At 48.5% G+C, this 257,189-nt stretch overlaps 11 protein-coding genes across 19 annotated transcripts; 6 read left to right on the forward strand and 5 right to left on the reverse strand.

Moving 5' to 3' along the window:
• Nucleotides 1-628: 628 nt before the first annotated feature.
• On the forward strand, nt 629-2,358 carry ATP5MF (ATP synthase membrane subunit f). The gene is made up of 4 exons (XM_071443892.1): nt 629-743; nt 837-944; nt 1,766-1,882; nt 2,204-2,358. The coding sequence occupies exons 1-4, from the start codon at nt 731-733 to the stop codon at nt 2,230-2,232; spliced, it is 267 nt and encodes an 88-aa protein (XP_071299993.1). The 5' UTR covers nt 629-730; the 3' UTR covers nt 2,233-2,358.
• Nucleotides 2,359-3,273: 915 nt separating this feature from the next.
• Nucleotides 3,274-10,071, reverse strand: CPSF4 (cleavage and polyadenylation specific factor 4). 2 transcript variants are annotated; one of them, XM_071443887.1, is made up of 8 exons: nt 9,736-10,065; nt 8,768-8,818; nt 8,122-8,274; nt 7,293-7,388; nt 7,069-7,162; nt 6,294-6,366; nt 5,649-5,741; nt 4,220-4,482 (listed from the first exon to the last, which is right to left on the reverse strand). In XM_071443887.1, exons 1-8 carry the CDS (start codon nt 9,836-9,838, stop codon nt 4,414-4,416), a joined length of 732 nt encoding a protein of 243 aa, XP_071299988.1. In that variant the 5' UTR covers nt 9,839-10,065; the 3' UTR covers nt 4,220-4,413. The 2 variants fall into 2 exon arrangements, with proteins under 2 accessions (XP_071299987.1, XP_071299988.1); XM_071443886.1 differs by lacking the exon at nt 6,294-6,366 and having other exon boundaries at nt 3,274-4,482; nt 9,736-10,071.
• A 114-nt stretch (nt 10,072-10,185) lies between these two features.
• Nucleotides 10,186-14,761, forward strand: PTCD1 (pentatricopeptide repeat domain 1). The gene is made up of 8 exons (XM_071443885.1): nt 10,186-10,748; nt 11,293-11,433; nt 11,616-11,834; nt 12,182-12,283; nt 12,601-13,353; nt 13,590-13,706; nt 14,033-14,215; nt 14,447-14,761. The coding sequence occupies exons 1-8, from the start codon at nt 10,290-10,292 to the stop codon at nt 14,624-14,626; spliced, it is 2,154 nt and encodes a 717-aa protein (XP_071299986.1). The 5' UTR covers nt 10,186-10,289; the 3' UTR covers nt 14,627-14,761.
• Nucleotides 14,762-15,214: 453 nt separating this feature from the next.
• BUD31 (BUD31 homolog) lies at nt 15,215-17,337 on the reverse strand. Of its 2 annotated transcripts, none has more exons than XM_071443889.1 (5): nt 17,197-17,337; nt 16,651-16,803; nt 16,115-16,237; nt 15,781-15,947; nt 15,215-15,476 (listed from the first exon to the last, which is right to left on the reverse strand). In XM_071443889.1, the coding sequence occupies exons 2-5, from the start codon at nt 16,742-16,744 to the stop codon at nt 15,426-15,428; spliced, it is 435 nt and encodes a 144-aa protein (XP_071299990.1). In that variant the 5' UTR covers nt 16,745-16,803; nt 17,197-17,337; the 3' UTR covers nt 15,215-15,425. The 2 variants fall into 2 exon arrangements, with proteins under 2 accessions (XP_071299990.1, XP_071299991.1); XM_071443890.1 differs by lacking the exon at nt 17,197-17,337 and adding an exon at nt 16,899-17,154.
• A 37-nt stretch (nt 17,338-17,374) lies between these two features.
• Nucleotides 17,375-25,566, forward strand: PDAP1 (PDGFA associated protein 1). Its single transcript, XM_071443888.1, has 6 exons — nt 17,375-17,524; nt 20,482-20,573; nt 22,406-22,513; nt 22,857-22,978; nt 23,985-24,136; nt 24,717-25,566. Exons 1-6 carry the CDS (start codon nt 17,515-17,517, stop codon nt 24,773-24,775), a joined length of 543 nt encoding a protein of 180 aa, XP_071299989.1. The 5' UTR covers nt 17,375-17,514; the 3' UTR covers nt 24,776-25,566.
• A 1,273-nt stretch (nt 25,567-26,839) lies between these two features.
• Nucleotides 26,840-33,977, reverse strand: ARPC1B (actin related protein 2/3 complex subunit 1B). Its single transcript, XM_071443893.1, has 10 exons — nt 33,676-33,977; nt 31,259-31,332; nt 30,540-30,644; nt 29,684-29,906; nt 29,235-29,342; nt 28,741-28,947; nt 28,066-28,141; nt 27,787-27,983; nt 27,274-27,364; nt 26,840-27,125 (listed from the first exon to the last, which is right to left on the reverse strand). Exons 2-10 carry the CDS (start codon nt 31,320-31,322, stop codon nt 27,087-27,089), a joined length of 1,110 nt encoding a protein of 369 aa, XP_071299994.1. The 5' UTR covers nt 31,323-31,332; nt 33,676-33,977; the 3' UTR covers nt 26,840-27,086.
• Nucleotides 33,978-35,704: 1,727 nt separating this feature from the next.
• On the reverse strand, nt 35,705-51,968 carry ARPC1A (actin related protein 2/3 complex subunit 1A). Of its 2 annotated transcripts, none has more exons than XM_071443900.1 (10): nt 51,810-51,968; nt 48,503-48,584; nt 47,662-47,766; nt 44,998-45,220; nt 43,268-43,375; nt 40,213-40,425; nt 38,927-39,002; nt 38,538-38,731; nt 37,199-37,289; nt 35,705-36,094 (listed from the first exon to the last, which is right to left on the reverse strand). In XM_071443900.1, the coding sequence occupies exons 2-10, from the start codon at nt 48,564-48,566 to the stop codon at nt 36,056-36,058; spliced, it is 1,113 nt and encodes a 370-aa protein (XP_071300001.1). In that variant the 5' UTR covers nt 48,567-48,584; nt 51,810-51,968; the 3' UTR covers nt 35,705-36,055. The 2 variants fall into 2 exon arrangements, with proteins under 2 accessions (XP_071300001.1, XP_071300000.1); XM_071443899.1 differs by having other exon boundaries at nt 48,503-48,607; nt 51,810-51,950.
• Nucleotides 51,963-100,730, forward strand: KPNA7 (karyopherin subunit alpha 7). The gene is made up of 14 exons (XM_071443898.1): nt 51,963-52,027; nt 57,228-57,289; nt 66,881-67,055; nt 85,163-85,296; nt 94,388-94,490; nt 95,106-95,246; nt 95,780-95,865; nt 96,287-96,555; nt 97,045-97,127; nt 97,583-97,846; nt 98,193-98,426; nt 98,742-98,924; nt 99,350-99,499; nt 100,521-100,730. The coding sequence occupies exons 5-14, from the start codon at nt 94,428-94,430 to the stop codon at nt 100,599-100,601; spliced, it is 1,554 nt and encodes a 517-aa protein (XP_071299999.1). The 5' UTR covers nt 51,963-52,027; nt 57,228-57,289; nt 66,881-67,055; nt 85,163-85,296; nt 94,388-94,427; the 3' UTR covers nt 100,602-100,730.
• A 2,584-nt stretch (nt 100,731-103,314) lies between these two features.
• On the forward strand, nt 103,315-149,182 carry SMURF1 (SMAD specific E3 ubiquitin protein ligase 1). Of its 4 annotated transcripts, none has more exons than XM_071443894.1 (18): nt 103,315-103,629; nt 129,303-129,341; nt 129,735-129,843; nt 130,673-130,806; nt 130,919-130,984; nt 131,832-131,907; nt 132,214-132,467; nt 133,878-133,962; nt 135,816-135,962; nt 136,997-137,201; nt 137,483-137,586; nt 139,013-139,127; nt 140,076-140,254; nt 141,081-141,218; nt 141,575-141,695; nt 143,145-143,346; nt 144,162-144,246; nt 144,911-149,182. In XM_071443894.1, exons 1-18 carry the CDS (start codon nt 103,575-103,577, stop codon nt 145,008-145,010), a joined length of 2,214 nt encoding a protein of 737 aa, XP_071299995.1. In that variant the 5' UTR covers nt 103,315-103,574; the 3' UTR covers nt 145,011-149,182. The 4 variants fall into 4 exon arrangements, with proteins under 4 accessions (XP_071299995.1, XP_071299996.1, XP_071299997.1 ...); XM_071443895.1 differs by having other exon boundaries at nt 144,171-144,246; XM_071443896.1 differs by having other exon boundaries at nt 132,229-132,467.
• A 1,057-nt stretch (nt 149,183-150,239) lies between these two features.
• RNF216 (ring finger protein 216) lies at nt 150,240-226,776 on the forward strand. Of its 3 annotated transcripts, XM_071443901.1 has the most exons (18): nt 150,240-150,440; nt 151,067-151,178; nt 164,816-164,944; nt 166,068-166,204; nt 167,180-168,049; nt 169,524-169,600; nt 173,113-173,215; nt 174,064-174,228; nt 175,221-175,335; nt 175,615-175,754; nt 176,670-176,720; nt 177,686-177,823; nt 179,014-179,162; nt 179,609-179,687; nt 212,151-212,248; nt 214,562-214,784; nt 222,525-222,594; nt 223,424-226,776. In XM_071443901.1, exons 3-18 carry the CDS (start codon nt 164,878-164,880, stop codon nt 223,741-223,743), a joined length of 2,802 nt encoding a protein of 933 aa, XP_071300002.1. In that variant the 5' UTR covers nt 150,240-150,440; nt 151,067-151,178; nt 164,816-164,877; the 3' UTR covers nt 223,744-226,776. The 3 variants fall into 3 exon arrangements, with proteins under 3 accessions (XP_071300002.1, XP_071300003.1, XP_071300004.1); XM_071443902.1 differs by lacking the exon at nt 151,067-151,178; XM_071443903.1 differs by lacking the exons at nt 150,240-150,440; nt 151,067-151,178 and adding an exon at nt 158,830-158,949.
• Nucleotides 226,777-228,058: 1,282 nt separating this feature from the next.
• On the reverse strand, nt 228,059-239,203 carry FSCN1 (fascin actin-bundling protein 1). The gene is made up of 5 exons (XM_071443905.1): nt 238,290-239,203; nt 231,457-231,613; nt 230,872-230,993; nt 230,448-230,615; nt 228,059-230,357 (listed from the first exon to the last, which is right to left on the reverse strand). Exons 1-5 carry the CDS (start codon nt 239,110-239,112, stop codon nt 230,155-230,157), a joined length of 1,473 nt encoding a protein of 490 aa, XP_071300006.1. The 5' UTR covers nt 239,113-239,203; the 3' UTR covers nt 228,059-230,154.
• Between the last annotated feature and the right edge of the window lie 17,986 nt (nt 239,204-257,189).

The raw sequence follows: 257,189 nt of genomic DNA on the forward strand, positions 1-257,189 counted from the left end.
GAAAATGAAGGGAAAATCCCTCAGGTGCCCCAGCCCTCTGCCAGGCTGGCAGTGCCTGTGGCAGCTGGGGCAGAGTGTGCAGCCCCCACTGGGGAGTTGGCTCCTAGAGAGGAGATCACAGAATCACGGAATGTTAAGGGATTGGGAGGACCTTAAACATCATCCAGTTCCAATGGGCAGGGAAACTTTCCACTAGATCACGTTGCTCCAATCCCCATCCAGCCTGGCATTGGACACTTGCAGGGATGGGACAGCCACAGCTTCTCTGGGCAACCTGTGCCAGGGCTTCACCTCCCTCACAGGGAAGGAATTTTTTCTGTATATCTAATAAAATTTCCCCCACTTCCAATTAGTACCCATTACTCCTTGTCCTGTCCTTAGGACAGGCTGGACGGGCTCAAGGTGGCACCGGGACCGCCATGGTCCCTCATGAGGGGACAGTGGCACACCCAACATGGCGCCGTGACACACCCAACATGGCGCCGTGACACACCCAACATGGCGGCGGCCGCGTCCCGCCCGCCGGCCGCGTTCCCGTCCCTAGGACAGGCTGGACGGGCTCAAGGCGGCACCGGGACCGCCATGGTCCCTCATGAGGGGACAGTGACACACCCAACATGGCGCCGTGACACACCCAACATGGCGGCCGGCCCGTCCCGCCCGCTGGCCGCGTTCCCGCCCTTCCCTCCTCCCATGAGCCCCCGCGCGCGTCCCTTCCGGGCACACCAAGATGGCGAAGCCGGGTGAGTGCGGGGGGATCAAGGTGACCGCGGCGTTCCCCTCCTTCCCTCCCTCAGCCCCGCGCTGACCGGGCTCTCTCCCTCTCCCTGCCGCAGTTCTCCTCAAGGACACGAAGCTGATGGATGTGAAGCTGGGCCAGCTGGGCAGCTGGCTGGCCATGAGGGACTTCACCCCCGGCGGCATCTTGGGGGCCATTCGGAGAGGTGAGGGGGCTGCGGGGGAGGCCCGGAGGGTGCGGGACCCTCATTCCTCCTGACGGAACCAGGGAAAATCGCACACAAGAATCCCTGCCTGCCAGAGAGGATGTTGTTGCCTGAGGGAACGGTGTCTGGCAGCGCAGGGGCTGCTCCGTGGCCAGTTCTGCCTTCCCAGAGCAGCTTCTCCTGTAACATCTCGTTTTTCCCTCTGTAAATTTATTTTTCGTGTGGGTTTTATGCACTGGATGTTTGTTCTCAGTGTTTCTTCTTGTATAAAGGGGAAATGGGATGCCCTTAGTCCTGAACCCGTTGGCTGGAAATTTTAGGGTTTCACAGCATCACAAGTAAACAAAAAAGAATTAAAATGCAGTTGATCCCTAGAGATGGTAAAAGAGGAGACAGAGCCCTTATGGATCACTTGGGCCCAATGTCATTTGCTGTAGATACAAATGTCATTCAGGTAGATTTAAACACAGAATGTCAACTGCAAGTGTCTGCCTTTGATAATACATGTATGCATGTATATAATGTATAGAAGAGTTAGATAATTCCAAAGCAGCCACATTTAGGGAAAAAAAAAATGGAAAATTGGGTTTTTTCCCTTTTGTGGTTGTTTGGCTTTTTTTTTTAAGGCTTAGGTCTATTAACTTGGGATCACCTTGCTCAACCAACACACAGGTTTGCCTCCTCTCAGACTTGCTTCTGAGACCTTCAGATGTTTTATTAGAACCAATTTTCTGAAGTTTTGTGAATCCAGGCTGCTTCTTTCTCTCACAGGGTAACAAACAACTCATCTGGCTGCTCTGAAACATTTTCCTCCTCCACAGGTCATGAGAGATACTACAACAAATACATCAACGTGAGGAAGGGGGGCCTCGGGGGTCTCTCCATGGTGCTGGCTGGGTATATCATCCTCAGCTACATGTGGAGCTACAGTCACATCAGTAAGTAAAAGCCATGGATGAGTGTGTGCAGGGCAGCTTGGAAGGTTGCCTGGGGGATAAAAACAATCACCTGCTGCTGCTTTTAGAAATAAAATGAAAGATTGTTGGCAAACAAACTTCTTTTAGCCGTAGAAAACTTGAATGCTGAGTTTTTTCTTGGCAACGAAGAAAGTTTAGACCTTGGTGCCTGTCTGACCTGGCAGCACCTGGGAAATACATGCTCAGGGGTTTTTCAGAATGCTTTCTTGCCTGGAATTTCAGGTGTGGTGGGGTTTTTTTCTTGAGAGTTCAGCAGAATTAACTTGCTGTGCTTTGCTGCAGAGCACGACCGCAGGAGGAAATACCACTGAAACACCCTCAGAAGGTGAAGGTGCAGCTCCTGGCACAGCCACCCTGACAGAAGACATCAGAACTATGGATATTAAACCTGTACTCTTGTGACCAATAATAAAGTGCATACACTTTACATTTCCTGAGCTGACAGTCTCCTAATTGAGTTGTTAATTGTACTGTGCAAATAAATTTGTATTCTGAGAGTTTCCCCCCTCAGGGTAAGTTCAGAGGGAAAGCAGCTGCTCCTTGGGCTGTATTATGAACTGGGGGAACTGTTGGCAACTGATTCCTGTTTGATAAAAATGATAGCATGGGATTGCTTCTCCCTGGCCCTTAGGGACAGGCTGGACAAGGGGCTGAGAGGATGTGTTTTGATTTGAAAGAGCATCTGAGCTTTGTGTGCCCTGTGGGTGTTTCTGGTTCTCAGTCAGGCTGTCACCAGGGGCTGCAGGTGTTTTGGGCAGTTTTCCATCATTGCAGAGCACTGAGATGAGGCAGGGCTGCAGCTCTCCTCCTATCACTGCCTCAGGTAACCCAAAATTTCCATCAGAACTCCTTTCACTGCCAAAACTGGGAAGTAATTTTGAGTGGGAATAAGCTTCAATCCATCAAAATAAAGAAAAGGAAAACTTTCCTTCTTAAATGCAGCTTAAAGGAGCATCTGAGGGTTGGCCCCAGCTCTGAGCTTCCTCATTCCCCAAAATCACACCAGCACCTGGAGCTGGGCACTGCTGCCCACCTGAACCATCCTTGTCTGAACAGCAGGGAGAGTGAAAACCACTGCTTGAGGGACATGAACAATCTCCCAAGAGCTTCAGTGGTTAGAGGAAGGCTTTCAGTGTTGGAAAACTGGTACTGAAGCCCAAAAGCTCCTGAACTCAGTGGGGAAGGTGATCAGACACTGGAGTGTTTTGGTTTAGCTCCCCTTCCACATGCCCAGTTACAAACAGGTCACAGCTCAGCCTGAGGGGGGCACAGAGTGTTATCAAAGTGTCTGATGGTCTGTGACTCCAGACTTGAAACTTACAGTGAAGTAAGTGCAGTCATTGACACCAACACAGGCTCTGGTCACTTCTCTTAATCCAGCCACATTTACCTTGTTCTTCAAGAAAAATAAATTCACAGCCAGCTTTTGCCATCAGTACATTTCAATAAAAACAAAGTATAAAGGCAGGCAGCAAATGAAGAGATGGGGTAGAATCAATAAGGCTCACATTGTGGGTATTTTTTTCTTTTAATTCACATTTTGTCATTGGCCCTTTTGAAATAGTCATCTCAAAATACATGGGGTTTGCGTTGAAAAAAAATGCTTTCAGAAGGGATCTCTACCAACACTTTAAAAGCAGTGTTCCATAAGAATAAACAGCTCCACTTCTGCTCTCTAGTGTGGGAATACCTGCTCAGTGGGAGCTGTTTGATGGGGGCTGAGACAAGGCTCTTCTATTCCTACTCCAAGCCGTGCTCTTGTCCCTCCTGTCTGCAAGAGGGAACTGAGCACAGCTGCAGCTTTCCTATAATCATTGCTCCTTATTGTCTGGCTAACCAGAGAGATGCCAATTTATTCTCCCCCTGATCAGTTCTCTCCCAGAAGATTGATTTCTAACCTTCAGTACAGCAAGAAGCACAGAAACAAAGTGAGTGGACACAGGTTTTACTGCCTGATGTACGTGAGGGGTTTTGTCAGCCACCAGCACAAGCTCACCAGGCTGACCTGGAAACAGGACTTGGCTTTTGAAGAGCTACAGGACAGCAGAATCCCTGCTTCCTCACTGAGGAGAAGGCATTGCAAGTGTTAAGTTTTCCCAGTCAGTCTTCCTGCTTCCACAGGGAGGGCTGAAATGCTGCAGATTCTCCAAAGAGAAGTGGCAGAAGGAAAATACTTTAAAGAAACACTGGCCTAAGATGTGTTTATGTGGAGTGCTGCACCAGTAAGGGCTTGGTTTATCTACTGGCTTTTACATCTACCTTTCATAAGGGCTCAATGAACACAGGCGGAGGCCAAAATTGATTTTAAAAAGGTTAAAACTTAAAAAAAGTTGGGAACAATTACAAAAATGTTGCTTAGCAGCAGCCAGCCTCTGACCAGTTCTTTCAGTAATGGCATTAAAAAAACAACCTGATTAATAGCTCCAGACATTGTGCTAGGCAGAAACCTTTCCTCAGTGGTAACAGCTCCCTTGCACCTTCCTGCTGCTCCTTCACTGTCCACTGAGAAAGGCCAGGTGTCCTTTGGTGCATCTGTTGGCATAATGACCTTTTTCACCACACTGAAACAGAAAGAGACAGGAATTATTGCAGAGATACAGCTCCTTCCTCCTAGCTGCCTTTTTTAAGGCACCCAGCAAGTGCTCCCATTTGGAAGCTTTTCCACACGTGGCAGATGCAGCATTTAGCAGGTGCAGTGAAACAGGGCGTCAGGAGGGACAGGATTTATGGGCTGCTACCACGCCTTGGAGCAAAATCTGCTTCTATGCTGGGAGTAACCTGATGCCATGTTATTCTAAGGCATTTCCAAGGAGAGAACCCTCAGCACACAAGGAGGAGTTCAGCATTAGAGGCTTCTCAGACTACTCCACGTGATACACACCATATCCATGGGTACTCTCCTGATCTTCATGAATAAACAAAGAAAAGCACCTCTGAACTTGAGAAAGTCACAGATTCGTGACTTTGCATCTTGAAGCTACTCAAACACAGAGAAATGCCAGTATCTGGTGCAACAGCCTTCTCCAGATCTGTAATTTACTTGCAGATTAAAGAGGCAGCTATTAAAGGTTTTCAGTGAAAGGGATTCAGCTATTTAATATCCCTCTCCAATCACAGTGACTTTCACCCAAACAAGCACCTAAGGCTCAGAGTCGACATGTAAAATGTTGTAACTGTCAGGGCTAAAGGGACAGGAAGATTCTTTGTCCTTTCTAGTGACTGTGTCTTTTGTGGAAAAATAAGGAGATAGAAACTTGATTGTGCCCAAATTTTCCTGGTGCTCCTCAATGAGCAACCACGGTGAAAAACTCATTCCTTGCTTTGACACCACAGGGTGCATTTACAGCTCAAACACTGAGCAGGCTTTGCAAGCCTAATTTGTTACTTTCAATGACCCTCTAGGAGAAGAGAATCTACACCCACCAGTGTAAGCAAATCAGCTTATGAGACAGAAAGTTTCTATTAACTCTTATTTTCAAATGTGCAGCTTGGCAGTCTCCTTCCAGTCTGTGGGGCAAGGTTTTTCCTGTTTATTAGCAGACAGCAAAGTCCTACAGAATTTGTCATTGTCACAGCAAGAGGGCGACCTCAGAACTCAAGGCCAATTCCCACAACTGTATCCAGGCACCACACAATGTCTACTGAGCAGAGCTCAGAATTCATGGACCTTTTTACACTGTGAAAAAGCCTTTTTGCCTTCCCTCCTGAGCCCTCCCCTCTGCATTACCTTGTAGCAGGTGACCTGCTCCAACGGCCGGGGTCCTCTGTTCCCACTGTTGTTATTTTGAGATTGCATGACTCCAATGACTTGGGGTGTCCTCTGTTGGGTAGGAGAAGAGTTCTGACTCGTTAAGTGCATCAAGGATAAAGATCTTTGTGGTTTTTGTTTTGTTAAGAAGGGAAAAGAGCACCCCATATGTCAAATGATCAATTTTCCTCCAAATCTGTGTGTGGGTGCTCTGCCAGCTGGAGCACCAGAAAGAAGAAATCAAGCACTGAGCCTTACAAAGCCCAGTGATCCTGTTTTTCTCTGGAAAGCAGATTTGGAGAGTAGGTTTAGGCTGCTAAAATATCATTGCCATCATGGAGGGATGTCACCCTGATTACAAAACCTGGCAGACTGCTGCACACCACATCTGATGTGTTTCTGTGTAGCGTGGGAGTGTTCTGTGACATGATCTCCATGTAAAGTTGGAACAATTGTGGGGTTTCATCACTACAATGGCACTCAGGGTTGCTCACTGTTTAATTCTCCCTTCCAAACCCAAGAGCCTGGGTGCCCAATTTTGACCACTTGACAACCTATTCTATTTTAAAGCACTGTGGGAGAGGTTTGAGGGTGGCTGTGTGGGGAGGCAGGGAATCTGGGTACCTTTTGCTGTGTTTGTGTTGGCTGAGGCAGTGGTGGTTGCTCTGTGGTTCCCATTGGCAGTTCAAACCGAGGGCTGGTTTAGATGGAAACAAGAAAATTGATTCTCAAATCATATGCCAACATTTTATCATCAGCTCAGTCAAGTAGCTCCAAACAACAAAACATTCAGCCAGTTAAATCTGGCTCACAGGAAACAAACCTCCCCCTCCCCACTTCTCTTTACATATGTGTTGCATATCCCTCTGCCTTCTGGAATATAAATCCATGTGATTCCACTGCACTGATGGCACCTAATCACCATGCCAGTCTCACTGGGAACTCCCTGGAGAGGCCCTGCCCCATATCATAGACTGGTTTGGGTTGGAGGGGATTCACAGCTCATACAGTTCCAACCCCCCTACCACAGGCAGGGACACTTTGAACTATCCCAGGTAGCTCCAAGCTCCATCTAACCTGACCTTGGACACTTCCAGGGATGGGGCAGCCACAGCTTCTCTGGGCAACCTGTGCCAGGGCCTCCCCACCCTCACAGGGAAGAATTTTTTTCTAATTCCTAATCTAAACCTACTCACTTTCAGTTTGAGACCATTCCCCCTTGTTCTGTCACTACATGCTTTTGTAAATACTTTTTCAACCCTCAAATCAGTAAAAATTTGGCCCAGCTAAACACTGGCAAATCTCCAAACCATTGGGAAGCACGGGAGCACCTTCATTTGACATGTACCAGCCCACAAGGGAAACACAAGGCTGCAGGGCAGGCCTGGAGCATACTCACTGCATGAATTTACAGGCAGGGCCCTCTGGACAGAATCCTACCAGGTAATTCACACAAATGACTCTCCGAGTGTGCCGATGTCTGCACAGGGGACCTGCAACAGCACAAAGCTCAGCAGTTCACATTCCATACACCCAGATCCCAGCAGAACATGCAAAGATGGAACAGCAACACTCCCCCCTTGATCTGCAGGCACAGGAACAGGAAGTGTGGGAGGCACATACCGTGTTTGCAGAAGCCTCTGTCATACCAGGGACAGTCTTTGATCTTTGACTCCGGGTCAATGTGCAAGAATGGACATTCCTTGTTACTGCATTCCCCTGTACCAAAGGCAAACACACTTCTCAGTCAATTGTGCAGGTCTGAGATCAAAATGACTCTCAAAATGTTACCTGGATCATGCAGCTCCCACAGAGCTGTTACCAACATTTTTAAGTTCAGGCACAACAGTCTCACTGCCTGCCTTAACCTCCATGAAGAGCTCCAAGGACTCACCCCTGGTCAGCCAAGTTCTACCAGACTGGATGTTTTATGTTTTTAAAAACAATGAGGGAACTAAATTTGAAAGAGCAGTCACGGTAACAAAACCCAAACATTTAGTGCACCAGAAGTGTGGAGAAACTACAAATTGCACACTAACCTCAATCCAAGGAAACCTACAAGACTGTAAGTTTCTGGCACCAAGTTGCCTCATTATGTCCAGATCTCCAGAGCTGGAAAGCAAGTGCACAAAAGTTTTGCACACCCATGCCCTCTGCTGCTCATCAGCTCCCCAAAATCAGAGTCATGCAAAGACCAGCTGCTCAGCCTACTCATCTCATACCCAAAAAAAAAGAACTTAAGGCAAAAAAAAGCAGTAAAAACAGCAGCTTCCCCCCTCTTCCTGCAAGGGACAAGCAGTCAAGTGAAGACATCTAGAATACATCACAAATTTATGTGGATAATAAGGTGAAGCAGATCTGGAAAAATGTCAGTCTAACATCAACCACAGAAGAATGTAATGCCATGAGGAGGGACCTTCTTCAGACTCCCACACCTGCAGGAGCTGCTTACCAAATTTGGAGTAGAAATAACACTCAGGCATCTTGGTCATGTCATACTCGTGCAGGAACTCGCACTGGTCTCCCTTTTTGCACAGTCCTCGTAGCCAGTGTTTACAAACAACTGTCTTTTCCCCACTGATGTGTCTGAATGGGCACATGCCTCCTGTGGAAGGGTGGGAGAAGGGAAAAAGGAACAATTAAAGTGTGTCACACAGGGCAACAGCAACCCCTCTGCAAGAGGGGTTTCAGAAAACATCACCTATGATTTTAGCCTTAAGCGATAACAGCAAAACAGGGAGTTCCGAAACAGCCTTGTGATACCCTCTAATGAGCTTCACAACAAAGTCTTCAGCTCTTAATCCTGGAAACTATAAACTACAGAAACTAAGAGGCAGATCCACAGCAAAGACTGCTTATGGTGAGTTCAAACCTTCTTTTAACAGTAGCTCTGTTTATTTACTTCCCGGCTCCCTTAAAAAATACCATTATTTCCCAATTGCTGCAGATATTCCAACATCCTTCAGTTTCCTCCTCTATCTAGGTTATCCCCTCAGCTTTACAAAACAAGAGCACTATAATCACTGCTGGAAAATCTGTTTTCACCCCCCTCAATCCTGTGAGAATAACTGCCTTTTCCAATATTCCACACAACTTGCCTTTTCCACATGCCGCCTTTAAAAAAAACTCACAGACAGCTGCGCCCGATTCTGTGGAGAGAACAAGGAAACATTATTTATTTTATCAAAGCTTCATGGCAACCTTTAAAACATTTCCTGCCCTAGAAAGAAAATCTGATCTCCAACATCAAGAGAAAAGCAACATTTTGGTTTGGGGAATTTACTTTCCTGCGGGAGTTCCTTGTGAACGTCTGCCACTCAAAAATATCTGTTTTCTTCCTGAGGGATAGGAAAGGGAACTCGCAGGGAGATTTGGAGGTGCTTGTTTTGCTTTTAAGTTCTTGACTGGGTTTTCCTCTGCTGTTAAGTCAGTCATATCACAGAATATCCTAAGATGGATGGGACCCACAGGGATCATCAAAGTCCAGCTCCTGAACCTTGTATTTGTAGTTATGGCATTAAAAGTCTTATATTTCTTTACCAGAAGTGCCTGAAACAACCATTAGCATGTTATCCCTTGCAGATCCTGACAAAGAGGAACACTCAAGGGAGTTAAACATAAGTTTAGTAGTCCTGCTAGAAAAATCCATCAAACTGTGAGTCTCCTGAGTCTGTGTCAGACTGAAGGAAAGATTTAAGAGAGTCAGCCATAGATACACCTAAAGCTGATGAATCTTCCCATCAAAATACCTCATCTACCAAAAGGGAATGAAAAAGGAAATATAAAGTACTGCGCAGGAGAGTGATGTTTATTTACGGTAACATCTCAACTTTAATTTTCCAGCCTGGCCGGCAGTAATTACGAATTTCGCTAAGTAGAAAAGACAAACATCTGGGTTGACAGAACTTCACGAGGAAAGCAGAAGCCGGGTGGATCTACGGGTAAGACCTGAGGAAGACGCTCAGATCCCTGCAAACCTCCCAGGCAGCCCAGCCCAGCCCTGCCCACCCTCCTCGGCCCCACGGCCCGGCCCGAGCCCCCCGCGGAGCAGAGAGCCCACACGCACTGTCCATGCCAGGGAAGGGGAGCGGCTGTGCCCCCAGCTGCTGCTCCACGGCCAGCTCCAGGTCGAACGTGATGTGATCCACGCTGGCGATGAGCTCTTGCATGGTGGCAGCTGGGGGCCGCCGGCAACGGGAAGGTAGGGGCGGAATGGTGGCGGTATTGGAGGCGGCGGGCGGGCGGGCCCGGGCGGGCCCAGCCCGGCCCGCTCCACTCCGCGCCGGCAGCGCCTGCACTGAGGGGAGGCGGCGGCGGCAGCCCCGTGGCCGCCCCGCGCCGCCCGCCCGCGGAATGACGGGACCCACGGCGGGCACGGCCGCCCGGCGGGCAGCGCGCGCGCTCCGGCCAATCAGCGCTCGGGACACCCCAGCCCGGCGGGCAGCGCGCGCGCTCCGGCCAATCAGAGACTACCGGGGACACGCCCCTTCCGTGCGCGCAGGCGCCGTGGGTCAGGGGCGGGGTGAGAAGGGACGATGTGAGGGCAGGGGCGGGCCCGGTTTTGATCCCGGTCCCGCTCTCGCTCTGCGGCCGCTCGCTTCCGCGGACAGCGGGCACATCATGGGCTCCCTGCGGCTCCTCGTCCCCCGCTGGTGCCGCTACGCCTCCCCCGCTGTGCTGCGGGCGCGGTGCGCAGCCCCCGGGGTTGGAGCCGGGCAGGCGCCGCTCCTGTCCCGGTCCCCAGGCCAGGGCCCGCTGCCGGGCTGGAGAACTTGCGGCTCCTCCCAGGCCTCCTCCAAACTGCCCGGCAGCGACCCGAGAGAGATCCGTACTGGCAGCTCCGCTGGAGCTATCGAGGAGCAGAAGGATGACGATGATGATGATGAAGGTGTGGAGTTCGGGACGCTGTCTGATAAATTTTCCTCTAGGAAATATTACCACAAAACCACAGCGCGCTTTCGGGATTTAAAGCTTCAAGAAGAAGGAGAAGAAGAACCAGAAAGAAAACCTCGACGTGGTCCTAAGAACACTCCATACTGGTACTTCCTACGGTGCAAGGCTCTCATCAAAGAGGACAAGGTTTGAGCCCAGCTCTTCTCTTGTTTTTAATAGCACTGATGAAAGATGCAGCTCTGACCAGCTCTCTCTCACTTGGTATCTTTTCAGAAAGAATTAAAATAAGGATTTCCTATAGAATCATAATAAAGCAGTTTGCGTTGGAACAGACCTTAGAGCCCATCCAGTTCCACCCCCTGCCCTGGGCAGGGACACCTTCCACTATCCCAGGTGGCTCCAAACCCTGTCCAACTTGGCCTTGGACACTGCCAGGGATCCAGGGGCAGCCACAGCTTCTTTGGGCAACCTATACCAATGCCTCGCTTCCCTCATAATAAAGGATTTCTTCCCAATATCTAACCTAAATCTCTCCTCTGTCAGCTTAAAACCATCCCCCCATCCTGTTACCACATGCCCTGGTCCAAAGACCCTCTCCAGCCTTATTGTGAGTAGCCCCACACTTTGTAGGGCTTGCACTACAATCTGCCCACAGTTCATATATTAATATCCATTGTAGCTGATTCTCTTGCTGCCTCATGATGGATTTTTCTCATCATTCTCATTGTAGCTGGCAGAGGCTCTGGAGCTGTTTGAGGTGCAGATGCTGAAGGAGGAGCGTGTCCAGCCAGAAGAAGGCAATTACACTGTTCTCATTGGTGGCTGTGGCAGGGTTGGCTACGTGAAGAAGGCATTCAGGCTCTACAATGATGTAGGTTTAACTTCTCCCTCAAAATATTTTCTAAGCTAAAAGCATTTCAAGCATTCAGTCATGTTCCTTTGTCTCCAAAAGTGTTGGCACCTTCATAGCCTGAAACTCTTAAAAAAAAGTTAAAAAATTCAAGCTGTCCTTTTGCAAAAGGGCCAGTTCAAATCCTTCTTCTCTTCCTTCAGATGAAAAAACGAGGGTTAATCCCCACAGAGGCCACTTACACAGCCCTGTTCAACGCCTGTGCTGAGTCCCCCTGGAAGGACTCGGGGCTGCAGAGCGCCCTGAAACTGCGGCAGCAGCTGCAGAGCAAAAACCAGGAGCTGAACCTCATCACCTACCATGCCCTGCTGAAGGTCTGTGCCCTCTGCTCAGACCTCAGGATGTGCTTGGATGTACTCAAGGTAAATTGGTTGCTTTTCTCCTGTTAAACCTATTCTGTGCTGTGGTTAAAGCTCCTGGAAGTTGACATGTCGCATCGGGTTTTAATTTCATTTCCAGCAGAGATAATTATAGATCATGTTTCTGTTTAATTGGTCTTTATTGTTATACAGTGAAATTGTATGTACCAAATACAATTGGTATTGGTACCAAAGTCTAAGCTTAATTACCTGAAAGGAGGCAGCTTTGGCTTTAAAACTGGCTGGGTGTGTCCAAAACTTGTTACATCTATCCCCAGAAGATGAAGGCGATATTTGACTTCACCACACAGGGTAACTGGGAAGTTTAATGCTCTCTCTGCTCTTTTCAGGAAATTGTGCAGAAGGGCCATGTCCTCACAGCTGAGACCTTCAGCTTCCTCCTCATGAGCTGCATAAAAGACACCGAAAACGGCTTCCGATTTGCCTTGCAGGTTTGTCCTCCTGTTCTGAGAGAGGGGAACGTGCTGCTGTGTTTAACTCATCACCTGAACACATGGAAATAGCAGTGGGGTGGTGAAATGGGAGGAGTTCAGCTGCTCCTAGCACAAGTTCTGAAAACCAGACTTTGCTCAGGACATCTCATACATTGGTAAATAACCCAGGATCATCTCACAGGGCTCTCCAGCTCAAGGTCACTGTCCTTGTCGTGCTGTACATTCACTCCTTCTCACACAGATCCCATTAACAGATGTACTTACAAGCTGCTAGATATGCTCCTGTTATTTAATATCCATCTTCCCCTCTTCAGGTTTGGCAGCAAATGAATAAGCTGGGAATCAAGGCCGACAGCCACACCTACAACCTGATGCTGCGTGCAGCCAGAGACTGCGGGATCGGCAACCCCGCTGTGGCCTCTAAGCTCCTGCTCAGCCCCCCTGAGAACTCAGCTCAGCTAAAGCTGCCACCTGGCAGGCGGAAGGAAAAGGTGAAAAATCAGAGGAAGAAGGGATCAGAGAGTGCTGCTGTCCAGCTGGATGTGGAAGCTATGGAAAAGCAATTGTTTCAGGAGAGTTCGGTGCAGCCCGAGGAGCGGATCCAGCCACAAAATGAAGATGTGGCTGGGGCTGGAGCAGAACCAGCTGCTCCTGACAGCCCCAGAGTCACTCACAGCAGGGCTGGAGCTTTGATGAGGAGAGCTCAGAGTGAGATGGAACTGGAACAGCCACACCCAAGCCAGAAGCTGCCTTTGTGCAACCTGCCCAACTTGTTGGATTCCAGGGTGGCTGACACAGCCGTGATTGCCCTGGGGACAGTGGCCACACCATCCCACAGACTGGCCCTGATGGGGGATGTGGAGGGATTCTTGAACAAAATGAAAGAGGACAATGCAGAGCCCAACATTAAAACGTTCACATTACTGGCTGAGCTGGTGGAACCCCAAAGCCCCTCAGAATCCTCTCTGCTGGCATTGGTGGATGATCATAAAGTAAAAGTAGATGTGACCTTCTTTAACACTTTAATGAGGAAGAGGAGTAAACTGGGAGACCTGGAGGGAGCAAAGGTGAGAGAAAAACCTTAGAACCAGCCTCATAGCCACCTGATGTCTCAGGCTTCTCTTTTGCTGAGACCCATTTCTCTGTCCACAGTAGAAACTGGGATCTCAAGCCATTTCCCACAAGGTGGTGCTTGGGTTAATTTCTAAATATTTATGGATTCTGTTCTAGCATGTCCAGCTCCCTGTCTGGAAAGCTACAGTAAGAATTTTTGGGAAGTGATGCCAACACTTGTATCTTGCAGAGCATGCTGCCAGCTCTGGTGAAGAGGGGACTGTCACCTAACCTGCAGACATTTTGTACCTTGGCAATTGCCTGCCACAACCAGCAGGATGGACTGCAGCTGCTCTCGGATTTGAAGGTAATCAAAGAAAACTCCTCTGCTCCCTGGGGTCTGAGCTGCAGGAAGAGGCAAAGTGAAATGTTAATGCTTTTAAAACACCTGCTGAGGTTTTTGTGATGAGTGGTTTTGTTCTTTTCCCAAAAGAGCAGCTCCAGAGTAGCTGGAGTTCAGTTGGTCTGTCTTAGCTTGTGCTGGCACTGCACAAGCTGCTTCACAGGTCCTGTGATGAGAACTGTGATAGAGCTGTGCTCATTGTGTCTAAAGTGCCTCTCTGCCTTTTCCCCTGCAAGTCCTGCACTAGTCAGCAGATGAACTTGTTTAACCATAGCATTTGCTCTTTCCAGAGGTCTGGAATAACTCCCAACAAGTACATCTACAGCAGCCTGATTGCTGCAGCTGTGAGGCAGCTGGATTACAGTTACCTCACGGAGATCCTGCGGGACATGAGGAACACACAGGTGCCTCCCAATGAAGTCATCATCCGGCAGCTGGAGTTCGCAGCGCGCTACCCTCCCAAATTTGACAGGGTAAGGAGCCACCACTGGCAGGCTGTGAAGGCTTCAAAAGGACACCAGCAAGGGAGGGGAATCATAAATATGATGATTTAATGTCTGCCTGAGTGTCCTCTGGGTTTGTCTGGTGTGGCTGATGATTACTCGATCGCTGTTTCTTTGGTAGCATCTTGTAGCTCCTGCAGGCTGGTGCTGAAGTGAGCTCTCATCTAACAGAAACTTGTTCTGGTGGCTTTCTCTTTGCAGTATAAGCACAAAAACCCTTACCTGGAGAAGATTGATGGTTTCCGTGGCTACTACTACCGGTGGTTAAAGGTTATGGCTGGAGAGGAGACCCCCCACCCCTGGGCCAAGTACAGGACAGCAAAGCCTGGGGGGCAGGACAGCGAGGCAGAGGCTGTGCAGGAAAAGGGAGCAGGATGCTGAAGTTTCAAGTTCTTCCAGCACAAGGAAGATGCATGACTTGCTTCTTTAAACTGGCTTGTATTAAAGCTGCTTTGTGTATCCCCAACCCCCAGTTCTTGCAATAGTTAAATAATTAAATATTTCCTTTTGTTTTAAGGAGGAGCAAATACATATGCAGTGAATTTCCTTCAACTGCTGAGGATTAGATGGGCTGTAGTTTAGCAAACCCTGTGCAAAACAAGGAAGAAGCAAAATCAGATGTAACAGGGGTTTAGCTCAGTGCTGGTTTTGTCTGTGTCCTGTCACTTCACATGTGACCTCTAAGTCTCTAGACTGCTGACATTCCTGAAGGGATCTGTGCATTAATTGCAGGTTACAGACCTCAGCAGAGAATTCCATTGAAATGCAGCTTCCATCTGCACGTGGTCAGGGAAGAACTCAAGAACGTACATTAGGGAACTATTTCCTTTCCACACAGCCTTTTAAATGGACTTGGTTGAGGAAAAAACACAGAGCAGCTCACTGTGCAGAGCAACCTTCAAGCACCCAGAACACATCCAACAGGAGAAGAGGGGCACAGCAATGTTTCACCAGAAGATCACACCACTCTCTCAGGAAGGCAAGCTTTATTTTAAAATAAATGGCTACACAAAACCCTACTCCAAAGCACCCCCCATTTATGCATGATCCAGGTGATCATGCTGATGCTTTAATTTAATACAGAAATAGCCCATCACAGAAAATGGCTGTAATTGCACTCATAGTCCATTGAGGAGGATGTCCCTCAGAGTTCAAAAAACAAGTTTGATGGCAAAAGGCTTCACCCAGAGCAGCCTCTGCATCCACAGTGAGTGCACTCAATGATTCTGCCCTGAAAAACAAACATGAGGAGGGTGTTACAGCCAAGCCACAGCCAGAGCAGCAGGTTCAGACCTCCAGGCAGGGAATGGTTCTGGGTGGGAAGGGTTTCCACAGTCTGGTGTTATTTCCCATACTTTTAACAACCTTACATGAATGCCAGAGCTGACAGTAACTCCAGCACCAGCTGGACACCAATTCTACCAGCAAAGGCAGAGGCAATGACCAGGAAGAGCAGCGCTACCCCCTCTGCTGTCCCTGAGCTGGGAGAAGTCAGAACAACTCCTGCAGGGCAGAGGAACAAGCTGGAGACTCACCACTTCCAGCTTGCTTTTGGGGACCCTGCAGATGCAGTTGGTGCCAAAGTTGGTGTCCCGAGTCTGGATGCAGCGCAGGCAGCAGAGGTTCTCATAGCCCTGCTTCTTCCACTTGGCAATCAGGTTTTTGTCAGCATAGCCCTCCTTGATGCAGTACTCATAGAGCTCTGAGGAGAAGCAGTCACAAGTTACCAGCTGTAGTAACCAGCAGGTAAAGCTGGGTTGCTGCAAGGCCTTCACTCCACCCTCCTTCCCCAGAAACCTGATCCCACCAGCTCCCAGTTCAGTTCACAGGTGAACACCTCACTCACTCGTTTGGCCCTGCCCTCCTCACCTCTGCTGATTGCTTTCCTCTTGTAGAAGAGATCAAAGATGTAACGTGTTTTCTGGTGGTGGATCCTGAAGATAGGCCAGAGGGACTCCACTTTCCTCTTCCCTTCGTGTGGCTCTGTCTCAGCTGGGAGGGAACACAAACACTGGATGCAGTGAACTGTTCCAAGAACATTCATAACTTTTAATACACGGCAAGGATAAAACTGAGATTAATGGGAGGAGACTCAAATGAGAGAGACTTGACCTGCAACAGCTCCTTTAGGATTCAAAACCAGTGGTAATGGGATGACATGACCCGCACTGGGATCAGGGCTGACTTCATCCCCACAGGAACTACCAAACACCCATAGAGCTTCATCCCTCAACCAGCTGTAACCAAACCTCTGTGCTCCATAACCCCAAAATCAGGGACCAGCATGGCCCAGGATCAACCTGCAGCACCACTGGAGGCACAGACACAAAAAAGGTTCCTCTGTATCCATGAAGCAGCTCTTGTGAGCTTGTTTTGGGGTCCCATCCCTGAGAACACCCACTCACCTTCTCTCATCTTCTGGTCCAGCTCGTCCAGCGTGGGCTCGATCAGCTCCCAGCCATCTGGGGGAGGCTTCCTGCTCCTCTTCACTTTGGGCATTGCCTGGGCAACGAGAGGGCCAAAGGGCAAGGGGAACTGCCAGCACTCCCTCAGAATCACTGGGAAAACGGAAGAAAATCAACTGTCAGACATATTTCTCCTAAGGTTTCTGTGCCCCTTCCCGTTCTCCACTAAGGATAAAAATGAGCTTTACGGAGCTCGTGAAAAGCTCTGTGACTGCCGCACAATAAGTCAGTTTTTCTCCTCAGCAAAGCGCGGCAGCCACTCCTTCTCCGAGCTGACAACTCCGGTCAGATCCCGGTGATGGAGAGGCCGCCGGCCCGGCCCGGCCCGAGCCCGACAGCCCCACAGCGGAACCCGGAGCTGGCGGGCTGAGGGGAGGCCGCAGGTCCGGGTGCCGATTCCTGTGAGGACCCCGGTCCCTGTCTCTGATTCCGGCTCCTGTCCCTGATCCTGATCCTGATCCCGGTCCCCCTCCCGGTCCCGCTCACCGCCGTTCCCGTCGCGCCGCCACCGCCGTCACCCGGGGTCCTCTGCAGCCGCCCCGCCCGTGGCCGCGCCCCTTGGGCTGCCCCACGCGCTGCCTGAGCAAAGCGCCCCCCGCCGCCCGCGCCGCCGCCCCGAGAGAGGCGAGAGCCTTCGGGGGAACCGGCCCCGCTCCGCTGCCCCGGCGGGAGCACCGGCAGGGCGGCGCGGGCAGCGCTGCGGCGGCGCTCGGGCAGCCCAGCGCGGGGGCCTGCGCTGGGGGCGGTTCCGGTTCCGGTTCCGGGCGCCGCTCGGGCCGGGGGGGCCGCGCCGCCATCGCCGCGATGCCGAAAGGTGGTGGGGGCCGGGCCGGGCCGGGCGTGCCCTGCGGGGAGCGGCGGCGGGGGGAACACGGGACACGGGAGAGGAGGGGGCTGGGGGGTGTGTGCGCCGCTCGGCCCCGGTGCGGGCAGGGCTCGTGTTCGCCCCCGGCTGTGGACATGCCGCGGCGGCTCCGTTCTCCCGCTCTCCCGGCCTTGGCGGAGCCTGCGGGGGTCCCTTTCCCAGTCCCCGCGCTGCCCCCGCGGCTGTGTTTGCGCTCTGGGGAGGGGTCTCGGGTTCCCTTTCCCCGTTCTCGGGGGCTCCGGGGCCGCCTCGCCGCGTTCCCCCGCCCCTCACGGCGCCGGGCCCGTTCTGAGCTCCCCGAAGCGCCGCGGCGGCGGCAGCAGCAGCCCCTGGGGGTGCCCGCGGCTCCGGGCTGGGCTCCATGTGCTTGGACGGGAACCGCGGCCGCTCCCCTGGCTCGGGGCTCACGGAGCTCGGGGAGGGGGAGCAGCCCCGCCGGGGGTACCGGGGGCTGGCGGCCATCCCGGGACGGGGTTCGGGGGCTCCAAAGGCGCCTCTTTGATGATGCCGCGGTTTGGCTGCTGCGGAGCGGGCAGGGACTTGCTCCTGGTGTGATTCAGGAGCGGGGATGGGGCACGGCCGGGCTGGATCCACCCAGAACCTTCTCCTCATGCACCATCCGCATAATTGGCTCTCGCAAATCCCGGTCACACACGTTAAAAACCAGCCCGCATCGTTCCTCTTCCTGCAGTTTGCTCTGCTTTGTTTCATCAGCAGTTCCCAGCCTTTAGCACCAAACTGATTCTTGCTTAGGATTTATTGAACCACTCGTTTTGGGTCCATTTGCAGAGTGATGGGAGATGGGGCTGAAGCTTTCACATGGTTTTTGTGAAGGCAAAGAACCACGGCAGGTTATAACCCCATTTCTCTTATTTAAATGCCTGTAACTCAGGATTTCCTGCTCTTTAGTTCATTGTACAGATTTCAATGTTTGATTCAAACCTTTTGCTTTTTGGAAGAAGAGGGGCTTTGGTCATTTTTCCCCAAGTCAGTGGGAGTTGTTGGATTGGTGGCAGAAGAGTGGATTTTGGCACTCACTGTTTAATATAAAAGGGAGAGGTATAAAGAAGCTAATAATAAATTTTTTACAGGATTATTTCAAATTAATTTCCTATTTCCCCCCCCTAATGCTTCGATTTTAAAAAGAAGAGATTCCGTCAGTATCATTCCATTTTCTTCCATCTAATTTTCTTAATTAGTCTGTTTGAAGCTGAAGACAAATGTGTTTGAACGTGGGCCTGCCTGGGCACCACTGGGCTTTGCTGTAGGTGAAATCTGCAGGTGATTCTACTTTAAAAGTGCTTCACAGAGGTGGAAAAGAAGCATTATCCCTGTTTTTGCTCAGTGGTGTAGGACCAACTCCCCGTGTCTGATGTGAGGTTTTGATCTCCCTGTGGGAGCAGAGCCCCATCCCTGCTCTGTGCTGAGCTCTCGTGGGCCTCATTCTTCCATTTGCTTCTTTTTAGGCTTTTAATGTAAAATAATTTCTCTTTAGTTGCTTCTCCCCCCTTATCAGCAGTGTTTATTTGCAGTTATGGCAGTTTGTGTTCCTTGGTCCTGAGCCCAGTGTGGAATTCTGGCACGGCTGGGTGAGGAGCCCTGGCCAGGCTGGGAGCACAGTTTGGGTATTTGGGGTTGGTGTGTCACAGATGTCACTGCTGTTCCCTGGGGGTGATGCCATGAACTCAGGGCAGTGAGGTCCTGTGTCCCCAGGAGCATTCCCATGGCAAATCTCCTTCCAGAGGGTGTCAGTGCTCCCACGAGGGAGGGCTGGGAGCAGACAAACAGAAAACTCCTCTCTGCCTGCACCAAAACTTTGGTTGTGCTCCCCAGCTGAACCCAGGGACAAGAATTTGGTCTCTGCACTTCCCCATCTTTTGGAAAAATATCTCAGGAGTTTCTGTAAAGCTTCACAGTGGGGTTTTGGGGCAGAACTAAGGCATTGTGAGAGTTCATCTGTGCTGAGCCAGGAGAATTGGTCAGGAAATGTTGGATCTCTCAGGCTCCCAGTGCCTCCCAGTCCAACAGAGAGCAGATCTCCCATGGATTCCACACAGTGCCAGGGAGGGAGGGATGGATGATCCCTCACCCCTTCCCATCCCTGTAAGGTTCCCATGTCCTTGGCAGGTGAAATGGGGAGGATGAGGGAGATCCAGAGTTTCCTGCTCCTCCCATGGCACTCCAGGCCTGCTGCAGTGGCAGAGCTGCCCTGCCAGGGTTGTTTGCTTTGTGCCAGACTCCCTCACTCAGGGCTGGGGGTTGGCTCTATCCAAATTGCTTCCCAGTTCTTTGGGTTGGAATAATATAACCAGAGCAGTGGCTTGAGGGGAGCATTAATGGCTTCAGCAGTTCATTAATCAACAGAATTTGGAACTTGGGGCAGTGCCAGCCACACTGACTCCCCTTCTTGGTTCCTAGAGCTTGTTTTTATTTTTCCTAATAAAGCAGTAAAACTGGAGGCTCCTTTTAGGACTTCTTCAGCTCCCATTGTAATTCCCAAAGCCTTTGTCCAATTAGCTTCCTATTTTTTCGTGGCACAGTGGGAGTGGTTAAGGAGCCAAGCTTGTTGGAATGTTGGTTGTAACCACAGGAACACACTGTGATTCCTCCTGTGCAGGAAACTGGGGTCTGCTGTGGGACTGAGCATCCCCTCCTCTCCTGGGAATTGGAGAGGCCATGAGCACAGGCAGGGAAGGGTGATACCAATAATCCCAATTCTCTGTGCATCTCACCTAAAAATCTTGGAGCATTTCACCAAGTTCACTGAGGGGTTTTGTTTAGGGTCTGTCAGAGGAGCTATTTTGGTTTGTCCTGTCCACACCTAAAATCCAGAGAGTGCTGCAGGAGGAGCAGACCTTTCTGGAAGTTACCACTAAACCATTTGTTATTTTTATTGTTTTGTGCAGGTAGAAAAGGAGGCCACAAAGGCCGGGCAAGGCAGTACACGAGTCCTGAGGAGATCGATGCCCAGCTCCAAGCAGAAAAGCAAAAAGCAAGGGTATGTGTTTGCTCCTTTGTGTTCTTTCTATCCTAATTCCTGCCTTATCCAGCCTGGTTTTCACTGCTCAGGAGCAATGGCAGCTTAGCCAAGTGCTGCAGATCATTCCAGCAGCGATCACAGCATGGATCCCAAATGTCTCCAGCTGGGGAGACTCCAGGGGTCGCCCAGTCTGGTTCCTGAGGCCTGGGAGACCACCCAGGGCAGCACTGGAAGGTTGAAGGACAGGGAGCTGATTACACAGCAGCTCTGGAGGTCTTTTCTCTCCATTTTTTATCATTTGAGTCTCCAGTGTCAGCTCATTTTTATCCATGTTCTGCAGCTTGGCTTTGGAGAGCAAGGGCCACATCTTGACATGTTACTGAATATTGAAATGATATTTGCCTCTTTCTATCATAGATCTATGGACCAAACTCCTTTGACTTCTTCCTGGACACAAGATTTTCTTGTTTGCCTCTGCTTTGTAGGAGAGATAAGAGTTTTGTGTGTGGGGCCTCCTTTTGGTGTGTTTCTGTGCCCTGGCATGGGACTGTAACAGCTCCCCCCACTTCCACCATGAGCTGACTGCTGTCATAAAACCCTTGGCTGCTTTTTGGGGCTCTTGCTCTCTTTATTCCCAACTTATCACAGCTCTGGTGACATTCTGATGTTTTCTGTGACTTTCTGGAAGTGCTGCCTCAGCCCAAATACACAATTTCAGCTGAGGCCTCACAGCACTGACCACAGGAGGATAATTACACCCCATGAAGGAAATCCTGGTGAATACCTCTGAGATGACTCTCTCAAGCAGTTCTGAGCCATAGTGTTGAGTCCTTTTTAATGTTTTGCCCAGCTGGAAACTCGAGATGATTGTTTGGTTTGCTGCTTAGCCACATATTCCAGCTTCATGTTGGATTTCTTCTTCCAAACTCTAACTCCTCTGGGTTAGTTTCTGATTCCACCTTCTTGGTTTCATGCCATATTTCCAAATTCTGAAACCACTGATGAGTCTCATCCTGTTTTCCAAGATAATTCCAACTCCTACCAGTGTGATGTCATTCACAAACTGTGTAAGTGTTCTCTGCTTCCATGTTGTTTAATAAAAATGCTGACTGGAAGTGGAACAGAAAAGCAGGACCCACTTGAAATGTGTGTCTTGTTTCACAGCAAACCAGAGAACTGCTCTTTGAGAAGGATTTATTTTTTGTGATAATCCATATCACATAGTGATGGTTACATCTAACACTGATACATTAAGGAAAGCTTTAAAAACCCCCTACAATTAACAAAATTACTCCTCTTACTGTTCCTTGCTCATCCACTTTGCTGGTTGTTTGATGAGAGATGTTGGTAGTGTAAAACAAGCTGTTCACACCCATGCTGGCTCTTCTTATGATTCAGAAATTAATTCCCAGGTTCTGACTGGTGGAAGCTGTGCTGAAAAGGCTGTAATTCATTGGATAATAATGTTCAGGTTGGTGGTTGTCCATTTTCTCCTCTAGGTGTTTTTATTTATCCACACCCAGGATAAGCTCTAAGCTGCATCCATGTAGTTTCCAGTCTCTGAGGTAGTGTGCACTGGAAACCCAGGCCAAAACTCTTCTGGAGAGCTTTGATTTGATGAAAATAAAGTGCCAGTGGTGTCTTTCACAGTAATTTTCCTTTTAGAGGGAGCAGCAGAATTGTTTGGAGGTTGCTGAGGAGGAGCCCTCATTCTGTGACAGCCAGAGCCCCTTGGTGGCACAAGGCCACATCAGGGGCACCAGTGCTCAGAGCTGGCTCATTCCTCCAAAATCTCATTTAAGAGCTGGGTTTGGGGTTTTTAGTGACATTAATTTCCTCTGATTTTGTAGGAAGAGGAGGAGCAAGAAGAAGGAGGAGAAGGAGCAACAGGGGACCCTAAAAAGGAGAAGAAGTCTTTAGATTCAGATGAGAGTGATGAAGATGATGAGGATTATCAGGTACTGCATCTCAGGGCACTTAATGCTTGGGCTGGGGAGGAGATGCACACTGGATTCTGAGCAGAGCTACCTAGAGTGCACTTTTTATAGAACTACTTTTAGAAGCCAAAAAACACTCACTTGACAGCATTTTGCCCTCAGAATGAGAACTTGTGAACATTTACAAATGAAATACAAAGGCAACAAGATATTTAAAAAGGCTGAAGGTGCCTTGATTCATAAATGGTTTTTCTGGCTTGTAGTCAAATCTTGCCTTGTGCTTTTGGGGTGTGTTTGGGGAGCTCTGGTACAACCAGAGCTGCATTGAGAGCTCCTCAAGCTCCCTCTTGTTCTTGACCCGCAGCAAAAGCGCAAAGGAGTGGAGGGGTTGATAGACATAGAGAACCCCAACCGTGTCATTCAGACAACCAAAAAAGTCACTCAGCTGGACCTGGATGGACCCAAGGAGCTCTCACGACGAGAGAGGTGAGTGCTCCCTGCTCACCCTGCAATTTCACCCTGGAATTTGATGCAGGGAGGTGTTTCCCCTGCTCTGTGGCAGTGTTGCAAGGAGGCCCTTAAAAGTGTGTTATTGCCTAAAGCAGGCACTGAGCAGCAGCAGACTGAGCTCACTGTGCTTCAAAATGTGCTTCCTTAGAAGCTTCACAGGAGTTGTTGCTGTGGCTATCCTGGAGCCAGGCAGCCTGCCCTGGAGCTCTGAGAGAAAGGGATTTAGGCCATTCCTTTCCTGCAGTTTTATGCCAAAAATCAGACCTAACTGAAACCCTGAAATCATACTGCTGTGAAAGGGATTTAGGCCATTCCTTTCCTGCAGTTTTATGGCCAAAAATCAGAACAGAAATCTATTAACCAGAGGTCACTTTGGATCCACTCTAATCCTGCTGCAGAAGGTGCTCTAGTGACAAGTAGCATTTTCCCAGATTCCAGGTATTGTGGTGAAATTTTTATCTGGCCAGATTAATTACCTGGCCAGATTAATTAAACCTAAGTTTAATCTTCTAGTTTCATTTAGCAATGGTGAGGTTTGGAAGGGAAGGTTTAATCTTTTTTTATTTGGGATAGATTGCTTCAGCAGAAGGACACGTTTGAGGGTAAGGCAGGGAAAAACATGTCACAGTTCTTGTGATGTGGGGCTAATTCATTTGACCTCCTTGTGTTTTTATAGAACTACTTTTAGAAGCCAAAAAACACTCACTTGACAGCATTTTGCCCTCAGAATGAGAACTTGTGAACATTTACAAATGATTTTTTTCTAAAATGATTATTTCTACCTTCCTTACTTAGCTGAAGGAAGGTAGAAATAATCTCTCACCTCACCCCTGCTCAAACCCTGCAAATAGACAGAACCTGTGCTTGAAAACTGGTAAAGGACCCCCAGTTTTGGGGTTTTTCCTGGTTGGAAAGCCCCACTCTGCCTGTTCCTGTGGGCTTGCCTGGATACTCTGGTGACTGGTGTGTTTCCTTTGGGCAGAGAGGAAATAGAGAAGCAGAAGGCAAAAGAAAGATACATGAAAATGCACCTAGCTGGGAAAACAGAGCAAGCCAAGGCAGACCTTGCCCGATTAGCCATCATTCGGAAGCAAAGGGAAGAAGCTGCCAGAAAGAAAGAAGAAGAAAGAAAAGGTTAGAGAATAATTAATCATTATCTCCTGCCTTTCCAGGAGGCACACATCCCTCCTCTGAGCCTGTGTGGTGTTGCTGAGTGTCATCAACTCCCCTCAGCAAAGCCAGGCTCAGCTGTTGCCCTCTCATAAAGTTCTTGCTTTATGAACAAGAGCTTGGACACTGGAGCAGGGAAAGAGAGAAGGGAATTGCCCTTGATATCCATCTCATCCCCTGCCTCCCAGGCAGTGCTGGCTCCAGTTTGGGGGTTTAGCAGGCTCCTTGTGCTGGGTGATTTATCTGCTTTGCATGTGGGGATCTGAACTGCCCAGGAGTTCCCAGCAGTCTGAACACGGCTCCTTGGTGGCTTCCACAGAGAAATTTGGGCATCAGGGGGATTTGTGAACACCTGGAGAGAGCCCAGGGATAGAAGGGAACATCAAGAGGGCCTGTGCCTCTTACTCTGAGAAATTGTTGGGAAGGGTGGGATTTTTCCATGACCCAGCTGGCAGGATTCAAATCCCTGGGGCTGCCAAAACTCCCCCAGTCCCTGATGTGCACCATGAAATGATGAAACCCTGTTTGTTGTTCTCCTCCCCAGCAAAAGACGAAGCGGCCATGGCAGGTAAAAGACTGCAGTCACTATCCCTTAACAAGTAAGCCCAGGCCATGCAAGAGGAGGAAACACCAGGGAACTGTGCCTGGTCCTGCCAGGAGCTCTGCCTTCCATCGCTGCCACGCAGGGCACCCTGCAGCATTGACCTCACCACCTCCAAGAGACACTGGCGATGTGTTTGTCCTCATCCTGGCACAGATTTCCATTTGGGGTTAGGGGCAGCTGCTCTCTGCAGTGCAGAGCTGTGCTGGACAGCAATTCCCTGTAACAGTTTGGAAACATGAATGTTTTTGCTGTTTTTAGGATCAAGAACTCGTAGACGGTGGGAGGGGGGCAGGGTGGGAGGGAGCTGTGTGGGAGGGGAGGTGCTTCAAGTACTAGATTGCAAGAAAAATAGATTGTGGGGTCGTTTGGGGGTGGGGCATGGGGTGGGGAACTGACTTGGTATGAAATCCCAAAGGATAATGTATCTGAGGAATCCAGTTGGCAAAGAGCCCATCAAATTTTGCTGCAGGGTGTTGCAGTATAAGCTGGGAGCCTGACTTCATGGACATCTGGAGTGCCGTTCCTTCCTGGATTCATCCCTCCTTTCTTGCAGCCAGTCTCCCCTTTTCCCTCCTCTTCATTTTCTTTTTCTCCTTATTAGGGATAGTGCCAGTTTTTAACCACATCATCCTTTGTTTAAAGGAGAAAAAACAAACAACATTTATTGTGTCAGATCCAGATGGAGAAAAAAAAAAACCAAAAAGCAAAAAAAAAAAAAAAAAACTTGATCAAGTTTAAAAACCACCAAGAGAACTTGTATATTTGGCTGATTAAACTGTAAGTTATCAGAGCTGCTGTGGCCTCGTGTGTGTGTGTGTGTGTGTGAAGGGCACAGCTGGGGGGTCCTGGGGGAGGCTCAGCTGCACTTGGGGGCTGCTGGTTGTGATGTGGGGTTTGGCTCTGGGTCAGGAGCTCCCTCAGCTCACACAGCCTGAGGGAAAAAGCTTTTCCTGCTGATTCTGATGGATGTCTTGCACAATCTGTTTACCACGGTGGAGGAAACAATTACCCTCAGGCCGTGTCTGGCCTGCTCCCCTGTCAGCAGGGCGGCCACTGCACTGCCAGCTCCTCTCAGATGTCTCTGGAGGGGGCAGCTCCAGCCTGCTGTGCCCCAGGGGCTTTGGGAGCCCTGCTGCCAGCCTGTTCAGGGACACCAGTGCTTCCCAGACTTCCCAAAGGCTGGACATCCAGCCCCAGGGCTTGGAGCACTGGAAGTCACGGGGAGAGGGGTTGCAGCTGTGGAGATGAAGGGTGACAAACAAAGGATTTGTTCTCGTGCTTGGCTGCAGGGACTTGGGCACAGGGGTGTGACACAGGATGTGCCCCAGGGGCTGTCACCGTGAGCTGCTGGCTCAGAGCTCAGACCAAGCCAAGATTTGGGGTAGGAAATGCTCCCAGGGAGCTGTGGAAAATGAGAAGTGCTGGCAGAGAGGTGCCTGTGCTGTCAGCTCCAGGAGGGAGGAGCTGGTGTGGTGGGGACAGCCCGACATGGGACAGTGGGTGAGCCTTGGAGCACAGGGAGTGGATGGGGCAGGACAGGGGGAGGTTTTGGGCTTGTGCTGGGATGGAGCAGGGCAGGAGCCACAGGGGACAGGGTTGAGGATTCTGAACACATGGAAAGGGGTGGGAAAATCTTCTCCAAGTAACAGCTCCCACTGACTGAGGGCTGGAGCAGAACTCAAATGTCATTGTCCCTCTGGCAGCCAGTGCTCCCTCCCCAGGCCACGGGAAACTGCAGGAGTAGCTGGGCAGCCCAAGGTCTCTGAGCTGGCTCCAGGTTTGGGAATTGCCCACCTGCAGGATTTTACCCAGAGAATGACAAACCTGTGCTCCCTGGCCACTTCCATCCTCTGCCCACCGTTTTTCCTAACACCAATCCTGGTTTGAAATGGTGCTGAAGCAGGGAACAGAAAGGTGACATTCCCCTTCTCCCCACAATCCCAATTCCCCCTCAGCACTGGTGGCAGAAATGATGTGACCACCTGTGGCACAGCACTGTGCTCTGCCCTGATCACACCTGTGTTTGGACTGAACTTGTTCTAAAAAAGTGCAAAAAAACCCCATTTTGATTTATTCAGGAAAATCCTTTATTTGCTATTTCTCCAAGCAATGTATGACCAGCACCGGGAAGGATGGTAACAAAAATAGTAAGAAAAATGGGGTTTTTTGTCTGGAAACAGCCACCAGGGCTGGCTGGCAGCAGGGACAGGCACTGGTGGCGTTGTGGCACAGGGTGGGGTGGCAGAGGGCAGCAGGCAGGGACAGAGCAGGGGCAGCTGGAAGCTGGGATGCCCTTCCCAGGCGGCTCCTTCATTTGATCTTGAGATCCTTCAGCGCTGACTCCAGGCTCTGAAATGAAACAGGAAATGAAACAGGAGGGTTTTCAGCAGTTCATGGCCTCCCAAAGAACCTGGAGATGGCTGGGGAGCTGGAAGGGGGAACTGGGCTGGTTCAGTGCTGGTACTCCCAGCCTGAGGGGTCCATGGGGATTCCTTACCTTGACATCCCAGATGCTCATGCCCCCGTCCATCCCCGTGGTGCAGAACTGGGAGCACTTGTCCTTCCCACCAGTCAGCACTGAGATCTGGCTGTGGGTGCAAAGAGGGAGCAGGAATCAGTGCCAGGGCTGAGCCCTTAGGGGTGGGAATGGGGCTGGACCCCTTCATCTCCCCCACAGTGCAGGAAGGCACTGGGGATGGACAGGGATGCTTGGAGATACCCAGGGATGCTCCAAGGATGCTCCAGGACCGTCCCAGCTTTTGGGACTACACCTCTCTACCTCCCCTTCCCACATTCAAGGATTCTTTGGGGATACCCTGGGAAACTCAGGGACACCCAGGGCTGTCTCAGCTCCTGGTGCTGGAGCCTCAGTCTCTCCCTCCCTCTTGCTGGGATGCCCAGGGACATTCTGGAGATATCCAAGGATGCTCCAGGGCTGGACAGCAGCACACCCAGGGGATGCTCAGGGACCATCAACCCCGAGGTGACCCCGAGCCTGGCCAGCCCCCACCTGATGCTGTTCTTGTGCAGGGTGTCCAGGCTGGCGTTGGCCGTGTCCGAGCTCGCTTTCTTGTCCAGGTTCTGGAAGCGCTCGCGGGCGGTGAGGCCGCGCTGGGAGCTCTGCTTGGGGACATCCAGCTTCCCCCCGAAGGTCAGGGTGCCCTGGCTCTCCTCATAGGTGAACAGCATCGGGCAGCAGTCGTGGCCCTGGGGAACGAACGTGCCCTGCTCAGCCCCCCCCGGCCGGCTCCAGCCGCGGCTCCCAGCCCGTGTCCCTGCCCGCACTCACCGCGGCCACCAGGCTGTGCTCGGTGATGAAGGTGACAGCCAGCAGGGGCAGCGTCTCGGTGCACAGAGAGGCAACGCTGCCAGGGGTGAAACACCAGCTGAGCTTCAGCCTCAGTGCTGAGGCTGGTACAGCTCATCACATGGGTGGAACCCACGAGGGGAGACACCACCTCCTTCACCCCCGGTGATCTGGGGACGTTCCAGGGGTGTCCCAGGTCCTGAGCCCTCTATGTCCTACACCCATGTACAGGGATGCTCAGGGGATACCCAGGCATGGCCAGAGATACTCCAGGGATGCTCAGGGATGGCCATAGATACTCAGAGATACTCCAGGGATGGTCAGGGATGCTCAGGGATGGCCATAGATACTCAGGGATACCCAGGGCTGCTCCAGGGCTATTTCCAACTCCTGAGGCTGAACCCCTCTACCTCCCCCACCCAAGTACAGAGATGCTCAGGGGGTACTCATAGATGCCCAGGGATGTTCTAGGGCTAACCCAGCTCCTGAGGCTGAACCCTTCCATCTCCCCCACCCACATGCAGGAACATTCTGGGATTGCTCTTGGCCCAACCCAACCCAGATACCTCCATGCCCATGTTGGTTGGGGGGTCAAGCCCTGCTGCCCGCCCAGCACAGCCTCCCCCAGTCCCCCCTCCTGTCCCCAGCCCTGCTTACGCCATCTTCTTGCCAGCATCAGCGAGGCACAGGGTGCTGTCGTGGCTGACCCAGGCCACGCGGGAGCCGCTGGCCGAGAAGCTCACGCTGTGCACCCACCCACAGCTGCTGCTCGACTCGAACATCAGCTCCCCAAAGGGCATCTTGGAGCCCCAGGGTGTGGGGCTGGGCCGCTCCTCCACCTCCTTGATGTAGGCTGAGAAGATCCTGGGAAGAGGAGAGCCTTGCATGTGTTCCTGGATGCAGGATTTGTGCCACTCTCATCCCTGCCCCTTGCCTCAATTGTGTGACTCAGTTTCCCTGGCAGAGCCTGGAGGGTGTCCCCCTAGTCCCCATGGGTGCTGTATCGCTGGGATGGTCCCAACACCTCCCTGCATCTCCCTTGTGCTCCATTCCCTGTTCCAAACAGCACCTGGGGTGAAGCCTGCCCCCCAACCCATCCTTGGGGATTCCTCTGCATTGGGCCCCCCCATCCCTCAGCCCCTGCTCCTCACCTGCACTTGAAGTCACAGGAGCCAGCAGCCAGGAGGACATTGTTGGGGTGCCAGTCCAGGCTGAGCACAGTCGAGCGGATGGGCTTCTTGATGTGCTTGCAAACCCACCTGTGTGCAGAGCGGGTGGCAGCAGAGGGGCAGCATCACCATCCCCAGAGCCCCCCTGGGATTCTGGGGAGCTGCCTGGTGTTGGTCAGGGCTCCAAGTGCACCAGTAGCAGCTTGGGCATGGGGAGTCCATCCCTCCATTTCCCCGTCTCTACCTCCAGCTCCTCCAGTCTCTTATTTCCCAATCCATCTCCCATCCCTCCATCCATCCATCCATCCATCCATCCATCCATCCATCCATCCCCCATCCATCCATCCATCCATCCATCCATCCATCCATCCATCCATCCATCTCCCTCCCCTCCATCCATCCACCCTGCTCTTTCCCCCTTAGAGCCTCACCAGTCGTTCTCCTGCTCGAAGTAGCAGATGGAGATGAGGCGGGAGCCGCTGCCCACAGCGAATTTGTTCTCCCTGGGGGACCACTTGACGCAGCGGGCAGCGCGGTTGATCCTGAGGATCACCAGGGTGGGCTTCCAGACGTTGCCCTTGAGGGTCCACACGTAGGCGTTGCGGTCGGTCCCGCATGTCACCAGCCGGTTGCTCTCGGGGGCCCAGTCGATGCCTGGAAGGCAGAGGGGGATGATGGTGGCCCAGGGTGGCCCAGGGAGCCTCAGGAATGGCAGTGGTGGCACTCAGGGCTGGGGGTGTCTGAGGGCGTGGTTGTTCTGCGTGGTTTCTGCTCCACAGCTCCTCTTTGCCCCATACCATCCCTCCCACCTCAAAGCATTCCATGTCAACTCATCCCACCCCATCTCTCTCATCCATCCATCTCATTCCACCCCATCCCTTCCCATGCCTCCCACACCATTCCATTCCATCCCAACCCATCTCTCCTATATATCCATCACCCATCCATCCATCCATCCATCCATCCATCCATCCATCCATCCATCATTCCACCCTATCCCACCCCTTCCTTTCACATTCATCCCACATCACCCCAATCCATCTCACCCCATTTGTCCTATCCATATCCCTTCCCATCCCTCCATCTCTCCCTCCCTCCACCTCATCTCTCTCCATCTCTCCCATCCCATCCATCCCACCCTGGCTGCCTCCAGCTGGGCACAACCTGCTCCATTCTCCTCCACCCCTGCACAAGCCCCATCCACTGGGTGCCAGTGCCACGAGCAGGGCTGGCAGCAGCTCTGGGACACCATCCCTGTCCCTGTCCCCTCTGCCAGCCAGGACTCACCTGTCACCTGCCCATTGTGCTCCTTCAGCTCGTGCACTTTGCTCCACTTGGCCCCATCCTTGCGGTAGATGTGAACCTCGTGGTTGTTGGGGCACAGGGCGATCTCTGGGGGTGACAATGGCCAGGACAAAGCCCTCCCCTGGGTCACAGGCTCTGCAGGACCAACCAGCACCCACCCCCCCCTTCCTGGGCTCCAGGTCCCCACCAAGCCCCCAGCCCTGCCCCTGCACTGCCCTGATGCTGCAAATTGTCCCTACGGGAAGGGAGAACCCCAGACCCCACAGCCAGGGTCACCCCTTCCCTACAGGGGTCCCATGGGGGTGGTGGGCTGAGACAGGACAGGATGGGATGGAACAGGACGGCTGGGGGTGCACAGTTCCCAAATCCAGCCCCATCCATCCCGCCCCGCCTGCCCGGCTCTCGGCCGCAGCACAGAAAGCTCTTTTTGTTCTCCCCCATCCCCCGGGCCGCGCTCGGGAAATGCCATCGCCCGTGAATCACCCGGCTCCGCTCCGCGTCCCTCCCTCCCCGGCCGCTGCCTCGGGGCCGGCCGCTGCTCTGGCACCCCCGTGCCCGGCTCTGTCCCGCACGGGCACCGGGGGACACCGGGAGGGGCTGTCCCAGCCCCCAAAGCCAGCCCTGCCCCGCCCCGGGGATGCGGAGCCAGGACAGTGCCCGGGGATCCCTCGGGAATTTCGGGGAGCCCCAGGCGTACTCACGGGTGCGGTCCTTGTTCCAGGCATGGCAGCTGATGGGCTCCAGCAGGAAGCTGTGGTAGGCCATGGCTCACGGGCTGGGGACAGGGACAGACCCCCAGGCTGTCAGGACAGGCTGCTGCAGCCACAGGGATGAGCCCCCAGCCCCACAGAGGGATCCTTCCCACTGGGATCAGCCCTGTGCTGCAGCCCACCCCGTCTCAGCTGGGGAGAGGGTTTTCCCGAGGGTCTCCGAGCTCAAACTCTCCATTTCCAGGAGCTTCTAAACGCTGCTGCCGTCCTGCTCCAGGTGGCTGGAATGTGCTGGGCAGGAGCTGCCTGGGCACACAGGGACGTGGTGCCAGCAGCCCCATGTGCACCCTGGGGTCCCTCCACGGGCGGGCAGCACCTCCTCTCTCCACCCCAGCAGCGCCAGATCCACTCCCTCCTTCCACACCTCTCATTTGGGAAGAGCCAAAGCTCCACGGAGACAATTCCACCCCATCAGGACTGATCCCTGCTCCTGGCTGAGCTCCCACCATTCCTGCTGCTCCCCAGCTGCCATGGGATGGAGCAGTTTGTCCCAAAGGCTCCTCCAGGTGCCACGGGAGCGGGAAGGGCTCCGGGCAGCATCGCAGCCCCTTGGCCATCCCGCCCAGGGAGAGCAGGGATGGAGGGAAACACCTCGCCAGGGCGTGGCTGACAGCGGGAATTACTCACAGCCTGCTCTCGGCTATTTTGGGAACTCCCCGAACACGTCCCGTTTTCTTTGGCAGCTAAAAACGTTACAGGGGAAGGAAAAAGAGTCCCTCCATCCCTGAGCTGGAGAAAAAGAAAATCTGAGGAGCTCCATGAGATGCCTTCCGCGTGTGGAGAAATTCCAGGGCTGGTGCAGGACAGCCCTGCTGTCACACAGGACAGGGCTGCATCCTCCACATGGATGAGGAGGCAGCTGCCCTATCCAGCCCCACCGATGCCCTGGGATGCAGCACAGGGTGTCCAAGGAGGAAACAAAGCTGCTGCTGCCACCAAGAGCCTCTCCCTCGAGCCCTGAGGATGGAGCAGCACCTCGAGGGACGGCCAAAACCATCAGCAACAGGCACATGGCAAGAGATCAGGAGAGGAAAAATGTGTGAAAAAGGGATTTGGCTGAAATGGGCACCTGGCTCAAAGGGCTCCCTGCAGGAGGGATGGGAGGCAGGACACACTGAGGTGCATTCTGGCTTCGACACTAAGAAAACAGCCATACTTTTACTTTTTCCGGGTGGTTTGGGAGCTCAGAGGCATTAACCCTCCTCGCTGGCGTCCCTGCTGCTCCCTTGCCGAGTGCCAGCCCGAAGGGACGAGCTCAGCCGCCGTGCCAGGGACGGAAACCTTTGCCAGACACGGGAAGGAGCGAGGGCTGCGGGGCCCGGGCCGCTCCCTGTTTTTATTTCCCCTCGGCCCCTTTCGAGCCAGTTCCCCGCTCCTGGTGCCCCGCTCCGCAGTGAGCCCCGGGCTCGGCAGCCCCGTCCCCAGCTGGGAACAGCATCACAGGAGCTGTGCTTACGGCCCCCACCGCACCGCCCCGACCCGGGGGCTCTTCAGGGAGGAAAATGGGAATTTTCCGAAGGCCAGACAGGGCGGGACTGGGAGCTGGAACAGCTCCGTTATCTCCCCGGCCAGTCCAAGCAGTTCGGAAACATCCTCGGAGGAGATAACCAAACCTTGGCAGAGCCCAGGGCCGGGGGCTCCTCCCAGTCCCGGGAGGAAGCCACACTCCAGAGGAGATGGAGTTTGGGTTTTACGAGGCTGGCGGGAGGAGGGTTTGTACCCCATGAGGATCCTGCTGGGAGCTGGGACCCCCTGAAACTCTCCCCGGACACTGCGGTGGGCCCCTGCACCACCAGGACCCCAAGAGCGACCCCCGGAGCCCCTCTGCTCCCTGCGGCAGCCGAAGGTGTCACCCCCTGCTCCTGCCAGCCAGGCTGGGGACACCCAGTACTGCTGGGGTACCCCAGGAGCCAGCCTGGCCCTGAGGGGACACCCCCGTCCCAGGGCAGAGGAAGGCGGCTCTGAGCCTCCTCTTCCTCGCACCGCGCAAAGCGGGAGGCAGCTGATTCCCGAGGAGGGGAGGACAGATTGCGGCAGCTCTGTCTCTGCCGGCACCAAGCCCGAGGGGACCCCCACAGGAGGACTCTTTCCACCCCCCCAGAGCTGTCAGACCGCCGGCAAGAGGAAAAAACCCTCAAACTTGCTGACAAAGCTGGGGAAAACCCCCCAAACCATCCGAAAGGCAGCCACAGCGATGCTCGCAGGGGGCAAGGGGCTGCCTGCACCCCCCTGACCCCAGCCCGGGGGCACCCCCCGAGCCTCGAGCAGGGTGTGGGGGCCAGGAGCGGTGACAGCCGCAGCCCCTGGGGACAGCCCCGGCTCCCGGCAGAGCCCAGAGCCCTCCTTACCTTGGCGGGCAGCGCGGGCTGGGCTCGGGTCCTGCACGGCGGGGCTCGTTCATGGACTCTGGGCAGTCGACACGAACGGAGCCCGGAGCGAGCGGCGGGAGCTGTGCCTGCCCCGCCGAGGCAGCCCGGCCGACTTCCCTTTTCCTCTCCGAGAAATGCAACCACTTCCTTACGTGGGCGTTGGGGGAGCGGAGCGGCTCTGCGGCCGCCCTGCCCCTGTGCCTGCGGCCGGGCCGCTCCGGCACCGCCGCACGTGGAGGGCCCCGGGCCCGGGATGCTCCCGGCCCCCGCCGGACGTGGGCAGCCCGCCCTGGGCGCTCCAGGGCAGGACAGAGCCAGCAGAACAGAAGGGAAGGATCCCCGCCGGCTCCCGCTGGCAGCGGGTGTTGCTCACCCCCGGCCCCTGAGGAGTTTGCAGAGGGATGGGGACTCCCCGATGTCTGTGCTGGTCCCCACCAGGGAACAGCCGTGCCCGGAGCCCACGCGGGGCGAGCCGCCCGTCGGCATCGCCTCCCACGGGCGGGGAGAGCCGCGGGAGCCCGCGGAGCCGGGATCCGGCCGCCCTCGGCAGCAGCTGCTGCTGGTTCCTGCATCCCACAGAGCCCGGCAGGACCCAGTGCCAGGCTGGCTGTGCTCACCACGCCTGTGTCCCCACGCAGCAGACATCCAGACCTCTGCTTTTGTCACCTCCTGCTTCAGAGCAGCTCATTTTTATCCCTTTCCCACCTGGATGCACTCACGCCTTCCCTCCTGGGCATAGGGATGTACTCACTCACCCTTTCCCTCTCTGCTACCCCACAGAGCCCCTGACTGCAAATGCAACACTGATTATTTTATGTTTAGAAGGGAGAGGAAATTGTAAAGCCGAGGCTGACTGCCAGGGGAGAAGGTGGGAGACACAAGGAAACCAGAGAAGGATCCAGCTCTGTGACGGAGAACAGTGGCTGCCACTCAGAGCTGAACTTCCACAGTAGCAGAGCTGAGAAACGAGCAGGGTGTGAAGCAGCTCTGGTTCCAGAGGAAGTGGTAAATTTAGTCATTGTTTTTTTTTAAGACACTTCTGCATTTTCAGCAGAAATGACAATTTTCAGCTTTGTAAAGCAATGCTATGAGGCAGCTAATCCCCTCAGAGCACAGCAAGGCAGCAACACAGGGAGGAGGAATACACCCCGAGAAGAAAGTTGTGTGCAAATGCCTCCATGAGCTCCTGAGGCTCAGAGCTGAACTGAAACAGGTACCTGGGCACAAAGATCAGCACAGAAGCCAGATCACACTGACACCTCTGTTTGCAGCTTCCTTTGCCCACCAGTTGCTATAAACACAGGATTTTACTGGTTGGGAGCTCAGCTCTAACGGGACACAGAATCCCAGAACCCCTGAGGGTGGAAAAAACCTCCAAGTTCATCAGGTCCAACCTGTGACCAATTCCCACCTTGCCAACCAGCTCAGAGCACCGAGTGTCATGTCCAGTTGTTCCTTGAACACCTCCAGGGATGGTGATTCCATGAAGTTCCACAGTCTTACCACAAGATTTGCTTTTCATTTGTCTTCTCCAGATGAAGCTCAGCAGATTTTTGTCTCACTTTCCACACAGAGCTTTCCATCCCGTCCCCCAGGCACTGACCTGGGAGCAGGCTTGGCACCAATCCCAAAGGCAACTACAAATCATTCTGGTCACTCACCTTTGGAAAAATGTCACCCACTGAGCAGACAACAAAAAAAGACATTCGGGTTAATTTGCTGTTGTTACAGATCAAATGCAAGGCAGACAGAATGAAGAGAAGTAGGATAAAATCATTCATCCTCCAAAATTGTCATCTCAAGGGAAGAATTCCTCTGGAAGAAGCTCATCTGAATCTTCATATCCAGATATCAGGACTCCAGGTCTGTCAACTTTAGAACTTTTCAGTTAAGATGAACTTCTCCTGCTTTAAGGCCATAAAATATCAGTGCAGGGTTTTCCCCACTCCATCTCTCTCCCAATTTCCTTAACACCCCTTTTTTAATCAATAAGCATCAAAACAAAGAATCAGTTTTTCTCTTTTTTATTATTATTATTATTATTATTATTTCTAGCAGACAATTTACATAAAATTCCCCTTTTAAGTTAGTGATTCATAACTTCCTGCAATAAACTACCTTAAGGAGCAGCTTTGGTAAAGAATGGAATGAAACAACCAACCAAAAAAAAAATAACAATCACAGCTGATTTTGAAACCAACACAATTCACCAAATTTAGATTCAAAAGAAAATCTGCCAAGCTGTATTTTCTCAGTGTTTCCAAATATTTCACCTTCCTCCTCCCTTTTCAGGTTTGTGCAGATGTGGGAGCTGCATTCTGTCAAGCAGTTTGTCCTGCTAGATCATGGAAATCCATCTTTACATGATTCGTAGCCCTTGGATGGAGGACTCTAAAGTCTTGTAGGAGAGAAAAAAAATCTTAATTACAATCTGCTGCCATAGCTTGAGCTAAATAATTCAGTGTAAATGCTAACAAAACCAAGCAAAGAACATGAATATTTGAAATCAGACTCAGTCACAGAATCCCAGAATGGTTTGGGTTGGAAGGGACCTTAAAGATCATCTCATTCCAGCCCCTGCCACAGGCAGGGACACCTTGCACTGTCCCAGGCTGCTCCAAGCCCCATCCAGCCTGGCCTTGGACACTTCCAGGGATCCAGGGGCAGCCACAGCTTCTCTGGGAATCTGTGACAGGGCCTCCCCACCCTCACAGGGAAGAATTTCTTTTTTAAGTAAAGGATTTCCTTCTAATGCAAGAGCCAGAGACCACAACAGTCATTCCTTTCAAAATCAGCCATTTACAGGCCAATGATACAGACCTAAAACTGCACTAAGCAGCTTAGAGATCACCTCAACTTCATGTTTGACTCCTGTCCCCACCAGAGCACTCTGGCACCACAGAACACAGACAATCTGTTCCTTCCCTATATCAGAGCCCATATCCCAGTTTTGGGAAGCCCAACAGGGACCTCTGTTGGCCAGGCCTGAGCAGAGCAAGCATGGACATTGATACATCCTTTTAGCATTTTCAATATTGTATTTTCCAGCTGTTAGAGACAACTTCTTACTCCTTGGGTAAGTTAATTCTGAGAGGACAGGGCCATGTTGTGCAGCAGGACAATGAGCAGAGCCCCATGGCATGGGAGAAGGAACAGGCAGGGGGTTCTGTTGTACTAATTGTTCCAGCCCAACTGTGGCTGAGGCTGGAGAATGAAAGAATTAAGGGGATTACTACAGGGATATTAAGTAATTCTATGAAAAAATAAGTCTGTATTATCACCATCTGCTTAACAAACTGCATCTGCATTTATGCAGATTCTTGGATCCGTTTTTCTTATGGACTTCACTAATGGTTTTGAATATTCCAGTCTGGATTTCCTGCTGCTACTAAAACCTGGCTTGGGGCTGAGCCCCAGGAGTTGATACTAGAGATTAAAAAAAATAAAAAATCCATCACCCCAGCTAGTTCACATAAACATGGTAGTAAAAGCACATTTTTACCTTAAAATCCCAGATGGTCATTGCTCCATCGATGCCGGTGGTGCAGAATTTCCGACAATCCCGTTTGTCTATCTCATAAATAGACACTTGGCTGCAAACAGAGAGTGAGAGCTCCAACACCCATTCCAGAGAGCCAGAAAACTGGGAAATTTGGGTTGAATTCTACTCCTACTCTTTGGATGGAGACATGACTATACCAGAGCCTACACTAGATTCTTGGTAGAATGCCTCAGAAAAATAAGCCAAGAAAAAGATCTGAAAGCTCTTTAATGGCTTGGGGAGACTAAATGTTTGCCTTGAATAAAGAGAAATTGCTCAACATCCCTGGGGATCACATAATTTTTTTAATGCAAAGATATTTTACCCAATTAACCTGAATCCTTTCAATTAACGGAATTGTGGAATGGTTTGGGGTGGAAGGGACATTAAACTCATCCAGCCCCACTCCCTGCTATAAGCAGGGACACTTTCCACTATCCCAGGTTGCTCCAACCTGGCCTTGAAAACTTCCAGGGATGGGGCAGCCACAGCTTCTCTGGGCAGCCTGTGCCAGGGCCTCCTCACCCTCACAGGGAAGGATTTTACTGAATGTTTACCCTAAATTTTCACTCTTTCAGTTTGAAAACAGTGATACATAATAAATAAATACACACGGCAGTAACATCTGAAGTAGGAAGCTGGGATGTGAATTTCAGGTGGATTTTGCTGGCTGGATTTTGCACAATGCCACCAGCCTCTTGGGAACTACCCACATATTTGATAAGATAAGCTGTGTCCAAGGTACACAACACATTAACCATGAGCAAACAGCTGTAGCCATGTCAATGATTAACCAGCACCCACGTAAATCCCAGAAACAGAGAGCTGCTAGGGAAAGACCACAAGGGATACCTGTAGCCATGATATTTTCTGAAAAATCCCTTTGCTAGGATTTTTCTCCTGAGAAGCAGAGAGAAACAAAATGTAAACAATAATTATCTGCTGCTGTGGAATGCAACACGTGGATCTTTGATTGGTCCATGTTGGTTGTTTCTAATTAATGGCCAATCACGGTCAGCTGGCTTGGACTCACTGAGAGTCAGGAGCTTTTGTTATTCATTCCTTTCTATTCCTTGCTTGCTAGCCTTCTGATGAAATTCTTCCTTCTATTCTTTTAGTATGGTTTTAATATAATATATATCATAAAATAATAAATCTAAAATGGAGTCAGATCCTCATCTCTTCCCTCCTCCTGGGACCCCTGCGAACACCACAGGTACCAGCTCCACCCTCCTGGTACAGCAAAGCCAAGTGCTGGCAGAACAGCCTGCCAGGAGAGCACTGCCAGGAGAGCACTCACGTGATGCTGTTTTGGTGCAGGGTCTCCAGGGTGGTGTTGCGGTCCTCCGTGGTGGCTCTTTTGTCCATGTTGCGGAAGCGCTCCATGGCCGAGATGTTGCGCTGGATGCTCTGTTTGGGAATGTCCAGTTTGGACACGAAGCTCAGCAAGCCACGCTCGTCACAGTTGAAGAGCATCGGGCAGCAGTCGTGGCCCTGCAAGCAAAAACCCGTCAGGAAACAGCACCTCAGCATTCCCAGCCTGCCCTTCCAACAGGTAAATAAACACTGGCACAGGGCACAGCTGGGTTAGTGTTGTTATTATTTTATTATTAACTGTGCAAAATATGGGGTTTTCTCCCCATCCAAAACATGACAAAGCTCTGCAAGGAGGAAATAGCAAACACTTACAGCTGCCACCACGCTGTTCTCCGAGACAAAGGACACGCTCAGGAGTGGGAGGAACTCTGTTTTCAGCTGTGAAACCCTGAGCACAAGGACATTTGTTAGAGGGATTCACTGAAACCTCTCATTTTCGGCTCTAACAAAAAATAGGCACCCTTCCCACGCAAGGATTTTTGGAAAAGTCAAGGTAGCTTGGCTGTCCTGAGGTGACAACAGAAGGTTGTAATTTGCAATAAAAAGTTTCAGCCTAATAAAAGTGTGCTGGAAGATTTATAACAAAGCCAAGTATTCCAGGTGAAAGGCTAACGTTACCAAAATTATGTGTAAACAAGGGCAAGAGTTGAAAAGGAATACCCCCAAAAATATCTGTATTGATGAAGACATTAATTTCATTTGAATATAAAAGACACTTGAAATTTTGATACTTGACATCTTTGCAGAGGCAAAAAGCCTTGATGTTCATTTAAGTCAACCTCTGTGATTTAATGACAAATAAAGATTCTTAAACACTTTATAATGAATTATATAACTAGAAATATAAAAATTCTTAAACACTTTATAATGAATTATATTCCCTGCCAGGTACTTATACAACTGTATTGATCAGAACCACAATTCAAAATTAATCCCAGCAATGCCTGGATGACCCCAGAGACTTCTGTTACCAAAACATATGGAGAATCTCATCCTTCCTGGCTGGAAAGCCAAGGACACTGCAAAGTTATGCAGATCAAGAGGAGCAGCAGAAGGAGCAATTGTTATTAAAGTATTTTGTTGGATTGGAAGGGGTAAGTTGAAACCTTGCATCAGCAGCATCTTAAGGACAGATGTTGAAATTAATATTTCATGAACTTATTTTCCAGATTCTGGTTAGGGATGTGGTCTTAGTGCTGCAGTGAGCATGGATTCTCTTTGAATTGGGAACATTGTCTGGAATATTGCTTGGAATATTTTGTATTGCAAATACTGTTTTGAAAAAGGAAATATTGTTTCCCTGGTTACTTTTTTCCTAAATGCCTCTTTTTTCCCCCAAAATAAATCAGCTATACTCTCACCAAAAGATTCTTACAAAAAATTTAAATTCTATACTCTAAAATTCACAGAAACAAACCTTATTCATGGAGTATTTATATTTACATAAGCCTCAAAGAGACCTGGAGCCTACAGTAAAACAGGCGACAGCGGTGCGAGCTTGTGAGCCCAATATTCCACACCATGGAACCATGGAATCACTAAGGCTGGAAAAGACCTTGAGGATCCTCAGGCTCACAGCACCAGCAAGGGATACTCACATCATGTTTTTGGAGGCATCAGCCACGGACACGGTGCTGTCGTGGCTGACCCAGGCCAGGCGGTTGCCGCTGGCGGAGAAGCTCACGCTGTGCACCCACCCTCCGCTGCCCGCGCCCCCGAATTCCGACATCAGCTGCCCAAAAGGCATCTTGGAGCCCCAGGGTGTGCTGGCTGGCTTTTCATCCACTTCCTTAATGTAAGCAGAGAACACCCTGCAAATAAAAGGAATTTTGTGTGAACAAAGAGAGAACAAAGCTCTTGGGAGTGTGGGGTGCGTTTCATGTTGGAAGGAGAGAGATGGGTCCTGATTTTCTGCAAATAAAATATTTTGGTGTCTTTGAACAAGCCTGGAAGCAGCAGCGTGCAGAGGGAAAGCAGCAGTAAAAAGGGTGTAAAGCACACAGGTTTCTCATGAATGCTGTTCTTGTAGCCCTCTCTCTTCTTTCCAGAAGATGGCACAAAAATACACGTTGTCAGTGCATTTTTCCCTGTGCCAAGATTTCCCTTTCATCCTTTTGCGGTGCTAACAGCTCTCCAGAGTCAAGCCTTCAGTTAGAGAAAACCCAGGAATGGCACTGTATAATTAGAAGCTAATACAAACACCTACAAAATTACCCACTTTTTAAGAACATTCCCATTTTAGCAGGATTTCAAAGAAAGAAATGTGATGTTCTAATGCCAGCAAAGGAGCTCTGAGCCACCTTCTTCCGGCCCATTACTGCAAAAATGCCTTGAAAACCTGAAATACTGCAATGTTTTTACAGATTTTTTTTTCCCAGCACTACAGTTTTTAAGGTATGTTTAAATAGAAAGCCTCCCCCTTTCATCAAATTCCTTCTGCATGATTCAGACATGCCACAATATGGTGTTCTTGACTGTTACCATGGAATTTATTGGGACGTCACAACCATAGGATTTGAGTCCATTGAACAGGAGGAGCAAGGCAGCTACACCATGCTACTACCAGAGGAAAAAAAAATCAGTGCAAATGAGAAACTATAATCAAATATTCATGGTTGCAGTCACACACAAACAGGAATTATTTTATAGTGAGTTTAAGGAAATGTGGCCTCCCCTTCCCTGTTTTTTGTATCCTGTGTGTGAGTGTGGGGTAAGCACTTCCAAAGGTACCTATATTCAGCTTATTTCAATAAAGCTGCTCATATGGAATGAGAAGGGTTTAACTGCAGCTATATTAGGTACAGATTTTCAGGGAATTAAGTATGGATATATATTTGGCTCTATTAGTTTAAATATAATCTAATGATAATCCTTTAAAAATCTGAATTTTATAGAGCTACCTAAAAGGATGGTCTCTTAATGTATGGAAGTAGGACAGGATGTTTAAAGCAACAGCCTTTGACACAAGGCAGGAAAATCATACCTAAGTAGGGAAGACCTTGAATTTAACTGTTAGTTAAAAATATAAGAAGTCTTCCCCCTTATTAAAGTCTCCCTGTCTTTTAAAACCAAAATCACCTCAGCTTGAAGGCCCCAGCCTTCAAAGAATTTTGGGAAATGACTTTCATTCCCTCAGCAAGAACATAAAATCATACTTATGTGGTGCTTGTAGCTATAGATACATATGTATTTCAGATAAATAGAAGGGGACCTCATTTATCTTGGCCAAGCACCAAAAATCTCTGCTGAATACCCAGCAATTTGCAGCCTCCTGCCCTCCATTCCTTTTCCAAAATGTTTCCCATTTAGCTGCTTATTACGTGGCAGTGGCTCTGGCAGATCCATTTCCTAATTTCCATCTGAACAGGTGCACACTTCAGGTATCTTAATTTTTTTTTAATATGGAACTGAAGGAAGAACTGGAATTCTGGAGATCTGTACTCCTCATTTACAAAAGAGAATAGTTTTTCATGGTTTTGGGGAAGAAACATAATCCTAGAATCCCAGAATGGTTTGGGTTGGACACACACACATTTCAGGTCACCTATGTCAAAATCCTGAGGTCCTTTATGAAATCAAACTGAAAAACCTCAAACATGTGAAAAGCAGCTGCTTCTGTTTCACATCACCTATTTTGTGACAGGAAGTGAATACATACAGTTTATCTAATTTAAACTGTAAATAAGGCAGGAAAGAGGAGACAACTCTCCCCTCTCTTTCCCAGCTTCCATTTAACATCTCTCCTTACATGAAAAGGTATCAAAGGACAGGGTTTAGATGTGAGGGTTTCATTCTGAAATAAGGAATGCAACAGTCAGTCCCACCTCCCCCTCCCACTCCTCCTTAGTCATTTTTAGTACACACTTTGAAGCTTAGAAATTGCCCTATTACATAAAGAATTTAAGAAAAGAAGCTTTCATTATCATTGAAGGTACAAGTGATTAAGTCAATGTGGATTCAAGTCAGGCCCTGCAGACTCCCCCCCATGCAGACTTCCCTGCAGTGACCCCAATCACTCAGCACAGAGCAGTTTGCAGGGCCCATCCCTCACACTGTAATTTCACAATCAGTTGCAAAGTCTCCCCCATCCATCTCTCACACCAATCTGCCTTTCTGCCTTTAACAGCCTTTTTTTTTTTTTTTATGGTCTTCAAAAATCTCTTCTATTGTGTTGAGTTGCAGGTGGATCAATTGCTTGACTCTGCTCCCCACAGGCAAAGGGGAGGAAACAAGGAACTCAGAGAAAAAAAAAAAAGGGATAACACCTTTGGAAATGACCAGTTACTCTGAATTTTGGAAAAGTGCACCATTAGGGTATTGCTTTTTACCCTCTAACTAGCAGTGCTGGTGTTCTACAAGATAACACCTCCTAATCCAACTTCAGCCCAATGACCAGCTCTCAGCCTAAATGCTGTGTAATCCCCCAAATTCAGGTGTGTCCCTCAGCAGATCCACACTGGCTGTGCAAAGTCAGGACACAGCAGCACCAAAGCCAAGCTTTCTCAAGCTGGGTATTTTATTTTGGTACCAACAACAGTACGCAATGAGCCACCTTTTATTCTGATAGCAAGTGCAAATACCTGATCAACATGCCCAAGCTACTGATCTGATCAAGTAATCCAAACTGTAGATAAAAGTTTTGGTTTCTCTCACCTGCACTTGAAGTCACAGGATCCTGCAGCCAGCAGGACATTGTTGGGGTGCCAGTCCAGGCTGAGGACAGTGGAACGAATGGGCTTTTTAATGTGTTTGCTCACCCACCTAAAACAAAACCAAATCAAAATGAGACATAAATTTTATATGAACATATTTTACCTGATTCCCACAAATCCATGAAGCACTCCTCAAAAAGATTCCTCCCTGTCAATGACTAAACGCATCAGTTTTGGAAGAAACTTCATGTTCAAATCTTTCACATTCCCTTGTGCAATCTGTGAACTTTATGGTTAGCTTAATTAAACTTTCAAATATTATGAACAAACTCATTAAATATGTATCTCCTCAGTGAAGTCCTATTCCCCTTCAAGGTGATTTTTATGATGCATCAGATGGAACTCCTTGATGTGAATTTTGCCCAGGAATTGCCAGGTCTCTTCCCCCAGGGAACACAAGGTCAGCTGGGACTGTGACACTGAGCTAAGCAGCACTATTTTCATGGATCACCAAGCACAAGTCCTTCTCCAGTCCTTCCAATGAATTTTACAGTCACATCTCTTGCCTATTGACTTTTCTACTGTTTAAAAATACAATAACTATAAAACACATCAAGAAAATGGGGGGACTGCCAACGACCCAACCAGTGCATTCATCTCAATTATCTGCAGTGCAGTGCAAAGTGGTCCTGCTGCTGAACTCATCAATAGTGGCCTAAATATGTCTCAGCAGATTTGGTTTATCTGAACTATTTACAAACCAGTAATGAAATCTATTATTCACTTGATGGCCTTTGAGATGATGGTGCTTTTTCTTTGATTTTACTTCCATCAGGCACCAGTTTTAAGGCTCACAATTTACAAATTATATTTCTTTAGCGTATGGAGTCTTGATTCTTTTGCAGGCAAGTGAGGCAGAGAAAAAATATTGATAAGTGAATATGCTGGAAAGCATAAAAGTCCAAAACAATCTTTAAAATGTATTTTGCAGATGGTGCCACTGTTTTTCATCTCCACATGGCAGACTGCACAGAGGACACCTGTGTTTTTGTGCCTGTTTAAGCAACCCAAAGTAAGAGATACCCCACATGCTGATTTCAGCTACAGATGATACAGCAAATGTAGCTCCAACACAAGAAGACCAGAAGCATTGAGTTTAGATGCTAAAATGAGAAAAATGTTAATGGTGGAAATATCTTTGTGATATTCCTATGTGAAATGTAGAAACTGTGGTAAAAGTACGTGACAAAATGCAGAACAGGTTGATGACAAGCTCAAACATCTTCTAACAGATCACCCTGGAGATGTGACAGAATGACAAGAAATGGCCCAAAATAAAAGATACAGAAGGAAGACTCTAGTGAAGATTTCTTCATTCATTCTGGCACGAAGAGAGGGAAGGAAATATTTATCTTTTTTCAACCATAGAGTTGTAGTAATGAAACCTTTACTCTGCAGAAATTCTTGCACTTTCAGAAAAGCAACATATGTTTATGGCAGTCAGGCAGAACCCATCCACGCCAACTTGTAATGGCTGAAAATAGGCAAAGGCCTTTAGGTGCTACAGCAGAGTGAAGAGACAGAACCTTATTCCCCAAATGTTAAAGTGCACAGAAGAACTGAGGCCATCCCTCTACATTTCCTAAATATTTCAGGTATTAGTGAAATAGTAACAGCATTAAACAACTTCAGCTTTCCCACAGGGACCTTCAAGACACAAAATCAGCTCACCAGTCATTTTCAGACTCAAAGTAGCACACGGATATGAGCCGAGCTCCACTGCCCACAGCAAACTTGTTCTCCAGGGGGGACCACTTGACGAAGGTGGCGGCGCGGTTGATCCTGAGGATGACCAGGGTGGGTTTCCACACGCCGTCCTTCTGGCTCCACACGTAGGCGTTGCGGTCAGCGCCGCACGTCACGATGCGGTCGCTCTTGGGAGCCCAGTCGATTCCTGCCAGGGAAGGGGGCACAGGAATTCATTTTCTCCTTTACATTAAAGCAAAACAGAGATCACCTCACAGCTCTCTGTCACAGAATCCCTGAATGGTTTGTGGTGGAAAGGACCTTAAAGATTGTCCAGTTCCAACGTTGTGCCGATGCCCATTCACTATCCCAGGTTGCTCCAAGCCCCATCCACTTGCACACTTCCTTGGACACTCCCAGGGATTCAGGGGCAGCCTCAGCTTCTCCAGGCAATCTGAGTCAGGGCCTCACCACCCTCACAGGGAAGAATTTTGCCATATCTAACCTAAATCTCCCCTCTTTCAGTCTGAAGCCATTCCTCCTTGCCTTGTCAGTGCAGTTCCTGACAAACTGATCACTGACACAGTTATTATTGTTATGTCATTCCCTTTCATCTCTTATTCTCCAGGAGCTATTTCAAGCTGTTAGGGATACTTGTTTCTCCCTCTAGCTTTCATCAGAACTGCAGATCCCAAATTCCCCAATCCCAAGGATTTGCTGGCTGAGGAAGCTCCGAGGGCTGGCCAATAGGTGGAGCTCTGCAGACCGGCCAAGGCCTGTCCACCAGCACCCTCCAAACCTCTGACTTGTGCAAGATCCCTCTCAACAGCTGAAACTCAGCAATTCTAAAACTGCACAACCTCTAACAACATTTTGTGCTTGCTGCCAGACTGCAGCCAAGATCTAAAGTTTAGATAACAGGGCTTTTTGGTTAGCTGTTATCAATCTTTATGCACTGACACAATGCTTACATTTTTTTTTCTGTGCCTATTTAAGCTGTGCCACAAGAAAGGTTTAACAAGAAAAAAAAAATAACAAATTCAAACAATAAAATAAAACCTTTGATAAAGCTGCCATTGCTTCTTTCCCCTCCTAGGCAATGAAGGATGTTCTCAACTGGAAAGTCTTATGGGAACATTATTTTTTATCTTTTCTCTAGCATCCTTTGGGATGCAGTCCTCAACTCTCCTGCCACAAATTATGTATCAGTGGTTTTCCATTACTACATTCAGTATTAAAAATATCTCTTAAGCTCACAAACTGAAAGTGGGATAAAAGCTGTAGAAAGAATTTGCACTAATGTTATCATCTTATTCATACATTGTTTACTTCAAAATAGATTTATGGTTAAAAAGTGAACAGCTTGGTAGTCTGGAACTGCAGCTACAGGAGTTCTAGCACTGCCTTTGAAAGAGGGACCATCCTGTCTTTCTTTACTTCTCCTGCCCACCACCTCCTCTCACCGGCCCTGGTGCTGCTCTGACTTAGGCCAAGTTCAGATTTTTAGCTGAGCAGGAAACAAGCTCTTCCTGTGAGTGAGCAGAGGCAGCTCAGCACAAACCTGAGCCACACAAGGACCTTGTCCCCTGTGATCAGGAGCTGCAGTGGCAGCAGCTGACTCACTCCTGCCAGGGCTTACAAGCAGTTTGATCAGTGCATCTCCTGTGTGTAACCACAGCTTAACTCCACTCTTTACACCCACCCCAGTGTTTTGTACTCCAAAGGTTCACACTGTGCAGGAGAGCAGGGAGAGCTCTTTTCCCAAGTCATGAATATTTGGTTCTAACACTAACAGGTACAAGCAGAATGTCTTGGGGGGGACACACTTCATTTGTAAATGCAGCCCAAGGGACTCTGCACAAAGAAGCAGGGATAGTTGCATTCTTGGACAGCAACAACTGGAAAAATTGAATAAAGTTCCTGCTGTTGGACTCATACTTCTGCCCATTAGTGAGCTGAAAAGAGCATCTGCTGCTTTGGGCAAGTGCTTGTATTAATTATTTTCATTTCCTTAAGAGAATAAAGCCCTTTTAAAAATATCACCATGGAAAAAAAAACCCAATCCAGTAATATAAAAGACTGCCACAGAATAATCACATTTTTTAAAATAACACCTTGTGACTCATTGTGGTAGCTCTTCCTAATTTTCATTGTGGATCTACAGGGCCTGCAATAAATGTGCTCACTGATGGTGTAAGTCCAGGACTGACCACTTCATATATTTATACAGTCCTTAAAAAAGGGTATTTATTGCTGTTGGAAACCACAAAGCAATTCTACAGTTGTATACTTGATGAAATTTTAGTACTAGCACTTGAAAGGGAACAGCATGCATCACTGTGACACAAGCAGATTACTTCAGCAGACTGAAAATGTGTTCTCATTATGTCATTAGGGATGAAAAATAAGCCATAGATAAGAAAAAATGGCTCAGTAACTCCACTGAAATGTCTGGAAATGAGATAGGCTTTTCTTCCTAACATTCACTGCATGCAGTTCAGAAAACTGCTGCAAGGCTCTGTCTAAGTGGGAATGCCAACCTATAAAAAGATCTATTTACTCAACACTTGCAGATTTTCTGTTCAGAATCTCAACTGGGGAAAACAGGAGGGGTTGGAAAAACTCATGTGTGGCTCAGCACATTCTCACCTGTAATGTGTCCATTGTGTTCCTTCAGCTCGTGAGCCTTCACCCACTGGTTCCCACTCTTCTTGTAGATGTGCACTTCATGGTTATTAGGGCTAATGGCAATCTCTTGAAAGAAGAAATAAAACAATCCAATTGTACAGAAGGCTTTTTAACAGCAAATGCTATATTTGGAAAGATTTTTCCCATCTAAAACCTCTATTTACAAATTTGAGAGCATTACATGGGCTTTGTAAATGAAGGGCCAAAGTCTCTGGAAAATCTCCAATGATTATGGACAAAGAATCATGGAATGGTTTGGGTTGGAAGGCATCTTTAAGATCTTCCAGTTCCAACCCCCTGCCATGGACAGGGACACCTTCCATTGTCCCAAGTTGCTCCAAGCACCATCCAACCTGGCCTTGGGCACTGCCAGGCACAGCTTCCCTGGGAATGTGTGGGAAGAATTTCTTCCCAAAATCCCACCTAACCCTGCCCTCTGGCAGTTTGATATTGCTACACATATCATGGTCATGAGTACTCTGCACAGGAAGACAACACATTTGGAACACAGCAATCCACATTATATAGAAAACTTGGCCAAGAGGCAAAGCTTTGTGGAGCACCAGGAAGACTCAATTACCTCCTATGCCAGAGTTCCAGCAACTGGCTTAGAGAAACTCAGATTTGGAAGAGTTGTGCTTTTTTGGATCAGAGGTAGAACATCTAACACGTAGAGCTATGCATCTGAACACACCTTCCCTAAATGTGACCCAGAACATCACCAGATGAAATACCAACAGCAGAAAGAAAACAGCAATTGGCAAAAAGATCAATTAAAAATGCAAATGAAGTCATGACTTACGAGTACGGTCTCTGTTCCAGGCATGGCAGGTGATTGGCTCCAGCAGGAACTGATGCAGAGACATTCCGAGTTCAAGAGGCTCCTATGTTGTAAAAAGTGAAAAGGCTGAAAGGTGTAAAATTGAAAACAAAACGCTTCAAAATGAGAGAATTAATAAAACAAAGTTAACCTTCAACATTTACCAAGCATCTTTTAGTGCAGTGCTACAATTAATTTACAGATCACAAGTTAATAAATATGATAAGGCTGCTCAAGAGCTGCCTGTGTCACACCCCTGGTATTTTCAGTAGGATGATGGATTTGCATCGTCCTGCTTACATTAGCTAATTGCAATTGCCCTAAAAGCCAGATACACTTGCTTCTTTGTGTATCCTCACAGACAAGAGAGCAGGTCCTCAAGAAATCTAATAAACCTATTAATTTTACTGTGGAAATAGAACAATTAAAAAATAAATATCTAGGACAAAGGTCAGGGTGAACTGATTCTAAAGCCTGACTTGTATCCAGGCTCACAGGCAGCACAACAATAAATTTTTATTTTCAAGAAGTGAAACTGATGTGTAACTGATCTGCTGATATATTATTTGATAAAACAATTTATATGTATCCTAGGGAAAAATTAGTAAGATTAGTAATTAACTAATTAGCAATTTCTTCAAATTAATTATAGCACTGAACTATTTGATAATCAGGCTTCTGCCCCATGAAATTCAAACACTAAAACAAGCTGAATCATTATAGTTTGTATTTTGTTTAAAAAAGGCTAAATAACTACTTTTTTCTTGTGACTGATGGCTGTTACAAGAGACAGTGTTGAAGTTCTGCAATTGGAGACACATCCATCCACAAAGTTAAAATGTTTTTATTATATTATCTTCCATCCATTTATGCTGTCTTTGGTTAATACAGGGCATAGTATAGTATATTTTTGAAATGAAAATATTTTAGACATTAAAGTATTTTAGATACTAAAATATTTTAGGTATTAAAATACAATCTTCTATGTGCTGTATTAACCAGAGCAGCATAAATGGATGGAATATAACACCATAAAAACTCAAGGTCACCTGTAATAATAAAAATGTGCACAGCTCAATACATCCAACTTGGACTTGTCAATTCCTTTGGTATATTCCAGTAATTTTCACACTAATTTATCACTGCCTGATGGATCAAAGCATTTTTACCCCCACGTATCCCTCTTAAAAGAACTATCTCCGTGATGTCATTCCAAGACATCCACACCCATTGCAGCCTGGAATTACAACATACCCAAGTATGGCCATGTTAGCAGAGGGTGGAGACTTCAGGACAAGGTAGGAGTTTGGAAGCAAACAGGAAATGAATGGCAATCCAACAGAAACTTGGGACTGAAAGAAGGATGAGTGTGCTCTTAGGGAGCCTCAGGAGTTACCACCACACCACCAGTTTAACAAATACCTTGAAAGTGCTGGACCTTGGAGCAGAGCTGAGACAGTTTTTCACCAATGCAAGTAACTGGAGGAACTTTTCATTTTATTTAGTTTTTTGTTTAAGGAAATCGAGCACTGTTATTCTAAAAATATGCAAATGATGGGTGCATTTCAAATGTACTTGAAATACAACTTTTAACAATATGAGCTTTTAGTCCAGCTCATAAGTTTAACCAGCATGATTTTCATGGTTCTTATAATAATCACATTCCACCAATCAAATGAGGTATTAAATACACACTGTCCTAGGCAAAATAATTAATTATTTTTTGTTAATGTGAAAATGTTGCTATAATCTGGGTTACCTCTGCCCTTGGGCATCCATCATTTGAGATTCCACGTGTGGAAGCAAAACACAACTGCAAAGTGCTTTTTCCAGGATCTTGCTTTAGCTCCTGCCAACATTCAGTAGCAGCACATTTCCATATAGAGGAAAAGTTCAAGAGCTGTTCCACCAACAAGGAATGCTCACCCTTTGCTACTCTTTCCGAAATAAAATGTAAAAATATCCAGTCTCCTCTCCCCAAGGAATGCAGCTATTTTGAAACACTTTCTAATGTAACTGTAATATTTTATTCACAGATTGGCATTACATATAAAATATGGTCCCACTTTAACTCTTAGTTCAGGTATTTTTACTCAGCTGCTCCCAAAACCTATCCAAAGGTGTATGATCCATTCCTTCCCATTGATTGAATTACTTGAGCTCCACAACTGGCTACAAGAGACTTTTTTCCATTTTGGTTTGGTTACAAACCCATAAAACACAACAGTGATGATAACCTCAAGAAGCAATGCTGTTTCTGTCTCCTGATAGATACACTGCTATGTTCTTTGGGAAGATAAAGCTTAAAGAAGTTTTCCAGTTATATTTATTCTTTACTAATAGACAGGGAAAATTCAGCTCATATTTCTCTTGGGAAAATGCTGCTGGCTTTATAATCCTTAATAAATTAATAACTTCTATGCCTCCCTGTCACCCAAACTGAGAGTCTCACATGGGGAAGATGCTGGTATGACTTTGTTACCAAGTACTTCATGCAGCTCTCCTTGAGTTTTATTTTGAATGGAAAGCAATGGACTTTGAGTTTCAATAAAATATTTTAAAATGGAGGGGAAAAAAGGGAAACCTTGCACCTTTGTAGAGCAGTTCTTTCAGTACAAGGCCTGAAAGGATCGAGGCTGGGATGTACAGCACTCAGCTGCTGTCACCTCTTCTGGGGTGAGAAATATGTGCTGAATGGTACTTGCCCATTCCTGGACAAGCAGCCAGCCAGGGTACGGATTCAGAAGTAGAGATGGAATACGTGTGACAGCGAAAAAGGGATCTTTGAAATCCTTTCCCATCCTCGGAGCACCCACACCACTGGCAAACACTTGGTACCAAGCACCTGCGATGCAGGACAGCCTCCCAGCACTGTCACTGCCTCCCAAGTCACTCAGCACGGATTTCCCAAGGGGGTGGGCGGCTCATCTCGGGCACCTCCTGACACCAGACACCGTTAGCAATCAGGTATCAAGGAAATAAAGCCGCCGGGATGGGCACGGATTGTGAGCTGGGCCCTGCCAGCACCGGGCACGGCGGGGGCCGTGTGGGCACAGCGGGGAATATGGGGGGCACAGCGGGGGAAATGGGGGACACCTCCTCGGCCTCGCCTCTCCCCGGCCCCTCAGGGCGAAGCGGTGAGCGGTGCCCACCGCCCCACTCTCAGCACGGCGTCCGCAGCCCCTCGGGGCAGCGATGCTGCGGTGCCTCCCCCCCGCGCTGCCCTCACGCCGGCGGGCCCGCAGGCTCCCCCCGGCCGGCGCCCATCGCTGCCGCGGCCGGGACTCACCTGAGGCGGCGGGGGCGGAGCGGGACTCGCGGACTCTGGGCAGTCAACGCGACTCCACTCCGGCGGCGGGAGAGGCCGAGCGGGCCCGGCTCTGACACGGGCGGCAGGAAACGCGCGGGGCGCCTGCGCCGCCAGCCCTCCCCACACAAAGGGCGGAGCGGCGCCTGCGCGGCCCCTCAGGGCGGGGCGGCCCCGGCTGGAGCTGAGGAATTGACAAGGTAAGGAGAGAAATTTAACATCGTAAAGCACGGCTGGCAACAATGCACCCCCGCCATTGTGTGTCCTAAACCGCATCAGGCAAGCGTCTCTTCCAGGGGCGGTGAGTCCACCGCTTAGCTGGGGGAGCTGTTCCAATGTCTGACCGCCCGAACAGTGAAAACAATAAATTATAACATCTAACCTGACTCTCCAGGGACTCAAGGCCATTTCCTTCAGTCCTCTCACTGCTGGCACGGTAGAAGAGGCTGGATCCGGCCTCAATACACGCTTCTTTCAGATCTACTGCTGTAGTCAGCCTGGAGCACAAGTAAAGAAAAAAGAGGAAAAAAAGAAGGTATTTCCCCCTGCCCGGTTGTTTCTCCGAGGAGAAAAACACAAAGGTGTGGTTATTAATTGTTCGCAGTAGATGACTCTCAAAATACAGAGGTGCTGGACACATACATGAGATTGGGTCCCAAACAGCAGCACTCATAACCCATCCTACAGGATACATCACGTAGAATCTAATCTGGTGTAATTGCTGGTATAATGGAGACAAAATGCCACAAATATGAGAGCAAATAAATCCACACTGACTCTCTATGGGACTAACCAAACCCATTTCCTCAGCCATGGCTTATAAGGTTTTCTAGACCTTTCATGAACCTTTTGCCCTCATCTGGACACGCTTCAGCACCTCAATGTCCTTTTTGAAATGAGAAACCAAAACTAAACTCAGCACTCAAGGTGTGGTGTCACCAATGCCAAGTACAGGGGGACAATCACTGCTTGGTCCTGCTGGCCACACTGTCCCTGATACAGGGAAAGATGGCACTGCAGGGGACAGGGCTGCTCTGGAGCCAGGCTGGAAGAGCTGGGGATGTTCAGCCTGGAGAAGAGAAGATCCAGGAATCTTCTGTCCTTCCGGGATCTAAAAGAGCTCCAAGAGAGCTGGAGAGGGACTTTGGACAAGGAATGGAGGGACATGACACAGAGAATGGCTTCAAACTGCCAGAGGGCAGGGTTAGATGGGATATTGGGAGAAATTTTTCCCTGTGAGGATGGGGAGCCCTGGCACAGATTCCCAGAGAAGCTGTGGCTGCCCCTGGATCCCTGGAAGTGTCCAAGGCCAGGTTGGACGGGGCTTGGAGCAACCTGGGGCAGTGGAAGGTGTCCCTGTCCATGGCAGAGGGGTGGAACTGGATAATCTTTAAGGTCCCTTCCAACCTAAATCATTCCATGATTGAGGGTTTGAATATCAAAATAAGATCATGAGCAATAATTTGCCCTACTCTTAATCCCCTCGAGGAATTGCCTCCTCTTTGGGGTCTCATAGTTTGTCTCCTTCAAACTTGTGAGATTTTGTGAGCTCAAGTAGAACAACAATGAACAAAAAAGTCTGGGAGAATGGGGAGGCATAAATGAGCCCCAGATATACTGAGGAGCAATAGAGTAGTGAGTTTAATTTCAAGTCTGAGAGAAAATAAACAATTTATAAGCATCTCAAAGGAAAAAAGAAGGTGACTGCTGGCCAGTATGGCTTTGTCAGGAATGAATTGAGCCAATCTAATTTCCTCTTCTGGCAGCATAACAAGGATTGCAGATAAGGACAAAGCAATGTATGTCATATATCTTGATTTTTAAGAGGAGTTTCTGACACTGGCTTGCAGGATATTCTAATAATAAACTGGGAAACCAGTCTAGATGATACTGCTCTAAAGGAGTTGCAAAACTGGTTGAGGGAAGAAGTACTTAATATCAGTGCTTGTACAGGGAATTACCTGTGCATTACTCATCTGTGATGCAATAATACAATTACTGCATCTGAAGCTGAGATCAAGTTCAGAATAAACACAGTGGCAGAACCAGGGTTCAAAATGGGAGCTCTGTGGTAAAAATGGGATGTGGTTGAGCAGCAGGTGCACTGCTCTTCACTCCAACACCATCAGATTTACACCACTGGGAATAGATAGGGCAGCTGTGCTGCAGGGGAGGGTGGAGGGGCTGCTGAGGGTCAAAAGCTGAACAGGAACAAAAAATATGTTTTTGTAGATGAGGTAAACACCACACAACACTAAGAAAATCTGAGTAACACACACAAAGGGATCCTGCTCTGCTGAGCTGCATTAGAAGAGCATTAGAGTCCTGTGCACCAGAGAAATGAGGATGATTTAGGGAAGAAGGTGGCAATAATGATCAGGGCCTTTGAACACGACTTCAGCTGAGCCTGTTGAGAGGACAGAAAACTGAGGGAAGATGTGCACAGTCTTGGAAGAGATGAAAGGCTGCTGCTCTGAGGAAAGGAACAATTTGTTCTCTTATGGCCACAGGGTAGGGCGAGAAGTCATAAACTGAGATAACAACAAGGCAGAGCTGGGTAAAAACTGCCAGCGACTGCTTTGAAGTAGTGAAGCCCTGTGCTAGGAGCTGATCTGACAGGATGGAGGGCTGCTCTGAGAGGTTCTTAAGAATGGATCTGAAATATTTGTCAGGATGTCAAAAGTGCAATACAAGGTCTTGTGTTCAGGAAGGAGGTGAGAGTGGATGGCCTCTGTCAGGGGTCCTGTGGCTCTGTGGCTGCAAGATGTGTGACCAGTGCAGCCCTTACTGGTTTCACAATAAACCTGCCCCAGCTGCAGGGATTAAAGACACACAACTAGGCCGAGCAGAGTTACATAACTGCAACAAAATTACATTTTAAGTACGGGTTTATGTTTACAAAATAACTTTCACCAGATGGAGGGAGAGCATCTAAATGAGGAGCTCTGCCGAGGTTTTAAGCATTAAAAGCTAAGACCCTGTCTCCAATGAAGCTTCCCAAAGAATTTTCCACCACTGCTCCTGCTGTAGTGCTGATACAATTGCTCTATGCTTAATCCAGGAAGGATGCTGATGTTTTTGAGATTACAGCCTCACAAACAAGGCTGAACTGATTTTAGTGAAAGTGGTTTAGATGCAATCTGACCTTAAGGTATATATGAAAAAAAGATTTAACCTGAGACATCCTCATTCAGCTACAGGGTGGCAGCTAGTCAAAAAGAGATCTTCTGGAAGCAGGCTGTTAGATACACAAACAGGTAATGGTGAATGGAAAGTGCATTCTAGGTGTGTACTGCCACAGGAGCTGGTTTTGCCTCTCAGCTTGTTTGGATTTGCTCTTTCTGTGCTCTCTACCCTCCTGTTGTGATGCCTTGCATCTTGACTTTGAGCAGAATATGATGTTCTGCCATCTCACTGTGAAAAATACAAGTTTTCCCCCATACAATAAACCTTAATAAGACTATGAATAAAGGCTATTGATGACAGGAATTATTTGCAAGAGATGACCTGGATCACATCCCCCATCCTTGACTTGAAGAATCTTTAATCTCTGTTAGCACAGATCCGTCACAAAGTGTTGGATGTGTTCCATCATTCCAGATGTACCAGGGATGTATTATTTGCAAAGTTTTGAGTCTGACACAGAGATAATTCTTTTGTCTGCAGATTCTTTCACACTTTTTCTGTCTTCTTTTAAGAAAATATTTAGCCCTTACTGTGCATCCGTTTGGGGAGAAGAAGGATGCTGCTCCTTTTCCCTTTCTGTTTTACCATTAGTGAAAACATCTGTACCATCCATTAGCTGTTCCAGGAGTACCTCTGTGCCTAAAGAGACTTGTGGAATATCTGTGTTCCCTTGCTCAGAACTGCATGAGTCAGCTGGTGTTGAGAACACACCTATGTTTTCCTCATCTCCATCCCACACCCTTTTCTGCTCTAATAAATTCATGGCAGGTGGATTCAGACACGGGAGCTCCAGCTTCCCTGAGCCACTGGCACAGGGCAAAAGGACAGAGGCCTTGGATAACCTCCCCAGGAAGGAAAGCCTGAGACACAGTGCCAGATGTGCAGTTTGTTTAGAGCCAATGGAGCCATCCCATCTCCCTCTCCTCTGCATCTTCCCCTTCCTGTATGGGCTCTCTTCCTATATCAGAAATGGTTTGATTTAGCAAGAGGAATCTTTGCACTGGAAAAATTGACCTGGAACCTGTCTGATATTTGTGCACAGTGACATCAAGGTGAGGAGAATGGGCATGACCCTGAAGAGTGGTAGTTAATAAGTATTTTATCAATTGTGTGTTCATGTCTGTGCACACATCAGAGACTGTGCTTGAGAGCAGGAAGTGGCTGCACAGGAGGCAGAGGAGAACAATCCTTTGTAGAGTGATGCACTCATTCCAGGGACTCTCAGAAGGTGCATCCAAGTCTACAAAGTGCCCATGTGTGGGGATGCTGTCAGTATGAACTGAACACAGCTGGTGTTCTGGAGAGGGGAAATGCCCCTGGTGTGCACCAAGTGCCATTGTGTGATCACAGAACACAGCGAGCTGGAAGGGACCTGTAAGAATCATCCCATCAAACTCCCAAGTGATGGAACAGAGAGCTGGGGCAAGGCAGACCTACAGACTCCTCATTTGCAGTTTATTCTGCATCTGTCCCATCTGGTTGGTTTTACAGACATTTTTTGGAGAAGACCAGCTCCCTCAGAGACCTCTTGTTCTTGTGCAGAATTTTCAGTCTCCACACAGTGTTTCTGTTTGCTGTCTGGCTGTTTCAGTTCCTTCATGTGAAGAGGAGCAGCACAATTGATGTGCCATTTTGAGGGTTAGAAAATGGCCCATTGTTTTGGTATCTACCCCAGGAATTTGAAGTTACTCGTGCCTCTGGAGTTTTGTTGCAGTTGAAAAATAAAAAGTCATGCTGCTGATGACAGCACACCTTCCAAATTCTCCTTTGTGGGTGTAGATCAGCTGCTGAGACCAGTGGCTTGTTCCTGCTGCATCCAGGCACCATAAAGATCCTGATGGATGAGTTCTGCACGGGGTGCAAAGTGCTGAAATTCCCTTGTGCTCCAGTGGGTTCAGAGTTCCCACATGCAGCTTTTCTGCCTAGCCTGGATTTCCTTGAATTAGTGCATTCCCTTTGGGACATATTGGCTGTTAAATGAAAATGTTCCTTTTCAGGTGTTTGTGCTGAATGTGGAAGCTAGGTGCAGGAAAGGGTTTCATAGCTGCTCTGTTGGAATAATTTTTCTAAGATATTTGTACATGTTTTTTTTACCCTGGGGTTTCATAATGGTGTTTTTTTTCCCTCTCCTCTCAGGGCTAACTGTTCTGCCTATTCCATCTTGACTTACAGGTCTTTTATTGCAATTTAATAGTTCTTCTTAATCTTTTCCAGGTGCTCATAATGATCCTGCTCTTGACACAGATCTTTTGCCACACAGGAAGACTGTGAGGAAGGTATGAAACAGATTGAGAGCACAGCTATTTATACAGATCATGGAAAGCTAGGATATGTAGATTTGAAATCTGTGTGTTACCTTCTGAGAAATTTTGCCATATCTTAAATTTTATTGTGTATCACAAGCTGCCTTCTGAAGGCTGGATCCAGAGTTAACTGAATTCATTGGAAGTAATCCCTGACATTTTGGACCACTCTAGATCAGACCATAAACCAGGTGGTGGGGTGCTTGTTTTGAACCACTGGACTAGTCAAAGTTGTCATCCCCACCTGTTATTAAATCAGAAATTTTGATTCTAATGACACTTCAGGCTTCTATTTCCACCCTCCAGTGGAAAGAAGGTGGCTGAGTGTGTGCTGTAGGTGGAGGGTGAAGACATTGTCTGAGCACACAGAAAGCACAAAGGTGGCAGAAGGCTCAGTGTCAGTCTGGGAGGAAATGCTGTGCATTCAATCCCCAGCTAGCTGTGATATTTGGGAAGTGCCAGTTGTCAGCACAGTGCCAAAGGAGCAATCTGCTCAGTGCTGGCAGCTCTGCTCTCCTCTGCCAATTCCAAATGCCACTGACTAGCTGGAGAGGGAACCCAGCCCACTCTTTGTTGGAGGGCTGGTAGGTGTGAGGAGTGGAGTTGTGTAATAAGTGAAAGAAAGGACAAATCAAGAGGAAATGGAGGAATTCCTCAGGGTGCCATCTGTGATGCAGATTACCAGGGAGGCAGAGTGAAAGTGAATTTCTTCTTTTGTGGATTAATTCTGCCAGGCTGCAATCAGTGAGCTAACATGCATCCTGCCTTTCAAGATCATAAAAAGCAGTGCAAGTGCTGACATCTATTATTAACACTGCTTTCAAATCATCACTGGAGAGAAACAATGGAATATATACCTGAAAGTTTCCAGCTACCACCAGAAAGGGCAAAAGGTGGGGAGGTGACTTAGATCAGCCCCAGCTTTCTTTGCTCCCTCATCACCTCCTCAGTGCTCGCTGATGATTTCCTTGTGCTCATTAGTAAAGTGTTGAAGGTCAGGCCCCGGCTTTCATTTAATAGTAAACAAACTGATTTTAGAGGGCAGAAAGAAGTCTTAGAGACTCAAAACATCTCTCCTATCTGCTCCTCTCTTCCATTCAGCTGCCAGAGATGATTTATGAATGACACAATGATACACCTCTGAGGCAGAAACAGACCCTGTTGTTTACCAAGTCCTGAAGTCTGCATCCATTTTTCTGAATTTCTGCTGGATTGGAGTTTATATACCAATATTATTTATTTCAGAGCTCTGCTGCAGTAGCAGCAGCTGGCTTTAGACCTGACTGAAGCTGTATTTGATTGCTTTCTCAACAAACATAGTCTCTGCTCCACAGTTTATGATATGGATGTGTCTTTTTATCTCATGGAAAATATGAGCCCCACAGCTCATTTAGCGCTTACTGTTTACTGATATGAATCATTGGAGGACTGTTATTGTTGCTGCTGTAAAAATAATAATAATAATAATAATAAAAACACACTATGGAAGGAGAGTTCCAAAGGCTTTAATAGAAAAATTGCATTCTGGTAACAAAGGCTGCTCTTCAGCAAAACAACATCATGTAAATGTGCCACAGTGTTCCAGAATGCTGCACAAGTTCAGTGCTATGTGGGTTATATATAACAAATAAGTTTTAAACCCCCAATTTAGTATGGAGATAGCAGCTCACCTGCTTAAAATGCATCCTTTTATTATCAGTCAATTGGAGGGGAATGTATTGCTTGTATTTTTTATCCTATTCAAATAAAAGCCACATTTATGACTCAGTTTTTATAACCAATGCCCCATAATTGCAGCTGAGAAGTGCTTCTTGGATTATCAGTCCTTTCCAGAAGTTACATTCTTCTCCTTGGAAATGTTATCATGGGTGGTCTTGATGGAAAAGCACTGCAGACTCTAATGGGGAATGTTAAAGTGGCTTCATAAATCTGTGCACAAACTGAAGTGGCAGGTATGTTATTTCATTCTGCAGTCTGTAATGCAAGGAGGCTTCAAATTTCACTACAATGGATTTCACTGGGGGCTACAGTCCATGGAAGAAATCTGAGCACCATGGAAACAACTGTAAAACTCTGGTTTCAATGGAGGCAGAATCTTATGCTGTCCCTTTTAGGCTGGTTTTTCCCTCAGCAGTGTCTTAATTATTCCACCAAATTTGTTTAAAGTCTCTTCATAAGCCTTGCTAGGAGTAAAGCTGGTCCAAGATGGTCCTTTTGTGAAAATCTTGCTATGAGTGAAATATTTTTAAAAACTGAGCTCTTCATATTCCATAGAATTATCAGACTTGCCTTATAGACCACTGATATTTATCCATTATTTACCTAATCCTGGATTTCTTACCCAGAGTTAAGATTTAATGTTAAACCACACACACATGAGCTCTCTGAGGTAGCTGTTGCATAAGCAGTTATATTTTCTCTGTGCATGGACACTGAGTTCCTCATGCTTTCTCCATGACCTCTGCCTGCTCCTGGAATTTTTCAGAGTGCTCACTGCCCTGCAGGTCAGCCTGCACTTCTTCCACTTCTCTCTGAGGTGGGCAGAGGCAGCACTTACAGCTCCTCGTGCTGGTGAGCATCCTCATCCCTTTGGATCCAAAGGTCCTGAAAGCAAATGAAAGATTAATGTAAATAATGAAGGGAGAGGATGCTGAAAGTTGTAGGAGGTCTCTCTGCAAAGCTGTTCTTTAAGGTGATGCCAGATTTTTTTTTAAAAAAAACCAAAACTTAAAACCAAACCCCATGAAAACCCCAGCTCTCTCAGTATCCTGTTTTCCTCTCATTGTAGCCACCCTGACTTTAAGAGAATTGTTTCTGATTGAGGCTGATGTAACTGAGCACGAGTGAGGTTTGAGTGTGTGTGTGTGTGTACACATAGCTATGTAAGAGATAGAAAGAATCTTTGTTGTAAGTCTTTATGTTACTAGAACTGGATTTTTGGCAGCAGTTGTATAACTTTATTCCAACAAAGAGACAGCTTTTTACTAATTTGCTTACTTTGTTTTATTTTAGCAATGAAGAGCTGAAGGAAGCTCTCTAGTTTTACATCTCTGTTAGTTTCCAGTCCATTTCTTGGCTATCCTATTCAAACAGCAATCTCAACTTCTCTTAAACACAGAACATTTTTGGTTTAATTACATATAAATAGTTCTTGGGTTTTCAGTTTGACAAAAACTGTTAGTAATGCTTGTCTTGTATAAGATTTGTTGAAACTACTGCAGATTGAAATTGGTGTGAGTGGGAGAACCAGGGATTTTGAATATAAATTCCCAGCGTGTTCAAGATTTCTGTCTAAACAAGAGCTCATAATCTACTGCTTTGTTACTTAAGTATAAAATAGAACTGGAGTTATTTTCCATCCAGTTTACCTGGCCATGCTGTTGCAGTTTGGTCAGGTCTGGACAAGCTCACTGCTGTTCCTGCTGGCACAATCCAGCTGCATTTCCATTCTGGTCAGGTCAGTGGCCATCATCATTTCCAGGCAGAGATCTTCAGCACGCCCCTCCACTTCAGTCTCCAGACTCGCCTGCAGAGACTCAATTGCATGCTGGTGAGTGTTTCTGTGGACTCCAGTGAAGCATATGGTACAGCAGTCTGTTATCTTGAGTCTGATCCAGCCCTTGTATCAAATTATTGCCCACCAAGTAATAAAAATACAGTGACTTTTCAAATCTGTTAAAACTGAGATACCAGGACTTTGTACCAAGCCATTCACAAATACCTCCTTTTAAAACAGGGCTGGAGAGATTTCAAGAGGTCATCCTAAGAATGTACTGCCTAAAATATGGATCAGCTCCTGCCAAACCAGTCCCACTTGATGTGAGACCAGACTGCATTTAACTTCCAATAACAGAGACCATAACCTCCAGACAATCTGGTCTAAGCAGTAATTCCCCTTAATGATTATCAAACTTTCCTAATGTCTAACTTAAAACCTCCATGCTGCAACCTTATTATGTACATAATGTAATTATGGTCTACGTGATTATACATACAAAATCTATCCAGTTATAAATGCAAAATCCATCTGGTGCTGTGTGGGCAGCAGGCTGGCAGGAATCTCTCACATCTGCAGCACTGATACCTCCAAGGAAGTCTCTGCTTCCTCCAGTGCCACCTGCAGTTTGTCCTTCTCAATCTCCAGCCTCACTGTTTGCAGATCCTGAGTGTTCTCCCCTCCCTTCCTCAGCTGATTGATTAGATCCTTAATTTCCTCTAGGGAAGAAAACAGATATTTCATGTGATAGGTTTATTTCAGGACTGTGAACTTTTCTGAGTGCACCAGACAGATCCTTTGACTGGAAATAGCATGAAATGGTTTCAGTCACTTTATGTCAGCTGCCCTTTTTTTTCACTGCTAGACATTATCCTGGATTTCTGAATGAGCCCTGCTAGCTGCATGTGTTCACAGAGGTGGAAGAATGAAGTGCACTAATAAAGAGAATTTTTTTTCCAGTTTTTATCCAGCCTTCTCCTTTCCCCCTTTCAGACTGCTGCTTTCACAAAATGGGAACAGGACACCACATCATCTCCCTGCAGCAGAGAGGGGCTCTCTGCCAGCTGATGGAGGAGAGCCCAGGAAACTCTGGTGTGTGCCAGGGTGTCCATCACTGTTTTCTCTTGGCCACAAGGACAAGAGACTGTAGCATCTCCTAAATGTTTACAGTGTAATCTTCCAGACAGTGATATAGGAGATCAATTTTTGTAATTTACAGAACTGTAAAAAAAACCCGGGGGGAAGGGGGAAGGCATCACTGAACAGCCAGCAGGGAGAAGGGATGCAAAGATGGAGATTGAGAGGAGTCTGACTGCCTTGCTCTGAACTGATTGCTGGAGATGCTGAATCCTCTCCATGGAGGTTAAAGGGAATATCATCTTCCCAAGGTAAAGCTGGCTGTTGCTAGCAGCCCCCCCAGGTGAATTGCTCAGAATTAGAGGATGCTAGTAGCCAGAACTGGCACTGCAGCCTCTCTTTTATGGCACCAAATTAATGTCCTCAGAGAGTGAAAGCACTGCTAGGAATAAGGAAAGTGGAATTAGTGCTAGAAGACACCCCAACAGATCATTCAGTAGAAATCAAGGGGCTTATGATGTGCACAATTTTTGTACATCAAACCAGTACTTAACCTTAAGGGCCTTGTTCTCTTTCTTCATAGATTCCAGGTGCTCCAAGGATTCTTCATAGGCAGCCTAAAGCTCTACATTTTCAGTTGTGTACATTCCTTCTGTGAATTTACTTCAACCTGCAGCTCTTTGCCCTTTTTTTGCCATTCCTTTAGCATCTTACCAAAGGCTCTGTGCCTCTTGTCCAGAGCAGCACAAGCAGCATTGGCCTGGAAAAATAAAGCCAAGCATTCACTGGACACAAGTTCTCTTCACACTTCACTTCTCTGTATGTCCTGCCAGCCAGTCACAGTTAAATTGGCAGCCATTCTAAAGGCTGACAGCATTTCTCTTGGTCACTCTGAATGCATGATTAAAATGTTTATGAGGCTGTCTTTCCTCACCATTAGGAATTTAACAAGATCACCCAGTTCCCATCAGTGTGATAGTCATCCTTGCTCCTGTGGTTATAATGATGCTGCTGTGGAGCAAAATGTTTTCCACTTCAGATGTTCCTTGTGCAGATGTGCTGCTGGTAATTGCCTGGGTTGATCAGTGTGACTTTTTCTATATTAAAGCAGATTCAGTTACAAACAAGATGTTATTCAAGACTATTTTAGACTGTTTAACTGCTTGTCATGAAGGGAAAGAATAAAAGTACATTTTTCTTTCCTAGGAGCTTTTAATCACAAATATTCTACATATCCTTATGATCCACATGGTGTTCAGATACCATGGTGACAAGCACACCACAGGAACCATAGAATAAAGAACTGCTTCATTAAAGAAAGGGATGGGGAAACAGATTTTTTCAGCCCAGTAATGCAATGCTGGGATTTTCGGCTCTTGGGATCTGTTCTAAAGCCAACTGCAGGCATTGGCAAGTACCCAAGGACTTCAGTGGATTTGGAGCAGCCTTTGTGCCTATTTTAAGTAACATTTTTATTCAAATATCCTACAGTTGCACTACTATTCATGCTCTTACACTAACATGAGCAAGAGTAGAAATACTAATTTAATGAAGGAGCTGGTGTTTAAACTGTGTTGTTTAGGTCTGCTTTGAGTTTGGTAGTTAATAACCAGTGGCCAACCCACCAGTACTGCAACACTGAAAAGTTCAAAGCAGGATATCATTATCCTTTAAAGGAAGATGAATACTTTGCCATGCAGTAAAGGAGGGCTTTTGCTTTAGCTGTACTCTTGTTTCTGGAAGTCAGCTAATGAGCTTATGAGAAGCATGCTGTGTGCTCCCAGGAATTAGCTGTGGCTCTCATCTGGGCTTTCTCTTGATGTGAGAAGCCTGAGCCTTGTTTCTCATGGCCATACAGATTGCTTGACATTTAATGGAGAGACCTTAAGAAATAAGGAAGTGGATCAAAGCCCACTTGAGTTAACAGAAAGTGTCCCAGAGCCTCTGGTACCAGGTCTTAGATCTTGGTGGCCAGGCTGAGAACACTCCTGGCTAGCTGGATTCCTGGCCTTCTCAAGTCAACAGCGAGTTCCTCCACTTCATTCTGAAGCCTCTGCTCAGTTTTCTCCATGTTGGCAGCCCAGGCTTGGACTGATCCCACTGTCTCCTCTGCTTTTGGAGCCTCACAGCCAACTTTTTCCTGAAGGAAAGATGGCAGAAATATCCTGGTGAGTAGATCATGGATTTGAAGAATGGTGGAATCAGCAGCCCTCACCTACTGAACACCATCACTGTTTTCACCAGAGAAAAGATGGTAACTTGGCAGCAGTCTCAGAAAACAGATTGTAAAAACTTTGGTGTTTGCTTTATCCTTCGGAAATTACAGTGGCTTTTGTAGGGCTAATGGAAGAGTAAAGTCCTGTTGAAATTAAAAAAGGCTACCCAAATTCAAGCCTTAACCAGAAAGGTTTGTTTACTATTGTCTGTGTACCAATGTTAGGTCTCAGTAGTCTCTGTTATTGCAAGTATTATTTTCCTTCTCTTGGCTGGAGCCCTTTGCTTTCTCTCTCTCGTACCAAATTACATCCCAACAGATCACATCCATGAGCTGTGACTCAGCAGCCAAGCTAAATAATGAGACTGCCCTAAGCCCCAGACTCCCTGAAAGCTGAGTACTCACTTAGTTTCCCCCAGCTTTTGCTTCTATCAATGGCACTCAAGGCAGAACAAATTCCACTTGAACCTCTCAGTCCTGGACCATCTAGAAACATCTCAGCCTTCAAAATATCTTCCTGTTCAGGAGCCAAGGTTTTGAGGTTTTTTTCCTTACCTGTTTTTTTGCTCTATTGGAGTGAATTGAATTGAGCTCATACAACTGAAAACAGAACTTGGCATGTCACCATCACTGTTTGCTTTCAGTGTTTCAAAGAATGATGACAGTAAACCCATTTGGTGATTGTTCTGAGCACAAAATCCTTGCCAGACTGGTGATATACAGGTGCAGCACTAGAATTACTCTTTGGAGATGAGTAGACATTTGCAACACACAGGTGTCAGACAGGGAGATGAAATGTTGATATATTTTGAGCCAGGCTTTTGTGATCTCTGTAAATAAACTGCTGCACAATCCACTGAATGGACAGTGGACTGATAATCAGGAGGCCCTCTGTGTTCTGCTCTGCTGCCAGCTCATGGGAGACTTATTTCCATATCCATACAAGGTTCATGTCCCCCACATCCCCTCCAAGACCAGCTGGTGACAAGCCCAGACATTAACTTGGATGAGAAAAGTTCTCCTTTGTGAGGGCTAACACAACAGATTTGTTACTCTGAGGTGGACAACGTTCAGAGGAGCAGGCAGTGCATGACCCATGATAGCAGCAGCCTCTGCAGGCAGCTGGTGTTCCCCAGCACCTTGGGCTCCTCACCCAGCTGTCTCCTCAAGGCATCTGCATGCAAGGTGAGAGAAAGCTTTATAGACAGTCTGGGTAAGCCTGCTCTGAGCTTCCTGGGGCTCCCAGCTCAGCTGGCTGGTCTTGGATGTGCAACAACTGTATAAAGAAGCAGGAGAGGAACTAATTCAATGTGACTGGAGTGAGAGAGAAGGATTGGCCAGATCTGTGAGAGGAGACAGGGCAGGGCTGCCAGAGCTGGATGGAATACAGGGGAAGAGAAGGATCTGAGGGAGGTAACATTGCACAAAGCTGTCAAGAATTTACCTTGGAGCCTGATGGCTTTATTTTCAGCTTGGCTCTCCCCCACCACAGCCAGCTGGGCATTGGCCTCAGCCAGGTTATCTTCCAGCAAGTGCACATGAGCATGGGAGTTCAGCTGGAAGAGAGAGGTCAGTCATATGATGCTGAGTAAGGCTTCAAGGGCCAAGATATCCTCCCTCCCTGGCAAACTCACTTTATTCCAGTTGGTAACTGCACTGGGATGACTGTAGCAGCCCTGGGGAGTGCAGAGTGCCCTGACCTTTGTGAGGGGGATGCCTGCTCCATCAGCCAGGATGGGCAGTGGTGAGCATCAGCTGCCAACAGCTGCTCCCTGGCAGCAGCAGCTCCCACTGGAAGGCTGGATTCTGCTTTGCACTCATGGCTGCACCTGTGGCTGCATTGGTTTGGTGAGGAATTCCCTGCTGCTCTCTCCCCCTGGATTTCTGCAGAGATTCCATGCTTACACTGAGTTTACCCATTTCTGCCTTCATGAGCTGTTTGTCCATCTCCAGCTTTGCTTTCACTCTGGGGCATCTCCATGAGCTCTGCTATCCCAGCCATGGCAACTGTTCTTCCTGTAGCCCTGCTCTGCTTGAACTTGCTGCTTTCTGTGCCACTGGACAAGCTCCTCTACCTGTTTTCCCTCTTGCAAGGTGTCTGACAACGTGGACCTATCTCCTGATATGGATGAGAATTAATCAGCTCACATTTCTAAAGTGAATTAAAATGGAAATGTTCCTTATTATTGATGTTATCAATTTGTATTAGTCATTAGAAGATGTTCAGAGCATTCTATTCAAATACAGCCTCAGCTTCCAGGTCTTCTTCCAGCTCTTCAGTGTCTGGAGTGACTGGAGTACACACAGGGGCACAGAAGTCTCTGTGAGCAGGAGATGTGAGAGAAATTTGTGGGAATATCAAGAAGAATCTTAATTTCTTCACTTCCTTCTCTTTATGTTTGTCAGCTCAACTGGATTTTATTTCTGGGAGAGATCTATGGCTGAGAATACTGAGCCAAGAAAGCAGGAATGTCTGGCCAGGTGTCTCAGCAGACAGCTGATGTTATCTGCAGCATGGTTGGCTTCCTGTATGATGTTGGAATTTGGCCTTCAGGAATATAATCAAGCTTACTTGAGGGAAATAGAGGCTTGTTCATAGAAATAGCTGCAATCTAGGTCTTTGTGTCATGTTTTTGTTGAAATGCTGAGTGTTTAGTTAAATATTTGAACACTGAAATACTTGGATGAAATAAATATTTGAATTCAGAATGGTAACGCTGCACATCCCGTGAACTGTGGCCTCATTTCTTGTTTGATTTACCACCTTTCCTTCCAGAGTGAGAGGGACAGTGCCTTGGAGGGCAGTAGAGTCCATGGAAAAGTCTACCAGACATCTTGGCTGACTTCCTGAGGAGGATCCTGGAACACATCACCTTTCTCCTGGTCAGAGAAGCATGGCAGGAGATCTGCAGTGAGCACACAGTTCCCCAGACTCCACAGTGGAGTTTCCAGTGAGTGGATAATACACAAGACAAGCTGGATTCAGAGCTGGCTGAACTGTTCAGTCACTGGAAACGAAAAGGCAAATGTTTCCAGGCCCAGGGGTTTCACAAGCTCAAAGAGAACTCAGAATCTGCTGTAGAAAAAAACATCAGCATCTGCCTGGGGAAAAATAAATACTAGATCTCAGCTGGTTCTGTTATTTAAGGGTTTAAAGAGATATGGGATCCAGACTCCATTTTAACAGGGTAGGTTTAAAGGGCTGTATTAATCTTTTATGCCAACTCAGTCTTATCAAAAAGTCAAAGCTGCACAAGCTGCCTATTGTGGGGTGGCAAAGGTAGGACATTGCACCAAATGAATTAAGCCAAATTATATTTTCTGCTTGTAGTGAACAGCTGAGGTTTAGTGTCCTGTCTCCTTGACGGGACTGGCAGGGCACTTAAGTCCCTTTTTCCTTTGTGGAAGCTCCTCTTATGCCATCATTAACAGGTCTGCACAGAAAGGCTCAAGCAGCCTGGGAAGCTGAGCCTGTTTGCAGCTCTGAAGGACTAAAACACTTAATTTTTCTTCTGCCACTTAAATGTCCCAGTGGCCTTGCTCTGAAGCACAAGGATCTTGTATTCCCTGTGGAGAATATGAATTAGCAAAGCTTGCAGTATGTATTAATGATTGTGCACATTGCCTTTGCTACTTAGCTCATTAACTAGGTAAATTAGTGGTTTGGATAATATAGAGTTGGGTATTTGTATTCCAGGAAGTTAATTTCTAAGGGGAGGTTTCTCAGAGCAGTGCTGGCAGACCATTCACTGAAGTAGTCAATAGTGACACAAAAATAAAGTTCTAATTTGTGATAATATTTTGCAATTCTAAAACAGTTTTTGTCTGAGGATCAGAAGGCCTTACATAAACATGAATCATTTAAGCCTCATAACTTCCCGGTGATTATACACACTTTATATGTGGGTGAGTGTGGAAGATGAATTACAAATATCAGACAATGAGTCAGAGAAAGACTTAGGAAACAAAATCTTGCATTTCTGATTCTGCCTGCCTGAATTACTGAAGTGTACTTGTGCTTGTCATGGGGTTAATGCTGATGAGATCTGGATTTTCCCAGTGAATTTATGGTCAAGGGACTTTTCAGCTGTAGCTGATGGTGTCAGAGCTGTGACGTAGCACAACTGCACCCAGTAGGATTTTGTACCCTGAGAAATTCCACTCTAACTGACACAGTAAGCCATGAAAATTCCTTAGAACATCTTTCAAGTTTTGCTCATTTCATCTCCTTGAGGTTAGCAGTTGTCGTTTTGAGGTCACGCTCTGCTTCAGGATGAGCCTTTTTCGTCTTGCCATGGATTTTCTTTTCTTCTTCAGAATTGTCCTCCAGCTAGTCGAAAAAAGCAGAATAAATGTGAAAAAATGCTTTGTAACAAGCATAAAAATCATAGGATCATAGAATGATTGGGTTGGAGGGGACTTAAAGACCATCCCATTCCACCCCCTGCCATGGGCAGGGACATCTTACAATATCCCAGGTTGCTCCAAGCACTGTCCAAGCTGGCCTTGAACATTCCAGGGATGGGGCAGCCACAGCAAACATACAGATGATGTTCATCAAAAGGGCCCAGCATGTTGAAACCAGAGCAAAGAGGGTCATCTAAAATAGAGACCATGGCAACTGCACCTCAGGTATCCAAGTGGCAGGTTGGCTGCTGTTCTTGGGCAGGTGGTTCACCTTGTTCTCCTTGCCTTGTTCTCCTCACCTTGCAGTTTTCCAAGAAGGGAGAAGCCAAAACTAGTGCACAGAACTGAGTGAGAAGCTAAACCGTGCCCTGGCAACAGACTGAAAACCCAAAGAATTCCTCCAAGGTGCTTCTGGAGAGCAGCCTGAGCTCCATGTGTGGTTTTCAATGGGGCCACAGGAGCTCAGTCCAGCAGTGACTCTTCCCAAAGCATCCTGCTCGCCCTCCAAATTCACACAGCTCCTTTGGGCAGTGGCACAAGTTGGCAACACTTCACTGTGCTGCCATGAGTTAATACCTAGAAAAACACAGCCCCTTCCTGTTTGTGCAGCATGCTGGAGTCTCACAGCATTGAACCAAGTAGACAATGGGGATTTTTTTCCTTTCCCCAGACCAGGAGAATGAGAATGGGAGAGAATAAAGAAAACTGAAACAGTTATTTCTGCCTGGTGAACTCCCTGCAAAGCCCTCTTCTCCTTTTGGCGTTTAGTGACTGAGTCATTCCAAGCAGAGAGATCTAAGTTTGAACCCTGTGGTCTAATGCCTGCAGACAGGAAAAGGTTTTTGTGGATCACACAAGCCGTTAGCAGCAGCAGGACAAAATGTCACTGGAAACTTGTGCTTCTTTAGAAGGAATCTGAGATTCAGTTAATAAATTCTGAGGCATATGAGGCATCTGTGAGTTTAACATCCTGTGGAAGTTAACACTGACTTCAGAAGAAGCAGCAGACAGCCACATGGCTGCTCTGGTGCAGATTTAAAACTTCTCCAATTACATTAAATAAAAAACAATTCAGGTGCAGGAGAGGGAGAAGCATTCCCCAAGGCTGGATGGAAAGGAGTTTCATGGCTGCAGAGGGAGATGTGTTATAAGCAGAGGCCTACCAGCATCATTACGTAAAAGTAGGTCTAATTAATGAAGAATGTCAAAGAAATACAATGTCTTTATGTAGAGAGATCCCTAAAAATTCCTGTGGAATGACTATTGCTATCAGGTGGGAGGGTGAAGTGAATAATTAAATCCATCCCAGGTTGTATGAGATGCTAGAAGACAATATAAGAAACCGTGGGGGAGATGAGCTGAGTAAATCTGAGCATCCCAAAAGGTGCTCTGAGTGGAAGAGCTGTAATGGTTGGCTGGGTTCATTTCCCTGAAGAATAAGGCAGAAAAAGCCCCTGGTTATGTGTCATACCCACTTCTCCTTCTGGGTTTTAGCCAGGGTGTTCTCCAGCTCCAGCCCTTCCAAGTGCCATTTCAAATGGCTGAGCTAATCCTCCAGTATCCACTTGCTGGCCCTCCTGTCAGCTCCTTCACATCTAGGAGCTGCCTCAGGAGGCCCACCCTTCATTTTGGACCATCCAACAAGTTCCCTTGTTCCTAATGAAGGGGTGGGAATCCAGTGTTCATCCTGTGAAAGGCTGCTAATAAGATTCTTTTAACATGCCTGTGTTACAGTTGATCTTTGTGTCTCAGGCCACAGCTTCTTTAAGTTAAGCATTAAAACCTCTGTTTGTACACACACAGACTCCTAAAAAAGAGTTTGCACTTCAAAAAGAGGCCACCCCAACTTGCTGTGGCTCATACTGAATATCAGTGGTGGACCAGGGACAGAACTTGTGACAGCAGCTCCTTTGCTTTAACCAGGAGGCTTTTCAGTCTTCATTTGAGTTACAGTCAGGCTGCCTGTGAAGCTCATGCATCATCCCCATGTGCTCTTTATTCATTCCATACTCTGAAAAGGAGCCTCTTATGAGTCACCTGAGGGAGCTGATGCCCTGCCTGGATGAATCCTGAGCCTTTAACCATTCCCTGTGGATAACAGCCTGCAGTTGGGTGGAGAGGTCACCCTTCTCCTGGCTCAGAGTGGCTTATCAGCTCCTCTGCTCTTTCCTGTCTTCTCTGAGCTCCCAAATCTTTGGGAGAAAATCTTTGACATGATTATTGTCACCTCCCATCCCTTCAGTTACATTTCCTCCTCCTGCTGAGCCACATTCAGCAGCAGCTTCACCTGGAATTATGGAGTCCAAGCAATGAGGCTCCCAAAACAAGCAATTTCTATTCTAATGGCTCCTGAAAGCCCTGAGGTGGTCATTTTATTATCAGATCCTAGGGGGTTTTGCATACCAGTGGGAGGCCTGGTGTTTCCTGAAATGCCTGTTTAGTGCAGTTTCATATCTCTGGTGTGAGTAATACAGCTCCTAGAAAAGGTTGTTATGGAGCACAGGAGCAGATCTGTGTGCCAGCACAGAAGTCAGGACTGCATGCCAAATTCTGAACTGATATAAATGCAGAATGATTCTTATCATGATCTAGATTCACACCAGTCCAAATGGGACCAGAACCCTTTGAAAGCTTTTACTTTCTAAGCCTGTAGCTTAGCCTCATTTGGCTCACACTGGAGCTGGAAGGTGTGTACCCAGATAAAAAGGCAGATTTTGATTCAACCATATGTAGAAAATTGGCTTTAATTTTTTTTGTTTGTTTGTTTCACTTAAACTTGTATATCTTGGTCAGCACTTTCTTTCCCCTCTTGCCAGAAACCCAACTGATTTATCCATCCTGGGCCAAAGTGAAGAGACTCTGAGCTGGAACTGCCCCTTTGTGATGGCTGCGGGGTCCTGCTTAAGAGAAGTGAACCAAATATCTTTGTTTCAGCTTTTAAATGTTAATGAATAGTGAAATCTTGTATTCCCATGCTCATTTCCTCACCCTCCTCTGGTTTGTGCTGGTTTGAGAAGTGGGAAATCCAGGCCTTGAATTTTGAAGACGTTCTCTTTCCACTCCCTAGAGGCAGCAGGCATAGACTCAGATTTCAGGATTTTCTCCATTTACTAACTTTTCTGGCATTGATTTGGAAAGAAATTATTTAGGCCCCTTGCCCTATCAATAATTAACAAGAAAGTCACTGACTTTCTCAGTGTCTCTAACTGAACATGGCTGTTATTTTTTTCTCCCAGCCCTTATCTTTCCTGCCCAGACATCCCAAGGTTCTCAGTGCCTGTAATTGCCACTGTTTAATTCTGCAGAACAGGACAACCTCAGTTTATTTTCTTCACCTTAATGTTTAATTTCTCCCAGAAAAGCAGCTGCAGAAACTTGTGGCCATTCCTCTGAATTGCCATCAGGTAAAGCCTGTGGCAAACAGATCGTGTGGGGCTTAGAAAAAACTGAAGGTGGAACTTTTGTCCTTGATAAAACCAAAATACACCTTGTGCCATCCTGTGAGAGGAAATGCACTAAATAGTTTTAGTAGTAATGAAAAATAATAGTAGTAATCTTGGAGCTGTTGGCTTTAAAGTAATATTGAGGCAGTGATCTCCATCCATAAGTTGAAACCTAAAGATAGAGTAGGTTGGATGAAGGATGACTATTGTGTAATTATTATAAAAGTTGGGAAATGCAGATTTTAGGTTCTTGGAAAGAACAGAATGCTCCCTTCTGCGTGGCTGTTACAATAGCTACTTTCATTATGTTATGACAAAAACATATGTGCAAATTTAATGATGCATGCTGCTAATATTAGATGACTACAACAATCTCTCTACATTTTACTTTCCAGTCTTAAATTGGATAAATGATCAGTTAGTAGGATTTTTGCCTGACTAAGGAATAGTAAAAAGCAAGTAAGATTTATCGCATAGCTGAAGGTGCACTTCATTTGCATTTTATTAACTGAACTGTCTGATTAAAAGTCAGTTTCAGGAGCGTGTGTAAGAGAGAATATTATATGCATGAGGAAGTGGGTTGCTGTAGAAACTCAAACTCTGCAGCTTTATCTACACCAAAGGCATCCTGGGTCATAACTGCCATCAGTTTAGTCAGCCCAGTTTGGTTGGAGTAGATGGTACCCTTTTATATCCAACCTGCACTCCTTTTCCCCCAGGTCAGGAGAGCCAAGCAGCAGCTCTGGTGCCTTCTCATTGTCCACAAACACTGCAGAGATCAAGCTGGGATTCAGGTTTTGGTATCTAACATGGAAAGACAGGTTTAATGATAGAACTTAGCAGCAGTGCAGAATCCTCATCACTGCCTAAGATCTTCTCTGATGTCTCTTCCCAGCCCCACAGGCACTGTAATATTGCTGTAAAGAAGCCTGTGGATATTCCTACCTGTGAAAGTTCTTGGAAGAAGCAGAAGCAATGGAAGCAGCCATTTCTAACCACAGCTCTGACATGTGCAAGTGGAAGCTGTGCATTCAGTAATGGTGTTGGAATTCAAACAGCACGAGTAACTGCCTATTCATAGCACATTTGTTTGCTGTTCACTGCTTTCCATCACTTGCTCTTCCACTTTATTATATATGTCATAGGTGAAAACTCATGTTGCTCTTCCCCCTCTGCAACTCCCTGCTTCTGTGGTTATCCTGCAAAAAACAAAGGAAAAAAAAAAAGGTCACAGGAGGCAATACAGGCCAATAAAAATGGTGCCAATTTGTCTAGTTCCTGGTCATGTATTTCCTAATTCTTTGTGCTTCTCTTTGTGCTTCTCTCACAAAATGAGAGGTTTATTAGACATCCTGTCTCTGGCCCTGGTGCTTGGAAGTGTCTCTCAGCCTGACATTCCCCTGGGCACAAGGCAACCTGTGAAGGGGTAACCAAACTCTTTCATTCCTGCATGAGGATCTGCTCAGCCAGCTCCAGCTTGTGTAGGAGGCACTATGAGCTTTGTCTGAGGATTGCTGTACACTGTTGGAATCCATTTGGAGCAATGCAGTGGGTGAAATGCAGGGATGTGCTGTGCAAAGCAACCTTCAGTTAGTCCAGCTGCTCCTGGAATGAGACAAAGAGGAGTGGAGTGAAAGAGCTAACAGGAGTTACCAAGGCTGGAGAGAGAAAACCTTCTGGTTTATAAAGTCATTTGCATTTCCCAGCTGGAATCATAGCCCCATATCAACTGGCTTTAGCTTTGGATACACAGAAAAGTAACACAAAACTTCTTCTGTAATGCATTTCCCATTTTCATTTGTGACTTTCAAGGCAAAATATTGACAGGATTCTCTGGAGCTTTCCTGTCCTGTTTCTAGCACTCCTGAGAGTTACTGGAACTGCTGTGACAGCAGCCTCAGAAAGAAACATCACATCCTCAAGGTGCTGGACTGCATCTCAAGAGTCAGTCCCCCCTTTTATGTTGGTGCTGTTTATCAGTTTAGCAAAGCCCAAGATGGAGTTCCACAAGCAGGGAGTAGAATAAGATGCAACCCTGTCCATTTGATAGCTCAAAATCTGCAAAGCAGTTTCCCCATCTCTCCCATTCACCTCCCAACAGCGGAGTGCTGGGCTGAGCTGATGACAGCCCTGGTAGGCAGCGGGTTTTTCTGGTTGATCACAACCTGACATTTGTCTGGGCAGCAGAAGGCCACTGAGTGCCAGGGGGAGATTTTGTAGCCTGTCATTAATCCAGGGCTGCACTCACGCTTCCATCTGTGCAGGAATGTTTGTGGAGCAGCGCTTGTGGTGCCTTCCCGAGCGCACCAACGCGCACGCACCGTCTGCCTCTCGTGCTGGAGGGGCAGAAATTTCAAGGTCAGAGCAAGATTGTCTTTCAGCAGGGTAGAGAAGGACACAGGAGCAGACAAAGGCTGTTACCTGCATGAAGGGAGTGCTACAGGAACAGGCTTTGTCCTTTCCACAACAGAACGATGGGGAAGCGCTGGGCACCAGAAGCGGGGACATTTATGTACTGATGCATGGAGCTGACAGAATTGATTGTACCCTGATGTTCACTCCACCTGCAGCCTCCTCTGCTTGGAGGAGGATATAGAGCAGGACAGGCTGGATTTCTGAAGCAAATCCACCACTGCTTGGTGGGATCCTTGTTCTTCTGTTACCACCCCCTGATGTTGTGTCACATCTGGAAAGGAGCAGGGGAGGAAAGGCATGACCAGTTCAGATACAGCAAGAGAACAGCCTGGTAGTGCATAAGAAAGCAGATTTATGATTGTTAACTTGTGCAGAGAGAGGCAGAAATCCTCCCTGTGGGTACAGGGAAAGGAAATGAGTTAATGCTGGCATGGGAATAGCATTAAAGCAATCCTTAGAGTCTCAGTCCTCACAGGGGGTCCTTTCCATGGAAAACCCATTTGCCCTGAATGAATGATTCTGCAGCACTGCCAAAGGAAAGCGTGTTATGGAGATATTATATTTTTACCTTTTGGGCTCATACTTTGATACACTGACAGAGAGGACAATGTGGCTTCTAGGCTGCTATAACCAAGCACAATCAGAACATATTTTGGCACAGTCAAATGTCACTTTCAGAAACCTACTTGGTAGCAAAGAAAAGAAATAGTTGCTGAGTGTAAAAAAGATAGACCAAAGGGCCTGTGATTCATGCTCTGATCATGTTCTGTCAGTGTGTCTGTGCAGTGGAGTATATGAATAACTGGTGGAGTTTGATAATATGCTTAAATACTGTTCCTGCTGCTAAGCATTAGCATGGCTGTGTGACAGCACAGCAGAGAGGCGAGGCACAGCCACCAGGAAAGGCAAGACAGGCTGCAGTGAGCTGCAGGGCTCTGGCTCTTCAGTAACATGCAAGCAAGGGAAGCAAACCTTGATTTAATCTTTGGTTGATGTGTCTTTTAGGTAGCTTTCCTATAGCTCTGTGTTACTAGAAACAAGCTGTGATTTTTTGGGAGTTTGTTCCTTTTCAGAATTTCTATAAAGATTATATTTTTAATCAAAGCCAGTGGCAACCTGCTGGGGAGTCGTGGAACAGTCTTGCTGTTCTTTGTGCATTAAAATGCCCAACTGTGGCATCACAGGTCAGACATTTGCATAATCAGTATTTTCAACTAATTGTCACTGGAAAGGATTTCTGAGATGCACATTTCTGTATGGCAGAGCCACCTCTGCCTTTATGGCAACAGGCACACATTAATTTGGTTCTAGCTTGTACTTTTCCCAGTGTTACTGTATGTGAAAAACCCATGGAAGTTTGGGGTGATCTGTTCATGCAGAGGGCTTGGGCTCATCTCTGACTTTGCTAAGAGCAGGTTCCAGCTTACACAGGGTTAGAGAAGGGGCATGGCAGAAAAGAACTGCTCTGCACTGGCTGTGCTGATGTTCCCCTTCTCCTCCCTTGGGCTTGAGGAGGTTGGGTGATTGGCCCAGAGGTGTTACAGTGGCAGCCTTTGATGGCCAAATCCTCCATTCTGGCACTCTGATGCTGAGAGGATGCTCTTCCACTCCAGCTTGTTCCCTGCTTTTCCCCTGGGCCTGGTGGTGACCCCGCTGGAACTCTCCAGAGTGCAGCTGAGTAACTTTGTCAGCCACTGTTGGAGGGAAGGTGAACATGTTAATCTGAGAAACAGGGAGGAAATCCCTCATTGTCCCCATTCCCTTGCTGCATACTCAGCAAAATGGTTGCAGATCAGCCCTGCTGGGAACAAAGTGGGAAGGACAGAAGGGAAGCAGCTCTCAGCTCCATCCCTTCACACACACACACTGTTCAGCAGGGCTGCCTGGCTGGAGCAGAGCAATAATACCTCACAGTGGGTGCTGCTGCCCCTGGGCTCCTGCAGGCTCTGGAGGGTCTGTGCTCCACCATGGCTCCAAACTCACTGGCAAGGCAGGGCTGTTGGACAAAGCAGGATCAAGTCCTTAGCTGACAGCTCAGCCATCTGCTAGGCCTGCTGCCCTGTGGCAGCTGTGGATGCCAGCTCTGACTCTCAACAGCACATCTGTTCATTTAAAAAAAAATCAATGTGTTGTTTAAGGTCATTCTATATTCCCCAGAAACAAGAGTCTGGGTTTAGCAGCTTTTCCAATCTCAGTGAACTGGCTAAGCTCACAGCACACTGGCTTTGCCCTGATTTGTGTCACCAAGTGTGAGATCTCAAGCCAGGTCCATGTTGTCCACCTCTCCCTGCTCCTCCTTGGCTCCTGCTGGAATTTCTCTGTGACATCCTGAGTCAGAAGTCTCTTCTTCTGGACCAGAGCCCAGGACATCAAAGGACAGAAGGGACACAGACCTCCACAAGGGAATTCTTAATCTGTACCATAAGCTGGAAGCCAGGCCATGGTGTCAAATATTTAAAATAATTTTCCATCCCACTGAGATTTGAGCAGCCAGGTCCCTTCAGACCAGCACAGTGCTTTGCTCTCCCACCCTGCCCAGAGCAGGGAGAGTGCACAACTCCAAACACACCAGAGGATCTTGCAGTGTGTTACTTGTGAGCCATGATTTGGAACTGCCTGTCTTTGTGGACTATGAAAATCATATCTGCTTTGTACAAAAGGCTTGTTTGCAATGTATAAATCCTGGGAGCTGTAAAATACCAACAGCTGCTGGAAAGGGCACTGGAAGTTCAGCAGCTGGAGACTGTTTGATCTCGCTGTAGCTCAAGTCTTGCTTATAATAATAGTCTCAGAAGCCAGCAGATATTCCCAATAAGCTCTGCTCAGCAACAGATACTCTTCAAAATGATATTAAAAAGGAAAATATGTGTCAAAACTAGACAAAGGGTCAAGTTTTCTCCTCACAAAAGCTGCTCCTTGAGATTACACATGGATGCGAAATGAGCAGGTTTTAACCTGTGGTCTCTGCCACAGCTTTCAGATCTGTCAGTTTTCAGGCTTCAAACAAACCCTGTTACAGCTCATCTGAAGTCCTGCAAACCCCAGGCCACTGAATGTTAACCAGACACTCCTACATCATGCTCGTTTATTCTGGAGCTGATATTTTATCTTCAGGCTTCAGCTCACAGACAACTGAACAAATCTTCAGGCTGTCCCAGCTGCTCCTCAGTTGCTTATTTATCCTCAGGTTGAAGAAGCTGAATTTTATCCCTACAGGAAGCTCAGGACAGGGGGGGAGCATCCTGTTTGCTGTATTTTCACTTTCACTGATGTTCCTTCAGGCTTCCAGTGAGAAGTGGCTCTTCCCCACCATCTGTGGTTTTTTGCTGTGATCACACCTTGATGCAATGCTAAAAATTAGGATCGAACACAAACAGAAGTTTCTGCAGCAAGAGGCAGACCAAGAGGTAATGACACAATCAGTTCAAACAAGGCATAACAAGCAGGTTTTGGACTGGAGACTGAATGTTCTTCTAGGTTTCAACTCCTGAGCATGTTTTGAGTACTTCACAAAAAAAAAAAAAAAAAAAAAAGGCCTTAGTGAGACAAGTTACTTAGGCTGCCCAGGAGATTTTGACATAGCAGCCACATTGAAGTAAGTGGGATTGAGCACCCAAACCTTTTCAAGAGTATTGAAAAGCTTGTCCTGGCTGTCTTCCCTGTCCTGAGGAGATTCAAGCAATTAGCATGAAGCAGCTCAACACTTCAGTTTGAAAATTATCATTTTTACCTTCATGGCAGCCCTGCCAGATCAAGGGGGACCTCCCCATTCATTGATCAAGATAAGGGAAGACAGCTTTCCTTTCTCACTCTGGCCTGCCTAAGGAAAAGTCACTTGCAATCCTCTTCTTCCAGGATAATTAGTAACAACCCCCCACTGCAGAGAACCTATTTCAATCTCTGACCAAGCACAGTTCTGGGGAATAGGGTTTTTATCCCAGAAACAGAGGATTGAGCAGGGATGTGAGCATTAAAGGCAGTGAATAACACACACAAAGTGCTGTACCAGTAAGTTCAAGGAAGAAATTATAATATCTCTTGGCTCATTCCTGAGAAATGATACATGACTTCTCCAGACATGGAACATAGAGGGGAGCATATATATGTTTGTATCTCAGATGTATCCAGCAGCCAGAGATTGAAAAGTCACAGCCCTCTGGATGTCAGTGACAATTTTGCTTTTGATATCAGTGAAAGCAGTATTTCAAAATATCCTTTGGAAGTCCTGTGAGTGCAGCAAAAACCACAGCATCCTTCAGTGATGCTCTCAGAACATGCCTCTAACCTTCACAATGTTCCCACTGACACAAGTGTTAGTACAGATATTTTAGCAGCAAGTGAAAGAGAGGCAGAAAATGTCAATGCTTGTCCAGCTATGTCATTGCTGGGTTCAGGAGCAGCTGTCCAGAATAACTCATCCTGCTTCTGAGTATCCTCTGAATTGCCAGTGCATGGTTTGTAGGATTGTCCTGTGCATTGTGTCCTTGCACAGCCCTTTGTTTCAGTGAAGAGCTCTGGAAAAGGTGGTTTGTACCCTGAAATCACTCGGTCCATGCCTTCTGCTGGGCTCTAACACAGTTTGGCTTTTGGTCTCTAAACCTCACTGCATCAATTCACTCCAAAATCCCCAAAGGGATATCAAATCACCAGGAGGTCCTGCCTGGGCATTTTCATCCTTCCCTCTCTCCATGTAAGTCTGCTCTGAGCTGCATCATGTGAGTTCTTCAGGCGAGTTTAGGTTAACTCAAATCACCTTTATTGCCAATTTTGTTTAGTCCAAGTAACTCTGGGAGGACTCACAATCCCTTCTGCCCACAGGGCTCCAGCCAAGGTTCAGGAGGTCCTTGGACCTGCCCAGCAAAGGTCTGGCCATGCCAGGCAGGAGGAGGCTGAAAGCTGCCAGGAAACAACCTCAGCTTGCCTTGGCCTTGAACTGTCCACAGAGGCAAATCCAACATATGGTTGCTGGGTGTGATGTAAATCTGGGGTGAGTTGAAAGTCAGAGGGATGCAGACAATCCCACATTAAAGAATGGCTGGTCCATATGTTTCCTCTCTCCTTTTTCTGTGTGTTGAAGGGCTTTAGTCAGGAAATGTGATGGGGTCTTTTCACCTTGAGAGCTGAGATTTGTGGCTCTCAATTTAGTGTTGGATGCACGTGTGCAAGCACAGAACAATGCACCTTCCCTGCAGAGCTATTTTTAGGGTCTTGGTTGCAAGGCAATTACAATGTTGTGCTGATGAGTGTTAGTAATGGTTGCAATATAATCATGGAGTGAAAAATGTACAGCTTTGGGAGAGGCATCGTGTCCTTTTGTGTGCACAGAGTCTCACAGGCAAGTAAAGAAAGAGGAAATAAATTTGTCATCATCTAAAACATGTAACTTCACTGTAGAAGAGACAGAGTTTGGTTTCATTTACAGCAGTGCAGATCCCTCCAGTTCACAGAATTCATTTCAGATTTGCTCGTGTCTGATTTAATCAAAACAGGGTCCATTCAACACAAGAAAAAACCCAAAGCAAAGTTAATATGGAGAATTATCTGCTTACTTACAACTCCCAGTGTTAGCCCCAGCCAGCCTCCCTGTGCCACCACAGTCAATTCAGATAAATTTGCCTTGGATGAGAAAATAAAAGATGAGTCTGTTAATCAAGATTGCAATATCTGTAGGAAAACAGAAAGTAGCTGAGAGGTTCTGAGTGTTCATCAGGGACAGACAATGTTGCCTGTAGGGGCAAATTTGAAAGTCAGTGAGAGGAAATTTAATATTTTCAAAGATCAGATCTATAAAAAACTGTCTTTCTTCTTAGATTCTGTATTAGAGCTTAAAGAAATCCTCCTTTCTCTGCAGCATATGGCAGAAGTATGTAGCACACAGAAACAGGAGTGAGGCTTCAGTTGAAATTCCCAATGTTTTACGTGTTCACTGAGAACTCCAAAATTAAACTGCAGGAAATCTGCAAAATAATCTGAAAAAATCTGTAAAATTAAAAATAATCTGCATTTTGAATCTTTGCAGCAGTGATCAGTTGAAAGGGCATTGATTTGAGGGGTTGTTCAAAGCTATTTTTTAATTTGACATATAATAATTTGACATATAAAAATAGGAAGGCAAAACGAAAGTGACAAACTCAGTTCAAGAAAATAGGAACCAATAATGCTCAGTGGGAAGTGTTAGCAAATATAAATTAATGCTTGAGGAAGCATTTTAAGATAGTTTTGGTTTTATTTTTTTCTGAGGGAAGATCTTTTTATGATCTACAGTGACCTACCAGTGAAAGACTGCTACTGACAAATGGAAGGAATTGTTCTTCCTCCTATTTTTAGCATTATTAAGGGTCTCCAGAAGAGGATTTATCTGGATGATTTGATCTTCCAGGGACTCCTGCAAAAGCCAGCAGGATGCTCAATGCAGAAGCCTTGGGCTTTGAGGACAATGACCCCTCACCATCCAAACCAACCCGAGCAGTAGATTTGCTGTCAGTCACCTCCCACGGAAAGCTGAATTCCCGCTGTGAGCAGGAATTCCATTCAGGCTCAGCCCTGCCAGAGGCTCCCCGCAGGGGTCCAGCCGTGTGGATTCAGGGCACTCTGGCTAATCCCAGCCCCAGGAAGGAGCACCGAAGGCAAAGTGGGCTGTGGGGTTCAGCTCTAGGGAAGAGGGTTCGGTGTATCCCGGGACTGAGACACCCACAGGGGATGGTGGGGCAGCGCTGGGGATCTGCGGGCAGAAAGCTGGGAAAGAGAAACGAGGTTTGTTGCTTGGAGTAGGAGGAAGGTTATTCCAAGGATAGAGGGCAGCATAAGACAGGCTAGGAATGCGTGTGGGATAGGGAGAGCCTGGGGGGAGAAGTTGTGGAGGAGGAAACAGGCGCAGGGACAAGCTGGGACTTGGCAATCCAGAGGTCTGGCGGTGAGGAAGCTGGAAGGAGGAATAGGAAACCACCGAAGGAATCCCACAAGGCTTGAATAACAGGATTTCTGCTGCATGGCCAAATGTCGCTGCTATTCGTGTCTTTAAATTCAGAATTGTTTTACTGACGCCCACAGCAGGGTCTGAGGGGACAGGAAAAAGGAAAAAAAGAACAAAGAGGAAAGAAGGAAAAGGAAGGAGGAGAGGAGAGGAGAGGAGAGGAGAGGAGAGGAGAGGAGAGGAGAGGAGAGGAGAGGAGAGGAGAGGAGAGGAGAGGAGAGGAGAGGAGAGGAGAGGAGAGGAGAGGAGAGGAGAGGAGAGGAGAGGAGAGGAGAGGAGAGGAGCCATCATTATGGTGGAACAATTTCTAGTTGATGCCAAACAACTTTCCTCATTGCTATCATGACAAAAAAGACTGGGTCTTCCTCACTGATTATTGATGCTTATATCTCCTTCCTTATTTGAATAACCTGCTCTTCACAATATTTTACCCAGATAAAACACTTTTTACTATGCTTTGGTTGTGCAGGTGGCAGGAAATAAAGTGCTGGGAAATCCCACCTGGCTGAGGATCCCCGAGGCTGCTCTACAGCACTGTTCTCTCAGGAATCTCCATGCCCTCTGCAAACACTGTGATTATTCCTCCCACTGCTATTTATTCCCATTTCCAGACCACCTGGGAGCCCCCAGAGCTCTGTGTGAGTGTGGATTCATTGCAGCCACAGATCAAGATTCCCCCCTGGGTTATGAATGGGCAAAAAGAAGTGCAGGGAATTAATTTGTAGAGAGGGCAAAGCAACGCAGAGAACTCAAATATTCCGGTGTTTTGCCATTTGCTTTTATCAAGGAAAGCCTTTCTCTTCACCCAGGAGGAAAAATCCATCCCAGGGCTTGTTCATGGCCTCAGGTTTCTCTTTTTTCGGCAGAGTCAGGAGCTGCATGGGGTCAGTGTCATCCACACCCTCTTCCCTATAACTATCAGTCATTTTGGCTTCTATTTTGGGTAGAAGGTAAAACCAGAAGGAAAAGAGAAGAATAGCAGTGTTTCCCACGTTGTTGAGAAGCAGATTGAAGAAACATGGAATTTCCTGTGGTGGTGTCCTCTTCACACCAGTGATACCTTCCAGTTCAGTGGGAATCTGCTGCAGAAGGAAGATCCCAAATATGAGTGGGTAACTCCTAAGAGGGGTCAGAAACAAGAGATTGCCTGGGAAAAAACAGGGAGAATATTCCCACTTTCTCTTGGGTCTTCCCCACCAGGCCCAGGCCACTGGGAACCTGCCTATGGCTGAGAACAGGGGGCTTTTCTCCAATCTTTTTTTTCCCTGAAAACTGTTAGACCAATTCTGGTGAGGGAGGTTTTTGGATGGGGGTTCAGAGGAAACCAAAAGAGAAAAGGGAAGATCTGGTTCATCACCTCCTGCCCTCAGCCACCAAAAACTACCAGGAGAGTCCAGAGCACATCATTTCCCATGGCCCATGGTGGTTTTCACTCTCGTCTCAACCTGAGTTGTGGCAAAGCCATTCCAGAGGAGGGAGCAGGGGAGTTCAAGGGCGTGACTCATGTCCCAAGGCTTTGCATTTTTTGGGACGTGTTCTGTGCTGGGAGCAGACTGTGTCCCACACTCCAGGCAGTTTTCCTTCCCCACCCACACATCTGCAGCAGCCCATGGTGAGCTCTGTGTCCGTGTCCAGCAGCCCAAGATGTGCCCCTGGGGACCAGCCCTACCTGCTCAGCTGCTGCTCCCTGCAGAGGCCAGGCTGATTTCATCATGCCATGATTAAAGGGAGCAGGGGCTGTGCTGTGGCTTTCCTTGGCAGCAGGGACACACTGCCCAGGCCCGGGGCTGCTCCTGTCCCACCTCTGCAGCCCCGAGCAACGCTGGGCGCCAGCCTGGTGACTCAGCCGGCTCAGGAGTCAGCATGGGCACAGTGGGAGAAGCCCCTGGGCTGGGGAGGGCACTTGTGGCCACCAGGGTCTGGTTCAGAGGCCACTGCTCGGGCTGCAGTCAGGACAGCTTGGCACTGGTGGGAGGCAGCAGTGGCCCTGGCTGGCCTGGTGATCTCATTTCCCCACCATCCTCCTGAAAACCTTGATGGGCTAAAAATATACGTGTGCAAGGACTCCAAGGCAGCAGGGCTGTGCCCTTGGAAACCAGTTTCCCAGCTCTGAAAGGTGCTGGTGTGACACCCTCAGCTGCAATCTGCTGCTCTGGGGTGAATTTCACCCGCAAAGCAGGAAGGAGAAATTTCCTCCGTCCATTTCCGCTTTGATCAGGCAGAGATAAGGAATGTAACAGCTCAGCAGTCATTTCCCCTCTCAATCTACACAGCTAAATCTGTAGGCTGGCTGGCTTGAGATGCCTGGATTTGCAATGTATATTTGAGCCCTGGCTCAGGTCTGCCTTTAATCTATCACCTCCCTGAAACACAGGGACTAACAGTGGTCCCTGGAACAGACCAATGAAATGTTAAACCAAATGCCTACAGAAAATAAGTGTATGGCACAAAACAGCTCATACTTGCACCAAACAGTTTCTTGGGTGTAGGGCTCAGACTCTTCTGGAACTTTAAATTCTTTATACTTCATCCTTTCACAGCTGGGGAAACTGAGGCAGGACATTACGACAACTTACACCTTCAGAGTTGTCCACCCAGTGTCAGCCTATTTTTTGGCAGACAACCTACCTACAAAAAGTCTGTTTTGTTTTGATCTTTCAGACTGAAGCCAGAAGGAGTGATCTTTTTAAAAGCTTAGGTGTAAATGTAGACCCAAAAGTCAAGGAAGGCGTAAGGCCATGCCAACAGCTGGGGGTGAGTTAAAACTCTGAGATTTAATTTCCTCAAGATCATGTGGAATTTAACAAACTTATGGTTAAAATACCTGTGAATTCAAGTTCACCTGATATAAAACAGTGAATATAAACCCAGATGGGCTCCACACACACCTGCAGACAGCATCCTTTTTTCTCTCTGCCTCTGCCTCCCATTGCTGCCACATGGCCCTTCCTGTTCTCCTTCTCACACCCCTTCCCAGCCACCACACACAGCAGGTTAAACCCAAGGTGTAAGGTGTGTGTTTGCAAGGGCTGGCCAGGCTCTTTCAGAGCTGTCCAAAGGGACTGATCCAGAAATTACATTTTAAAAGAGACAACACATTCCTTATCTGTAAGTCCAGGGGGGTGGTAATGCTGGGAGTCTGATTGGGAAGCTTTGATCCCTCAGGAGACATCAAATAATGCTTTGTTTTGTGGCAATTTCTTCTTGTCTTGCCTTGTAGGTGTTCTATAAACTCAGCTGCTGGGGGGTAGGGGACAAGAGGCTGAAATAGAAAGATCATCTAAATAAACTTCCATGCAAAGTCACATCCTTGGCTGTATTTTCTTGCCAAGGTGGAAGAGCAGATTTCATCAGACCTGATCTTTGACAGGCAAACCTCAGGCTGAACCCTTGGCAGGAGCAGCCACACTGGTGATGGAACTGAAGTTTCATTTTAAAATCGTTTCTGTGCCCCGTGTTTATGATGAATAAAGCCTGTGTGTTTGCTGCAAGCAGGGAGGATAAAGCTGTTGTTGTGTTAGCATCCTGCATGTTTCAGTCACTCACTGGGTATGAGCTGCCCTGAAAGACATGAAAGACAACAGCTCCTGTATCAGCCCTAAGTATTTCTCTGCTATATTTGCCTCAGCTGGAGCGTTTGGGATGTGGTTACCCTGCCAGGATTGCCATTGTGGGTGTTGTGGGTGAACACGCTTGGGATTGAGTTTCCAAGCAGGAAGATTCAGATAAACAACTGCTTTGAGGTGAAAATTAGAGAGTTCATGTTACACCCACCTCTTGAATTTGTAACTGACTATTCACCCTGAAAATCTGATTCTAGGAACTCAGCATGTCCCGTCAGGAGCAGAGCAATACCACAGAAACCATGGCCAGCCAGAGTCCTGAATGCTGAGAGCTGTGATTAACTCCTCAGGAATCTCTCTGGAGCAAGTCATATTTTCTGGGCTTTTTTAGGTAATTATTTCAAACCTTGAATCTGTGAATGGAGATTGTAAACAGTTCTCAACCCAACACCTTAGAGAAGAATGTGAAATGCATCAAATAAGTAATGGGTTCTGACCTGTTTGCTCATGTGTAACTCGAAAAAATAAATGTTTTAACCACACAGGAGAGCTGCAAAGGCAGCTATTGGATCTCTCCATGCAGTGATCCAAGGCAGAATGGTAAACCTGAAGCAGCTGCTGGCCCACTCAGCTCACAGACACATCAACAAGAACCAGGACTCAGCCAAGCTGCTTTGTGCTCCTCTTGCTGAGTTTAATTATGTGTTGTAGCCATGTCCACAGCCCAGGCCCTGTCCTGTATCTCACGGGCCACGCTCTGCTCCAGCACATCACCACACTCAAAACCTGCTGGGACAGCCTGGGCTGGGCTGCAGCTGCTTCCCCAGCATGTCCCCTTGTGATTGCATTATCTGGGAAGGGGGTTGGAGGTTCCCCCAGAGGACAGAGGAGAGATTGTGGGGTGACGTGTCCCGATAGCAGTGCACAGCAAGCCCTGCAGACCACGGCTTGTGCAGGGAGTTGTCTGCTAAGCAGGATGTTTGCCTTTGGTGTGGGCTCAGTTTCTTGCCCTGACACAGATTCCTTCATCACGTTAAAGTGAGACTGAGAGTCCAGCCCTCTTGCCTGAAGGGATGTGGAGAATAATTCTATTTTCAGGTTGGAAAATGGCCTTCAGATAAAGGCAGGTCAGCCCATGTAGGAGCTTGGAATGGTTTGGGTTGGAAGGACCTTAAAGCTCATCTTGTTCCATCCCCTGCCATGGGCAGGGACACCTTCCACTGTCCCAGGGTGCCCCAAGTCCTGTCTAACCTGGCCTTGGACACTTCCAGGGATGGGGCACCCACAGCTTCTCTGGGCAGCTTGTGCCAGGGCCTCACCACCATCACAGGGAAGAATCTCCTGCATGTACCCTACCTGCATTCCACCTGTCCAATACAGACCACACACAAGAAAGGCTCTTGTCTCTTCCTCCGTGCTGCCAGGGGTCCCAGGCTAAACACAGCAGCCCAGGTGTCCACAGTGACATTCCCAATTAAAAAGAAGGAGAGTGCAACTGGAGAAGGACAAGATGAGGAACAGCAAGTACAAAACCATTTATAACTGCTTGTTATAGAGCCTCAGCCTTTGTGCTGTTGTGATAAGCTTTGGAATAACAAGGAACTCAGCTTGGATGCTGCATTTTGGGGTTGCATTTCAGCAGCAGAAGCAAACTGATCTCTGGTGGTTTGGGGAGGAATGGAATCCGGACCAGAAAACCCTGCTGAAGGATCACAGGGTTATATAAAGATCTCCCTCAGGAGACTGCAAGAAGTTTTTGCATTTATTAGTCATTTAGAAAATAATGAAAGCTGCAACCTCATTCTCAGCTGTTGTCTGTGCTTGCTTGGGGAGGATCAGTGTATTCCTGTGAGGGCTGCAGGGATGTTGTCTCTACAGAGACACAAGCAGGCTCTAAGCAAACAAGGGCAGATCACTGCTCGTGGGGCACAGAGGGTCTGATGGGGACAATGCCAAGGCCTTTCAAATCCCACCAGGTGCTCAGTGAGTCACAGATCCTGCAGGAGACAGTCTGTGCCTTGTGATCAAAAGCTTCAGGGAAGGGTACACACAGGGAAGCAAAGTTCAAGTCTGTCTCTTCCTGGTATCCAACTTTTCAGTGGTACATTTTCAATTGTAGCACTCAACGCAAGGAATTAAAGAATCGGAGAATCATGGAATGGTTTGGTTGGAAGGACACCTAAAGCTCATCTCATTCCAATGCCCTGCCATGGGCAGGGAACACCTTCCACTATCCCAGGTTGCTCCAAGCCCCATCCAGCCTGGCCTTGAACACCTCCAGCTTCCCTGGGTAACCTGTGCCAGGGCCTCACCACCCTCACAGGGAAAAATTCCTTCCCAATATCCCATCCAACCTTGTCCTCTGGCAGTGGGATGCCACTCCCTGTGTCTTGTCCATCCATCCTTTGTCCCAAGTCCCTCTCCAGCTCTCTTGGAGCCCTTTTAGGCACTGGAAGGGGCTCCCAGCTCTCCCTGGAGCCTTCTCCTTTCCAGGTGAACACCCCCAGCTTTCCCAGCCTGGCTCCAGAGCAGCCCTTGGAGCATCTCTGTGGCATCCTTGGGCTCACTCCAGCAGCTCCTCATCCTCGTGATGAGGGACACCCCAGAGCTGGAAGTACTGTCCAAGGGGGGGTCTCAGAAAATGCAGCTGAGGTGCAGAATCCCCCTCTCTGCTGCCCACGCTGGGGGATCAGCCCAGGACACTTGTGGGTCCTGCAGAACTCAGTTTACATTTTTACATACAATTTGTTACACTGACACATTTCCAGGACAGCACTGGAGTGGCAGGAAGGAGATGGCACAAGGAGATGGAATTACCAGGGGTGTTCCCCAAAAGCTCATTCCCAAATCAGTGTGTGTGAGATGTGAAGCAGTTGCAGCAGAGAAGAACATCACCTCTGGGCTTAGCAAAAATTACCTGCAGCTCTTGGATCAGGCGAAATATGCATGTCCAATCCTCTTTTTAGCATTTCCTAAGCATGGCTTTCAAAGGAAAGCCCCTAAATACACATTTTAAACAAAGACACTAATTTCTGTTGAAATGCTGTCCTCAGCTGGGATAATTGGAGGCGCTGGAGCAAGGTGAGCAGTGTCTGGCAGCAGGGAAGCTCATCCCCTTCTCTAATTAAGCTGCACATGGGCTCCCTGACAGCAAAGAGGCATCCAGAGGCTCAAGACCACATGATTTATATGGATTTCCTGGTGTTTTCATGGAGTTTCTTTTTCCTGTATGATTTACAAGGCACTCCACTCCTTTAGAGAGCACCTTTGCCTTTCTCCTGCTTGGTGCTGTGGAGCAAGGCCATGCATGATTTATACAAAATTATGTGGGTTTTTGATTAATCTCAAGGTTACTTCATCACTCCATTGTGCCTCATCCCCAAATGCACTGTAAATTTCTCTGTTTCAGATCCTTGAGTTACAGAGTCAGGGACTAAAGGAATAATTATTGCTGGGCTCTGCTAAGGAAAAAAAAAAGTAATATTTTGGCCATAGGTGATTATAGTTTCTGCAGCTGAATCAGTGTCCCATAACTGACAGAGGATAATGGATTTAATAAATAACTCTGATTAAGTCTGATGTTATTTTTAAATAATTTCAAAAACTGTTACTCTAATCCCTCCGTGGCTGGCAGAAAGGAGGATGCCCAGAAGTTAAAATTAGTTCCTTCACGTTCAGCCTGGTGTGGAGTTACAGGCTCCAGGGCTGTCCTGGTTTTCTGGGGCATCCACTTCCAGTGCAGCCAAATGGACACAAACAGCTGCCTTTGGAAAGTGGGAATGAGCTCCCACAACTCCCTCAGCCCTGCTGCTGTTCTCCTTCCCAATGCTCTGACAGCTCAGCAGGAGCTCCCAGCCCAGCTGATGGGACAATCAGTTGGTGTTATTCACAAGCTGTCTTCCTGCACACAAATCCTCTTTCCCTTGATTCACAGGGAATTCCCAACTCTCCCAGGCCTCTTTATCAACAAATATAGATTTCTTCTGTACAATGTCAATATGATTCATTTCCTTTTTGGGTTTCAGTGCCTACATTTCAGAGTGATCCCATTTCTTGGCTGGGAAGAGGACCTGAAGAACACTTTGCCTTGAACAGCACCACAGAATCAATCCCACAGTCACAGCAGGACCTGTTTCAACTGAAATGGAAAACCATACTTCTTTCCTCCTCCTCTTTTTCCTCCTCCTTGTTTTCTCTCCCATAGAGATGGGCTGACAGAGCTGTTCAGCCTGGAGAAGATAAGACTCCAGAGAAACCTTAGAGACCCTTCCAGGGCCTAAAGGGGCTCCAAGAGAGCTGGAAAGGGACTTGGGACAAGGGATGGATGGACAGGACAAGGGGGAATGGCTTCCACTGCCAGAGGACAAGGTTGGATGGGATATTGGGAAGGAATTTTTCCCTTTGAGGGTGGGGAGGCCCTGGCACAGGTGCCCAGAGAAGCTGTGGCTGCCCCATCCCTGGAAGTGCCCAAGGTCAGGTTGGACAGGGCTTGGAGCAGCCTGGGGTAATGAAAGGTGTCCCTGCCATGGCAGGGGGTAGGAATGAGATGAACTTTAGGGTCCTTTCCAACCCAAACAATTTCATGATTCTCTGAACTGACACATGCCCATGGCTCCCTGGCTGCAGAGGAACAGGGGCAGAAAAGCAGGACCCACGTTTTTGGGGCTGCTCCACTAAATTAAAGGAAACCACAAACTGAACTTTCAGCCTCAGTAAATCCAGCTGCAGTGCTCAGCTTTGCCTGCAGCTCAGCAGCAAGGCAGAGATAACAATAAATCCCTTCTCCCACCTTCTGCATGTCCTGATTAGCCAGACTGGAGCAGATGGGGGCTGTCATTATTCCGTGCCTGTTCCGTGCCTGGCACAAAGCGGCTCCGAGCGCGGCTCTGCCCGAGGGGGCTGCACCAACAATAGCTCTGGCAAGAGCCTGGTGGCTGCTGCTGGGAGGTCACAAACTGCCCAACTCCTGCCACCCCAGGAGGGACCTGTGGAGTCAGCACCTCCTCCCTCACAGATTGTGTGCCAGGGGGATGGATCCCAACTCAACAAGGAGGAATTTCCAGGCTGCATCCCTGCCACACTGAGGAATGCTGCACACCCATGAAGGCATGAAGCTGTGTCAGGGAGATTTAGGCTGGATATCAGTGAAAGGCTCTTCCCCCAGAGGGTGCTGGGCACTGCCCAGGCTCCCCAGGGAATGGTCCCAGCCCCAAGGCTGCCAGAGCTCCAGGAGCATTTGGACACTGTTCTCACACACAGGGAGGGATTGTTTGGGGTGTCCAGGAGTTGGACTCTGATCCTTGTGGGTCCCTTCCAGTTCAGGACACATCATGATTTTATAGACCACCAGCTGTTTCAGGAAACCACATGGATATTTCCATATTAGTGCAACTAATAAGTGAAATTAATTTGTTGATGTTCATTTAATGGAACTGCTCTGTTGCTGACAGAGAGGATGTTGTGTGAGAGCAGCGTTCGGGGGCTGGCAGGGACCCCTCCCTCTGCTCCCCTCCATCCAGCTGAGGCTCTCCTCTCACAGAGGGCTTGCTGTGCCTGTGCAGCACCCCAGGATGGACCCCAGGGTGTTCCTGCCACAGAGATGCTACACACTGACAGCTTCCCTGACCAGTACCTTTCTCCACATGCAGTGAGGGTAAATCCATGCAAGAAACATGAAAAATACAGGAGAGGAAATCAGGGCTTTTCTCTCAGGGCTAAAAATTAATGTTTTCAAATCTACCCCAGTCAGAGCCTCACTGAGGTGCAGTGTGGGGTGAAGGGTGGCAGAGTGGGGGAGAACAGCCTCAAAAAAACCCCTGCACTGGAACCACAGCTTCTCATACCTGTCACAATGTGGATTTTCAGCTTGAGCACACAAGGCTGAGCTCAGGGGACACTGTCATGTAGATTTAGGGTTTTATCTCCTTTCCTCTCCATTAGCTGTGATACTTTCTTATTATGCTGAAACCCAAAACTTTTCTTTCCTCCAGTGGTTGTTCCCTTCCCCATTTGGCAAATATTGATCTCTCTGTGTCCTCAGCACAGGTTCAAATCCACCCCCCTCACCCTCAGCCTGCTCCTGGGGTCAAATGTGTGGCAGTGCCACCTCTCATGACATCAGGGACCAGAGTGGAGGACAAGGAGAGGGATGTTCATCCATTACACGTGTTTTTCTCTCCCCATCCTCTCCCTCTGTGTGCTGGAAGTGACAGGGAGCTGAACAGGATGGGGCTGATTGTGCTTGGCAGCTGGAGAGGGAATGGAAGGAGCAGGGAGAAAAGAGCAGCCTGGGATAACCACGAACTTCTCCCAGCCTTGTTCCACATTCACAACCTGCAGCACCTTGGGTGAGAGCTCTGCAGGCAGGGGACCAAAAGCTGGGGGCTGGCCTGTGCAGGAGGCTGCCCCCACTTACCTTGGGGTGTGATTTTAAGCCAATTTAATTAAATTGCTTGGCAAGGTTGCGAGGACTCATCTATTTCAGCTTGAGCCAGGCCTGTTTTGATTTAGTGTTGGCTGATTAGGAATTAGTGGAAACAAACCGCTCAGAAAACAAAATTAGAGGGTGCACGCTAACTTTTGCACCAGATTAAGTTGAATTAAAAAGCAATTGAAATGTAATTTTCCTGTCTCAAGCAGCCAAGAAACAAGATAATGCAACCAGTGGCACTTGAAGCTTAAAATCACAGCCAGGATTAGCACAACTGGCTTTTTAATGCCTACAAACAACAGATTTATCTGAAGGTCTTTCCTCAAACCTCCCCTATCACCTTCCACATAAGGCTGTGTACAATTCATTTTATTTGCCTTGAAATGCAGAATTGGTGTGACCCCAGGACTTGAATCCAGGACTTGGAGCAGCCAGGGTATTGCACAGTGTGTCTCCATAGGTATTTCCATGCTGGGCAGTACTCGTTGTTCCCTGAATTGCTATGATTTGGATTGGAATGGCTTTGTGTGCACAGCTGGAAAGTGCACACCCCCTCCAGGAGTGTGGAGGGTGCAGTTCCCATCTGCATCACAGCATCACCTTCCTGCAGCTCTGAGTGTCTTTGTTCCCCATCTCCCTTGTACAAAAAGATGTCGAGTAATTTAAATTGAGGTTTTAATTAAATATTTTAATTGCTGTTTTCTCCAGCCATTTGGGAAACACTGCTCCTCCCTTCCCCATCAGCAGGGGCTGGCACCCCTGCCCACACCGAGAGGGTTTTATGAGGCTTTGCTAAAAAGGGTGATGGTGTGGAGGGGGTGCCAAGCCACGATGTCTTCAGCACCTCAGAGTCCCCAGAAGTGCCCACAGTGCTGCAGCCAAGCCCTGCTGCAGTGGTTACCTGGGGGTCAGGGAGCTGCTGTCCCTGTTGGCCAGGGCAGGACTGAGGCAAGGGCTCCATAAATGAAAATATCTCCTCACTGATGGAGACTGTCATGGGCACAGAACACAGCACTTTGTGAGCTGCCCAGCAGCTCCTGGCCAAAACCTAAAGGACTCATGGAGATAATGGGCTCCTGCTGGGTTTCTCTCCTTGCCACCTCCCTGCTGTGCCAGCCAGCAGCTCAGTGCCTGATGATGCTCCAAGCTGCTTAATCCTGTCTTGGCTCACTTGCAACCTCTGTGCAGCTGATTCTGCCTGGCTCCCTGGTCCTGGGCCCCTCTGACTGGAGGAGGTGCTCTCCTGGCCTGCAGCACCACCCCCAAGCTACCCAGACAAAATAGTGTCACTCCAGACTGCCTGTGCCCTGACAGTGATGGGGTGGCAGAGCCCACACTGTCCCCACAGCCCAGGACACTGTCAGGCACAGGCTGGCAGCACCACAAAGGGTCTTGGCCAAAAACAAGGCCAAAGCTGGCAAAGCATAAATGTAGAGAGGAGATCTGGGGGTTGAGTGGTGGCCCAGACAGAAAGACAGCTCCATCCATCCATCCATCCATCCATCCATCCATCCATCCATCCATCCATCCATCCATCCATCCATCCATCCATCCATCCATCCATCCATCCATCCATCCATCCATCCACCCTCCAGGTGCACCCAGGTGAGGGAGCAGGTGCAGATAACGGGGGGCTGTCCTGGGCCAGTCGTGGGGTGGGGGGTGTAGCCCCATGGGGGAATAAAAGAGGCAGCTGAGGGCAGTAGGGTATGAGGCACACCTAGAGTAAGTGGGATGTTTTTCCCCCTTTCCTTCCCCCCTTGGGTACTGGGTTGTTGTTCAGTCTCTTCTACCCCACTATGGGTTCCTGGCTGTTTGGGGCTTGGCTGGGATCACTGGGTGGGCTGTGGTGCCCTTCTGCTGGGGTGGGGAGGAGAAAGCTCCCCCAAAAGAAGAGGCTTTCTGGGGTGTTTGGCTCTGCTGGGGAAACAGGAGGGGAGGCTGGAGCAGACCTTGATGTTTGGGTGTTGGGATTAAGGCTGTGGGGAATGGTGGATTGAGCCAAAGGGTGGCTCAGCCTGGCCCTTCTGGAAGCTGGAGGAGCTCTGCTGGATGCATGAGAAAGGGGCTGATGCTGCTGGTGCCTGGCCTTGGTTACTGGGACAGAAAACAGGGAGACAGAATGAGAAAAACACCAAAACCTTGAACTTAAAAGGGTGGTGTGAGGGAGTCCTTGGAAACTGCTCTGAGCTGCAGGTGTTGGCTGTAAGCCTGGAGGGGAGGAGAGCAGGCACCATCTGTGTGGGATCAGCCCCTGAGCATGTTGATGCACAACCTGGGTTTAGGGGTCCCATGATGGTGTCTGCTCTGAAAACATCTCCCTTATTGCTGGCTGGAAGCCTTGTTTTTCTGACAAAAGCTGTCTGAAGGCCAGGTCTTGGTTTATTTGTGTGTAAATCTCTGGTTTTTTGCTAGGAGGTGCTTAGAAATTATTTTGACCTGTCCTTATTTCATGATGTTCCCCTGGCAGCCTGTAACAGTTGCTGGGTTTCCAGAACGTTTTTTTTTTATCAGCTGAACTTGGTCACTTTGTGTCCCTGTGTGTGACTGTGGGCCTTTCCTAGTTGGGATGCAGGTGGAGGAAGCCAGGCTGGGCTCTGTGGTGGAGTGAAAGAGGCTTAGATGTGGCTGTGTGTCCTTAAATCAGACCTTGAGCTGCTCCTTTTGGAGGCAAGAGGCTTTGCCAGGCTTGTGTGTCACAGTAAATGTGAAAGCCCCAGGATGAGGGCTGGAGGAAGGGGGTGTTCCTGTCACCGTGGGGTGTCTGTGTCTGGCTTCCTCCTGGGATTGCAGCAGCTGTAATTTTTGTAGCCTGATATTAAGTGGTAGTTTGTGCTTCTATTTAGTTCAGTGGCTCAGCTGCAGTGTGTGAGGATCCTACCAAGCCCTGCTTGGGCCAGGGCATCTCCAGTGTCTCCCTTGCTGGAAGTGTGGGGTGGAAATGTGTGGCCCAGGCTGGTGGTGGGAGTGGAGGGTCCCAGCCCCCTCAGTGGCTGGCAGGGGATGGCTCTGGGCAGCTGTGACCTGACTCTGCTCTGTGCTGACCCCCAAGAGCACGTGAGGGTTCCAGCACCTCTCTCAACTCTGCCAAGATGCCAGTCAGGAAGCACAGCCAGCACATGAAGTTGTTCAAGAACAAGGGCAAGGATGAAACTGTGAGTACCCCCCTGCCTGTGCCAGCGTTTTGGACCCCACTGTTGGCAGGACCTGATGGAGGAGCTTCTCAAGGTCCATGGCCCCCAATCTACCTGTGTGAGGGAATGGGGAATGGCTCTGCATACCTCCAGCTGGGGTGTTTGGGTGGTTTTGGGGATGTGGTGTGGGGCTGGCTGGGCTGCAAGGAGTGTGGTGGTACAGGCAAGGGGGATGTGAGTTTTGGGTGTGTGTGGCTGGGGAAGGGAGATGGCTCAGCCCCAGGCAGCTGAGCTCTCCACAGCCGTTATCCCTGTGGAGTTGGGGCTGGTATGGGATGTCAGATGTAGGATCTGTCAGCTTGATTTAAGCCAGTAGAGGAGATGAGGATTTGCCTTTCAGGTTCAGAAAATCTACTTTTAAAAATACCCACTGGTTGCTGGTTCATCCAGCAGCCCATGTCCTTGGGAGGCACCGAGGGAGAGCCTTCCTCTGTCCCAACTCCTTCATCACCCTCCAGACCACAGGGAGGAGATGCTGGCTCCCCACTCCTCCTGTGGGAAATGTGGGGCAGAGGGATGAACTCCCTGGGGAATGGGGCAATGCAGATATAAGTGGGATGCTGCTCTTCCCCCCAGAGCCTGCGGAGGCAGAGGGTGGAGGTGAGCGTTGAGCTGAGGAAGGCCAAGAAGGATGAGCAGCTCCTGAAGCGCAGAAACATTTCCTTTCATGTGAAGGAGGAGAATCCCTCTCTGGGACAAGACAGAGCAGCTGAGGTGGTGAGTGTTGGTGCTCTGCACCTGGGTGGGATCAGTGCAGCAGGAATCATCCCCTACTTGGGCCACTATCAATTCCAGCTGGGGTGACTTGATTTAAGTAGCTGGTGCCATTCTGATTCCCCATGCCCAGTGCTGGGAGTGTTTCAGACTGCCTGGCCTTTGTCTGTGCGATTTTTCATGGTGATGATGTCCTGCTGGCCTCCCTTGATGGCAGGTAGAACAGGCTGGTGCTCTGGCTCGCTGGGAGCTGCTCCTGTCTGGCTCCCTGCACAGCCAGGGGTAATTACTGAGCTCACAGCCCATTATGGTGTCAGTGACTCTTTCACTGCTTGATTACAAGCATTAGCTGCCTTGAAGGCTTTTGTGGATTGTCTTCCCCTGCCTCATCTTGAAACCGTGTTGCATAAAGAATAGACACTGCTTAGATATGAAATGGTGACTGAGCTGGGTCTAGACAGCTGATTGACTGCTGAGATTAAACCAGAGGGAGTCCCAGCTCCCCGGCTGACTCTGAATCATTCCCTGTGACACAGATTATTCAGCCCTCCTTGGAGGAGATCCTGGAAGCCGTGAATGGGGAAGACACCCAGCTGCAGCTGCTCGCCACCCAGGCCACCAGGTATGTGCCCAGCTGCTGGAGCTGTGCTGGGGCCTGGGGGCTGCAAGTTCCTGTTTGAGGAGCTCTCTAGAGAGGTGGCAAAGGGAGATGGGGCCTGGTAACCCAAACTGCCCAAGGGAATCTCAGCTGGTGCCTGTTCTGTGGCTTCTGTGCTGTGCTTGGCTCACAGTCCTGCATGGACCCAACCAAGGGTTTGGCTGTGCTGCCCCTTCCTGGGCCTGAAATTATCTTGGATCCCACAAGAAATTGAGTGTCAGATGCTTGGGCAGGACAAGGACTGGAGAGCCTGGCTCTGTAAAGGGTCAGTGCTGAGCAGGGCTGTCCCCACAAGGGTGGGGGCACAAAGGACCACAGGGCTATGGGTTGTGGTGGCACCACACAGGGTTCCTCATGGCTGGCTGTGCTGTGTCCTCTCTCACAGGAGACTTCTGTCCAAGCACAAGGACCCCCCCATCAATCAGATCATCAAGCTGGGGATCATCCCCAGGCTGGTGGAATTCCTGGGTCGTGCTGACAATGCTGCCCTGCAGTTTGAGGCAGCCTGGGCACTGACCAACATTGCCTCTGGCACCTCGGAGCACACCAGGGCCGTGGTGGAGGGAGGAGCCATCCCAGCCTTCATCTCTCTGCTGTCCTCCCCACACATGCACATCAGTGAGCAGTCAGTGTGGGCCCTGGGCAACATTGCAGGTGAGGAGACCTGGAGGGGCATTTGGAGGTCCCTGACTGAGCCAGGGACTTGATGATCCTTGTGGGCTCCTTCCAACGTGGAATATTCTGATTCTGCTGGGGAGATGAAGCACTGGAGCTCCTCTCCATGCAGCTGGGTCTCTGAGCTGCTGCCCTGATTGAACCCCATAACCCTTCATCCCCTTAGTGTTGCCTGGCAGCCTTTGAGATCCTGTGTTGGCTCTGCAAGAGGATTTTGGCCAAAGCCAAGGGCAAGACTCTGTCCTGCTGGGGTGGTTTAACCCTCTAATGTCACCGTAGGGAGAACAGAATGGGTCATGCCTGGCTGGCCTGCTGGCACTCCAGTCTGCCCAGTAAATCCTTCCCACCTGGAAATGCCTATTGGTGTGTGGCTGGTGGGTCACCCAGCCCTGGCCCTGCAGGTCTGATTGCTGTTGACTGTCTTGTGACTTGGGCAGGTGCAGTGACCAACCCTTTTTATCTGTCCAGGTGATGGCCCTATCTACAGGGATGCTCTTATTGCTCGTGATGTGATTCCTCCCTTGCTGGCTCTGGTGTCACCTGCAACTCCAGTAAATAACCTTCCATTTCCTTGATTTAACAGATCTTAATCCCTTGGGTGATGGGTGAGTCCACTGTCTGCTTTGTACACAGCAAACTGTTTGTGTCATTGAATGAGACCCTGCTCTAAACTGCTTTTATGGCCCTGCCTATGCACAAAGCTGGGGGTGCCAAGCAGATGCTCCAAGTCAATGTGATCTCTTCCATCCTGGCCTTTCTTATCCAGCTCTGACTATCTCAGGCTAGGAATAAAATGAAACTGGTGTGAGGCAGGCTTGCATATGCATGTGGAAGGGCTGAACTTGCCCTTCAGGCTTCTTGCTGCTGCTCTGTGATTTGTCTCTGCCCTTCTGCAATGGTTCCTGCCCCACTGTTCTGTCTCTGGTGTGTGAGAACCTTCACAGGCTAACACAGCCTGAGAGGCTTTTGGGGGCAGTGAGGCTCTTACACCTGCCTTGTGTTTCAGGTTGGGTTCCTGAGGAACATCACCTGGACACTGTCAAACCTGTGCAGGAACAAGAACCCCTGCCCTCCCTTGGATGCTGTGCAGAAGATTCTGCCAGTCCTTGTCATCCTCCTGCAGCATGAGGACAAGGATGTCATCTCTGACTCCTGCTGGGCTGTTTCCTACCTGACTGATGGCTGCAATGATCGCATCCAAGTCGTGGTGGAGACAGGGATCCTCCCAAGGCTTGTGGAACTCATGGACAGCCCAGATTTGATTATTATGGTAGGGAACAATCAAATCTCCACCCTGTGGTCCTTTAATGTAGAGAGGTCTGAGGAGAGGGAAGGCAGGTGCCCTTGTTCTGTGTGGCAGCTGTGGTGTGCTGTCCCCTCAGCCCATGGAACTGCCTGCTTGTCAAGGCCCTGCTTGTTCTGCTGGCTGGGGCTGGATAGAGGCTCTAAAGCTGCTTAGAGCAAACAAGGGACGACAGGGCTGTAAATAAACAGCCATCACCCACAATGCTCTCCTTGTGTGAAGGATCAAGCACTTAGGGAGGGATCTTGCTGGGCTTTCTGACATGTATCCCTCGAGGTAAGGACTCTCCTCATCTCCTCTAATCTCTGTCTAGACTCCAGCTCTCCGTGCCATCGGGAATGTGGTCACAGGCACGGACCAGCAGACCCAGGAAGCCATCAATGCTGGTGCCCTGACTGTCCTGCCCCGGCTGCTGAGGCACAGCAAGTCAGTGATCCAGAAGGAAGCAGCATGGACCCTCAGCAACATTGCAGCAGGGCCTTCCCACCAGATCCAGCAGATCATCACCTGTGGGTTATTGCCACCTTTGGTGGAGCTGCTTGACAAGGTAAGGGATGGGCACAGGGCTGCTGAGGGAGGGATGTGGGGTTCAGGAGGTCTAGCATGGCTCCTTTGTGAAGCACTTGGCCCCAGAGCCACCTAGCAGGCTGTTTCAGAGCTGTTGAGATCCTTGGACAGCCTGAGCATCCCAATTTGTCATGGAAACACATCCTGGAGCTGCCCTTGGCACCTCTGCCAGGTGTCCATGCACCACCCAAAGGGGCTGGGAAAGCTGCAGACAAGGGAAATGGTTATCCTGGCCTCACACTCATCCTAGAGGATACCATAGCTTGGGAATGCCTTTGCTGTGCTGCTTTCCCAGGGTGATTTCAAGGCTCAGAAGGAGGCTGTGTGGGTGGTGGCCAACTTCACAACTGGAGCAACAGTGGATCAGGTGGTGGAGCTCGTCCGTTCCGGGGTCCTCAAACCTCTGCTCAACCTGCTTTTGGTCAAAGACAGCAAAACCATCCTGATCATCCTGGACACCATTTCAAATCTCTTCCTGGTGAGATCTGCTTATTCTGGATGACATTTTTTAATCTCTTCCTGATAAGGTCTCATCTTTTGACTTCCTTCTTCCAAAGAGCAGCAAGTGCTCATATTGTGTGGTTAGAACAATGACTCTTGATATTTGGAGTAAAGAGAGACTTCATGCTGTCTAAATTTGCCTTGGATACCCTTGGGTTGTGTAAAGGGCTTGGCAAGATTGAGTTCCCAAAGTGCTGCTCTTTATCCCCTGCTCCCTGGTTTGGCTGGGAGCCCCCAGCAGAGACTGGTGCACCACAGGCACACCCCTGGCATCAGGAAGGGACCATAAATTCAGGGACTGTGAGCCTTTGACTTGTAGATCAGGGTTGTAATTACAGAAAAAAACCATCTCAGACCTGTTACTGATGTTCTGTTTTCCTGCCTGGCTTTCCAATGCTACAGGCAGCTGAGAAGCTGGGAAAGACAGAGAAGTTGTGTCTGCTGGTGGAAGAACTCGATGGTCTGGAGAAAATTGAGGATTTGCAGAACCATGAGAATGACATGGTCTACAGAGCTGCCCTGGACCTCATAGAGAAATACTTTTCTGGTGAGGTATGTGAGCCCTTGCTGTTTCTCAGCTGAAAATGTGAAGTTATTACACACTGGAATGAAGCACAGAGTTTAAGGATATGGGAAAAGGTTTTTGGAGGAGACTTCCACATGACCAAAGTAGTCCTTGCAGCTTCTTCCAGCTGCTGTTAAAGGTCTGTGAAAGCTCTCAGTTGTCAGCCAATGAGTTGGACAACAGACATGGATGCCTTGATAGCATCTTGCTGCTGGAATTTAAACTGGCATCAGCTGGAGTTACTGCAGTTACTGATATGAATACCAAATGTGGAGAAGTTTCCTCCTTCAGAGCTGAGCTGGCTTGTCACTATGAATGGCAGCCTCCTACTCAGCTGATAACAGTGCTCAGGTTGCATTTGGATTACTTGACCCTTCTCATGGTAAGGAATCCATGGAAAAAGAGGATAGGACACCAGCTAGGAGCTGCAAGGGTCCAATGACTGTCACAGATGCCATGTTTGGTCCTAGCCTTAGACTTGCAGATGGGAAAACATCAGGGAAGAGGCTTAGAGGTCTGGCAGGCCTTGGAACTGTGGCTCAGTTTGGGTGTGAGCTGCAGCAGGGGGCAGAGGTCTGGTTTAGAGCTTTGCCAGAGCAGCGTCTGTGGGGTGTCCCTGTGAGAGGCTGTGGAGGAAGTTCTCCACAGCAGCTCTGGCTGGAGGGGCTGCATGCCAGGGAACATCTCCCTGAGCAGTCCTGGCTTGTTGCTGTTCCAAGCAGGCCATTTAATTTCAGTGAGCTCTACCACTGCAGCCACTTTTATTTCCTTTTGCTTCTGGAGTCTGAGCCCAAAGGCTTGGCTGCTGTTGTGTGTGGGCTGCAGGGACACTGCAGCTTCAGGCTGCTGCAAGGAGCAGGAAGGCTTGGCCTGCTCTCCAGGAGTTCTGGTTCAGTCAGGCTGAGCTTAACAGGGTTTTTAAAACAAGACTAAAACAGAGTTGCTGTAAAAAGTTTAGGTTTACTCAAATGCAGACCCTGTGAGTGATTTCTATCATTTTCCTCCTAGGAGAATTTAAACCTGGAGCCCCAGACTGGCCAAGATGGGCTGTATGATTTCTCAGTAGAGAAGCAAGACTTCAACTTCTGAAGATGAAGCATGACACAGCTCTAAACTGGTGGGTGGAGGTACCTTGGAAGAGCTCAGACATCCAAACCACGAGGAGCAGAGATGCTGAGCCTTTTTACTTCTGAAACCTGTCAATAAATTGCACTTTTGGCTTTGTACCTTTTGCCTTTAATTATCTCCCCCTCTCTTTTAAGCTGCTGTTGCAGATGACCTAACTTGTTTTTTCCCAATAGCATCTCAAGGCCTTGCAGGAGTGAGTTGGAGCCCCTGGGCAGATTTTCTGGGTGGAATCTTTCTTCTAAGTACATTAAACTGCAGGAGAGCAGCATCCTGCCACCAAATCCTTGAGCTGAAACTCCTAGGCTTGACTTGGAGTGGCTGAAGTAGCTCTGAAAACCTCTTGGAGAGGTGTTTCACCCTTCTGCAGGCACCCTCACTGCTGTGGGGAAGGAGCTGAGCCAGGCCCAGGTGGGTCAGGGGCCTTGCTGTGTTATTTCACCTGGAGGAGTTGAGTGTGGATGTGGGAGCTGCTGAGCAAATGCTGCTCCTTTGGAAGGGAAGCTGTTGGAGGCAGTGCAGGGGCAATGATTCAGCTCTGCTGCAGCTTCCCTGCTGCCATCCATCAGCCTGGAGCCCATGGAGCTGCCTCTGCCCTGAAATTCCAAGGACCTGAATTTCAGGTTTCCATGGTGTGTCCCTGGCTCTTGTTCTCCTTCTCTCCAAGCCCTCCAAGTGTGGTTTCCAGCAGAAGGTGAGGATGGAATTGAGCCATGAGCTCAAAGGTTTTGTGCTGTGTGTTCTCAGCAAGCTGCTGGCCACTGCTCCATCCTTGCAGTGCTGATGGCTCCCAGCAGACCCTGCCCCAATCCTTGGCTCCCCAGGGCTTGAAGCACCTCAAAGGCTTTGCTGAAGGCAGGATGAGGGAGCAGCTTTCCCTCCCTGCTTTGGGGAGTTTGGCTCTTCAAATTGACCCTGGGTGGGCTCAGGGCTCTGCTGCCTCAGGTGCAGTGGGAGGTGATGGGGCAGGCAGCTTAATCTGGAGGGAAAATCTCCTCTTCAGGAAACAGAGACTCTTCCTCTTCCCTGGATCTGTTCATCAGAGGATTTATGCATTTCTCCTGCAGGCCACCCAGGGAAAAGGGAATTGGTAGTGAATGTGTTCTCTGAGAGGAGCTGGGCAGCCTCACTTATGGGTAGCAGGGTTGAGTATCACTTATTTAATATTCAGATACTGGGATCTGATGAAATGCAAAGTGCTTCTTACATCCAGAACTATGGGCTTAAAAACATGGTACAGCACTGCCTGAACATGCACCTGAACCAGGGCTGGGGCTCTGTGGGCTCCCCACTGCTGCCAGGTCTGCTGGGGCACCTGGGCATGGCCCCAGGTCCCTGGGTAAAAGGAATGGGAGGAAGCTGAGCTACCACCAGAGACACAGAGCTGGGGCCTGTGTGCCTGTCCTGACTCTTGATTTTGCTCCTGTTGGGCCATCCCAGCTGGTTTTTCCCATGGCCAGGCAGGGCTGTCCCTTACAGCTGCTCTTTGCTGATCTTCTGATAAAAAGAGAAATAGGAAATCTCTTGGCTTCTTTTTCCTGCATGTTCTGGACATAAATCTGTGGTGGGTGGTGTTACACAGAGCCAGGGGCCCAGAGCTGCTCCTTTCCATCCTTGTGTAACTTAACAAAATATTGTCCTGAAGGCAGGGGCTAGGACAATGTGCCTCTCTTATAAAGAGCGCTGGGCTGTGCCTGCTGTCTCCCCTGGCAGCTGGAGAGCTGGGCCCAGTGCCTGCAGCATCTCCAGGGCTCTGTGTGGGTGTGTGAGCGACCTGCAGGCAGCTGCTTGCCCCTGCCTGGCCCTCCCCTGCCAGCCCCAGGCTCAGCCAGCAGGGCAATTTCAGCTCTGGGGCAGTGGAGGCAGCCTCTCCTCCCAGTGGGGTGGGATGGGGCATCCAGGGCCACCAGAGAAGGGGAGATGCTGCTGTGCTTCCTCAGGGCAGCTCAATCTATTGCTGCACAAAAAAGTAGTTTTTCTAATTAAAACCTCCCCTGTCCCAGCCCCAAAGGAGCAGGTGGAGGATCATTGAGGCTGGAAAAGACCTCCAAGGCCACCCACTGACTTCTATCAGCCTACTGCCCCTTTAGTGCCACCTCCACTCCTCTGAACGTTCTCAGGAGTGGGGATTGCACTGCTGCCCTGGGCACCTGTCAGTGCTTGAGCAGTAAGGAAATCTTTCCTAATATCTAATCCTGGTTTCCTTTGTGTTGTCACTTGGGAGGAGAGTCCATTCCCCATCTGGCACTCTCTGATCAGGGAGTTGTAGACAGTGGGAAGATGCTGCTCCATTTCTGGAGATGGAACAGGCACTGCCACTGCCTGTAGTCGTGTTTTAACCCCAAAACAAACCCTATTCCCCTATCCCATTCCTTTACCCTCACTCCCCCTCTATTTCCCCCTATTCCCCTATCCCACTCCTGTTCTCCTATGCCATTCCTTTACCCCTATTCCCCCATCCCATTCCTAATTCCCCCATTCCCATCCCACTCCTGTTCCCTAATCCCCCCTATTGCCCCCACACTCTCCCGTTGCCAGGGGGGGCTCCCCCGACCCCTCCCGCGCATGCGCAGCACCCCGACCTTCCCCGCTCCGACCTTCTCCTCATGGCGTCCGGACGTGGCCACACCGCCCTGCGCGCTGACGTCACCGCCCTCCGCCGTGCGCGGGGGCGTGGCGGGGGCGCGGCCACGGTTCTCCGCGGCCGGGCCGGGCCGGGCGGGCGCGTCGGCGGCGGTGGCTGAGGCTGAGGCTGAGGCGGCGGCTGGGGAAGGGGCTGAGGGCGCCGAGCCTGCGGCGGCCGCCGGAACGCGGGCCCGGGTATTCCCGGCATCGTGAGGAGCGGGCGGGCTCGCATGGCGGGGCCGCGCGGAGCCGCCGGTTGAGCTCGGCGCCGCCGCCGCCTCCTCGTTCTCCTCCTCCTCTCCTCCAGGCGCGATGTCGAATCCCGGTACCCGCCGGAACGGATCCAGCATCAAGATCCGCCTCACAGGTAACGGGGCGGCGGCGGCACCGTGTGTGTGTGGCCGCACATCCCCGGCTGGGCCCGGGGTCCCCTCCCCTCCCCGGCGCCTTCGCCCCCTCCCCGGCCTGGCTGTGAGGGGAGGGGCGGCCGGGCCGAGCTCCAGCCTTGCTTAACTTTTATTCGCCGTTTTTCTGTTCCGCTTCTACCGCTGTGGCCCGGCGGAGCCTCTCTGCGCTTTTGTGTATTTATATTTTTTCCCGCCCCTCCGGCGTGGGGTGCTTGAGCCCCCTTGGGGTGACAGAAATTTGAGGAGGACGGGCGGGGGTTGTCACTGTTTGTCGCTGTTTTGTCCCCCTCGTTCTCCAGCGGGTCAGGGCACGCTTCTCCTTCCTGGGGGCTTTCCTGCACCGTCCCCATGGAAGGTGACGCTCACCACCCCCTCGAGCAGCCTGGCCCTCATGGGGGTCCCTGTTGATAACTCTCCCCTGCCTTCTGCCCCTTTGTGGGGTCTCTTCTGCACCCTCCCAGTGTGGGGGTCCCCGTGACACCCCTGCCCTCTTCCCAGCCCCTTTCTGGGGTCTCTTCTGCACTTCCCTGTCCATGGGCATCCTTGTGACACCTTTCCCCCTTTCCCAGGGTTTCCCCTGTTCCCTCTCCCATGGGGTATCCCTGTGCTCCCCCTTCCACCCCTCCAGACCAGGCTACCCCTCCATGGGGGCTCCTCTCCACCTTTCCCAGCAGGATTCCCGGGGCCACCTCTCCCACAGACTGGCTTTCAGCAAAGCCTTTCATAATTTGCCTTACTTCACTTTAATTAACAACCCCCCCAACCTCCTGTGTGCCGAGGAGGATAACTCAGTTGCTAATGAGAAAATACCCATTTAGTTGCTTTTAGCTGGGCTTTTTTTAGCGTGTTCTTTTAATTTTCCCTCCTTCCTTTCAACTTGTTCTCACCTGGCACACCCTGGCATTCAACTTTGGAAGTTCCTTCCCTGTGCAGGGGATGACACCCAGAGCTGTGTCTGTCCTGCCTCTGTGCAAGGCCTCTGGAGGGTTCATGGGTGGATAAACCAATTTATGTTGGACCCTGAAAGATTTGGATTAAGTCTTTTGGAAGCTGCTCTGCTCGATGCCGAGCCTGCTTCTTTAATGAGAAGAGACGCAGTTCCTGCTTGTTGAGACTGTGTGAATTATTAAAAAATAAGGTCCAATCCATTCCTTCAAAGGCAACAAGTGGATGCTTGGAGGTCACTTGGGCTGGAGAAGCCACAGTGCAGCTCTGGGTGACCAGAATTGATCCCTGGAGAAGAATCTTCTCTGTGTGGGTGCATAAAACATTGGCAAATAATGAGAAAACGGTGCTGGTGAAACTGCAGGTACAGGTTAACTTGCTCCTGGCACATAACACACTCAGAGGCTGATCATCAAAAAATAAAAATCCTGGTGTTCTTTTAATCCTTTGATTCTGCACTGCTTGTGCTTCAGAAGACCAAAGTTTGTGAGGATAATGTAAATCTGAAAATCCTTTTCTTGGATGGGAGAAGGCTGGAAATATTTTTAGGTTGTATGAATGATGTTTGATCTGAAATGAGTTTTGTGGTGATGTATACCAAATGTCAGCTCAGTCCTTAATGTGGCTTATTTTTATGCAAGTCAGTCAATAAAAATGTGAGTTAAGTAACTTAGGCCATGGTCATAGCCCTTCTGAGCTGGAGGACATCATTTAAATAACAGAGAGAAGCTGTTGGGTTTAATTTTAAAGGCTGAATGCTGCAGCAAAATGCTTTTTTACTTTTAGCATACACTAGTCTTCTCTCTGAGCTGGGAATGTTTCCTGGAACAGACTGAAGTTTCAGTTTATTGAGCAACTTGGTAGATTTATTTTTTATTACTCCCCATTTTTTAACTGTATTGAAGAAATCTCCTGCTTGCTCAAACACATCTTCTGTTTTCACAAGCAGGAAATCTGGGTGATGTGACAAAAACTGCTGTATTTAATCAACAAATAAATTGCTCTGGGAGAGGTTTAGCTCTGGAATCGTTGGGCAATGCTGAGTTCTTGGCTGGGACTGGGGTGCTGACTTACCTGTTTCAAATAACTGCAGCCAGCCTGGCTGTTGTTTTCTCATCTCCTTGGCTCTTGGGAGATTTGAGCACATTTAAATCAAGACAGAGGACCTCGTTTGTTATGATTTACTACCTGCATTGTGTTTCCTGTGATTAGGCACCATTGAAGTTTTGCAGTACTGAAAATAGCAGTGTAAATACCACTTAGTATGCCTGGGAGTGTCACTGGGTGAATGGCAAGGGAACAGTGGTTGAACCTCCTGTGATTTTTCTAAAGAATTAATTTTTTCCTCATCTGTTGTAAAAGTATTTGTGGTAGTGGAGTGTTGGGGTTATTTATGTGAATATAAGCGAAAGTTCTCAATCTGCTGATGATTAGCAGAAGTGATCTCCCAGCTTATACAGAATGATGTCAGTCCTAGCCTGATGCAAATTGTAATGAAGTAAAATGGCAAATAGTGCACCCTGTGCAGAAATACTGAAATCCTCAATGCAACACTGAGATGCATGACAGGTTGAAATGACTTTGTGGCCTGTGAATCTCAAATATGCTAATCTCCTGTCAAATCGGTTTCTCCTCTTCTTTCCACTAAAGCCTTTACCCCAGTGGGTGATGCAAGAGATCCTCTGGCCTTGTCTCTTGTCCCTTGGAACAGTTCTAGGCACAGTAAGAGAAAACTTCCTGTTAAATCTGTGGTCTCTTCCTATCAGTGCTGTCATCAGGGCAGTGGGGGAATTGCCAGCACAAGGATGGAAAAATGAAGTGATCCTGTGAGTGCACGTCCTTGCCAGATATGCTCAGGGTCTGCTGGGTCAAGGAGGAGCACAATCCACAGATCAGGGAACCTTCATGTAGCATGTGTCCCTTTTTTAGCTTTGTGCTTCTCTGAAACCTTTGTTTGCTTCTGCTCCCTGGGGAAGTTCCAAAGGGTTCATCATCTCCAAGGCTCACACACGCCTTGCTCACCCTTGTACCAGCCACAGGCACTGGTGAAATCTGCAATCTCATGGTGCTGGGGATGGGAGACACCCTGATCCAGGTACCTCGTAGGCAAAGGTTGCAGGTGGAACTGGAAAGGCCGTGAAGAAATGGACTAAACATGGAACTTCACCAAAAAAGCTGCAAGTTGGGTTCTGGGTTCATTGGTTCTGGCTTTTTCAGCAGGGCCTCAGCTGAGGTGTTAAAAGCTGGCTGGCTTCTGGGGCCATTGTGGAGCTGAGGGAAGTTAAACTGTAAGGATCAGTTCCTAGCTGGATCTCACAGACACATGTTGAGGACTGAGTTTCTTTAACAGGGAGGCCTGAGTTGGTGGAACAGGAGGATCCAAATAACCTTCTCCAAGCACCTCACTTCACTGTGGTTCAGAGTCCTCAATTCCTCCTTGAAAAACCTGGCCTGGGAAGATCTGCTGCTCATGGTGGCAGGTGTAGGTGAGAATCCTCCCAGGTGTGAGGGGTAAGAAAGTGCAGTGTCAGAAGCATCAAGGGAGGAGTGAGGAAGACGATGATGAAGCAGGTGGTTGCTGTGAGGTGAGAAAGGAGCCAGAGGGGATTTGTAGGTGGTAAATCTGATTGCTGTAAGGAAGGTGGTTGTGCTTAGCAGTGGCAAAGAAAGGGGAAGAGGGAAGAAGTGCCACAGATGAGTATCCTGCACACACACTTCCAGCTCAGTGTGGTCAGCCAGTTCAGGGAAGCCCCAGCCACAAAGTCTGGCCAGTTGGTAGCTGGTAAATGGGTGCCTTTGGGACTTCCTGCATTTGTGATTCAAGGAATCCATAAAAGAATACAGTGACTTCAAGCAGAAGATAAAACATTATGTTGTCATTAGAGCAGTGTTCACTTAGGATTGTTACAAAGGCACAGACTAAAGCGTGTCCCAAATGTCAGGATGTTTTACTTCCCTTTCATGACTAATGTATCGAGCAGTGCAGCAGAGTTAACTGACTGATCAATAGCAACACTAATATTGGTGACCTGGACACTTAATGTCCCCTGTTCAGTGAATATCTGTGTGGGGATCTCTCAGTCAAACATGGTGAATACATCATGGGCTGGCTGTAGCTTTATGGTTAGGCATCAGGACCACTGGTTCCAGGTGAAGAGTGCTGGGGCAGGAATGCAGGAGGAGCTGGCTGCTCATCCCAGCCTCCCTGGCAGCTGGTATTTAATCTCAAGCCAGCTTTGTGCTAGTGGGGACACGGTGGGAAGCAGCAGTTGGGTAGCTCCACATTTATTTAGTGTGGTAATCTGGGAGTGTGTAGAAATCCGTGTCTCATTCTTTTCTTCTCGTGAGGATTTTCTCTTCCCCGGCTGCTGGGAGCGGGGCCGGCTGCGATGGGAGCGCGGGGCTGAGCTCTGTGCGGAGCTTGGCCGCGCGTTTCCTGTGCGATGCTGAGCGAGGCACTCGCCTCCCTCTGCCTCCCTTCCCCGCTTGCCTTGGGAAGCAGCAGCGTTTTTGTGAAGGTAAATTCCTGGCTGTTCAGAGCCCTGTGGGTAGGAATGGCAAAGAGGCTCGGGCCATGGAACTCTGAGGACATTAAGGAAAATAAAATTTTGCTTTCACGGGAGGAAGTGGAGAGCACAGCCTCTGCAGTTGGCCAGCTGACATTTTTGGGCTGCCAAAGTGGGAATCCAAAGAGCAGCCCTTTCCTCTGGGCAGGCTATGGGGAGCAAATCTCCTTTTTTACTTCTCTCAGTAAGTCAAAGCTGTGCCAGCACCATTGTCCTGGTGGAAGTAAATTAAATCACCAAAAGAAGTTTGTTTGAATATCCCCCTCAGGCGGGGAAAGTAGAAACAATAACTACTTTATTCCTGACTTGAAACTTTCTTTTGTCAAATTGAATGTCTTCATATAAAGAAATGCAATTTGGGATGTAGTGGTGCAGTTCATGATTTCTTTTTTATTCCATACTGCCCACAGTCTAAGAACAGTTTTCTCATCCATTTCTTGAAACAGCTATATCACATTTCTAAGATTTTGTAGCATCATCCTTTCTGTTTGTGTTTCAAAATTAATCATCGGTTCCAGGGAAATACAAGCAGTGTTGAATTTCTCAGTGAGGAGGTTGCTCTTATACCACGATTTTCTGTGTGTTGGGTAGAGGAACTTTACTGCCAGCAGCTCCAAGGCTGCTAAAATTGCCACTGTAAATAAAGATCAGCGAGCCCCCTCAGTTTTTCCTGAGCTGGCTGGAGGCTTGCTTGACAGGTCACAGAATGGAGAAGTACATCATGGAAATACCATCCATGTGTGTGGTTTTTGGAGGTTTACCTGGATTACTGCCCACCTTGAAGCCAGTCCAGTTGCCATGCTTAGAGCTGGATTAATCTGGTTGGATTACTTGCTGCTATTTATGGTTCTTGAGTCAACTGCTCGCTGTCGTGTTGGTTTGGGCTGTCTTGGTGGAGGCAGTGGGATAGAGCAGAATGGTTTGGATAAGATGTGGATAAATCAGTTGGGTGTGAAGTTTAGGTATGTACCCAGCAGAGCAATTCATGTAAGACTTGAGTGAGGAAAAAATTTAAAAAAAAAAGGCTGGAAGAGATGTTCCATCTGCCATCTTTTTCCCTAAGTTTGGAATGGAATCTTTGTTGTTGTTGTTACGTTTCTCTATTATTATTCCTCTGGAAATAGTCAAAGTATTACTATGAGAAGGACTAAAGTCTTTCAGAAGGACTGAAAGCTTTGATATTTTTCATGGAAGGAGATGCTAATTTATTCCTCCAGAGTGAAATAAACTGTTACTGCAAATGGTTTGTTCTTTCCTGTACCGACAGCTGTCGGGGCAGAGAGGGGTCAATGCGACCTCGAGTCTCGAGGCTGACAACCATTGTGTTGGGATCTGCTCAGCTTTTAGGGAATGTCTTCACTGAGGTCTTACCATGGTCCTTGGTGCTTCACCATCCCTCTGTGAGGACAGCACTGCAGTTGAGGCACTCCCAGCTTTTTCCACCTGGCTATCATCTCACATTGTCTCCCGTGTCTGTCGGCAGGCTGCAGTTGAGCCTGCGGGCAGCTGACATGGAGCACTTGTATTATGGCTGGTGGTGAGGAAGCTGCTGCTCTGACATTGTGATGTTTCAGGTGCTTACAAGTGAGTTCCTGCAATACTGCTGCACTAACTCAAGATGTTATCTCCTTCCTGGTCTGCTGACCCTCATTGCCAAAAATTTGTCACCTGCCATGAGAAAGCTGGCGGAAGAAAACCTGTGCTCACACTTCAGCTGCCTCAGTGCAGATTCAGCTTTCCTGTGTAAGCCTGGCTCTAGGACTTAGACTAAGCTGCTGAACATTGAAAAGCTCAGGTGTGTGCAAGTCATGTGTTGTGAGGTTTTTTGAGAGAAAATCAGAAGAGATATTAGTGATTTTGTAAACCATGCAGCAAGTGTGTATATCTCAGTTTATAATTATTTATGTAAGTATTAATGTAATAAAAGAAGAAAGCTGCATGTATGTTTGCTAAGTGAAGCAGTAGGTCAATTAGCATTAAGATGCTGCATGTTTTAAAACTTTGTTTCACATGTGTTTAAGGGGAAATTCAGTAATTTATGAGAGAGGATCCCTGGGGATATTTTACAGTTTTCCATGTCTGGGAAAGTCATAAAATATAATTGGAGAACATAGCAGAAATGATGGAACTTTTTCTTTGTCATACTCTTTTATGAACTGACAGCTACATGGTGAATATTTGGGGGTGTAGGATGATAAATCTGATGATGCTCTAGTTGAATTGGCAGAGTAAGCATCCATGCTGTTTCAGAAAGAATCTCTCCACAGGGCTGTAATAGCTTGATGCCTTCCTCTTCAGTAAGTCATTTTTGTCAAGTTAAAGGCCAAAATTCAAACTGGCTTGTTGTCAGGGACACTAAGCACAGCAGGCAAAAATCCCCAAGGCTACCCAATTCCCAGCATAGATACATAAAGCTGGCAGAGCCTGCTTTACTCGTCTTCCCCTCCCCTGGAAAAATCCTCTTCCCTGGGATCTTTTTGGAGGATATGAGCACTATTCTGCATACTAATACAATTTAACAGAAAGTATTTAAATGGAAGGTTTGTTTGTGGGTAAAACAATCCGTTATTGTTTGGGAGTAATGGAAAAATAATGCACAATCCCTGCAGTGAGCTGGCCATGCTGCAGGCAGCTGTTCCAGCTGTGCTCACCTCGCCACAGCTGGAGGGAATTGTCCTTGGCACAGCAGCAGCTCCGGTGAGCACGGCCCTGCCTCGGCCCTTGTGTGATGGAGCTGCTCAAATGGGTTGAGCTCATAATCCTAAACTGTAAGAAATGATGGAAAATCTGGTGGAATTGGACTTTGGACCAGGTTCCCATTTTACACTTGGGGTCCTGGTTGCTGAGGCTGTACAGCAGATTAGGAACGAGGGGCTGGGTTAAAGTGCACTATTGGCTTCAAGGATTATTGACCACTGCGCTGCCTGCTGTACTCCAGGAGTGCTCAGTGTCCCTCAATGTCTCACTAATGTGCAGTTTCACCCGTGGCTGGTTTTTTTGAACGGTGGATGTTTCTTTCCCAACTCATTTTGAAGAAGGTCTGCTGAAAAAAATAAAATTTGTTTCTTTTTCTTTCATGGGTAACCTGCTATTATCCTTCTCTGGCAGAAGTTTTTGCTTTCATAGGTAACCAGTAGCAGGAAAAGAAATATCTTTGATAGGCTTCAATCTTTTTTCCTCAAGTTGATGAGATCTTTGTGGATACATTTCATTATTTGGAGTAAAATGGCATTTTGGATGAGTGAATTAGGAAAAATAGCATTTTCGTTGACCTTTGAATGTGTTTACAGTTTTGTCTTCCTTAAATATCTGCCTATTTCCTCTAATAATTAGACTAAAATAAAATGGTTATGTATTTATCAATTTAAAGTTTCCATATCTTATTTTCATCACAAAATAGCAAATTAAATTTGCATTTGTGTTAAATTCTGGGCTTCTAATTTGTCTTCCTGATGTTTCCAGGACAATATTAAAAGCTCCCCTTGTATTTTTCTCCTGAAAATAAAGGTTAAAACACTGAAAATAGTTGCCTTTCTTATTTATACTGGAAAATAATTTATTTATTTTGGCAACTCCTCACATCAGTCCGGACTTTCTTTTTTCATGGCCCTGACCCTTCTTCTTCACATGCCAGGTTTGGGCTGTGTTGCATCCCCAAAGCCACCCGGACATTGTGGCAGAAAACTCAATCCCTGTGGTCAGTGTTTGCACATTCTTTAGTACATGGGGTGTATGACCTGAAAAGTTTATTGGAAAGGAAACATCTTTAGAAATACATGTGCTCTGTTTTCCTGAAGAGCAAAAGGAGAAAAAAAGCCCCAAAACTCCAGACCAAAAATGAGCTGAGTATATGGATTGTACTGTTGCTTTAGCAATTTTTTTGACTACATAAATGCAGAATTTAGAAAAATGAAGAATTTCAGTTTGATTCACACTTGCAGTGATTGATGCATTTCCCAGGGAATCCGTGTTCTTTGTCCTTGTAGCTGATGTGTTTTGGTTCCTTTCCCATGTGCAGACATTTTTACAAGCATGTGGGAACTTCACTTTAATTCAGAATTAAAATATCATATTTCACAAGTGTAAGTCTAATCAGCAGATACCTCTTTGTTGCTCCTTTAATGTTAATGGGGAGAGAATCCATTACATTTGGTAAGCTTTGGGTTAGCAGTTGAGTGGGTGAGCGTAAGCTAAAGGTCTGATGTCACCCTTTGAGAGAGAAATTGGGTGAATTTTCTGGGCTCTTGAAGTGATACTTACTTCAGTGCTTTATATTCCAAGGAATTCCAAGCAATGTCTCTCATATCTCTTTCTTAAAAACATCTGCAGACAGGTAATGGCTGCATTAAGTGCTGCAGTGGGCATGTTCATATCTCATGTGTCTGTAAATACCCTACTGAGCAGATCAGAGAGAGCAGAAATGGCTTAGTGAAAAAAAAAAAAAGCCTGAAATGTTGTGGGTTTTGGAATTGGCAGGGAATTGCTGTGTATCTAATTTTTCATCTCCCAGCTATCCCTTACGTAAAGCGTTTTTGTGCTGTGATCGGCCGATGCATTTAACCCACCCCTGAAATTGTTTTTAACCGCAGTGAAAATACTTCTGCTGAGGTTCCCCTTGCACAGATGAGTGCTGAAATAAGGTGAGATGAGGTTAAAAGGCAGAAGTGAAGTCAGGGAAGCCAGAAGGTGCCAGAGAGTGGTTCAGCTGTGAAACTCAGCATGGTCCATCAGCCTCTGAATGTTCTGGAGTCAGAGAAGGGCTTCAGTGCTGAACTCGGGCTTTAATGACTTTATACAGCTTGGTAAGTGTGTGATCTAACCAAGTTCTGTGATGTAACCACACTCACATTTAAATCTCTGCATCTTTTTCCAGAGATCCCATCATTCATTCAATAATCCAACATTAAATTTACCTCTGGAAAAGCCCAGGGTGTAGAAATAAGTGTCTGGCTCTTTATAAGAGTGACTTCTGCATATTGGGCAATAATTAACTAAAAATAGTATGCTATGTGTACAGTTAACGTGCCATAATGGGAACACCTACATCTTTTATTCCTTCTTTCCAAGAATTTTAGGGAATTTAATGTTAATAGAGTTCTTTCAAGATTTATTAATTCATGTGTCTGTGCTCATTTATCGAGCTCTATGTGAGGCAGCCGGGCAGCCCAACACTGCTCTGCAGCCCCCGGATCTGCTGAGGGTGATGGAATCAGCTCCAGAAGGAGACTTTGGCAAACAGAAGAAACATGTACATAGGTGCCTTCCTGTGTTGTGTTCTTCAGTTTAAAATTAAATACCTCCTTGGAGTTCCAGGTCTGTCTGGTAACAGGATAAATAACACTTCAGTATAACCTGGCAGCTTGGCTTGGACTTCTAGTCACAGTCATTTCTTTTGTAATTTTTTTTTTTATTTGTGCAATCATAGAAGTAATTTGACTTGTTGCAAATAATGTTTTGATAAGCTTCAATAGAAATTAGCAAACCAGCCATCAAATGGGATTTATAAAAAGTTGCTTGGGAAAATATGTTGTAAGTAGTCTGCAATTCAAGGCATTTCCTTTGCAGGATGCTTATCAAGTCTGCATGTGCTACTTCCAAATTGAACCAGAACGTAGATGAGAGCTATTTTTGATAGAAAGGGGTGGGGGGAAAGAAAATAAAGCCCAGTTGGAAAGTAGTAACAGGTTTTTTTCTCATTGCCTTAGGATGTAAATCCTGCAAGTGTGCAGAGAGAAAACAGACTTTGAAACAGCCGAAGAAAACAGATTTATCTGTGATGTTTGAGATGATGCTGGTAGTGTAAACGTGATTGAAATAGTCGTTGTAGGAGTGGTGAGTAAATATACCAGAAGCTTGTGGATAAACTGACTTCTCTCTGCTGCTCCATATGCCAAGTAAAGGCAGAATGTCCTGCCTGTTTCTGGGATGTTCCTTCCCCAGGGAGGCTGTATCAGGAGGGGCAGCCACTGGTTTTCAGGATTGTCATCACTCCCAGATGCCAGTGTAAAGCTCTTCTTTTATGCCCTGGATGTGGTTGCTGGCCTCCTCTGGGCTGTTGGAATTAAGATGTTGCAAGACCGAGAGGGAAATGATCCAGCAAATATTTCTGTGAGGATTTCTTGTAGATTAATCAGTTTTTTAGCCTTTTGGTGTTTCACAAATCAGCAGTGAAACCTGGAATGTGGAAGCTGTCTACACTTTTCAGGACAAAGTGCTGCCTTATTTGACCATCATGCTGATGGATAAACTTACAGGACAAGCTTAATCTTTTTTTCCAGACTGAAAAATTACCAGGCTGAAAAGGGATCTCACCTGTCATTCTCCTCTAACTAATTTTTGGCTTTTCATCTGGCTTCAGTCAAATTTGATAAAGGCTGAGCCATTAAGCAGACCAGGGCTCAAGATTCATGGAGATGTGGAGCTTGGGAGAGCAAATCCACCTCTGCCATGGTCTGGCAGAATGGTCCTGGTCCCAGCCCTGTGCACAGGAGGTGTGGAAGGAGCAACCTGGGAAAGTGAGAGAGGAGCTCTGAGGTAGGAAGGGGAGGGACATCCTTGAATTAAGTCCCACACAGCTATAGGTAAACCAATATTCATGAACTATGGCGAGAGTTCAGGGTTTTTGTTGGCTTTTTTCCCCCCAGAATTTAACATTCTCTGAGACAAACACCCAGATGACTTGGTCAAGCACCTGTAATAACACTCCCTATATGTTTGTTTGGATTTAGGGGTTTTGTTTTGCCTTTTCACCCAGCTGTAACTGTGCCTTAATTCCTCACACAAAGCTTCAGCTGCGCCCTGCAAACACGTCGCTTCCAGCACCAGCCACTGCATCAGCCTCCTACTGGCATTTTTTAATTAAAAGAACAGCACTATCACTTCAAATTAGTGCCACATAGCTTATTGGAGTAAGGAGTGAAATGGTGTTTAAAGGTTTTTCTCTTGTGGAAATTTTTTATTAAAATTTGCTCTCTTTTGGGTTTATCAGTAGTTTGTCATTCAGTGCTTGGACAATATCTGATTCTGAGGTGTGCAGGTCCTCTGTGATATGAATGTAAATAAAAGGCTGCCTTTTAATATCTTGACTATTTGATAAACAAGAAGCACCTTCTTCATAAAAACAAAGCAACCAACATTATATTACTTTATGATTCCCACAAAGCAAGTGTCAGCCTGTTTTTCAAGTGCCTTCCATGTATGGAGAAGGTAGTGAAGAAATAGATATTTCTGGGAGCTTCTGTGCCATGAACTGTGAAGAGCTGTTTGTGTAATCCTGTTCAGTGAAATTGTTAGGGCTCCGTTATACTAAATTACTGTGAGAGCAAGGAATATATCCAGGGGGAGGTAGCCCTAGTGAGAATTTTCCTCATACAGCATTTCATTTTGTCTGGAATATTAGCACTGTTAACCATCCATGCGAAATGTAATGTATTCAATCTATTTAATCAATTTAAACTGGAAAGCAAACGTCTTAGGCTTTGAGTGAACCAGCTATCCTCATGTACTGGGTTTTTTAGATATTAGGTTCTGGGCTTTGGACGTGCTAATATAGTAGTTTGATAAAGAACTTTTTGTTCAAGAGAACTTTCTTCATTTTTTTTTTTGCAGGGTCCTGGAACCAAGTGGTGTCGCTTGTATAAAATCCTGTGTCTGTATATCTGAATATGCATTAAGGTTGTACAGGAAGAGGCATCGTATTTTTTCCTTCAAGCTCCAGTTTATTTATGTAATACCTTTGATCAAAGTATCTCAGAGCAGTAGTGGGATTGTAATTTATTGATGTAATGGACACTGACATTTTGTACAAGGAAAATGGCAAACAGGTGCTGTTGAAAGGCAGAGTGATGAATGTATAATGTTGAAAAAATTGTGACCGAACATCCTGGTCGGAATAATGCACTAAAACATTTTCACCCAGATCCCAGTCTTTGTGACTGCAGATTCACTTGGGATTTGAAAGGGGGCTTCTTTAGTGAGGAGCTTGCAAGCTGTTAATAAAAATTGCCAGTGGGAGGAAGGTCCACATATATTGTTTAGCCACTGTTGGGAAACTGATTTTGCAATGAAAATGTTTATTTGTTTTGAAAGAAAAATCTGTGCTAGAATGCTACGCATGCTCTACTTATCTGTTTTCATTCTAAACTCTATTTTTATTTTGCTCTCTGCAGCCAGTCTGTAACTAAAACATTCCTAGCATCCTTTGGCTGGAGATTCAGTCAAGGACTTTTTTGTTCTGCTTTCAAGAAGATGATTCCAGTCTTTCTTGAAGCTTCTCCAGTGGAAATTTCCTTCTGTAGTGGATAAGGTGACAATGAGGGAAGTCACTGCCTATGGTCCAAAGGCTTAGTGACATCCTCTTACTGTTGTCATGTCCTGCCATGCTTAATCTGACAACAAATGGAAATATTTTAGCATAGCTACAATGGCACACAATAAGAGTTGGAGCCACTGTGATGTTAGTTGTGCTTGAGTTGACTGCGCTCACGAGCTGGCTGTTAGCAGGATAATGTGGATAAATGCTCTGTGGACACACAGGAGAGGGGCTGTGGCTGTGTCCGTGGGCAGCAGGCCTCCCTCCCCAGCTCCCCATCCAATCGAAGGGTGTTTGCCACCACAGATTGGATTTTCTTGCTCAACCAGGGATTGGCTCTGACCAGTGTGTTTGTTTTGTTGTTCATCCCTGGTGACTGTCAGTAGCACTTGGCTGAATAAACAGAGACTATTGATCAAATTTGAAGTCATTAGCTTGGCAGTTTAAATAGATGCTGGCCTATATGGTTAGAACAAGGGAATAACACAGGCTGATACAGCTTTATTTGGAATAAAAGCCTTCTTTTCATAGAGTCCTGTTTGGTGCCATTCAGCTCCCAGTTTGGTGCCTCCCTTAGGTCATGCAAGAATGAGACATTTTGCTTAAAATACCTAAAGTCGAGAGGGTGGCTTTGCTTGTGTAAGAGAGTGATAACACAGATATAGCAGGGATCCACTGAACTTTGGTACTAATTGGAGATCAGGTTTGGAAGAAGGGGGTGCTGCCATGAGGTTATTGGTTAACCACATCCAGCCAGGGCATGCCCTGGGAGGAATCCTGCTCCAGCCCCAGCTCCAAGGCAGCAGCAGTGTTGGGTTGTCCATCTCAGTGCTGCTCAGCTGACAGACACAGGCTGGGACATCTGTTTACACCAAACACCACAGTGATTAATCACTTCTGAAGGAAGTACCTTCCTTTTAGTGGCTGCTCTCGTGCCATGTGCCTGACAGCCTTCTCCATCATTGGGGCATTTTGGAGGAGCATTTTGCTGAGGGAGTTCTGGAGTGCTCTGAGATCTCATTCCAGAGGATGGGCAGTGCTGTGTGAGCTCCCCAGCACGGAGCATCACTAATTCCTTCCTGCCAGCCCGGTGCTCCTGAGTCACAGAGCTGTGTGTCTGTGTGTCCCTGGAGAGCAGCACGGGGCACACACGGATTGACCCACATTGCCTCGGGCACAGCAGCAGTCACCAGTCACGTGCAGCTCACTGCCAGGAAATCAGATGAGAACTGATGGAACTCAGCTCACCACGGCCAAAGTGCTTGCAGGGATTTACCACTCGTGTGACTAATAGGTGATTAGGTAGATTGGAAGGAGTGTGTCTACGTGCTTCATGTAGACAAGGCTTATCCTGTGATAATGGCAGCACCAAAAAAAGTCTCTTACACATCATTCTCTCATTGGAGTTCTTGAATGGAACTGGTTATTAAATCGGATTTTCTTCCTCTACATAAAAGCTTTCATACTGATTCCTTGGAAAGTTTGTTGCTTAGGGATGTTTTCCCTGTGACAGCTGGACAATTGTCCTGTAGAAGAAAACAATAATTCAGTCCTGGGGTTAATAAAAGAACAAAAGTAGGTGAATGAATGATAAAAATTTGGCTTCACAAAGCTATTAATACCTCTGTAATTGCAGTCTTTTTTTGGAACAAGCCTCGTTTCTGTCCCGTTCTCCTTTGCCTCTACCACAGCTTCCTTATTCCTGCACATCCACTTGCAGTCCCCCTCCTTCCCCAGTGCAGCCACTGTCACCTCCCCACATCCCTCCCCAGGCTCAGCAGGGCTGGCACAAGGCCCAGCCTAATAAGCCCAGACGAGCTGATTCCCTGGCAGGTGTCCAGGTGGCTGCTCACCTTTTAGCATCAGTGCCCTCCACAAACACGAGTGTTTGGGGCTGCCTTGGGTGTCTCATTTGTAAACAAGGAGAGTTGGAGCTGAGTTCTCTGAACAAATGAAAAAATAGACACGAAGACAGTGGAGAGCGATGTGCAGCCTCTTGGGCGGATGTTGGAAGGGATTATAATGGGCAGAATAATCACAAAACAAGCTACTGGAGATTGAAAAAATTTCCAGGAGTTAAAAGCAATATTGTAAAACAGCTAATGTACCTGATTCAAAATGAGAAAGGATGCCAAGAATTTAATTTGGGTGAACACAATTTTTCTTCTCTCTTCCTGTTTTTAAACTTGCTACCTTTATTTTAGCTTTTGTATAGGAAATTAAAGCAATTGTTCCATTTTGTAGCTCAGCACTTAATCAGCCTGAATTATTTTTGAAAATTTTACCTGGATGGTCAGGGTGTCATTTTTCCCTTTTTTTGCACATGCCTCTTGAATCGTCTGGAATCTGACAGTTATAATTTGAATATGGAATGGTAATGAAGACAAAAATAGATGTGTGCAAGAGCTGGTAACAGGGAAACCATCAAGAAGAGAAGTCAGTGGAATGTTTAATTCCATCTAGTGTGGGCAGTTTTCCCCCTAAGACATTAAAAGCGTTTATACCTCAGGACTAAGATCCAAGTTAGGCTCAAGAATTCATTTATTATGGGCCATTAGGCTCTGCCACTCCTCTCCAGCACCAACTCCATCTTGATGATCCATATGTTTGTTATCCTCAGGTTGATAACGACAGCCCAGGGAGCTCTGGGAAGAAAGAAGTACTTGAGAATGAATTCCAGCTGGGTCAGATTTTGGCTGGCCACTCTGAGTAGCCTAGAACAAAATGAACTCATGGCTCTGGGCTTTTGTGCTCCCTTAACTCTTCCCTGAATATGGACTTCTACTGCCCTGATTTTTAAGTCAGAGCTCACTCAGGGTCAGGTCAGAAAGGGCTGCTCCAGCTCATGTGTTTGTTACCATCCTGACTGCAAAGCAAACAGCAGGTCTGAGAGTAAGGAAGGCAAAAGCTGTAAGAGCATGAAAAGGTTTCTTTGGCAGCAAGGCCCGTGGCTTTGAAAAGCTTTACATGACAAGACTTGAGGCTTTTTATGTTTCTATCCAAACATGCCAAAAAGCACTCGGCATACCTCAGTTAAAATCCAAGCATGGAAAACAGCAAGATGTGCTGGAAATCAGGGAAAGTTTCTGAGGCATTTGCTAACCTGAGGTATGTGGTGGTAAAGTAGTGATATGGTGCTGATGCCTTACTTGAAAGAAAGAATGCTTTTCATTTACTTTTAAAAAAAAATTGGGATATTGACTGTGCCTCTTGAAAAGTCATCCAGTACCTGCTGGAATTTCTCCTGGTAGCAGTTAGTGAAGTTGGCAGTGCCAGAAGAGGTGCTTGGTAAGTGTTATTCTTTGCAATAGATTTTGAGCAACTGCTTGTTACAAGATTTCCAGTTATTATTGAAATTCAAAATGAGTCTTGATTACGCTGAAATAAGTTCGTTCCCCTGCATTGTTCTGGGGTTTCTTTCTATGTACATAGTAGCCTGTAAGCCAAATTTTCCTGTGGAATTTCTGTATTGAAAATTCTTCATTCACTGCTTCCATACGAATGAAGAAATTTGGATTCTTGAACGTTGTGACCGCAGTGGTCATCAGTGTTTTTATACTTTTATTTATGAGCTTCTAAAAATTACTCTGGCAAAATTTGTTGGTTTGTATTTTCTATGTTTTTAAAATAGGGATTTTTTTCCCTCCCTTCATTTTGCTGGAAGTTTATCTCAACATCAGCAGCTTCCTGGGGCACTGAAGTGATTCTCTTGCCAGCTTCCTGCTCTTGGTTCACAAGGAAGCTTCAGTTCAACACTGAGTTGAGCAGTCCAGAGCCAAAGCTGCATATTGAGCACTAAGGCAACGTTCCATGTGGATTGTTTAACTGCAGCTCTTTTACTGATACATTTAAGCCCCATGGGATGAACTAATAGTTTACATAGTTTACAACTTACACATAACACCATCAATTTTTTGAATAACAATGTTCTTGCTTTTGAGCAATCTACTTAGCACTTGATGAAAACCAGACATTAATTTTGTACTGTTTATTATATACCCCAATTGGAAACTTTTGTTCCTGTAAAGTTGATTTTATACCTTATTTAATTGCAGTAAGATATCAAAGTCAAATACTGGTTTTGTCTGGAAAAACAAATCTCAGTTTTAAATTGAGATTGAGAATGTGTTAAATTACATTTTTTTCCTCCTTTACAATAGTGCTTAACATTCAAATTGCTTTGTTGAAATACTGACACTACCTGTATGTGAAGGAATGTAAATACCAGCCACTCTTTGGAGATACAAAACATATGTTTTAGTTTTAAACTGAGAAATCTGCTTCATTTTAACTTGGAAGTTGTAGACCTTTTGCTGTTTGACAAAAATTCAGTGTTTCTATTGAACTGTTGCTTGGCTGTATCTACTCCAACTTTGCCAAGATTTTCTGTACCAAGGTTTCTTCTTTCACAGGTTTCACATGTTCTGCAGCAGCAGGTCAGACTCCTTCCTGCTTTCTGCATAACAAGCAGCTGTTCTGAGGCAAGGCAATATTTATATATTGAGCTGGAGATAGCACTGGCTTAGAGAGTACAAAAGTTGTGCGTTGTGTTCCTGACATTTCAAATGTTTTCCTCCGTGGACAGGACCCCAGGGCTGGATCTGGTTTAATTGGTGTGAGTGCTGGTGAATTCTGCTGATTGTGGTGCTCAGTTAAGTACCCGCAAATGTGTTGCTTCTGGTTTTGGTCTCTTGTTCTGCACTTTCTCCCCTTTATAAAGCAGCAGAGAGCAGTTGTGCAGGTTTTCCTCACGGAATTAGGAAATGAATGGCTTGTAAAAGCTCGAAGTCCATTAATTGGATGGTGTTTTGTGGGGGAAAAAAAGCTGCTCTTAGTACAGAAACATACCTGTAACTTGAATCTCACAAACTGCTTATAAAACATGCAGTGGTAGTAGTGGTCTGGGTAGCCCCAGAGAGAATATCTGGGAAGAAGGAGAATCTAAATTTCTGTGTTTTAGAGTGAACATAATATTTATTGGAAAAGCCTTTTATGTACTGAATTAGTAAGCAAATGATCAGCTGCACAGGAGAGTCCTTCTAGGCTTCTTTTTGGTAATGAAAATAAGGTGTTCAAGGCTTTATACCTTGAACTTGTGAAAGTGAAGATCAGAGACACCTTAAATGAAACACACCTCCCTGAAATGCTGCCTGACACAGGCACTGTTCTCTGCTGCAGGAGTGTCAGCTATTTCATACCTCATTTATGCCTCAGCAATATCTAAAGCATTCAGGATTTCTGTTCTGTATTTGATTTTTAATTTAATGTTGTTCACCTCACATTTTCCAGAGAGACAAATTCATATATCTGAACATTTGGATAGGATTTCTAGAAAGGACTTTTTGTTACTGGGACTCTGGGATTAGGGCTGGGCTTGAGCTGGGTTCAATCCCCAGCTCTGCCTGGGACCTGTTGTGAGCAATGTTGGGTTGAGAACAGGGTCCTCATCCCAACATTTTTAGGGATTTGAAAGGTGCTTTGAAACCTCCTTGGTGTTGAAAGTACAAAATATTTTTGACCATCTTAGTAAAATTCAGTTTGGAATCTGAGTTATGAGTGCATGTGGGTGGAGGAACATGTTTTTCATGCTTTAGGAATTTTTTTCCAGATGCTTTTGCAGTGTTTGGGTAACTGTAACAGCAAAGTATTGAGATTTCAGCATGGATTTATTCCTTAACTTTAATGCAATTTAAGGGAATTGAGCCACATAGTTTCCTGGTGTGTTTTTAGCTTCATTTTGGTGATGATGTTGCACAGCTCACGTTGTGTCTGATCCAAAGTGTGAGCACAAGAAGAATGTGCAAGGCGTGCAGATAAGTCTGTCTGGATAGACACCACTTGCTTGGAAATATGAATTATTCAATGCAAAGTGCACGTGGTTAGAGATGCAAAAGATTGAATAAGGGAAGAATTCCAGAGCTGTGTTGATCCCAATAACTGTAACTTGCACAGTGAAGTGTGGAGTAAATGAAAAGTCCATTTTGTATTTCCAGCAGGATATTTTTCCATTGAAATTGTTTTGTTTAGCTCTCAGCTAAGAAGCTGTATTTGCCCTGAGAACAGCATATGTGTGGTTTTAACAGCAATTTTGAGGCTTTTACAGATATTCCTGTATCCTACTAGTGTATACAGAAGCTGATGCTGTAGCTGAAGCCTGAGTGAATCCTTTGTTTTCAGGGAACCAGGAGACTTTGTTGAATCTTGACTGAATTTGGGAAATCTCTCCTTACAAAATGATTGTCCCACTTGGCTGTGGTCCTGGCAGAATTACTGGTGGGGGTGGATGAGTGAGTTTTAGAAACCATACAGTGGGTATAAATTACGTTATGTTCTGTTAACATATTTCCTGGTAAAGCTGTGTAAAGGGCTGTTCTTGGGAATGGCTGTAAAGTGGTGATGGTAATAACTGACTTAGCTCTTAAATTCCAGTTCTCACAGAAACTGGTTGTGCTTTGGACATGTTTGGAGACAGTCAGCAAAGAGAAAGTGGAAGGGATGTGAGGGAAGACAGAGCTTCAGGGACATCTTGGTGACAGAGGAGGTGTCACCAGTTAGGGTCTCACTCTTGACCCAGCATCTCTGGCTGTTTTTCCCACATCTGAGTAACCACTGCAGGGCCAAGAAGAACAATTAGCTGGTGAAACAGCAGTCTATGAAAGGTTTGCCCTAAAAAATCAACTTTAAAAGAAAAAGCACCCATGGAAGTACAATTTGAGTGGCACATGGGTGACAAAGCCCCATGGGCAGGTTCTGCTTTCAGAGCTGAGGGTGTGTCTGCAGGACTCCTGCACTCAGGGATATTTGGGGGTTGTGTCTGTCTCTTGGCCTGGATTAGAGGGAGGCATTGCAAAGTCATAAGAAAACTGAGGCAATAGCTGGGATTTAATGAAAGATTTAATCTGAGAGGTAACCTTTATCTCAGGTATTTGTTAGGGGTGAGCAAGAGGGAAGAAGAGGGAGAAAAGTTAGTATGAGTTATAATTGATAAGTTTATTCCCACTTCTGATTTGTGTGCCTTTCTCAGATTCTGTGCATCAACATTAATTCAGCTTCCTATTGATCTCCCTTTCTTATCCCTGCAAAGTTCTTCAGCTGATTCCATAACTCTTCAGTGTTTCTGCAGTTTTACATCTCAGTCAGTTAATTTTTAAACTTGCTTTACTGGTCTTGTACTGCACACAGTCTCAGTTAAAAGGGAATTTAATGAGTCTTGTTCTTCCAATAGCCCTGTGCTGGGTTTTTCAATGATTGATATTATTGAGGGTTAAGTCAGCCCTTGCTGGTTGTATGTGAAGACCTATTGTTGGAGAATTTTTCAGTTTGAGTAATTCTTAGGAGCAGAGATGAAGCTCTTGTGTTTTGTCAACTTGGTTTTTTTTTGCAGTAGGAGAACTGCCTCTCATTCGTGACTGGTTTCTGCTTAGGTAGGATGGAATTTTGATTCCTGACTAAGTAGATACTTTAATGACATGTTAATGGACTAATAAAAATGGCTTTTTCTGGGTGTGTGGTTTTTTGAAGATCTCTTCAAAGTTGTCTAGTGTTTGCAACTGGCTACACGAAGCCAAGTTCCAACCCACGAGGAGATCATGCCTTGAAAAGAGGCTTTGATTTTTACTGCAGCCTACACAAAAGGGCCACAAAAAGAGTTCATGTATCAACTCTAGCGACTCTTTGAGAATTGAGGGTTTTATAATGAAGCCTTGCTTTAATCTGGTAGTCAAGGTCTGGTTTAGCATGAGTTCAGGCAGAGCCTTCCAGTGTCAGGGCATGAATGCAGGGCCTGAAGTCGGAGGGGTCTCGGGGCTTTTTGGTCGGTTTGTGTCTCAGATTGCAAATCTCATTGGCACCACAATGCTGAGATCGTTAGTGAAGGCCACTCAGGGTGCATGTCAGGATGAAATTAGTTCCATACAGCTAATTGGCTTATTTGGCAAATGTAAGGAAGGCTGTGGGTTTGTTTATCTCTTTGTGCTCACCCTGTCGGGTTCGGTTACTGAGAAGTTAAAGCAGTCTGGATTTGTGCATTTCAGTCCCGAGCAGACAAAGAGAAAGACCAAAAGTATTCCTAAAGCAAACAAAAAAAATGACTAGAATAGAAACCTTGGCCTTTGTGGTGACAATTTAAAGTGCAATTTGTGAGCAGAGTGGTGTATTTCAGTTCAGTGGTGTGGCTAGCTGTAGAGAACTGCATTTTTACACACTTCAGCCATCTTTCCTTTCCCATAAAATCATTTTTTGTACCCCACCACATATAAATGATTGTCATCCTTAAAAAAACCAGACATGTGAAACCTTCACGGGTTGTCTGGTAGCAGAAATAAAAGCAGACCTTATCTGCAGTGAAGTCTCATTTAAGGTTATGTGCAGAGAGCACAACTGTAAGCAGAGTCATTCCTCAGGGCTCTTCAGAAGGGGTGGCTTGTGGTATTCAGAGTATTTTCCACAAAATCCATGGAACTGTTTGGATAAGATGTGATTTCACATAAGAGATTCAGCAAAGATTTTAACTGTGGGGCCATGAGTTGTAGGGTGTTGGAGCAGCATGTGGTGTATAGCTGATGTTTGCTTTTTTCTCCTTTTTTGGGGGAGGCTTTTTTCCACTTCATGTACATTATTTTTGCCATGCAGCCTTCCCAAGACTGTTTTTCAGGATGGGATTTCTGCTGTGGAAACCAGGCTGTGAGCTGGCACACACAGGGGACTGTCCTGCTGGGGCACCTCCAACACAGGCTACCAAGTTCACAAGTCAAAACCTACACAGACTTTGAAGCATTAGCAGAGATATTTCCCTTACTTGGATGTCTCAAATTTGACCTGCTTTGCAACCTTTATCATTTTCCAATTGTGTGCAGTAACTTTAGTTTCATTTTATGTGAAGATCTTTATTGCTTTCTGTTCCAAAGCCTCATTGTTCTTCTTTGCTTCTATCTTAGAACAAACCAAGCAGCCTGTGGTGCTTGTAATGATTATGCTGCATATCTCTATGATTAAAGATGGTCTGTACAGAAGGAAATATTGAGTGAAGTCCTTTCTATGCCATCAGCCTGCTGGCCTGTGTTTATCTTCTGTCACAAAGTAAAATGAATATATCCTGGAATCTGGCTGCCTGTTTGTACAAGCATAAATAATTAACCTGAATTTCCAGGGGAAGGCCAGAGATGGCTGAAGGTGGTATTTGCCAGCCTGGTTCACTGTGACCTCTCCCCACCTTTCCTAAGGAAGATGTGGACGTAGTGCTGGTTTGTCTTGTCTTATCTCCAGAATTAACTTGGATACTGAGTTGAAGGCCGTGGTTAGCTCAGATCATATCCACATGTAAAGGTCCTTAATTTGAGCATGGAGGCTCCTACCTTTAACTTGCAAAGTGTGAATGAATGCAGTCCCAGGTGCACATTTGCCTGCTGTTTTGCATTGGTACAGGCTGGGCCTATGGAATATTTTCATCACTTGCCTTATTTACTTTACTTTCCCCCCCAGGAAACCGTGTCCTTTGTACACTGTGCAGCTGGAAACCCTTGTAACATCTTAGCAGTGTGCAGTGGGATGGGGTGTGTTGGGAGTTGGACTCTGTGGTCCTTATGGGTCCCTTCCAAACTGAGACATTCTGGCTGTATGGGAATAAATCTGGTGCTGATGCAGAGTCAGGCTGTTTACTTGGGAATGTTTGAAATTATTCCTCTCCCAGACTGTTTTTCTGTGCTTCCCTGCAAAGTGCTGCTCTTGCTGCAGGATGTGTCTCAGGGTGAGTTAGCAGCTTTCTGATGCAATTCTCAGCTGGGTTGTTCAGACACTGGTGCCACTCCGTGCTCTCCTCACTGCACCAGTCCTGCTCCTGCAGCACCTCCTGAACCACAGCAGATGATTCATTTCTGTTTGGAGGCAGGGTGGACAACCAGGGCCTGGCAGAGGAACCTCTCAGCTCACTCAAGTTACATCCCCAGGGTGAATACTGACTTTGTCTAAGGCTCATCCTTTCTTCACCTCCTGCCAAATATGCTTTCACACTAGCACTTCACCCAGCTGGCTAATTTGGCCTTTGAAATTATCTCAATAATGTCAGGTACTTAAAAAAACATTCCCATCCCTTTATAAATATTATAATCTAGATGTAGAGACATTGTTTCGGTGTTGTTTGGGATCTGTTGTATTAAGAAAATAAGTTTTTCAGAGCTGTGCAACAATCCTGAGCTGAACATAAACAAATCCTGTGTCAGGCTGAAACAAGTTGGTTGACTTTGAGGAGGCAGAATGTAAATACCCAAGTCAGGAGAATTAGTACCTTTTGTAGTGTTGCAACAAATGCAGGGAGATCACTCCTGCTGACAAGCCCAGCACTTTTCTTGTTTAACAGAAAGAAAAACTAAAAGAAAAAACAATTTGGAAAATGGGCAAAGAGGGGATTTGGGCAAGACCTGGGCAAAGAGCTAAGGGTTTGTCTCATTCTCCTAAACCCTCTCTGAACTAGGGATAAAATTAATAACTTTTTAAGCCTTTGTAGGTAAACCTACCCAAGTCCATGAATCTGGAGCTTGAAGTAGCAGCCATCAGGTTGGAGATGATGTGTTTGAGGAGGAAATGTGGCCCAGTCCCAGCTTTGCACAGCAGGGAGGGGCTGTCTGCTCTGCTGCTGGCATGGTTTCACATCCAAGTCTCCCGTTGCTGACCTTTGCCACCTGTTTTTTTACTGGAATTTAGAAATCTGTGGCTTTTAAGTGATACAGCTCTTGCAAATATTTTTTGCTCTAGTGGGTTTAACATGCAAATAGTGGAACAGAGCCAATGGTCCATCTCGGGCAGCCTGATTCTGGAGATTGCTCCATAAAGGTTTATTTCAGCTATTAGCTTTTGTGCCAATATTTTTCTTACAAGAAAGAGTAATAATTTTTGCAACCGAAAATTGAGGGTTTCACAGGCTGTGAGTGGAAAATTGGCAGCTGTGCTCATCTACTGTAGACTGAAAGGCTGGGGCAGAGGGAAAAGAGTTACATGAAAAATATAATTCTTCAATAATAGCTTTAGAAATTTATGCTGCTGTTTTGAAAGCACACCTGAAATATGGAATAAAGGTACTAATTATATGGACAAACCATATGCAGAAAGTTACAGATGTCATCCTTCTCCAGCTCAATGAATTATTCTTAAAACTGGGGATGGCAAAGTCGAGTTGATTTTAAAAATCTCACAGAATTCTTTCTGGCTGGTACTAGCATGCTAAAGTTCTTATTTTACTTGTACTTAGTCTCTCTTGAGTAGTTTTTCCTCTGAAACACTCTCAACAGGAAAAGGAAATTAAAGGTTGCTCTGTCGTGCTTCCACGGGCAGCAGATGGTGATTCTCTAACCCTGTGTTGTTTCAGATTGAATTGCCAGAGTCTGGCACACTTCTCTTTTTGGTCAGTTGTTTAAAAAAAATGCAAGAGAAGCCTTCTCTGATTATAGTTTACCAGTGTAAGAAATAAGTAATTTTTAATCCCTTCTAAAAATACTTTCCTGGTGTGGCTGCTTTAATTATTACTAAGAAGGAGGATTTGTGTATTTTTTTCCATGAGCTTCTGGTTTAAATAGTGGATTTCTTTGCTCTGTTTGCTTGACATGTGAGGTGAGGCAGTTTTTTCTCTGCTGCCTGTGTTACATAGGGAATGTCTCTCTGGAGCTGAGAGGTGCAATTCTAGTAGAAGTATATAAAAATAAATAAATAAAGTATTTGTTCCTTTGCACCTTCCCTTTCCCCAGTGTAGAATTACAGTGAGACTGAGGGTAATTCAGGAAGAAGGGGAGATGGAGATGAGAAGGGGAAATGGTCCATACCTGGGGAATTGCCCATTGATTATCTTCTGAGCCTTCATTCTCATGCTGAAAGATTTCTTTTTTCCCACTGGGGAAAGAGACTCCCTCAGCAGTAATTAGGTCTTTTATAGTTACCTTCCTTTCTTGGATCTTAGTTTGAGATAAGTTGAGCTCCAATATTTTCCTTTTTGGCTCTGGAGTTGTTTTTCCTGGCCTGTTAGAAGAGTTTAATGGATACTAAACAACTTGGATTGCTGAGATCCTACTGAGCAGTCCTTATGGAAAAGCAAAATTAGACTTGTAGCTGGTAATAGACCTGGTAGAAATGGAGATTGATGTGAGTTTCCTGATGTAATTTTTTCTTAAACTGCTGTGCTGGTGAGCAGAATTGGAGAGAGGGAAATGATGTCTCATTTGTGGCCCTTTCAAAGGAAAACATCTTGATGCAGTTGTTTTTTTTTTTTTCCAGTATATTTATTTTTCTCCTCAGTAAGGCCCTGCCATACTTCTCCCCAAACCTTTGTGTATTTACAGATTGCTTCTGCTGTTGCAGAATCCCTGCCATGCTTTGTTTCACCAGGTACCCACACTCTGTGTGCAAGGAGCAGGAGGTTGCACTGCATTTGATGGCACTTAGTGAAGAGGTCTCTGCCAGAAATCCCAGAACTGTTCTTTGTTCAGAAAATGTTTAGCCCTTGTTCTAAAATGGATGGATTCTAAAACAACAACAAAAATCTGATTTAGTATTTGTGTAAACATGCAGTGAAGAAAATGATGAGGTTTTAATGCAAAGGGATGTTCATTAAATCTTCTCTGTGTTGTAACAATAGAATTAAAGCAGCAAATATAAAGCCAAATTTATATGTAAATATTCCAATCCCAGATAAAGAAAACAATGCTCACGTTTAATATTTAGATGTTTTTTTATGAATTATGATCAGGTATTATTTTAGCTGATTTGATTTCCAGAAAGCTTTTTTTTATGGTTTTAAGGTTTCTTTATCTGCTTTTTTGTTTTGCAGTATTATGTGCCAAGAATCTCGCAAAGAAAGATTTCTTCAGTAAGTATGTCCTAATTGTGTGACTTTCTGCTCTGGATTAATCAGATTTATTTGGAGATGGTGCATTACTGTGGAGGCTCATCTGTGTGTGTCATATGCACAGCTTTACTACAGGAGTACAGTTACTCTGGGCTGTAGGTTGTGTGCACTTCAGGGTTGGTAACACTCAGGGCTCACAAATTCCAGCTGGAAGTCTGACTGATGGAACCACAGACAGGCTGCTGCTCACAGCTCTGTGCTGGGGGTACCAGGAGCATCCTCAAACACAGGATTTGCTAAAATTCTTTCAGGATAATGGCAACTGTCCTTTCTTGAGGGGGGAGCTTCTAGTGGCATTGTCTTGGAAGCAGCAAAACAAGGACTGTGTCTAACAGCAACTTTTCCTTTCCACAGGACTTCCTGACCCATTTGCTAAAATAGTTGTGGATGGGTCAGGTCAGTGCCATTCCACTGACACTGTGAAGAACACGTTGGACCCCAAGTGGAACCAGCATTATGATCTGTGAGTTGGTTCTAAGGTCATAACTAAACAGTCCCCCAGAGATTTGTCTAGGGAATAAATAGTGCAGGGTTGGCACTGCAGCTTCATTTTGTGTAAGCAACAGGAGTCACATTTCATAGAATCTCAGAACAATTTGGTTGGAAGGGACCCTGAAGATCATCCAGTTCCACCCCTGCCATGGGCAGGGACACCTTCCACTAGATCAGGTTGCTCCCAGCCCGGCCTTGGGCTCTTCCAGGGATGGAGCAGCCACAGCTGCTCTGGACAACCTGTGCCAGGGCCTCAGCACCCTCACAGGGAAGAATTTCTTTCCAATATCCCATCAACCTCTGCCCTCCCAGGGACTGATTTTTTTCCAAGAAGAAAATCCTTATTGATAAAGGAGTGGTACTTTGCTTTTAGGTGTTTGAATTTGGAGATATTTGTGTGGCAGGTACACAGCACAAAGGCTTAGTGAGCTCTCCTGGAGCAGTGCCATCCGGTTTTTACAGAAAATTGTCCTTGTTGGAATGATTTATTTTCTTCAAATTATTAGAACCATAAATTCTGCAGTTTTGTACGTTAATCGACTTGTTGTTTAGCTTTTAATGAGGCTGGCTGTAGTTAAATTCATGCTGCAGCAATATCAATTTCCCATGCTGTGTGAAATCACTATGCAGTAATTCATTAATAACAGCATTTTGGGCATAAACACTTGTGTACTTCTAATAAAGAGGCATGACCGATGTACTAAAATGTGTCAGAATTTGTACCAATTACAGCAGCAGTTCTGTGGAGTAAAAAGAGGTTATTATTTCTAAAATTACTCTTTTAATATGTATCTTTCTAGATATGTTGGGAAAACAGATTCCATAACCATCAGTGTATGGAACCATAAAAAAATCCATAAGAAACAGGGAGCTGGCTTCCTGGGGTGTGTCCGACTCCTCTCCAATGCCATCAGCAGGCTAAAAGATACTGGATGTAAGAGCAATTCCTCCCTGGTGTGACCAAGAACCCTCCATACCTTGTACTGAGTAGTGAATGTTCCCACCCAGCCCTTCCCAGGGTTGATTTTTCCACTTCTCCTTTGCAGACCAGCGTTTGGATCTATGCAAACTCAACCCCACAGACACTGATGCTGTCCGAGGCCAAATAGTGGGTAAGAATGATCCCAGCTAAATTCCATCTGTTGGTAAATATCCATAGGGAAAAACTCCTCTAGGCACTGCTTCTGTGCCTGTTCTGTGCTGGGATTAAATTACATAACCTGAAAATTTTCATTACACTCCTATGCAGGAGTTTGTTTCCTCTCATTTGATGATGGGAAACAGCATTAAAAACAGAGAATGCATCTGGGAAGGCTTCTGCTGCATCTCTGGAAGGGTGAATGTCACTGGGAGATGATGCATTTGGGCAAGGTGACAGGCAGAGGGAATCTTCAGTGTTAAAAAAGGATCTGGAGGAGTTAAAAGACATTTTACAAGTTGCTGGTTTGATACCTTTGACTCATGCAAGCCATTTCCAAATTTCAACAAGGCCGTGTTCATTTTACAGCAAATTTACCCCACATTTTACTGCCCCCAACCAACCCCAGCTTTTCAGCTGCTATATAAATATATTTGGCAAACTCCAAATTCTCACCCTAAGATGACATCTAGTGGTGAGCAGTTTTTTTCCAGTTTCCCTTTCTAGATCCTCATGAAACCCAGATGTAGAACTTGACATGTTTGATATTTACAGAAATAAACTCAAGTTTAGAGGGGATGTCCCTCTGGTTTTTCTTCTGCTTTTTAAAATATCGGTAATGCTTTAAAAAAGCATTTTTTAAAATTAGTAATGCTTTTTTTAAGAGAATGGAGAGAATTTTGGTACATGATGTGTTCTTGTGCATTGGATAGAGCTTTCCTTAATATTTTTCCCTGTATAAATGTGGATTTTTTTGCTTTTTGCTGTTTTTAAGAATGCAGTTTTTCTTTTACTGACCTGTTTGTGTTTTCTTCTTTCAGTGAGTTTACAAACACGGGACAGAATAGGCACAGGAGGTTCTGTAGTAGACTGCAGAGGGCTTTTGGAGAATGAAGGGTAAGGATTGTTTTCTTTACACTTAATTAGAAAAATGGTCTGTGTGTGGAAAGACTGTAACTAACATTAGAAACTTAAGTATCAGTGTAACTATTACATTTTCTGGCAATGTGTATCAGGCAGTAAGGTTATTAGGCTAAACTCGGTAAGGCTTGATTTTATTTTGTTACCAGTGCAGAGAAATTGAGGTATAAAAGCATTAAGAAAATGGCACCTCTTGGGTTAAAAGCTGCAGCACGTGTAGTTGTGGGGAGAGAGAAAGAGTTATTTCTGCATTCACTTCTGTTGTGATGGAAACTCCTGAAGTTTCCCCATTTTCAGAACGGTTTATGAAGACTCGGGGCCGGGGAGGCCGCTGAGCTGCTTCATGGAGGAGCCGGCGCCGTACACGGACACGACGGGAGCGGCCGGAGGGGGCGGCTGCCGCTTCCTCGAGTCCCCCAGCCAGGAGCAGAGGCTGCAGGCCCAGCGCCTCCGCACCCCCGAGCTCAGAGCTCACGTCCAGACACCTCAGAACAGGCCCCACGGCCACCAGTCACCCGAGCTGCCTGAGGGCTACGGTGAGTGCCCCACACAAGGGTTTCCTTCCTGGAGGAGCATCAGGGGTAGGGCAGTCGGGATGGATGGAGACGAGGAATCTCTGCAGCCAGGTCTGGAATTTGGGGTTTATTGCAAAGGGCCTGGGTGCAGGGCCCTGCTGGGAGCTGCAGCCACAGCTCAGAGCAGGCCCGAGAGAAGAGGGGGGTAGAGAGGATGAGAGAGTAAGAGGGTAAGAGCGTAAAGGAGTAAAAAACGTAAGAGAGTAAAAGGGTAAGAGAGAGAGGTTCCCATTCCAATACAATAAATCTTCTTCTGTTTTGAATGTTCTAATTCTCACTAACCAATCTAGTACAAGATACAAATCCTATAGCATTTACATACAGCCTATAAGAATCATTACATTACCACACTGTGTTACCTTTTAAACCCTAAAAATTCCTCTTTGGGCCCCTTCTGCCAAGCTGGCAGGGTCTGCTCTGACCCTTGGAGCTGTCTGCAAGCAGAGGGTGTTGTTCCATCACAAGCGGATCATCTTCAGCCAGCCACACCATTGTTTTCCCGTTGTTCAGTAACTAAAGTATCTCAAAGCTTCCTTTCATTTCAATCTCACTTATAGTTTCTATATTCTCCAAATCTTTTGCCAGACAATCATATTTATAAGGCTTTCCTGTTTCCTCTTCCCCAATACCTTTATCCAAAAAGTTACAAAAATTTTCTTCCCTTTTGATGCACCGAGGGGTTTTGCCTGTTGGAACAAGCAGCGTCCACGTGCATCTCATTCTGCCTTTTGGAAAAGGAACTAAGTGCAGATGGGAGTTTGAGATTGGCTAATTAGCAGTTGGCTACGCCAGGATACACTGAGGGGTTGATGGTAAATTAAACATGAGGTTGTGGTATGATGCTGTTACAGAAAATTCACTGCTAATCTTGGCTGTGTATCTAGGGAGAACGAATGGAAAGAGCTCTTTAAACTAGAGCAGTAATGCTATTTTTTCCTTCCCCCTTGGCATGTAGTGTAGGTTTGAGCCCACATTTGAGAAAAGATCAGGAAAATATATAAAAGCAACAAAGAAACCAATAGTACAGAAGATCAGTGAGGATGGGATTAAGGAGAATTTAAACCTCAGAAAAGAGCATACCAAATCTAGGAGTAGAGAAATCTAGTTTGGGGGTTTGAATTATCTCAAAATCTAACACTAAAAATACAAACTAAAACATGCTGGTGCATGGATCTGTGAGTTTCCAAAGATTGTTCAAATGTGTAGTCAGAGTAAGTTTATCAAGGACAAAACAGTCCATGCTGCAAGAGATCAGTGTGATGGCTCCAGTACTTTCTCTTAGGAGGAAAATATTCTAATGTCTTTAAACTGTTTAATTTTTTTTTTTTTTAAGAATTGTAATTTAGAATAATCTTCCTTCCATTTTTACAGAGCAGAGAACAACGGTACAGGGACAGGTTTATTTTTTGCACACACAGACTGGAGTGAGCACGTGGCATGACCCAAGGATACCAAGGTATGGATTTATAGTTAAAAGTCAGGGGGGTTTGGTGTGTATTTGTGTGGCAGGATGCTGGATTTATAAGAGCAAAAATCTATTAAATGGCCTGTCTGAATTTAAAGGGAGAGCTCCCAGCAGAGGAATTGTTTGGGATGTTTCTAGTTACCTTTTCACCAAACATTAAGGATTACTCTTTTTGAGAGAAAGAATTATTTACTTGAGAATCATGTAAAACAAAAAGCAAAAAAAAAAAAAAAAAAAGTGTAGCCCTTCAGGAATTCTCATTTGACAAATTCTTCCTAAAATGTTGATGTGGCTGTTTTTGGTGAAGCTGCAAATTTCTGAATCTTACCTACAATTTTTTTCTGTGTGAAAACAGTTTGGACTGCAAATTGGAGAAAATACTAACTTCTTTTTTAAAATAATTGGTTCTTGAATATTCAGCTTGTAATTTTTGTTTTATTAGTACTCACTTGTGTACAACTGAAGGAGAGATTACTTGTTATCTTTAAACTTGAGATGGTTTGAGGTTTTTATGCTTTAGGCCAGTAATTTGCAGCTAGAAAATTTGAATCCTTCACATGATTAATTTAGTAAAGCCTCTTTAAACCTTAACCTGCAGTTAATCCAGGTCTTTGTGAGTGAGGTCTGGTGCTCTTCCTGAGTAGCTCTGAATCTGGGCTGTTTCATGGGCCACCTGCACACCAGATTCAAGAGTGAAGTTTGTAACTCTCAGCTGCTGCACTGCCTGGATAATAGAGGAATGTGGTACAGGATATTAGAAAAATGATACAAAGTAGTGCAGGCAAAAGTGGTGATAAAAGCTCAGTGTGTATGGAAGGAAATGAAAAACTAAGCTGAGAGAGAGAGAGAAAATAGCTGATTTTAGATTAGCTGGTATTGGTGGAAGAAGAAATGACAGTCATTTGTGTCAGTCATGTCAGGCTTGTGTGCCCAGAGCCTTGGGTCTTGTTCCTGTGGTGCTGGTCACCCTCATGGAAGGTGCTGCTGCTCCTCTCCCCCAGTCCTTGAGCCAGGGTTTCAGGAGCAGCAGTGGAAGTGGCCACAGCAGTGTCTTGTGAGGCACAGGTCACACCTATTCTAGTGAAAGGTGACTTTTGTGCTACCAGCTTGTGGTGCAAGAACCTAACCTTGGCATGGGGCAGAGCTGTAGGTTAAAACTTGCTGTAACCAGATCTCTGCAGGACTTGGAGGTGCACAGCTGATCTCAGCTAATGGTCCCAGCCATAATCTCCTTTAAGGAGCCTAACAAGGGTTTGTCTGTCTGCCTGTGTGTCCCCTTGGCTTATACTCACTGTGACACTAAGGCACCTTCAGTGTGCAAAGCATTCCTACCTTTCTAAAGCCTCTCAATTAACTCATTTATACAAATATTGCATGGGTAGATTTAGGTGAGGAATTGCACAGAGTGGTGTCTTCAACCCTGGATCCCTGCCAGCTGTCTAAAGAATACTTTACTTAACAATAGGTTTTCTGCCTAAAAATAATCTTCATGTTTCCTTCCTTCCTTTTCTTGCCACTCTTGGTGTTTTCCTCAGTTAGTTGGCTGGAGCCTTAGGTATTTTCAATCTTTTTAGATATAAATACATTTCATGTATTGAATTCAGACACTGCCTGGAAGTGAGTGACTGCCTTTAGCAGCACTTAGAGTGATACCTGAAATTTATCCAGGATGAAGGAGGTGAGTGAATGTGTTAAAACACTTACTCTCAGTGGTTTTTCAGTTAAATAGTCAGGATTCTAACCTTAACCTAATTAAAGAGGTGATTTGAATTTTTTAAGTGATCTTGGTATTTGGTTGCTTCACTTCAAATGTGCATTAACATCTTGTTTGTTTTTCACTTTAGAGACCTTAACAGTGTGAATTGTGATGAACTGGGACCCTTGCCTCCAGGCTGGGAAGTCAGAAGTACAGTTTCAGGAAGAATATATTTTGTAGATCATAACAACAGAACCACACAATTCACAGATCCACGACTACATCACATCATGAAGTAAGAGCTTTGCCTGATAAATAATTCCTGTCAGGTCTAGGAGTCATGAGGGGCTGAAACCCTGAATGGTAACTGAGGAACAGATGTAGCCAGTGCTGTAGTCAGGGTCCAAGCACTGGTTCTCAGTGCTGTTTTTATCTAAATTTTTTGCTGAGACTATTCAGAAGGGTTTCCCAGCAGCTCATGTCTGTCTGGATGAGCAGTTCTAGTTCTGTGCTGTCGTTCTTGATCTGGACTAACTTCATGCTCCCTTGAGCTCCAGACAATGGGAATATAAAACCAGCTGGAGTCTGGTCAATGGGTGCTGTGCACAGCCAGTTGGGGTTTAGCAGGATTTGGTAAGCTCAAGTTCTGCATCATGGAAAGGCAGCTGAACTGTTATGGAACTGACCCTTGAAGCAGCCTGGCAGTGCTGCTTGTGCCCAGGGCCAGACTTTTGCCTGTGCTTGAAGCCAGCCAGGGAATCTCTGCATCTAAAAAATAATTGCTCTACAACCCAAATAAAGCATTGATGGATAAGGATAGTTGAGTGTATGAAGCTGCAACTATCTGGGACAAGTGTTTCTTTCTCTCTTAAAAACCATAGATGCAGTATTTTTACTGTGTCAGCATCCCCAGCCTCATTCTGCTTGAAGCTGGAATAAAATCAGTTGCAGTTGTTAAACAGTTCCCTTTATAAAGCTGTTGTTAGTTCCATTAGAGATCTCTTTCCATGCTGCACTCCTGAAAGTTCTCTCTATGTGGGAGAAATACACACAAACTTTAATTACTGCTCAGTCAGCAATCAGTGATCATGCTTCAGAGCCTTCCACAGTGCTTTGCCATATAAAAACAGCTCAAAAATGCTGAAACTCTAAGTGTCTGTGTTCCTTACATCCCTGAATTTAATGTAAAGATGGTACAGAAGGATCCAGCTGAATACACATTTCACTCCATGTTTCTCTTAGAGAAGCTTAATCTTTTCTTCCACGATTATTTTACATATTCCTTATTGTTGTGTGCCCAGACTAAATATTGTCCTTTTTTTCTCCAAGCCATCAATGCCAGCTAAAAGAGCCCAGCCAGCAGCCTCTACCAGCTCCAAATGAGGGGTCACTGGAAGAGGGTGAGGAGTTGCCTGCACAGAGATATGAAAGAGACTTGGTACAAAAGTTGAAAGTTCTTAGACATGAGCTCTCTCTTCAGCAACCTCAGGCTGGTCACTGTCGCATTGAAGTATCCAGAGAGGAAATATTTGAGGTATTTGATTGATTTTTTTTACTGTTAACGGCAGCTTTTGTCACTGAAGAGTTAAGTAAAACTGATCACTGATTATAACAACTTTGCTTCACAAGCACCCACCACATTACACAGTTGTCATTGAAATTTGCCTCAGGTTAGCACTCAGAGTCATGTTTTCTGTAGTTCAGTAACAATCTGGGTATTACAGAAATGCAGAGATCTTAATTATGGTATTAGAGAAATCTTAATAGACTTAATTATAGGAAATAAAATAGCTAATTGTACAAATGCACATACAGGAATCCTATCGTCAGATAATGAAGATGAGGCCAAAGGACTTGAAAAAGAGGCTTATGGTGAAATTCCGAGGAGAGGAGGGCCTGGACTATGGAGGAGTAGCAAGGTGAGATTTTGGGGGTCCTGACACCTCTTAACTGTAAAGTTGCCCTTTAAGTGTGCTATGGTTGCTACCATCCTCTTTCAAGTTACCTGTTAATGTCATATGTTAATTATTTGTGGTGTAGTTTATAGACAGTGGCTGTAGCTTCACTCTGTATGGTAGGTTGGAAAGTGGAAGCTTGTGATTTAACAGTTGTCCCACTGATCAGCTCAAATTGTGAGGTCTCTCAGGGAGTGTATAGACCCTGAAGTCAGATCCAGATCACAGGAATGGTTTTGTTGAACACACCTCTCTGATTTCCCACAAATGGATTGCAGGAGGGTTCCTTTTTGTTATGTCTCAGCTGCATTCAGGAGAGCTCTCTGATCTGTTGGAGCAGGAGTGGAGATGAACTAATCCTAAACAAAAGCTAAAATTTCAGCGAGGACTTGCCTTCCTCTTAAAAATGACAATAACTCCCTGCAGATCACCTCAGATCTGAAATTCAGGAGCTGATTTAGCATCACTGAAAAAACGCTCACCTGGTGGCTCAGAGTTGTGTAAATTCACAGAGAAATTTCTCAAATCCACAAAAGCTGCCCACATAGGTGTCTTTCAGTGATCAATCCCTGGACAAAGGAAAGAAGCTGGAACATTCTGAGCTGCCTTTCCCGAGGCAACCTTGGGTGTCTCCACTGTTGACATCCTGTTACCCTGATGCCTTTCATAATTGCCCATTAGTTGCAACAGACTCTTCCAGATCAGTACAGCTCCACTTTCTAAGCATTACAATTGATAGTTCTCTGAATATTTTGGACCTGGGAAGGGTGTCCAAATTTAACAACAAAGGAGTATTTGTCATGGTGGCTTGGGAGGTCAAAAATAGCTTTAGTTCTGCTCCTGTCCTTGTGTGTTAGCGAGGTGAGAGAATTTACCCAACCCCTCCTTTTAATGCACTTGGTCTCTGTCCCTTCTGGCCTCTGCTGAAAGCAGTCACCAAGCTGACAGAAAAACAGCTTTTCTAAAGATCCTCAGCAATTGAGCTGATTCTAATAAACAGATTTTTTAAATATTTCCTTATACTGTACAGGTTGCAGAGAAGCAGATCTCATGGGCTCCAAATAGCTGAACTCTGTACAAAGGCAGGATTTTTTGGAAGTGTGGCCTGTTCAGACTCAATTAGTTGATGGCATTGTCTAACAGCTTGCTGTAGCTTCTTTAATTGATGTTAATCTCTTCAATGCTTCTAAACTAAACCAAGTCTGCCCTGAGTGGGGTTGGACGTTGTGGGGTTTTAATCACACTCTTTTGGTCTACAAATGGAGGGCACCAAAAGAGAACCTGATTTTGAAATAAGCATTCCATGACTGATCAATCACAATAATTGTGTTGTCTAAAACTTAAGTGCAAGTTGCACTTTTCTAAATTTGTTGGGTTTTTTTCTTGTCAGAGAGTGGTTGTATTTACTGTGCCATGAAATGTTGAATCCCTACTATGGACTCTTCCAGTACTCCACAGATAATATTTACATGCTGCAAATCAATCCAGACTCCTCTATCAATCCTGTAAGTATGAATTTCTCAGCAATATTCCTACTTTAGGAGATGTCCTCTGCAGTTTATAACAGCTGTTCTTTCACAAGAAGTGTCTAAACTGCAGGGTAAATTGAAATAAGAAGGTGTTAATGTCCTATATTTATACAGTAAGAAGCAGAGGGGTTTTGTTCAGAAATTAAAAGCATGACAGCCTTTGATAAATACCTGATTTCTGTGAGACTCCTCAGTACTGATTGGTTTGCACAGTGACTCTGAGAAGACAAAACAGATGAAATTAATTTTCACTGTGAGCACAGCTGGTTGTGCACACAGCATTGCATTCCCAGCAGTGCCACCCCATGACTTTTAGGGATGTATCCCTTGCTTGCCCTTTCTCACTACTCTCCTGTGCTTGCTTTTTCTCTTACTGGAGGATTTGTATTGATGCAGACCCTAAAAGGAGCAGCAGTTCTGTATTAGTAGAGGGAATTCTTCCTGACATGACATTTCCTGACATTTGCACTGGAAGATGAGGGAGGTGGATTGGAAGAATGTTAACCATAGGTCTTACACCCCAGCTTTCAAAAGTTAGTTTCAAAGGAACATGAAAGAGATGAAGGAAACAAGCAGACTGCTTCCTCAAGACTAGATACATTTGGATGGCTAAATAAAGAATAAACTAATTTGTTTGGAATCTTCATCTTCTTGGATGCTGGAGGTTTCACAGGGATTTTCTTTTTCCAAGTTTTTCCCTTTGAGAGGTCTAGAGACTTGAATCCAATTTATTAATCAGGTAATGCACAGAGAGACTCGTTCAAGGTTTTTAATCATTAAATGCTTTGGTTTTGGTTATGTTGTGAGGAAAAGTGGTGGCTGCTCTTGCCCAGAGGGCTGCAGGTAACTCACACAGAACAAACCACCGAGGGTGCCACAAGATGTCAGTGTCTTCCCAAGGCTGATTCTCCTCTCTCCCTGCAGGACCATTTGTCTTATTTCCATTTTGTTGGTCGGATAATGGGTTTGGCTGTGTTCCATGGACACTATATCAACGGGGGGTTCACAGTTCCCTTTTACAAGCAGCTGCTGGGGAAGCCCATCCAGCTCTCCGACCTGGAATCTGTTGACCCAGAATTACACAAAAGTTTAGTCTGGATCTTGTAAGTACTGAATTTAGCAATGTCTCACTGTACAGAAAATGGGGTAGAGTTTGTTGGCAATAGTGAGGTGCTTTAGACAAAGAGTTTGCAAAAACCTTTTTATGGTGGCTGTCTGTACAAAGTCATTAAACTGTTCTTAATATATCAGAGGTACTTGAGGGAAAGTTCTCATTGCAAACTCTCCTTGCAATAAAGTAGATGCTAAATCATTAAAGGTGGCATGAGTATGGTAGAATATCACTATCAAAATCCAAATTCAGGACAGAGGTCTGAGGGAAAGTACAGCCTTCTTCAAAAGAAAGCCAACTCTGATTAAAATTAAAATAAATAGAAGTAATTTGGGCTTCTGTATGCTTACAGGACAAGATCCAGCATTCAGTGTAGCTTTGGGAATCTTTGGAACTGCTTTGCATTATCTTAATTTCTTTTCCTAAAAACTGTTTTGAATTTTATATTTAAAGAAGTTACTGATGATGAAATTCTCTATGTATGATCTCTTCTGTGCTTCAGATATGTGACAGCAGATCAGATTCTTGCTGGGTGTATATCTATAGATGTGTGTGTGTATTTCTGTATATAGGGTGTTATCCAGTATCCTGAGTCCTGTTAGAATTAGATGAAAATCCCATATCTGATCAGGCTCTTCAACATGCACTAAACCATACAGAAATTGGTGATGGTGGCAATATTCCTGTGGTGTGTGAAATGCAGGTGATAACTGGGATTTAGCCTGAGGACTCCCTAGGTGCTCAAATAACTGTCAGCATCACCACTGAGAGTTAGCAAAATGCCAGAAATGCTGAGTTTACCCTCTGTGCATTGGCAGAGAGAACGATATCACACCAGTCCTGGACCACACGTTCTGTGTGGAGCACAACGCCTTCGGGAGGATTTTACAGCATGAACTCAAACCAAATGGCAGGAATATTCCAGTGACAGAAGAGAACAAGAAGGAATATGTCAGGTATTGCCAACAGAAATATGTCCTGCAAATGGAGTGGGAAGAGGGTAGTAAACAGAATTTTTGTATGTAGTGAAACAAGGGAAGTATTTTGGGTGGGAACTCCTGAGTCATAAATGGCACGAGTGTTTTCACTGGAAGACCTGGGAAGATGCAGTTCTGAATGGTATTTTGGTTTTTCTGCTGATGGTGCAATAATTATTTGTTGATGGAAAAAGGAATGGATAAGCATTTCTTTCATAATACAAAATGTGTGTAAAAACAAGGTCCTCTGTAAAATGAGCATTTTGCAAGTGTGCTGTGAAAATCCCAGTGCTGTCCAGCTCATCACCCCTGACTTCTTCCTTCCTCCCCCACAGGTTGTATGTGAACTGGCGGTTCATGAGAGGAATAGAGGCACAGTTCCTGGCTCTGCAGAAAGGTTTTAATGAACTTATTCCTCAACATCTCCTTAAGCCTTTTGACCAGAAAGAACTTGAGGTATGTTTTATCCACATGGATTATTGTTCTGTAATTTGTTTGATCCACAGTCAAGCACCGATTTAAAAAACAAACATAAAACAAACAAACCACAAAACTTATTCCATTCTATATACCAGAAAGCTGAGTATTTGTTTAACCAAACCCTCTTAGGTTTATTCTAGACATTCTTTGGGTTGATATTATTGAGAGGGCTACTCAAACAGGGAAAGATAAATACACCATGGTTTCTATCCAAGGACTAATGCTCAAGGCAGGTGGTCTGAGAAGGAGGAAGCTCTGCAAGTTTGAGGAATTGTTGGCAAGACCAGACATGTTATTTACCCCAGAACCTGTTTTGTCCAGTAACTTTTCATGCATGGCTGTTTCTGTTTGCACACAGGAATTGGTTTGCAGCAGTAGAAGAGTTGAGCATATAGAAAAGAAATTAATTTGTCTTCTTATCAAATCCTGAGATGCAGAAAGCTACTTCTTAAAATAGTTCCTGTTACAGCAATTTTTCCTCTGGTTTTGCTTCCTAGAAAAAATAAGACAACCTGTGGAATATTCATCATTTGTGGTTTAGAAAGCATTTTGTGCTAGTCAGTCATGCATTTTGGTTAATCCCACAAAGTTCTTGCATTCCATTTGCTTAAAAAGGTAGATTAAAAATCCATTAAATATTTCAATACTCCCCATGTCAGAACAGTCTCAACTCCCCTAATGATGTGAGCAGGTGTAAGTGGGTGCTGTCTTGGTGGCACAGCAAGGCAGCTGCTAAAGGGCAGCTCTCAGCAATGGGATCCTTACTGTGGAATATTATGGGAAATTTAAAATACAACACACGTTTTGTTTTGAGGGGTGAAGTTTGCTCTGTGCTGTTTATTTGTTGTTGCCAGAGGAGGTGGTTAAATCATGGCCAGCAGCAACTTCCTTTTTGCAACCTGGTGTCATGTGGAAAAGAGATTGAAGTGATATGTCTGGTCTGTGTCAGATATTCTCACAAATGGTGTCAAAAAAAAGTTTCACTTGTTTGTTGTGGAACAACAAAGCAACTCAGATGTTCCCATAAGCTGAGCAGGATTCCATTGGCACCTCTAGGACAGTCCTGCAGCAGGACCATGGTGCTGTGCCACAGCCTTATTCCAAATCAGTGCTGTGCCCTCATAAGGACAGGCTGTATCTTCCAGGGAGCACAGATTCACTAAAACAAATTTTGCATGGGCTTCTGACTCGTAGATGCTTGTGGAAGTTCTAATGTTGATAAAGCACTACTTGGGGTCAGTTTCACTGCAGTCAAACTGGAGAGATTTGCTGGCAGTTCTGTACTGGTTTGAAAGGTTACCTTGCACCAAAAAGGTGGGTGAAGCACCTAAACAATGCCAGGCTTGGTGACGTGGTTGGATGTGTTTTATAACTGCAAACCTGAAATTACTCTGGACTTTAAAGCGCTTCCTAATCTTTTAACAGCTGATCATAGGAGGCCTGGATAAGATAGACCTGAATGACTGGAAGTCCAACACACGCCTAAAGCACTGCATGGCTGACAGCAACATTGTCAAGTGGTTCTGGCAAGCAGTGGAAACGTTTGATGAGGAAAGAAGGGCAAGGCTGCTGCAGTTCGTGACGGGCTCGACGCGTGTCCCACTTCAAGGTTTCAAGGCTTTACAAGGTGACTGATGTGGAGGCTGAGTTAATCTGTGGTTGGAGAAAGGGATAAAAGTGGTGTGGTACTTACAGGCCCCTTGTAAAATATCAGCATATGACTGGATAAGTCAAGCACTTGCAAACTTCAGAGCTTGAGAGCTGTTTTACATTTGTCAGCAGCTCAGCTGCTGCTGAACACTTTGGCTGTTGCTGATAGTGATGGAAGCTGGTGGATCTGTTACTGTGCAGTGCTTTGACTGCTGTCAGTTTTGGCTCGTCAGTCTCCTGCAGCTCTGTGCTCTGAGGTTCAAATCATTCCATGCAAATGTGCACAGGGATATATGGCTGACTAAAGAACTTTTTCATGTGAGAATTGTATTCCCCTCAGGGTTCAGCAACAAACCATTAGGCTTTAAAACAAATTTCTGAAAATTGCAGGTTTTTATCAAAAATGTGGCAGTGTCCTTGGCTGTTCTGATCTCCTGATCACATTCCATTTGTTGGCTGGCAGTAAACTGATGTTCAAAATTAAAATACTAGTTCTGTTTTACAAGGAAAACCTTCATGCACTTAAGTATTTTCATTTTTGATGGTGCAGCTTCATTAATATCAAATTTAGCAGCTTTCCAAAATACCAGTCAGTGAAATGATTGTCACAAACAGCCCTATCTCTTCTGCCATCCCTTCATCAGCTGCAAATATCTCTACAGATTTAGCCTAGGACATACTTAGGCTTGCAGCTGGAGCTGTAATTTCCTCTCTTGCCATTTTATACTCAGCAAAATGTGTGTGTGTGAATGAGGCTTTGTTGAAGTGCATTAACTAGAATGTCTGTCTAAGGTTCTACAGGCGCTGCAGGACCCAGACTGTTTACCATCCATTTAATAGATGCAAACACAGACAACCTTCCAAAAGCTCACACTTGGTAAGATGGAAACACTCTGCTTCCTCTCCCTTTGTCTTGATTTAAAGGAGTCATCTCTGTCCTGGGCAGGGGTTAGGCATGTGATGCACATGGATGACTCCAAGAGTGCTCTGTTAGCTTGGATATATCTCTGCTCTGCAGCAAGCAAAATAATTTGCCTTTCTTAAAGCTTTTCTTCTATACTATCTGTGGTTTTCATTTATTCCAGTGGTGATAATTCTGGGTAGTGAGATGTTTGTAAGTTTATTTCTTTATTTCTTTATTACAAGGAAGTGTTGTCAGATGTCGAATGTTGCAAGCTCATGCTGTTGCTGCAGTATAGGCATAGCCTGAGCCCTTGCACGGAAATCTCACTCCATCAGAGGCAGGAAATGGTGTCAGCAGCAGCAGCAGACTGTCTGCAGGCAGGGCAGGGAGAGGGCTTGCCTGATGTGTTGCTTTTTCTTTGCAAGTCTCCTGCATCTTCCTCTTCCTCCTCCTCATCCCAAACGCTGCCCTATTAAGCTCTGCATTCCTGCTGTAGAAGTAGTTGTTTTTCATCTTGTCTCCTTTGGTCGCTGAGACAGCTGAGAGTTTTTACAATTTCTATCTATGTGTAGCCTCTTCACATTTCTCCCCCAATAAGCACTTCAGATCCATCAGTGTTTTGTTCCTTTCCCTGCAGCTTTAACCGGATCGACATTCCGCCTTATGAGTCATACGAGAAGCTTTATGAGAAGCTGTTGACAGCTGTGGAAGAGACGTGTGGGTTTGCTGTGGAATGAAAAAGCAACCAAAGGAAACAGATGCTAGCTCATGGACCACCAAATCAAAAGCTAGAAGAAGCTTGCTGTGAACTTCCTGCTAAGCTGTCTGAAACATCTGAACTCTGACAACTTAGAGATGAGGCTGTTTCCCTTAGGTCGCTGGTGGATTTGGGGGGGGAGGGTCGGGGCTTTTCTTGGTGGTTCCCAACTCTATTTTCTCCCCTTTGTTACAATAACCCCTTCCCTCTTCTTCTATCCCCCCTGAAATGCAGCCAAATTCAGCATTTGGCTTTGGTTACACAGGATATTCTGCTAGATTTGTAACACATATTGTGATAGGGTCAGTGACCTGTGGGGCTTTTTTAATAGGAGAATCAAAGTGTATTTGAGAATGAGCTTAATTTGCTGAGGACTTAAAACTGGTAGGTGCACCTGGTTAGTCTGTCTTAAATCAAGGTTGAGCCTTTGTAGAATCCAGCAGGTGCAGAGTGTCTGACTGGCACCAGAATTTGCATTGCACATTTTAAACATCTGTTTAAAAAGTAAACTTCTAGCAGAAAATACCTCCATATGAACATTTAACTGAAAGGTAAAGAAATCCAAGTTCTGCCTTAGCAGGAAGCTCCCAATGGAAGCTGTGGCTCACCTTAAGAAAAGTGAAGGAATCTGGGACAGCTTAAACGGTATTGTGTGATTTCTTTTTGGTTGTCCTGGCTGAGTCTAATTGTTTTGCACGTGAAAACAATTCTTTCCTCCAGCAGAATTACTTTCCATCGTTTGTTCAGATATAAGTACCTTGCAGAGAAGCCTTGTGAGGAGGAGACAGAGGATAAAGATCCATTCAATCCCAAAGCTGTGATTTCTGTGCCACTGTTTTACCCAAGATGTGTTTGTGTGACTTTTAATTCTAAGACTCACATGGAAATCACTAAAAGTCAAGTTAACAGAACAAACTCCTGCTTCAAATTTTTTGGCCTTGGGAAAGGTTTATTTGGAGATTGAGGTGAAAGGGGAACTATAGAGTGAATACTTTCTAAATGTTACAGAAAGCTATTGGAACAATTTATGACTTCAGTTACATAGGGATGAAAATTTCTCCAGAGAGCCATAAGGCTATTTTTTCCAATATCTGAAACTAATATTAAAAGGTTTGTTCTCTAACACAGGGGAAACAAAAGCAAATCCAATACCTGAACGTCTTGATTTGAAACACAGGTGTCTGCTAAGGAAGGCAGGAGCCTCCCTTGTAATGGAAAATGTAAACCCCTTCCCTCCAAATTATTATCATTTTGAAATTAAGGGGTTTTCAGGCAAAGATATGAGAAATAGGAATAATGGCTCATTACTAGTATATATAACAAGGCAATAATACAGAAACACTGGCTTAAAGGGACAGAGTCAGGCTAGGAGCTGACACCCTGTTGGTCAGGGTGGTGATGGCAGCCCCAGTTAGTGGTGGCTGCAGTCCTGATGAAGTGATAGATGTGGTTCTGTTGAAGCAGTGATCCTGTAGAAGGGTCTGGTCTTCCTCTGAAGGTCTCCAGTGGTGGTTGTGTAGCTCTTGTCCTCTGGGAATGCGTTAGGTAGGGGCTGCTGTGGTGTTCCAAATCTCAGATTATATCCAGGTAGGAATGCTTGGTTCCTCCCCTGGGTGGAGCATCTCAGCATGGGATGATGTGATTTTGTCAGTCATGCATTGAGGCTCCATGGCCCATTAACAGAAGATAATTCCCCCAGAGGGAGTTAGCAGGGATGTGTCCTGGAAGAGACAAAGAGCACTGCCCCAGTTGGTTTTAACAGATTGTGATGGAATACATACTTTTGGTTACATCTTACATTGTAACCTATGACACTGAATCACTAACATTTTTCCAGTTGGCACACCAAGATGAGACAATATTTTAACAAATAACATGGCTTCAGAGAGACCCAGTTATCTATCAAACATGTCTAAACTTAAGCAGGCTTGCTTGTATAGGATTTTTTTTTCTTTGGCAAGCCTGATTTCTAGAGAGATTCATGACTGAACCACTTAACAGATGTTACATTAATGGAATAGTGCATTGAAATTCAGCTGTGGGTAAGAGACTGTCCTTAGGAGATGTCTACTGGAATACTTCTATTTTGTTTTTTTTATTTAATTGCATTTGGTAATAGCTTTAAACTGTGATAGGACAGAAAGTAGACACTTGTCAAAACCTGGCATCTTTCTCTGTTTTGTTTGTTTGTGGTTTTCTTTTTGCCATTGACCATAATTCTTGTGATTTGTTGTCGGGAGTCGCATTGGAGGTGTAAAATTGTACCATATTGTGAGGTTTGCACAGGGTAGCTAAAGATGCTCATCCTGCAGGACTGTACAGGAGAGGCACGTTCAGCCCCTGTTCTGTAGGGATCTTTTGGCACTTGGAGACCAGTTTCTGCAGTTCTGGTTGTTGGGATGTGCAGCAGTTGGCAGACAGCATCCCTAGAGTCCCAGGCTGAGTAGCAGAGTCCCCACAACCCTGGATTTTCCAAATTGCTTTGAAGTGAAACCTGTTCATAGAGTGTATTTAATCCTTTCAGTACGTTTGAATGTGCAATAAACCAGTCAGATAGGAAAAATGCAAAATGGATTATTGCCCAAAAGCTTTGCATGCAGTCTCATGTGGATTTTTCACTGAAAGAAGTGTAAAAAAACCCCAAAAACCCAGATACTAAAGCCCACCCCTAATAAAAATCCCGTCACACCTGCAGCACAACTGGCTCAGTACAAACCAAGTGAGGTGAAGGGAAAGGCCCCTGATTTGGAGATCTATAGGTCAAGTAGCTTTATGTCAACGACCCAGTTGACATAAGATAGTTCCTAATGTCTTTGCTAGGTCAGTGTTTTATTGAATGCACAAAATAAGAATAGGCAAGGATTGTTGTTTGGAGAAGTCCGTCTGTTTTTTGCTGTATTTTAAAGCCCTTGTCAAGGTACCTCCTCCGTGCTGACAGTAATGAGAATAGGGCACTGTCTTTTAAATTATTTCAGTTCTCTTTTCAACAGCTTCACCACCTCTCCCGTCGTGTTGTCTTTGCAATTTTGTGCCACTTCAGTGACGACAGAGACATTTTTGTCTTGTTCTGTACATGCATTTGAGGCAGGCCTTAAAGCTGGTTGGGTGGATGGAGGAACAGCAAGAAGTGAGGCAGATTGGCTTTGGAGCCATGGGCTGTTTGTTCTTCCTGTGCCCACCTCCAAGGCCAGGGAAGGACAAAATGCCAACAGGAGTTAGCTTGGCTTGAGCCAGTGGCTCTCAGAGGTCTGGGATAACCTCAGCTGTCTGAATTTGTGTGTCCAGTCCCACTCGCTCTGCCAGCACTTGAACTTGGTTGTTATTCTCAAACTTGCCCAAAGAAAACCATGGAGTCCCGTGTTGGTGTTGCCATTCCACGTTCCAGCGCCGAAACTCTTGGGTGTGACCCGAAGGGAAGACGAGGCACAGCGTGGGCGTCACTGCTGTGCCACACAAACCCCTCTGCTGCAGCAGCCCTGCCCTGGGACTGCTCCCCAGCCTCTCCTCTACGCTCAGGGATGTAGGAAACCACCACTCTGCTCGTGTGCTCCAGCAGGAAGAAAGCAGGCTGTTGGATGGATGGGTGTGAGTGTTCTCTTGGGCATTATGTTAGACAGGACCCTGCTCCAAAAAGGCTGCTCCAAGCTCCAGGCGGTGCCATCAGCTCAGCAGTTTGTCCTCAGTTCAGGTGGAGGTGGTTGTAAAATCCAGCAGGTTTTGTAAATTACTGATCCAGCCACCAGGCCCTCTGGAGCCAGTGCCCAGGTTCAGGGCTGTGTGGCACAGCAAATTCCCAGAAACACAGTATGGATCTGGTTTTAATCTGTTCTTTTTTTTTTTTGTTGTTGTCGTTGTTGTTGTTGTTCCTCAACCACTTTATAATGTATTTTTTTAATTTATTATTTTGTAATGTCATGTTTAAGTATTGCTGCTATCCTTGTTATTCTTCACACTGTTTTTATTGCAGATTTATTTTGTGGAAGTTGTACACTAATGTTTCATTTTATGTCTAAATCAAAGTATTTAAGGAAATACTAGTTCTATTTAATGTGGTTATGGAACCAGCTGGAATAAACAGTGATTGTATAGTAGGCTGGACCCAGGAGGTCATGTTCATTTTTGTTACATATGCAATAAACTCACAACTTTAAACTCTTGGTAGCTACTGTTTTGTTTGTTAAAATATTTGTGGGAATCAGAGGAAAAGAGAGGACAAAGTATCGAAATGCAACTGATTTAGCAGCTCTATAAGGATTGCCCAGATGAAAGTCCTCCTCTGCAGGGAGAATACTTTGTTTCAATAATTCACGTTAATCTTTTTCCCCTCTTGTCTCATTATTTGTCCTGATACTTTTCCAAAACCTCAGATTGCAGAAAAATTATAATCTCCCCCTTAATGAAAGCTGGAGAAAGATTCACTGATGTTGATGAATCCTTGCTTTCCTGTTTGTTTGGGTTTTTTTCCCTAATTACTGCTGCTTTGCAGGTGGAGAAGGACAGGAGAAAGTCCGAGGAGGGTGCTTAGCGTTGGTGTGTGCTGCAGCACTGGAAGCTGGGGTTTCTTCTGGCCATAATTCAGTTTAATAAATAAAAAGGAAGGAGTGCAAATAAAATGCTTTTTATTCTTTGAGTAATTTTACAGTATGAACAAATGCTGCAGCCCACCCCTCGTGTCAGCCAGCAGCAGGGCCTGAACGATTTCATTACCTGGAGCAGGAAATAGTGTCAGTCCTTCAGTGCTCTGCCACACACTGACACCACTGTTTTCTTTAATAACGACTTTTTGTGAAGTTTTCTTGATTTCTGCTTTCCTTTTGGTGCTAAGAGAGAGGAGGATCCTTGTAGCCTGCTCCAGGGGGATCCCGTGCAGGGGTCCCGGACCCCCTTCCCCATTGCTGAGCCCCCAAAAAAGTTCAGTTCTGCCCTCCCTCCCCATTGCTGACCCCCCAAAGTTCAGTTCTGCCCCCCCTTCCCCATTGCTGACCCCCCAAAGTTCAGTTCTGCCCCCCTTCCCCATTGCTGACCCCCCAAAGTTCAGTTCTGCCCCCCTTCCCCATTGCTGACCCCCCAAAGTTCAGTTCTGCCCCCCCCGGCTCCGCCCCTCACGCACGTGCGGCCCTGGCCCCGCCCCCTCCCCCGGGAGCACCGCCCGCCCGGCAGGGGGCGTCCCGCGCCGCTGCCCGTCCGCCCCCTGTGTCTCTATGGTAGGTTGGCCGGGCCGGGCCCGCTCGCGCCGCCCGTCCCCGCGCGCCGCTCTGTCCCTCCCTGGCCGTGTCTCTATGGTGCGGGGCGGCGCGGTCACGTGGCGCGGGCCGGGCGGAAGCGGCGGGAGCGGCGGTTAAATGAAGCGGGGCCGGAGGGGCAGCGGGGCCGCTGAGTGCCGGGGTGACCCCTCCGTCCCGCGGAGCCGGTGAGTGCCGGGACAGCCCTGCCGCCCCTCGGGGCGTCCCTGGGCCTCGCCGGACCCCTCGCTGCGGGGTCGGGCGCTGCTCCCGGCTGGGCCTGTCCTCAGGGACCGGTCGTTCTCCCCCCTCTCCCCGCGTCTCCTCAGGGCCCGGTGTCCGTTCCGTCCGTTCCTCTTTCCCTGCGTCCCTTCAGGGCCGGTCCTTCCCCTCTCTTGCCGTCAGGGACGGGTTGTTCCCCCGTAGCGCTTCCCTTCAGGGACGGGTCCCTCGCGTCGCCGTCCCCGTGTCCGTCCTCCCGTCCCCCTCCACGTTCATTTAGAGCCGAGTCCTTCCTCCTCGCTCTCCCTCAGGATCGAGGACACCGCCTCCCCCTCCGGCTCCCCTCAGGACTGGATCCTTTCCCTCCATCCCCTCAGGGCCGCTTCCCTTCTCCCCATTCCCGGGGCCAGGGGGTCCCTTCACCGCCCCTGTATCCCCCGCAGCCCCGAGGGACAGCCGCGGACAGGCGCTGCTCCCGGGGGCTCCTCACGGCTGTGCCGGGTACCCCGGGCCGGGGGTTTGGAGTCGGGGATAAGCCGGAGCTGGTGGGCAGAGGAGGGTAAAAGATATTTCTCTTCTGACCCCTGTTCAGTGTGGGAGCACTCGGTGCTGTTGGGACATCTCGACATTTCAGGTATCTGCTGTGGGAGCTGCTGCAGGAAAGAAACCCCAAACACAGCTGTCCTCGGAGCTGAGGGATCAGTGTAAGAGATACTCCTCTTCCTCCTCTTCTTTCCCTTCTCTATTGATCCAAGTGCCAGCCAGCCGTGGTAGAGCACAGCCTGGAAGTGTTAATGTACACCGCGTTTATGGAATGAGTTTTTCTGCCCCTGGAGCTGACCTTGTTCCCCCAGACGGCTGGAGGCAGGTTGGGATCCCACCCAAGTCTGAGGCTAAAGAGCTGTGGGGAACTCCAGCGTGTGTGTGAAAGAGGAGTGTGAGCTGGCCCGGGGCAGTGCTTTGGGGTGGGCAAAATGTGGATTGGCTTAAAGAGTCATCCCATGGATCCCCGGCTTTGCAGCTGTGCTGGCTGGAGCCCTGGGTGGGTAACAGCTGCTTGCACCTGCCAGCCCAGCCTGGGGAGTTTTTCCTTTCATCTCACCTGTGCTTTATGGCCTGGAGTGTTGTCTTTGAGTGTCCTCCAATATTTTACTTTAGAATCTTACTGACAGATGCTTAGAACAGTTTTCATAGAAATAAGTTTAGTTGTTGATGTTTCTGTTCAGTTTCTTATGGTTTGGTCACTGTCCTGAGATCTCTGATGCTTTGAAAGAGAAGAGCTGATATTGCTGCTGTGCACTTTTATTTCCATAATTCAGGCATGGTGCTGAAGGACTAAAGCTTGATGTCCATGTGCTTTTCAGAGTATTCCCTCTTGTGTTTCTTTCCCTATGGAACAGCATTGCTTCAGGCAGGAGTTCTAGAGGATGCCTTGGTGGCTGAGAGGCACAGCCAGGCCCTATGACCTGTGGGCAGATCTCTGCTTCTCTATTCTGTCTCTGTGGAGGTTGATTCCTCTTTTGAACCATCTCTGCTCTCCCACCTGATGCACTTTAGAGCTCTTGCAGGTTTCCAGTGGTAGCAGTGGAGGGAAAGGCAGGTGTCCCCCATCAGGCATTCAGACTGGCCTTTGCAGGCTCAGCTAATGTGGCCTCTCCTGCTTTCAGAGAGGTTGGCATGAGGGTTTTTCCTCCAGCAACCTGTTTGGAAGGTGAGGCAGGAAATCTGAGACCCATCATTCTACAGATCCAAATCTTGAGCAGCTTCTGGTACATCCCTGAACAGGTACAGGGCCTGTGCAGCTCAAACCATGTGGTAGAACCCACTTTGTTTAGGACTAGGAGGATTCCAGGCACAGCTTTTAATTCCAGAACTCTGGGATTTACAGCTTTAATATGTGCTTTTAATTTCTAGATGAATGCTGTGCAAAAATTCCACTGCCTTACATCAGGCTTTCTGCAATTGTAAACATGTTAATAGATTTCATGTGCTGGGTGTCTTGGTGGTGTGACTGCATGTTAATAAACAATCATCTTGACAGGAGTTTGTGCCTGGAACACCAAGACTTGGGAAGGGACTCGGACAGATTTCCTGAAGATCTGTAGACATTCAGCCTGCTTGGAGGTGCTGCATTGTGCTAACAGGCTTTCTTCCATCTCTTTTTCTTGCTTCCTAGGATGTTTTCCTTCTGGTTGGCCTGGCTGCAGGCAGTCAGGGCAGGAACAGCAGTTCCTAGAAGGGCACTTGGGGCAGGTGTTCCTGGTGATAAGGTGCAGTCTGGATTCCAGCAGGGTGCTGGCAGCCTGTTCCTGGCCTGGAGTTTCAGGAGCTGCCTCGGAAATCCAAATTCCGGGGTAGACCAGTGCTTTGTCTGCCTGAGAATGCAGTGGGCGTTCCTGCTGCTGGCAAGGCTTGTGCTTTGAAATTGGACACAAATCACTGAAAAGTCCTGTGGCAAGAATAGGTGGGGCAAACAGACAATTCCAGCGCAGCTGGAGAGAGGCAGGAAGCATTTCCCAGGGGCCAGGAGCTGATTAGCAACCTGGAGTAGCACAAACCCAAGTGCAAGAGACGTGGAGCCCTTCGGGTGTTGTTTAGTGCCTGCTGGAAGAAGCTCCCATTCATTAATTTGGAATGGGTGTCTTATTTTTATTTATATCTTTCTAAAGCCATTGTGAGTGGTTTGCTGTGTCTGAGCGCCAGCAGTGCTGGGTGTTGGGGCTTGCCACTGGCTGCATTCTTTCTGGGACAGTCAGAACTGCAGCACTAATTCCTCTCTCCAATTGAAAGTTTGGAGTTGGTTTTTTTGTTTGTTTTGTTCTTTTCCAATGGATTTGATCTGGAGATATTTTAAGACTCCCTTTAAATTATTGAATTTGGACATCATTGTAACTGCTTAAAGATGAGGGATTAATAGTCTCCAAAGCCTGTGTGTGCACTGAAGTGATGGTGGGGTTTAGAGCTGCTTCATGTAACTGGGATTGCTCCCAGTGGGACAGGTGCCTTTGTAAATACAGCAGAAGGTGTGAAACACACAGCTGCCTGGGACAGCAGCTGTCTCCCTGGAGATAAGGTCATTTGTGTACAGGCTGGGAGTTCCTGTGTTTGAAATGCAGCTGAATAATGGGCTGGCCAACATTATTCCAGAGTAGTTTTGTTTTTAAGGAGGTTACTGGAAGTGGGAGATGTGGGAAACTGGGGAGGGGTAGGCAGAGGAAACAGGAAAAGAGGGGGGGAAAAAGCCACTTAGCAGTGTCCTGGTGGCTCAAGTAAGTTATCCTTGTCAAAGCATTAAGATGAGAGATAATAGGGAGTGTCTCACTGAGCTGGGATAATCTCATTCTCACCAGCCTTCATGTCACTTTTATAGAATTTCAAGTTTATTTTGGACTATCTCGGGAGTGATGTTTTTCCTCTGGGTCAGCGCTTAAGGGCTTGCAATAGTTTTAAATTCATAACAATCCTTGAGAAAGCTTAATTCCTGAGGATGGGAAATGATATTCCTTCTGAATGACACCTCTCTCCTAATTACCAGCCCTGCTGTGGTTCCCTGCCTGTGTTCATGAGGGGAACTGTCAGTGCCTGATTAAGTGGAAAAACCATTGGGCTTTAGGGAAGGATTTCTCCGTGGGGCAGCTGCTACCCCGAGCCATGCAGTGTTCCTGACCCAGGTCAGCAGGAATTGAAATTAAATGTGTGGATTCCTCTCTGGCTTTAGGGTGCCCCACTCCTGTGCTGATGCTGGTGGTGTCCAGCTGCTCCCAGGGTGAGCTTTGGAGCTGTGGTTGCCCCTTGTAATGAGAAGCGAGGTTGATGGGCTGAAATAAAACTGGGAGTGTTTGTGGGTGGCAGAGTGGCCTGAAATGTTTTCAGTGGTGTTGCTCCCTCAGCCTGCTCTCCCCTGCAAGGAGGCCAAGCTACTGTTTGCATTATTCAGAGAAACATTTGGATGGGATCTGTAGAGGCATCACGTGATGCTGCTCTGCAGTACACGGTGGTCGGGATCTGCACTAGCTGGAATCTCTTTTTGGGTGAATATAAGAATGAAAAATGGCCTCAAGAAATATGTTTTGTCCAAAGCACTCCTTGCACAAGGCTTCTGTACTGCTTTATCCAGACTGACATGCTCTTACCAAGCTGTGGGCACTGCTCCTGTTATTCCTTGGAGGAAAGCAGGCAGGGGTTGGCTTTTTGCAGCCCCTGCAAAACCAGAGCAAGGAACAGATTTACACTTCCACTTCCAAATCCCACCCCAAAGACATGATGTGTTTTTGTGTGATGGATGGGGAAGGAAAACCTCTCCCTGATGCTTCTTGCAGATGATTTTTTGCCTGAAGGCCAATCTTGGAAGGAGCACTGGCCCACGTACCCCTGGCAAGTACAAGCTCTGTTGGGCAAACACATTTCAGGGGGTTGGCAGAGAGAAGGGACAGCAGTGCTGACAAGCTGCCTGCAGCACAGCCACGATGCTGCTGAGGACTTTCCTCCTTTCCCTGCTCTGCTGTCATGTGCTGAAATGCAATTTGAGGGAGATGACAGCAGCAGCATAATGGGGAGGCAGGAAAAGCAGCTCTTTCTTTCCTTTCAGGAAACCAGCAGGGTAGGGCATTTAATGCCTCCTGTGCTGCTGGGATTTCCAGCTACAGATGAGCAAGACCTGGGAGCAGTAACTTGGCTCATGTAAATAGTTCCTTGTAGATTGTTAGAGCAGAATCCTTTTAGTGGAGCTTCATTGTGTATCAACTGGGAGGTGCCCTTGGATCTGCCCAGACCAGCTCACAGGCTGGAAGCACCTCTGCCTTGGACACAGTGTTTGTGTTTATTTAGCAATTTGTGGCTGTTTTTACTGATCCTCCAGCCCAGGTAGTTAAATAATCTGTCTGATAGTGCAGCACCCAGGAAGAGAATTTCTGTTCTGCTGTGAGGACTCACCCAGTGTTGGACACAAATGTGTTGACCAAGGGTGGGCACAGGATTCACTGCCTGAAAAAGTCTGTCATTAAGTGCTCTGAGTGCAGCCTGTAACCCCCTGGCTGTGGCCTGTGGTGGCTTTTGCAGTCCTGTGTCTGTGAAATGTTGGTTTGCCTTGGGATGGGTGGTACAGTCTCATTAATCTACAGGAGAGTTAACATGCAGCTCTTCTTTTCTCCCTTTTTAGCTCATCATTCATTCTTTGTGAACTTTAGTAGTCTCAGAAGGGATTCATGCTGGATGTGGAGCATCTCTAAATCCAGCCACCATCTAATTTCACTATTTTCTGTTCTGATACAGTAGTATTTACCTCAAATGCAGCCTCTTTTCTGCTATTTTAACATACTCAAACTGCACAGTGGCCACTGCCACGTGATGTGGGTGAAGTCAGGCTGGACAACTGTCATGAGCCTGGAAGGCTGCCCTGGGTTTTCACTGCTGGGAGCTTGCTGGGCTGGAATTGGCTGCAAGGCCACACGTGGCTGTAAACAAAACTAAACCCAGTTTTACAAAGGCTGTTGCTGCCTGTCTGGAAAATCTTTTGACAAGTGGTCATCTGTGCTGCTGGAGCAGTAGGGAGGTAGTTGCAGTTCTTCTGTGGCAATGCTCCTCCTGCAGCAGTTGTTGGGTGCAAGAAGCTGCTTATTTTTTACTCTTTCCAGCAGAAATTGGTGCAGAGCATGGATTTGTTGCTCAGGTGTTGGCACCTGTCTTACAGAGTTTCTGTTGGTATTTTACTCTGAGTAGGTAAGGCCGTTTAAGACTTAGCACTGTGAGCTTGGCCTGTTGGCCCAGTCTGGCTCTAAACTGGCTTTTGTGTATATTTAAACCCTTAATTGATTGTGTAAAAGCATCTTTCAAAGTGCCTGACCTTGCAGGAGGGAGCACATGTAATTTGAATGGTAGGGATAGGCTGTGGCTGTATCAGCTTAAGCTGCAGTTTAAGATCTTCCCCCTTCTTGCATTTTATTTTACCACCTTAATTCTGTTCTCCCAGTTCCACCATGTGTGGAGGGTATCTGATCTGAATCCTACAAAAATGTTTTCCAGGGCATTTCCTTTCAGAGCTGTAAGAAATGCTGGAGGAGCTCAGTGTGAAGGAAGGAAACAAGGGAACATGACTATCCTTAACAGGTATTGAAGTGAAACCCTTCTGAGCACCAAGCCACAGCTTCTGGCTGCTGACCTTTGGAGCTGTGGCAAGTGCAGATGCTTAATGCAATGTCATTACATTCATACCCTAAAAAAGGGCATGACTGTTGGAACCAGAATATGTGACCTGTGAAATGATTCTTTTTGCAAGTCCTTCACTCTGGGATGTTTGACACCTGGAAGGGTTGGTGGCAGGCTTTTAAGTCAATAGTTCTGAAAGTGCTGTGCAGATTGACAGGGACCTTCTTTTTGCCAAGGTGGGCTGCTGCAGTAAGTCAGATTTTTTCCCTGTTTGCCACCTCAAGGTCAAGTCTCAGCTTTTGTGTTGTCAGCAGCTTTGAGAACGAGGTGAGGTGTGCTGTGCTTGAAAGCAGAGTTTTTTGTGATAAGTTCAGGTCACATTTGAAATAAAATAAAATACAAAAATACCCCCTTCCACATTTTTTATTGGTGGTGCATTATGCTTGTAATTTTTTCTGGAGCACAGCTTCCCAAGTGCAGCTTAGGTGGTTTCCTGAGTGGGTCTGATGGGCAGCTGCTCAACATCCAGGCTGCCATCAGAGCTTATCAGATCCTTGTGGTTTTCAAGTCCTCTGGCTGCCACTGGAACTGAACCTGACTCTGTGCTTTCCAGCCCTTTTGGTTTTGGTCTGCTTAGCCCTCTCTGCTGCTTTTCACAGCAGTTTGCTGGTTGTGTGCAGCCTGGTTCCCCCTGCTCTCAGTGCCCCTGCAGACAGGGCTGTGAGCTGAGCAGGCTGCTGGTTGCTCATCAGTGTGAATGTCAGTGCCACTGCCTGTCCCAGCAATCTTAAATCCTTTATTTCTGTTTCCTCTCCAGTGAAAACAGTGCTAGGATGGGAACCTGAATGCTCCTGAAGACATTCATCCAGCTTGTTAAATAACTACTTAAAAGGTTGCACTTGGATTTCTTTGTTCTGTTAAACTCTTTAAAGTGGCATTCAGGATGCCTTAAAAAAGAAAAGAAAAAAGGTAGGAAAACTACTGAGGATTTGGAGAGGAAATGCTCTGTCCTTTCTCCTGGAGGGATCTGTGAAGTACAAGTAAGAGAGGAGCACTCTGCTGTATATCCTGGGGCTCACAGGGCATTTCCCCTGCTCTTTTCCATGTGGCTGCTGGGTTTATGGAGAAGAGAAGGCAGCTGCAATTAATGCTGTGGCAGCTGTGGCAGGTACGTGCAGCACCTGGGGCTTTGTGCAGTCCAGCTCTTTAAACCCACAGGTGACTGAATCTTGGTGCTGATCAAAGCAGCCCCTGGCTGTGAGTTCAGGGAAAGGAAACTGGAAGTAAAACTTGCTCTAGAAGCAGCAGAACTGCAAATCACATGGTTTCACATGCTCTTCCATTCATCCCTACCCTTACAGCACAAAATCAGAGCAAATGAGTTCTTCTAAATGCTGGTTTGGGAGACAGGCTGTGAGCAGAGCAAGGCTGGGTTTGTGTGTGGGTCTGTAGCCAAGTGCTGGTGTCTGAATTGTTGCACCAATGTGAAATGCCAAGCTGGCACCTGTGTTTGTGATGTGGGAGGGAGGTTTTGGATTTAGGGATTACACTGGGTGATCTTGCACATGCCAGAGGTCTGAGGCAGGCAGAGTACTGCCCATACAGGAACTAACTCCAGGAATGCCTCCTCCCTCAAAATCTTGATTTTTCACCTCACTCTTAAAATGAGCTGCTCAAGGTAAAGGCATTAACTCTCCTTTCCAACTAGAATTTGTAGATTTAATTTTTTTTCAGGACTCAACTAGGGGGAAGGAGAATGACAGATCCAAAGGTTTCTACCTCTTGTGCAGAGAGGGGTTTTTGTGGGTTTTTGTTTTGTGGGTTTTTGCATGCATCAGAATGAGAAGCCTTGTGCTGCTCAGGGAGATGGGATGATGGGAGCTCTGCTTTTTGCCAGAGGCACTGATGGGGGTCCTGGGAAGGCACTGAAGTGTCCACAAGTTGACCTTGATGCCAATCACCAGGGAATAGCTCAAAGGAATGGGAAACTTTCATTTGTGTTGCCCAGTTTTGGAAAATGAATGCAGCTGTTTCAAAACTGTCTTACATTTTAGAAAGTAGCTCACAGAGCATATATTTTGCTAGGGAAATGCAAATATTTTGCAGGTTTGAGAAGGAAAACTGGTGCCAATGTATGTGGCCAGCTGTTAGTGAATTAGGTAAAACTGGGTACATTTCCTTTCTCTTGTACTTTGTGTTTCAGATAAAAATGGTGATTGGGTACTTCAAACAATTATGATTAATAATTATGATACTGTGACCTTGATGAAATGAACTGCAAGTAAGGCTGATGAGAAGTCTTGTGATGTACAAGCAGCCAAGATATTTCCTGTAAGTCCTGAGTGGGCTTAGAAAATGGGGAAAAATCTAGTTGTGGATTTGAAGCCAAGTAATCCCTAAATATCTGCTCTCTTGATTGCCCCTGAGTAAGCAGTTTTCATTGGCCTGGAGCAGTGGCACTGATGTAGCCCATCCTGTGTTCATCTGTAGCCTCTCTCTTTTTGGAGCATCTCTTGGTCCCACTCCTGACTCTGCAGTTAGCAGTGGTGAGCCTGGGAGGAGAGGGCATCACTCCCTTCAGTGCTTTTCTCCTTGGGTCAGAGAGGGTGAGGAACAGGCAACTTTTGGGAAGTAACTGGAAGCTGTGATTGCTGCCAGACTCATTCCTCATTTCCATCTTCATTCATGACCTGTCCTGGAGCTGCTGGAGCCAGTTCCAGGTTGGTGTGGTTTTGGAAATAGTGGCTGCTCTGCTGGGATACTGAACTGTGTGTGTTGGGTGTCTTGTCTGTCAGGAGGAGGTGGGCATTCAGGTTGCATTTACTTGCCACAAAATAATTCTTGTATTGTATTATATGTTTTGGTGTGGTTAAACCAGTTCTGTGGCTCTCTGCTCCAGAAATTTTGCCTGGTTCTTTTTATTATTAATTTCAGTTTCTGTTCCTTGATTTTTCTCACATCTCAGGAATCCTGTCTTCCCCTTCTCAGAGTGTATGTGTTTAAAATCCTGTGGTAAACCAAGCCAGCTGCTAATGTGGGAAACACTTGGGGAATACTTTATAACTCACCAGCCAGTTCTGTTATTAAATGATCTTCAGGTTTGTTGTTTCTCTTCAGCACATGCTATGGGTCCATAAATTGGTGGCAGAGCTGGGTGGATGCTCTTGTCCTGAGTCTACCCCTGGTCTGTGCTCCTGAGAGGGCTTTTGGCCAATACCTGTAGCAGATTGTGCTGCTGGAAACCAGGTGGTCTTTCCTCAAGGTTCTGCCCACACACTCCTGCCTTGAGGGGCCAGGGTAAGGCTTTTGGGCTGGAATCAATGCTTTTTCCACTTTGCCCAGGCTTGGAACTGAGCAAACCTGCTGGCAGAGGCCCTGCTGCAGCCCCACGTGTTGCCCTCTGGCTCTGTCCCTTTGCAGGGTGTGAGGCAGTGGCAGTAGCTGCCCTGTGCATAGCAAATAGGATTTGTTTGTGCCCAGCAGTTCTTGTTGGGCTTATGATCAGGGGATTTCTAATTTTCAGTTGGGATGATGCTGCTTAACACGATCAACCACTGTTAAACTCTCCCTGCTTTTGCTCAGTGCCTGTTACAAGGAGCAGCCCCCAGCAAATGGTGAACCCTTTGAAATGTTTTGGTGAAATGCTTGACAGTAAGTCAGGCTGGTTTATTTCCCTTCTGTTGTGCTTTCTTTTATTTTTTTATTTTTAAAGACTGAATTTTTAGCTTTCCATTTTGGTGGTTGTCACAAGCCCTGCATTATTTAAGTAGCTTCTTTTAGCAGCTTGAAATAAGCCAGAAATTCACCTTGCTCGCAGGCTACCAGCAGACACGTTTGCTGCCCGCAGGCACAAAGTAGGAGTTGATGCTCTTCTGTCAATGTAGGTGAGCAACAGTGGTGTTCTGTGAGGGGGAGAGGCTAAAACACAGTGATTTGATGTTGCTGACATCTCTTTCAAGTTGCTCTTTTTTTTTCCCTCCCCCCTGTTCATTTGGGATCTCAGTTCCTACCTCCCCTGCTTTCTGTCTAGTCCTGTTGCCTTGAGCTGCAGCCAGACAGGAGCACTTTGAGCCTAGTCCCATCTTGGGTATGTGGGAGTTCAAGATTTCAAATGCTGTAAATGAGGGGGGAAAAAATACATTACACTGTGTTGAGAAGGGGAGCTCTCCCCTTGCCTGTCAGTTTAAATTCCAGCACCATCTGAAGATGCTCATCACAGCACAAATGTGGGGTGGAGGGAGCAGATTTGAGTTCTGCTCCAGTTACTGCAGACCAGAAACGCCTTCATCTATCAGGAGATTAAATATATGCACAGCACCAATGGTGGCTATTTTTAGGTTAAGCTAAAAATATGTCATGTGGTGTTTAAAAGGATTTTGAATGGGTTTTGGAAATCCTTGTGTAAGCATTCTGTGTGCTCCTGAGACCTGCTTCACCCCATAGCAGCTGATCCCTTACCTCAGAGCAGTGGTTGGAAGCAGTGGTTTTGTGGATGATATTTTTGCATGTTTGAGGAGTTGTCCAGGAAGTCCCTGTGACCTCAGCTGTCAGTCTGAGGTCTTGTCACTTCACAGAACTGCTAAACCCAAGTCCCTGGTGGGCTCTGCTTTTCCCAGTAGCTGTTCTGGTGATGTGTTCTTTATTGAATTCACGGTAGGAAGAACCACCATGGGGAGGATTTTATTGTCTGCACAGTGAAGCAGCTGGGCTGTGCTGTGTCAGAGGGTGCTGGGCACTGCCCAGGCTCCCCAGGGAATGGTCCCAGCCCCAAGGCTGCCACAGCTCCAGGAGGGTTTGGGCAATGCTCTCAGACACAGGTGGGATTGTTGGGGCGTCTGTGCAGGGCCAGGAGCTGGGCTCTGATCCTTGTGAGTCCCTTCCAGCTCAGGACATTCTGTGACTGAGTTATGGAGGAATACAGAGGTGGAATTGGGTGGGACCATGTCCTCAGTGTGGTGGTTCCTCCCTGCACAGTCAGAGGGTGTCTTAGAAGTCATGATGAGAATTTTGTGTCACCTGGATACTGCTACAGGGATTCAAGTCCTAAATCCAGCTTGATGTGCTGTGGTGCAGGTGGGAGCCTTTTAAGAAAAGAAGAAAAACTAAAAAGTTTGGAAAGTGTTTACCTGACTGCTTTGCTGTTAAAACAATTCAAGTTTCCTTTCCTTGACTGCATTGCAGGAAAGCTGATGGGCATGTTAGAGCCTGCTTATAGGTAGCCTTATTCTTTGCCTATAAATAGGCTCTAAAATCACTGAGGTAGTGTGCAATAGCTTCTTTCCATCTGTCTTCCTTGCTTTTTTATTATTGTTTATGTAGGGCAAGACCCCAGGGTGGCTTTGATCTTGTTACTTCACATTCTTGGCGGCCTGGTGCTATAAACATGAATAAACTTCTTATTCATGCCACTAGATGGAACTGGCCCATGCTTATGGATATTTGTGTAAACTTCAGCTCTGTATTGAGTATTGACAAAATGAATTGCTAGCTCTTGGTGGAAGCTTGGCTTTCACCCTCAAAGCAGGGCTTTATTTAGCTGCTTGGGATTTTATTCAGTCTGTTTTGAAGTAGGAAGAATTGCCAGTTCTTTCCAGCCTTGGCTTTTTTTGTTGTTGCCTTGACTGTGTATTACAGTTAATGCTGTTTATTATATTCCTGCTTTTAAACCATTTTGGTGGTGTGCACACTTTCTTCTATGGAAGTGCAGATAGTTTTTTATCCCAATTTTAATTTCAGAATATTCCCTGTACCTCTTTCTCACTGCTGAAGGTGGAAGTGTGCAAGTTCCTCTCTACAGGAGCCAGAGTGGCCCATAGAAAATATGACCTTAGTCTTGTGTCTTATCCATCATTCATGGATCTGAACAGCTGGGGCTTAGCCAGCATTGGACAAAGCACCATTTGAGCTATTTGGGAGAAGATTTTTTTTTTTTTTTCTTTTTTTGGTGGCTGTGCTGAGCATTTGCAGTGTCACCCCCCTGTGAAGTTCCCAGCCCTGCTAATGCACCACGAGTCCCTGGAGGGGAGAAATATCCAAGCACTGAGCTTTGCTTGGAGCAGATCTGAGCACACACCTGTCCAGCCCCTGTCTGCAGCACTTGATGCTGCAAGGGCTGGTTTGTGGCCCTCACAAGTGTTCTTGTTCCTCCCAGCCAGTCTCAGAGTGATCCTTTGGTGACCTTGGCCACACTGGGCCTACCCTGCTTCCATTTCTCCACCTTTTCAATGACAAGAAGTGAATTGATTTTGTTTGCTAAAGGAGTCAGGCAGCTAAGGATGGAAAAGTGCTGTGCAGGGCTAGGTGATTGCTGTGCACAAGTACCAGGGAAAACACAACTGTAATAATGTGGATGTGACCTTTTACAAAGGCCAGAGTTTGCACTTTGAGTGACCCAGCCCCTGAGCTGCAGCTCCAGCACCTGCCTGGGATGGTGGAACAGCACTTTGATGCCACTCTGGCAAATAAAGATGTATTTCTCTTTATTAGGCAGAAAATTAAGAATCTAGTGGAAACACCCCCAAAATGTTGCTTTTCAGGTGTTTTCAAAGCACCAGTATGCCCATGATAACCTTGGAGCTGCTTACTGGAATTAGGATGTGCTACTGAGGTATCAGGGCTCACATACAGGGCAGTTGCATATTTGTGGTAATGCTGGTTAGAAAAGGCCTCTTGCTGTTCCCTCATCCAATCTCCCACTCAAAATTGGACCAGCACCAGATCAAGGATCAGGTAAATGTGGATGTTTGTAGGCAAGCCTTGAAATCTTTATGCTGGAGGTTTCCTCTGAAGAAGGTTCCCTCAGGCACTAAGCCTGTGCTGCTGGGCTTTTGTAAGTGCTAAATTATACATTTTAATTTTTATTATTGTATCTTGTGCATCTGAATTCATTTCTTCATTTTACTGTCCTAGCTGCAAATCCTGTTCCCTGCAGAGGAAGTTAAGTAGAATTACTGAGGGGGAATTTCTACTGCTCTTGTGTACTAGCAAAAAGGATTTTATAGCAGACCCACCATTTTCTTCCAGCTTATGCATCAGTAAATATTTAACAGTACAGATTCCTCTGTGCTGCAATGAGGAGATGAATACTTTCCAATAAAAAGAAAAAAAAACTCCTTTCTCCTTTCAGTGATCAAATTGTGCTTGGAGTTCCTGTATGTGTTCAGCCTCTCTGTGATAGTGGGAATGGAGAGCTGTAAGCTGACAGAGCATAAAATGGAAACCTCCTGTTTAGTTTGCAGTGATTCCTCTGGCCCCCTAATCCTGTTTGGGAGCCTCTGGCCAATTCATTGTGCCTCTCTGAGAACAGGTGGGGGTAGCAAAGCTCAGTTTCAAAAAGCCAAGTCCTGTGAGGGAACCTGATTCCTGTCATGCTCTCCTTTTGGTGTGACAGCAGATGGTGTTTCCTGGAATTTGTACCAAACCCTCGCTGTAAATCAGGGAAATCTCTTCTATAAAATAGCAGATGGTGGTAAGGAAGTGTTCTCTGGAATGTTCCTGTGCTGTTTCACAGTGCAGGCACAAACCACACACTGACACTGCTCTGCCCAGGGAGCAGCTTCCTTCTGACACACCAGGAATGAGGGGGGTGTGGGAATGAGCTTGGAGCATCTCTGGTGGCTCTGAAGTTGTGCCACAGCTTGGCAGCACTGGGGGAACTCAGGCTGGGATGGTGCTGTCCCTGCTCCCCTCCAGGCTGGGTGTGACTGCCCTGGCAGTAAGGGTGACAGGGATGGTTGCAGTGACATCATCTGGGGGCTGTGAGGTGCATGTGGGGATGCCTGGGACACCTCAGGCCAGGGGATTTTGCCCCTCTCACCTGTTGATGGTGGCAGAAACAGCACTGTGTGGGTTGGTGCATTGGATTTTGGTTGGAAACAAGAGAAGGCCAATATGCTGGGAGGGTTTGAGTCCTGCTTGGGTAGAACTGCATCTCTCCTCCTTTTCTGTGATTGCATGGCTCCTCCAGAGAGACTTCTCTGGCCTAATTGCACTTTTCAGTCCACTGTCTTAACTGTTGGAGCACAAGATAACAAACATATCTCCTTTCAGGTCCTGAGAGGAGGGGTACAGAGAAACACTCATGTGGAGAGACTGCTGGGAGAGCCAGGAGAACCCCTAGCAGCTAAATCTTAAAAAAAACCCTTTAGGGTGAATCTGAGTTTGCCTGACTCCCTTGTGGTTTTATTTTATCTTCCAGTTCCTCATGTGAGCCTGACTGCCATGCTGGGGCATTGACACTCTGGGGTGCAGCTGTTTAAAATGGCAGAGAGAGGTGGGAATGAAGAAGTGATTAACTTGAACAGCTTCAGCAATCACAGAGGGAAAGGTGAGTACTGATTTGTGCCTGTTTCCAAAGCACTCTTGTGAAACTCTGCTGAGCAGCAGGATTCACAGACACTGAGCTTCCAGGGAGCTGCTGGAGGTCTGTTCTGTCACATCACACACCACTGTTACACTGACTTAGCCACCTACAGAAACTCTTCCATATTATGCAGGCATGCTAAATATTTGGCTCTTGTCTTTCTTGTGTTGTACTGCCTCAAGGGATGTTGCTGACTTCTTGGGAACACTGTGTAGATGTGTTTCAGCAGATCCAAGGAGGATCCATCCTTCTGAGAACCCCACAGGAGACAGGCTGACCCTAAATTTATGCTCTCATAGGGCTGCGTGCATTGGCACCCATTCCCTCAAGGGTGGAATTTAAAGTGAGGCTTTCTCTGTATGCCTGAAAGGTGATAAATGAACACTCATGCTAAAAAATAAGCCAAAACATGTCAGATTTTAGGGAAAGCATAGTTGTATGCTCTCTGTGCAGTACAGAAACCCTCTATTGCTGCCTTGAATCTCTCTCCTGTGTTCCAGCAGCTGTTGAGTAGCATCTATATTCCATTCTTGACAAACCTTGAGGCACAAGGTTGTCATTACCAGCAGGGTATCTTCTGCACCCACAGCCACAGGCCTTATCTTGGCCCTGCAGAAGGTACTCCTGCAAAGCCTCTCTTTCAGAAGAGGCTGGATTGCACAAAGACCCTTATCTCTCTGCTAGATTGCACTACACTTTAACAAAGAAAAGGCAATGTCCCTGAGATACTGGAAGTTCAGGATTTCTCTGCAGAAGTATTCCCTACTTGCCTTGTTTGTCATAACTTTTGCAGCAGCTTGACTCGTGCTGGAGTTGAGGGTAGTAGAAGATTCTTTGTGAGTGTCAGTGGCTGTCCCTGCAGTGCTGTTGTGATGAGCTGAAGCTGTGCAGGTGTTTTGCTGGAGGCTGAGGGATGCAGGAGTGGCTCTTACAATGCCTTGCAGAGGAATTGGTGACCTCTGAATGCTTCTTCCTGCAGTGCAAGTGGGAAAATTGCTTTCTCAGATGTTTCAGTGCATGTACCCTATAATTCTATTTATTTACCTTGAGCCAGCAGCTAACTTCAACTTTACTTACTGTTCTGCAGACTGGATAAACCACAGAGATGAAAGTCTGATCACAATATCAGATTCCTCAGATGAAGATTTGCCTTTGTTGCTGGAGATGCCAGAAAAGCAGCAGACTGAGGAAGATGATGATGATGATATAGTCATCTTAGCAGAGGTAACTTTTCATTGTTGGAGCTGCTGTGCTGTATTCATGGCCTGTATTGCCAAGTCTTGTGCCAGTACCTGATGCATTCCTCTGAGTCCTGCCTGGTTATAGCAATCTGCTTGGGATCTCTGAAATAACAGTGAAATGATGGCATTTTGCTGGCTTAATTTAGTCATATTTTGGGCACAGGAGGGGAGAACCAGACTGTGGAACTGCATTGTGTAGTTTAAGTTCTACTTGATGAAGGTTGTAGCTCCCATAAAGTTGACTGTTTGAATCCAGCAAGGTGGAGTGCTTTGCAAGAGGACTTGATCTTCCATAAAATATTTTCAAACCATGCCTTGTTTGATTTATAAATTTACTCTGTATGCTTTATATTCCTCTATGCTATTTGCATTCATGTTGGGCTATTGCAGGCACTGATATTTTTTCAGCATTTCATATCTATCTTATATTAAGAATATATTCCACTTTCCTGTTAAATTAACCAGAAGCACTGAGAAAATGGGTTGCAAAGCTGACCTTTATGCTTTTAGTTGAAAACAGCAGCAGAGAACACTCAGGCTCTGTTGGCATACAGCAGTCTGTCTGCCAGAGGCAAGAACAAGGCCAGAGATTAATATTTGGAGCTTTGGTTCCTGCCTGTTTAAATAAATTGGTGAGAAAACAAATATGTCATCAGTTAGTTCTTCCTGCCCAGACTGTTTTACTGGAAGGGAAGTGAGTACTGAGGTGAGCTTAGGAAATTATTCCAATTTGAAAGTCCTGTGCATCCCCAGTTCTGCTGAAGGTTCTCGTAGCACCTGGGGACAGGCTGATGACACAGATGTGTGGGTTGCAGTTCTGTGCTTTATTAAACACCTTGCTGCACAGACTGTTTATCAGTTTCCCATCAGAAGTTTTCTTAGATGCAGAAGTATCTGGAGCAAGGATTCTGACACACAGACAAGAATTCCTCCTTTCTCTTGTTGCTGTCCTTTTCAGACCCCAAAGCATCAGCAGCCCCTGCGTCCCAATGTCATCAGACCGGCTGCTCCATGGCAGGGTGCAGACACTGTGGGAGAAGGGGGATCCAAAAGTGCTGTGGAGCCTTTGAGCACAGACCTGCAGCATTCAGCTCTGCCCTGTGAGGGAGATGGGAATAACCTCGTGCTGGAGAGCAATGCTGGACCAAGCAGGGGTGAGAGTGTGGATGTTGCCTTGCAGCAGCCAGGACCATCTGAGCTGAATGGCCCCAGATCTGAACTTACAGGTAGCCAGGAGCCTGGCCCAAGTTTGCTGCCACCGATCAAGGTGCATCCACAGCCTGCTGATAACACAAAAATCATTAGTCTGGAGAATGCAGACCTTCCACCTCAACAGGAGGAAAGGATGGAAGCTCGGGAATGGCAAGGAAAGAACTTGGAGCCAGAACAGAAACTTGAAGGCATAGCTGCTAAAAGTACCCCGGAGCAGGGGGAGATGCAGGAGAAGGGCCAGCTGGAGGAGAAGGGCCAGCTGGAGCCTCGGCACTTCCCAGCGCCCGAAGATGAGCCCCGGGCTGTCGCGAACGGCCGCGCTCCCCAGCAAGGGCAGCCAGAGGCAAACCCGGCATCTCTGCAGGCGTACGGAGGGAAGGCTCCAGGGCCCGCCTTCCCCCGGCCCGAGCCGCAGCAGGACGGCATTCCCGGCCCTGCCTCCCCGCAGCCGGCGCATCCCCCCGAGGAATCGGCTCCGCAGGCAGGGACAGACAACGAGCAGCCCGGGCCCGCCTTCCCCGCGCAGGGCTCGCGTGAACTCGGCTCAGGGGACGTGCCGGAGCAGGGAGCTGCTGGGCAGGAGCAGGACCTCACTGCGCTGCTCATCAGAGAGACTGTAAGTATTCCCAGGGCTCCTCTGCCTCCTGTGTGTGTGATGTTTTCAGACAGGTTTTTCAAGGTGTGTGGCATCTCACATGCTCAGGACACACAGCTGCAAATCCTCTTTGCTTTGGCTGAGGTTCAGCCACACACCAGGTGAGGAGCATGTGATGAACTGTCTTGGAAAACTTTTACTTAACATGAAATAATCTGTGTCTGTTCCCTGAAAGACCCTCTTGGATCTGGTCTGGTTTTATCTGGTTCTTTCCTAATCCAACACTGCAGAGCTGGTTTAAGATTGGATATAAAACTAAATGAGTAAACCTGGGACACTAAACAGTGTCAGGGGGATACAGGGTGGAGAAGAGAAGTTTTAGGGACACATGGCTGAGAGCCAGGACTGCTTTCAGCTGCCTCTCCTACAGGAGTGTGGTCCATGCCCATGTTAATGCCACCAAGGGTAAGGGTTGCCCTTGCAGTTTGGATTTTCAAGTCCCAGCACCAAGGAGTAACTGGATAAGCACCATGAGGACTTGTGCATGGAAACTGCACATGCTCCATGTGTGAAGCTTAGCATGAGGGACACTGGCTATGACAGCAGACACCAAGGACACTCCTTATCCTTTGGTATATCCAGCAGCTTGGGCAGCATGGTGTATACATGATAAATAAATCTAAATAAAAATGTGGTGATTCACTTGTGTGATATTTGCACACCCCTCCCGTTCATTGCTAGGGAGGGTTTGTTGAATATTTTTTCTTGCAAATAGGCATAATCTTATGTGTTTGTATCTGCTACCACCACCCCATCCCCTCCAAGTCTTCCCCCCACATCCCATGGCTAATTCTACTTGGGAAAACTGGAGTTGAGGAATATATTTTTTTAAGTAGCAGTCTAACAAAATTCAGTTCTTTCCAAGACCTCGTTGATCAGTGCCTTTGAGATGGGTAAGAGGCTATTCTTGCAGTGTCAGTCCAGTCTTGCAAAGCAAAATACCACATGGTAGCAGTAGCTGTACAGAAACCCCAGAGAGAGCAGCAAACACTGGGAGAGCCTTCACAGAAATGCCACCAAAGGTTTGTTTTCTGTTCTGCTCTCATTGCTGGTGTGTCTGTACGTGTTGTTGGTCTATTTCCTGTTGCTTTGGAATGTTGTATTTCAGCACATAATCTGGAGCTCCTTGCTGCTCATGCTGAAGGTAAATATTCCCTTTCCTTGGGTTGAAGTTCATTCCCCATGGAGCCTGAATCTCTCCTTAGGCCAGGTGCTTGTGGCTTTTCACATCCCTGGCCTCACTCTTCCTTTGAGAAAGAGCTGTTAGCAGTTATCCTGTGGAGCAAGGCTGGGTGCCTATAAATGATCTCTTGACCATTTTGCCCCGAGTCTCAGGATTTTTTTGATTAATTACACATAAATCCCTGTCCTGGGTGCTATGTCTGTTACACACCTTCTCCAATACCTATATAACCTTTACCTTTTCCTACTGTAGGAAGCAAGATTCCCAGATGTGAAGAAGGAATATATTGAAGAATTAATCCTCCTCAAGAACTGCTATGACTTAAATGTGTAAGTATAGAGGGAAGGACCAGAGTGTGCCATACAACTGCAGCACTTCCATCCTGCCAGGGAAGCTGCTTTAGAGCACATCCAGGCTGGGCCTTCAGCACTGCTTTGGTGGTACCACAGATTCTTTTTTTTTGTTCTTCTAATTGAGCTGGTTTTAAGTCCTTTCTAGTTCTGTTGTGCTGTAGCTTCTCTGCTTTTAAGATAATTTACTTATTTAAATGTACTGCATATAATTTTGTCTTACCTATTACTAGAGCTCTTAAAAAGAGTGAGTGTCAGGATTAAGGTGTTATGAGGACTGCTATAAAACAGTATGGAGATGGGTTGGTGAGTTTTGAGTTGGAGGAAATCATTCCCTCCTTCATTTCACTGGTTTTTGGACTTCTCCAGGTAAAGCTGACACTGGCTTCAGTCCATTATTTGGTGTCATGATGTTGGCTTTTATCCCATTTACTTGCTCAAGTAGCAGTAAATTTGTTTGAATTCTCTCACATCACTACTTGGGGATAGACAGAGCAAACACATTTAAGGGCTGGTAGGATTGGTTCTAGAGATCTGATGAGGGACTGATTTTGGTCAAACTGAGCAGAAATGTGAGCAAGAAAATGAAATAAAAGGAGAGGAAAGCTAATGTGAGGACTTGCTTTCCAAATGGCATTAACAGCTCAGAAATACCTTAATGTTCATCATGCTGGAGGTTTCTGGGAGTCAAGTTAGAGTCAAAAGTTAAAAAAATAAAAGTGATTATTCACTTTTATTTGCCTTCCTGCTGAGTTGCATCATCCCCCTGCCCTTCTGGGTGGATCTGGGGAGTGAAGGATTGCGTGTGCTGGCACCAGCAGCACTGAGGGGAGATGGTTTGAAGTAAATCACTTGTGACTGGTGTCTGATGCTTGGTGGCCTCTCTTTCTCCCTCTGCAACTGGCTCTGTTATCTCCAGCGTGTCCAAACTGGTTACTGTGTGATCCAAGAATGAGCAGTAGGTGTTGGTTGCCAGAGTGTTCATTTGTATAAACCCAATGCCCTTTCCAGCTAACTGGGGCACTAATTAAGCAGCATTTAAGTGCTTGAGGCTTACAATTAGTCACTGGGCCATAAGTGAGTTAACTGGTGAGGAACTAAGGGTGATCCCATCCATTGGGCACAGATTTCCTGTTCTGCTGTGCTGCCTGTGCTGTGAAGTTGTGTCTCCCAAGTAGAGCTTCTTGGTTAGAAAGTGAGCAGACCAGAACTTCATTCTGGTCTTTCAAAAGTGCTTTCCCTGCAGTGGTGGAGCAGCTTTGGGGTGCCCACACCATGGACTGGGTGCACTCCAGGGTGGAGGCTTGTGGTGGGAATGTAGAAGACAAGCAGAGCCATTCCTTGGGGCAGCTGGGCTGTTGAAGGTGTGCATCTGGCTGCAGGACCCTCCCAGATTGTGTGAAAAAAACCTGGGGTTTGTGTCCTGGGGGGATTTAGCGAAGCCTGATGGAATTAAATCCCACTATTGGCTTCTGTCAGTCTTAATGTGTTCCTTCCCTTTTTTGCTCCCGAAATCTCTTCTCTCCCTTTGTGTGCCACAGACCCAGGGAGATGAAAAGGTGCTTCCAGGCTTCCCTGTAGGCCTGCTACAGTGCCTGCTCAGTGGTGCATTACCCACTTACTGGATGATAAAGATTTCTTCTCCATATTTTTATTCCTTTAACCAAACTATCTTTTGAGTTGTCACTGCAGCTTTTGTGTGAGAACAAATGGGTCAAAGCACTGGTCAGCCTGGCTGGCAGGGTCTGTTTGATCTCCATGGTGTGTCAAGCTGAATCAGGCTTGAAATATAATAACTAAGGGTGAGTGGTTTTGGGCAGGGGTGAGGCTTTTAACCAGCTCTGTGTCCTGTGGTGCAGATATTAATGAACAGTGCCATGAGTGTGGGTGTGCTGTGCAGCAGGACCCACTTAACTAATTGTCACACACTGGAGGACAACATCCCCCAAAATCCTCAGCGTGGAAATGGCAACATGCAGGAGAGTTCAAATGTACCCTGGCCGTGCCCCAGCTGAAACCCTTTCCTTAGAGCCACCATCTGAGCTCCTTGAAGTTTCTGTTTTGTTGCATTAAAACAGTTATCTTTTACCAAAGGGGGGGCAGGAGGTGGGAGCTGGAAGCTATTAAATGCTCAGTGCCAAGATATTTGTTGTTTTCCCTGAAATGATCTTCTTAAAACTTTCAGCTGATGTGAAAGATAAGATGTGGGAGCCCCTCTTAGCAGGGTATCATCTATTCAGCTTTTGTGTGCAGGAGCATTCACACTCAGTCAAAAGCTTCTGGCTCAATATGTCAATACCTGATTAAACAAAAAGAAATGTCCCTGCTTTGAATGTGAAAGCAGAGCTAAAGTAATCGTGCCTTGATAGTGAGTTAATGCTTCAAGCCAGTTCAGATTTCTTAATTAGGGACTGATTTCTGACATCAGGAATATAAATTAGCTGCAATTATATCTTTGCTGCAGCCTAGCACCTTCTCATTCCAATAGTTCTACAAATGTTAATTGCTTGTCCTGGCTCTTTTCAGAAGGATCTTATTCTGCAGCTGGGGAAACTGAGGAACAGCTTGTGTTGCTTGCCCCAGCCAGCACAGCTGCTTGGTGAGGGTTGAGAAAAAGCTGTGGGAGCCTGATTCAGGCTGGCCTTTCAGAAGGGTTTCTGGAGTATTTGTGGTTCTCCACCAATGGGGCATTTGAAAACCCCTTGCTGAGTCTTTTCTAAGCTAAAATAATCAGTTAAACTACAGTTACCTGACAGTTATGACTGTTTGTGGTTGGACCTCAGATATGCTGCATTTACAGGCTATTAGGCAAATTTTCAGCAATTTTAGTGGTTATTTTCTAAGTGCTGTTCTCACCAGACCAGTTTCTAGTGGAATTTGGGTAATGCTGGTGTGATTGCAAGCTTTCTTACAATGAAACCTGTATTCAGAGTTTGTATTCCATGGAGATACACATCTTAAACTTCATTTTGTCTCTGCTTTAATCATGGAGTCACAGAATAGTTTGGGTTGGAAAGGCCATTAACCATCACCTGGTTCCATCCTCTCTGCTGTGGTCAGGGACACTTTCCACTGAACCAGGTTGCTCTGGCTGCTTTAATGTGAAGGCAGACTGAGAATGGAGGCTTTGATTCAAGTTTGAATCTGCAATAGTTTGTTGAGGAAGACGTGACCCTTTTATGGTTTTGTAGGGGTTTTTTTGCTGGTTTTTTCCATATATGATTAGTAGCTCATCCATACAAGCTTTATGTATGTAAACTTAATTATTGAAAGACAAACCTATTTGCTTTTCCTTCTGCATCCACACAGCTGATTCTTTTTCATTTAATTCTCAGTCATTTAGTTACCATTTGCTCTAGTCCAGGACCACCCTTGGTCCTTACAGAGCAGGCTTTGACTGTGACCTCATAATTATCCAATACTAAAAACTTGACAAATGAGAAATGAACCTGAGCTCCCCAGCCCTGAAATAACTATCTTTATCTTTTCAGACTTTGTAACTTTCTTCTGGAAAATCCAGATTACCCAAAGAAGGAAGGCAGAGTGGTTTTAAACCCCAGCAGCAGCCTGCTTGCCAGCCAAGATGAGACAAAGGCAAGTGAGAGTATCCACATCTCCTGCTGCCTCTGGGCAGTCTGTTCAGCCTGAGTGGACCTTGGGATGTCTGCTTTGATTAGTGTGTGTTTGCAGAGTGCTTGACTGAGCCTGGCTTTCACAGGAGGCCTCTGGGTGTGTGTAAGGCAGCGTTAAATAGCAATAATTAGTTGCTTACAAGATGACTTCCAAGCCTTTCCTGTTTGGCTGTGCCAGAGCTGCACAGTGTCTGCTCCTTTGCCTCCAGCAAGCCCCTCTGCCCTGCCTGCCTGTCACTGCCCCATCTCAAGTGTTCATTTTGATAACTGAGACAAGAATTCCACAATCATTCTGTCACATGAAGTAGCCTTGGCCCTCGGGTCTCTCTTATGAGGCCTTTAGGCATTGCCTTGCAGCCTTCTAACTGCAAATCTCCCTACAGATGCTTGATTTTGTGCTTTAAAGCATCCATTTAAAAAAAAATTCTCTCTGAGCTACACTCTGAGGATGTTGTGTGGCCTGGGAGAGATGTTGAATACCTCTTTCTACTCTTGGAAGCATCTCTCTACCTTGAGCTGATAAAGTTGTTCACTCTTCATCATGAACAATTTTCTAAATATTTCTTCTTGCTGTGTCAGACAGCCACACACCATGGTTTTAAACAACATTTTGCCTTGTGCAGGTCACTTGCAGAGGTGCCTGGGCCAGTAGGCTTTGCACCCACACTGGGCTAAGGTGCCCAGAGCTGGGTGCCACATACCCTGAATTTTGGGTGGTCTTGCAGAATGCCCTGATCACTGGGAGAGCCATTTGTGACATTCCTGTGTGTATTTATAGCAGCCTTTTCATCTTTTCCATTTTCTCCTCAGGTGCCTAAAGTGGACTACTTTGATTTTTCCAAACTCGCCCCCCTTGACCAGCGGTGCTTTATTCAGGCAGCTGATCTCCTCATGGCAGACTTCAAAATGCTGAGCAGCCAGGACATCAAGTGGGCACTGCATGAGCTCAAGGGGCACTATGCAATCACACGAAAGGTGCTCCAGCTCAAGTCTGTTTTCTTTCCTGGGCTTATCTCCCATGTCTGCAGAGAGCCCTGTGATGGCTTTGGCCTTACTGTACCATCTGCTGCTGTGTGGTTATGGGTTTTATAATAATCTTCCTTTCCTTTTAAGAAGTTTTAATCCATTTAGTAGAGATTTTCAAAATTTATTGGCCAGACAGAATGCTGCAGGAAGTTTTTACTTTCCCTAATAGGAGAGCTGGGGAAACATGAGCTGGCTCATGGTGGGTGATGCATTAAACTGGGAAGTGCTCCTGTGTGTCGCCACTGAAGTGCAGTATAATTGCCAATAAAACCCTGGCATTTAGTTAAATCTTAAAACATTTAACTGCTGCTGCTGGTTAACTGGCTGCATGGAATTAAGAAGCAGCCTGAGTATCACTATCTTGTTTTGTCTTATTATGACCTGTGGCATGAGTCCTGTATTGCTTATAAAAGAGTTTCACTGTCATGGAGATGCAAAGACACTTGTTTGAAGTATCAGCAAACTGAATGTCAGTGTGGGTTCAAGTTTTTGACTTAGATCTGCTCCTCTGCTATGCCTTTGCTTGAGCTCGTTTCTCTACTGTTCCAGGACTTAACTAAAACAAAACTTGTTGTCTGTTCTCTTGATTTGATTGAGCACTCAGTATTTGAACCTCACCTTTTTAAACAAGAAGCCAAACCCAGCAACAAAAAAAGAAGCCAAACCAGCTCTGTTTAATACAGCTGGTGCCCACTTTGGTATTAACAGCTGAGCTGTTATGAAGTATAATTCACCTGCTTTGTTTTTATGGAATAATTACTTTGAGTACATAAAGCAACAAGTGAGCAGAGGAAAGAGATGTATATTTGCCTCTCTTTGGAGTGTTTGGCTTTCTAGTTTTGGATCAGTCCTATGCCCATGTTTGTACTGTGCTTCAGCTTGAATTAAGTGCTCCTGCTTTCTTCCAGGCACAGGATTTAAGGCTGTATGTTGTTTTCTAGGCCTTTTCAGATGCTATCAAAAAGTGGCAGGAGCTGTCTCCCGAAACCAGTGGGAAACGAAAAAGGAGGAAAGAAATGAATCAATATTCCTATATAGACTTCAAATTTGAGCAAGGTAAATGCCAAGCTGTGTGTATTGTGCTCTCTGCATCATTATTGTAAGCAGAACTGGCTTGCAGCTGAAAGCAGCTCTTGAAAGGGGATGTGGTCCCAAGAGAGCTGAGTTTCTGTCAGTGGTATCTGTTTTGGAGATGCTCCTCATTAGCACCTCTGCTTGGTAAAGTGCTGTGTGAGCTGCTGAAAGTCTGCAGCTGGTGGTGTATGCAGGAAGAAGGATTGAAGCTTTGTTCTGGCTGCTTTATCCCTTTTTATTGAGCCTTTCACTCTGCTTCAGGGGACGTGAAAATTGAGAAGCGCATGTTCTTCCTGGAGAACAAGAGAAGGCACTGGAGGACCTATGACAGGCTGTCCCTTCTCCCCCCAGTGCTGCTGGAGCAGGAGTTCTATGAGCAGAAAGTCAAAGAGATGGCAGAGGTGAGTGAGAGGAGCTGCTTTGATCATGTGCAAATCTTCAACAACTGTTGAAGTTTTGGCCCTAAACATGAAAAATCTGTCTCTTACAGCAACTCAAACACTGAACCAAGTATTGAATAACTATGTTTTCCCCTTCCTTACCTGTTACACATATCTCTTTCCAAGAAACTCCATTATAAAGGAAAGAAGCCAAGCACAGAATTTCATATTTACTTAAATATGCAGCTGCTGCTTGTGCAAACACCATTCTGGAGGGGGGAGTTTGCTATGAAGTGGCAAAAACTCTACCAATTAACTCTTTCCTCTAATTGTTAGCAGGCTTCTTTGCTGCTTTAGGGCTTGCAGTTGCAGCTCAGTGTTGGTGGTGAGGAATGGCCAGCCCAAGGCAGTGTGTCCACTCACTGTGCCCTCCCCAGGCTGGCAGTCCTGTGGCTCCACAAGGGTTTGTCCTGTGCTGAGATCTGGGTGTTTTGAAGCAGAACCTGCAACACCCACTGCTGTGTTGTCTTCCTCTCCTAGGCTGAGGAAAGAGTGAGCTCACAGCTCGGCACCCACAGTCCTTTCTAAAGTAGCTCCTTAAAGATCCTTGTCTCTTAGGCAGATGGATAAGGTCTCCTTTGAAACAAAAAGCTCATGTTCTCTGGAGGGGCCCATTGGGTGAGATCATCTCTGCCCATGGAAACCTGAACCCCACAAGACAGAATTTGGTTCTTTGTTCTTGCTGCCTTTGCTTCTCCCATCTGTTTTAGCTGAATCATAAATAGCTTAATGGATTGGAGGGATGGGCTGAGTGATGTTACGAGCAGACAGAGCCTTTTATGGTGGTTTGTGAGTCCTGAGATAATGTAAATGAGTGGAGAGTTTGGAAAATTGCTTTATCTATTCTGTAAATACAGATGCACATGTCTCTTGCAGCATGCAGACTTCCTCCTGGCTCTGCAGATGAACGAGGAGCAGTATCAGAAGGTCAGTGACTATAATGTTCTAAGTTGAATTCAGCTTGTGCACAGACACTGTTTTGCACTTCCTCCTTCACAGAGACTTTTAGCTCTGGAATGGAGCTTTTCTGGAGCTGTATTTCACTGTGCTGCTTTTGCTGAGCTGGCAAAACCTGTGTAATGTTTGTTGGCTGGCTTTTAGGAAAGGTAGACAGGAGCTGAGGCCAGCAAGACAGTATTGATGCATGTAATGATCTGTAGTAATTCAGCTTGTATCTTCACTGCTCAGAACAAATATTGCAACAGAATAGCATCAGGTTTGCTCTCATTCTTGCCATTATGGCTGTTTCAAACAGATCCACTGTTGTTGGAGCTTGGCCAGTGAGAAGGCCTTCCTTGTTTGCAGAAAGAATTCTTTAAAAACCTGAAAATTGTCTCTTCTGCTTCAGAGAAAATGTAGAGAACAGTTCAGCAGCTGTGCATTACATTTTGGTTTCAATGTTCATTTCCTTTTCAAACTTTTGAAAAGTGAGCTATACTTATACTTTTTAGCAGTGGCAAACTTCTCCACCCCCACAGTTAAGAGGCCAAGACAGGGTCTGCCCAGGCAGATGGTAAATGTTCCTTTAGAGGGTAACAGATCTGAATCTTGGTTTTCCCCATGAGAGTGGTGGCACACTCAAGCTGCTTCCCTGTGACTGCAGCTTCCCAAATCCAAAATGCTGCTCTGCCTGTGAGCTAAGAATTATTAATCACTGCATGTTCTGTAGCTTTTTGGAACCTGTCAAGCAGGACATGTAGAGGCAACGTGACTTAAAACTGAGTTTCTGATTGCACTGAGGGAATTTGGACCACCAAACAGGGTATCTAATGGAATGGTGTATATCTGCAGCTGTTTTTTAGCATTAATGCTGGCAGTTTTTTCTGCCTTGCAGTTGTGTGTGCGTTGCTATAGCTGTTGATGTTTTGATGCTGTTCCTCTGGTGGCTGCAGGACGGGCAGATGATCGAGTGCCGCTGCTGCTACGGGGAGTTTGCCTTCGAAGAGTTGACTCAGTGTGCAGATGGTCACTTGTTCTGCAAGGAGTGCCTAATTAAATATGCTCAGGAGGCAGTTTTTGGCTCTGGGAAGGTAAGGATTTCACAACTGGACAAGGGAGAAATGGGTAATTGCTGTTGGGAGATGACATTGCTGTTTGTGTAGTGTTGTTACTTAAAACAGATGTAACTGCACTTCCAAGGAAATAATTGAATGGAATGGTGTCCTGAAATCCAAGTCAGTCTTGCCATCAAGTGAAGCCAACAACTTCACAATGTGATCTTTGCACGGGATTTCAGGGTTACTAACCTCCTTTTTTTTTTTTTTTTTTAGCTCTATGCTTAGCAATTTGATTGTTAGGAAAACTTTATATAACGCTCATAGTAAAACAATAACTTGTTTGGATTTTATTTTCTACTAAATAAACCAGTGGTATCTGCACAGAGAACAATTATCTCTGACTTGGCCTGTCTCCTTCTACCTAAGAGTGTTTGTCCTTCATAATATCACTGTGATCCCAACTTAATTGGGGGGTTGATTCCTCTATGGTACTAACCTCCTTAGTCTCTGATTTATCCAGCAATTATCCTGGTACTTAGCTGAGTTATAAACAAGTCATTAACCTGCTCTGAAGTGTGTCTGCTCCTTTGCCTCAGGATATGATGCTCAAACTGTGGGATGTTGTTGTACTTTGGGATCCATTTCATGTAAATGTATAAACTGGCAGCTATATTTTATATGACTTTATTGAAAAGAATGTAATGTGTGAGTGCTGGTGCTCAGCAGAGACTGAACAATAATAATGGGCTGATACATGGTCACAGTGAACTTGGAGTGAATTGTGATCCTAGCTGGCAACAGCATCTTCCTGCCCAGTGCTTGTTTGAGGCCTGATTTGTTTAATTAGGCTTGTTCTTTCTCTAGTGAACCCATTCTCTGGCAGTCAGGTGGATTTAGATGAGATATTGGGAAAAAAATGTTTGTTATGGGGCACTGGCACAGGTTACCCAGAGAAGTTGCAGATGCCCCATCCTTGGAAGTGTCCAAGGCCAAGCTGGACAGGGCTTGGAGCAAGCTGGGATAGTGGAAGCTGTCCCTGCCCATGACAGGGATTTAGAACTGGATGACTTTTAAAGTCCCAAAACCCAAGTCATTCTGAGACCTGCTGACTTCAGCCCTTGCTCTGTCGGAGCAAGGCTCTGCGATTTCCCTGGAAATGTTCTGGATGCTGAGTTGCTCTTTGCTAATGTCATACTGAACCTGAGCCCTCTTTCCAACCCCAGTCAGAGCTGAGCTGCATGGAAGGCAGCTGCACGTGTTCCTTCCCCACCAGTGAGCTGGAGAAGGTGCTTCCAGAGACCATCCTCTGCAAATACTACGAGCGCAAGGCCGAGGAGGAGGTGGCTGCTGCCTGTGCAGATGAGCTCGTCAGGTGGGTGTCCCACAGAGAATGCTGCACTTACTGCTGTGCAAAATTGCTCCCTGGAACTCTACTTTTGTGCTGACTCTGAGATAGGTAGCTTTTAAAGAACTGGATTATAAATTCAGTCTTCTGCCTTCCCAGGTCTGTTTTTATTCTGCCTTTGACTAGGAGCAGATTAAAATTCAATAGACTTGTCTCCCCCAAGACTTGCTTGCCAGCTCTGTGCTGATCCACTAAATTACATGGTCAAAAGCAGTGCTGAGCATATAATATTTTGATTGCAAACGGGGAAGTGATTGAAGAAATATGAGCAAAAAGGCAATAGTCAGCACATCCTGGCAACAGGCATTGGGTTGGCAGCCTTAGCAACTTCCATGCAGCTATTTGACTAAATCAGCTTTCAGCAAAGCTATGTTTGGCACTCTGCATTAATGGCATCTTGTTTTGGGCTACAGGTGTCCCTTCTGTAACTTCCCAGCTCTGCTGGACAGCGATGTGAAGCGGTTCAGCTGCCCCAATCCCCGCTGCAGAAAGGTAATTGGGGCTTACTTCACATTTGGTCTCTTCTGGAGTGTTGGGCAGGAGAGCTGGGAGGACAACTCACCCTTCCTAGTAGCAGTATCTCATGTGACTGCATAGGGGCAGCAGAGTGTTTGCTGGATCCTACTGATCTTCTATAAAATTGGCTGCCTGGACAGGTGAATTTCAGGGCACTGTTGCTGGAGGAGGTGTCCTGTCTTTTCTTGAAAGATGTTGGCTAAAAAAGCCTAATAGTTAAATTCTGTTGCCTGGAGAAGTTGAAGTTGCCAGCACTGAACTCTGGTGTGAAAATCGAACTTACTTTGGGGGAGAAAGCTGTGTATGAAATATGCTCAATTCCATTTTAGATCTCCAGATAGGTTTTGTTAACATCTACCCTTCACAATGGGAAAAGGAATGTCCTGGTGTTGGGGCAAGGAGGTTTGCTAGGCACTAGGTGGCAATGTTGATTCACGTTTAAATCTCAGTTTTTTTCTAACTGTTTTTGCAAAAGCCGAGCTGTTTTCAAAATGTACATATGTCAGCACTAAAAAACAGAATTTGGGCTTGAAAAACATGAACCCTTCAATGGGCAAAATGAATTGAAGTTGCTTTTTCCCTAAAATGTGTAATGCAGCAGAGTGATCATGTAAGAGGGATTAGTGCTGAAATGTTCCTTTCCTACTGCTTCACTGTTTCATTTCCTTCCTAGTGTGCTGCCTGTTCCCCCCCTCCCTGGGGTTACAGCATTCCAGTGGGCTGGATTTCTGGTTTCCTGGACAGCTTGTGTTGATTCATTAGCTGAAAATCTGCTGAGTAGCTTTGTGCTCTTCTTAGAAGTCTTTAACGACTTCAGGATTTGAAGTCGAGGGTGAGGAATTTGGATAGCAGGATGTGGTGTCTCAGCATCAGCTGCAGTGGTTCTTCATATTCCTGCTATCTCCTCTCTCTCCAGAATGAAGAATTTCAGTTAATGCTCTTGCTTGCAGGAAATGGTTGCCCTAAGGGAGGAAAGGGCTAATCTAGGGAACTCCACAGAGCTTGGAGAGGATGCACTGGCTTTGCTAGCAGTGCCTCTGGCAGGCTTGCTGGTGGTGATGACTGATCCTGGAAGGAGTCCCTCTCTGGTTGGAAGGACTGCTCTCACATAGCTGAACCTAAAGCAAGGGGAAGTGTGGAAAGGGGAAGGTCAAAATGTGTCTCTCCCAAAATCTCAGAGTGCATTGAGGGTGGGGAGAGGAGGACCAGATGGTGGACCTGTTGTATCCCTGTGCTCCATCACCTGGATCCTTCATCTGGCTTTGGGAGTTTGTGTTGATACCCTCGGGGTCTCCATTAAACCTTGCAGGGAGGTTCATTCATATTTGGGCCAGCTATGGATGTGCTGTAAAGCAAGTGATGTGAACCAGCTGCAAGCCTTCACTTTGGCTCTGTGTCTGTGTGCTGGGCTCAACAGTAAGAGCTCTACACATACCCAGGTCACTGCCTGTGCATCTCAGCTGTAGTTCCAGTCATTTGCACCTTGCAGGGGCCAAAATGTGGCTGATGGTAACTTGAGCAACAGGCAGAGCTGCCCTGCCTCTGTGAGTGCCTGGCTGCACAGGGAGCATGCAGATGAGCTGGCACCATCTGCCAGGGCCACTGTGGCTCCAGCTGTGTGGCGTCAAATTTGGTTCCTGGTTAGGTGGCCAGGGCTTGAATCTTAACATGACAAACAGCAGGGTGGAGGAAGAGCTTAGTTAGCCAAGGAAAAAGACCACTTATCTCCAAGCCACCCTTCAATGAATTCTGTGTATGTGCAGTCTGAGCTGGGGCAGAGGGAGATTTCACTCAGATTTGGCTGAGTATTGAGGTTTTGCTCTGTAATAGGCTGCTGACTGTATATGGAGCCAGGTTTCCTGGTGACAGGAGGGTTTTCCAGGCCTCCATCTTGCTCCATCTTTGAGGAGCGCTCAAATTTCTCATCTCTAAGGATGGACATTCCTCCTCCCAGCACTACAGAGCAACCCAAAACTGGCAACTGTAGTAAAACAAGGGAAGGCACATGTTGCTGGTTGAGTTGTGCAGCACTGGGAGGTGAGGGTGCACTTCTGCATGGTGGGGGAAGTGCTGTTTTCCACAGGAAAGGAAGTCCATCCTCTGTGCTCAGCCTCCCTCCTCCCAAGACCCCACAATGTTGGAGACAAGGCTTTTGTTCCCAGCTGCTGCTGCTGCCGGCCCTGGCGCCGTGTTGTGGGAGAGGGAGATGGTTTCCCTTCTTTGCAGTCTCAGCACAAAGCACTGCAGGGCTTTCAGCCAGCAAGAGATGGGGAGCTGAAAGCTGCCGTTGCCATGGAAATAATGCATGCACGGAGCAGCAGAGAGTTTGAAACCCCCAGCACTCCTTTCATAGCCAGGCCACATTGCAGGGACTTGCATTTCCAAGAGTTTTGCTTAAAACTCCTTTTCACAGCATGGAATTTTTATTGCTTTATGGTACCCAGTTGTCTGGGTCAGTGCTGGCTGGGTGTAAGAGATGATGGCATGTGGCTGCATGGTGTGGGGATGGCATTGTCCTTGTCTGGGCAGCTGCCATTCCTGTGCATCCACAGTGGGTTTGGGGACTGCCTTGAGCACTGATGTGCCTATCTCAGATGGATAAAATTTCTGCTCTTTCATCTTCAGCTTAGGCTCTCTGGCCACCAGTAATCCTCATGTTGTTTTAATTAGCAGCACTGAGACTTTGTGTTTTAGGGCACGCCTTATTAAGCTTTTCCATGTCTCGGGATTGATTTGGAGGTGCTGGCTAGGAACAGATGCACCCAGCTGCTTTTAGCCTTCATTTTCTTCTGGAAGTGGGGCAGGTCTAAACTTGCACTGAGCTGTGCCTGAACACAGCCACTCTTAGCAGGGCACCAGCAGCACCCATAATGAGCGTGAGTCGCACTGTGCGGTTCGCGAGGCTCGGAGAGGAGGGGTCTTGCTGAAATAAATTACTGCTTGATCAACAAGAGCTGAGTTGTAGAAGGAGGTGAGGGGGATCCTGTGACACCTGTGATCTCTGTACCTGGTACAGCAAGGCACATGCAGCTGCTTGTGGTTCAGAGGTGGGTAACACTGCTTAGGAGTGTTTTATGGAGTGCAGGGGGAACTGTTTGTGTAATCCAGCACCCAGCAGCAGGGGATGTGTTCAGGATGACACAGCTGTCCAAGGATGTCATCCAACACATACCACAGGGCCCATTACTTCTGTGCTAAAGGCTGGGCCATGCTGCCCAGAGCTGCCCTGCCCGACTCCAGATGTGCTGTAGATTTAAGCTTAAACTGTATCAGGATTTGTAGCTGGCAGGGTGCATGTGCAACATGGAAAAAAAGATTGTCCTGGTTGGAGAAATTGAGCTTGTCCAGAATGCCTCAGAGTAGGATATACATATGGAGAATTACTTAATTCTCCTTGTTTTGCAACATGTTTTCCCAGCTGTTGGAGTCTGCTGTCTTATTCAGCTTCCTGACAGCAGCACAAACATTTTGAAAGTCCCGTGGCCCCATCTCATTCTCTGTTCAGACATTCTTATTGCTATTATCCGTATGTTTTTCCTTGAGCCTGTTTCTTTGGATTTGATTGTTACTTGGAGCTTAGCCCCACAGCTTTAGTACAGAGCAGAGCTGAAGGTGGCATTTGGTGTGGCAGACCCTCACTAATTTCTTCTTGGTGGCAATGACCTCAAGTCCCAGCTCCTGTTTCAATTCCCATCCTCCTGTGTCTTTTAGGAAAATTTGCTTGGATAAGGAAGAGAAGGAAGTGTGGTGAGGATGATCTTGTTACAGAATGGTTTGGGTTGAAAGAACCCTTAAAGACCATTCATTTTCACCCCCCCACCATGGGCAGGGACGTTTTCCACTAGACCAGGTTGCCTGGGGCTCTGTCTTGGCCTTGAACACTTCCAGGGATAGGGCTTGGGAATGGAGCACTCATGCCTCTGTCTGCTTGGATCTGGAGACCTGTCTCCCACGTGTCCATGTCAGCAGAATTCTCTAAGCCATCTCTTCATGGCTCTGCATCCCTGACACCTCCTGCTCTGGAGCTCTCCGCTGCGCCCTTTTTAAACTCGCAGCGTGCATGGGAACTCTCTGGGTGCTCTCAGTGCCAAAACCACAACAAATGGCGAGTTTCCGTCTGTCAGCTCGGCTCAGCCCGGCTCAGGCACTCCATGGCTGGGCAGGCGATTTTCATTTTTCTTCCATAAAAGGACATTGAGGCTCGGCTGCAGCCGTGGGGCCGGGGCCAAGCCGCAGGCAGGGCGAGCGCGATGCTATCGGAGCCTCCTTCCCTATCTCCACACTGGGATGGGCCCGAGGGAGGGACCAAGGTCCAAGGTGGGGTTGAGGTGATTGTAGGCAGCAGATAACACCCCAGTAGGTTTTATTGCCAGGTCCTAAAGGGAGATAGATAACAGAAGAGAGTTTGTGGTAGAGCAAACCTTAAAAGTACAGTCCTGTGGAGGACGGGCACGTGCGCTGAACCACGTGGGCTGTGCCATCGAGCTGGGGAGGGTCAGAGTTGCCTGGGGAGTGCAGAGGGTTAGGAGATCTTCTCACCCCCTGATTTATGCTGGGCAAGCTGCTTATCCTGGGAGGAAACTGAAAGGGGAATGAGGGAAGGCCACATGCTGGGGGTACTGTCTTACACCTTGATTTTTGCTGTGTGCTTGGAATGGGCAGGAGCAGTTGCAAGAATTGAGTTGTAAGCAGTGAGTTGGTCCTAAATTCCCCTTTCCAGAGAAGGAGGCACAATGATCAGCCCCTAATCACTGCTTGCCAACTTGTCACCCTTTGAGACACACAGGAAAGGGCTGTAGAAGCTTTCAGAATACCCCACCTGGAAAGAGGGTAGGAATGGGCTGGGTTAATTGCTGTGGTGGGGTGGAGAGACTCCATCAGTGGGAGCTCAGGTGCTGCTGCTGCTTTAACAAGGTCAAGTCTATTTATGCAGTGGTATGTGGAAATGCTTCACTTGATAAATGAGTCTGACAGGAGGAGAGGGTGAGGCCCAGCCTGGAAATGGACCTGAGGAAAGAGGTCAGATTAAATGGGGTATCTGTCTCTTGCAGGGAAAAAAAAAAAAACTGCTGAAAGCAGGAACTCAGATTAGTCCCTTTAAAAATGGACTGTGTAAGTCAGTGCAATTTTGAGCAACAAGCTTACTCCTTGTAAAAATAGCTTGCTTTCTGCCTTGTGCAGCAATATCCAGTCAGTGAAAAGCCAGCTGAAAAGGCTGTTCACTGACCAGTGAGTGCCTCTGTGTCAGGCCCATACGAGGTAGCAGTGCTGCCTTCCATTCATAGCTTTGCCCTTTGCTGGGGAAAGGTACAGAAGTAATAAACTGAGTACAGCTTCATGTGGAGAAGGAAATTTAAGCTCCAGCATGTTGTTTAGCCTTTTGTCCCTGGGCACAGGGAGCCTACAGCTATTTAGGCAAAGGGAACACTGAGAGAAGCAGCACACCTGTGGTGGTCAGTTCTGATTTCTGGTGACTGTCTTTGGAGATAGGTGATGGATTCCATGAGGAATTGGATAAGAGCACCCTGAGTGGGTTGTGAAAGACTGCTGGCTGCCTTGAATGTGGAGAATTGGTGAAGTGGACTCGTAGCCAAAGTCCTGGGGCTGGAGGGACCCTGAAAGCTGAGTTGTGCTGAGGCTGAGACTTGCTGCAGGCTGAGATGAGCTGGCAGCTTTGCCATTTCCTTCTCAATCCCTTTGAAAATGAAAGGGACAAGAGGGCTTTCTTCTGTCTCATGCAGACAAATGTGGGAGTAATGTAACATAGTCACCCTAACAACAGGGAGAAACCCTGAATCTCTGTATGGACCAAAGTGCTCAGATTCCTTCATTTGTTTGATTTTTTTAAACAGTGAAGCAACTTTGCTCAGTCACTTGTGTGTCCCCACAGCAGGGTAGCAGTGCCACCGAGTGTTCTGGGACTGCTGTGGGCTCTGTGCAGGTTCTTTCACAGCAGTTTAAGGTTAAAACCCTGCCTGGTGAATTAGCAGAGTGTTGGAGCAGGGGTATCATTTTGCTGCTGCAGTGGAAATGGATGTTGGAGGGATGGAAAAAGGCTGTTCCCAAGGCAAATTAAAAACATTGTTCTGACCTTACTCAAGAAGCTCTATCTTCCTTCTCTTTCCTCCCCCTCACATTCCTGTCGTAGTAATCACTGATCTCTAACCTCAGCTTCATCTGCCACAGCTAACCACTTAAAAAATGCACTAAAAAACCCCCATACACCTAATTTTGCTGTACCTTAGTGCTTCCAGGACACAGTTATCTTTGAAGGGGGTGAGTCAGCAGCAGAGGTTTGGAATAGCATTGAGTCAGGGCACTGATGACTCCTTGGGGTGGCCTAACCTGGTGCAGGGAGTGTGGGGAGGGGTTTTGCTTCCCCTTTCTGTTTGCACATAAACAGATTTCAGCAGATGACACAGTCATCAGACTTCCTGAGCTAACACAAGGCTGCTGCAGATGATGGCCATTCTGGAGGCTGTCAGTGGAGTTTGTTTCCTAATTTGGTCACAGTGTGTTCAGGGCTGGCCTGCTTTCCTTTTTTCTTTTTTCCCTTTTTTTTTTTCTTTTTAAAAACACCCATCCTTTTCTCTCATTGTTGTGGAGGGGAAGCTGTTTGTATCTGAGAACCTCCAGCTTCTCTCACTTCCTTTCCACAGAGGAAGTGATACTTGAAAGGCCCAAACCACCATGCAGTTCTGAAGCTGATCTTTCCTTTTTTTTTTTTTTCCTTCCTTTGCCATTCTTCTATGAGTTAATCCCAATGCTGGGTTTTTATGCTTTCTGGATAGTCATCCAAGCCCTTTGTGCTGGAGGACTTTGGAGTAGCTCTCTTAAGTGTCAGAATGAGCTTGCTGTAGTTAAATTATAACATTGATTAACTTGATTTATTGAAGTCTATATTTCAAGAGGGAGTGACGTGTGTGATTTCAGGTAATGGAAAGAAGAGCACATGTGTTGCTTTGTACATCATCACTCATAAGAGGCCTGGTACCATGTAAGAAGCTGTAAATGCCAAACAGGAGAGAAGACCTTTCAGAATGAGTTCAATTGTCTTACAAATCTTCCTGTAGAAGATCCCTGCTTTTCAGTGTTGGAGTAGAGTCAGCCCCAAACCAGCCACCTTCCTGGCATGCAGAGACACTTCAGCCCTTCCACTCTTCATGTGAGTTCTCATTCAGCAATAGGAACAGCCAAGGAATCATCACCAAACCTCCAGGCTCCTTTATTGCCTTGGTTCTGTGCTGAGCTTAGCAGGAAAAGGAGAACATAAAAGGTAAAAAAACCAAGTTCCCAGGTGATGCAGTGAGGATGCAGTTCCAGCAGCTTTATTCAGTGTCATGGGCAGGATTGTGTGCCTTGGGGGGGGTGAAGCTGTTGCTCTCAAGGGAGCTGCTGTCAGTCAGAGGAGATTCCCAAGCCTTGGAAGCCTGGGGAAATGCTGGGTTACCTGTTCAAACCCAGCTCTATTTTAGGTTCACAGGACATGTCATAAACAGCTCCAGCAGAGCCTGGGGTTAAGGTGTGGCCAGAGCAGATGGATTAGTGGCATTAAAGGTTTGGCTGTAGATGGGCAGGTACAGGCTGGTCTCAACAGAAATTCTCTGCAGAGAGGAAATTTCAGTGTGTGTCATGTGTGGGAGCCAGGTTACCACTGACCCCTGAAACATGAGTAACGGGGAAATGGGAGCACTGAGTGGTGAGGCAGCAGGTTTGGAGGGGCAAAGGGAAGGTGAAACACAAGTTTACTTCTGATTTAGTAAAAATCACCTCTGTGTGTCATTCCTATTTGCATATTATCCTCTAATTAGCCATGACTGACTCACCCACCACTTCCATCTGAAAGGAATGATGTGTTTTGAAGTGTATGGTTTATAATCTCAGTAGGCCAGCAATTCTCCTCCTCTTCTCCTGTCCCCTTCCAATGTCCCCCAAAATGCATTCTCTTATTGCTTTTAACCTTCAAGCCTCTTTTCTTCTGCTCTTTCTCTGTTACTACTCTTGCATTATTAATGGACTGTAGCAACTCAGCCAGAACACTGACATTACTAATTACTACTTGTACCAGAGGAATGGGGAGCAAGATAGAAACTGGGTCAGGAAATGTTGTCATCATAAAATAATAGCATCAGAACCGGAGAGCAGAACTGTTTGTATGTGCAGGTTTGCATTGGAAATGCCTCCTTCACCCTGGAGCACACCTGGGCACACTTACCATGCACATCCTCTTTGCTTATTTGCTGTGTGCAGTTGGGAGAAGCATCTCATGCACAGAGAAGGGTTAATGGACCTGTAATTTCCAGCAGCAGAGAATTGGAGTGATGGGTTGTGTTCTGCCTGGCAGCACTTCAGGCATCACAAAATTCACATGTGCCTCGTTGCTGTAGCAGGAAGCCCCTTCCCCTGTTGGTGTCAAAGGCTGGGGAAGCAAAGTGGCTGCATTTATTTTTGCATTCAGGGAGAGCCTGTCATGCTCAATGCGTTCAGATTGTCCTTGGTAGCACCAAGGGCATCCCACAGCAGCAAACAGCTCACTCTGCTCCATGTGACAGAATACAGCTGCTATTAAACCAGAACATTATTTTAGGGATGCAGCAATTAACCTGTGAATATTGGGCATGAGGAATTGCTTGCTTCTGGTTAATGGAGCTTTGCCTCTTCACTCAATTGGGCAAAGCATCCTCTGGGGAATCTGGCATCCCTTGGAGGCCTGGTGTGAACAGTTGTCTGTTGTGTTAGCTTTCCCCCTGAGAGGGGGGCACGTGTGAAGATGGGAGTGTCACTGAGTGTAAAATGTGTCGACTCTTATGGTAGGTGACAGTCAGAGAAGGTCATCTCTAAACACACACCATTGTCTTTGAATAGTCACAACAGCTAAAATGCATTGGTCAGCAGTAAACTACAAACCCAGCAGTGATCAGAGTGTGCTGGCAAATGACAAGTCCCTCTCCCAAAAACATGCTTACAAAGAAAATGGACAAATTGAAGGCTGATCCCTCCCAGAGGCACAACTTTGGTTGCTAGTGATGAGAGCACATCTCTGGGTGAGATGTCTGGCTCGAGGTGGCAGATTCCCCAGAAGTCTCTTGGAGACAACAAAGGGACCATGTGAGTCTTCCCTCTCCGTGCTGCATGTCCCAGAACGTGACTGCCTGCCCGTGCATCAGGTGGGGGCCCTGTTCTGGATGGATGTGGGGCAGCATCAAAGCACTTGGGGCTCAGTCCCTGCCAGGCATCTCCCTGAGCCCGAATCTGCTTCATTGACATTCCCAGGGAGGCGGGAGGCCAGCGCAGGAGCAGCGTGACTCCCTCACAAGTCAGATGGTAACTCACACAAAGTCACACAAAGCTAGCTCGATATTTAGGCTGGGCAGACTTGACAATATCCCCTTTCAAAGATTATCCGTTAAACTGTCCTCGTCACACTCCGCCTTTGGCGCCTGCCTGAGCCCTTTGTAAGGATGAGCAGTATTTAAAAGAGAGGCTGCCTGCTCTAATCTCTGCTCCTTGGGCTGTAAAACCCATCCTGCTGTTGCTCGCCAACTTTATTTCTCTTACTGATGGTAATAAGTGTAGGGCTCTTAAATCCTGGCTCATGTTTTATCCGTGGTGTTGGTGGGGCTCTGTTATCTTGAAGCAAGCCCAGAGCAGAGCTTTGCTGGTGCATTTGAGGGAGAGCAGACATTCCCATGAAGTGGGAGCTGGTGATAGGCAGTAATTTCTACTGTATTTAATAAAACCATTGTGAAGCTGGAGAGGTCTAGAGTTTACAATCCCAGTGTACTCTTTTTTTTTAAAAAAAGGCAAGTACTGATTTGCCACTAAAATTGAGCATTGTCAGTGAGGCAAGTACTCTGTCCGAAATTTCATGTGCACGTATTTAATTAAAAGGCAAGAGGGTTAATGAAGCTTTGAGTGCATAAGGCCTCATTCCCTGAATTTAATTTTCTTTAATTGCTCCAGAGATTGAAATTCCCAGCTGTGGTTGTCCCCTAACATGTGAATTAAGGAACCGGAAAGGGACAATTTGATTTCTCTCATTCAGTGCCAGCTTCTTCCCTTTAGACTGAATTTTCATCTTTTTGGTTGAAAAGGGACTAGTAAAAATCCTAAAGTCAGTGTTTCAGCTTTGTGGTAGAATTGGCAAAGCTGATACTTTAGACACTGAGGCTGAGCTGAAAAACAGGGAGTGTTTGTGCAGATTGTGTTACTCTTCCATTATGTATTGCAGATCATGAGCAAATACAGTTTTTATTCTTTTCCCTCCCCAATACCTGTCATCTCATTCAGGATTGGTGGGGTTAAGTCAACAGAATTGGATGGCACAGCCCCAGTCAAACCAGCCTTCATTAGTGTGCAGTTTCAAAATTTAAAAATTTTTAAAAGGTGGTTTGGGGCTTTGTTGCTTGTTTATAGGGGTGTTGGAATAGTGGTCTAAGCCCTCTGTGAGTGTCAGGTCTTTTTGTGTGAGTTCATAGTCCAAGCTCTGTCCAAGGGCAGGACAAAAATCTAAAATGCAGCAGATTCATGGACTGTTGAGATAATCAGTGATGGGAAAAACCTGTTCTTGACTTCATTATAACAAAGGCTGATGTCCCTTGCTGAATGCCCTGTATGTTGTGTGCTAGGCCTCTGTTGTGGCAGTTGCTGTTGGATATTCCAAGGCTGCTGTACATTTTTGTGTCCTAATGGGCTTGTCAGCAGCTATAGCCTTGACTGGGTGGTTAATAGTAAAGGATGCTTCTAGCAGCAGCAGAGGACATCAGGGGTTAATTTAATGCACACCTAACACTGGAACAACAGCAGCAGCAAGTGTTTGGGGTTTGCCTTTTGGAGGTCTTAGCTGTCAGAAATCCTTGGAAAATATGTAATAACATCCCCCTTGATCTGGTGGAGACTTGCCCTAAGCCTCCAGCACGTAGTAGTGATAGATAAGCACCCCCTGCCTGAACAGGTATTTCAGAGCTGTTGGGCTCTCCCAGGTGGAGAGCTAAGCTGTGTGTTTGTGGTGGTTCCTGCAGTGCTTTTGGGGGGATTGTTTTGGATGAACTGTGCTTTGCCTTCAGGAAGATAGACTGTCCCTCCCTGATGCTGTGGGACAAACCACCCTGCAGGGACTCCTGCCCTGGTCATGGAGCTGGGGGGATGTGAGGCTGGCCCTGGAGGTGCACATTTGATTAAGATGGACCATTAACCATCCATATCCATTGAGTCTCTACCTCAGTCTGTAAAACCATTTGGATTTTAAAAAATTAATAATTTCCTGACATTCTTTCACCCATCCTTATTTCCAGTCAGCCTGTTCACCTTCAGCTAGGGTCAGCACGAATTCCCTTCTCAGACTTGCACTTCTGCCCTGGAGGAATCCACCTTCTTTGCTGCTGCCCAGCACCTCTCCCGTGGCTGTGCCCTGATGGTGTGAGTGCCCTCTGCCCTGCTGGGTAAGGAATGGCCAGGTTGGAGTGCCGGGGTCGGGAGCTCCAGGGCCCGCCCCGTGCGCGGCCGCTCCTCCCGCCGTGGGCCGGGGGAGCAGAGGTGATGCTTTAAGTGGTCTCTGTGCTGCTAGCAGGGTAAACAGAGCAGATGTTTCCTGAGCCAGGGGAGCATTAATGGAATGCCTCGGCCCTGGCTGATGTAAAACATGGCAGCGAGTTTTGGGGATGAGGTCAGCGGGACTGAAAGCCGATGGGAGTTTAATGTCGAGGCTGCCTCTCCGAGCCCAGGGGTCAACTGAGAGAGCTGTGGCTAATGGAAAGGCAAGTACACTTGTCATAAATCAGTGCCAAAATGCTGAACAGGCATTGCTGTTGCTGGATGCCACAGCCAGGGGTGGTTCTGTAACCACCCATGAGCTCTTGTTCCTCACTGGGTGTCCTTAGTGTCTGTGTTTGATTTTAGAAGGGACAAAGAGACTAAAAATGGAAGGTTTGGGGAAAGCTTTACCTCCATGTACTGTGAGAGCCCTGCGTGCCTCACCTGCTTCACTCCATTGTTCGTGGAATCCTGTGGTTGCTGCATCCCATCCACGTGGGGAATGCCAGGAGGGCAGCCAGGATATTGTTGGGATGCCATTTTAAACAAGCTGTCCTCGTGGTCAGAGGAGATGGATCGTGTTTCTGCTGTGAGGTTGCTAGGAAGTCCTGAGGCATCAGGAGGCAAAGCAGGCTTGGCATTGCTTAGGGATCATGTGGTTTTTTTAAAAACAAACGAGTCTTGTAAAAAGTAAAGAGCAGCATTTTCCAAGACAATGAGAAATCAGTTTGCTCTCCAACCAAGCAGCGCATTTCCCGCATTTCCCGTGAAGCTGGGTGCTGTAATGTGCCATTTGCCAACAAGATAAGATGGCTGTATTTGTTCAGTGATTTATCCCCTGTGAAGCCAATCTGAAAGAATGCTTTATTGCTCTATTTATTTTTTCAAAAGAAGCTTCTTTGACCTCATTTTTTTGTGTAGGGAGCATGCATGCCTTTAAGCTAAATCTCAAAGCCTGGTCAAAATTGGGGTCTGTCTTTAGGGCTGCAGCTTGAAACACAACATCCGTGATGCCATTCAGAAGCCAAGAGGTGAGCAGCTCTCCCTCAGGCTTTTTCTGATTGAAAACCTCGTACACACCAACAAAGCCAGTCTGCAGCATAAAGGGTTTGGGTTATTTTTCCTTTCTGGGTCCTCCTTTAAGGGCAGAGGTTGAAATAAAACAGATGCTCTTGGATGGTGTCTCTGCTCTTAGAGGCAGTTGCTGTATGAGGACTTGGCTCCTGACACGTGAGGGGAGGATGCTCCCTCCTATTTGTGAGCGGATGTCAGGCTTAATAAAAATCCCCAATCTGAAAGGGCCAGATGATCCCCCTGAGTGAGAGGTATCAGTGCTGTTATTGCATTACCTCCATCCCTTTGTTTGGTTGTGCAATTATCCATGTAAGTAAAACCTGAAAGTGCCTCCTTACAGCACGTTGTCCCCAAAGAAGGGAAAGGATCGCAGCTATCGGAGTGGCCTGTGGAGAGAGGGATGGATTTTGCAGGTAGCTGGAAGCTGTGCCAGGTTGGGTGTTTGCTGGTAGCCTGCTACTATATTTAGTTTTTCTTGGCCTCCCGGAATGAGGGCATTGAACCTTTCTAGATATGGAGATAGGCACAGCACCAGGCAGCCCTGAGCATGGGTTGCCAACTTCTGGGCTTTGTTGTTTAGAGCCTTGGTCTTCACTGTTCTGTGTCTGGGGTAGAGGATAATGAGATGAGGTTATGTGAGCAAGAGTTGGTTTTGTAGCTGTTCTGTCTGCAGGTAACAACTGGGGTGTTTTTTAAGAAAAGCTCTTGTTTTGAAGGGTTTTGTTGTCCTGAAGCTTTAACCCTTTGTGGTGTTTCAGGTGTGCAGAGTGAAGAACAGGTGCTTTGCAGGAGTTACTAGTTGCCTTTTCAGTTTTGTACCACAAACTAGCATGCAGATACTTTCAGACACACATTTCTTATACTCTGAGATCCTTTGAATAATTTTAACCTACCTACCCATGTAGTTTAACGAAACATTTTTTTTCTTCTTGGAACTTTATTCTGGATGCAGCTGTTGTACAAGCTATAGATTTCTGGATTTGTCAGAAAACCATGACTTCAGACCACTGGGATTTCGGTGGGTGGGTGAAAGTGCTAACAGATTAATGAGTCTCACTTAGCATCTCCATCTGCCAGACTAAACTCTGTTCTGCACAGGAGACTTAACACAGCTGGTTGGAGCTGGTCTCTGAAAGCAAAGCATCCTTTACCTAGTCCAGGCTCACCCCTGATGTAAAAAGCCAAGCACTGCAGTGTCCTGGGTATAATTATATTTGCCCAGAGAAGTTGTGGGTTCCCCACCCCTACAAGGCCAGGTTGGACAGGGCTTGGAGCAGCCTGGGACAGTGGAAGGTGTCCCTGCCCAGGTGTCCCTGCCCATGGCAGGAGGGTGGAACAAGGGGAGCTTTAAGGTCCTTTCCAACCCAAACCATTCTGTGATGTATTTTCCTTTCCTTTTCCTGATCCAAGCACTATGGTGAACTCAAGGTGTGCAAATGAGTAAAAACAATGGAAAAATGCAGAGAATCCCCTGAGGACCAGGGGTAGAAGCCCTGGGTCCTCACCAAATACGTGGATCAGCTCCCTTTTCTGACACTTCAACTCTCAGGTATTGCTGTGACATTTGCAATGACTTTCCCTGTGCCTTACCTCCATAAGGAGATAAATTAAAATGCATGGTAGAAATGACATATCTCAATCCCAACATGGGTGGCTCATACTGGGGGAAATGCTTGGCAAGAGCTGTGTGTGTAGCAGTGCTCTCTCACTGCAGTTGGCTCCAATCTCTGTCGCTGCAGGGGCAGCCTCAAGGTCCAGCTGTGAGCAGGAATGAGATGGCCTGATGAGGCAAGAGCTGCTGTGCATTAGCTGGAGCTGTTGGTTTTTCTGTTCCCTCCTGTGAGCTCTGAAAGTGAAATGGGAATGAAGTAGCTGCTGAATAAGAGACATGTTATCCCTCGCCTGCATCCGTTTATCAGTGGCAAGTTGCCATGGCTGAGACACTGATCAATTGTTGCTCTGAAATCTGGGGTTATTCTTCAGCTTTTTTTTTCCTAGAGAAATGGGATCTCTGCCATCTTCAGTGCCCAGGAAGTATCTGCAAAAGTGAGTGTTGGTATTAGTGTGGGTGCTGTGTGTGCCTGCACATACACACTCTCCTGCTGTCCCTGAACACCCATTCTCTCATTTTTCCCTTGCCTGTGAGACTGGATCAACAGCCCAGAGGCCCTGGGGAGCTCCAGGGTGTGGGGGAAAGGCTGGCCTGGCTGATTTGGTTATGTAAAACTAAAAGGCATTTACTCAGTGCATTGGGTGGACTGTTCTTGTGTGTAATGAGTTGTGCAACTGCACAGCCATAGCAAAGCAGACTGAGCTCCTCTGACAGTCCTCTGACTTGTCTCCCACATGGAATCATTACAGCTGCTTGTCAGGAATATGCAAAATCCCCGTGATCTGCTGGCATGTGTTACTCCAGATTGCTTGCTGCTCAGAGTGCCTTTGCAGTATCAGTGAGCCTTCTTGCTGCTCCCTGTGGGTTTGATGACATGCTATCCCAAAAATTTGGACTGGATCATTTTTCTGAAGTACCTCATCACTATGGAAAAGTGAAAGCAAGCGGTGCCAATTACCAGGAAAGCTGTTGCAGTCCTTGGACTTACATGTTGGGCATATGGAGTCAGATCACATTTTCTTTATATTATGACATCAGTGACACCAAGTGTTTTGTTCTGGTTCTTAGTCAAGAATGACAGGAAGGTAGCAGACCCTTAGAAGAAGTTTAAAATTATTCTCTGCAGTCTAGAAATCTGCCTTACAGACAGTAAGATGTTAAAGCTGTGTCTCTGAGGAGAAATGTTGAGATCACTTGATGAGTCTGTCAGGGTACACCTCCAGAGATGTGTGTAACATTTTAAATGTAACAGATAATGAGAAGATAGTATTAAAAGTTAATATTAAATGTCTAAAAGGCAGTGCTGGCTGAAAACCTGTACTTTGAGTCATCTTGGAGCTTTTGGATCAAGATGGAGATCCTGACTGAGAAGGGGGAAGGGGAAGACTTTAGACTTAGTTGTAAATGGAATAAAAGCAATAGATGCTTTTATAGGACACCCAATTTAAAGGTCACTTTTGGCTCATTCTGAGTTGAAATCTATTGCTGTAACATCATTAGTCTGCAGCCCCACCATTTCCAGCTGTGATCCAGCTAGATTGGCCGGGCTGAGCCAGCCTAGGTGTGAACACGTGGCTGACTGAGAGCCATGGAGCTGAGGGACTGCAGGGAATGGGAGCCTGGGTTCAGTGGGTAACACTTCTGGGAATCCTGTGGTGTGTTAATTAGTGCTGCCAGGAGAGAGACAGCCTCAGAACATGTGTGATTCAAAGGCAAATTCAAAGAGGAATTTAGAGAGAGCTATTAGATAAAGTGCAGACTGTCCCTGGCCCATGGGGAGCAGTGTGAGGAGCAGCATTCCTGCCCTATCCATAAGGAGCTTCCTCCTTGCCCTCCAAACAGCACAGGTCTAGATGGACTTCTACTGACTCTACACTGGGTCATGCTAATGATGCTGGTGAAGGAACTAAGCAGCATTTTAATATTCAGGAGTAAGAGATCTGTGTGAAAAGGGCTGCCGGTCATCACTGCATCCAAAATTCTGCTTTTGACCTGAACTGTGCAAAACAGCCTTTGTTTTTGTGTGGTGCTTTGTTAAATGGCTGTTCTTGTGTGTGTGCACTGAGAGAAAGGTTATGCTGTAAATTAGGGCTCCTGGATTTTTCCTGCTGGACCAATGTGTGTGGGGAGGTCCTGCTCTGGGCTTTTCTCTGCTCATTTCTGTTTGTGATTCTCCACTTAGCACTGAATACAGATGTTTATGCATATATTTAGAAAAGGCTGGTCTGGAAATAAACTTCTCTTTGCAGCACTCCACCTCCCTCTGCTTCATATTTTAAGACTCTTTGTTCTCTCATAGTAATTTTCCAAGTGGATTAGTGCAGGTCACCAAGGCATCCACATCAGTGAAATACAGCAAGATGTTGCTGTCATCTCCCGAAACACTCCAGCACTCACCCCATTGCTTATCAACCCACACTCCAGTAATCCTAATAGCTATGTCAGAGCAAGATTAACAGAAAATCCAGGCAAATATTTATGGTTCCCTTCAAGGTATGTATTAATCAGAGAATTTGGAGCAGATGCTTTATGAGGAGAGCTTGGAAACCTTGTTCACGTGGGCTGAGGAGGGATTCTGCCAGGCTGGGTAAGCTGCTGCCAGCTTGGGGAAGAGGCATGGGGCAGACAATGCAGGAAAGGATGCAAGATTCCCAGGTGGAATGGGAGAGAAGCATCTACAAATGAAAAAGGGAGGATAAGGAGCTGTGTTTGTTCCCCTCTGTGCTATAGCAGCGTTGTATGGCAGCTCAGCAGTGAAAGAAAGCACAATATAAAGACAAAGAAGAGGAGGAGCAGGTTGAGAAGAAAGAAGCAGAAGAACCACGCAGCAGGGTGGCATCTGGGAAAGCAGCACTGGCTGGGAGGTGGCAGTTTTTAACCATGGTGAAACCTGAATCCCTTTTGTCCCTATGGGGCTGTGCAGGTTCCTGGAGTTCATGGAGTGATGTGAGAGGGCTGGTGAGATGCAGCTTTCTCCTGCAGTGTACAGCTAGTTCCAGGAGGATTGGGTGCCTGGCTCCAGCCTTGTAAGGGTGAGGATACATCCCCAGTTTTAAAACATCTCATAAAAATATCTAAATTAATACTTTAACACAGGCATGTCAGTGCTGACCAGAACTATAGGAAAATCTAGTGAGGAGCTGCAATCAAGCTAAAGTCAGGCAGAGACCAGCCTCTGAAAGAAGAACTGGGAAAAAAAAAGAGATCTACTCCTGGCTGTAGCTCTGAGCTCTAGGAGATGTCTGTACTGTCCTTAGTGTGCTTTAGTCAAAGACTGCTTTGTGCCTGGGAAGGGTAATCACTAATGCTTATAAATATGGCTTCCTCTTTTCCAGAGGGGGAAAAAAGCAGGATTCCTTGTAGTTTGTGTGAGTTTAGGGGGTGTTTTGTTCTGGCTCAGCTGCAGAGCTGTGACACCAGAGGGAGTAGGTGAGCCTCGAATAGCTGCTTTCAACAAAAACCAGCAGCAAATAATCACAGCCTTTGCAAGAGGTAAATTAAAACCATCTCCAGCCTGGAAAACATGCACAGCTCAGCATCTTTTCTCCATAAATATTTCCCTGCTGTTGAATCTCTGTAACCCCTTCAGAGTCCAGCAGCTGTGCTCTCCCCAGCTTGAGGTGAGCCCCCTCCTCACCATGTGCTCCCTGAGTAGCTGCTGGGCAGGGATTTTGGAGCTGAGCTCTGTGGCTCTGTCAGAACTTATTGGCTTGGAGAAGTGAAGAAAGTGTTGGTATGAAACCAGTCTGGCCTTCCTGCATGGCATTAGTCAGCCTGACATCCCCATGGAGCAGTGAATTTGGTTTTTTTCCTTACATGTTTCTGTTACTGAAGGAGCATTTTAGCTGTGGAGGAGATTGGACTCAGTGTCTTCTGTCCCACTTTAAATGTGGGACTCGTCCAGTCTTTGCACACTTAGCAGGACCATTTAAGGAGCTGGAAATGTGGGATTTTAAAAAACATTTGTGTGCTCAAAGCCAGGAGAGGTGTTCTTTCCCACCCTGTCTTAATGGCATTGCATCCTTGTCCTTACAGACACTGGGAGCTGTGTGTGGAATTCTGCTCTGAGGAGCTGAGACTGAGCTGCCATAAGAGGGCTCCAGAGCCCTGTTCTTGGCTGTGTTCCTTTGTGGAGTAATCTTCCCCTTTTTCTTTATCAGTATGTCCAAGCTGCCTCAGCCAAGCCCTCTTACACCTGCTCTAAATGTTCTTTTCTATTGCACTGCTCAGACAGATTATGAACCTGGTTCTCTTCATTTTAACCAGCAAAACAAAAATGTTCCTACTACAGAAATGCCTTGAGTAAAGCTTATTTCTTTGAATAGAGGGAATTTGACTTAGGAATGATCTTTCCCTTTTTGTGGTGCAACCATAGCCCCATAGCAGGAGCTGTGTCAGTCCAGCTGCAGGGAGAGCAGCCCACGTTGAGAGGTTCATCTGTATGCAGGGTGCTGCCTGCCAGGCTGGTAATGAGCACAATGAGCCTGGGGATGGGCTCTGGGCAGGGGAGGGAGTCCTGTTGCCATGACAATACAAATTGCAATGGATGACTCTTCAGATAAAAGCATCACGTTTTTAAAGGAGAAAAAAAAATAGTGTGAAACAATAGCAGGAAGGGAAAAAACAGTGTTAAATAATAGCAGAAAGATATGGTGTGAGTTCTAGCTTTGAGATGCAGCTTGGGAGAAGAAGATGGGGCTGTGGACACTAATTCTGGAAATGTTCTTCCCCTCAGGGTGTGGAGGAGCATTAAGAAAATGAGGCAGGAGCCAGGCCTCCTATGAATAAGCATCTAGCAAGTTTTCCTTGCAAATATTTGGATGTGCAGTAATGAGTTCCAGTTGGAGCTGAGGGCTGCCTGCACCATGGGAGGCTCTGGGGCTGTCAGTGGTGGCCTGGTTGCCATGAGGGTCCAGCTGGAGTGGCTGGGCATGCTGCAGATGGACAGCTGTCCATATTCCTGTGTGTTACCACCCTCTGGGGCAAAGTCAGTGTGCCCTGGGGGCCAGAGGCAGCAAGGATGTATTTACAGCAAAGACAGAGGAGTCCAGTGGACCAGCCCTGCTCTAGGGGCTTTTTAGCAATCTGCCTGCTGATCCTGTTTAGGTGGAACATTTCTAATCCTGCTGTGAATCCTTGTTAAAGACAGGTTTTGTTTTAAGTCATGGCCAGTGTAAGATCTGTTTCTACTTTGAACTGGCACCTTTTTAACACAGGCTCCAAAGATCACAGTGAAATGGGCTTTTTTTAACTGTCACTCTCTCAAAGCTGTTCACAAGGTGAAACTAAACTTACCCAGCTGCCTGTAATTCAGGATGTGTTATGATTCCACTGGTGTCACAGCCAGTTGTGTTGAGCACAAATAGACATTCCAAGGAAGGATGGGATAATTAGAAGCAATCCAGTGATTCTTGTGACTGTATAAAAATAACTGGACTTTTTTAAGGATGAGTTATTTTTAGGAGCCTCGTGTCAAAAAGGGCTTGTGGGGTTTTGCATTCAAGAGCAGTAAAGTCAGATGTTATAAGTCAGATGTTATACCTGCTTGGGCCTTTTTTTTCTCTTTTTTTTTTTTTTCTCTGAGTAAGATCTCAGCTAAGGGTCTTGCTTTATAAAATAAATTGGCACTAGAAGTTGTTGGGATAAGTAACACAGGCCACTGATTTGCTAGCAAAGGAACATCAGCCTCAGGTTTAGCAGTGGGACCCCAGTGGCCCTACAGTAGGTAGTGAAGATCAGATTTAAAAAGACTGTTCTAAACAATTCACCCAAAGAAAGCTTGCAGCCTGGAGCTGGCTGAGGCCTTGCTGAATTGAATTTATTTTGGTTTATTGTGACTTGTGGAGGGGGAACATTCTCCTGTCCTGTAATGAGACTGCTGTAAGCCAGGGTGGTTTTCAAGCTACTCCTGAAAAGCTGCTCTTCGAAGGGAGAGGTTCTAGGTTAGTGGTCAAAACCAAAAAGTGAAGTTTTTGTGCTTCTTGTTATAATATATCCTCTTTGTGCTCCTGAGAAGTCAGGCAATAGTGTTTGTGTTAAAAAAGGGGAGAGGATTGAGGGTCTTTGTCTGGCTGCTGGGCAGCATTAACGTGGCACACCAAACCCTTTCACAAAGGTACTGGGTTGTAGAATGTGTTACCAAAGTTCAGTTTATGTACCTGAATTGGTACATAAATGGATAAATGAAATTGAAAGTAAATATTGGAATATGCTCTATTAGTGGGACTTCCTGGAGACCAGTGGGAGACTTTGCCCAGGGTGAAGCTGTTTGCTCTAAGGTCTGGTGTGGGACAGAGGAGTATTTTATTCTGTGTAAAGTGGAAGAGGATATCTTGTGTTGTTTGCTTCCCTTCTTACTGGAACTCTTTTTGTTTAAGAGGTTGGTGCTGGGAGTGGGGGAGGCACCATTCACACATATGGGAACCACTCTAAGGAAGAGACGTGGAGCCACTGCAGCTACAAAGCAGAGATTCCTTGGCTTATCCTAAAATTATGAAGCTCCAACTCTGAAATAAAAAGCCTCCCCTCCAAACAAACCCTGCAATAAGTGATGTTTTGGGATTTTAAGATGCCCTGTGAGCATCACACTGACTTTTCTCCCCAGTCACCATTGTGCTGTTAAGACCTGACAAACAAGTTCAGGTTAACTTTTACTTCTGGGCTCATAATCAGTTTTGTGGTTTCCACCCAATACTGCTGCATTGTTTCATGTGATTCTGAAAGTGAAACAAAAATGAAATTGTCCTGTCAGCTTTTCTTGTAGATATATCTGAAATACAAGGTGCAGTGTGCTGCTGGTGAGTGATTGTCAGTGCAGGGGCATCTCACCTTCATCTGTCTGTGTGTTAAGGGAGTTTAAGTGTGGCTGTGGTTAGTGGTATAAATGTAAAAGAATGCTTTTTCATTAAAAAAAAAAGCAAAGTTAATGTTTGTGAATGAAATAACTTCTGACTCCCCTTATTTTTTGATTGAGCACGCCCATAGTTGAGGCTAGGAATTCAGAATAATATCTGATGGAAGAAACATAGAGGTTTGTTAGGCAAACATAAACATGCCACAACTAAAAGGCCAAAAGCATTCTTGATGCAAGGGAAATTTTCAGCTTGTTAATTCCAGCAGATCCATCAGTAGGATTGCATGGAAAGGAGCGTGTTGGGTCACCAAGGGAAAGGCTGCATCTGCAGTGCCCGGGGGAGCCTGGGGCAGAACTCCCTAAACTGCCTGCTTGCTGCTGCTTTTTTTTCTTTCCCTTCCCCTTTGTCTTCCTTCAGAATGAGACATCTGTGCTGCTGCTCTGTCTGCTGCTGGTGCCCACGTGCATCCCTGGCGGAAGCGGGAGAAAAGCCCTTTAATCCTTATAAGGGGCCACGGCAGAGGCCTCTGCTGCTTCCGCAGTTTTTAGGAAGTCACTCAAGTTCCTCTTGGTTGACTCCCCTCTGCAGAAATGTGATAGATGGGTCTTTTCCTTTTATGGCAAATAACCCTGGTTTCCCTTTGCAATAAAATCCTGGGTCAGAAGTGGAAGGAGAAGTGGGGCAGGAGGAAGGGGCTGGGCTTACCCAGAGCCCGATGGGTGGGGATGGAATTTGCAACATAGTAAATTTCTAGACTAAAATAAACCAAGTTACAACATCGACCCTGAGGTGATGGGTTTGTTTGTTTGAAGGGGGCCATAGATTTTCAGTCTTGTTGCTTAAGACAGCAATTAGGAATTGTGAGTCTCCTTAATTTCATGGGGAGAGGTTGATCTGGTCCAAACCCACGACGTTTTCATGTCTGATTGAGTTTAGCTAACTTTGATTGAGTCTAGATAAGCATAGGAGAACAATACACACTTCTTCTCTGCAATCTCCTTTACACCAAGTGAAATGTCTTGGCTTCTCATGGATGTCTCAGAATAGTTTTCTTCCTGACCCCTAAAGAGCCATTTTCTACCCCAGTTAATGTCTGTGCCTGATGTTTGGCACCGGTGTCACTCATTAGCTGAGAACAGGTAATGTCCCTCTGGGTGGTAATTGCTGATGGCTTGGACAGCCAAAAGTCAGCTTTGTCAGCCAATAATATCTTTTACAAATCATCCCTCCCTGGCTACAAATGGTTTGATGAATTTGAACCTTAATAGTATTTTTCTAATAAAGTCAATCTCCTGTTTCTTTCTGAAAGTGCTTCATATCCTGTTTCACGAGGTTAATGCAAATGGCTCATTTGGCACTGGGTTAAACTGCTGCTTTTTTAAGTGATACAGCTCACGTTTCTTCCATGCAAAACCTATTGGCTGACTCTTTATTTTTGGTTCTTATGTGGCACTTGAGCTCTGAAATTAGGATGAAAAAAAGACAGTAGCTAGTTAGGAGAGTCTCTGATGATGCTCCTGGGATTGTTTCATTTCAGCCACCCCTCACTAGATCACAGTGTCCAGTTGCAGGGATACGACTGGGACTTCTCTCTTGGAGAAAGGTGTTTCCATTCCTTGGTGGGTGACATGCCTTGGGGTTTGCTGCCATGGAAAGCCTCTTCCCCAGGGTCACTGACTGGTCAGCAGGAGCTAAACACTTCCCCCCATGCTGGGGAACCACTTTGGAAGTGGTTTTCAGTAGCATCCGCATATTCTTCAACTCTGTTTTAATGGTGCTGTGTTTGTGATTGTGCTTTTTCCTTTTTTCCTTCCTCTCCTTGTCTTCACAATAGACATCCTGGGAAAATGAGAACAGGATCTGGAAGTTGCTCTGGGGCTGGGGAAATGGCTGAGACCAGTCTGTGTCTAAATACCTCACTTGTGCTGCCAAAATGGTCGATTGAATCTCTGGGTATCCCACCCTCTGTGTCCTTGTGTGTGGCTCGTACCCCTGTGAGGGTGTTGGACTTAATCCTTCCAGAGGAACTGCATGTACAGCAGAGTTCAATAATCCACCCTTTGGATAATGTAAGCCCCCACAACACCAGTTTTGATCCTTGCTTACATCCAGCTCTGCCAAAGCTCTCTGTACTTGCAGTTCTTGTGGTTTTTCCTTCTGTATGGGTGTAGGAGGAGGGAGATGACTTGTGTGTGGTAAAGGTGACCAGTGAACCCCCATCCTGCACCCAGGAGCATCATTCCTGTCTGTGTGTTAGGATGGCTTTCCTTCTCCTGAACCAGCCAGGATTCTCCCCTCAAAACCAAATTGTCATCAGCAGTGCAACATGAAATATTCCAGTTTGTTTTGCTGTTGTCGTTGGGTCATGGCAGAAATTACTGCTGCTGCTTGGGAATGAGCTGGGTCTCAAACAGATCCCTGGAGATGGGGTGACTTGTGCTTTTGGGGGGTGGGGGTTGAGGGTTTTTCTGCTTTTACAGATAACAGGCTTGCAACATCTCTGGTTTGTAGACAAGTCATGCCATGCAAATTGTTGAACAGCGTGCTTAATTAAACTCATGTGCTCACGCAGGGGAAGAGGGGAACCGGTCTTTCCGATGGGTGTTTGTGAGCGTGGCAGAAAGGGAACTCTTCACTTGGGATTTCACAACTCCAGTGTTGCAGGGTGCTGTTCCACTTGTGTAGGGCTGTGTCCCACCCAGCTCTGGGACCCCACAAACCTTGCAGGGGTTCCAGTTGTTGTTCCTGGCCTCTTTTCCCTGCTCTCACGTGGCTGTGCGGAACTCAGCTTGTCTTGCTGCATTAGCAGCTGCTGTTGAGAGCTGCTGCAGGTGCAGAGGCTCCCTTTGGACTTGCTAACTCAGCTTAGCTTCAATGTCTGCAGATCTGAGGTGCTTTTTCTCTTACTCCAAAGCGTTTCCGAGCCCCGCGTTTTTTCCGCGACTAATAAAAAAGTGAATAGAAAGGGATTATATGACTTAGCTGAAAATTAAATTACAGGTTAGACAATTTTTCTACTTAGAAGACAGAATGTGTCCTGAGTTACCCTTGTTTGGCAGGACATTGCAGGCCTGCTCCAGTAACCTGCCTGTCCCCCCACGGGAGTTAAGGCAGCTTGATCGGCTTTGGTCAAGATTAGGCTGCTCTGGGGTCAGCAGCCACTGGGCTCCATGGCCTTAGGTGGCTCTGTCCTCTCTGCCCTGCTCCTGGTGGGGCTGCTGGGTCCCTCCCAGTGTCCCTGTGCTCCCTGCAGCCTTGGGAAGGCACATTGCATCGTGCAGGGCCAAATAGCCTTAGCAGAACTTTAAAAAACGCCCACAAATTGTGGGTTTGAGGGTTTTTTTCACCACTTCTGCAGCAAACAGAAACCCAGGCTCAGCTGGTGGGTGCTTTAAGTACAGGAGGGAATGGGAACATCACTCAGGGACTCTGGAAGAGGAATCAGTAATTTTCCAGCACATCTATTTCCCTGCTTAGTTTTCTGCTTTGTTTTACACTTGTCTCCTTGATAGGTTTTGTTATTGTTATCCAGACACCTGGACAAAATAATGGGTTTTATGCTGCAGGAGGAAATCCAGTGCATTTCTGCACTGGAGCTCAGGTATGAACTCTTTCACCACATGGCACTTCTCAGTCATTTTGGTTTTTTTAGCAGTTCCAGCAGGCTGCTGCAGGGCCGTGGGTTCTGGTTTCTCCACTGCCTTTTTTTAAACCCAGCAAATGAGCTGCAGGTGACTCAGTGTCACAGTGGTGAAGGTGCAAGGTGAGGTTAGTGGTTCACAGGGCCATTTTCATGCCTCTGTGGCAAATATTGTTGCTATAAATATTACAGTTAGAGAGCTGGCTGCCCTGTGGGTCAGTTCAGGGGTGCAAATTTGTCCTGTCTGCACATGGTGCTCGTGTGGGGAGCAGCAGGTAAGAAGTAACTGAAGCACACAGGCATTAAAGCAGTAAATCATTTTTTTTCTGAATTTCTGAGTTTTGAATAAGGCCAGTTATCCCTTTGCTTTCTGTTTTCTCAATCCTTGCTCATTCCCCAACATTTTTGTTTATTTTTTGCTCAGTCTGGGTTCCCTCTCATTTGGGTTTCATTTCCCAGGCAACACAAGCTGTGTTTGCCCAGTTTCTGAGGGTGGACTTGTACCCAGAGCAAAGCTATTTACCAGCATCAGTTCATCTTCCCCCATCCCTTGCTGGTGTTGTGATGATCTGGAGTGTGAACTTCTATTGTAGGTAGAGATTACAGTTAAAAATGTTCTAAATTGAAAACAAGGTGTGTTAATGCTGCTAAATTACCATCAAAATTGCTATATTGCAGAGACTCCTTAAAAAGGGCTGTAGGTGTGTTACATAAACCTGGGTCTCCATGCAATTTTTGATGGAGGAGAGGACATCTCTAACAGAGTTCCTCTTGCTGATCTTTTTGTGTTACAAAAAAATCTGGGAAACTGTAGGGAGAGAGAAAACCAAGGGAAAAAGGGTCTGGAAGAGGCTCCCTCCAGGTTCTGCCACCCTTTGGTTTGGCTTTTGTCTGGGGCCTGGTGATGGGGGAATTCATTTGTTTATCATGTGGTGGTGTAAGAGGGAATTTTCAAAACTAACTTCAATAATTGTTCCTCCTCTCAGTCTCACAATGCATTGTTAGCAGGTACCTGTGCAAATAAGATACCTTCCTTTTGTCAGCCTTTGCCTTCTTGGCATCCTTGGGTGCAACCCCTGGCATGACCCTCCGCAGTTATCCTCTAAAAATCAAGTTCCTTGTCTTGAACTGTAAATCTGTGCCTCTCCCAAGGTCTCTATTGTTTCCACCAGCTCCACAGTCAGATTTCATCACTTGGTGTTGCAGCTATTGGAAGCAGCATCCCTTTTTCTGTGAGATTGTGCAGAGGATTACAGGGATAACCTCCTGGATGTGCTCTGCTGGATGGAGTGCGGGAATTCGCTGGGGGAGGGCAGGAGGGGCAGCTGCTGAGCCTTTGAACTCCTCTGCTGCTATTTAATTATTTACCTTGGCTGGGAAGGCAGTAGCTGTTATCTGCAATCAGTCCAACAGATCTCAAAGCTGTGTTTGACAGCTACAGATGTGTTTCCAGTAGCTTGTGCTGAGTTTCTCTCAACTTTTTTCCCTGGGAAGGAGTGATATGACCTCAGGTACAGTGATTTAGGCAGCACAGTTGGTGTGAGGTCCCAGGATGTATTTAACCTGCCTTTCTAAAGTGGCCAAGCAGCGTTCTCCTCTGCCTGCACTGCAGGTGGACTCAGATTGGTGGGTGACCACCTCTGGGTATGTCACAGTCCACCCTGTATCCAGAATCCTCCATGTGCTGGTCTGGAGAGGTGCTCTGTGTGATACCAACTTGCTCAGGACTGGGAACTAGCTTTAAAAAAAAAATCCCACATAATTTTGGTGAGGAGAGCTTATCCTTGTGAGAAACACTTGTTCCTCAGCTCAGGGGAAGGCATCCTGGTGTGATGGATGTGTGATGCAAATACTCCAGTGCTCTTTTCTGCAGCCAACCTGCTGCCTGCACCTTTTGATGTGTTTCTCAGAGCCCTGGAGCTTGAGAGAAAGTAGCTTTGAAACAATCATACTTCTTTATAAACATTCCAGAGAATGAAAAAAAAAAAATAGTTTTGTTCAAGTTCAAATTAAATATGACCTTTCTCCATGAAACAGCTGTTTCTCATACTCAGGTTACCCTGAGTGTGAGATCAAGGAGCAATTTCTTGTGCTGGTGCTGTTTTCACCTCTGGCCAGCCACAGGGTCAGCGATGCTGAGCAGCACTTCTTGTGTGAAGCTGCAGATATTTTTGCTTCATAGGTCTCTAAACCACTTCACCCACACCAGCAGCTGTTCTGGCCTTTTAAAGTCAAACTCTGAGGAGGGAAAAGGCTTATTTTGGTTTGGTCTGTGTGTTTCAGAAACTTCTGAATTACAGGTATGAGATTGTCCTACTGGCTTAGGCAAAAGGTGGGAGTTACCACACATTTCTGGTTCTGGGATTCTGACACAGACAGCCCAAACCTTCATAGGAACCAGCCTGGAAGGAAAAGGGCATTGAGTATCTCCAGTATCTTAGAGATGGGTGGGATTAAAACTGTGCTCAATTTAACAAGAACAGGCAAAACAGAAGACATTGGTTTGGGTCATGACTTTTTGTAATGGGGTTTAATACATGGCTGTATAAAAGCTTTAACCACCCTTCTTAAAGATTGGACTGGATGGAGATCTTTTCCAATCTTAATAATTCTATGATTCTGTTCTATGGTTCTTGGTGGGTTTTGGATATAAATGCATGTTTTCCTTATCCAGCTTTTAATTCCCAGTCACTCTTTTTTTAGGTCTCTATTTTTATGCCACAGCACATTCTAACAGCCCAGTTCAAGCTTGTGCCTTGGCTTTATTTCTCTCTGCGACCTCTCCCCTCACAGAACGGCTCCTGGCCGTGCTCAGGAGAGGAGAACTCGGTTTGTTTTTCCCAGTTTCCCTTCCTGCTCTCAGTCCCTGCTGTGTGAGCAGCCACCACTGAGGGGCAGCGCTGCCTGGGGAACAGCCGTGCTCCCGGGGGAGCTCCAAACCCGCGGCTGTCCTGTCCTCCCTGCCCCTTGAGCCTTGCTCCATCACCCATCCCATGCATGGCATTCCTTTCTCCACCCTGCCTGGATTTTGTGTTTGGGGTTGGTACCTGCTGCCCATCGTGCCCGTTGTGTGCAGCTCCAGGACCAGAATATTGCCAGAATATTGCCACAGCAATTGATGCTGGAAGGAGCTTTCCCTGCACTGTGGAGTTCAGGGATCACCCCTCCTCCCTGTGCTGGGTGTTTGTACATCTCTAAAGAGGGGTCTCTTACCCAAATGGATTGTCTTGGGCTGGATTATAGCCTCTTTATCCCAGCTTAACATATAGGAAATCCCAGGAACAGCCCTGAAGGAGTGTGTTCATGAGAGCTTATCCATGCTTAAAGGTTGTATTCATTTAGCCACTTCTGCATCAATTTTTAGTCAAGGTTGGTGCAGCTTTATGGACAGTGAAACTTTGTGGGAGGAAGGCTCTGTGGTTCTTTGTTTTCCCATTAACTCATCTGGTTGGGAATTGCAGCTCTTTAATTAAAGCAGCACAGTACGGACTGGCCCTGAGGTGCTGTTCTGAGGCACTTGCATTCACATCTGCTTTTGGCTAAAGCTCAGCCTGTTTGGGGTCAGCCTGTGCTGTTGCACGTCCGAGAGCAGGAGGAAGCAGCAAATCAATCACTGGGGCTCTGTCCCAGGCTGCCTCCCCTCCCTCCTGCCAACATCCCACGAGTGCCATGGGCAGAGCCCGCTGGAGCGTGCACCTCACCCTCCTTGGGGGATGCAGGCAATCACACAAGGATTTAATTACCCAGCATATGGAGGGCTGAGGGGAGCTCAGAGCCACCACTGGGAGCGCAGGGCGGTGACGACAGCCGGGGCTGTTGCCTGTTGTTGTTTAAGTGGAGTTTCCCCCATTCTCTTTGCGTTTTGCCCGGTCAGTAAATGGCTCCATGTCAACTCCTACAGCACAAGCGGGCAGGCGGGAATGCCGTGGGCAGTCGGGCTGGGATCTGGGTGGATCATCTGATGTTTTTGTCCATGTGGCATTTGTTTAGGTTGCATTCAGGAAAAGTGACTTCTGTTACTGACTGTGGCCAAGAGAATGTGGAGACTGGCAAGGAAAAGTTGATTACTGGAGATTTTTTGCCCCTCGTGATGAGTGGGATGGACTTTAGAGAGTTATTTTTAGTTGATGATAGGGTGAGGGGAAAAAAGTCCAGGCTGTGTTTAAAACTGTAGCATCCATTGGAAGGACCAGCAGAAGTGCTGAGGAAGGTGGTAAATTTGTATAAAACACTCCCTGCCACCTTCATCAGGTGCTTGGACAATTAACAAGGGTGTTGAAGGGTTATGCAAAGTGTCCACCCTTGGCCAGGCTGGCCCTGAGCACAGAAAGCTGCACATCCAGCACTGACCCTGGGAACAAAGGATCCTCCTGAACCCAAACATGTTTGTGTTAATCCCGGCTGCTTCCTGGCGGGCAGCGGGAGGAAGCGGAGCCACTGCCTCTAACAGATGTACAGTGAGGAGATTACAGGGTGAGATTAAACACCCTCTCCATCACATCCTCCCGTGGCCAGCACAGCAGTAATGGACTGTCCCAGGCTGCCTGCCAAGCTGGGGATGTAACAGGCAGCAGATTCTGCATCTCCTGTCTCCATGCCTGGTTTGGAGCCGTTTCCCAATGCCAAGACTTCTTCAGCACCTGAAGCATGAGCTGCCTTAGCTGTTCCTGCCTGTGAGGAGGAGTGGGCTGGGTGGGAGAAGGCAGGAGAAAACATGGAATTCACAGCATCCAGAAATGATGCATTCAGCTGAAGTGCTGTTAAAGCTAAAACACAAGTGCCCCTACCTGACCACAGCAGGGTTTGCTAAGGGACCAAGTGCTGAAGAAGTTGGGAAGGATCTTTATTTTGGTGGACTTGCTTTTTTGCCACTACACTTGGAGTAGATGATTTCAGGACAGGGAAGGACTTGTTCCCTCTTTCTGGGTTTGGGTGGTGCCTTATATTGCTGTAGCCAGTCTTGGTGCCTTGTGCTGCTCTTCCCATGGAAATAATCTAGGTTGGTTGCAAGAATCAGCTGTTCCACTGTGTGTTTAGGCTAATTAATATGGTAATGGGAGAGTATCTTCCATTATCAAACAAAGGGATGGTTCTGAAGTAAAAGAACACTTTGTGGAAATTGTAGAGGTCAGAATTGTCAGAATTGTCATTGTGTGAGATGTGCAAAACCCTCATCAGCCAAGTGGATTGGGTTTGACTCAGTAGAAATTAAAGAAGGTCACTTTTCTTGGGCAAGGGCTGTGATCTCAGTTGTGGTACCAGGGCAGTAGCTGTTGTCTGAGCCATGGGCTTCCTCCCCAGTTCTGTGTGAAGGCATCAAACAATGTGCCCTTGTTTTTGGATAGAATAAGGGGGAAAATCACTACAGGTTCTGCTAATGACACGTGTGTGGTGCATGTTCCCAAGCCTCCCGTGGAGAGGACATTGCTCAGTCAGAGGCAGCACCAGGTGACACTCGGGAGCTGGGCAGCCACAGGACTGTCCCCTTCATGGGGTGCATTGGCACAGGCCCAGCTGCCTGTGGGTTTGCAGCTCCTTGAGGACAGCACAACTTGGGAGGGATCCCAGAAATGTGCACAGCTGCAGTGGGACCTGCTGAGCCACACGGGGAACCGGATACCTCCTGTGGTGCCATCCCAGGAATGTACACGGCCATGCCTCTTCTCTTTCTCCTTGCCTGCACAGAAATCTCTTTTCCTGAGTGCAGGAGACAACTGTTTGGCAAATAACAGCAGCCTGGGCTCCAGGGAGAGCATTGTTTCCAATAGCCACCAGGCTGGAGGCGGGAGCAGAAGGGAATGACTTGGGATGAGGGTCTAAGTGGCACCATCTGCTTCTGAAGGGCATCGTTTGGGCAGCAGAGGAGGCTCCTGGAGTTAAGTAATTGGGAATAGCAGGCTCCTGGCTGGAAAATGTGCCAGCCCTCCTGGCAAAAAGCTGTTAAATCTCTGTTGCTGGCATGTGGAAGCAGTTCTGTGTTACAGGGCTCCAAAGGCTCTTTTTAACCCTTGGTGTACATTTTAAAAAAAAGCAACCTAACGCACTTTTGATCTCGGAATGGCATGTGGCCAGGTGTTGGGAATAAAGGGGAAGGTGGGTCCTCATGGAGGTATGTGAACAGCTCCCAGTCTGATCCTCCTGTGCAGCCAACAGCCAGATGTGGCCTGCCAAAAATGCACACAAAATGGTGCCTGTTTTAACAGCTTTAGCAGGAAAACACAGGGTGTGATGAATGATTCATGAGAATCAATAGAACCCGAGGCATTTACTGCCCCTTAAAACCAGTGCCTGCCTGCCAAGGGGTGCATTTGCAAGGTGAGTGATCACAGAATGCTCTGCTGGGTTTTGGGATGCAGTCACAGCTCACTGCAGCCCTCACCCTGCTGTCTGCAGACACGTCCAGCTCAGCAGCCAGGCCCAGGAGCCTTTCATTCCCCAGATGAAAGCACGAGCAGTTGGGCATCTCCCAGCGAGCACAGATACAAACAAGGCCCCATTTTGCATCCCCCCCTCCTAGGGTGGCTTCCTTGGAAGCTTTGGCCTTCATCCTGTTTGTCTGATTCACGATCAAAAGAGTGTTGCTGCCTACGTGTGTCTTGAAGCATTTTCTTCTTTCATATCTCACATAAACGGCCAATTTCTTCATTAAAATAAAATGGAGGTAAATGAAATCAAGTAAGATCTGTCTTTGCAGTGCTTGTATTTTGCTGATAGTGAGACCAGGGCTGGGCAAAGCTCTTTTGGGACCTTTTCTGGTGTGCAGGGGAAAAGGATGCTGCATAGCCAGATGGGTTTTCCTGCCAGGGGGAAGGTTGGATCTAAGAGTCCAAGTCCCAGCCATCCTGAAGATGAAACAGTTGGATCATAAAACATGTATTTTTTCCAAGTCTGATCTGGATGTTTTTTAATCTTCCTCAAATTAAAGGAAAATCTCTTGTTTGACCCAAAACAAAATTGTTTTCTTTGGCCAGCCAACTGAAAAAATCAGCTCTGTCCCCAGTGTTGGTCCAAGCTCCTTTCCTAATTGTGCCTCCACAGCAATCCTGCTCCATGCAACTTTACCAGTCCTGGATTAGAGCCTTGTTGCTAAAGAATTTGCAGGAACAAGAGAGTTCAGCTACTTGCTCTAAGTTTAGTCCAACTCTTCTGGTTAAGTTTGTAAATATTTGTTCATATCCTACCTCGGTTTTATGGATGTTTGTCCAGATTCTGTGGTTTTCAGCTGTTTAATCATTTATTTTGTGAGATTTTGCAAAACAATATATATATATTTGCTTGTGTGCCTGGTGAAGCTGAGGTTTTGATGTAACTGCAGAGTTTCCATCAATGGTGGAATTAGAAACCCTTTATATGAAGGTGAAGGATTTTGGTCAGGAAACAGATGAACTTGATGTCCTTTGGCACCACATTTTTACCTCTGCAGCCTCCTCTGGGTTGTGATTGGTGAGCCTGGTAGCTGTCCCATGAGTTTTAGGTGATTAGGATTTATGGGTTTATTTTATACCTATTTTCTTGGGCCTTGAAAAGACCTTTGCCTCCCATTTTCTGTGGCCTTTGGTCTCCTATGGAGGACAAACCTGCAGACCACTGTACCATCCTGCCAGCCCCACCCTCACCTGAGAACCTGCAGCTTGATGGGGGAATTTTTACACTTCTTAAAGCTGTTAGTGGTGTGCTGGGTGGTTTTTTGGTTTTTTCCTTCCTTTAATGTTTGTTATCCTCCTCAGGAGACGTGTCGGAAGTGCCAGGGGCTGTGGAAGGAGCACATGAATCTCACCTGTGAGCAGCTGGCTGAGAAGGATGACATCAAATACAGGACATCCATGTAAGTGAGACCCCACAGCCAGGGGAGCACAGGGAGGGGGATGAACTGGGAATCACAGGACACTGTCCCTGTCACTGCCTCCCCCAGGCAGGTCCTGGGGATGGCAGAGCTGAGGGGTCAGACAGCTCCCAGGATGGGATTTCTGTCTGTGAAAGATACTTGGCAGCAGATCCAGCCGGTAATTTGAGAACGTGGGAAAGCTGTCACCAGCCCAGCCTGCTCCTCTGGCTGGCCCAGTGTCTGCAGGCTGGCACCTGGTCCTTCTCCGAGGTGAGAAACCCCCATTAGCATTGCTGGGGGGAGAAGGGAGGTGGTGTGTGCAGGCAGAGGAGTGGATTGAGTCACAGTAGGTCATTACTAGCCTTTGAAAATCCGGACTGGAGACTGCACTGTTTGCTCAGCTGCTGCTTTGTGGGAGAGGATGTGTTTTCCTCCAGAAGCTTTTGCCTGTTTCTAACCAGTTTGTAGGAATTGTTACAAAGTGCAGTCACATTTTGAAATATGCAGATGTAAATCCTGACTGTTACCCTAAAATCTTTTGCAGTTTGATTTCCCTCTTATCTACAGTAAATGACAAAATCCTCTGCCTTCAAGAAACAAGGGAATTTTCATTTATGGAGCTAAATGTCTGGTGCAGCCAAGTGGGACTTGCCCACATTGCCCAATCCCTTCTTCTCTGATTTAGTCTGTCTGGCTTGAGTAGAGGTTGGAAAGCTCCACCACTGGGATTTGAATGATTCTTGCTTGCTCATCCCACAGTCCTTAATTCAGAAGAAAATCTTTACAGATTTGGTATGAGTTTTTTTCTCTGCTGATCCTTTCCCTGTAGGAAAGAGGGATGAGAGGGAGGAGGAATGAGTTGTTATGTCCCTAGTAAAGAAAAAAAATACCAGTTTCAAAACCTTCAGCAGATTGTGTCTGTGGATAGATGAGTCTAACTGCCTGATACAATAAAAACTTCCTTTTGAAACCCTGCATAAGGAAAGGGAAGCCCAGCTGGAATTCGGGCTAAACTTCCTGCCTTGCTCAAAGTTTCCAAAAAAAAATCTGCATTGACAGCATCCTGTTGAGTGGCAGAGGGAAGAGCAGCTGCAGCTCTAAGGAGAGTCACTCTCAAGTTGGGTTTTTGTGCCTATTCTTAGCACATCTCCACATGCCTGGGTGCAGGTCATGCTGGCTATAACTCTGTGGGAACCTTGGGTGTCTGCAAGGCTGGGGAGTTCCCACCTCACCATTCCCTGCTCCTCTGCTTGTGCTGATGGAGCAGTTTGTGGGGCTCTGCTGCAGTCCTCAGAAATACCTCCCTGCCATCTCCCAAACATTTGTTAGCTTTGCAGATGCACTGAAGCAGCTGGGTGGAGATGCCTGGCTAAGGATGATCCATCCCCAGTGTCAGAAGAATTGTGCTTCCCTCCATGCAAACACGCTGGCCTTGCCCTGCTGTCATCAAATTTCACTTCTAGGTTGTGAATTAAAGTGTAACGTGATCTCCAGCGGTCAGAAAATGGGCCCTCAGGATGATAATTTATATTCTGAAGTCTTTTAATTAAATGACCGAGCCTTTCTTCATTTCTGTGCCAAAACAGTCTTGCTGTGAGCTGAGCCTGTGCTGGAGTTTGTGTCACTGCCAGGGTGTCCCTTGGGAACAAGGATTGAGCTTTGTCCTGGATTCCCACTTGTGCTCTGTTAGATGAAAACCCATTTCTAAAACCTAAAGCAATAACCTCTGCAAAATGCATATAGGGAATCTTAGAGAAAAGATAACGCCTCTATGGGGAAATGTGATTATTTTTCAGTTACTGATTTAAATTTAACAAACACTAAGTGAATCTGGAGCATAGCAGCCAGGCTTGGAAGAGAAATACATGGTCATGGCAACTTTGTAGCCAGAGCAACAGGCAAACATAAAAGCTAGAGGTGACAGCCAAATGTTTGCTTTTCCTGACCTTTATCTCCTTGGCTGTATTTTCCTTCAGCCAACTCAAGCATCCAAGTGCCCTTTGGCCCTTGAACTTGCATCTCAAATTCCTTCCAAGCCAGAGGCTGGTGCTTTGGCTCTCGTGGAAACCAGGATCAGGGCTGCAGCATGCAGCCAGTGATTGACTTTTTTTCTCTTATTTTGTTCTGAGCTGTCATGGGCTGGCTCCACGTGGAGCTGAGCCCAGACCTCCTTGGAACAGCAGCAGGCTTGGGGATGGAATCCCAGCAGAGAGGAGGGGGTTAAAGCCTTGCACCTTGGGGTGCTGTAAAAGTCATTTTATCACAGGCTGGTGAGTGCAAACACCCCTTTGCTAATCCTCCCTGGTCTTGCAGAGAGGAGAAGATGACAGCTGCCCGGATTAGGAAGTGCCACAAGTGTGGGACAGGCCTGATCAAGTCGGAGGGCTGTAACCGCATGTCGTGCCGCTGCGGCGCCCAGATGTGCTACCTCTGCCGGGCTGCCATCAACGGCTACGACCACTTCTGCCAGCACCCCCGCTCTCCTGGGGCACCCTGCCAGGACTGTGCCAAGTGCTCCCTCTGGACAGACCCCACAGTAAGTAACAAAGGATTTTTGTCAATGATTCTCACCCCAGTTTCCATCACCGCCCACACAGGCACTTTGTAATACACACATTCCACCGGGGGGGGGAATGGTTTTAGTCAGCTCAACTTTTACCTTTCCCAAGGCAGCTAAAACACCACACTGGGATCCTGCAACAGCACAGAGTCACAGCTGACCACAGCTTGGGAGGAGCTGATATTGCTTTAGGGAAAATCAGCTCCTTTCAGATGAGGGCTTTGGCTGGAAGTGCTCTGAGTGCTGTTCTGCAGAGTGAGGCTGGTGGGGAGCAATGCTGGCAGCAGGCACAGCAGCCAGCTTTGGGATTATTGGGACTCAGTCCTGCTTTTGCAGCTGAGATGGTGTTGGCATGGCCTGGCATTTGGAGGCAAGGAGAATTGTGGTTTCGGTGCTCATATGATCTGACTGCTGGCTGTGAAACCTGTCACAGAGATGGACCCATGAGAAAATTGCCTGCAAGCCCAGAGTTGTAGTTTGGGTCCATTCTCAGGGCTGTTGTCAACAGCTGCAGAGGGAGAGCTGAAGTGTGGAGTGAGCTGTAGTAATTTAATACAGCTCCTATCTGTGACAGGCTTGGGAAAACTTGCTGCAGCAAGTAAATCTCTGTAAATAGAGGTGTTCAATACTGTAAATCCAGGAGTGTTGGAAGGAGCAGGAGTTGAATTTCCTGATTTTAGCAAAGCCGCAGAGAAACACTAATGTGGATCTGCCTTCCCAGGGCTGGCCTGAACTTCCTTTTTCCTAATGGTTCTTTGTCTTGGGTTTCTGCAGCTTTCCAGGCTGTTCCCAGCCCCCCTGTCTGCAGGGAATGTGCACAATCCTGCATCTGCACAGAGTCAGGGAAAATCCACTCTAAATCTCTCCTTTCTACCTCCAGGCTCTTGGGGATCTCCCAGCAATGTCACAACCAGCATAAGCTTCCAAGTCTTTTGCTTGCCTGCTTTTATTCCCTGAATTATCCTGTCAGTGTGAGCTGTTAAACTATACACAACCACCTCCTTGCAGGCACCCCTGGAGCATTTCTGACACCTGGTTCTGAGTTTCTGGGATTGCTGTCCCACTCCTTTTCCAGCAGGATGTGATTTGGGGCTCAGCAGTGCTGGCATCCGTTGTTCCTGCCAGGCTGCTGATTGTGCTGGGGGATGGCATTTGTTCAGAGCCAGAGAAAACATGAGGCCTCTCAAAAAAGCTCGTACTGTACTTTCAAATAAATAAATAAATAAGCAGCACAAAGAGGCCACTGTCACCAGGCCCTTTCCACCTCTCTAATTAACCAATGTTGTGGCAAAGGAAAATTTCCCACTGTCAGCACAGAGCTGGCACTGCCTGCTCTTTTATTATTCAATTCTTTTTTGGATGATGGAGTGCTGGTGGGCTGGGGAGGTGAAGCTGGGTGATTGTCCTTTCTGCAGTGCACAGAGTAACACAAAACTCAGCTGCTGGCTTGAAGCTGCAATGGTGGTATCTGTGTGCATGGTCCTCCCTCATAAGGGGCTTAGGGACACCAACCCAACCCCTCCAGGGTGATCTCTGCTCTCATATGGGACATGGAGACAAGAATTAGCCTGGTAGATGTAAAGAGGAAAATGAACTTTGAGTCTTGACATGGAGATTTGAAAGAGTGAAAGACCATTGCATCAGTAGTGTTCTGTTCTTTGCCAGGGATAACGTCCATCCAAGGCATGGCTTTGAAAGATCTGGTTTGAGTCTAAATCCCTATTATTTACAGCAAAATTCAGGTTTCTTTAAAATAGGGAACCTTTGTTCTTTTCCAAATGTTTAATGTTTTCCCAGTCTGAAACAATTCTTGTGAAAGTATACGTAAACCTACTCATTAGCTTGGGTTAAAAACAAATTAAAGGCAGTCCTCTAGGAATGGCAGCATCTGTTAGTCTTTGTCTCAAATGATCTTGAGAGAGTAAAGCAGAGGCTTCAAAATTTCCCATAATTAAAGGTTAGTTAAAATTTTGTCCCTAAGCTGTAATCAGGCTGGAGTCTGATTTAAAAGTATCAGTGCAATATTTGCTGGCTCTGAGACAAGCTGCAGTCCTGCTGTGGTGAGCAGCTTCCAGGGGGGGCAGGCAGGAATTGTTTAATCCCTGCATTTCTTCTGGAGCCAACTGGTGCCCTGCACCCCTGTAGGAGGTGCCAGGAGCCCTTCCCAGGGAGCTGCTTGGCCTAAAGTCCTCGTGTCCCCCAGTCCATGCAGGCTCTGCTCTGCAGGAGAGGCTGATGCAACATTGCCAGAGACAAAGCTCAGGAGGGAGCAGTGGGAATAAAGCTGTTAGAAAGCATCCAGGGGAGAGATGCTGCAGGGCCTTGAGGGGAAGCTGTCTGAGGAGTGTTTGGTTTGTTCAGCTGAGGGGAGATTGATTGATTGATTGATTGATTGATTGATTGATTGATTTGGGGCTGCAGCTCCAATCTCTGCTCTCTGTGAGCAGGGACAGGACCCAAAGGAACATCTGGAGCTGTGTCAGGGAGGTTTAGGTTGGCTATCAAGAGAAGGTTCTGCCCCCAGAGGGTGCTGGGGCCCTGGAGAGGCTGCCCAGGGAATGGTCCCAGCCCCAAGGCTGCCACAGCTCCAGGAGCATTTGGACATCACCAGGCACAGGGTGGGATTGTTGGGGTGTCCTGTGCAGAGCCACAGGTTGGACTTGATGATCTTTGTGGATCCCTCCCAGCTCAGGACACTTTATGGTTCTACACATTGGCTCTGGGATGGAAGGGCTGTGTTTGCCCTGATTTCTAAAAATCTGTAGCAAACCTAAGGCTGCTTGTGTGCATTTCATCCACTTTTTACAAATCCTGGGATGCAATGGGGATTAATGCATTCTGGTAAACCAGGTTCTGCTCTCAAACATATTATTTTGAATTTAATACTCATCTTTGGGCTCTCAGTAATATTGCACAGAGGCTTTTTTTTGGCTTTAAAGTTTTAAGATGTTTTCAGTAAACTCTTAAAACCCTCCCAAAGGCCCATCGTTAAAGTTCAAAGCAGAAGACTAATCATCATGAGGTGTTTGCAATTATCCCCCCTTCTGGTGTTATAAAAAGATGATGTTGAGAGAAGACTCTGTAAAACTTCAAATGCAGCAAGGAAATGCATGAAGTGCACAGTGCTGCCTTTAGGATTTGGAAGCGAGGATGGGGGGAAGCTCCCCTAAGTTTAGGATGTGGAGTTTGTGGTGGGTTTGGGGTTTTTTTAACTGCTATAAAATGCCTCAATCATGAGCATATGGTTCATCCAGGGGATTTCACACAAAGATATGGAATGCCTGTTGCTAAAATAACTCTGCATTTCTTGAACTCCAGCGTGTGCTTGGTCCCCATGCTGGCCCCCCTTTTCCTGCAGCACTGCGGATGCCCTGTTCCACTTACAGCACAGGCTGCTTTTATCCCTGCTTCCTGCTGCATGGAGGAGCACCCAGAGACAGCCCAGGCCTGTTCTTGCTCAACCTCTCCACAGCTGATCTGGGAATGATTTGAAACAAAACCCCTCAGTCCTTTGGAAGCCTCCGTCGTGAAAAATCATTTCAAGTTTATTAGGAACGGCTGCGGCCACACGTACATGGAAAAAAGAAAGCAGTAAAGAGGCAGAAAGGGGGAGGCAGTGGTGCTGAAGCACTTTCTAAAGTAGGGGAGGAGTTGCAGAGCCCAGAAATAGGCACCAGGACTCTTGTTTTCCCTCTTTTCAGGAGGCGGCAGCCGCTTCCCGGTGACACTTAATAATTAAAGATAACGAGAAGCGCAGGAGATAAAAACAGAGCTTTCAAAAGCTCCCTGGCTGGCACTTTTGTTCTGGGCAGAGGAGGTTTTATTTGGGGGGAGGTTGTCTCTGTGTGACTTGCTGAGCTTTTATCTCTTTTGCTGCTGTATTTTCTCATTCCCAAGGGCAGTTTGTTTCTGCAGCAGCTCGTTCTGCTTGTGGCAGGGCCCTGTGTGGATGCTGGGTGAGGCTCCTGTGCAGCAGCATTGTTGGATCAGGCCTCCCTGCCATGAAAAGGTGCCTCTCTTAGCAACCCAGCCCTGCTCCTCGCTAATCCATCCACAGACCAAGCCCTGTGTGCTGCTGTGATTGGCTCCGAGATCGCTGCATTCCCTGGATTCAATGGCAGAGAGCTGAAAGGAAAAGCTTCCTCCATGCCATGCTGTGAGAGCCTTTCCCAGGTGGGGGATGGCAAGGGCAGGCTCCCACACTGGCCAGGGATCAGCATTTGTTTTCCTTGGCTACAGCATGGGATGCACAGAGCATTCTGCTGCTGGGTCTGGAGTAAAGCTTGGTGATGTTCTGTCACTTGAAAACACAGCTCCTGCTAATGACCATGTCTGCTTTCTGCAGATAAAAAGGGGTGAATGCATCTCAGAGATCCTTTGCATTTTCCTCTTGGCCACCTCCCTTCTCCCGTGATGCAGCAGAGTGTGGGGAAGGGCCACGCTGTAGCATTGCCCTGCATTTCCTCTCTGGCAGAAAAGCCAAGTTACATCTTTGCTCACAAAAACTGCCCAGTGCTGAGACCCCACCCCCAGGGTTGGGAGGTTGCTTTTTTCCTTTTTTCCTTTTTTCTTCTTAATTTCTTTTTTTTTTTTTTTTTGTCTTGCTGTAGGCAAGGCAGCTGACAGGAAGATGACTGTTAACTTGACAAGATAAATGCCTTCAATCCACACAGCCTGTGAACAGGCCATTAAAATTATAATCTAATCCTTTATTAGGGGACTTGAACCCGCTCAGGGAAATGGACACAAGAAGCTTTTGAAATCTTTCTGCAGCCTCCACCCCATGTGATGTTAAAAGGTTTCTCACCACAAAACCAGCCATAAGTGTGCTAATGAAATCTTAATTTTCGGTGTGGGTGCTTTACCCCTCAATGAATCTGTCATCTTTCTAATTACTGTGGTATTAAAAAACAGCCTTTTCTTCCAAAGAATTAGGAGTGTTTTGTAAGATTCACTAAAATAGCACCAGAACTTGTTTGTTGGTTGTTTTTTTTTTTAATTCTGACCTGCACAATATGTATTAGGCAGAACTTGAGGCATCAGCTTTCTTAAAGAACAGCCTAAAATTATCTTGCTGTTTACATATCATCAATTCTTTTGTTCCATCTGGGATGTGGATCTTTCCTAAATACTGCAGGTATTGAACGGTGCTGTGCATTCATCACTTGCCAAATTTAATGTCAGCCTCTTAATGTGTAGTGGGGTTCTTATTTTTGTTCTTATGATAATAATGGATACCAGTCTTTCAGAAATACTGATGCAAAAAAACCAAAAATTCCAAGCTAAATCTTGGTATGTGGCATTAAGCATAAGCACTTCTTAACCTTCCAGTGGGAAAATACACTTTTATCAGCAGAGAAGCAAGAGGGCTGATAAGGTCTGTTCTTGGAGATGGGGATTGTTGTGGCTCTGCTGTGATTTGTGGTTTCAGAACTCATCATCCTGATCCAGGTCTGCTCCTGGCAGGGTTTGCACCCAGGGTGTGCTGTGAGCTCTGCCCCTCTGGAGCTGAGTGGGTTCTGTGGCTGCTGCACTTTGGGGGATGTGTTTTATGCTGTGCTGGGCAGCTCTGGGCTCAGTTTGGAGGTCTGGCAGATGGGTTCCCTGTTCCCAGGAGCTCTGGGAGCTGCAGTAATCAATTCCAGCAGCACCTTGGGCCAGTGCAGCTGGCTGCAGCCCCGGGGCAGATGGATGTGTCCAGCCCCATCAGAGGGAGGTCAGCTGCAGTTTAGACTGGGAGGCTGGAGCAGCCCTGCCTGCAGAAGGGCCTGGGGAAGCTGTCTTTGTGTCCAGTTTTGTGCAGGACTGACCAGAGCTGCAGCATCAGGGGCGGTGACAGGAAGGGGAAGCACCACTTCACAGGATTAACCATAGATTTTTGTTGGAAAGGACTTTAAAGCTCATCTTGCTCCACCTCCTGCCATGGCCAGGGACACCTTCCACTGTCCCAGGTTGCTCCAAGCCCTGTCCAACCTGGCTTTGGGCACTTCCAGGGTTGGGGCAGCCACAGCTGCTCTGGGCACCCTGTGCCAGGGCCTCCCCACCCTCCCAGGGAAGAGTTTACTCTGTAATCACAGACTTTAACTTAACAAAATGCTTTTACTTTAGTCTAAGGGCACATTTCTGGGCTTTAAGGTAAGGTTTATCCTTTGTGTGGGGAAAGGAGATACTGGGTGATCGTGCTCAGCTGAGCTTAAAATATATTTCTTGTCACATAAATCTTCAGGTGCATCTTCTCCAGTAATAGAATGAAATGGGAGTGGTGGCTGTGTCCATTTTCAACAGCATTGCAAAATACAGTCTGAGAAGGAAAAAAAAAAAAAAAAATCAAGTCTTAAAGCTTGAAACCAAGCTTTGAGAGTGCTGCTGGGGCAGCTAAAGAGCAGGGGGTGTTTGGCTGCCTGTGGAGCCATGCCCAGGTGGTTTTCCAGCCAGGAATACTGATACTACAGGGGTAGTTAGGCATTCCATATAGGCTCAGAAGAGCCATTCTTCAGCAGCTTTTGTGGAGATAGATAAGCTGTAATTAACAGCCCATGCAAGCAGCCTGCTTGGGAAAGAAAAAAAATAAATAAATAAAACATGTCCTGGAAAGTCTTAATTTTTAACCATCGACTCAGAGAATAATAAAAGTGAGGGAAGTATTGAGTTTTTGGCTTGCTGCACATTAAGATAACTTCAGTCTCCCAGGGAAACCTTATCTGGTGGTGGAGGAGGGGATTTCTCCACAAGCTTCCCAGGCTGTGCATGTGCAGGACTGGCAGCTGGGGACTGGGAAGCTTAAAATCATCTCAGTGTAGCTGCATACACGAAGCACATTTTCGATTTAGTTCCAGAGCACTCTTCAAAATAAGGGATTTTTCACGTTAAGAGTGTTCAGGAAGAAATTTATGTGTTTTGGCAGTACTGAAATTAGGGTGACTAAAACAAGCAGAGCCTTGTGCTTTGTGGAGTCCTTGGGGCTCAGGGTTCCAAGCACTGTCCTGGAGGTTTGGCTGCTCTCCCTGAAATCTCCAGGTTTGGTTCCATCCCCACAGACATGCAGAAACTCACCTGAGGCTTCATTGCATCCTTGGATCTCACTGGTGCTCCTTTGAGTTAAGAGAGCTTAAGGTGATGAGAGGCAGCAGGACAAATTCAGTTTCTGGCTTGTTCTTGCCTTCTCAGTGAGCAGCAGCCATGCAGATTCTTGCTATAACCTCTAGACAGACATTAAAGAACCATATTTCGATTTATGCCCTTCTTAGAGTTACAGATAAGATCTAAATGGCACCATTTAGCTACTAGAGCCAGGATTTAAGTTGTGTTAATTCCAGCTGTTGGGCCAAAAACTCTACAAGTGCTAGGATAATGTAAATATTTAATAGACTATTGCCATTAAAAAGATTAACAGCTCTTCAGAGGGGTGGAGCTGGGTCGCTGTTCTCTGGTTTCCATCAAGTCAATGAATTTTAGTGCTGATCTCCCTGGAAAGCTGATCCAAGCATCTTGGTCATACTCCATAAAGTGCAGGTTATTTGTGCTGCTGCAGTTCCCCCATCACAGCTTTGCTTTTGGGTAAATCTAGGCCAGCCCCAAACGAGGACAATTCAGCCAAATTAATCTTTGTTGGTTTTCCCCGTGAAAATGTGGTGAAAAGAAAAGCAGCACTGAGAGAACAGAAAGCTGCTGCAGCAGGAATTCTCCCACTGATTCTTGGTATTCCTTGATTTCTAGGAAGATGATGAGAAGATAATTCATGAGATTCAGAAGGAGGCTGAAGAGGAGCAAAGAAAGAAGAATGGGGGTAAGTCACTGTTGGGATCAAACTGAGGATGGATGGTGGGACAGCACAGGGTTCCCAGCAGCTGATGGGTCTCTGGACCTGCACTGGGTTCTGTTCTCCTGGGGGCTGGTCTGTTTTTAAGGTGCTGTTGCCTGCAGACTTTTGCTGGGATTGTGAGCAAGATTTTTGTGTCCATCTCTCATGTGGCACCAGCGTTGTGGATGTCTCTGCTTGTCAAAGTAGCTGAGGGGCATCAGAACCTCTGAGCTGTGGTGTTGGGGGGCACAGGGGCTGCCCCACATCCACAGCCGGAAACGTTCCCCCTTTGTGGGGTGGTGTTGGTGAAAGGAGCCGGGCTGGGGAGCTCAAGGGGCAGCAGTAATGTGCTGTGCAATGTGCTTGGGATGGGGCTGCTGATGGTGTGGGGCGCTGAGCTGCCCTGTGTGGGGCGCTGAGCTGCACTTTGGTGCGCTGAGCTGCTCTGTGGGGTGATGAGCTCATGGATGGGGCGCTGAGCTGCTCTGGGGTGTGCTGAGCTGCTCTGTGGGGTGATGAGCTGCTCTGTGTGGGGTGATGAGCTGCATTTTGGGGCACTGAGCTGTTCTGTGTGGGGCACTGAGCTGTTCTGTGTGGGGCGCTGAGCTGTTCTGTGTGGGGTGCTGAGCTGCTCTCTGTGGGGTGATGAGCTCATGGATGGGGTGCTGAGCTGCTCTCTGTGGGGTGCTGAGCTGCATTTTGGGGCGCTGAGCTGCCCTGTGTGGGGTGCTGAGCTCATGGATGGGGCACTGAGCTGCTCTGTGGTGCTGAGCTGCTCTGTGGGGTGACCGCTCTTTGCTCTCCCCCCGTGCAGAGAACAGCTTCAAGCGCATCGGCCCTCCCGTGGAGAAGCCCGTGGAGAAGATCCAGAGGATGGAGGCCATCCCCAGGCCAGTGCCTCAGAACTTCCACCAGCCCCGGATGCCCCCATACCCCTTTGTGCACCCCCCATTCCCCCTGCCCCCCGTGCGGCCCCTGTACAACAACATCCCCCTCAACATCGGGCCCATCCCCGCTCCCTACGTGCCCCCCCTGCCCAACATGAGGGTGAACTTTGATTTCCCCCAGATCAACGTGCAGCTGGAGCACAACCTGCCTATGCACTTTGGGCCTCAGCCCCGGCACCGCTTCTGACCCGCCCCACAGCACAGGGCAAAGCCACCCCTTAATGGCACCCCCTCCCCACTCCAGCCCCTCTGGGGTTTAGCCAGCAGCCAGGGGACTCGGTGTCCCTGTGCTGCACCCTCTCTAGGGCTTCTCCAAACCTTTGCAATCCAACATTTCAACCTGTGCTGCCACGAGGTTTGGTGCTACATTTCCCAGGGGTGGAATTCCCCCCGGAGCTGGGCATCTCCAGATGTTTTGTTTTGACAAAGCCTGTTCAGGCAGCTGTTGGGAGGAAAAGTGAGGCTTTGTAGGACACAGGGATACAGCTGTTCCTTGGGGAATTCCCAGAAATCCTGCCTTCCTGCTGGCCAGAGCAGCAAAGTGAGTCCTGGAGGAAGGGAGGAGACACTTGGCATCCGAGTAAGCATAAAACCTTCAGGAGTGAGGTAACAGGAGGCAACTGCCCCAGCCTCCTGCCTGTGGTGAGGCTCAGGGCTGGGGTTCCTGTGTTCTCCAGCATCCCTGTATCCTGCTGGCACCTCCCAGCAGAAATAAATTGTTCAAAAGCAAGTCAATGTAGCATTTTTAGTGTGCCTCACTCTCCAAGCAGAGCGAGGGGCTGCAGCAGCTGTCCCACTGCTCAGGGCTTGGTAGGAAGCCCACAGCCATGTTCTGTTTGGGGGTGTTAGAAAGTGGCAGGAGATTTGGGCACCCAAATCTTTGGCTGGACTAAACTTGCCCCCTTTGAAGGGCTCAGTTTTCCCCCCTAAAGGTGTGTGCCCCTCAGCTTCTGAAACGTGGCCTTTGCTTTGCTGTTCTCATCTGGCATCCCAAACCTCCCCCAGCTTCTGGCAGCAGTGCTCAGGCAGCTGTGGAACCACCTGGAGCCAAAGCTGTGCCCTTTATTGCAAAAACTGCCTGGGAGACACCCAGACAGACGTGCAGGCAGTGATGTGTCCTGTGGTAGGAAAATTGGGAATGTTCAGCTTGGGAGCTCCTGTACCCCAAACCCTCACAACCCAATGGGCAGCTGGAGCCTCATGCTGCAGGAAGCTGGCTGCTTCCACAGCACCAAATAACTCATGAAAATGTGTGTGTCAGCTTAATTGGCTTTGGAAAAGTGTGTTAAAAGTTAAACCTGAGTATTGCTGGGCTTAGAAAGTGAGGGAAAAGCAAAACTTCCTTGTGAGAGGTGGGGAGTGCAGTGCTGGGCTGTGGGAGGAGGGTGGCACAAAGCCCTTTCTCCACATCCCTTGGCTGTGCTACCTGGTACAGGCCCCATCTAGAAAAGAAAATGGTTGGAGTGGAAAAAACCCCTCTTCCCAGGAATGTTGGGCTGGCTTTTAGCAGCCCATTTGTGCTGTTGTTCTCCAAATGTCTTGTTCTGGCCTTCATCCTGTTGTGTCCTGCTGGGAACTCTCTGGGTGCATTTCCCCTCCCGTCATTCCCCGCTGTATTTCAGCATCCAGGTGTTTTGTGGGTTTCTTTGGTTTTTTTCAGGTAAAATTCCCTGTCTCCACCTCACAGCTTCTGCCAAAGCCCCAGTGCAGCGCTCCAGGAGCCCTCGGGTGTGCAGGGGCACAGGTGTCAGTGGGATGCTCCTGCACAGGGGCCTGGCACAGCATTTGGGGACTGTTCTCCCCAGGAAGGTCTCCCAGACTGGAGGATTTCCCTGCCTTGTGGAGCTGAGTGCTTTTCCCATTGCCTGTGGGTCAAACATTCCCTGTGGAGCTCCCTGGCTCCTCTGTGCCGTGGCCTCTCTAGCATTAATAACCAACTGCTGTTCCCTTGCTGCTGGAATTTTCTATTTTGAATTAGTTTATTCCTGGCAGGGGTGTGGGGGCTGCAGGAGCTCTATCATTTGCTGCTCAGCTGGGCTTTGACCAGGTTTAAATCCTGCCTTGCACTGACTGATTCCTGCAGCAGCCAGGGACAGGAATCCTGTTGGGCTTGGGGAGGGAGAACTTTGTCACAGCAGCTGCTGAGAAAACACACCCAGGGCAGAAGAAGCAGTGGTGCCTTCCCTCCTGGAAAGGGAATCCTGTTTGCTTAATAGCTGAGGTTTTATGGGCTCAAGGGCTGGTTTGGATGAGCCCTCCAAGCTCTCCAAGGGGTTTGCCCTTCCTGGTGGGTGCAGGAGGGATCAGGCAGTGGCCCAAACTAAGAAGGAAATAAGATGATCATCCAGCAAAAAATGGTGGTGCAGGAATGTGTGGGCATGGAGAGCTGAGCCTTGGCAGAGGGAAGTGAGGGTGTGGAGCAGAGGGGCTGCAGAGGTGGCACAGAGGTGGCTGTGATCCATCAGGGTCACTGCTGCCCTGGCACAGCTGTCGTGGTCCTGGAGGAGCCTGGAGGATACAGAGGGAAGGGAAGGGAGGGTTCCCTGGGTCCCCTGCCAAAGCCAAGGGGTTGTTTGTGTCCAGGAGAGGATAAATCAGTGCCTGTGGTGTGCAGGTACAGCACACCCAGCACTGCCCCTCTCCCCTTTGCACCAAAACCTTGCAGCCCAAGCACGTGGCTGCTCCTCCCCTCTAACCCAGGAGATCTCAAGTTGCTTCTGAATCTGTGTTGATTTATTAAAAAAAGGAGAGAAAAAGCCCAAAACTTTTACTGAGCCACCCAATGCAGCCTTGACCTGGTTTCTAACTCCTGCATCCCACTTTCCCTCTTGTCTCACAGTCTTTGGAACCACTTGTTTAAAGGTTTTGAAGGCAATGAGGAGGTTGCTGTGCCCAGGCTGATCCCATAACAGGTACTTCTTACAGCTAATTGCAGTGTCCCATTTACTTGCCTTAAAGGTGGAGAGAGAAACTTAGTATTTGCACTTAGCAAAACGTTGTATTAAAAGAAAAAAAGACCTGTAAAGATGTGCATGTTCTGCAACTTTGTATAACAATAGCTGAAAATAAATAGGTGGTTTATTAAAAAAAAAAGGAGAAAAAAACCCAAAAAAATATTTTTCTTTACATTCTGGTAGTAAACAGTTCTAATATTCTGTGTGTAAAAAGTTCCTGTATTATATTGTAATTTGAATTTTTGTAAATAAATTTGTGCACTCTGGCTTTTCACCTGTGTGCTTTTCTTACAGCCATGACCTTGTCCTCCCATCCTGCCTGTGCCATGGAACCTCCCCAGGTTGTAAGGCAAAACCCCAGCTGACCCTCCTGGAACAGCTGAACCTGTTCCCTGTGCTCCCAAGGAAAAACTGGATGGGATAGAAAATGGTTTCCAGTCACTCCTTTAAATGGAAACCAGGATGGGGGGGAAGGGTGAGGGGATTTCCCCTCTTGCTGGAGTCTGGTGAAAAAAGGAAATGTGTGCTGGCAGCTGGGGAGAGGGCAAGGGGGAGAGTCCTTCCTGCAGCTCCAGGGGGGGCACCCCTGGCAGAGCTGCTCCCCTGGCTGGGCTCACAGTCTGGGCTCACAGCCAGCTCTGTGCACACACAGATGTCACAGGGAGGCCGAGTGTGGCCACCAGAGCTGCTCAGCATCTCCTGCACTGCACATCCTTCCTTCCTTCCTTCCTTCCTTCCTTCCTTCCTTCCTTCCTTTGGCCCTTGCAGGGCTCACCTCCCCCTAATCTGATGGTGAAGGTCCCTCTAGGCAATGCCATCCCCCTGGGGTGTGTGCCTGGGGGGAGCTGGACAGCCCCTCCATCCCAAACTTTACTTTTTCCAATCAGTTTTACATTTTCCAAGGCAAACAGGAGCCCGTGGGTGCCCAGCCAGGCTGTGGTGAGGGAAGCTCTGGCTGCTCTCAGTGCAGGTGCTGGGGGTGTTGTTGGTTGAGTTTCAGGGCTGCTTTCAGTTGTCTTGGGAAGACTGGGGGCACATCCTGGCTCCTTTGGCTCCAGGATGTGAGTTGGGCTGGGCTCCCCTTCCCTCTTTAGTCCTTTAGCTTGTCTTTTTGGGTGGGTGGGAGTCAAGGAGGCTGATTGCTGACCCCCATGCAACCACACACCCAAACCCCCCATCCCAGTGCTCAGCCCTCCCATGTGAGCCCTCCCATGGAGGTGAAACACCTGAATCAAGAGAAGAAGCTCTGTGGGGGCACAGCTCTGCTCCTGGCTGCGAGGGAGCAGAGCTGGTTTGCAGATGAGGTGGTCCTGACCCATCCATGGGTCACCCATCCCCAGCTGCCCCTGGGCTCAGTGGCTTCAGGCTCTGAGCATCTCCAGAGGTGACCCAGCCTCTGGCTTTGGCTTTACACCTCTTTGGAGCCTCTTAGTCACCATTCCCATCCCACCATCTCCTCTAGAACTCTCTAGAACCAGCTCAACCCATCAGACAAAGGCTCCATCACCCCAAATCTCCACACTCAGGCCCAACAGACCACACACCAGGTTGAATCCGAATGCAGGTTTTATTTTTTAATTCATCTTTCTCCATTTGAAGCTATTTTTTTTTTAAGTTATACAAATGGCACTTACAAAAAAATAATAATAATAAAAAAAAACAAACAAACCCAAAACTTAAATTTTCAGAGTGAGATGTTTTCAGAGAGTCACGACACCCGATAAGAGGAGACAGGAGAGATGTCTGACCTAGCGTCACACGGGAGAAGCCGGAGCAGGAATGACACAGGTGGGAGCGTGACGGGCATGGGGAGGAGGTGACACAGGGAGGGGTGAAGGCCAGCGAGGGCGTGTGTCAAGTCACAGGGTCACACAGGGCTTCAAGACACTCAGTCCTTGGAGGGGCAGCGTGTCCCGGGGGCCGGGGGGCGCGGGCAGCCCCTGGGTGTGAGAGCAGAGCCGAGGTAGAGTCAGCCCCAGCCGGGATCCCCCGCGCCCGCCAGGGACCCCGGCCCGGAGCTGTGCCCCTGCCTGGGGACAGCCACTCGCTCTCCCAGCTGAATTTAGCACCAAGCTCCTGCGGAGGGGATCCCTCCTCATGGCTTTAAGGCTGACGAGCCCCTGCCTGGCCTCCGGCAGTAGGGACCGGCCCTGGTTTGGCACGGCAGCGATGCCGAGAGCACCCTTGATGTGGGGTGGGACCAGCACTCCCCCTCTGCAGAGGGGCCCCACGCGGGAAAAGGCTCCTTGGTGTGTTTGTAGGGAGCAGAAACCGGCCCTGGGAAGGCCCCAAAGGATAAAGTGCCTTTCACCACCCTAAGGAACACGCAGCATCACCCTTACAGACAGCGTTAAACTCTAATGCAGACCTAGTACAGACAACAGCTGGTCACACAGTGCCATGGAGAGCATATATAAATAGAGACTAACAAAAATACTGTTTTGGTCTTTTTTTTTCTTTTTTCCTTTTCCAGTAGGGTTGCAATTCATGAGAGCCCAGCCCAGGTGCCCTGGGGGTGGTGGGACCAGGAGCTGCCCCCTCGGGGTGCCCACAGGAGCGGGCGCTTCCTAATTCAGCATTAGGTGTTCAGTGATTCGCTTCACTGTTCCAGTATTTTATGAGAGAGAAAAAACAACATCAAAGGTACTGAGCAAATATCACTGTGCAAAGTTTGCTAAGGAACTTTTCTATTCTGTAAACCAAAATCTGCAGTTTATGCTTCCAGCCACTGCCCCGGGGAGATCACATTGGCCAGCCCAGCTCCTGCTGGGACCGAAGCCCACTGGAGATGGGCTGGATGAAGCCCCCACCCTGGCATGGGCTGGCTCTGTGTCCCCCACGCCCTCCCCTCCAGGCACAGCAGCAGGACCAGCCTCGGGGCAGGCTGGACCCACCATCAGGGTCTGGGATGCTCCTCCAGAGCCAGAAGCACAAGGAGGGGTGGAGGGACAGGAGCACGGGGCTCCATGAGATGAAAGGCTGAGGCTTTCCAGACAGGATCACCCTAAAGAATCATTTCCAGGTGTTTGGGGAGGGGCAGCCATGCCAGCCCTATCCCCAGGGATGCTGTGATATGTAAGGTCACCTCTTACAGCTCAGCTGGGGATGGACCTGCCCCACAATCCAGGAGGGGAGAGAAGCTGCTGGGACCAGCCAGCTGAGCCAGTTGAGCCCAGCAGCATCTCTCCACCTCGACTGGAGTGGGGCAGGACAGGATGGATGCTCCAGGGAACACTGGCAGCCAGTCTGAGGCTGTGCCAGTGCTGATATGGCAGAAGCGAGCACAGAGGTGAACTTATTCCCTTTTTTTTTAATTGAGGAGAGGAAAATCAACGACCTAAGGTGATGCTCAGGGCCAGGAGGGGGATACGGCCATTTCCAAGCCCAGCAAACCTGGGGGGAGGCAGGGAAGGGGGGATAGAGACAGACCCCTCTACAAAGCTATAGGCAGGCAGCCCCACCACTTTTCCAGTTCTTACAGGGATTTACGGAGACCCACCTCCCACATAACTCACCAACTCTATGGCAGGAGGGAAGGGCAAGCCAGTCTGAAAATCCTGTTACAGAGAGGAGAAACAGAACCCAAAGGAAAAGAGGACAGGAAGGGAAAGAGAAGTTGGCAACGGGAGGTACCCTAAAGTGCATTAATATTCCCAGAGGGTGGAGGCGTCGATGGTGTCGGCCGATGCCTTGAGCACCCCGGCGTGGTCGCCCTTCAGGTATTTGCCATTGATTTTGATGGCCACTTTGTTATAGTCGCAGAACTCAAAAAAGAAGTCCACGGGGGTGTCGCTGCTGCTGGTGACGGACGACTCGTTCCCCACCATCCAGTACTTCCCAGTGGTATCTGCAGGAGAGGGGACACGGTGGCCTCATGAGCCACCACGGGGACCCCAAAGGCCACCACCCCCAGCCCTGGGGCACCCTGGGGACTCACCCTTGATGTTGTAGGCACCATCATTGAACTCCAGCTGGAAGACGTCGTAGGAGGAGCGGTTGGAGTCCAGCGTGCCGGTGACCTTGCGGCAGCCGATGAAGCCGTGCTCGCCGCGCAGCACGATGATGGGCCTGTTGATCAGCTTCATCACGAAATGCTCCGTCTCTCCTGCACCGAGGGGACACCGAGGGGCTGTGAGAACAGCCAGGGGGGCACAGAGACAAACCCCAAAGCTGGCAGGCAGCGGGGAGGAGCAAGGGCTGTGCCCTCACCCATTTCTCACCCACACCATCTGTCCCCCTGTCTCACAGCACGTCACTAAGAGAACTTATTGTCTGAGCATCGCTTGGAAGAAGAGCCTGGCTCTGGGGGGGCTTTTTTCATCCCCTGCTGCCCCGGTGTGGGGTCCCCAAGGGTCCCTTACCCGCTGTCTCCATGGAGGCTGCCAGCTGCCCGTTCTTCTTTGCTGTCACGTACTTGCCATTGGCAGCTTTCAGGGTGATGCGTTTGTCGCACCACTCGATGTCGAAGTAGCAGCTCGCGTTCCTGTGGGGCAGAGAGGGCACTCAGGGGGGTGTGATGGAGGGGGACCCTGCCACCGCCCCCCTGCTGGCTTGGAAAGGGCCACGGCTGGATCAGGAGAGGCTGCTTCGATCTGTTTGTGCAGCATGAGCTGTGCTGTGGTGGCCATCCCGCTGGGGAGCCCTCGCCCCGGGGGCGGGAGGCAGGCAGGCAGCCAAAGGCACTTCTGGGCTTTCCGCCTGGCTCTCAGGGTTGAACTGCAGGGCAAACATTTCGACAGCCCCAGCCGGCCAGGAAGGATTATGTGGCCCCAGGGACCTCCAGAGCATCGTGGGCGGCAAGCCCCGACCCATCCCTGGCTTTCCCAAAATGCTCTGCCTCTGCTGGGAAGCGTTTGGGATGAGCACCCAAGCTGGAAAATCCCCTTGAATTCCCCTGGGAGGTGCAGAGGGTGCTCTGAAGCCCAGGCAGGGCCCTGGGGACTCACTTTGTGGAGGCTGTGGACTGGATGCCCCCGTTGGAGGTGAGGGTCCAGTACTTCCCGGTGTAGGTGCGGAAGGCGCATTTCTTGGTGTCCTTGTTGATCTCCAGCTGGTAGGTCTCCTGGTCACCCTCCTCATCCTGGTTGGCTGAAAGGTCCATCCCTACAGACCAGAGACAGACGGAGTTGGGGGTGGGACCACAACCCCCCTCCAGCAGGTCCAGGTGCAGGGCAGCCCAGGAAACCCAACTGAGAGGGGCTCCTGTTTTCCTGGGTGAGCTTTGGTGGCTCCCAAATCCCTCACATGGACCTCCCCTCTGGCATTTGGGGTTCAAATCCAGGTTTTCATTTGGTTTTTTTGGTGTTAAGGTCTTAAACGAGGGGTGGGCAACCGTGAGCTTCCACTCCTGACCCAGCAGCTCCATCACAACGAAGCAAAGACCAATGTAGATGTTTTATAAGGAAAGGGCTGCAGTTTTTCCCAAAGGTGACAGCCAGGTTTCTCAGCCCATTAGCAGAGGCCACTGCAGCACCCATGAATCCCAGCGTGTTTAAGGACCATGACAACGTTTTTCATCCACAATTGTCACATCCCACTGGGGCACTGAGGTGTGCAGGGACAGGAGGCTCAGGAAAGCCCTAGGGCAGCCAAGCCTTTCCCTGACTCTCCAAAATCATCAGCACCAGCCAGCTCTGCAGCCAGGATGGCCCTTCCCTATGCCCAAAGGGCCAGAGACAGCATTTCCATGCAGAGAAGGATGCAGCTGCTCCTGGGGCCACCAGCCACAGCCCTGGGCCACTGCCAGCCACGTGTGCATCCTCTGAGCCCAAGCAAACCTGCTTAGTCAGGGCTAGCAGGGCCAAAACTGCTCCAGAGCTCTCCAGCTTGGTGGATTTCAGCCTAAAAACACTTCGGGGATGAGAGCCACAAGCTGTAGCCAAAGCCAATGGCCGAGCTCTGTGCTGGGGTGCAGAGCTCAGCCCCACTACTGAGCTCAGTGAAATGGGAGTTTAGTGGAGCTGGATGAATTTTCCAGAGCCAAACACACCTGCATCCCTCCCTGCTGCAAAGGGGTGCACAGGGCTGGAGTGCACATTCTGTCCAGTTCTGGTCCTCTCACTAAAGTAGACATGGAGGTGCTGGAGTATGTCCAGAGAAGGGAAATGGAGCTGGGGAAGGAGCACAGATCTGATGAGGAGCAGCTGAGGGAGCTGGGGGCTGGCCACGTGTTCAGCCCCTCACACCTCCACGATGCATCCCAGTTTCAGGCCTGCTGGGGTTTCTGGTGCTGTGCACAGTCACTGCAAGGGCTCCAGGGTTGCTGGGGCCCCAGAGCTGCACCCAGCTGTGCTGCACCCCAGCTCCCTGGGGCTCCACATCACCTGTCTGTGTCTCTGTCCGTGTCTCCAGTCTCCCATCCCAACACCCAGGAGCAGCCTCTGCTTTGTACATCCATCACCCACCTTTCCCAGAGGGATCAGGCTTTGTTCCCAAAGGGATCAGGCTTTGCTCCCAAAGGGATCAGGCTTTGTTCCCAGAGGGATGAGGCTTTGTTCCCAGAGGGATGAGGCTTTGAAGGCTCCACTTTGTTGGCCATAATCTTATCTCCCACATCCCAACTGGCCCACAGCTCCACAGCTCCCACCTGCTCACAGCACCCCCCCCTCCCAACCAGGCACCCTCCAGCACCTTTTGCAGCTCCCATCCCTGGAGGTGCTCAGTGTCAGGGTGGATGGGGTGTGGAACAGCCCAGTCTGGTGGGAGGTGTCCCTGCCCATGATCCCAACCCAACCCAACCATTCTGTGATTCCACCGCTCTCCTGACAGACACAGCCACCCTGGTGCTTTGCTCCCCAGGGTGTTGGGGCAAGGCAGGGGGCAGAGGGTGCTGATGGCCACCAGCCCAGCCCCACTGGCCACGTCCTCAGCTCCCAGAGCCGTCCCAGAGTCGCCTCCTCCCAGCACTGCCGGGGGCTGAGCCGGCGGTTCTGGGAACATTTGGTTTTGATTTTGCATCCCCAGCTCCAGCCCCAATCCAGAGCTGTGAAACGGAGAGAGGGGGGCTCTGCAGGGGCTCACAGAGAGCCTGGGCTGTGGGGAGGTGACCCTGGGGGACACAGCCCATGCCTCAAGGCTGGCAGCACCCCTGGGCCCCCAGACTTTGAGAGCTGTGGGTGCCTGTGGGTTGTGGGGGAGCAGGGGCCGTGGTGCTTCCCCTCCCTGACTTTTCTGGGAAGAGCTCACTGAGCTGCAGGGACCAGGCTGGGCAGAGCCAGGGGATGCTGTGTGCCACAGCAGGACAGGGAGTGCCAGGAGCTGCCAAACACTGCTCCCTCTGCCCAGAGCCCCCTGGCACGGAGCACAGGGCACACACCAGCCTCCCCCACCCCTCTGCCTGCCCAATTTCCACACTCTCTGTGCACGGAGCTTTGGCTTTCCCCGCTGCCTGGAAGCAGCAGCAGCAGCAGCAGGAGGGTCTCCAACAGCCCCCTCCCCAAAAGCAGCAGCTGGGGTTGGGTTTCAGCGACTCAGCACAAAGGAATGCGCTGGGGCTGGGGCAGGAGGGGCTGCGAGGGCTGGAGCCGAGCTGGGGGGACTGCAGGAGGCACGGGCTGTGAGCGAGGCTGCAGGGCCGTGGGGGCTCCCTCAGAGATGTCCCCGTGTCCCCGTGGGGAGGACAGGCTGTCCCCACAGCCACCCCCCTGCTGTGGCAGCCCAGGGCCGCTGCTCCCTCTGCAATCAGGATTAATTAACGCTCCTGGTAAATTCACAGTCTGGAGCTGGCGCTGCTCTTCCTGACCTTGAGGAAGCTGCTAATTACAGCTGGAGGCAGGAGGGGGCTGAGCACACGGGGGCTCTTTGGGAGGGGGGGCCTGCACACCCCAAAATTCCTGGTGTGGGGTGTCCTCGGGCTCTGTGTGCAGCAGGGATCTCAGGGAGAGTGTTGGGAAGGCTCAGGCATGTCTGCACCCCAGAGCTTCCTAACACTGAGTCCCTGGGCTTGGGGTGCTCAGAGAGCAGGAAAGGGCTCCCCAAGTCCTCCAGGCTCGTGGGTTTGCAGGACTGATGTGGAGCCCTCGCTGCTCCCCAGCCAGGAGTGTGGGTGTAGCAGGAGCCCTGTGGCCATCCCAGGGCAGGCACAAACGCCCCTGTCCCTCCTGCAGGGCCGGGATTCTCTCTCTGAAGGAGCAGAGCTCGTGGTAGCTCTGGTGACCTCCACACCATGGGGGACTGCAGACCCAGTGTGGGGCGTTCAGGGCAGGCAGAAAAGTTTCCCTCTGCACTCTGCTCACACAGAATGTCCCCCGTGAGCAGCGCTGGGATGCTGCTGAGAGCCAGCGGGATGAGCTCCATGGGGAGGAGCACCTTTCCCATTTCCAGCTCTCCTTTCAAAAACCCCTGGGTTAAAGCTGAAAACACCAAGCCCGGGACACCTGGATGGCTCCACAACCCAGGGGCAGCACCGTGCAGAGCCCCCAGGGCAGGATTTCGGGATGGGACAGGGATGCTGTGCCCAGCACAGGTCGGGGCTGGGCTCCCTGTGGGCTCTGGCGCCTCCACCCAGGGCTGCACCCACCCCGTGCTCAGAGCCGGCTCCTGCCCCTCCCTGCCCTTCAGCTGGGCTCGCACTGCACCCCTGCAGAAATCCAAACAGGTTTTTGTCTAAATCCAACAGCCTGGAGCACGGGGAGCTCCTCTGCTGAGGGTGCAGCTCTGCAAAGGGCTCAGGGGAAGGGGTGAAACGTGATTTCCTGAAAAACCCACCCCTCCTTCCCCGTGGATTTCCTGTGGCTTTGTGGTATCCCCCAAGTGTCAACAGGCCACTTGGAATCTCCAGATGAAAATTACATCCAAGCCTGCGTGCCCCTTGCCCCGGAGCCGCATCTTCCCGCCCTGCCGTGGCTCCCACATGAACTGGAGGGGGGAAAATGCGGCTCAGCCCATGTCGGGAGGGCTCCTGGCCCCAGGGCAGAGCTCCCCGCTGCCAGCACGGCACGTCCAGGCTCGCTCGCCCTCCTCCCCATCCCCAGATCCCATTTCCTGGAATTCCTCACTCCCACCCTCTCCCCCATGGGTGTGGGGGGCCAGGGGCACACCTCGGCCGGGCAGGGGAGCAGCGGGAGGAGCAGAGCCGGCTCTGCCCCCGGGACCCCCGCGCCCACAAAGCGCCTTTGTTGCCGCAGCCGGGCGAGAAAGGAGCCATTGAGCGGGAGGAGGCTGCGAGCGGCAGCTCCGCTCGCTTTGAGCTGCAAACGGGAGATGGGAGCTCTCGGGGAGCCCGGGGATCCTGCTGGGGCTGGAGGGAGCAGAGGGGGACCTGGGACACCCCCAGAGCCCGCCCCGGGGCAGGGGCAGGGCTGGCACCCATCCCCTGCTGCCCGGGGTGTCTGTGCGGTGGTCCCGGGGTGCCGGGGATGCTGGCAATGCCCGGGGTGTCTGTGCGGTGGTCCCGGGGTGCCGGGGATGCTGGCAATGCCCGGGGTGTCTGTGCGGTGGTCCCGGGGTGCAGGGGATGCTGGCAATGCCCGGGACAGGGAGGAGACGCCAGGCCAGGAGCTGGTTTGGCACGGGTGGGACAGCGCCGTTCCAGAGCTGGACCCCAGCCAAGGGAACCGCACAAGAGCCCCATGGACCCATCCCTGCTCCTCCCATGGGGCAGAGGGGGGGCAGCCGCTGTTCCCTGGTTGACTCCACACAGGAATAAGCTGCTCCTTTTTCCCGCCGGGCTGTGCCGAGCTGCGGTCACCGCCGGCCCGCGTCCCCCATCCCCAGTGGCCATGGGAGCCTCTGCCAGCAGCAGCACGGCCCTTATCAGCCCGGCGGGGGAAAGGCCTGTCTGGAAAGGGCTTCCTCCGACCGCTGTTTCTGCTGCCTCCTCGGCAGCCTTTGGGACACAATGGGAGGAGAGGGTGAGCTCCAGAAAGCGGCGGCTCCCAGCCTTTCACTGCCATCGGGAAGGGTAAACGGGGTGGAAACGGCTTCAGCAGCCAAAACGGACTGGAGCGAGGATGTGCAGCCCCAGCGCGGCCCTTCCCGCTGTATTTTGCTTGGAAAGGGGCCGGGCACAGCCCAGGGCCCTCTGTTGCTGGGGAGATTTGTTCCCCCCCTTCCCGCTCCCCCATCCCTTCCGAAGCAGACAAAGCCGGAGGGTCGGCCAGCAGCATTCCCACCATTCCCACCGCTCCATGGGGTCTCCGCCACCGCGGGTCCCCCACCGCCACCGCTCCGTCCCTCGCATCTGCCCCACATCTGGTTTCCCCATCTCTGGTGACAAAGGGCTGCAGCAGCCCTTCCCCCACGGCGCTGCGGCAGCCTCCCGCCATCCTCCCGCCACCGCCATCCTCTCCTGCTCTTCCCAAATCCCCGCGCCTGGCAAAACAATCCCCACTGCCCATCCTGGCAGAATTTATTGTTAATTTTTAATGGGTTACTGGGCAGGATTTGCCCTCGGACGGGAGCAAAGCGTGGAGCTCCCCGCACGGAGCTGCCCAGGCACGGAGCAGGGTTAAGCAGCAACCTTGAAATACAACATATACACACACACACACAAAAATTCCCCGCTGTTCCTCCAGGCTTTGCTGCATGCTCGCACCCATCCCACGCCCGGCGTGCGCCGGCCTGACCTGGCGCGGCCCGATGAGCCCCGGGGCACGCAGGGCACACACCGGGACCCCAGGGCACACATTGGGACCCCAGGGCACACACCGGGACCCCCAGGGCACACACCGGGACCCCCAGGGCACACACCGGGACCCTCGGCACCGCAGAGCTGGGACCCCCCCATTTCCCAGCAGGAGCCCTGGCTCGGGGCTGCGATGCCCGGTGGGCACTTGCGGGCGGCCCGGGGAGCTCCGGTTGTGAGCGGGTCCCCAGGGCGGGCGGATGGCACCCGGGGCGGGCCGGTGGCACCGCGGCCCCTCCGAGGGGATGGGGGCTGCGGGTGCGGAGGGACGGCGGCCTTTGTGCGGGGGATGCGGGATGCGGGAGTTTAGGCAAAGCCCTTTATGTAACGCTGCTTCCCAGCCCCCCACCCATGGGATCTCCAGCCCCCCTTGGGGACAACCAGAGCCCCCCCGGGACCCGCAGCCTCCCTGCTCCGCTGGGCAAAGTGCTCGGGGAGGGGGAGGTTGGCGGAGGCTTTGTTGGGCGAACAATGAGCTCCAAAGGAAGGAAGGCGAGGGATACAGCCCTGCCTCCTTCACGGCGAGGGAAGGCTCCATCCACACCCTGCCAGCCCCCTCCCTGTCCATCCCTGCACCCCAAGGCAGGCCCCTCGCCGCCCCTGCCCCCCCGGGCCCTGCGGGGGCGATGCTGTGGGGATGGGGGTGCCGCAGGGATGGGGGTGCCGCGGGGATGGGGGCCCCGGGCCCCGGGCAGGCGATGCTGGAGGGATGCGGGAGGGGGAAGGGGAAGGGATGTGGGAGGGATGCGGGGGGATCGTGATGGGGGTTTGGGGGAGGGACCGCGGGCAGCCATGCTGAGGGGTGCAGGGGGTGCCCGGGGGAGATGGCGGCTGCAGGGGAGGGTGTGAGAAGGGGCTTGAGCCGGGGGAAGGCGCCACCGGGGAGCCGATGGCAGAGGGAAGCGGGGGGCAGCCTGTGGGGTGGCAGCTGAGGAAGGCAGCGGATGCCGGGGGCTGGGGGGCCAATGCTGCGGGGGGAGCACTCCGAGGTGGCGATTCTGAGGGGATGCAGGGGAAGCGATGCCGGAGGGATGCAAGGGGTTGCTCGGGGCGGGCGATGCCCGAGGGATGCAGGAGCGCTCCCCGAGGCGGCCACAGCCCTGGGACAGCCGAGGCGTCCCGTTCCCCCCACCCGCAGCCCCCAGCCCCTCGTACCTTGCCGGGTGGAGACATTCCTATCGTTGCCGGCTCTCAGCACGACCTGCGGGCAGCTCTGCTCCAGGGCGAAGAGCTCGTCCTTGCCCACCTTGGCGCTCTTGCCCGCCTTGAGGGTGCCGCTGGGCCCCGAGGGGGCCAGGTAGCGGCCCTCCCCGTCTCGGAAGGCCACCTTTCCGCAGCGGAATTCCAGCGTGAAGGCGGTGCCGGGCTCGGCGGCGGGCACCAGGCGGCCGTCGCTGCGGAGCAGGCGGTGGTCGCAGCTCTGCAGGCTGTACCGCTGATCCACGAACAGGAGGGTGATGAGCGCATCCACGCCCCAGGGCACGTCGCGGTCCACGGCCAGCTCGTCGCGCCGGGGCCCCAGGTGCGCGTAGCGCTTGCGGGCCAGGCTGTAGAGGTTGGCCTGGGGGTGCATGGCCAGGTGGACGCTCCACTTCTCGGCGGCAGAGACGGCGGGGGCGAAGCAGGAGAGGCGATCCTCGGTGCCGCCGAAGAAGCGGCGGTGGGGCTCGGACTGCAGCGACCACCGCCCGTCGCCGTGGGCCAGCACCAGGAACCGGCAGTCGGGGCCCGGCTCCTCGCTGTCGCAGCTCACCCGCCCGTCCTTGTCGGCCGCCAGGTACCGGCCCAGGTGGCTCTTGAGCAGGACGGCGCTGGAGTCCTCCCCGTCCTGCTCCAGCGTCCAGATCTGCTTCTTCTTCATGCTGGCGGCCGAGGCGTTCACCTTGAAGCCGAACGCCTCCGCCGTCAGGTACCGGTTGCTGCAGTTGATCAGCCCGAACTGGATCTGCACCGGCTCCGCCGTCCCGTTCGCCGTCATCCTGCTCCCGCCGCCGTCCGACACCGAGCGACCGACACCGAGCGAACGACACCGAGAGCCGCCGCCGCGCCCGCCCCGACGCCGCCGCCTTTATAGCGCCGGGCGCGGCGCCGCCTCCCGCACCCCCCGCCCGCCCGCCGGGGCCGCCCCGCCGCGACCCCCGCCCGGCCCCCGCACCGCCCGGGGCCCCGGGCCCGGCCCGAGCCCGCCAGGAGCAGCGGGAGCCCCCTCGAGTCCCAGGACACCGTCCCCGCCTCCCCCTGCGTGCAGAGCCCCCTCCCTGCGCGACAAAAGCCCCCATGGACCGCAGGGTCCTCCCACCCTGCAGGACCCCCAGTGTTTGCTCCGTGCAGTTCGGGAGCCTCCCTGAGCTGTGGGGCAGCCCCCAGTGCATGGCAAGGGCCCTCCCTGCATTTTGGGTGCCCCACACAATGCCAGTCCTCATTTCATGGCAAGACTGCCCCAAGCACAGCAAGAGCACCCTTAAAGTGTAAAATCTCCCCATTAACTGGAAGACCCCAAGACTTTTCTCTGCATTTCAGGAGCATCCATGAATTGCAGGATCTCCTCCTCCAGCACAAGCTCAGCATGGAAAGGCCCCTCCAGGAAGGGGCCCCTCGAATTGAAGGACCCCCAAACACACATAGCAAGATCCCCACTGTAAAACAAGAGACCCCTCCTTGAACTGCAGGGTCCCACACACTGCACGACCCCCTAAGCAATGCAGGACCCTCCCCATAATGAGAACACCCCTTGCACTGCACAACACCCACTCGAACTGCAAGTCTCTGTCCTGCACTGCAGGAATCCCTCTGATTGCACATCCCCATCCCACTCCAAGGCATTGTGAGACCCCCCTGCACCCCTCTGTCCCTCCTGGGCTGCTGGCCGTGTCACAAGGCTGTGGGGCAGATGGGGAGCAGTGTGACAGATGCTGTGGCCTCCTGCCATCTCTGAGCCATCCCAGCACCCTGTGCCAGGCACCAGTGAGGCTGGAGCACCCTGGCCCTGGGGAGCTGAACGGCCACAGCAAATCCAGAGTAAAAACAGTGGCACTCCTGCACAGGGGAGCATTTTGAGGCCGTTTCTCAGGGGGTGGGTGGGCAGTGTTGCTGTGCATGCAATGGTGGCACTTCCAGCAGGGATGACCTGGAGATGGGAAGAATCCAGCCTGGGGAGGATTTTCTGTGCTGCCCAAGGGCGCTGCCCACTGCACCTGGGGGACATTTCTTGTGTCTCTAACAGGGACATAAACCAATAAGTGGGAGCACAGCTGCAGGGGTTGATTTGAAGCTGGCTCAGGCACAGCCCTGCACTTACAGAGGGGAGCTGGCTGGAGGGATGTGCAGAACCAGAAAACCGGGGAAAAAGGGAAGATGGGAAGGACAGACGGAGAGTTTTCAGCAGGACCAGGGAGCTGAACTGCCTGTCCCAGATGAAGCAGGACAAGTGAAGAGCTGAGTGTGGGCATGGATGAGAGGGCACAACATTGAGTGCTCAGGGCTGGCACAAAGAATTCCCCCAGGCTCAGCCATCCCAGGCAGGACGGCATCCATCCCACCCCACCTCCCAGGGCCTTGCAGGCTCCACTGGTTCTGCACTGGCTGTACTGGTTAGAGCCACTGCTCCACTGCAGGCCAGCCTTGCCCGGGGCTCACTGGCACAACCCCTCCAGGGCAAACCTGCCAGGCTGGGATGGGATGGGATTTGTTTTGTTTTCCTGGAAGTCTTGGCCAGACCTGCTCCGTGCTCATCCTTGCTGCCCAGCCCTGCAAGTCCAGACAGACCATTGCCAACCAGAGCCAAGCCCACAGCCTCTTGTCTGGGCTGGAAACAGGTCCCCCCCGAGCTGCAGTGAGGCACATCCATGTTTGCCCAGCAAATCCCTTTTGCTGCTCTGGCTCCAAGCCCCCCTGCATTAAGAGCTGGCCATGAGGCTGAGCAGCTGCCCAGACCCACAGCTGCTGGGCTCTGCCTTCCCCGGCCGCCACGGGCAGATGGTGATGAGGCCAGGGAAGAAACAGCTTTTTCTCCTCAAAAAAAAAAAAAAAAAAAAAAAAAAAAAAAAAAAAAAAAAAAAAAAAAGCAATTATGCAGAGAAAGAAAAACCCACCCTGTTTTCTCCCCACTGCTCAGCACTGTGGCATGGATGGGTGACAACATTGGTGGATGGTGGCACTGTGTGGATGGATGGCACTGCCTGGCTCAGCAGATTGGGTCCCTCCAGAGCAGCACCCACCCTGCCTGACCAACCCTGCCTGACCCACCCTGCCTGACCCACCCTGCCTGACCCACCCTGCCTGCACCCTCTGCTCCTGGGGGCTGGGAGAGCCCTAAACACGGTCTGAACCCCCCCACATGTGGCTGTGGTGCCAAAGGGTGCCCAGTGTCCCCTGACCTGGGGGTGCAGCAGGCACAGCCCCGGTCCCGAGGGTATCCATGAACGGCAGGAAAGGCGAGGAAAGGCGCTGGGTTTCCCTCTGTGCTTTGCATTTCCCGTCATCTTTGCGAGGCACCGTGACTAAACGCTCCTGAGGTCATCCCCCAGCCCTCCCACCGCCGCCCCTGCAGGACACCAATCCTGGCACACTTTGACAAGGGCTCTCCGGAGTGAGTCCCCCGAGGGGCTGTGGGACCTCAAAGAGATCCCAAAAGAGAGAAAAGGAGCCAGGAGAAAAGGAGCCCCGGTCGTGGAGTGACCCCTGTCCCGCCTGCCTCAGGCACAGAAACGCCCCCGGATTTCCATTTTTTGCTTGCCTGGACAGTTCTTGTGGCAGCCTGGCTTGGTTTGGGAGCAATCCCGGGATTTTCACTGGAGCTTGGGAAGGCAGAGCTGGGCTCTGCAGGGAGGGTGGGATGCACCGTGCCAGGGGCTGGCACGGGGGCTCGGAGGGGACAGGGACAGCAAATGCAGTGCACGGCAGTGGCTGCTGAAGAGCAGGGGGTTGTTCCAGCCCTGTGTCCCCAGGAGGGCAGTGGGGACATCCCAGGGCACAGAGGGATGTCCTCAGGCCAAGGGGCAGTGTGGAGGCAGCAGCTCCAGCCCCAGGGATGGTTTGAGCTGTGTCCAGCAGCCTCCTGCCCTCCAGAGCACACAGACCCTCAGGCACAGCTGTGTCCCTGTGTCCAAAGCTGGCGTCACTGGGTCCCTCCCTTGCAGCACATCTCTCCTCTGGATTCAAGGATTCCAGCCTGGCCTGAGCCCTCCCTGCTCCTCTTTGATGGAGCAAGGTTGGGGGCTCACAGTGAGGGTGCTGCTGGTTGGTTTCACCCCAGCACAGTGGACAGCAGCCAGGTGCTTTCCCTGGCACACCCACACACTGCCCAGGGCCCGTGGCACACACAGACCCCTCTGGGGGTGCTGCTGTCCCAGCGGGGGTGGCAGTGGCTGTGACATGGCCAAGGCTGCCCTGGGAAGTCCCCCCACAGTGCAGATGCCCCCTCACCCCTGGAGGGGCTCAGCAGAGATTGGGGATGCAGGGCTGGGGGTCACCACCTCTCCACCACCGCCATGCCCCGTGGGACAGAGCCGGTGACAAGGAGGCAGGATGAGGTGACCTTGTGCAGCCACCAAGCTGTCCCCAGTGGGATAAAGGGCTCTGCCAAAACTCCACGGGGATCAGAGACCACCGGACCAGGGCTGGGAACAAGTCCCAGGTGCAGACAGAATCCTGGCTGGAGACTGCATTTCCCCAGGTCCCCAGTTGTCCCCTGCTGCTGCTGGGGGCCACAGGGACACCCCAGGGTGCCCAGCCTCACTGCCATATGCCACCAGCCAGCTCAGCAGAGGTTCTCTGATGGCCCTCCCGACAGTTGGCAGGCGCCCCAGCCTCATTAAAATTGTATTAGGCTGTATTTAAAAAAAAAACCAGCAGCACCAGGGGAAACAAAGAGCAGCCCTCAGAGAGGGGCTCAGGGAGGCAGATCGTGCTCCAGGGATGTTTTCCCATGGGATGCTGCCCCAAGGGGCTTTGCTTAGGAAGCAAGGGACAGTGGTGGAGTATGATGGGGGCTCAGCCATGCTCCTGTGTTTCCTGGACATCAGGATCAGGCACGGCACTGGTCATCAGGCTTGCTCAGCTCTATTAGCTGGATTTATCCCCTTAGCTTAATTTAATTGCATCCAGAGAGCAAAAAGGGGTGGAAGTGCTTGAAGTGCCTTGTTTCAAGCAGTTTGGATGTTGGAGACCAGCAAATGGAGGAAGGAAGTGGATGAGTGCACACAGACACCCTGCACTGGGAATTCGTCCCTCTCTTCCCGCCCCAGCTCATTTTCTGGTGTTTTCTGGTGTGGTTTTTACATTACCAGAAATTAAAGTGAAAACCCGCTCCTTCCTCTGTCTCCCCCGAGGACCCTGCGGAGGTGGGGTGGAGGCTGAGGCCGGTTCATTCGGCAGGAGAAGGAATTTTATTAGGAAAGCTTAAAGGACCTTTTGTGTGGCAGTGATTAACCTCTGTGCTGGGGACGGTGCTCTTTGTCCTGGAGCCAGTGCCCTGCCCGGTCCCCGGGGCTCTGCTGGGACACCAGGCTCTTGTAATCCAGTGCAAGTGCCCAGGAGCAGGACACGAGAGACACAGGGCATTCTGTGGGACAAAATAATCCATTACCAGGGGAAGCTTTCCAGCTTAAAAAAAAAAAAAAAAGAAAAAAACAGGAAAAAGGAAAATTTGCCCAGTTCACAAGCAGAGCAAGGGAGATCCCTGGGGGTTTTGTAGCCATGAGACCCCAAGCAGGAGGTCCAGAGGAAGATCCCAGTGCCAGCCCTGTTGCCTGTCCCCACTTTTAATTCCCTGCTGCAGCGCAGAGTCAGCAGAGAGGAGTTTGCAGGGAAGAGCAAAGTGTGTTACCAGCGGCTCCCACACAGCTCCAAAATAACCCAGCCCAGGCAGGGCTGGGCGGAGCAGGTGACTCAGCAGCGACAGCAGCGACAGCAGCGACAGCAGCGACAGCAGCGACAGCAGCAGCTCCTCTCTGCTCGCATCTCCTCACTCGGCCGTGCCCCATCCACGTTTCCCACTGCAGCCCAGGCTCTGTGTCCAACGCTGCCTCTGCTCGGGGCCTCTGTGCCCAGGATGCTGGAGGGTTTGGTGGGCACAGGAAGGGACATCAGGGCAGGTTCAGGCATTCACTGCCTGCATTCCCAGGGCACAGCTGCTCTCTGGACCTGCAGCATCCCAAGAGCTGCTCAGGGCATGACTGGGATGGAGATTCCCTCCTCTGCAGGACCCAACACCCCACAGCTGTCCCATCCTCACCTTGAGATGGAGCAGCAGCGTCCCAAAGAGGGATGGATGGGCTTGGAAATGAGTCAGAGAGCAGCAGGGGGATGTCAGGAACGGGGATGAGCAGATTCTGATCAAGCCACCGTGGGTGGGGGGCGAGGAGGAGGTGACAGCTCTTGGTTTTGTGTTTGCCATCTCCCCAGCTTCTCCCAGCGTGCAGGGGGACATGGACATGGCAGGATGCTGGTGCAGCACCCACAGGGGCACAAATCCCCCTGGTGGGGTCAGGGGGCTGAAGCTCAGCCTGGAGAGAAACAGAGGGACCAGGGGGATCCCCCTAACACCCCCAGGTCAGGGGGGGCATCTCTTCAAGGATGAGGTATTGGTAATAGGAGCAGCAATGGGAGCCAGCTGGGATGCCCCGGGGGAGCCCTATAAAGGGCTGAGAGGGGCAGGGGCCTTTTACAGCCTGTGCCTTGGAGAGGAGGGGAGGGGGCTGTTTGACTCCTTGGTGGTGGTGTTGGGCACCGTGGGCTGGGATGCAGGGGGCAGCAGCAGAGCTGTGCCCTTACCTGCAGGGGGGAGGAGGGATTTTGGCCAGGGAAGGGGCTGGGAGCAGAGGTTTGGGGCTGGGGGAGGGGTCAGACCTCCCTGCCCAGCCCTGGCCCCACCAGCTGTGCCTTCCTGGGCCCAGAGATCCCCTTCCAGATGGATAACTCCTTTGTCAATAGTGAAAAGAGTCCATTAGTCAGGATTAGGAACGGGACCTTTGGGGATTAGCCCTGCACCTCCCACCTGGCCCTCCTTGATTCCTGGGGCTGCTGGTCCAGGGCCACTGGAGTCCCTTTGGGTTTTTGGGATGCAGAAGGGGATGGGACTCTGACTGAACCACTGGATTGAGAAATGTGGAAATCAGTGAAAGGGATTGAGCTGAGTCCCCAGGTGATGTGATATCCTGCTCCCCACTGCATTTTCTCATGGAATTGCAAAGTGTCCCAGGAGCAGAGCTCCTTGGATAGAAGGGGTTATCAGAACCCCATCTCTCCTCAGTGTCTGGGCTTCCTGTGCATCCTTGTAGGGGGCTGCAGGGAGTTCTGCACATGGAGAAACTGAGGCAGAGGGAGTCCAGCTGTGCTTGCATCTGGTTTGTGGGAAACCACATCTGGGCTAAGGGTTGAAGATGTTCTTCCTGTGGTATCTGCAAGGAGGGGTGGCTGGGGAGGGGGTGAAGTCCCAAAATCAGGCACCCTTTGATGAGCTGAGGGTAATTCCATTGGGCATGAATTCCATGATTCCCTGTGCCCTCTGCAAAGAGGGGCTGGATCTGACCTCCAGCTCAGGAAACTCGGTGCCTGCTGGTGTGAAAGCAGTGCTAGGGAGAGTTGGGGGGGCTTTTATCCCCCCATCCCCACGGTCCCACAGCTCCCTTGGCTCCCCAGTGCTGACAGGCTGGCTTTGTCCGTGGGCAAATGGCCACAGGGAGGGCTCAGGGCTGGGGGCTCTGGCCAGGCCGGCTGTGAGAGGCCCTGGGAAGGCAGGAATGCAGGCGGGGGGGCGGCTCTGAAACCCAAAACCTCGGCACAGGGGCCCTGCCCCAGGCATCCGGCAGGGGGCCCTGGGCTGTGGGCAGCTGGGGCTGGGGGGCTCTGCAGCCCTCCCTGCAGTGAAGGTGCTGGTAGCCCCCTCCCAGCCCCTCCTGCCACCCCCCAGATGGAGTCACACACAGCCATTCCCAGCTGGAAATGGAGGGTGAAGGAGAACACCCCACTGAGGTGAGGTTGGGGTCCCGGGGAGCAGAGCAGCCCCTGGACCTGGGTGTGTGCACAAAACTGGGCTGGACACTGGGCAGCCTGGGGCAGGCACTGTGCAGAGCCACCAGAGGGTCCCTGGGAGGGACAGGGGTGGCTGTGGCTCTGCAGGGTGAGAGAAGGCCTTTGGTGGGGGGCCTTGGTCTGTGGAGAGCCCACTGCACCCTGTGACTGCTTGTGCTGTGTGTGTTGGCAGGAGCAATCTGTGTGCAGGCTGTGTGCACTGCTGTGTGCAACGTGCATGTTGGTGTGTGCAATCCCTCATGCCTGCAATGCCTTGTGTTACACGCACATTGCTGTACCAGGCCATGCACAGCTGCATTTTGCCATGTTCAATGCCATGGGCAGGGTCACCCTGGTGTGCCCCATCCCATGTGGGGTGTGCAGGTGTGTGCAGTCCCACAGGCTGTGTGTGTGTTGGCATGTATATTGGAATTAAATCAACACCCCATGTGTTGTTCGTGCAATTCCTCGTGCAGCAGGCGTGCCTGTGTGCAATCCCATGCAGTGTGTGTGTGTTGGGCTGGGATTTCAGGTGTGTTGGATCACCCTGGAGTGCCTGTGTGCAATCCCATGCAGTGTGTGTGTGTTGGGCTGGGATTTCAGGTGTGTTGGGATCACCCTGGCGTGCCTGTGTGCACTCTGCACCCTCGGTGTGTGTGTGTGTGTGTGTGTGGGATCAGATGTGAATCATGTGCATCTCAGCATGCACGATCCCACACCCAGCACGGATCTTGATGTGCATGAACCTGCATGCAGCAGCGTGTGTGATCCCAGTGTGTGGCTCATCCATGGCCCCACGTGCAGCCTGTGCACCTCACTGTGCATGGCCTTGTGTGCCATGAGCACGATCCTGTGTGCATTGTGGGGATCTTGGCACAGTGACCCCAACGTGCACCTCAACGTGTGTGTGCTCATGTGCAGTGTGCACGATCCTGTGTGCAGCACATGCACTGGTGTGCACAATCCCACATGCAGGATGCATCTTGGTGTGCATGTTCCTGTGTGTAGTGTGCATGATCCCATGCACTCTGTGCATCCTGGCATTTACGATTCTGCACACTCTGTGCATTTTGGCACGCATGACTCCACATGCAACGTGCATCTCGGTGTGCACGGTCCTGTCAGCAGCACAAGCCTTGGCGTGCAAGATCCCAAGTGCAGGACGCATTTCTGTGCGCATGCTCCTGTGTGTGGTGTGCATGATCCCATGCACTCTGCGCGCCTTGGCACGCATGACTCCACATGCAACACGCATCTCGGTGTGCGCGATCCTGCCTGCAGCTCGCACGATCCCGCGCTCCCGGTGCGCGCTCCCGGTGCGCGCTCCCGGTGCGCGCTCCCGGTGCGCGCTCCCGGTGCGCGCTCCCGGTGCGCGCTCCCGGCGCGGCCGGCAGTGCGCATCCCAACAGCACCACCCAGCTGCGGCGGGACGGGCGGCGCCGGCGATGCGAGCAGGGACGGACAGCATGGAGACGAACAAAGCGCTCAGGGAGCGAGGTGGGGGCTTGAGCCGGCTCCGGCCGCCCCCCAGTGCGGCTGAGCCCCTCCGGGATGGGCTGTCTGTCTGTCTGTCCGTCCGCGGACGGGTCGCTTCTTTTCGGGCATTGCTTGGAACACGAGCCAGAGCTCTGTCCGGCAGTGGGTGCTGCGGGATTTGAGCTTTGGGTGGGAATGGGCATCACAGCACGGGGAAAGGGGTGCCCCAGTGCCACCGGATCCCTGCTGGGGCAGCCACAGGCTCGGTGCTGCGCACAGCAGACTCCAGCTTGTCCCCTCAGGCCGGTTCACCTTGCACTGAGGTGACAAAGTGCTGGTGTGACCACTCGCTCCACCACAGCCTGACCCACACCGTGGTGCCCAGCACAGGGACAAGAGACCCCACATGACCCTCTCAGCATCATCCATCTCAACCTTTCTTTGTGATTTGCAGAGCACCTGGCCCACACACAGACCTGTCACTCCCTTCAGCCCCGGGGACACTGCACACACCCCACGGCCCTGCACACGCCTTCAGTGCTGTGAGATGTCACCAGAACATTTCCAGTCTTTTATTGCTGGGGTGAATCATTTACTGGGGCAGCCAGCCTGTCTGCAAAACCCTGGTGCCAGCTGGTGCCAGCTGAGCACAGCCTCCCAAGAGTGTTTTGAGGTGTTTACAGGGGGGGATGCCACCAGTCTGATTCCCCTCCTTGCTCCAGAGAAGGCTTCAAACCTCTCAGTGCTGCTGTGTCCCCATGGTGAGGTGACAGGGTGACACAGCCACCTGGAGCAACACCCAGGCTGTCTCCTGGGGCAAGAGTAGAAGATGTCACTTCCTCACGCCCCAGGGCGTTTCTGCCTGTGACACAATCCCGGGTGACTGTGCCATGCTGTGGGCACTCCTGCAGGGGTGGGGAGCCCTGGTCATTCCTCTCAGGCTCAATAGAGCACCCCAGGGCAGAGCAGGCAGTCAGCCCTGCTTTTTCTGTGGGGAAATCGAGGCAGAGCCAGGGCCAGAGGAGGTGGCATGGAGGGAACTCAGGGATGTCCCATGTCCTGCTCACAGGTCACCCTTGGAGCCATCAAGGATGGGACCAGGACCAGCACTCAGAGCCTGTGTTCTGGAGGGGCTGCAGTCCCTTAGCTCAGTGATGGGCCCTGTGATCCCTGTCCCGTGGGCTCTCTGATCCCTGTCCCATGTGTCTGTGATCCCTGTCCCGTGGGCAGCAAACAGGCTTTGCCCACCCAATTCCAGGTGCTTCAAGGCGCTCCCAGGTACATCTACACATCTGTGCTCAGGAACAAATTCTTTGCAGAAAATGAGATTTTGCTGCCTGACCATCAGCGGTACCGCTGCACCGGCTGCCAGATTCCCTTTTCCCCAGAGTGTGCGTTTCCCCCCCCGGCTCTCGGCTGGGAGCAGGGCAGCATCTCCCCAGCGCAGCGTGTCCGGCAGCAGCCCCGGAGCTTTGGGCACGGTCCGGGCCGAGGCAGAGCCGCTCCTCCCCGTCCCCCCCGCGCAGAGGGGAGCGCGGAGAGGAAATTGCTGCTGACGGAGCTGCGAGCGCTGCCGGACTGGGGATGACTAAGTTTGGCAGTGCTACCTGCTGGCTGTTTTTCCTTTTATGGAGGATTTGAGCGAGCCGCTGGAGCAATTCTCCGAGAGGAGCCGAAGGGATCCACCCTGACCTTGGGGATGGGCACTGCCGGGCTAGGGAAGGGTGGCTGGCGAGCAGGGTGGGTCGTGGGGCCTTTGGGGCGGCGCTCGGCTGGTAGAGGCGGGGATGGGCCCCCCTCGCCCATCCGGACGGGGCACCCGAGTGTTTTCACTTTCTATTTTAAGGCGCTGGGCTCTGGGTCCCAGCGGTGCCAGCCGGGGCGTGTGGCTGCTGCCACCCTCCATGCCACCCGCTCTGGGTGGCTCTGGGGCCACCCTGCACCTCACCTCCCTCCCAGTGTGGCTTTCCCACAGGTGATGGGGTGAGGAGAGAGGTGAAAGGGGATGTGTCCCTGCAGGGGGACACCTCGCTGGAAGGGGACGCTGCTGCAGGGGTGGGGGCAGCATCTGCTGGGGGTCGTGCTGCTGCAAGGTGACACATTGCTGCAAAAGGACACTCCTCGGGTGTGGGGGCACAGCTCTGCACCCCAGGGCTGCTCCACGGTGCTGAGATGGAAACGGGGCAGCCCAGCCTTGGAAAGTCCCCAGCTGGTGAGAAAAGCAGAGAGAGAGAAACAAAAATAGCACCTTTGCAGTGGCTGCAGTGGGGTGGCTTGCAGGGACAGGACTGGCTTTGGCCAGGCTGGCTGTCCCACAGCCCCCAGCCCCTGCCGAGGGGCTGGGACTGGGCTTCTCAGCTGTGTCCTGCATTCTTGGCATTATTCTCCTTTTTTCCCCTCCTCTTCCACCCTGGGGACAGCTCTCAAACCTCTCCATTTATGGACAGGAGGGTAGGTCAAGTGGGAGGGTAAGGGGACAGCGGGTCCCTGGGGAGGGACAGGGGTCCCACGTGGTGCTGGGAGCTGTGGGCACCCCTGGAGGTCACAGAAACAAGGGTGTGTGGAGCGTCCAGGGTGACCTGGGCAATGCCCTGGGATCCCCATGGTGATGCCCAGTGCCACTGGCACCCCCAGCCAGGGTGGTGGTCAGGGTCACCCTTGGATGCTGGAGCATCCTGAGCTGCTGCAAGCAGAAAAACAGGCCCTGCAGGTGGGGTGGGGGTTTTATCCCCTCTTGTTTTATCATTTTATTTTGAAGCCAAAATCTGCCAGTTTGGGGGTGAGGCTGCAGCAGCTGCACCCCACCCTGGGGTGGCTGGTGGATGTGTCCCTAGCCCCAGGCTCTGAGGAGTCACTGGGGCAGGGTGAGATGACTCCGAAGCCACTCCAGATGACGAAATATCCTGACTCATTCTAATCATTAATATTATTTAAAAAAATAAAAAGAAGAAGGAATTACTCAGACATCAGTACTCTGCCATTGGGTGGTGACAAAGTGGCTGCTTGGGGTTAGGTTTTTGGGGTGGATTTTCCCCAGTCTGTAATAACACCTTGGGGTGTTGCTGACAGCAGTGAACTGAGGGAGAGGCAAATACCCGAGGAAATGTGCTGCAGGGGATCCTCCCACTCTGCCATGCCTTAAAGGGCAGGACATGCAAGCCCCCCTGAGCCCTGGCATGTCCCAGGCTGTCCCCTGGCTGGGGAAGGACAGTGGCACCTTGTGGGGAAGGATGAAATGAATGAATATCAGCTGGTTCTTGCTGTTTTCACCAGGCCTGCAGCCCCCTGGCCAAAACTCTGTCCCCATGGGCCGAGGGGGGGACCCTGGAGCCTCATCCCTGCACCCTGTGGGGGCTCATCGACCCCTCCCCTGCTCCTGGCTGACTCAGCCATGCGGGATTCCCACAGTTTCCGTCAGATGCTGCCTGGAGTAAATGGGGAAGAGGTTTCACAAGCCCTGGTAATTAATGCTAATTACAGAGCAGCGACATGGGAAACATTTCTTCCCCAGGTGTCCTTCCAAAAATGGTTTTGTGCAGGTGTGGCAGCATCCTTCACTTGTCATTAGCGCTGCTCTGCCTGGAGAAGGTGAAACCTCCTTCGAAGGCAGGGCTGTGGGAACGGCGGGACGGGGATGGGGACGGGGACGGGCCGGTCCCCACAGCCCCGCGGGCGCTCGGCTGCGGCTGCTGGCAGCTGGGCTTGGCTGCAGGGCAGGGCTCAGGCAACCCTGGGTCAAGGCAATCCATGGGGAAAAAATACCCTCTGACCTCCTTGAGCAGCGTGACTCCTCCTGGCAGCTGCTGGCAGAAAAATAAAACCATGGAGAAGGGGCTTGGAGTCCTTTTTTTCTTTTTTTTTTTTTTCTTGTGGGTCGGTTCTGCTGCCTGCATTGGAGGGACAATGACAACCCCCTAGGACCAAGGGCTCATGCTGAGGGGGGTTGAGCTTCTTTGAGGCTTGAAAAAGGCTGAAGTGTTTTAAAACCCCTTTTCATCTTTGTTTTTCTTCTCCTCACTGAGCTGCTCATGCTCAGCCCCCCCAGGTGTGAGGTATTATAAATAAGGTGGGGTGAAGGTGGGCTGGGAGACCTGAGCTGCAGAGCCAGCTGGGATGGGCTGGGGAGAGCCTCCCCTGCCCTAGGACATCCTGAGGAGCTGCAATGCTTGGATTGTAGAAAAATCTCTACTTCCCTTTATCTGGCTGGAGAAAGGAAGTTACAGGAGACACAATTGGGCAAGGTGTGGAGGAAGGGACCACTTTGTCCTTTGTGGGCAATGGCAGAAATCCTGGGCTGGACTGACAGTGGCAAAGAAGTGGTATAGAGGTGAGGAAACTCTTTTCATGCAGACTGTGGTGTCTTAGTCCCTGGACCCTGATTTTATGTGATTTTTATGGAAGATTGAGCAGTGGGAAGCAGCTTGGAAGTGATGCAGTGATGCCAGGTGGTGGTGGTAGCATGACCTTTAATGGTGACAATCAACCACCCTGGATGGCTGCAGGGATTGACAGCTCTGTTGGTTGTTGGTGTCCCACAGCCCCATTTTGTTATTTTAAATTGGTCTTTGAATTGTGGGATTTACATCTCCACCCAAGGATGGTTGTGTCCTATTTGCCTTAAACTCGAGACTCTTGGAGCAGAGGGAGATGAAGAGGTTGGTCCTCCCTGTTTGATGAAGAAGAGCATACCCCAGGCTGGAAACATGTTTATTTAGGAGTGGAAACAATGTCAGAAGACTTGGAAAAAGCTCACAGAAGAGGAAATCAGACGGGATTAAATCCACCCAGAGTGTTTCCAGGCCATTTCCATGCTTCTCCCAGTCCAGGGGCTGTAGGTGCTGCAGCTCCCTGTCCCCTGGCCAGCCAGGGTGGGGACCTTGTGACAGAGCGGGGCTGGCAGGCAGAGCCTCATTCCCACTGGGCTGGAGAGCTGGGAAACCGGTCCTGGCACAGGAGAAAGCCTCCTCCTCCTCCTCCCCAGGCTCAATGGGAGCTCTGGCTGTCTGTGGGGTTCTTAAATAACTGTGACTTTGCTGAGCTGATTCCTTTTTGATGTGTGCAGACTTCTCCCTCTGACTTTCCCTTTGCAGTTTCCCCTGGCAGCAAGGGCAGCTGCTGTGAGTATCCCAATGGATGGGGCTTCTCCCAGGGCTCCATCCTCTCTCCTGTCTGAAGGTGGGGAGGAAAAGGGCCACTCCAATCCCAGTGCTCCTGTGTGTGAGCCAGTTCCCCCAAGGATGGTTGCTGTAATGAGATGTCCCAGCTAATGAGGCTGCTGGCAGAGTGCTCCTGGAGAAACGTGCTGGGAAATGGTAACGCAGCAAGTCTCAGCTTTCCAGGCTCTGTCCCATCCCAGAGATGGGAATCCAGGGCAGCAGCTGGGTGAAGGACCTTGTGCTCCACCCCAGCATTAGCCAGGAGCAGCTTGCTGACAGCCCACTGCCTGCTCACTATCAGGATGTGATTGGGCCAAGTGAAAGGAATAAATTAATCCCAAAAAAGTGGGGTGGCCAACAACCCAGCCAGAGCAAATATTGGGAACTTCCAATGCAACCAGTGCAGGGTTCATTAAGTGAGACTGGTGATTTATGGCAAGAAATTTAAGCTCGTGGTGGGCTCATCCTGCACTGTAAGACCCTCCTTGCCCACAGCCCAAAAAAGATGTGAGGCTGTCCTTTACAGCAGCTGGGCCTGAGAGGCACCTCAAAATCCGTGAGGAGTGAGCATCCAAGTTCCCTCTATCCCAGCACATGGAGACTGGGGGAGCTCAGCAATGTTTTCGCTGCTGAGCACAGAGAGTTCTCTTGGAAGGAATTTGTGCCCTGGAATCTGCTGGGAGTTAACCCACAAAAGTAACAATGGAGGTTGGGGAGGGGGCTCCTGTCCCTCATTGTTCCTTGAGCTGATGCACAAGGGAGAGGGAATACAGAGAGCTTTTCTCTCCCTGTGCCTGCCTCAGGAGCAGGGTGCAGGATGATCTGGGGCACCCATCCCATAGGAGGGCACTCCCAGCACTTGAAAGGGCAGAGGAGGGAGATCATTTCTAAGGTGTATTCCTGGTGAATTTAGGTTTAAAAGCCAGGAGGCGGGGGAGGGCCTCAGCTGCTCTCTGGTTTCCGGTTTCTCTGCCTCTTGCTCCAGCTGGTTACCGCAGACAGGGCCAGGTTTTGCCATTTAAGGCTGATTTCCCCAGGCTGGGCTGTGCCGAGAGCTGCCTGGGACGGTCCCTGGGCCACTCACTGCTCATTAAAATGTGTGCCCAGAGAGATGTGGCTCCTCTGGGGGGGGAGGGAGAACCCTCACCATCTCCCCATCCCTTTGTCCCATGTCTTCTTTCACTGGTCTCCGTGGCAGAGGGAAGAGCCAAGGGAAGGGGTGTGGGTTCATCTGTGGAGCGATGTGCCTGGTCTTGGATGGGCAGGACAAAACCTCTCCTGGTCCCAGAGGTGACAGGGCCGAGCAGAAGGCTCTGGTCCCACTGATCCAGCCCTGAGTGAGGGACCTGAGCTGAGCAGTGCCAGGGTGGAGCTGGGACACCCTTTGCCCTGCCAGGACTGAGCCCAGGCTGTGCTGGGGCTGGAGCTGCCCCACACTCTGGGCTTCCTCATTCCTGTCACCACAGCTGGCTGCTTTTCTTCTTCCTCTTGCTTGTCCCCATCTGCCCCAAGCTCTTGCAAAACATGAGCAAGGGTTCCCAGAGAATGAGATGTGCTGTGCAGCCCTCTCACAGCCTTGGGCAGTGATCTGGGAACCAAAAGGGCTCCTACAAAGCCCCATAGGAAAGTCACTCCCTGTTTTTTCTGCATGCTGACTTGCCTCTTCTTTGGGCTGAGAAACCATAAAGACAGTGGCCACTCTTTGTGTCCATCTGAGCTCCACCAGGCCCTGGTGGCCTCTGTACCCAGCTTCTCTGTGCTCCAGAAGTGGAGGAGCTCTGGAAGCCACTTCTGCACCCCCACACTGCTCTGGCTCTGGCATGGGGAAGGGAAGAGAGCAGGAATGGAGAATATTTAACTCCATTTATTGTTAAAGGCTGGAGGAGGGAGAGGTGTGTTCATACCCCAGCCTGCTCATACCAGCAAAGGGGGCCTTGGGGACGCCTGGGCCAGGCAGTCCCCAGGGCTGTGCCATTGCTCCAGTAAGTGCCACCTGCAGGTACTCAAGGTTCTAATAGCATTCAAGTGCATTTTTCAAATATTCTCAGAGCTGATAACACCTCTGCTGCTCCAGAGGGGCTCTGTGCCTACCCAGGCACACATCACCCACATGGGACAGCAGAGTGGGCATCCCAGGGTGGCACAGGCACCTGAGAGAGCAGAGCTCTGCAGTCCTCCTCAGAAGCAGGAGGGAACCTGACAACTCACTCAGCCACCTGAGTACCACCACGATTTCTCTTTCTGGACCTTCACCCCAGAGCCCACCCGTGGTGAAATGAAGATTCTGGATGTGAGCTCCCAGATCAGAGCAGGTGAGGAGGGAGCAGGGTACCTTCATGAGCCAGGGGAGTGACAGCCAGTGCCTGGCACCCAGGGCTTTGGTTTGCCTTTCTTCTGAGATCTTATCACCTGCCAGCAGGAATGTGTGAAATGTGCCAAACAAAGCACATGTGGAAATACTGTCTCGAGTGAGGAATGGAAACTTTGGGGGCAACGGGCTGGGAGGGAAATGAAATACAGGGGGGCTTGGTGGTGGTGCTTTCCTCCCACGCCCAGTCTGTGTGTGAGTGGACTCAGGATGATATCAGAGGGATGATATATTTGCAAACTTGCTGGCTTGTTCCCAGGTTTGCTGCAGATCTCGGTGTGAGCTGGACCAGAGGGGCTGGTTGGGAGGAGCACCATCCTGCAGAAAGCCTGTGCTCCATCCTTCCCCACTGCCAGCCCATCATGAGGGGCATCACCCCGCTGTGCCCCAGCCATGTGGACCACAAACAAGCCTGGCACCAGACAAAAAAAACCTGGCCCTCCTCCCATGCACCTGCTCTCCAAGGTGTGGGGAGAGGGACCGTCACTGAACTTCAGTTCTGGTGGCTCTGTGAAAGGGCTGAGTGCTGTGTAAGTGCTGAATCACCCCTGAAGGTTTATTTAAACCCGCAGGAGTGGATGGGGCATTGACTAGAGCAGGTCCCACTCCTCCCGCTTGCGTCACGGCTCGGCACCGGCTGTGCAAACAGAGCCGGGGGCTAGCCCGGGCAGGGATGGGGCTGGGACAGGGCCCAGAGCAGTTCCTGGGTTCCTCTGCATCCCTCCTTCTAGGAATGGGCAAACCCTGCCTCGCCCATTCATTGCCTGAGCATCCCTGTGCCTGCAGGGATGGAAGCTGCTGCAGCTCACTGGAGGATGGGGGGGTTCCCCACCTTTGGGTGCTCCCACAGCAGCCCCAGCACAGTGACCAGGCCCCCATGACTTGCTGATGGAGGAAAAGGGGGCTTATGCCCCAAACCCAAGCCAGAATTATCTGCAGAGTCACGAGTGCTTTACATCACCTGGCATAGGCAGGAAAGTCACCCTGGCTGAGGGCAATAGCCATCCCTGCTCTCCCTGCCTCTGTTTCTCTGACAGAAAACAAGGGCAGCATTATTCCCTCTCTCCAAGGTAGGAGAGGTCACCTCTGTCAAAGGCTCAAAGCCCCTAGATGGAAAGTGCCATTAGCCTGGCAAAGATCAAAGCGAATTTCCCAGCATGCTTGGGTAGCCCAGGATCTGTTTCATTTCCTAGGTACTGTACGAGCAGGAAACTCCATCCAGCTGCTCCCCTGCCTTTGTCATCAGAGACCAAGAAAAATCAATTCTCAAAGTAATTAAGAAGCAGCTGAAATTGCACCGTATGGCTTGGCATAGTGCCATGTAACGCCTGCAGGAGGCTTTTGCCAGGACAGGTAACTGAACCACAGGGAGCATCCTTGGGGGAAAGACCCCCTTGGAGGTGCATCACAGCCAAGGGATCACTCAGTAGCATGGGGGTGGTGTGAGTGGGGCTGGAGAGCTGAGACAGGCAGAAAAAACCCAGGGAGAATCAGCTTTTTCTCTTCCCCTTCTGTTTTTAGCTGGAGGAAATAGCCCCTGAAACTGATGCCAAGCCTGGCTGGAGGGGAGGGCTGCTCCACCATTCTCTGTCTCTGCAGGGAAGCTCCAGCACAGGATTTAGCTTACACCTGCCCTGTTTCTGTGGAAGAAGTGGACTCCAGAGATGCCCAGGGCAGGGCTGAGCGGGGAGCCCGGCCGGCATCGCCCCAGGCTCTGGCTGTGCCGGGGTAATCGCTCTGTGCTGCAGAATGACCTTGGGCTGAAAACAATTCCACGCTCTGGCCTCAAAGGCTGTTGCTATCAAGGTCAACCAAAACAGCCCTGGCAGCACGTTTAAGCAGTGGGGGAAGGGAGGGCTTTGCTCTGCTCTGGCCAGGCCAGCACAGCCCAGGGAGGGTGAGAGGGTGGCAGGGCTGTGGGGCACCAGGATGGGACTGACCTGGCTGCTCACGAGGCTGGGAATGACACCTTGGCCTCCTGCTGCCTGTGTGAGCTGGGAAACCCTGAGGCCAGCGTCAGGATCTGGAAATACTGGCACAGGG

Source organism: Agelaius tricolor, unplaced genomic scaffold (genome assembly GCF_023055355.1).
Source record: "Agelaius tricolor isolate 1412-34295 unplaced genomic scaffold, bAgeTri1.0.p SCAF_19, whole genome shotgun sequence".
In the NCBI taxonomy this organism is placed as follows: Eukaryota; Metazoa; Chordata; class Aves; order Passeriformes; family Icteridae; genus Agelaius; species Agelaius tricolor.

Coding starts and splice junctions, on each gene's coding strand:
- KPNA7 (XM_071443898.1), top strand. CDS start 94,428: ATGCCAGTCAGGAAGCACAGCCAGCACATGAAGTTGTTCAAGAACAAG. Junction 95,866..96,286: donor CTCGCCACCCAGGCCACCAG/GTATGTGCCCAG, acceptor CCTCTCTCACAG/GAGACTTCTGTCCAAGCACA. Junction 99,500..100,520: donor AGAAATACTTTTCTGGTGAG/GTATGTGAGCCC, acceptor TTTTCCTCCTAG/GAGAATTTAAACCTGGAGCC.
- PDAP1 (XM_071443888.1), top strand. Junction 22,514..22,856: donor AAGATGATGAGGATTATCAG/GTACTGCATCTC, acceptor CTTGACCCGCAG/CAAAAGCGCAAAGGAGTGGA. Junction 24,137..24,716: donor GAAAGAAGAAGAAAGAAAAG/GTTAGAGAATAA, acceptor TCTCCTCCCCAG/CAAAAGACGAAGCGGCCATG.
- BUD31 (XM_071443889.1), bottom strand. CDS start 16,744: ATGCCCAAAGTGAAGAGGAGCAGGAAGCCTCCCCCAGATGGCTGGGAG. Junction 16,238..16,650: donor GGACCAGAAGATGAGAGAAG/GTGAGTGGGTGT, acceptor GTTCCCTCCCAG/CTGAGACAGAGCCACACGAA. Junction 15,477..15,780: donor CCAAAAGCAAGCTGGAAGTG/GTGAGTCTCCAG, acceptor TTTGTTTTTCAG/GGCAGAATCATTGAGTGCAC.
- FSCN1 (XM_071443905.1), bottom strand. CDS start 239,112: ATGACGGCGAACGGGACGGCGGAGCCGGTGCAGATCCAGTTCGGGCTG. Junction 231,614..238,289: donor GAATGTCTCCACCCGGCAAG/GTACGAGGGGCT, acceptor TCTGGTCTGTAG/GGATGGACCTTTCAGCCAAC. Junction 230,994..231,456: donor CAGTCCACAGCCTCCACAAA/GTGAGTCCCCAG, acceptor TCTGCCCCACAG/GAACGCGAGCTGCTACTTCG.
- CPSF4 (XM_071443886.1), bottom strand. CDS start 9,838: ATGCAAGAGCTCATCGCCAGCGTGGATCACATCACGTTCGACCTGGAG. Junction 8,819..9,735: donor CCCCTTCCCTGGCATGGACA/GTGCGTGTGGGC, acceptor TTCTCTCCACAG/AATCGGGCGCAGCTGTCTGT. Junction 5,742..7,068: donor CCTGCCTGTAAATTCATGCA/GTGAGTATGCTC, acceptor CCTACCCAACAG/AGGACACCCCAAGTCATTGG.
- ARPC1A (XM_071443900.1), bottom strand. CDS start 48,566: ATGTCTCTGCATCAGTTCCTGCTGGAGCCAATCACCTGCCATGCCTGG. Junction 39,003..40,212: donor GATGCCTCCAAAAACATGAT/GTGAGTATCCCT, acceptor CCTTGTGCTCAG/GGTTTCACAGCTGAAAACAG. Junction 37,290..38,537: donor CTGCACCAAAACAGCATCAC/GTGAGTGCTCTC, acceptor CTCTGTTTGCAG/CCAAGTGTCTATTTATGAGA.
- PTCD1 (XM_071443885.1), top strand. CDS start 10,290: ATGGGCTCCCTGCGGCTCCTCGTCCCCCGCTGGTGCCGCTACGCCTCC. Junction 13,354..13,589: donor GAGACCTGGAGGGAGCAAAG/GTGAGAGAAAAA, acceptor TGTATCTTGCAG/AGCATGCTGCCAGCTCTGGT. Junction 14,216..14,446: donor ACCCTCCCAAATTTGACAGG/GTAAGGAGCCAC, acceptor TTCTCTTTGCAG/TATAAGCACAAAAACCCTTA.
- SMURF1 (XM_071443894.1), top strand. CDS start 103,575: ATGTCGAATCCCGGTACCCGCCGGAACGGATCCAGCATCAAGATCCGC. Junction 133,963..135,815: donor CATGACCCAAGGATACCAAG/GTATGGATTTAT, acceptor TTTTCACTTTAG/AGACCTTAACAGTGTGAATT. Junction 140,255..141,080: donor AAAAGTTTAGTCTGGATCTT/GTAAGTACTGAA, acceptor GTGCATTGGCAG/AGAGAACGATATCACACCAG.
- ARPC1B (XM_071443893.1), bottom strand. CDS start 31,322: ATGGCCTACCACAGCTTCCTGCTGGAGCCCATCAGCTGCCATGCCTGG. Junction 29,343..29,683: donor TTCGAGCAGGAGAACGACTG/GTGAGGCTCTAA, acceptor CTCTGCACACAG/GTGGGTTTGCAAGCACATCA. Junction 27,365..27,786: donor CTGCACAAGAACAGCATCAG/GTGGGGGCTGGC, acceptor TTGCACCCACAG/CCAGATCTCAGTGCTGACTG.
- ATP5MF (XM_071443892.1), top strand. Junction 945..1,765: donor CTTGGGGGCCATTCGGAGAG/GTGAGGGGGCTG, acceptor CCTCCTCCACAG/GTCATGAGAGATACTACAAC. Junction 1,883..2,203: donor GTGGAGCTACAGTCACATCA/GTAAGTAAAAGC, acceptor GCTTTGCTGCAG/AGCACGACCGCAGGAGGAAA.
- RNF216 (XM_071443901.1), top strand. CDS start 164,878: ATGGCAGAGAGAGGTGGGAATGAAGAAGTGATTAACTTGAACAGCTTC. Junction 169,601..173,112: donor AACTGCTATGACTTAAATGT/GTAAGTATAGAG, acceptor TTATCTTTTCAG/ACTTTGTAACTTTCTTCTGG. Junction 173,216..174,063: donor CCAGCCAAGATGAGACAAAG/GCAAGTGAGAGT, acceptor TTTTCTCCTCAG/GTGCCTAAAGTGGACTACTT.